General features: G+C 37.2%; 8 protein-coding genes, 1 long non-coding RNA gene and 1 pseudogene across 20 annotated transcripts; 8 read left to right on the plus strand and 2 right to left on the minus strand.

Moving 5' to 3' along the window:
• Positions 1 to 15,926: 15,926 nt before the first annotated feature.
• Chmp4c (charged multivesicular body protein 4C) lies at positions 15,927 to 42,557 on the minus strand. Its single transcript, XM_005335999.4, has 5 exons — positions 42,197 to 42,557; positions 22,335 to 22,512; positions 19,793 to 19,907; positions 17,098 to 17,251; positions 15,927 to 16,906 (listed from the first exon to the last, which is right to left on the minus strand). The coding sequence occupies exons 1-5, from the start codon at positions 42,540 to 42,542 to the stop codon at positions 16,842 to 16,844; spliced, it is 858 nt and encodes a 285-aa protein (XP_005336056.2). The 5' UTR covers positions 42,543 to 42,557; the 3' UTR covers positions 15,927 to 16,841.
• LOC110599201 (small ribosomal subunit protein eS24 pseudogene) lies at positions 23,733 to 24,148 on the plus strand (annotated as a pseudogene).
• Positions 42,558 to 55,898: 13,341 nt separating the features above from the next.
• Positions 55,899 to 72,562, plus strand: Zfand1 (zinc finger AN1-type containing 1). 6 transcript variants are annotated; one of them, XM_005336000.5, is made up of 8 exons: positions 55,899 to 56,049; positions 58,011 to 58,053; positions 59,196 to 59,235; positions 61,348 to 61,475; positions 61,563 to 61,654; positions 62,398 to 62,519; positions 71,193 to 71,348; positions 71,440 to 72,562. In XM_005336000.5, the coding sequence occupies exons 1-8, from the start codon at positions 55,995 to 55,997 to the stop codon at positions 71,608 to 71,610; spliced, it is 807 nt and encodes a 268-aa protein (XP_005336057.2). In that variant the 5' UTR covers positions 55,899 to 55,994; the 3' UTR covers positions 71,611 to 72,562. The 6 variants fall into 6 exon arrangements, with proteins under 6 accessions (XP_005336057.2, XP_040149837.2, XP_040149835.2 ...); XM_040293903.2 differs by lacking the exon at positions 59,196 to 59,235 and adding an exon at positions 56,229 to 56,358 and having other exon boundaries at positions 55,908 to 56,049; XM_040293902.2 differs by lacking the exon at positions 55,899 to 56,049 and adding an exon at positions 56,229 to 56,358.
• A 2,543-nt stretch (positions 72,563 to 75,105) lies between these two features.
• Slc10a5 (solute carrier family 10 member 5) lies at positions 75,106 to 81,519 on the plus strand. The gene has a single exon (XM_078016970.1). It carries the CDS (start codon positions 75,310 to 75,312, stop codon positions 76,642 to 76,644), a length of 1,335 nt encoding a protein of 444 aa, XP_077873096.1. The 5' UTR covers positions 75,106 to 75,309; the 3' UTR covers positions 76,645 to 81,519.
• A 1,041-nt stretch (positions 81,520 to 82,560) lies between these two features.
• Impa1 (inositol monophosphatase 1) lies at positions 82,561 to 102,415 on the plus strand. Of its 3 annotated transcripts, none has more exons than XM_005336003.5 (9): positions 82,561 to 82,709; positions 86,224 to 86,299; positions 86,650 to 86,783; positions 89,404 to 89,508; positions 90,947 to 90,992; positions 92,668 to 92,776; positions 93,096 to 93,204; positions 99,344 to 99,495; positions 100,301 to 102,415. In XM_005336003.5, the coding sequence occupies exons 2-9, from the start codon at positions 86,237 to 86,239 to the stop codon at positions 100,414 to 100,416; spliced, it is 834 nt and encodes a 277-aa protein (XP_005336060.1). In that variant the 5' UTR covers positions 82,561 to 82,709; positions 86,224 to 86,236; the 3' UTR covers positions 100,417 to 102,415. The 3 variants fall into 3 exon arrangements, with proteins under 3 accessions (XP_005336060.1, XP_077873097.1, XP_021589407.1); XM_021733732.3 differs by lacking the exon at positions 82,561 to 82,709 and adding an exon at positions 83,055 to 83,161; XM_078016971.1 differs by lacking the exon at positions 86,224 to 86,299 and having other exon boundaries at positions 82,572 to 82,709.
• Positions 102,416 to 117,885: 15,470 nt separating this feature from the next.
• Fabp12 (fatty acid binding protein 12) lies at positions 117,886 to 177,272 on the plus strand. Of its 5 annotated transcripts, none has more exons than XM_078016973.1 (7): positions 117,893 to 117,972; positions 131,029 to 131,128; positions 163,874 to 164,044; positions 164,608 to 164,742; positions 166,343 to 166,515; positions 168,427 to 168,528; positions 170,183 to 177,272. In XM_078016973.1, the coding sequence occupies exons 4-7, from the start codon at positions 164,670 to 164,672 to the stop codon at positions 170,231 to 170,233; spliced, it is 399 nt and encodes a 132-aa protein (XP_077873099.1). In that variant the 5' UTR covers positions 117,893 to 117,972; positions 131,029 to 131,128; positions 163,874 to 164,044; positions 164,608 to 164,669; the 3' UTR covers positions 170,234 to 177,272. The 5 variants fall into 5 exon arrangements, with proteins under 5 accessions (XP_077873098.1, XP_077873102.1, XP_077873099.1 ...); XM_078016974.1 differs by having other exon boundaries at positions 163,874 to 164,036; XM_078016972.1 differs by lacking the exon at positions 131,029 to 131,128 and having other exon boundaries at positions 117,886 to 117,972; positions 163,874 to 164,046.
• Positions 177,273 to 200,555: 23,283 nt separating this feature from the next.
• Fabp4 (fatty acid binding protein 4) lies at positions 200,556 to 204,982 on the plus strand. The gene is given in 4 exon segments (NM_001282262.1): positions 200,556 to 200,672; positions 203,276 to 203,448; positions 204,196 to 204,297; positions 204,758 to 204,982. Coding segments are annotated over 4 exon segments (399 nt in total). The 5' UTR covers positions 200,556 to 200,599; the 3' UTR covers positions 204,809 to 204,982.
• A 5,226-nt stretch (positions 204,983 to 210,208) lies between these two features.
• On the minus strand, positions 210,209 to 214,020 carry LOC144365295 (uncharacterized). The gene is made up of 3 exons (XR_013423604.1): positions 213,909 to 214,020; positions 210,702 to 210,739; positions 210,209 to 210,271 (listed from the first exon to the last, which is right to left on the minus strand). It is a non-coding gene; the product is annotated as an uncharacterized LOC144365295 (long non-coding RNA).
• Fabp9 (fatty acid binding protein 9) lies at positions 211,919 to 215,409 on the plus strand. Its single transcript, XM_013363204.4, has 4 exons — positions 211,919 to 212,048; positions 214,322 to 214,494; positions 214,986 to 215,087; positions 215,262 to 215,409. The coding sequence occupies exons 1-4, from the start codon at positions 211,979 to 211,981 to the stop codon at positions 215,310 to 215,312; spliced, it is 396 nt and encodes a 131-aa protein (XP_013218658.2). The 5' UTR covers positions 211,919 to 211,978; the 3' UTR covers positions 215,313 to 215,409.
• Positions 215,410 to 225,539: 10,130 nt separating this feature from the next.
• Positions 225,540 to 230,387, plus strand: Pmp2 (peripheral myelin protein 2). The gene is made up of 4 exons (XM_005336007.4): positions 225,540 to 225,690; positions 227,812 to 227,984; positions 228,181 to 228,282; positions 229,277 to 230,387. The coding sequence occupies exons 1-4, from the start codon at positions 225,618 to 225,620 to the stop codon at positions 229,325 to 229,327; spliced, it is 399 nt and encodes a 132-aa protein (XP_005336064.1). The 5' UTR covers positions 225,540 to 225,617; the 3' UTR covers positions 229,328 to 230,387.
• The last annotated feature ends 57,971 nt before the right edge of the window (positions 230,388 to 288,358 follow it).

Here is a 288,358-nt window from a genome sequence, read left to right on the forward strand (position 1 = left end):
AGTAACCAATCCACAAAACTACAACTATCTTATATTTGATAAAGGGGCTAAAAGCATGCAATGGAGGAAGGATAGCATCTTCAACAAATGGTGCTGGGAAAACTGGAAATCCATTTGCATCAAAATGAATCTGAATCCCTATCTCTCGCCATGCACAAAAGTTAACTCAAAATGGATTAAGGAGCTTGATATTAAATCAGAGACACGGCATCTGATAGAAGAAAAAGTTGGTTATGATCTACATACTGTGGGATTGGGCCCCAAATTCCTCAATAGGACACCCATAGCGCAAGAGTTAACAACTAGAATCAACAAATGGGACTTACTCAAACTAAAAAGTTTTTTCTCAGCAAAAGAAACAATAAGAGAGATAAACAGGGAGCCTACATCCTGGGAACAAATCTTTAATCCACACACTTCAGATAGAGCCCTAATAACCAGAATATACAAAGAACTCAAAAAAATAGACAATAAGATAACAAATAACCCAATCAATAAATGGGCCAAGGACCTGAACAGACAGTTCTCAGAGGAGGACATACAATCAATCAATAAGTACATGAAAAAATGCTCACCATCGCTAGCAGTCAGAGAAATGCAAATCAAAACTACCCTAAGATACCATCTCACTCCAGTAAGATTGGCAGCCATTAGGAAGTCAAACAACAATAAGTGCTGGAGAGGATGTGAGGAAAAGGGTACACTTGTACACTGCTGATGGGACTGCAAATTGGTGAGGCCAATTTGGAAAGCAGTATGGAGATTTCTTGGAAAGCTGGGAATGGAACCACCATTTGACCCAGCTATTCCCCTTCTCGGTCTATTCCCTAAAGACCTAATAAGAGCATGCTACAGAGACACTGCTACATCGATGTTCATAGCAGCACAATTCACTATAGCAAGATTATGGAATCAGCCTAGATGCCCTTCAATAGATGAATGGATAAAAAAAAATGTGGCATTTATACACAATGGAGTATTACTCTGCATTAAAAATGACAAAATCATAGAATTTGGAGGGAAATGGATGGCATTAGAGCAGATTATGCTAAGTGAAGCTAGTCAATCTTTAAAAAACAAATACCAAATGACCCCTTTGATATAAGGGGAGTAAACAAGGACAGGGTAGGGACGAAGAGCTTGAGAAGAAGATTTACATTAAACAGGGATGAAAGGTGGGAGGGAAAGGGAGTGAGAAGGGAAATCGCATGGAAATGGAAGGCGATCCTCAGGGTTATACAAAATGATATGTAAGAGGAAAGGAGGGGTAAGACAAGATAATATAAATGGAAGAAATGATTTACAGTAGAAGGGGTAGAGAGAGAAAAGGGGAGGGGAGGGGAGGGGAGGGGGGATAGTAGAGAATAGGACAGACAGCAGAATACATCAGACACTAGAAAGGCAATATGTCAATCAATGGAAGGGTAACTGATGTGATACAGCAATCTGTATACGGGGTAAAGTTGGGAGTTCATAACCCGCTTGAATCAAACTGTGAAATATGATGTATTAAGAACTATGTAATGTTTTGAACGACCAACAATAAAAAAAAACTCAATAACGCAATCAATAACCTAGACTTAACCAACATATATAGAATATATCAACCATCATCAAGTGAATACACGTTCTTCTCAGCAGCACATGGATGCTACTCAAAGATAGACCATATATTATGCCATAGGGCAACTCTCAGTAAATATAAAGGTGTGGAAATAATACCATGCACCATATCTGATCATAATGGAATGAAACTGGAAATCAATGATAAAAAAAAGGAAGGAAAAATCCTACATCACATGGAAAATGAACAATATGTTACTGAATGATCAATGGGTTACAGAAGACATAAAGGAGGAGATAAAAAAAATTCTTAGAGACAAATGACAATACAGACACAACATACTGGAATCTATGGGACACAATGAAAGCAGTTTTAAGAGGGAAATTCATCGCCTGGAGGTCATTCCTCAAAAATAGAAAAAACCAACAAATAAATGAACTCACACTACACCTCAAAAACCTAGAAAAGGAAGAGCAAAACAACAGCAAATGTAGTAGAAGACAAGAAATAATTAAAATTAAAGCAGAAATCAACAAAATTGAAACAAAAAAAAAACACTGAAAAAACTAAAAGTTGGTTCTTTGAAAAAGTAAATAAGATTGACAGGCCTTTAGCCATGCTAACGAAGAGAAGAAGAGAGAGAACTCAAATTACTAACATATGGGATGAAAAAAGCAATATCACAACAGATGCTACAGAAATACAGAAGATAATTAGATAGTATTTTAAAACCCTATATTCCAATAAAATAGAAGATAATGAAGATATCGATAAATTTCTTAAGTCATATGATCTGCCCAGATTGAGTCAGGAGGATACACACAATTTAAACAGACCAATAACAAAAGAAGAAATACTAAAAAGCCATCAAAAGACTACTAACCAAGAAAAGCCCTGGACCGGATGGGTATACAGCGGAGTTCTACAAAACCTTCAAAGAAGAATTAATACCAATACTTTTCAAGCTATTTCAAGAAATAGAAAAAGAAGGAGCTCTTCCAAATTCATTCTATGAGGCCAACATCACTCTGATCCCGAAACCAGACAGAGACACTTCAAAGAAAGAAAACTACAGACCAATATCTCTAATGAACTTGGATGCAAAAATTCTCAATAAAATCCTGGCGAATCGAATACAAAAACATATCAAAAAAATTGTGCATCATGATCAAGTAGGATTCATCCCTGGGATGCAAGGCTGGTTCAATATACGGAAATCAATAAATGTAGTCCACCACATCAATAGACTTAACCATATGATCATCTCGATAGATGCAGAAAAGGCATTCGACAAAGTATAGCATCCCTTTATGTTCAAAACACTAGAAAAACTAGGGATAAGAGGAACTTACCTCAACATGGTAAAAGCTATATATGCTAAACCTCAGGCTAGCATCATCCTAAATGGAGAAAAACTGAAGGCATTCCCTCTAAAATCTGGAACAAGAGAGGGATGCCCTCTATCACCACTTCTATTTAATTTAGTCCTTGAAATACTAGCCAGAGCAATTAGACAGACAAAAGAAATTAAAGGCATAAAAATAGGAAAAGAAGAACTTAAATTATTGCTATTTGCGAATGACATGATAATATATTTAACAGACCCAAAATGGTCTACAAAGAAACTGCTAGAGTGAATAAATGAATTCAGCAAAGTGGCAGGATATAAAATCAACACACATAAATCAAAGGCATTCCTGTATATCAGCAACAAAAATTCTGAAATGGAAATGAGGAAAACCACTCCATTCACAATATCCTCAAAGAAAATAAGATACTTGGGAATCAACCTAACAAAAGAGGTGAAAGATTTATACAATGAAAACTACAGAACCCTAAAGAGAGAGTTAGAAGAAGATCTTAGAAGATGGAAAAATGTATCCTGATCATGGATAGGCAGAACTAACATCATCAAAATGGCGATATTACCCAAAGTTCTCTACAGGTTTAATGCAATGCCAATCAAAATCCCAGTGGCATTTCTTGTAGAAATAGATAAAGCAATCATGAAATTCATATGGAAAAACAAAAGACCCAGAATAGCAAAAGCAATTCTAAGCAGGAAGTGTGAATCAGGCGGTATAGGGATACCAGAGTTCAAACTGTACTACAAAGCAATAGTAACAAAAACAGCATGGTACTGGTACCAAAACAGGTGGGTGGACCAATGGTACAGAACAGAGGACACAGAAACCAATCCATATGCAACAAAATGAAACTGAATCCCTTTCTCTCGCCATGCACAAAAGTTAACTCAAAATGGATCAAGGACCTAGATATCAAATCAGAGACACTGCATCTGATAGAAGGAAAAGTTGGCTACGATCTACATACTGTGGGGTCGGGCTCCAAATTCCTTAATAGGACGCCCATAGCCCAAGAGTTAATAACAAGAATAAACAAATGGGACTTACTTAAACTAAAAAGTTTTTTCTCAGCAAGAGAAACAATAAGAGAGGTAAATAGAGAGCCTACATCATGGGAACAAATTTTTATCCCTCACACTTCATATAGAGCCCAAATATCCAGAATATACAAAGAACTCAAAAAATTAAACAATAAGATAACAAATAACCCAATCAACAAATGTGCCAAGGACCTGAACAGACACTTCTCAGAGGAGGACATACAATCAATCAACAAGCACATGAAAAAATGTTCACCATCTCTAGCAGTCAGAGAAATGCAAATCAAAACCACCTTAAGATACCATCTCACTCCAGTAAGATTGGCAGCCACTATGAAGTCAAACAACAACAAGTGCTGGCGAGGATGTGAGGAAAAGGGTACACTTGTACACTGCTGATGGGACTGCAAATTGTGAGGCCAATTTGGAAAGCAGTATGGAGATTCCTGGGAAATCTGGGAATGGAACCACCATTTGACCCAGCTATCGCCCTTTTCAGACTATTCCCTGAGGATCTTAAAAGAGCGTACTATAGGGATACTGCCACATCAATGATCATAGAGGCACAATTCACAATAGCTAGACTGCGGAACCAACCTAGATGCCCTTCAATAGATGAATGGATAAAAAAAAAAATGTGGCATCTATACACAATGGAGTATTACGAAGCACTAAAAAATGACAAAATCATAGAATTTGCAGGGAAATGGATGGCATTAGAACAGATTATGCTAAGCAAAGCTAGCCAATCCTTAAAAAACAAATGCCAAATGTCTTCTTTGATATAAAGAGAGCAACTAGGAACAGAACAGGGAGGCAGAGCATGAGGAAAAGATTAACATTAAACAGAGACAAGTGGGGGGAGAGAAAGGGAGAGAGAAGGGAAAGCATATGGAAATGGTAGGAGACCCTCAATGTTACACAAAATTACATATAAGAGGTTGTGAGGGGCAAGGGGGGAAACAAGGGAGAGAATTTAACAACAGCAGATGAGGTAGAGAGGGAAGATGGGAGGGGAGGGGGGATAGGAAAGGCAGCAGAATACAACAGTCACTAATATGGCACTATGTAAAAATTGTGAATGTGTAACTGATGTGATTCTGCAATTTGTATTTGGGGTAAAAGTGGGAGTTCATAACTCACTTGAATCAAATGTATAAAAGATGTTGAAAGATGATATGTCATGAGCTTTGTAATGTTTTGAATAACCAATTAAAAAAAATAGAGAGATGTGAGGATGGAGGAAGGATCAGAGAGCCACCACCAGCTGGCTTTGAAGGTAGAAGAGGTGCCATGAGCCAAGGAGCACAGGTGGCTGCTTGAAGCTGTAAAAAGTCGGGAAACACATTCTCTGCTCAAGAACACAGCCCTGCCAACATCTTGATTTTCCCAAGATCTTTGTGGTTGGACGTCTGACCTAACAGACATGTAAGATAATATATTCGTGTTGTTTTAAGCTACTATGTTTGTGGTAACTGGTTTAGCAGCAATAAGAAACTAATGCACAGTGCAGTACCTGATGCTTATAAGCCAGCAAAGCTCTCTGAATTTCCATTTCTTCATTTACTAAAGTAGAGACAATTACAGGTCACCTAACAGGATTTCGAAATGCAAGGGATGCAATACAGTGCTTGGAACCTCAGAAGTGAAGAGAGCTGTTTATCTGAATTAACTACAGAGTGAGCCCCTACATCCCTGCTATAGTCATGGCTCCCGGCGCCTCTGCCAGCTAGTAATGAAAACCATTCCTCCCAGGCTGACTGTTAAACAAGCTACTGCTATTCTCCTGTGCGTGGCTAAGATTGATTATTGGGTTTTATGTAGATTCCTTGCAGCTTAGGGTTCCCAGAAGAACAAGGCATCTCCCAGTTACCACAATCCCAGTCATCTGACCTCGAGGAAAAGAGGGCCACTCCCCAGGGTCATTGCCATCCACCAACTGTCACTTGCAGCCTCGCCTTAGTGGTCTGCAAAGAAGCACCTGAAACTGAAAGAAAGCAAATCAGGGTTTCCGAAGACTGCATGCTTTCAGACTCAAACATATGGCCAGTCTTGTTGCCTCGTTTAGAAATGACCGTTTTCATTTCCAAAGTTCCAATTAATAACCTTCAAACTGTTACCCATTTCCCACAAAAGGTGGGCGATGGCAGCAGATTTTAGTTGGCGCGGTCTTCGCATTTACGATGGGCTTAGAGTGCCGCCTAGTGGGGACGATGTGTAACTGCACACGTGGAGAGGGAAATGTCAGGCACACTGCAGATTGAAAACCAAGGTCTCGGTGACCCGCTGCTACTTTATGAGCTTACTTGACCTAAATAAGATACAGCCCAAGGAGATGCCTCTTAGATGGGTAAGTACCTCGTCTAAGCAAGTGTACTAGCTAAATAAGGGTATCCATCCTTTCTAGCTCTCAAATAGCCTCTATAGTGTATTTCATTTACTGTAGAATATTTTTGGTGAATTCTTCCCCTTAACTTCATAAAGTAGGAACATGAAATTGACTTTTAAATTAGCTATCTTATATCAACATACTCATGGTTATTATCCCCAGTTTTGAGCATTAATAAACTCCCAGTTTATTAATTTCTATTATTTTAGCTATTTCACCAGAATGCCAGATGCACTATGTCAAGGTACGTCTGTTTCTAACAGATTTTAATAACTCCATTCCAGAATTACTCCCACATTACCCTTTTCACTTTCTCACATTCTCTGTATTCCGTTTTGAACACTGTTCCTTATTCTTTAGCTTTGTTTTTCTGTTTTCTCTTTTTCTTTCCTTTTTCTTTTTTCTAAAGCTAATTAATTTCCTAAGAATGGTATGTTATTAGATAAATTGCTGTCACATTATCTGAAAAAGTAAAATCTCTCCTATTTACTCCTTATCATTTTTTGGAGGGAGGGCTGGGGTTTGACACCTGAGAGAAGTTGCTTTATTCAGAGTTTTAAAGGATGACACCTGATCAGCTGTAGGTGGGTATTTTTCCATATTGTCAAAACCCATGATAGAAGACTAAGAAATGAGAGGCAGGAGAGGAGAGCAATAGGAGGGGTGGATCTGATCAAAGTATGTCATATGTTATATGAATATGCCACAATGATACCCATTATTCAACACTAAATTAAGTAAATATTCACTAATTAATATGTATTAATAGCACAATTTTGAAACCACATGATAGAAACTAGAAAACCAAGAATTTCTGCTTATCCACCTCTTCTTCCTCAATTGCAATTCACAGTCACTGGATGTTAACCAGTCCTCCTTCTCTGTACTTGCCCCCCTCCCACTCTATAGCTGTAATTTGCTGTCTCCAAACTCTGGCTTCTTCCACACATCATCCTCCAACACTCCAGCCCTGTAACCCATTGGCATTAAACACCTCAGCTTTGATGATCAATACCAAACTTATCCTCTCCCTCCCACCCAGGTCTGATCCTCCTCTAAATGTTGCTTAGCAAGGTTAAATTACCTGATGTCCCTGAGGCAGAAGCTGTATTGTCACCTTCCAAATCCCTCTTTAAGAATGTACTTGCAAACAGGAACGAGACTGGGGAGGGAAAGAGAGAGAGAAGGGAAATTGCATGGCAAAGGAAGGCGACCCTTCTTTTACAAAATTACATATAAGAGGAAGTGAGGGGAAAGGGGGAAAAAACAAAAGAGAGAAATGAATTACAGTAGATGGGGTAGAGAGAGAAGATGGGAGGGGAAGGGAGGGGAGGGGGATAGTAGAGGATAGGAAGGGCAGCAGAATACAAGAGACACTAGTATGGCAGTATGTAAAAAAGTGGATGTGGAACCGATGTGAATCTGCAATATGTATACGGGGCAAAAATGGGAGTTCATAATCTGCTTGAATCAAATGTATAAAATATGATATGTCAAGAGCTTTGTAATGTTTTGAACAACTAATAATAAAAAAATTTTAAAAATAAAAAAAAATTATGAAAAAAAAAAAAGAATGTACTTGCTGCCTCCTCTGTGTGGACTGTTGTCTATGGCACTCCCCACCTAAGGCTATGCCCTCTTTGCAGTAGAGCCACATTTAATGACTGATTTCTGTGAGGGACCACTTCAACTCGGATGTCCTATGGGGACATCTGAGCATCCTGTGGAGTCAGCAGAGTTCTCCTTGGAGACTTAACTTCTATGCAACCTCCCTTCCTTCCCCTTCTTTATTGAGTGTTGATGCCAAGAGCACTTCTTCACAAACTCCTCTACCCTCCTTTCCATCTCAGAGTCTGATTCCCAGGGAGCCTAGCCTGTAACACTTGACCACACACTTCCCAAATTTGATAAAAGACATGAATATAAATACCTGAGATGCTCCGCAAAGTCTAAGAAAGATGACCTCAAAGACACCCACACTTAGACACATTGTAATCAAATGGTCAAAAGTTATCAGTTGGGTGGGGACGTGGTTCAGTGGTAGAACACTTGCCTTGTGTGTTCAAGGCCCTGGGTTCCAGGCCTAGCCCAGCAAAAAAAAAAAAAAAAAAAAAAAAAGCCAATGATACTGACAAGAAATTCTAAAAGCAAATGCTCATCATGTACAAGGGATCCTCAATAAAATTAACCACTAACTTCTCCTTAAAAACAACAGAAGGCAGAATAACATATTCAAAAACTGGCAAATAAAACTTCTACAAAATAAGAAGAAGAGATGAAAATACCTGCAGATAAACAGAAATGAAAGAAATTCATTGCTCGCCTCCCTCCCTTACAAGAAATGCTTCAGGCTGAAATGAAAAGACCTGAGACAATAATCTGAATCCACACAAAGTCAATTAAACCACCAGGAAAGGTAACTACATAGGTAACCATAAAAGACCGTTTTAATTTGTTTTCTGTTTGTTTATAATGCCTTTTTTTTCAATTTTATTTAAAACCCAAATATATATCACAATAATTATAAGTCTTACTTGATAGACACATCATATATAAATAAATATGTAATTTATATAGCATAAGTTTGGGAGAAGGATGGAACTATGTAGAAGCCAAGATTTTTAATATTAAAATTAAGCTTATATTAACTCAACGTAATTTGTTTAAAAATTGTGTTAACTGTGATCCCCAAGGAAAGCACTAAGAGATTTCTGGAGCTTAGAAAATTCAAGATCATGGCAAAGAGTTGGAGGGGTTAGGCAGCTCTCCAAAGTTTTTTATAAGAGCATGAATCCTATTCTAAGAGCAGAGCCCTGGTGACTTAACACCTCCCAAAAGGACCCACCTCTTAATATTACCAAAATAAAAACTAAGTTTAACGTGGATTTTGGAAGGACACAAATATTCAAACCATATCAGACGTACAAGAACAAATGCAAAATAGCAGATACAGTAATTACATTAAATTTAAGTGGATTAAACTCTCCAATTAAAAGACAGAGATTGACAAATTGAGGGAGGAAGAAAGCAATGACCCAACTATATGTTGTCTACAAGAGATTTTTTAGGATCAAGTACAGATTTAGATTGAGAATAAAAAGATGGGCAAAGGTATTCCATGCAAACCTTAACCAAAAGAGAACTGGAGTGGCTGAACTATTTTCAGAAGAAAAGAACCTTTAAGACAAAGATATTGATATTATATACTAGGTCTTTAATAAATATTGATTACATAAATGAATTTATATATGATCTCTAAATCTCTTCAATCATTCCCATAGAAGTGATAGTTAAAGCCATAATTTTAAATAAGACCTATGGAGAGTATGAAAAGGAGAGACAGCAACAACTGAATCATAGAAAATACCTAAATGGTTCATAATTATAAAGAAAAAAAAGAAAGAGTTAGAATTAAGGAAATACAAGAATGTAATAGAGGGCTAAGAGCAGACTTTTTTTTTTAAAGAGAGAGAGAGAGAGGAGAGAGAGAGAGAGAGAATTTTTAATATTTATTTTTTAGTTCTCGGCGGACACAACCTCTTTGTTAGTATGTGGTGCTGAGGATCGAACCCGGGCCGCACGCATGCCAGGCGAGCGCGCTACCGCTTGAGCCACATCCCCAGCCCAGAAGAGCAGACTTTCAAGAATGCAGGACACACATATTGTGTTAATATAGAGTACATATGTAATCTGTGTTTCATACATACATGTTACATACACACATTACAGCAGTCCCCCTTTACCTGCAGAGATTGTTTTAAGATCCCCAGTGGATGCCTGAAATCATGAAGAGAATAAAACCCTATATGCACTATGTTTCATCCTGCACATACATGCCTGTGTTAAAGTATGATTCATATATTAAGCTTAGCAAAAGATTAACAATAAGAACTAATAATAAAATAGAACCATTATAGAATGTTCTGCAATAACATAGCCAGCACCACTATTCTCGCCCTTTGGTGATATTATTAAGTAAATGAAGGATACTGTGATACTGTGACAGTCCATCTGATAATCAAGATGGCTAGTAAGTGACTAACAGACAGGTGGCATAACAGCATGAATGGTGGATAAAGGATGATTCACATCTGGGCAAGAGGGAGCGACACAGTAGGAGCTCATCGGGATACTCAGAACAGCACACAATTTAAAACTTGTGAATGGTTTCTCAAAGTTTTCATTTAATGTTTTTGGATTATATTAACCATAGGTAAATAAAATCAAGGAAAAAACTACTTCTGTTACCAAAATGATGAAAACTACAGACATGTCACTCCTTGAGGGTGCCACAGAGAAGCTTCAGCTGGAGGGTTTTGTCTTTTGATTTTTCAGTCTGCTGAAAGGAAACATTTAAATCCCCTCAACATAATAAATAGTGTGTATATAACCTCAATAACCTGTAAATACTAGAATTGTCCAGAGAATCATTCTTAATCAGAGGCATTCCTACTTCTCAGTGTTTGTAAATCTCTCTTCTAAGTAACAACTCTATTGCTTTGTCCTGTCTGTGTTTTCTTGATGTATACCAAGTCTTTTTCTTCTGAAAAAATAGCTTGAGTGTCTTCTACATAGTGCAATAAAGCTTCTAGTTAGGAAAGAAACGAATGATGTAAAGTGAATGTGAAGTGAGAGGAGGATTTTAGCTATTTTAAGAAATGCTTTCTCCAAAAGAAGCATCAATATCTGTCTTAAATTAAGGAGATAGGAGAAAGGAAAGGGAGAGATGAAACAGAAATTGACTAACATTTCATCAGTTTGTTTCCTGGGGCTGTAATGTGATGGTACCAAGATATCCTTATTAGCCCAAGCTTCTTGGGATTTTTCTTTCTTTTTGCAAGGCTTGCTAACTTTAACACATTATCCAATTTGTTCGGTTAGACACATACCATTGTGGTGTATAAACTGTTTCCTACTCCAATTTCTGCAAAATAAGTCAGTGCTCAGACCACATTTACCAAGAAGGAGAAAATTTTGCACTTAAGATGGAATTATTCTCAGTTGCTAAGTGGATACCAATGGTTTGAGCTGGTATGTTTGGGTTTTAGGTGGCCAGCATCCATCCCCTCTGATTTGTGTAGGATCACCCTGATTACAGGACATAAACTATCCCTACTTCCTGTCTCTCAGTTCATGAGGGTCCAGGTGGCTGACTGCAGAGGTAGGTACCTGAGCCAAGCCTGGTCAGTCAAATGGCCTGGCACTGGAATCTAACTGTTGAGTGGAACAGCTGCTCAAAGTTGGGATCGCTTAATTTTCCCTACAGTTGACTACTCAGGAAAATAAATCTCTTATATCTGGTTGCCTTGAGCTCCAGAGCCTTCCATCTCTCTGACCTTCCCTTAGATTTGCATTGTAAGCAGATTGATTCTGATCATTATGCAAATCACTGCCAATAAATTCAAGTTTGTCTCTTAAATTATTTTGAATATGTTCTTTACAACCAAAGAAAAAATTGAAGTTGATATATGACAAAACATCTTAAAAATACAAAAAAAAAAAAAAAAACCCAACACACTAACTCTTTAGCACTGTCCAATCTGAGTTCCACCCCCAAAGCGTCCTATAAGGCAGTGGGACCAAATTTTGGCAAACCTCTCAGAATTTTTAACTTTTAAACAACATCCCATACTAAAGATGCTTTTCTGGAAACAGATGTCTAATTAATACTTTATTCTTTTTCATACCTTTCAAGGATGATCTACTTTTACAACTGTTCTCTCATTCATTTTGCTTCTTATTTTCAACAGAAGGGCAGCATGATGATTCATATCGAAATATTTTTCTTTTTAGGGTAAAACATCACCTATCGTAAGAAAATATTTTATTATTATATTTTTATTTTATTTTAAAGATAGAGAGAGGAGAGAGAGAGAGAGAGAGAGAGAGAGAGAGAGAGAGAGAGAGAGAAATTTTAATATTTATTTTTTAGTTCTCGGCGGACACAACATCTTTGTTGGTATGTGGTGCTGAGGATCGAACCCGGGCCGCACGCATGCCAGGCGAGCGCGCTACCGCTTGAGCCACATCCCCATCCCTATTGTTATATTTTTTAAATTTAACATTTTAGAACTTCTTTAATACTTATCTATACACTCATTGATGGCAAGCAATTGGTCTTGCCCAGGACTAACCAATAGACATATAATGAGAATCACATAGAGAAATTTTAAATTTCCCAATGGTCACATGTTTTGGAAGTAAAAAGAAATAGGTACAATGAATATAGATGATATTTTTTTTCATCCCAGTATATCTACAATAATATTTCAACATGTAATCAAAATAAAATTATTGAGATATTTACAATTTTTTATATATTAAGTCCTTAAAATCAGTGTGTGCTTTAACACTTAGAGTGCTTCTCAAATCAGATGCAAATTTCCGTTATAAATATTTGGTTCATATATAGATTTTATAAATTTTAGAGTTGAAAAAGTAGATTCAAATACCCAAGTTCCTCAAACATAAAGTTTCTGATAAATGACTTCAGTATCAATTTTTTAATTAACTGAAATTACATGCAATTAAAATTCAGTTCCTCTATTGCACTACCCACATTTCAAGTGCATGTTTCATGTGGCTAATCTATACTTTCTTTTTTTGTTGTTTAACTTTGTTTTGGGTACTGGGAATTGCACCCGGCAACACTTTACCACTGAACTATATCCCCAGCCCTTTTTATTTTTTATTTTGAGACAGGATCTCACTAAGTTGCTTAGGGCCTCACTAGGTTTTTGAGGCTGGCCTTGAATTTGAGATGTCCCTGCTTCAGCCTCCTGAGATTACAGTCATGCAACACCTGGCTACAAATACTCTAGACCTCACAAATCCACCTGAACTCTCTAGGCACATGTGTTCAACGATGGTGAGGAGAGGTGCTCAAACATTCATCAGATCCCACTCAAGGTATTAGCAGTTTAAACACTTCTCAATCACTTTTATTATTAAAAAATACAAGGATTTCTACTTGTATCTTCGGGTATGGTGCTACGGTTTGAAATTTGTTCCTTAAAGTTTGTGTTGGAAACTTTATCCCTACTTGTACTAATAGCATGTGGAAGTGAGACCTTTGAGAGAGAGGGATTATATGTAGGGACTATACATTCATAACCAGATTAATGGTCGATACATTTATGTGAACAGATATGTAACAATTGATCTATGTGTATTTTTTTTCCATTTTTCTTTTGGTCATTATGATGATTTCTCCTTCATTCTTAAAAGTTTGAAGATATTTATGTATTACAGTTGTTTTAGTGACCACATGAAGTATATTTATAAAAGCTGCTTTAACATTCTCTCCTTCTACCATGGTCCCCAGGATGGCATTAGTGGCTTCATAAGAATAGAGGCCTGAGCTAGTTACCTGCTGTCTGGCCATGTGATGTCCCCAGCCATGCAATGATGCAGCAAGAAGGCCCTCACGAGATGGGGAGATGCCGCTCTCATACTGTGGACTTCCCAGCCTCCAGAGCCGTTACTCAGATGAACTTTTTCATAAATTACCCAGTCTCAGATTTTCTTGTTTTAGTAGCAGGAAACAGATTAAGACTGGTATGTTAACCCTCATTAAACTGTATCTTTAGGGCTGGGGTTGTAGCTCAGTGGTAGAGCGCTTGCCTAGCATGCGTGAGGTTTGATTTTCAGCACCACATATAAGTGAATAAACAAAAAAGAAAGGTCCATCAACAACTAAACTATATATATATATATAAACTGTAGCTTTATAGATTTCATCAAATTCAGAAATTTTAAGGGTCCTTCTTTCTTCAAAGGTTTTTTTTTTCTTTTTCTGTCCTATATCCTCCTCTAACTGCCCCCTTAAACTACCCACCACTCTAAAACCAGCATTCCAGGATTCTAGTTACTACATGATCGTCAGCTTAATATGGTCCCATAGCTCACTTTTGCTTTGTTGTTTTCTTTTTTTCTATCTTTTTTTTTTTACTATTTTATTTAGTGTAGTTTCTATCTTCAAGTACACGTTTTTTTCTTCAGTGTTTAATTTGCTATTAATACCATCCATCGTATTCTATATTTTTCTTTTCAGATCATGTACTTTTTCTTTCTCTGCACCGCCCCCCACCCCACAATAGATAGAAATAGCTTGATCTATGCCTATTTTTTTTTTCTCTTTTTCTTTTGGTTGTTATGAGGATTTCCTCTCCTTTCTTAAAATCATGGAGTACATTTCTTAGTTGGTTTAGTGAAGACAGGGAGAATATTTATAAGAGCTGCTTTCACGTTCTCCCCTTCTATCATCTATGTCATTTCTGGATCTGTATCTACTGTTTGACTTTCCTCTTTGTTATAGATCGTACATCCCTGCTGGGGCCTGCCATAACAAAATATCATAGCCTAGGAGCTGAAAAACCGCATAAATTCATTTTTCACAGTTCTAGAGGCAAAGAAATCCAAGTCAAGGCACCAGCAGAGAGGGTATCCGATGAGAGCTCACTCTGGTTCAGAGTCGGCACTTTTCACTGTGTCCTCTGTGGACTGAAGAAGTCATAAACAAGCTCCTGGGGCCCATTTTATAAGGGCACTAATCCCATCCTGAGAGTTCTGCCCTCATGAATTCATCACCTCCCCACGACCCTGCCTCCTACTACCCTCACCTGAGGGTTAGAACTGCAATGCGTGTATTCTGGGGAGATGCAAACATTCAGGCCATCGCTGCTGCCTGCCTGCCTGCCGGCTGGGGCACGCTTACCCTCTTGTGTGTGCAGTCACTCTCTCACTCTCTCCCCTTCTCTCCCTAGCGACTTCCTTCCCAGAATGTTTCTCCACAAATTTCCTAAGCTCAGCAGGACTACCAAGTTGTTTGGGTTCCCTTTCCCCATAGAGGAATGATCCAGGGCCATGGAAGTGCTTATGTGATTGGTTTCCTTCCTGTGGGAATCTCTCTCTAGTGCTATCTGTTGTCCAATGTCTGCAAACTGTTGTTGCGTGTACTCTATGTCAGTTTTCTAGTGTTTGAGGAGAAAAGGCAGATCTAGCTTATGTTATTCTATCATGGTCTAAAGGATATAAAAATTTAATTGCCATTCATTTAATAAATGTTGATTCAGTGCCTACTGTATAGTAGAAACGGTGCAAAGATCTGGAGATTGACTGTTGAACTAAAAAAAATATGCAGTCCCTGCCCTCGTGGTTACAACAGCCCAACAGGGGAAAAAAAATAACTAAAAATTATTCAAGTAAATATGTATGAGAGGGAGCAGAGCGCTATAAAAGTATATAATGGGAACACCTGATTTAGTTTGGGAAATCAAGAAACAAAGGACATTTTAACTAAGATTTAAGGAATAAGGGAGATTTAGTGTCAATATTCTATAGAGTAGGAATATTACCGAAGAGAGCAGCATATGCAAAAGGCCTGTGGCAGAATGGGAACCATTAGAGATCATCCAGCCCAGCCCTTAGATTTCCCAATGAAGAAACAAGGTCTCAGAGAATTTATGACATGTGCCATTTGCAGAAGAGGGACTAGGAGTCCTACCTTCACATCTAGTGTTCTTCCCATTCCACGATATTGCTAAATAAATGTAGTGAATACCAGATCACATTATATAATGATTTTTATCATTTTATGGTTTATGACATTTATGAGTAATACATAATCTTATAATTTATCTTCATTTAAAAACAATTATGGCCAAAATTTTATTCAGGACATATTTTGAATTGACAATATTTTTATATAGTTACAAAGTTTGTAAAAAAAAAAAAAGTGCAAGAGAGCACAAAACAGAAAAGAATGAACACTCACATTTAGCACACAGAAGCCACAACAGAATCATAATGGCCTGGGAGTGTTAACGCAGCTCCCTAAGTGGCTAAATTACACCCCAGAGGTTCTCGCTCAGCAGTGTAAGCCTTTAGTGCTTTCAGACATTTGGGGAAATGCATCCATTGCCCCATTCCAAGCTTAATTGGCATAATAAATGTCAATTAAAGCTCCTTTAAGATTTTAAACTGCAAGACTCAAGTGCAACTCTGTATAGACTCATACGGAGACTTCCCCACCAGAAGTCTTTCCTAAAAGAGACTCCACATATTTAGGTTTACCATGGGCAACGTGGATAGACAACACACAACCTTGCATTCACATAGGAAAAGACGTTTCCCCAGCTATCCTAAACGTGTCCTTCATAAATGGCTTGTAAACTATTACATATCACACATGTCAGTGGAATTCAGCTTTCAACAAATAGAGAGAGAACATCAACTCAAGGACGGGAAATACAGGAGCCAACAGAGGAGACAGACGTGTGCCCCCCACCATCAACATGGAGGGATCCTTTCAGAAGCCAACTCCTTTCCTAACATTTACTTATGAGGCTCAAAAGGCAATTATTCACTCATCCAGTGTAAATATAAAGCAGGGTCTTTGTTAACTTCTGAACTTGACAAAAATATTTTTTATGTCTCATGCATAGTTCATCGATTTCGGTTTCAGGAAATTCCACTTTAGATTAAGTAGCCCAAGCTGCCAATTGCTTGATACCATCGTCTTCGTCTTCTACCCTCCTGGAAGAGGCTGGAACATAAAAGTGATTTTAAAAATTAGTCATTGGCATCACTCCCACTTTCAGCCTACAAAAAGGTATGAATTAACAAATAAAATGTGTTTATTTATGAAATCAAATGTAAATGAGTACTAAAGGAAGGGACCTGGCTATTATTTTTAGGAAACTGTGAGAACACGGGTAGTGGAGATGGTTAACAGACCTGCTCGAGATCGGTGTGCAAAGGAGGATGCGGCTGGCCTTCTATCTGGCTGTGCTGGGAGAGAAGAGGAAGGCACATTTGGAAGCCGGATATTTGTCATCTTCTTGTTTAATTCCTCCTGCTCCAGTTCTTCAAGTTCTGCCATCAACTCATCCTGAACGTAGGAGAAAGGAAGAATTACAGAGTTAACGTTTCAAGAAGTGGGTTTCCTTAAACACAATAACAAGAACATCTGCTACCCAATTGATATGTGAGAACCCAGTGAAATGGAATATTTATTTTAAAACTAAGTCTTTTTTGCAACACTGAGCAATGATTAGAAAATGAATATTTGGGGTTGTGCAAATTTGTTGTAGTTAATCTTATAATACTTCAGTAAACAGCCATTCAAGTAATTTGTGCTAGCTGAATATATAATCTCAGTTTCTGGGAAATTTACACCTTGCCTGTCATTTTTTCAATATGCTCTCTTCTTTTCTCCTGTTGAGAAGCGATGAAACTTTAATTGGAAGAAATAAATATTTTTATTTGGGCTAATGCTACTGAAAACAGAACAGTAAGCATAGCAAAAACCATAATGCAATAAAAATAAAAAGAATCAGAGATACTGTGGTACTTTTATCAAATCATCAAAGTTAACATAAATCATGTGTGTGCTTGGGTTAATACAACTTCAGTTCAAAGACAGGTATAATGTATTTCTTTAACAATGGTCCAAGAGAGTCTGGTTTAATCTTAAACTATTCCCTGAACAAAAGCTGTAGAGAGGCAACATTAGTTTGAGATCTTAAGGATGTACGTCACCTTGTACCAGGTCTGAGATAACCTGAAGTATTTCACATCTACCTGCCTCCATAAGTTTCAGATGGAGATCAGCTCCCCTCAGGAAAAAGTCAAGAGTCAAAATTAAATTTACCATCATTGAATTTTTTAGGTTATCACAATTAGAAATGACCTGGGACACCCTTATAATCAACCAGGTAGATTCTTTATTCATTCATTCACTCTTGATTCCACAAATTTAGGACAGAGTTTGAACTCAGTACTAGAGATGCAAAATTGAATCCACACTCACCACATTCAAGGAGTGCATGCTTAAATCTGGGAGAAAGCTATGTAAACAAATGTATTAAAGTGAGGTTAATAACATCATGGAGCAAGAGAGGAGATACTTAAGCCAAATCCTCATTGATCAAATTCATGAGTATCAGATTTGCAGAGTTGACTTCTATTAAACTGACTGCACATTAAAAAAATAAAATAAGAAGGTGTATACCATCAGGTAATGTGAAATAGCATGATGGTGTGGTTAGGTGCTTTACAGTTCTCCTCAGTTTATATAAATAAAATGATAATAGAAATGAATAGTCTGATGCCTAGTTCTGCTCAAAAAACAAACATAGTAACTGTGGTAATGGCAGAATGAGCTGCTTTATGTTGAATGCATGCCCAGAATGCCATGGGTACTTGACAATTACCAACAGCACCAGAAAGATATTGATGCTTTCTTCAGGAAATATGATGGACACAGTAGCTATCTCCTCCATCATTTTCAGCCTTTCAGTTCCAAACTCTTATCTGATCATTTATGAAAAGATTTTTAGAACTTAGTAAGCTTTGGAGATAATCCAGTGATCCAAGAGTTTCCATTCTATCTATGAGAAAACTACAGGTGAGAAAAGTAAAGGGACTTAAGATGTCCTCATAAGCCCAAGGCCCTTTCCACCATGCCACAATGCATGCATTAGATACTTGTTAGTCTACACACCAGGGTTGGCAAATATTTCCTATAAAGGGTCAGATAGCAATGTTTTAGGTTTTGCAGGCCACGTATCTTTCTATCACATAGTCTTCTTTGTAATTGTTTTCTACAATACTACAAAACTGAAAAACATTCTTGGCTCTAGGCCAGACAAAAACAAGCAAAGGGAATGATTTGGTCTTCAAGCCATATTTCTCCAACCTCTGGTCTATGCCATTTTTAAAACTCAGTTATCACTCAATTCTCACTTTCTAGGATTCCATGGAGCCACATTGTACTTGTTAGATGTATCGTTTTTAGTATCACATAGAAGGAAGTTGGACTCTTTGCTATGCTACTCTAGTATGTGGACATGTTTTTAAACATGCCCTAGTCCTACTTGTGTATGCTTCGAGTAGCGCAGCTGAAATTCACAGTGCAAACACCACCAACATAATTACCACCTCTCTGTATTATTAGACTGATTAATCTAAACAGAATGTATGTGTTAATAATGCCACCCCACATTATGTTGTTTCATAATCTGACTAATAAACAGAAGCAGCCAGACCTCTAATTTAACATCTACAAAGCATGATGCCTGCATTTTGCAAAGCAACACAGTCTGCTTTGTTTGCCCAGATGTGTGAGCACTCGATCCCTCCTAATGGGGCTATTCAGACTCCAACCATTAAAAGTCAGTAACTTTACATAATCACATGCCGCTTTTCCTTAATAGCTGAAAACTTAATTAGGAGTCTGTTTGCCAAACTAGATTAATCTTTCCTTTAAATCAGAGCTACTAACTCTTCATTTCCCCCTTAAAAGAAGTACATTTTCAACAAATATCATTTATTCTCTAAGGAACAAAAGAATCTACCCACTACATACCGCTGGGCTGCTACCCTATTGTGGTATAGCAGCCACAAACCACATTACCATTGTGTTACCTACCTCATCAAAGCCATCGTTAAATCCAACCCGTTGAGAAAATGCTTCTGAGATTTCTTGGGCAATGTCCTGTTGCTCGGTGATGTCTTGCATCAAGTCATCTATTTTGTTCAGATCCCTAGCAAATAATAATTTGTTGAAATATTTTAGGATTTTACCTTAAAATTAAAAATGTAGGCATAATCCCAAATGAAAAATTAGTGGATTTTTTTTTATTTGAGATGGAATCTTGCTGTGTTGCCCAGACGGATCTCAAACTCCTGAGCTGAAGTGATCCTCCTGCCTCAGCCTCCTAAGTAATTGGGATTATAAGTATATACCACCAAACCCCACCACAATGAGTCAATTTAATATAAACTTTGTGTGTGTGTGGTGCTAGGGATCTAATCCGGGGCCTTGTGCATGCAAGGCAAGCACTCTACCAACTGAGCTATATCCCAAGCCCATAATATAAACTCTTAATTATTTCAGTAGCATAACAAAAATTCCCACTGTTATAAAGTTGATAAATTTGCATTTCAAAAAACTTAACAATCCTTTATATGCACCTATATTTTAAATATTAAGTAAATATCCATTACCTTTAGGAGTTACTACAAATCAAATTATTTTATAACAGAATTTATGGGGCCATTCTGAAATTTTGTCTAAAAGGGCATTTGTAAAAATTTAGATATATACTACCATATATTACTTCTGTAGGAGATATACCACGAACCACCGGGGACCACCAAGATGGAGATATGTACGGCAGCTCTCAATAGCCACTTTCTGAAAGCAGCATTTGTAGAAGCTGAACTCTGAGACTAGAGATCTAATTTCTATAATACCCCAGATCCTGATGCCCTGAGGGTTTTCCCAGAGTGTGATGCCCCAGGAGATTATTAAAGGGAAAAGGATTTGGCCTATGGGTCCCCCAGAAAAATCAGCAACTACAGCAAAGGAATCCATGTGGCCATGGGCCTAGGTGAAGAAGGCTTAAAGGCACTTTCTAGCACCAGAGCCCCACTGGCCGCTAACCCAACAGCATAAGCTGTTGGTGTCCCCAGGGTCTAAGATGTCTCTGTAATACTCTGTCTCCATATCATTCCTTCAGCTCTGAAACTAGGCCAAGCTGATTGGATACAAGGTTACTTAATAATGAGAGACACTGTCTTGTGTCTCTCATTATTAAGTAACCTAAACACTGAAAGTTTGTGTCCCAGTAGAATCACTCTTTTTGAGTTTATCAGATTCTCTCTATATGCTATGACCACAGAGTACTCTGACATATTTTCACGCAGTAATCAAAAAGAATACTTTCATCACTCTCCTATACCCTTCATCTCCAATCCTTACTATTATATCTATAATGAATATATTTATTAAAAGGAGAATGAGAAATGTGTTGTTAAAGTTTGGGGCTGGGTGTGAAATTTTCTCAAAAGGAACACAATGGCGTGATGCTCCTGAGCTACCTGGGGAGAGACTAATTTGTACATTTCAGCACCCAGCTTACAGCAACCATAGAGAATTTAGAGTCTGATAACAAATCTAATGACCTCTCTGAAGCTGCCAAAATGGTGGCTGATTGTTAATGGACTACAAAGGCAAGAAAATGTTCACAAGGCTGTCTTCGCTGCCCCAGCCTCTGCCTTTTCCACTCTTCCTATCTGTGCAAATCTGTCTACATCCCTCAGGCATTCATTGCTCTTATGCATCTTTGACCAAGATTCCACTGTCATGACCAACACCAGGAAAGGATCAGGTCACTGGCATTTACTTCCCAATGTGGGTGTAAACCAAACTGCCACCAGCCCCACTACCACTATGAATGATTATTGAGTGCTTACTCTGAAAACTGTGTTAAGTGCATTTCATCTAGCATCTCACCGAAATTTCCAATTTACAGATAAGGAAACCGAATCAGAGAGAGAGAGAAAGCAATCTGCCCAAGGGATTGTCTCTGGGCAGCCGGGATGATAAGCCAGCAAATTTGAGCCCCAAAGTATAAAATTTCATTCCCACAACTGTTACTCTCTCTATATTCTGTATCTATTCTACAAAGTTCTCAAACCTTGGGTGGTATCAGAATCACCTGGGAGGTTGGTTAAAAACAAACAAACAAATAAAAAATCCTATCCTACTTCCAGGAACCTGGAATCTGTTCCCTTTAACAGCTCAGATTCCCACCCAAGTTGGACAACCACTATTACACAGTTCTAATGCCTGCACAGATGTTGTTGACACTGAAGGGTTTTGTTTTTTTTTTTTTTAATTACAGAATGAAGGTATGTACAGAGAGGGAATTTCAAGCAATCATAGAGAACTAAGAAACATGAAGGATAAAAATGTACATCCTTCTTTTTTTTCGTGGTTGGTTGGTTTGTCCTCGTCTTTTTTTGTCACGGCAACCTCTGATCTACCTCTGAGAAAGCATTCCATTCAATATGCCAAAGAGCCTCAAATGAGTAAAGAGATTCCTGCTAAAATCATCATATAATTTCAAGGGCTTTTCCCAACCCTGAGGGCATTTATGATTCAGAGGGAGAACAAAGTCACGCACATGTTTTCATGAACAGCTTTCATTGCCTTTGCTGCAAAGCCCATGTTCCTCAGCACCTCTGTGTTGGTGTGGGAGTTTTCCAAAGCTTCTCTCTGGAACTCAATGGTGGAAAGGGTGCCGTCGATCTGAGTGAGCTGCTTTTCAAACCTCTTCTTTCTCTTTAGCGCCTGCAATGCAGCTGAACAAGGGAGAGACCACCTTTATTAAGGGAAGAGACACTACTCAAGGCATTTACACACACCACCCACAGACTCAGAACTGATGACACCTAAGACAAAGCGCACACCAAACACTCCTGAGACACTACAGGGTGACATCTCTCAAACACTGTGTTATGCTTTCTTCCAAAGATCTGCAAGGTATAACAGAGGATGCAAAGTCAATTATAATATTCCATGAAATATAACACAGAAAAAAAAAATTCTGTCAATATTGGATTTTTCTAAAAAGATAAAAATATGAGTAAAACTAGGCAAAACAAAACAAGTCTTTAGAGGAGCAAAGGACCTGAATGGTTGTCAATTCTAGTCCTGCTTCCTTAAAGGTGAGTTTATGGAGACGCAGATTAATTAAGTGACTTGCTTAAAGCTAGACCACTAATGGGTGGCAGCTGGAACCAGATCCTGGAGTGTGGACCTACATGTCTTGATTTGAAATGATTAAGAAATGGCCATTAAGGTTACATCTAACCAAGTATCCGTGAAATCAGTGCAGTTAGAGTCATCCTCAAGGAGTACATGGCATATGGGTGTCATAAAAGAACATTGCCTTCAGAGAAACAATATCCAAATAACCTTCTTATTCACCCCTTAGCAAGATAATCTTACCTGTATCAATTTGAAACTACAAAACTAAGAGTCCTTTGACTTTAGCATTTTGAAAGGCAACATTATCAGGCCCTAAAATGTTCATTTTTTATATTTATTTTTTAGTTGTAATTGAACACAATACCTTTATTTCACTTATTTATTTTTATGTGGTGCTGAGGATTGAACCCTGGGTCTCATGCCTGCAAGGCGAGCGCTCTACTGCTGAGCCCCCTAAAATGTTCATTTTTGATAAAGCATTTGGGGGAAGTGCAAGAAAAAAATAGAAGAAGAATGTTAGCATAAAGATAATTAAATGGATTTGACAAAAGAACTCAAATAGTTTGTGGATCTGGACAGAATCAGATGAGTTATTACAACATACTTCTGGGAGAAAACTCCTTCTGTTTGCAGGAATTGCTTTTCGTAACTCCAACAAAATTTACTTATTCCATTGTTTTTTCACTGGTGCACAGACTCATAGGCATTGTATTTTCTTAATAGATTTTATTAGTCATCCGTGAAGCTCTTTTCAACCCTCTCTGGCTACCTGAGGATCAGCCACCATCATGAATGACACATTCATATCCAGACCAGGAAGTCCATGACCAACTGACCACTTCAGAGGGAACAAATGGTTACTGATTTCCTTCACCTTGAGAAGACAACAGTACATAAGACAGATTCTCAGGAAAATCAAGCCAAAATGTACAAGACCACCCCAGACATCATCTTTGGTTTTGGATTTAGAACCCATTTTGGTGATGGCTTTGGCATGACTTATAATTCTTGGGTTATGCAAAGAAAAATGAATACAAATATAGGCTTGCAAGACATGGCATACACAAGAAGACAAAGACCTCAAGAAAACAGTGAAAGGAACATAAGAATAGAACAAAGGGAGTCAGGGGAACTGCAAAGTCCAGTGTTAGTGCCAGCAAAATGCAGAGTAAAGACTCTACCATGACTATCTGTGGCAATTGTGCCAGTTTTTCACAAGAAGGTTAATAAACTGCAAGGACTTTGAAAAAAATCAGCACAAAATATCATCCTATATCCCACTTATATTTTTTCCTTAAATTCCATCTTGTCTTATATTCATATTTTGGCCTTCTTTTGGTTACAGTTTGCTTTTAATAAACGTTTTCATGGACCTCTATTTCAAAATTTATTTGCCCTTTTTTAGAATGCCTATTAAAAATAGCATATACTCGAATGTTGTTATGGTTTAAATATGAGGAATCCCTCAAAAGCTCTCGTGTGAGACAATGCAAGAAAGCATAGAGGTGAAATGATCAGATTACGAGAGGTTTAACCTAATCAGTGCATTAATCCCTTGATGGGGATTAACTAGGTAGTAACTGTAAGCATGTAGGGTATGGTTGGAGGAGGAGGGTCACTGGGAGCATGACTTTGGGGTTTATATTTTGTCCATGGTGAGGGGAGTTCTCTCACTCTTTCTGCTTCCTGGTGGCCATGTCCTGCACCACACCCCTCCACCTTGATGTTCTGCCCACCTCAGTCACAGAGCAATGGAATTGGTGGTACTTGAACTAAAACCCCTGAAACTGTGAACTTTTTCTCTTCTAAAATTTTTATTGTTGGATCTTCTGGTCACAGTTGTGAAAAAGCTGACTACAAGATGTGTTTATTTGGTGTGAGTATTTTTAATCTATTTAATAGATGCCTTTTCCTGGTGAGGGGCAATACTGGGAAGTGAACCCAGAGGCCACTCAACTTCTAAGCTACATCCCCAGCCCTTTCTATATTTTTTTTGAGACAAGATTTTGTTAAGTTTCCTAGGGCCTCAATAAGTTGCTGAGGCTGTCTTTGAATGTGATCCTCTTGCCTCAGCCTCAGGAGCCACTAGAATTACAGGCATGCTCCACTGCATTCGGCCATAGTCTCTGTCTTTTAGGGTAAGATTTTAACTCAGCCTCATTTATTGTAATAATTGATTTTACCAAATATGATCTTTTTACTGTCAACTTCTGTGTCTTCTGATTGCTGTATATTTTGTCCTCCTTGCTTTCTTTTCTTTATGTAGATTAGTCAAGTATTTTTGTTCATTTTTTCATGATAATTTGTGCATATACTAAATTTATTCTCCTAACAAATATACTTGTATTTAAAATATACACATATAACTAAATAAGTTTTGTAACCCTATTGAAAATTAATCAGTCTATAATTTACTGTTCCCAAACAAGATTCCCTTCCCACCCCAGACCCCACATGTCTAAATAATCTGCAATTTTTTTTTACTTCGAGATGACTAATAACAAATTTCTTGCTATTCTTTCAATTGTTTAAGGGACTCTTTCTCAATAATAAGCATCATATGCATAATTTCACTAGTTATTTACACTAATCTGTATGTTTAGTGGCTTATTTTCTTACTATTGCTCCTTATATTCTACATTGTTCTCTTTGATGGCTTTTTAAATTCTAGTGAAGTGAATCTTTTTTCAGCAAAGTATTTTTTAGTATATAGATAAAATACTGTAGATATACTTATATAAATGTGCATAGATGTAAACTCTGAATACCTATAGGTCTGAAAACATCTTTATTTTGTTTCAAACTTGCATGATAATTCAGACTTTTCCAGAATTCTAGATGCCAAATATTTTAAAATTTTAAGACTCTATTCTGTTGTTTTGCAGTAGTCAACATCTCAAAAGTTTGATTAAAAATATTTTAATTTCTTTGTAAATGCTTTGCCTTTTTGTTTATCCTCTGAAAGTATCTGAGATTCTGTTTTTTATATTAAAGTCACTAAATCTTCCTAGGATAATTCTAGGCATGTGCCTTTTATCTTTTGTTTTTTCCAACTAAGCATTTTTATTATGAAGAATTAGAATAAAAATTTCTTTTAGCTTAAGGAAAAAGTGTTCCATTATTTCTTTTGTTTCTTCTCTCTTCTCCAATATTTCTGTCACTCTCTTCTGAAATCCCCACTTATTTTTTAATTATCTAAACCATCACCCGTTCCCACATAAACATTCTGTTTTCTCTCTTTTGAAACCTCTGTGAGATGGATACCAGCTTCTTTGGCTCTATCCTCTAACTTATTAGTTTGTCTCTCCATCTTTTTGATCTATATCCAGGGAGAATTTCTTGACTTTATTTTCCTGATTACTAATTTCATCTTCACCTATATTCATTTTACCTTTTTCTTGCCCTTTAATTGGTTTTTAAATTATGTTTTTAATTTCTAACTTCTTGTTTTCTACCTGCAGATTTTGATGGCAGCATTCTCTTGTCTCAAAGATGCAATAGCCTCTTGAACTCTGAAGATACAATACAAGGTGTTTGTTTTCCACCTTTCATTTCTGAAACTCTCTCTCTTCTCTTGGGTTCCATTGTCTGCTTTGCTTACCTTGATGCTTTTGCATAACTGCTCTTCCTCAAAATGCTTCTGTTTGTCTCTTGTAGGTTCATATTTATAAATGAAAGGCTAGAATGGTTCGTGTAAGTTGCTGTGTGTCTTGTAGTTACAGAAGCCTCTCCTGGAAGGAGAAGGCTGCCCACGGCTCTGTGGAACAAGTGGGAATGCCGGCAGGCAGGCTTCCTTCCACAGGAGGGAGTGAGCACACATTTGGGGACTCCTACAGTTGCCCAAGAAAGGCTTTGCTTTCAGTGTGGACTATTTCTCCCTCCTGGCAGTGGTGACTTTCCTTCCCACCCTCCCTACCCACTGTGGGGTCCGGGGTTACCGCAGGCTCTGCTGTTTTCCTCTTTGGGTGTGGTATCACAATTAAGCTTTTATTGAACAGCATTTACACTTTAATTATAGAACAGCTCCTATTTGCTTAATCTGTCCTTTAGGAAAGAACTAAAACATTTTTTTTCTTAAGTCAATTGGCTCAACGACCTTCTTACAAGATCACACTTAAGAGAGCCTTACCACATTAATGACCAATCTGTAGGAAGGTTTTCTCCAATGCACAGGGAGAATGGCCAGCTGACCCCCTGGGCTACCCCCTCTGTCTGTGGATCCACAGCTGCTGCTGAATCCACCACACTGTATTGTAATTATTTGTAAAATCTGTTCTGTTCCATCTCTCCTGTGCCTAATTATAAACATTTTGATGAAAGAGCATCTTACGTCTCTGTTTCTCCAGCAACTTGTCCAGTTCCTACGACTGGGTCAATAAAATACATAAAAAAAAGTAACATTTACTGAATAACTTTCTATATGCCAAACTGGTGCTAAGTGCTTTGTGTGCATGATATGATTTATGCCACTTAACACACACACACACACAAAAAAAAAAACACACAAGAGCACATACAACAATAAGCCATTTTAAAGATGATGGAATAAATTAATATTAAATAAATCAATTTCATGATTTTGTGCCCCACAGTACAATAACAGCATGGTCCAGTGAAAAGAGTATGGAGTGTGGACCTTCTTGCCCAATTTAACAGATGTGTCACTTGGCTTCTTTGAGCTTTAGTTTGTTGTTCTGGGAATGGGGATTAAATCAGGCCTGGGAATTATAAGAACTGGGATCATTTATATAGCCCCTGTGAATGACAGGGGCATAGCCACTAAATATTACTATCAATGACAGTGATTTATATAACATTCTTAATAAGATTGTCTATCCCAATTCTGATAACCCTTGAAAACAAATTACTTTTTTTTTTTTTCGGTATAACTCACCATAATAGGAACACAATATTACAAAACTGCTGTGCATTTCAATAGGTACAGCAAACCATGGTTTCCAGCAGAGAATCCTAAAAAGCTGACTAGCAAATACACATCTCTTCCCCCAGCACTCTGGAACGTTTCCAGGGGGTCTCCTCCCTCACTTGCCAGGCTGTTTTGTGCAGTGGTATCTACTGACCCAAGAACATTTCCTTCCAGAAAATTTTACAAGTTTTCCATGAAGAAATATGCCATATTTCCTAGTAAAAATCATAGATTTTTTTAAAATTAAGAAATATAATTTGGTATAAAGAAGTCTTGGAGTCTCCAAACCTATATTTTAATCCTACCTTTACCACTTAATAACTGCGCATAATAATCTTAATGTGTACCCTTAACTCTCCTTACTGATGTCCCCTCACTGGAATAATAACAACACTAGAAGACAACAATAGAACGGAGAAGCTGCCTGCTTCCAAACCTGGGCTCCCTCAATATACAAGTATGTGGCTTTAAATAACTTGCTTAGCCTCGTGGTTAATGGGAATATAACTCACTCAGTTGTTAAGGATTAAATGAAATAACACGAGTAAAATGCTTAGTGCCATGCCTGGCACATACTGCATAATAACTAAATATTAGGGGTCTTTGTCCTCATGGCCATTTCCTTCATAGGTTGTCGGAACCCCAACGGGGAGATACACACAATATGCAAAATGGTAATTATTAATAAATTCTGGTTCGGACACGATTTTAAATGCCTATGTTAACACATGGTTTCTGCCTCTCAAAATATTTAGGAGAAATGTGAAATTCACCCAGGATTGGGACCTCAACTTTAATTCCCATATTGCAAACTACAGATTGGCCGACACCAGAGTCCCAAACTCAGACAGAGCCAGGAAGGTAATGAAAGTAAGTGAAGCAGAGAGAGGGTCAGGAAAAGGGCTTTCTTTCTTTTCTCTCCTATGAGAAAGAGAAACGTTTCTCTACTGTAACATTAAAAAACAGTGCCAGGGCAGGCACAGCAGCATGCACCTCAATTCCCAATGACTCGGGAGGCTAAAGCAACAGGATTGCAAGTTCATGGCCAGCCTCAGCAACTTAGCAAAACTTATATCAAAATAAAACATATTAAAAGGGCTGGGGATGTAGCTCAGTGTGATAAAGCGCCTCTGGGTTCAACCTCTAGTGCATTGGACACTAGCCTCAGCCTCAGACCCAGGACCTCAAGAGAAGTAAGGGGGACCCAGAGACCAGAGAGCATGTACATGATCTAATAGAAGCAACACCTCTGGGCTTCTGTCTATGGCTGCCCTGCAGATCTACAGGCCTAGCCCCCCCATATATTCCAAAGAAGTAAGAAATCTGGATTTGCAAGCAAAGTCCCCAAATTTTAATTTTAAATACTGATTTAAATATTTTTTTTATAAATCTTGCATAGGTAAAACCAATGACTCCTACATGACTAGATCTCACATCTACTGTGACTTTTGTTTTTTTAATATTTTTTAGTTGTCAATAGACCTTTATTTTATTTATTTATATGTGGTGCTAAGAATCGAACCCAGTGCCTCATACATGCTAGGCAAGCACTCTACCGCTGAGCCACAACCCCAGCCCTACTACTATGACTTTTTGAGAAGGCATGCAACAAATGCTGCAAATCAAGCATAGCTCCTGATATGGCAAAGGGCACTTTTTAGAACCATGTAGTTTAACTTGTTTGGAAGGTTTAATTACATTTTCCAGACTCCCAGCATGTGTGTTTAAGCAGCTGGTGAGAACTGGGCAACTTTCTTTCTAAAACAAAAGAACCTATTATATCCCTCTGTGGTAGAGAAACAGCCAAGAGTTTCGTCTTCTCACATAATAGTGACGTCCCTTTAGCAATGGAGCTGAAGAACAATGTGCTTTATGTTCAGGAGAACATAAGTCAATACAGAAGAGTCTTGACTGCTGACCACTGGAGATTGAGAATGAAATGCAAGAACTATCCACTTCAATCAAAATAAAAGCCATCCTATACAATTCTGCTGCCAAAGGAGGAAGACTTTCAGTCATTTGCTCCAAAGAACTTAAAATAGCAAAAAAGGGCTGTAGCTTCATTGCTTGTATAATGCGTAAAGCATGTTGGTTTTAAAGGTCAGTCTGTTTTCTCATCTAGGATGTATAAATGTGTGCATTGCTAATCCTGGCAAACAGGAAGAACCTTTTAGGAGCCATTTTATCCAGTGACTTCAGACAACCCTGGTCATAAAATATGAAACTGCATTACGTCAGCTCTTCTCTATGAGCTCTAAGGAAGGAAGAACTAATAGATGAGGGTCTGAAGATTAAGCCAGTTATGAGAGTTCTTAAGAGAGCTATGTCACAGATAATTGGTTATGTCATCTTTTGTTTTTAACTGGGGAATCTCATGATCAGGTTTTATTTGAGGAAGTTTACTGTAAGCCCTGTTCATATTCATATACAAATCACCTCGTAAATTAAGCAGTGCCTTCCATTTGTGGTACATGATTTTAGTTCTCAGAAAGCACAGTCTGAATAAGTGTCACAAGCATTTTACAAGTGGGATACAAATAAAATCTTTCTGTTCAAAGTCACAGGTTAGATTGGAAACAGCTGAGAAAATACTAGGAAATTTTAACAGTCATTTAGCCAGGAACATCCCATTATGAATTTTCCTAGGTTTGTGCACATTCAAAGAATATTCTTTATTCATTTATTTCAGAAACCTAACACACACCTATTAAGGATCTACCACATGCCTGGCACTTTTAGGAACTAGAGGAACAAAGGAACAAGATGACAAACTCAGAAAGGTAAAATACAAAATGGACATTCAATTGCTTATTCACTATGCTGTAAGCATTTATTAGGGCTGGGGGTGCAACTCAGTAGTGGAGCACCTGCTTAGCATGTGCAAGACCCTGGGATGGATTCCTGCACCACATAAATAAAAGAAGCATTTATTAAGCACCTGCTATGTTATAGGCACTGCCCCCAAGGACAGTAACATGCATAAGTAACATTCTCCATCTCAAGTCGTAGTGAGAATGAGACATGTACACAGTACAGTGGATACACGGAGAGATTTGAATCAATCTCTCTCTCTCTCTCTCTCTCTCTCTCTATCTCTGGAGTAAAGGAAGGCTTCAGAGAGGAAGCAATGTAGATAAAGCCCAGTGACTATCTACACGTATACTCAATACACTGATCGATAAAAAAAACATGACCTCTCTCCTACTGCAAATCTCATACCAATATGAAGTTTCTGGCTGAGATATATTGGACACCAGGAACTATAAACCTCACAAATAGAGCAAATCACACCAGCTTGCCACACCAGCTGGATCTTATATATAACCTCCATATTTTCAGAGGTCTCCCAATATTAAATGTCATAAGAAGGGTAAATAGCAAACTAAAAAAAAAAGCCTGGAACACAACAATGAAATATGGGATTATACAATGGCAAGACAGATGCCTGAGAAAACAGTAAAAGGGAATGAGATTGGAGAAGCTAAATCAGAGGTTTTCAAAATAATATAATAAAGAAAGAGCATTTGGAAGTGGAATATTGCAGTGAGCAATCCCACAACTTTGGACCTCATTTTGTATTTGAAAACATAGTGTTTGATTAATATTACAAAGTGCAAAAGATAAGTGGATCAGTGCCCTCCTCCTTCGCCAGATACAGAACAAATAGACAAGGACAATTAAAGTGATTTTCCAACAGAAAAAAATGCTCATTGCCTCATTCTAAATGGTTCACAGTTGCTTTTGAGGATGAGGCCATTCTTGCTGTCAGGATAGCATACAGGAGAATATTAGAGGAGGTAAACCCTAAGGGGAAGCTCATGATCCAAAAATGCTATCAACCCTGAACTATAGAAAAAGCAAAAATGTAGCAAAAAAGACTTACTTTAAATACCCAGTGAAACTCTCATCGCTTATAATTAATTGCTACAGAGGTCAATTGCCAGGCAAGTAGAAGTGATCTGTTATTGGAACAACATACCAATACATTAATTAAAATCTACTTGATATTCTTTGTGAAAACCTAATTAATTGTTTGACACTAGGCAGAATACATAACTGACTGAATATTTGACTTGCTACTAGTATTATTCATAACTTCACAAATTGGTAATCTTTGTGGACCTCCTGTCACCTAGAATATAAGAAAAATGGTATGAATATGAAATCAGCAAATGTTAACAGAAAAAACAGAAATAGCTTCTTATGCTTAATTTTACAGGGTATATGTGTACTTGGGATGTAATATATACATCTATGTATGTAATATGTTATTTAAATGTTATGTGTATATTTAATGTGGTTCTATTTTCTACTTATTGGAAAAATTCTTTGTTCATGAGATGCAGCAATAGTTTGAAGCACTATGCAAGTAACCACGAATGTGCTCTATCACTTGAAGTTCAAGGACCAACAAACCATATTCCTTTTAGATCTCACTGTCTATGACTTTATGACCACTCCTTTGAGAACTTATGGTCAACAAATTTTGGAGTCACTCAAGATGAGTATTAGTATTTTAAACTCTTTAGAAATATACTTATCCTGAAATTAATGACACACTATCCTATTCTATAATTCTTCAAAGACAAGTAACACTCAACAAATCAAGATAGTTTTCATGAGTAAAATTATTAAATATTTAAAGCTCACAAAATGATATAACATGGGATCTATATGTGTGAATCTTTATGTGTGTGTGTGTGTGGTGGGGGGTTCTAGGGATTGAACCCAGGGGACACTTTACCCCTGAGCTACATCCCCACCACACCTTTTTATTTTGATACAGGATCTCAATAAGCTGCTTAGGGCCTTGCTAAATGGCTGAGGCTGGCTTTGAACTGTGATTCTCCTGCCTCAGCCTCCCAAACTGCTGGGATTACAGGCATGGGCCACCACACCTGGCTGCATATACAATCTTTGAAAAGTATACAAATTAGTTTAACATAATCATAATTTTTTTGTTCTCTCTCTCTCTGCAGTTAACAGAGTGTAACTTTTGCATTAGGATAATATTCTTGTTCAAACTCCAAGGTTTTATTTACTTCCACTCTGTATGTGCTAAATATGTGGAAAGAAATGGTATAGCTGTGAGTGGTACTATGTGCATGTAGTCCCAGCTACTTAGGAGGCTCAGGTGGGAAGATATCTTGAGACCAGCCAAGTAAACATATCAAGACTCTATTTCAAAAGAAACAAATAAAAATTCAAAATAAATGGTAATGTAAACCGCATGCTTACTGAGCAAGGCCCACAGAACAATGTCACAGCCACAGAAAAATAAGACACACCCATTATGACTATGTAGCCTACAACACTCTGTGAAAAAGTCAAAAAGATTCACTGGGAATTATTTAAAGAGAGAACAAAATGTCCAAAGTGCTTGTCAAACATTGGGTTGCATAATTTTTTTTCTCTAAACTTCTTTTGAAGACTTTATTTCCTTTAAGCTAGAAGCTTGACATTAAATTTTAGTTTTTAATCAAGGATTTCACTTCTAATACAGGATTCCTAACTTTTCATAGAGAATGAGCTCCTTTTCTTTGCCTGTAATTTTAGAATCACCATTCTTGCTTGCTTCCTTTTTGAGTGAGTTTTCTTCTGTGGGTAGTGATTACAGGGTTGGTATTTTAAGTCACTAGATTGCTAGACTGAGGAAGAGATTAATGAGGTTGCACAGGGCTATGGTAGCGGGGCCTGTCCCTACCTGTGGAGCTAGCTCATTGAGTGTCTAGTGTGTTTGTTAGAACTTCTACCAAAGGATAATCCGTAGAAGCAGGAGAGACCAAAATCACTGGTAATGTGTACTGAAAGCATTAACCTGATTACATTTACTAAGGGGGAAGATCAAGAATGTGATTTAAAATAATAATAATAAGTCCTCAATATTATCTATTATATTAAGTAGCTAGGATAATTAAAAAAGTACATTCGCATGCAATCAAGCTTATTATACAAATAGAACAACAGCACAGTTCACTCATGCCCATTCCAAACCTGACCTATAAAGCAAAGAATTCTAGGGGCTGGGGTTGTGGCTTAGTGGTAGAATGTTCGCCTAGCACACATGAGGCACTGGGTTCAAACCTCAGCACCACATAAAAATGGAATAAAGATATTGTGTCCACCTACAACTAAAAAATATTTTTTTAAAAAAAGCAAAGAATTCTAAGTTTAAAAAACTGAGTATTAGATATTGGACCTTCTATCTCATTGGCTATAGTAGCATACATTTTTCCTTTCCTGTTATTTTTAAAATTATCTTAAATGAATAGTTCTAAATACTGAGAAACATGCCAACACCTTAAGAACACATGTAGGGGGCTGGGATTGTGGCTCAGCAGTAGAGCGCTCGCCTAGCACGGGTGGGACCCGGATTCGATCCTCAGCACCACATAAAAATAAAGGCATTGTGTTGTGTCCATCTACACCTAAAAAATAAATATTAAAAAAAAGAGTTTAAAAAAAGGACACATGTGGGTAAGCTCACAGTTCTCTTCTGCCATAGTTTCTTGAAACTGTGTCAAGTCCTCTGACTCTGGTATAGTTACAGGTTAATACAGATTTTCTGTATTAACCTGTAACTATGTTATTCTATCTTATTTTGTCTGATTCAATAAGCTGAAAAAAATAGTAGACAACAAGAAAAGTCACATTCTTTTCTTAACATACATGTTTCCCCAAATATAGTGTCTTCTCACTCTGGTGGAATTTAAATGAAGAATAATAATGGATGTTTCAATATTCATAATACTGTTTCGAATTCATTAATGCTTTAGAAAAGTGGGTGTAGTGTTATGCAACATTACAAAGAGTCCCAAATGTTCTTCTGGAAGTGGCCAGAATGCATCAGTGAATTGTCAAAATCTGTGCCACACGTACATGACAGAACAATTTTAGAGCTGTAATATCGTACACTTTAATTCTGAGAAGTTAGAAAATAAGACTGTGATTACTAACAAGTCCATATGAGTTACCAAAAATGAAAAATGCCAAACTGTTTAACCTTCTGGGCATATTTTCTTTGGATGCTGACTCAAGGAAAGTTCACTTGCTGGCTTTCTAATCTAGCACAGAAAATCATACAGAAAGCTTTGAGGACCACAGTCTTGAAACCTCATCTCTTGAAACAATCTCCTGTGGCATTCTGAAGAGCTCTTTAGTGAATGTGATGAATCTAACACACTATCACTTCCATGATCCCCAGGCACGTGAAGATAGTTTGGTTTTTGGTATGAGATTCACAAGGTACTTAAGAGCATTTTGTGTAGAAAAGAGAAAAAAAGTGGGATAAGCAAAATGATAATGGGTTGAAATGTAGGTCAGGTGTATTCATAGCTAGATGAATAACTGAGTTTAAATATCTAAGTTTCAAAACCTGAGTATTAGATATTTGACCTTCTATCTCATTGTCTAGAATAGCACACATTTTTTCCTTTCCTGTTATTTTGAAAATTATCTAAAATGAATAGCTCTAAACAGTGAGAAACATGCCGGCACCATTAAGAACAGCTGTGGGTGAGATCACTCAATGAGCTAACTCATTGAGTGCTGATCTATCAAGGGGTAGCTGAATCTTAGATGAAACATTGTTGGGATCATGTAGAAGTTATCTTGGAATGAAGTCTCCAGTAGAAAGCCATAAGGTTCTGTCCTTTTTTCTGTCTTACTTGATATTTTAACAAATATCTCTGTAACAACAAAAACATTGATTATGGCTGATTCAACTAAAAGAGCTCATATAAAGGGCAATAAAATTGGAGTTAAAAATTCTAAATTTCAAATTATGAATTTAATTAAATTTCAGTTAAAATTCTTAACCCAAAATAGAATGTTTAATAGAAATAAATGTAAAGCACTAAATGCAAGCTTGACATGTTGGTTTACATAAGAGGAGAGGGTCCTCATCTGGCTAAGAGTTTTAACTCTTTCCAAATCTAGTTTAAAAAAGTAAGTCACATGGGCACCTGAAAAAGTATCCACAAACTGAGGACATATTGACAGAGCAAAAGAGATAACAAGCCCAGGGCACCCTGTGCTGGTCCATACCTAGGTGTGTGAGTGAAGGCCTAAGTCAAAATAGGATCCTTGTCAGGATCAGAGGGAGACAGAGGCAGTGGGGGGGGGGTGAGAAGTTTTAAAATCATAGTTTAAGCAAGGGGGATTTTCAGGTGTGGGGCATATGTTTTAGGGTCCCCCACTATGGGGTAACTGTCTAGGTGAGGGAGAGAAACGTGGGTGGGGTAGAGGCTGTGAGAAGGATCACATTTCTTCACATTTCTACAATCTGTATTTCTGGAAGAGAGAGGGACAGTTGATTGGGGAGGAAGACCTACCCTAGGTATTATCATCCAGTAAAAAAAAAAAAAATTTTCTCCTCCAGGCACTGGAATATTGAGTATAGTATAAGATAATCAGATAAACAAAGGCAAACAGAGCAATATATGAGAATGCCCAGTTGTAATTTGAATATGAGATAAATCTGAAACCCTCCTTAACTGGTTGAGTTGTACCACCTATAGACATATAAATGTCCCTAAGGAAACTGGGTCATAAAAAAAAAAGAAAAGAAACTGAGTCAGATGGCTATAAAGATCTGCCAGAAGCTCCTCAATTGTTTCTTCAGAAGTAAACAGAGGGGATGGTAGGTAAATATTTCTCATCCAGGTATCTGAATGACAACAGAGAGGGAGAAAATCAAGAGATATAGGATAAGGGAAGAGAACAGAATAGAGATTAGTGTCTTGCAGTTGAACAGAGCACTGAATAATATTTCACAGGCCCTCAAGTGTGGTGGGGATCAGAGTCATTAAGCTGCTTCCTCAAAGTTCAGATATGTGGACTACAAACTTAATAAATTTAGCAAGTTCTGGTGAGCAAACATTTTAATAAGCATCCAGAAGGAACACTAATGCAGGTAACTGGAGAGCCACATTCTGAGAAACTCTTCAGAAAGGAGGTCACCAGGTAAGCTATATCACCCAGGGGACTTCTGCCAGGGTCCTGCGGTTACCTGAGCCATGCTTTTGCCCTCAGTGTTAGCTGGCTGTGTTGTGATTCTCTTCACACTGAAGTCCTTCTGGTCACTGGTGAGTGAGTGTGGAAGAATTCAGCCCCAAGACAAGTACAGTTAAAAGCAAAATCAAGAGACCAAGGAGGTTCCTATCACTAATATAAGAGTGGGCTTGTGCACACACCCCTGCTCTGCTGCTCTGCAGCAGACCATGTCTGCAGCATGACTCTGAAAGCAAATCCATCCCTGTCAGTCCACACAGCCCAGACTCCAAAGCAAGATAGCTCATTCAAGTAGAGGACGCTCTGCCTGGGCGACTCACTTCACCATACAACCTGAAGAACTGGGGGAGCAGCCTCAGCACCAGATATTCCCTTGAATCATATGTAATATTACCAAGGAGAGCTTTGGGACAAATTTACTTCCTGTCTGTCTCAGCTTTTTCTTTCTATTAACCTATGAGATCAGCGAGCGGAAGCCTACAGAGAGCCACAAATTGAATTCACTTCTTTCATCTAATTACATATCTGGAGTTGTTGCTCAGCCCTCAACAAGACAAGCATCAGGGCCATGACTAGGGTGAGAAGAGAAGGAGCAGGTAAGGTACAAAATGCTAGGCGGCACTCACCCAGGTCACACAGGTGTGTCCTGGGTGTCTCACCTGCTGCACTGTAAACTGGGCCCTGGGGGACAAACCTCAGCACAGTAAAGGAGGTTTGCTAAGGGAATAAAAATAAGGAGAATGAGGGAAAGGACTCTCAGAGAAAAGATTGTTGTCCCACAAAGGAGATACAGTACATTGATTCAACATTATTCAAGGAGACAAAAATCTGGGTCAGTAAATGGGTTGACTTCAGCTTAAAAAAAAAAAAAAATGCTACTATGATATACCAAGGCAGATATTTATAGAGCAGTATACCAAGTGCTTTACACAGAAATGTCATTCATCCTCAAAACTCTAAGTATCTGTTATCACTGCATTATGTAGATGAAGAAATGGAAAATGAGAGAGGTTCCAAGTGTCAGATTTAGGGTCACAGAGTTGCTAAGTGACAGACAGGGCTAGAAATCAAGCCCAGGCCTGGCTAGGTTCTTAACTATGACACCAAGTTCCTTTATATTAAATTATAAAAATTAAATCATGAAATTGCACTTGAGCAAAATCCCTACGGCCATCTGTCAGGGATGTTATAAAAAAAAAAAAAAGACCTCAAAAAGGAATTAGAAGAGTAACCTCTAAGGTATGTTGCCAAACCAATGTGGCAGCAGAGGTTTGCAGTGGGCTAAGATAATTGACACTCTGGAGGCCCACCAGCCTGGGGCATGGAAATTCCAGGTGACTTGCCATATCCCAGTGAGGCGTATAAATAATCATTGCCATGGGGGCATGATGTGAAAGGGGTCAGGAAGCACTGAGAGAGTAAAAGACTTGTTTTTTTCTATCTCATTCACATTACTATGGATTTGGAGTTCTGATACTGAAGCCTGGCAACAGGGCAGAATCAGCTGGAAGCACTTCTTTAAAGTCTGATGCCTAAACCCATTCCTGAGAGTTATATCAGAATCTATAGGAGCGGACTCCAGGCATCCAAGTGACTTTATTATGTAGCCAAGACTAAAAACTGCTGTAGGTGACAGAGTTCAGAAAGGGGGAAAAAATTAAGCCATGTGTAAGTTGGATTTTGTATAGAAAAGAGCACGAGCTATAAAAGCAGGTGTTATGTGATAGTAATCTGAAGAACTAAAAAAATTAAATTATGAATCTTGCTCCAATTGTTGTTCTTCATTTGTTTTGGTACTGAGAATTGAACTCAAGGACAGTTTACCACTACGCTATATTCTCAGCCCTTTTTATTTTTTATTTTGAGATAGGGTCTTGCTAAGATGCTGAGGCTAACCTTTGAACTTACAGTTCTCTTGCCTCAGCTTCCAAGTTGCTGGATTAGAGACATGCACCACATTACCCAACTCTAAGTGATACTCCTTTGGACCAACAGAACCTTTTTGTGTGTCAGGGGAGGGGAGGATGCTGGAGATTGAACCCAGGACTTTGTGTATGTGAGACAAGCACTCTATCAACTGAGCTATATCCCTAGCCTCCAATATCAATATTAAATATCATGATATTATGGTTATCACAAAGTCAATTTGGTTATACATACTTAGATTCTTTTTGATAGATATTTATGGTAACCTCAAAAGAAGTTTAAGATGAGGAGAATTAGATATTTCTGCACTGCCTTTCTACAAGTGATCATGCAAACAAGATTCTGACTAAATTCTGCAAATACATTATTAAATAAGCATGCACTGGTAAGCAAACATAAACAGTTTGTCAATCTGTTTCACAAGCTCAATGAATTCCCAACTCTATGTCCTTCAGATGCTCCAACACACGTTGTTTGAAAGGCTCACTGAGGCTGACAGTGACATTTCCTAGAAGGTGCTGTGCCCTATGGGAGATGCACTCAAATCAGAAATCCACCAGAACCAATGACAGGATGCCATACTGATTTGAGATCAAACTTCAGATACCACCTGGTTTTAAGTAGTAATGTACCTAGTAGATTCTTCTCACGAGTTCGTACATGGGGGACAAGGAAGTGTCTCTAAATCTACCTTAGCTAATCTAAAATTTCACCAATGAGATCCCACTTCGAACACTTGCTAACTTAGAAGTTACTTGTTTTTCTAGTAAAACTCCTTGTGGGCATTTAGATTGCTGTCAAGGCTTCTGTTGTACAGAAACAGTTCATTGAAGAACTTTTAGTTTTCAATACAATGCTAGCTGTAAACTTGGCAGGGTGTTAGTTGACCAACCAAGTCTAGAAGCAAAGCTTTAACTGCACATTCACTATCTCACTCTGGTTACAATGTAAATTACAGCCATTCTAACAATGACATAAAGCAGCATGGGGACCATTTAGTATTGAGTATACAGAGTTTTAAGTTACTATGAGTGTGAAAATAGTGGCTAACAGAGGTAATTAGATGTGTATGAAGTTATCTTGTACATTTTTTCTTTTTTATATGACAGTAGAATACATTACATTCTTATTACACATATAGAGCACAATTTTATATTTAGTATACAATCTCTGATTGTATACTAAATATATTCACACCAATTCCTGTCTTCATACATGTACTTTGGATAATAATGATCATCACATTCCACCATCATTTATAACCCCAGTCCTCTTCCTTCCCCTCCAACCCTTCTGACCCATCTAGAGTTCATCTATTTCTCCCATGCTCCCTCTCCCAATCCCACTATGAATAAGCCTCCTTATATCAAAGAAAACATTCAGCATTTGGTTTTATCTTGTACATTTTGAAGGTATTGATATTAACAGCATTTCTAATGCACAGGGCTGTGACTGAATTCTTTCCATAGTTTATACAATAGATGGCCTGATGCTAATCAGCCTCTGCTGCTTACTTGCAAGGGCTACTGCAGAACCAGGCCTGGGATAACACCTGTGAAGTTTCCAAGTACAAATGGCAAAGAATGGATGAATTTCTTAACACCAATTGGTGACTTGTTCTTTACACTTGCATCTGTAATTTCCCTGATTCAAGGGAGTTAGACTGGGGCGCTTAACAATGTCTTTAATTTTCTTTGTGTTTACAAAGTTAGCTTTTGACACACTTTAGTGCATTGCCAATTGGAGGACATTTCTGGGGGTAAAAAAGAAGTAATAAAACACATATTATTTTACATGTGATTCTCTGAAAGCAAACCTACATGTTTACCAGTTCCTTGAAGGAGATATTCAGTTTTTATGATCATTTTAAACCAATATTTACTAAGCAACCACAGCAGACAAAACTACACACAAATCCAAATAGATGACAAAGTCGAAAGATGCCTTGACAGGCACTAAGCAAATGTCAGAGCACATATCAAACTGAGGAAGAAGGGAGGAGTAACAGATTGACCAGTGACATTTTTGACCAGTGACATTTTAGCAACCCATAATGATATGGTCTCAGTTTAGAAACTGCCATTTAATAACTTCCTAAAGTATTTTCTGACATAAAGTAAAAATAGAAACCACTATTTAGCTCTAAAACAAGCTTTAATATGACTAAAAGATATATGCAATAGAAGAGAAAAATGAAACTTGACCTTTTCATTGCCAGTAATAACTGGCCATAAAAGTATCATGCCTACATTTACAAGAAGAAGCAGGCTGTCAAGTTCAACTCCATGAGACACCATTCCTTTCCTGCCTTAAACAATGGCAGCATCATTAGGGTGAGCTCAATCTTCCCAGGGTTTCTTCATGACTAAAGAAGCCCAACTTGAGGATGCAGATGTTTAGGGTTTGGAGGTAAGCAAAGTCCAGTTCTATCACTTCTATTTCTGTGTCTGCCTGATATTATAAGAGCAAAACCACTTCATCTTCTCATTGGGTTTTTATATGTGCCATGGGTACCATTTGGATCTAGTCCTAGAGAGAAAGCCATATACTGTAGAAACCAATTAACTCTGGCAAAGAACAAAGAGTTCAAGGTGCAACAGGAGAACCAAGAATCATTACTGATTCAAAGTCCCTTGTGTGTGGTAAAAGCCAGTGATAGGAAATTTAATATTTAATTCCTCAACTTTTTTTTTTTTTAAAGATCTCAACTACTCAACAGCCAGTCGAAGTTTTCAAAGTCTGAGGAGCAAAGTAAGCCAGAACAAACTAGAATATGCTTCACTGGAGATTTATGCGTGATTTGTGTTGGTACACAAACATACAGCAGAAAACTTAATTGTGCAGTACTGGAGTGGGAGGGCTGGACTAGGGAAAGGAAAGCCAGAAGCAAAATTGAAGGGAGTGTCAGAAAATTCAGTATTCAAGATAAATAACATTTACTGCAATATGTACTAAAACTCAAAATCAATACAAAAATTCGTAATGAACAAAATATCCCATGAAAAAAAGAATTTTAAATAAAGAAGTGCCGTATAGAATAACATACCAGATACCAGAGAAAAAGAATCAGTAATATCTATCATGACTTGATTTGAACACTTGATTTGGGGTCCTTAATGGATTCTTTTTTTTTTTTTTTTGTATTAATTTGAGTCTTTTAAATATGGCATAAAAGCATTGCTCATTTCGAGATTTTGGAAGCTCTCTTACATTTTGCCATACAGGTAAGTACCTTGCTCAGGTTACCCTCATCACCGGGCCCTGGGGTCCAGCATCAGATCCTAGAAAGGCTGTAAAGCAAACCCTGCCGCCTGGGGGACCAGGGTGCTCTGCTCCCCATGGTCCCCAAGGGAAGGAGGGGCCAGAGGTAGGTGGGAGAGCTGCGGCCTGGGGGCGCGACCCCAGCCTACCTCGCTTATTCTGCGTGCCGTGCTTCTTGGCCAGGGACAGTTCTCTCTGGATTCGGTTCTCCAGGTACTCTTGTTTCTTGCCCAGCATCTCCTCAGTCTCCCGAAGTCGGGCCAGGGCTTCCTGGGGGCTGGGAGCAGCCCGGGTCTTAGAGGAGCCTCCCCCTTTAAAGAACTTGCCCAACTTGCTCATGGCTGTGGAGTTGGGGGGCAGTGCTGTGCCGGGGCGTCTCTGTATCTCCCCAGGGCTGCGCCCAGGGGACAAGGGGGCGAGAAAGTCCAGACCCAGCAGACGACGCTCCCGGGAATCAACAAGTTGCAGGCGCAGGTGACACACACTCCTGGGCATTTCCTGGCTGCCTGCTCGGCCCCGCCCCTCAGCGCTACCGGGAGGGTAGGGCACCCCATTCCGAGGCGGCCAGCCGGCGCCACCCGCCCTCTGGGAGTTGTGGGAGAGCCGAGAAAAGTTGAAAGGGGCAGGAAGACTGCGCCAAAGTTGCTGCCTGATCCACGCTGGGGACGCACCCAGGGATGCGAATGGCTCCAGGGGGCTTGCGCAGTACCTGATCGCGGATATAACAAGTGCGCTCTGCCTACGTGGAATATAAGATCGTGTGTGTGTGTGTGTGAATGTGTGTGTGTGTATGTGAGTGTGTGTGTGTGTGTTTGTGTGTGTGTGTGAATGTGTGTGTGTATATGTGAGTGTGTGTGTGTGTGTGTGTGTGTGAACGCGCGCGCACGCGCGCTCAGGTCTCTGTTCTTGTGAATAAGAATACTCTGGATATTTTCCTCCAAGTGTGTGTCCTGTAGGTAGAGGTGTGTGGTTTCCGGGACATTTGCCTATCATGAAGGTGTGTGGGCAAGTTAAGAGCAGCTGCTCTGATTGGCTGGTCAGCATTTGTGTAGCCCAGGCAGGTTGGTATGTGGCTAAGCGCCAGCCAGTTGGCATAAGTGTATCTAAATTATTTTTCCATATTTTCAAGTGAGAGATGGTGGCTATTTGTTTTCCAAAGTCAGGACTTCTCAGTGTGTTTAGTGGTTGCATTGACGTCTGTAATTAAAAATCTGAAGCTTTCTGTGTGATTGGCAGTAGTATATCAATAACCTTAAATGGAGCTTCCCTTCTGTTTGAATTTTGTCAGATGCCTTTATATAAACACTTAAGTAACAAAAAGTAGAAAACGACCTAGAGAAAAGATACATTATTTAGGTCATGCTCATTATCTTTGTCCCATCAATTAGAGGTGCAAGCAAAGACTTTGGTAAAATGAAAGAATATATGTATTATGGAATATATGTATATAAAGAATATATGTATTATGATTATGGATGATACAATGCAATCAAAACCTGTGTTGGCTATGCTACAAAGAAGTGGCATGTGAAATTTAGTCTATGTTCCAGTTTTCAAAGTTTAGCAAGGTCCACTGCATAATGCAGCCCTATTTGAGCAACACCACCCAACATCATCAGAACCTATTTGTAATTGTTAGCAAACCACTGCTAAAGGGGAAAACAGCATCCATTATTCTAACAAATTCACCTTCATACCCAAGATCAAGGATCTAATTTTATCTGCCATCATATTAACAAAGAATAAGCAAATTATTACATTTTATCCAACATTGGAATAGCTAGGATCAAATTTTGCTAAAACAATTAAATGTTTTCATAGGAAACTACCAATATACATCATATACACATCAACACACACACACACACACAAACGAGCTTACCATTTCCCAATAACTGCAGCCAGCTACAAAAAATTCATAAACATGTTTTAAACTTGCTTTCTTAATTAGATTTTAAGCCCCTTAAAAATTGAGTAGTATACATATCCTATTATGTTTCCCATTAATGACCAGTTGGCCCAAACTTTATGAGTATATTCTTTAAAAAAAAGGTTTTCGTCTTCCTTTATTCCTTCCTTTCTCTCTCCTCCTCTTCCTCTTCTTCTATTTTCTTTCTTTCTTTTGGTACTGAGGACTGAGCCCAGAGGCACTGTATCACTGACAAGCTTCATTCCCAGCTTATTTTTTTAATTTTAGTTTTTAAATTTTGAGACAGGGTCTCCTTAAGCTGATGAGGCTGGCCTTGAACATGATATCCTTCTGCCTCAGCCTCCTGAGTTGCTTGAGTATATTCTACATATGAGAGACTGAGAATGCAGGTATAGTTCACTCTCTGGGAGTTTATTGTCTAGGTATCATAGTAGTAGCTGCCATCTTTTGACTGCCATTGTGTGGCAAGAATGCTACATGCATTATCAATAACCCCTATATAACCCCACAAAAGAGATATTCCCTTTTATGTTTGACAAAGGAAGTACCTAAGGCTCAATTGGTCACACATAAGAATGAAAAGAGCTTTCTGTTTTAAAACTTATGGTGTTGTCACGATTTAGATGGCCTTCTTTCCCTGAGTTGATACATAAAAGAAATTCATTGAGTAGTTGTTTGATTAAATGATATGATGTGAAGAAGTTATGAAAAAGCATCCAACTTAAAGACTCCTACATGTATTAATGAATTCACAAAGGGCTACATTTACATAGGAACTGTCCAGTTTACGAAACTTTTTTTGTAGTTCACTATTCTATATTTTTTGTTAGACAAATACTGAACAAGTGGAACAGAGGGACTGAAAGTTATAAGGGGAGATGCATAACCATCCACCCACCTGTATTCTCATTCTTCATATATTTATTGAACATCTCTATGTCCAAGGAATTGTGCTAGTGGTATTGGGTCATATTATTAAGAATAAGAATCTTTTTTTGTTGTTGTTGTTCCAAGAAAGTTTATACATTAGGGGAGAGGTCAAAAGTTGAACAAATTATCTCACAAATAATGAGCTTTATATGTTAGTTTTATAAAAAAGTTCTGTAGAGGACAGCAACTATAAGAGTAAATAATAGAGGAAACTGGTCTTGTCTTGGGATCAAAGAAAAATGGTCTGAAAAAGTGACACTTAAGCTGGAATTTGAGTAATAAATAGAAGTTTCATAAGTTTTCAGGAGGGAAATCAGTGTTCTAGTATAAGAAATCATTCATTCACTCCTTCTTTCATTTATCATTTTTTCCTTAGTGCATTTTCTGTAGCCAACACAGTTCTAGATGGGGAGATTCAGTAGCAATTAGACAAAAATCCATGGATTTTTGTAGCCTGTGTTCTAGATAAGGGGAGACAGACAATTAATTAAATAAGAAAATAATGTACCAAATGTGCTCTTTGGGGAAAAATGGGGACTATTCGAGAATTAAAATTATAAATAATATGCACAAATATCTCAAGTCTGTAGTATTAACATTTGAAGGAAGGCCAGTATAAGTGGGGTTTGGAGACAGAAGAGCAGAATGTAGAAAGATTACCTTCAAAGGTAGCATTCTAATCACAGAGGGTCCACACCATGTGCTAAGGACCCATATTTTATTAGAAGAGCAACTGAAAGTCAATCAGAAGGTAAAATAAAGAATCTGGTTATTAATCTGTAAATTCAGTGGAAAAAGTAATTTACCCAATTTAATGTGTAGCACTTTCAGAAATATGTGGTATGCAAAGCAAGACACGTTTAAATTAAAAATCATTCCCTTCCATTAATACATAAATTCAATGGGGAAAAGATAATACTTGCAAGCAAGTAAACCATCCAGATATGTATTAGTGTTTAATCCAGCAGCGGGATGTAGAAAATAAATTTTTAAATCAATGATTTAGAAGCTGAAAATAACACATTAATCTTCATTCAATACTCATCCTACAAATGTGATTTCATAAAGAGTTCTCAGCATCTAGTATATTTTTCATTTTCTAATCTCAATTGATCTCAGCTAATAAGGAGGCTGTTGTTCAAAAGAATGATCTTGTTCAGGATGATTTACCATGGTTAAGATAGCAAAGGAAATTGGAAATTTATAGATCTGTTAAAAAGACCTAGATGTCAGGCTAATTGATACATTTTGGCCACCCCTTGAAATTGCATCCATTTTTAGAATGCCAAATGAGCTCTCTAAAGCAACAGAAGAAGAATTATCCTTTAAACATACTGCAGAATAATCATCAAATAGTTATTTATTAAGCAGCTCAACAAGCATGTACACATTCTTTTCATCAGCAGTTCTTTTTAGCTTCTTAGAACCAAATACTCATTGTATGTAATACTCAATCACAATAATGAGTACAAAAGTAGCCATTATGAAAAAATAATAATTTTGCAAAACTACAAGTTTGATTACCCTAATTCATAATGAAAATATATGATTCTTGTGACTGAATTTCGCCTGTGTTGCTCTTTGTTCATGTTTCTCATATCTTTGTCCATCTTTGATCAGAGAGAAGTTAAAAAAAAAAGCCTAAGGTTTATCAGACTTGGCTTTAAAGTGTTTTCTACACCACACTTAATGGATGTAAAATGTAGCCCCTGCACACAGCTCAATGTCACCCCTATTATACAACCTGCTAAAAGCTAATTTTTACACTTTCCTTTTTCCTCCAGAATTTAATTATTCTTGAATAGAATCACATGAGATTTGGACCTAATCCCAAAACAACAGATTCTCCCCAGTCCAGTTTCTTTCTTTCTCAGTTAATGATAACCCTGGGCTTCCTTTTGCTTAGGCCAAAAGAAATTATCCTTAGAATTATCCTTGAAGCACATTCAATCCATCAGCAAATCCGGGGACTCTAACACAGAAACCTGACTCCTTGTCACCACCAACACTGCTAATATCACACTTCATGCTGTGAGCCAGTCATGTCTTCCCTGGATTATCCCTGGAGGGACATATGACTGAATTCCCAATAAACACCCTGCTCTTGCCACAGTCCCTAGATGGCATCCAGAGTGAGCTACGTCAGAACCCTCCAATGACTTCCCATCTCACTCCAGTTAAAAGCCAAGGTCTTCACAAATGTCTTCAAACCCTCACATGAAATAATACTGACCTCCAGCCTTACCCCAGCAGGGCCCCCCTGTCCATACATCCTATCCCTCTCCCTGGTCCACTCTGCACTGGCCCCACTGGCCTTCAATACACCAGCATGATCTCCCAGCAGAGTCTCTGCCCAAGCTGCTCCTCTGCCTTCTGACTTACTCCCAGACATCTAATTTGTTCACTCCTCACCTTCTTTGGGTCCTTTTATGAAATCACATTGTCACCCCACTGTATTTTAAATCACCTCCCTAACCTCTCAATACCTATTGCCTAACCCCTTTCTTGGCTTTATTTTTCTTCATAATACTCACTACCATCTGTTATATGTTGTTTGGGGTTTTTTTATTATTATTCTGTTTATTTTCCATCTCCATTGCTTCCAGAACGATCCTCACAAGAGCAGAGGTTAGTCACCAGTTCCTATTTGTTTTGGTCACCAGTACCTTCCCAGTTCCCAGAGCTAAGCCTGGCACATTGTAAGATCTCTATTAATATTCATTGAATGCAGGGAGGAGGGAAGGAAGGGAGTGAGGGAGGGCTGGAGGGAAGGAGGGAGGGCGAGCAAGGAAGACAACATAGATGATAAAATATCCAAAAGATGGAACAACATATGAAAAAAAATTGAAACTCATTTCCTAGATCCTGCAACCTGTGTCATCACTCTGACGATACAGAAGATACACCCACTGTTCTAGTAATCATATCTCTGAGACCAGCAGGCAAAAGTTCTGACAGAATATTTGGCCCATCTGAGGCAAAGGAAAACCTTGAGATGGTACAGCACCCAGCACTAGAAAGAGAGGTAAATACTTTCTCAAAATAAAAATATTTTCTCTAGAAAATCATTCATGTTTTTAGATCTGTTATTCCTTTGCATTGGTAGGAATTTCAAGGAGTAAAGATAATAGTAGCTGTTACTGCATCATCAAGAAACTTCCCTAGTTAGACTAATTAAATATCCACCTCCTGCCAAAATGCAATTTAAGCTGATGTTTCAAAATAATTTCATGTGTGTTGGTCAGGACTACTAAAATCGTCTATCTAAAGAATAAGTACCTAAGAAAATGTCATAAACTTGCCTGTGTGGGCAGACTACTGCTTAAAAAGATGAAGATGTCCAAAATGCACACATATGCTCACACGCATGCAGCATGCATGAACACAGGTTTGCCCATGCCCACACACAAACATAAAAATACCCTCACAAAAATGGCCATGATGATGATAGGGCTGAGGACATGATGATAGGTTTGTCTCCGTATCACCAAATACCTTTCCTTCCTTTTCTCTACTCATTGAGCTGTAAACATTAAAAACACTCCATGAGTTTTACATAATATGTTTTTGTTGTTGTTGTTTGGTTAGTTTGTTTGTTTTGGTACTAGGGACCTAATTCAGGGCCTTGCACAGGGTAGGCAAGTGCTCTACCACTGACTTACAACCCTAGCCATTTTAAATTTTATTTTGAGATGGTTTCACTAAATTGCTCATATCGGCCGCAAACTTTTTTTTTTTTTGAGGGGGGAGGAGATTTTTAATATTTATTTTTTAGTTCTCAGTGGACACAACATCTTTGTTTGTATGTGGTACTGAGGATCAAACCTGGGCCACATGCATGCCAGGCGAGCGTGCTACCGCTTGAGCCACATCCTCAGCCCAGCCGCAAACTTTTGATCCTCCTGTCTCAGCCCGTTGAGTTGCTGGGATTATAGGCATGAGCCACCAAGCCTGGTCATATTACTGTTTTTAGTTTCTTCACCATCCTGTTACCTTCCTTTTAATATGCTCCAATTATCTTCTTTTACATCTAAAGTATATACTCAGAACCAAGAAAAATAGTCCTGGTGTTTTGATCAGACAAGCATGTAAAACAAATTACAGTGTTCGTGTTCCTTGTTCTGAAAATTGTATTTTAATAATCCTGATAAGATTATAACAGCTATGCTTGTAACCCCATAGGCTCAGGAGGCTGAGGCAAGAGGATCACGAGTTCAAGGCCAGCCTTGGCAACTTACCCAGGACCTAAGCAATTCAGCGATACCCTGTCTCTAAATAAAAAATAAAATACAAAAAAGGTCTGTGATGTGGCTGGGTGGTGAAGTGCCCCTGGATTCAATCCCTTGTATGAAAGAGAGAGAGAGAGAGAGAGAGAGAGAGAGAGAGAGATTATAATAGTTTTGGGGACAGCTATATGTCAATGTTGACTTGTTTATTCATTGATTCAGTGAACAGATATTTTTTGAGGCCTTTTTGTGTCAAGCACTGATCAATGAGCTGGAGATATAATGCATAAGACAACATCTTTGTCCTCAAATGACAAAGAGGAGACATATAAATCAATAATGATGGAAATATAAGGTTGAAAATGATAACAAATGTTGTAAAGAAATATTTGGAAATATGAGATAAGTAAGAATGTGCATTGAGGTAGTTGAAATGATGGTCCCTGAAATTATCCACGACCTTATCCCTGAAACCTTTGGCAAAAAGTACTTCGAGGTGTGATCAAATGAAAGCTCATAAAATGAGGAGATTATCCTGATATATCCCAAGGGACCCATTGTAATTGCAAGGATATTTAAAAGAGGAAAGCAGCAGGGTTAGAGCCAAGGAAGGAGATGAGGCAGAAGAAGAGATGAGAAGAACATGGGGAGGCAAGGAGAGATTTGAGAATGCCTGTTATGGTTGGGATGTGAGATGTCAACCAGAGCTCACATGTGAGACAATGCAAGAAGGTTCAGAGGAGAAATGACTGGGTTTGAGAGCTTTAATCTAATCAGTGAATTAATCACTTGATGGTATTAATTGAAGGATAACTGAAGGCAGGTTGGGTGTGGCTGGAGGTGGTGGGGCCTTAGGGGCATTTCTTTGGGGTATACATTTGTATCTGGAAGATGGAGATCCCCCCGTCTCTCTCTCTGCTTTCTGATCATCATGTGAGCTGCTTCCCTCTGCCACTCTTCTGCCATGATATTCAGCCTCACCTCAAGCCTCCTGAGGAATGGAACTGGACTTCTATGGACTATGACCTGTGAAACCATGAGCCCCAAATAAACTTTTCCTCCTCTACGATTGTTCTGGTCACGCGCAGCAGTGAAAAAACTGACAGAAAACAATGCCACTTTGTAAGTCCTAAAGATAGAGAAAGGGGTCACAAACCAAGCAAAGCAGGCCAACTTTGGAAGCTGGAAAAGTCAAGGAATTGGATTCACCCCTAGAGCTTTTGGAAGGAACTGTTGATACATTGATACATAGATTTTAGAATTTGTTGCCTACAAAACTTTAAGATAATAGATTTTTGTTGTTGTTGTTTTAAGCCACTATATGTATGCTAATTTATTAAAGCAACAATAGAAAACCAGTACAAACAGCAAAGGTCTTGATTGAATCTGGGACATGTCCTAGAACCCTCTCCTGAGAGCCAAAACATGAGAAAGAGATTACCAGGTAAATAGAGGGAAGGGAGAAAATTTTCAGACTAATGGAATGAATGGTTCATGAGGCTGGGCAGAAAGAAAGTTGGTAAGTAAAAGTGATTCAGAGTCTACCTGTGGACTTAAAGAGTAGAGTAAATCTTAGATGCTGAGGACAATACGGCAGGAGGTAAGTTATTTTTATAAACCAGTCTATTAAATGGGAATAATAATGGTATCTGTTTTAAAAACTTCATGAAATAATGGATTTAATTACCTGGCACATAGTAAGTAATCAAAAAGTCTAAACTGTTAGTATTTCTAAATTTTGAATTTAGAATATTCAAAAGTTGATCTTTTGGGGGAAAAAGGTACACTCACACATTGTTAGTGGAACTGCAAATTGGTACAACCACTCTGGAAAGTAGTATGGAGATGCCTCAGAAAACTTGGAATGGTACCAACATTTGACCCTGTTATCCCACTCCTGAGGGACTTAAAATCAGCATATTACAGTGACACAGCCACATCAGTGTTTATTCACAGTAGCTAAATTATGGAATCAGCCTAGGTACCCTTCAACAGATGAATGGATAAAGAAAATGTGATACATTTACACAATAGAATACTACTCAGCCATAAAGAGTAATGAAATTATGGCATTTTCCAATAAATTGAAGGAACTGGAGACTATCAGTGAAATAAGCCAATCCCAAAGAACCAAAGGCGGAATGTTTTCTCTGATATATGGATGCTAAATCATAATGTGGGGGTGGGTAGGAAAAATTAGAATTTGGATTGCACAAAGGGGAATGAAGGGAAGAGAGAGGAGATGAGAATAGCAAAGATAGTAGAATGAATCAGGCATTACATTTCTATGTGCACATACAAATATACTACCAATGTAATTCTACATCACATACAACCAGAAAAATGGGAAATTGTGCTCCTTATTTGTATAATATGTCAAAATACATTCTACTGGGCTGGGGTAGAACACTTGCCTCGCATGTGTGAGGCACAGGGTTTGATCCTCAGAACCACATAACAAAATAAAGGTATCATGTCCATCTACAACTAAAAATACTTTTTAAAATACATTCTATCATCATGTATAGCTAATAAGAACAAATTAAAAAGTGGGAAAACAAAAAAGGTAATGTGACATCTTTAGAGAATGGAAGATAATTAGTCAAGAAAATAACTGTACTTTTCCTAGTGCAGAAGAAGAGACAAAATTATTTAAATCAATAACTAATGTTATCATAAAAATGTTATTTAAGTTAGTTATATCTTACAAGACAAATTTTAATACTGACTAATTGACAAAAAAGTGAAAATAAATTTTGAAAATATATCCCTTGCTCCATTTTAGGTAAAATTTTTAAAAAAATATTTTGAGCTTTTTGAAAGTGCTTTACATTTTTTTTTCTATTCTCATTAATACATTCTCTGTCAGATGGGTTTCTCCTGTGAGTGGTAATAAAACCCAGAAACTTTGATTAAATGATATTTCCTACAGTAAAAAACAAAATTGATCTTGAGTGGAAATAATCTCCTGTGAATTATGGAATATCTCACTCTCATTTGTTTTGTTTATCAACTATATTATTCAACTATTTTCACCATGATGCTGTGTAACAAAACACCCTCAAATTCTAGGACCTTAACAATAAGCTTTCATACTCATGCTTACAGACCTACAGGTCTATCAAGATTTATCTGGGCTGGAAAAGGCATGGCTGTCAATTGCCGAAGCTCCAATCCAGGTTGTGGGTTGGTTTCAGACATGCTCCACATGTGTTCATTCTGGGGCCAGGACTGAAAGGCAGCAGCTCTGTGGCTTATGTTCTTCTTGTGTAGCATGAAAGCACAACAGGTAAGATAAACCACAGAAACCCAATTAAGTACTCTACCTACGCCACGTCTGCTAACATTCCATAAGCAATGAAAGTCATATGGCTGGCCAAACCAAATACGTATGAGTTGATAAAGCACACCTGCCCCCACTGGGGAGAAAGGCAGTGAATATTTGCAGAATAACAATTCAAACTGTCACACCTGCGGGTTTATAACAAATAATATAACTCTGTATCAAAAAAATAATAACTCCAATTAACAACTTACATTTTTTCTTTTACTCATATTTATTAATATTACATTGAGCAGAGATTCTGAATAAAGAGGGATTCTAAACATGCATATGATAATATAAGTAAATAATATTAATTATTTGTTAATTGTTTGTGTGTAGGTGTTAATTACTGGCCCACCATCACTAAGCCACCCCTGGCCCTTTTCATTTTTGAGACAGGGTCTAAGTTGGTGAGACTGGCCTCAAACTTGCAATCCTCCTGCCTTATTAAGCCTTGCAAGTCACTAGGATCACAAGTGTGCACCACCATGCCTGCAATGTGGAATTTTAAAAGTAAATATGGAATTTTAAAAAGTAAAACATTATTGCATTCTTTTCAAATGTTTAACAATAGGATAAGTACTTTTCACACTTGACACTTTTCAATGTTTTTAAGCAATCATAATTTCAGGTACTAAGTTTATTCTTAGTTCCACCTTTTGGTATTGCCAGAAAATTCAAGCAAAAGTGAACTCTTATTTTAACTAATTAAGAAATAAAGTAGAATGAGGTGCAGTGATGCATGTCTATAATCCCAGCTACTTGGGAGGCTGAGGCAGAAGGATAGTAAGTTCAAAGCCAGCCTGGTCAACTTAGTGAGTCCCTGTCTCAGAATAAAGAATATAAAAGGGCTGGAGACACAGTCCAATGTAAAGTGCCCTTAGGTTCAACCCTCAGTACCTAAATAAATAAATTGAACATCAATACTCCAAACATTTGTTATGGATGAGTTTTAACATCGTTTATAGCATTAAGTGGGATCATACCTAATCCCATACTTGTGTAAATATGCCAAACCTTTAAATAGAATTAATTTACCATTCTCTAGTATATTAACTTTGAAGAAGCATTTTCATTGCAAAACAACAAATTGCCAGAGAAGTTCACAGACACACACATTAACAAAAAAAATGTACAGAGAACATCAATACAAACACAACATGTGGTTCAAAATAGGGCATTTTTCCCACTACCATCCCATATGTGCCTTTCTGATCATAGTCCTTCCTTACCTCCACAGGTATTCACTCTTATGCACTGCACTGTTATCTCAATTTTCTTTATAGGCACACCTCTATGTACTAATCCCTAAACAATTTAATGATGCCTCTTTGAACTTTATGTAAGTGGAATGATATGACATGTGTTCTTGGGTTTTATTTTACCACAGAATACTTCATTTTTAAGTTTTATCAACATTCTCATACACAGTTATATCTCCTTTATTTTCACTGTTGTAAAGGATTAAACTGTTTAGCCATTCCACAAGTTATTGTTTCTGCTATTGGTAAGCATTTGTTTTATTTTCAGATTAAGCTGATGCTGCTCTCAGGATTCTTGTATGTCTCTCTTGTGTTCAAATTTCCTCCAGTATATAGCAATATTACTGTTTCAGGTGTTTAGATTGTGATCATTTTTCCATTCTAAAATCTGGAGAAAAGGGCTCTACCCTAATTAGGTATGAATCAAAAAATCTAAACTTCAGCTAATTATTTCATAGATTTATATAAAATATTTATTATGTGGTCTAATGACATTGTGGTAGATTGAAAGAATTACAGCAAGGAATAAAACATCAATTGAACCATCAGGCTATAACCATAAGGCCTAGTAAAGGAGAAGATGTACATAAAAATAACTATAAAAATTCGGAAGTAACTAAGTTTAAATAAAGAGGTACAGATAAACCACAATAGAGTCTAGAAGAAAGATTGACTCCTTGATAGTGGGAGGAATGAAGGGAAGCCCTGAAATAATAACATTTGAATGTGACTTTCAAGGATAGGCAGAAATTTGATTTGTAAAGACAGCGAAAGGACACTTTAAAGCAAAGGGAATAGCACAAAGACACAGAGTAAAGCATTTGGGGATTGGAATAGGAAACATGTAGTAACTAAAGTTGACCAGTGCATAAAACATCCATAAAACATCTAAGGTTTTTTTTTTTTACTCATTCATTCAATAAATATTTATTTTATGTCTGACAGGCTCAGGGCAATTACAATATGATGGACAGAAAAAAAATACATGATCTCTGTCTTCTTGAAGCTAACAGCTTTGAAAAAGATGCAAAATGAGTTGTATAACAGCAAGGTTTGTTCCAGTCAGGGAGAACAAGGAATTTCTCTCTCTCTCTCTCTCTCTCTCTCTCTCTCTCTCTTTCTCTTTCTCTTTATTTGTTTGGTACTAGGGATTTAATTTAATTCAGGGTCACTCAACCACTGATTTACATCCCCAGCCCTATTTTGTATTTTATTTAGAGACAGGGTCTCACTGAGTTACTCAGCGCCTTGGCCTTGCTGAGCTCAGCTAGCTTTGAACTCAGGATCCCCCTGCCTCAGCCTCCAGTGTCTCTGGGATTACAGGCGTGGGCCACTGGGCCGGGCTAAGAATTTCTTAAGCAAAAAGCTAATTGAGTGGGGTTCAGTGGTGCACACCTGTAATCCCAGCAACTCCGGAGGCTAAAGCAGAAGGATCCCAAGCAAGCACTGGATGCTTTTCCAGATCCTGTCAGGAGTATAATGGTCACTCCACTCTGCGTGGTGTCTGATGTCATGTTAGTGGAATGGCATTCTTTTTACCCCACCTAGTAAAGCCTTTGAGGTGGCTCATCAGGCACACAACTCCCTTACTTCCCAATGGAATCCTCCTAACTCTCGGGTTGTCATGTTAAATGAATGTGTGCTGAAGAAACCAAGGAAGCCAACACACTGGAGACCTCAGGAAAAAAATCTCCCATTTGAATTAAAAAAAAAAAAAAAAAGACAAGAGAAAGAACCTTTACTTCTTAAAAGGCCTAGTGACTCCATTATCAGGGGCATTTACTTCAAATCATATATCAAGACAGTGTGACAGGATAAGTCAGGAGCTGCATAATCAGTGTCCCTTTCACTTGATTCTTGAAATGTTTTGTCCCAGGAACTGGGCTGGTTCCTGGGGTCTTATTAATTAAAAAAAAAAAAAAAAAAGTGGCGACCTGTACAAGCCACTTTCTCCTTATGAGAGTGTCCCAGATCCTAGTGGTGGCACCGTCAAAACACCGCCACCGCCTGCAAAATCCCAGAACTGCGGCTGAGCTTTCGGTAGGAACCGGGCGAAGAGAACTTCCGCTCCAAGAACTCAGAAGGCTCCTCCCTTTACTCGGTGCCGCCTGGGTGCACGCCTAGATGGCCAGGATGCCGGCAGCTTCCGGTGTTCGCCCGTCCCTCACCTGCAGGCTCCGCCCCCGGGAGCTCCACGCTCCCAGCAGGCGCCGCGAGCGAAACATTGCCCTGCCCCGCTGTAGTTCCGCCTATCGCCTGGTGGGCGCTGCAAACATGGCGGAGTTGGACATCGGGCAGCATTGTCAGGTGGAGCACTGCCGGCAGCGAGGTGACCCGGGAGTCCCCATTCCCCGGCAGCGGTAGATCCAGGCTCTGCTTTGGCGCCACGGATGCGTGGCGGCGGGTGAGGGGAGGCCGCAGAGCTGGCTGAGGAGCGGGCGGGTGCGTTCCTGCTTAGTGGGCAGTGAGATGTATTGGTGCTAATTGTTGTTCCTGTGTCTTGGGAAGAAATTTGCGGTCTCCATGCAGAGTTCACTATGATTTTCCAGTGCGTTTTCTCCAAGAAGTCCGAGAGTACACTGCTGGCTCGCGGAGCGCCCTCTCCTTTCTGCTTAGCGCCAGGAGCTAGGATGCTTAGGTGGGAACACTCAAGTTCCCCTCTGACCTTGGCCCTTGCGACCTATACGAACCACTTTCCCAGCCTTTGTATTTACTTACATGTCAAACGAAGGACTTGGGCGAGATGAGCATGTGGGAGAAGACTTTTGTCATGTTTTAAAAGAGCTCCTTATCTTCAAACTATTCCATCTGCTGATTATATTCTCTATGCTAGATCATTCTTTGATTCTGATTATCATTGAACAAAGCTTTGGTTTTGGAGCTGAAAGCATTGGTTTTGGTGTATCTAATGTTTACTTTGTTATAAAAAGTCTCAAAATAACAAATATGTACAATCTTTCATATTGAAAACATAACTAAAGTTTGTAGAATATTATGTGCTGTACTTTCTTTCTCTTATTGACAAATGTATCCATAATTTCTTGGTTTGAAACCAAATCTTAGAATATTGTAATAACAATAGTGACAGTTCATCAAGCCCATTTCTCCGGTGAGGGAAGAATTATCAGGCCCTTTTATTCCAAAAGTATAATGATCCAAGGGTCCCTTTTGGTTGCAGTAAAACCTCTTTCCATTTGGAATGAAAATACCTGTAGAATAAGATCTTTTCAAGGCATTTGTAGCTTTCTCTAAAGAAGGACTCAGTAGTACCTTCTGATTTTCACTTTTTAAAAGTAGTGAGCTTGGATATATCCAGCTTCACTTGGCTGTATAATGTAATATGAGAAAATATTAAAAATTTAGAAAGTGATTCATTGAATCTAGTAATTAACTGTTAGTTGCCATTTTTGAGAATGGATACTTTCATGTACTTTCCAAAAGTTCAGTTCAGTTCTTGTTATTTGGTCCTGGTGTACTTGTTCCTCACCAACAAAGAAACAATTCAGCAATTAATTTTAAAGTATCAGTACATTTATTGAATTTCTGGAATCTCACTGAGAGCATCTCCACCCAGTTACTACAATATTTTTTAGAGTTGAGCATAGGCAAAGGAAGCTAATTATTATATTGCTCTTATTAATTTTAGTTACTGCATTACTATTCTGACCTTTCACGTTTATCTCATTTGGTTTTTACAATTACCTTGTGGAGTGAGTGTGGCATATAGCATAGATCCAGATGTAGATGCGTACGCATATGCACATACACATGTGTACATATACAAATATTATATACTTATATTTTGTATATAAATTCTATTTACCTGTTTATATTTACCTAATAATAGAGCTTTTGTTTTTGTGTATGTAGAGACATAGAGACATGCACATGTACACTATATCATGTGTGTATACATATATGTCTCCAAAGCTATTCTACTTAATGTTACTAGATCAGTAAACAGTGAATCAGAATTAAAGTCCAGATATTTTACTCCAAATGAGGAATTTTTGCAGTATACAATCCTCAAAAACTGCATCTAGTAAATCTTGGAAACAAAACAAAAAAGATAAATGCCACAGATTTCATTCTTCTGTTAATTCTTTTTTTTTTCATTTATTAAAATTGTGATGACCTCTGTTTAGCAGTGATTATGTAGTGACTTGCAACACTAGTATATTAATAATTTTAAAAATGTTCTATAGAAAATGAATACTTTGATGCTATGTAAGAAAACTAAATAAAAATTGGATACTGATCAGAACCTACAACATTTTCCCCCAATTTTAGATTTTCTTCCATTTGTATGTGATGGTTGTTCAGGAATATTTTGGTAAGTTGTTCTTATGCAGGATTTGGGAGTAATTTTTGTATTTGTAATATGCTTTATTTCTAAAAAATATAACGATTTAAAATAATTGTTTCTTTAACCATTGATACTTGATATTCAATATATTAATCACTTGAGAAAGACTGACTAATTATTAACTACTTACACCTATGTATGGTTAACCTGTCAACTTCCAGAATTGAGGTTATATATGTGAATTTTATATAAAATAATATATTTGTATCTTTAAATTGCAAGGAGGAAATAATACGTAAATACAAAGAATATGGAAAGCAATCCAGTTATGGTTATCACTATTATTTATTTATTTAGTGCCAGGGATTGAACCCAGGGATGCTTAACCACGAGCCACATCCCCAGCCCTTTTAATATTTTATTTAGAAACAGGGTCTTGTTGAGTTGCTCAGGGCCTTGCTAAGTTGCTGAGGTTGGCTCTGAACTCATGATCCTCTGTTTCCCGACTTGCTGGGATTACAGGCATGTGCCACTACACCCAGCTATATTACTATTTATTTTAAAAAATAAGAGGAAAAGAACTCAACTATCATTTTTTTAAAATGGGCATTACATGTCATTTCAACATATCACATGTATAGTGAAACCCAAAAACTAACCAAGAATTTTGGAAAATGTATTTTTTTTTACAATTAATTTTTTTAAATTTTAAGTATTGTATTTATGAAATAGAACACAGGGGGGAAAAGCATATTTAGAATATAATTCAGGAAGAATTATAGGTAAATAAAAGTTGTATGTATATTTAAATTATTCAGAAATAGAGCCAAATGTGGTAGTACATGCCTGTTTATCCCAGCAACTTGGGAGACTGAGGCAGAAAGATTACAAGTTTGGAACCAGCCTGGACAATCTAGTGTGACTCTGTCTTGAAATGAATGAATGAATAAATGAATAAATAAATAAATAGCTGAGGATATAGCTTAGTGGTAGAGTACCACTGGGTTCAATCCCTAGTGCTGCCCCAAAAAAGACAGTACTCCTTTACATTTCACTATTGATGGTCCTTACTAATTTAAAACCATTAAAATGTCTCACATTGCTGTAGTTATCTTAAGTGTTTTATTTGATTGCATTTAATTAAACACTACTTTTTAAAATTATTTAAGCCTTGAACACAGAAGCAAAGAGTCACATGGTTGTCCTGAGGTATGTTAATTTTCTCCAATTTAATGAAACATGTTTGTAACCATCCACTTTCATTCAGAATTTGATTAGATTTAAAGCCAGTCAGTACCCTACAGATTAAAGTTTGGCAGACTGAACTGAATATGTAAAGAAGCTTTTGCTTCATTTTTATTTTTATTTTTTTCTGATTTAAAGAAAAATTGTTCTACATGGTATTTATAAATTTTTATCCTCATATGACTTTTATTCCTTGACATTTCTGTTTAGGTAGTCCACTTACAACATTAGGTTTTCTATTTATAAATATACCTTGAAATTAATATTCTCAGTATATAGTCTTTCCAGTTCGTTGTTTCCTTCATTATTCATTTTCACTGGTATTTTGTAGTAGAACCCTTTGGTAGTAAATTGTTTGGGCTCTATCAGCTTTCATACACCAGGAACAAACTTTTTATCCAGCAGAATCCCTACCTTAATTCTGAACAAGTTAATGGACTAAGGAAGGGCTGGCAGATACAAATGAAAAAACCCTTGTTATTTAGTTGAATGAAGAAGCTTAATATAGAGACATTTGGGTCTGCAAAGGAAATCTAGAATTAGGTAGATTTGCTCACCATTCACAGCAGCACTGGACCAAATTAGGCTTCCTCACTAGAAACAGATGAATTCCATTTTGAAAAAGAGAAAGCTAGGACTACCACGTTTAGTATAATCTTCAATTTTGCAGTCAGATAAGTTGTTCCACGTTCCTATGGACAAAGAAAGATGGGGAGTTAGACTGAATTCACACCATTTAGAAAAACAACATTTGTCTTTAATACTTTTCAGTTAACATTTATTCTTACCCACCATTTATCAAGTACATTTCCAAGGTTTCCAAGGATTTTTTCATGTGCTCTTTCAATTATAGAAAAATAAAATTACATGAACTTAAGTCAAAATGTGAACTTTTAGGGACTTGGGATTGTAGCTCAGTGGTAGAGCACTTGCCTAGCATGTGTGAGACTCTGGATTCCATCCCTTAGTGCCCATCCCTGCAAAAATCCGAACCTTTAAAGTTTAAAATCAGAGTTTTTAAAGCTTAAGTAATCTGTATAATGAGGAAAATAAAAATTATCTAATATGTCAGTTTTCTGTAGGATTAATTGGAAGGAAATACTCCTTTAGAGTTTATAGTAAAATTTATTAATGTTTCTAATGCAGCTCACAAATCTGTCCTATGCTTTTTTTTAAAAGGGTATCATTTTATTTCTGTGAGTCTCACTCAAATTATTGGATTTTATTAAATAAATATTGAAATAAATTAATTTTATCATTAGATTACTGCAACAAATTTGGAAGGATATTTAAGAAGTAAATTGCAACAAAAATGTACAACATGAATGTAAAAGAATTTCTTTAGGCTGTATAGTATTCACACAATTCCCTAAATTTACTCAACTCTATAAATTAGGTTACTTTAATGCCAAACAGCCTGGCTTGTCTGGATTTTCTTTTTTTAATTCTTACCAAAATCTTGTCTTCACCTGATATAATATTTTTTGACAATCTAAAATATAGCATAGAAAATAGTATATGATTATAAAATTATGTCTAGCCATTTGTCTCATGGGTAAATAGGTGATTTTTAAGTAGTCTGTTCCCTAAGTTAACTGTTTAGTTCCCCAAAACTTGTATAGAAAGTATTTATGACTTGCCAGTTAAGGATTGACAAGATGATCACCTGAACATATTATGGGGGCATTTGTATGAGGGACTTTTTTGAAATAGAAGATTAAAATTGCAAAGAATAACTGAACAGTCATTTTAAATTCGAAGATAAATATACCATAGTAGGAAAATTATGAAAATAGAAAATTCAACACTGTAATAATTTCCCTTTTTTTTTTTTTTTTATGGTGCTGGGGATTGGACCCAGGGCCTTGTGCATGTGAGGCAAGCACTCTACCAACTGAGCTATATCCCCAACCCCAGTAATCATTTTTTAAACAATCATTATATTTTTATGTGAGAGTATATAAGTTGATATAATGAGTTAAAACCAAAATGATGTGAATTCTGCCTTCTAAAATGGATTTGCATATATACTTTAAATGTTGAGGATAATGCCATTTCCCCCTTTTACATTCTCAGGTAACTATAATCAATGAGAGACTGAAGACTGATAAACATAAATCTTACCCATGTTCATTCAAGAATTGTGTTGAAAAAGAGCTTGTGGCAGTTATATGTCCTTACTGTGAGAAGAATTTTTGCCTGAGGTATTTACTTAGACCATTCAAGCTTTGTATATCTGTTTAAGTTGTATACAAATACATGTGCTAGTGAAACTCTTCTGTTGTTCATAGACATCGCCATCAGTCAGATCATGAGTGTGAAAAACTGGAAATCCAAAAGCCCCGAATGGCTAACACTCAGAAACTTGTTAAAGACATTATTGGTAGGTATCTAGAAAACTTGTACTATTGATTTTTTTGTTTCTTTATTCTCTGTTAGTTCCAGAGCTCCTGCCTCTTATTTCTGCTTACCATTTATTGAATGTATCATTAACGGCTCCAATGGTAATAACTTGTATTTTGAGGACATTCTTGCAATACTATTTCTTTCAAGGCCTACCTGACCAAATCTGGAAGCTATTTGAAAGTACCACACAAGATGGTCTTCTTGCTGGGCTGCCCATCAGATCAGCTGGTTAACCATCCTGGCTAGATTTGGTTGGTATTCATGAGGTTGACATAGTTGTTTGCTTTCTCTTAAGAGCAAACTCTAATAAGCCTGTTTGGCTGTGTTATAAATGCTGCTAAGATACCAAGAAAGAATAGATCTGTGACTTAGATTTGTTATCTCTGCCAATATGTTAGTTCAGCAGAATTTTCATTTTGTGTTAAGGATAGTACCTGTATTAAAATCTTCTATAATAAAATCCTGAACTTTTTTGTAGAAGCATTAGTGACTGCTTTAGATTAAACAGGCTAAGTTGGAAACAGTGAAATTTTTTGATGTGGAGATTGGTTGATCAACCTCAGTGATACTTTTCCATTAGTCATATATAGTGCCTGAATCTCTATAGTATGCAATTTGTATATGTTTTAGGGCCATAATGAATAAATGCCTTAAAATAAAACTCTGGAAATGTAATGTAAAAGTTCTTATGTGTTTACATGCTTAACATTTATTTCTTAGATTCCAAGACAGGAGAGACAGCAAGTAAACGACGGAAAGGTGCCAAAAATAGTGAAACAGCTGCAAAGGTTGCATTGATGAAGTTAAAGATGCATGCTGATGGGGACAAGTCATTGCCACAGGTTAGTCTTAGAAATCTGGAGAAACAAAGGTGTTCTAAATATAGTTGAAGTCTCCTTTTTATTCCTCCGTCCCATGAAGTAACAATTAACCTGCATCTGATATGTATCATTTTTAATATTACATGGTATATGATATGCATCAATAATATGTGTTTTATGAGTTTTTTCACTTATAAAAATGACAGTGAACCATATAAATCCTCCAACTTTCCCCCACCTTTTGGCATCATATTTTTAAAACTTATCCATGCCAATACTTTTAGATTAGTTCTAGTTCATCTGGTAGCTGCATGTTAATTCCATCATGTGAATATACTCCAAGTTATCTATTCTTTTATTAATAAAATTCAGACTTTTCCAGTCTTTTGCTATATAATTGTTATACAGTCTTTTGCTATATAAATTGTTATCCCTTATGTATGTGTGGTAGAGTTTCCATAGGTAGTTGGACATTATCAATTTCCTATTGTCTGTGATTGTACTGATTTGTCTCCTTCCAAAAGCACTTGCAATTGTATCCATTCCTGGCCATTATTCTTTCAGAATTACTTTGTCCTGTTCTGCAAAATTGCATTTTTTTTGGTAGTGCTGAGGATTGAACCCAAGGCCTTGTGTATGCAAGGCAAGCATTCTATCAACTGAGCTGTATCCCTAGCCCCTGAAACTTCAATCTTCATAGAAATTATGCTGCTTTTTGTGTGTGTGTGTATGTGTGTGTGTGGTGCTGTGGATTGAACCCAGGGCCTTGTGCATGCGAGTCAAGCACTCTTTAACACCTGAGCTATATCCCCCAACCCTCAGGTGTTCTTTATATGTGTAAACAACATTCTGTAATACTTACCTTATTTTTTATCTTTTCTTAGGTTTATGCTTACATTCTTTATCATTTTGGTTGTCATCACAAATACCTTTTTTAAAGTCACATTTTTCTGTCTTTGCAGGTTATTTATTATATGTTGGCCTTGTATGCAGCAAATAAATTCTGAATGGTTCCTATACTTTGTAGATTTTTTGAAATGTCTTCTGTGCAGTCATATCTTCTTCAAATATCAGTTTCTGTGGGATGTTTTTCCCCAAATTTTCTTTCCTGTAACTCCTTCTTTTTGTTATTATTATTTGTCCTTGTGCTGAGAGCTCCACAAAAATGTTGATAGTATGGATGGTAGCAGGCATTTGTCATTCATCTAACTTTAATGCAAATACTTCTAAAGTTTCATCAAATATTATATTTTCTATAGCCTTTATCAACCTAACAGTATTTGTTTCTCTTGCTAGTTTGCTAGGAATTCATATCATAAATGGGTATTAAAATTTACTGTTAAGTTTTTTTTATTGTATCTTATAAGATGATCATCTTTTTTTCTCCTTACTACAATAAAAAATTATAGTAATTGATCTTTTTCATTTTTAAACCAGCCATATATTCCAGGATAAACCACTTGACTCTAGTAGATGATTATTTTAAAATGCATTGGTACATTGATTTGCTAATATATTCTTAATAACATTAGTAATAAAAGTATATTCATAAAATTAGTTGAGCAGCTTTCCCTCTTCTACACTTTGAGATAGTTGTAGAGAATATAGTGATTATAACATTCAGTTTTTATAACCTTTAAATCTAATATTTTTTTCCAGTATCTTTTTATTTGTTCTTTTTAGATATATATGACAGTAAAATGTGTTTTGACATATTATACATACATGGAGTGTAATTTATTCTAATTAGGATCCCATTCTTGTGGTTGTACATGATGTGGAATTAACACTTGTCATGTATTCATATATGAACATAGGAAAGTTATATCTGATTTCTTCTACTGTCTTTTCTATTTCCATACCCCTTCCCTTCTCTTCATTCCCCTTTGTCTAATCCAATGAACTTCTATTCTTCCCTCCTCATCCAGTCTAATATTTTTTAAGAGGAGAATTTTAAATACTGTTCTACTTCATTAGATAATTCTTGGCTTATTTGGTGAATCCAGTTCTTCTGAAGTCAGTTTTGGTAAGCAGTATTTTTCTAGAGAATTCTTATTAGCTGTAGATTTTCTAGTTTATTGTTACAAAAGTGTTCAAGTTATTCTCTTATGAAGCCAAATCTCAATTGTGTCTTTTGTTATTCCATATTCCATTTCATTAATATTTTTCATTTGTACTTTTATTTATTTCTCCCTTAAATAATCTTGCTAGGGTTTTTTGTTTTGTTTTGTTTTTGTTGTTTTTTTTTTTCATCTTTTCAAAGAACCATGTTTTGGTTTTATTCACCTATATTATTTCTTTGTCTAGTATTCTACTAATTTCTGCTCAGACATTATTTCCTTGTCTTTACTGTGTTTAGATTTTTGTCTGACATTCTTTTCCCAAGTTCTCAAATGAAATGGTCAGCTTATTTATGTTCAGCGTAGTTGTTTGGGTGTATTTTTTTTTTATATCTTTATTTGTATACAATTTCAAACACAGAAAAGTTACAAGAATAGTACAAAGAATTTTTCATATCCTTTACCCAAATGCAACAGTTATTTACGTTTTTCTCTGTTTGCTATAACATTTGTATTCTCTTTGTTTGTGTGTGCACAAGTGTGTTAATTTTATGTCTACTTGATCTGTCAGTTTCTTAGACAAGTGTGTTAATGAAATCTTCAACCATGGAGATTCTTCTTGTAATTTTAATGGTTTCCTGAGTTGTGTTTATCAGGTGTATGGAATTTCTTCATTGTATTTTTTTGATGAATTTTGCCTTAAATTCTATTTTTACTTATAATAATATATTTTTATTAGTTTTATTTTAGTGAACATTTAACTATTATGTCGTTTTTCATTCTTTTATATTCAACTTTTCTGTGTTGTTTTATTTTAGGGTGTATCTTGTAAGCAGCATATAGCTGGAGTTTGTTTTTTTAATCCAGTTTGATAGTATCTCTTTTATAGGTGAGTTAAATACATTTTATTTATTGTGATCACTGATGCATTTGAAAATATTTCTTCCATCTTGTGTTTTCTGCTTATTCTTATAATTCCTTCTGTCTTTCCCATCTTCTTTTTTCTTATTTAAATTTTCTATATTCCCTTACTTTCTACTGGTTTAGAAATCATTGATTATAGTTTTCTAATTTTTGTGGTTATCCTTAATAGTGTCATTTACAAAAATTTATTAGATGTTTTTATAATTACAAAGGTAGTCCATACTTTTATAGTATACCTGTTGAGAGAGTGTATATTTAAAAACTAAATATACCTCCTATGTCCCTCGTCCATTTCCAAGCCCCTCAATCAGTGATTCTCAACTAAGGATGATTTCTCCTTCTGGGGGACATTTGACAATGGAGACATTTTTGGTTGTCACAACTGGGGCTGTGGTGCTACTGATATCTAATGGATAGAGGCCAGGGATGCTACTAAACATCCTACAATTCAAAGGACTGTGCTCACAATAGAGTTTTCTGGGCCAATATATCAGTACTGGTCTGGAGGGAGTTAGAGTTCTTACTAAGCTTATGCTAAGTAAATTTGGTCCCCACCACTGCAAAGAATAAATGTCAGTATTGTAAAGTTGAGAATACCTATCTTAAAGCATCCAGTAATATCATTCACATTATTTTTCAATTCTTTCAATACTTAGAATAATAGTTAAAATTTAAACATCACCTAACTTTGTTCTAAGCACTATTGTAACATGTTTCATCCTTACAGCAAGCCAGTGAGGTATACATTATTTCAGATGAGAAAACTGAGGCACAAAAGGGTTAAGTAACTTGCTAGTGACATACCTAGTAAGAGAACTGTGAATTAAAACAAGCCAATTTGGCTTCAGAGCCTCTTTTCTTACATCCTTAATATATTATGGAGCATTCTACAAATCTATAGATGTAATTTTTCTGCTTACTATTAATGTTTTTGTATGTGTGTACAAATATAAATATATAGATATATTGGTGTATGTGTTCTCATACACACATTTCATAGGTAATATGTATGTACACACATGTGTACACATACACATGCATATATATATATAATGCACACATTTCTTTGTACATACATATATATTTATACATGTGTGATTTTGATTTTACACAAAATGAAATGTACTCTACTTATGTATGCAATAACTTGAAGAGTGTTTTTTGATCATTATTTTACAAAAATGACATGTACTCATTTGGTCAGCATAGTTTTTGAACACCTGTTATATATGAGACCTTGGGGATACAGCAGTGAATAAAATAAAGTCTCTGCTCTTATGACATTTATATGCTATTGAATCTGATATTGTCATGTGTATGTATAATACACATACACACACGTCTGGTGTATGGTGCTGAAGTCTATAAATAAAATTAAAGAAGTTCTCCTTTGGTGCCACCTGTAATCCCAGTGGCTTGGATGGCTAAGGCAGGAGGATCACAAGTTCAAAGTCAGCCTCAGCAACTTATCGAGGGCCTATATAACTCAGTGAGATCCTGTCTCTAAATAAAATACAAAAGGGCAGGGGAAAGGGCTCAGTGGCAATGCATTTTTTTCTCTACATACACTACTCATTATTGCCTATTAAAGATTCCTCAAGGGCACAAGTATGGCTCTTGGCTCTCCATCATTTTCTTTAAAAGCTGTATCATAGTCCATAATGTGGATACACTGTAACTTATTTTGCCATTTTCCTATTGATGTGCATTCATGTTGTTTCTAGTTTCCTCCACTATTTTAAGTATCAATCTGATACTTTTATATTTGTAATGATGTTTTCTAATGATGTTTTTCCTACACCAAAGGTTATATATATTTTAAAATCTAATAAATATTGGCAAACAACTCTACAGAGGAGTTGTAACAATTCATATTTCTACCAACAGTAATTATAATAACAAACCTTTACTGACTATACCAAGCATTATTTTGTGACTCTGGATTTTTTTTTCCTCTCTCACTATTCTTCATTTCATACAGTAATCTAAATGAAGTTAAGTATTGTTTAAGAATCACTCAGAAATCCCAGCAGCTCAGATGGGGAGTCAGGAGGATCACAAGTTTGAAGCCAGCCTTAAAATAAAATTTTAACAGTACTGCAAAAAAGAAAAGGAAAATCAAGAAAAGAATTACTCAGTTACAGCCTGCCCTCCTAACCAGTTCAGTATGTTCCACTTGTCACTCTTACATGAGAATACCTCTCTCCTGTGATTTCCACTAGCTGTTATCACTCTTTTTAAGTAAAGTTTTCTAGTTTGTTGGCTATAAAATGATAGCTCATGATGGCTGTAATAATCAATCTACTTTGCAAACTTTCTTTGAAATCAGGTATATTGATTTCACTATGCTTCTCATTGATATAATATTTAAATTTTCTAGGATCTGTCTTTTTTAAATATTTTTACATTAGTCTTTAATCAATCTGATTTTGTTATTGTAGATGTTATGAGCTATGGGCTCAATTTTATTTTCATTCAGTCAGTTAGCTAGTTTTACATCACTGATATTAAATAGTCATTTTTTTTCCTATTGAATTGAAATACCAAAATATCACCTTCATGGTAAATTAACATTCTACATATACAGAATTATTTTTTACTTTCCAAGCTATTTCACCATCTATCTGTTCTTTTCTCATGTTAATACCTAATAGTAGCTTCATAGACTGTTTTATATCTGTAACCTAAGTCCTGTCTCTATTTTTTTCTAAGAAATATTTTAGCATTTATTCATTCATATGAACTTTAAAATTACTATATCCAAATTTTTAAAAATATCTCAGGATTTTCAATACTATAACTCTGGGATATAATTGCAAATGATAGGCTTCAGCATATACTGTTTAAAAATATTTTAAGAGACAGGGATAATACAACATGGTCTTAGAAATATGTCTTCCTATCTCCTCCCTTTCCCACAAGGATTCAAGTTGCTCTCACTTTTAGCTTGATTTGCTGTTAGACTTTCTCAACTCATACTCTTCATTGACCTCTGCCATCTGTTATTAGGGAAACATCTTTTTGCGGTTCATTCTTGTTGTATTTTGTAATTCTCTTTTTTTGATAGCTTTTAAGGTTTTTATCTGTGATATTCTCAAATATTGGTGCAGTGTTCCAGGTTTCAGTATATTTTAATTATCTGCCAGGCACCATGGCGCATGCCTGTAATCCCAGCAGCTCAACACACTAAGGATCACAAGTTCAAAGCCAGCCTGAGCAATGGCAAGATCCTAAGCAACTCAGTGAAATCCTGTCTCTAAATAAAATACAAAATAAGGCTGGGGTTGTGGCTTAGTGGTTGAGTGCCTCTGAGTTCAATCCCCAGTACTAAAAAAAAAAAAAAAAAAGAAATAATATATGTATTTTTAAATTATCCAACTGGACAGTTGAAATACATTTTTAATTTTTTCTCTTCACTTTTGAAAATTTATAGTCATTTTCTCTCTGGTTGTCACTTCACTGGTAGGTGTAGAGTCTCTGAAGTTCTTGTTCAACATGTTTTGGAGATTTATAATTTCTCTCTGTATGTCTTTATACTATATTCTGGCCGACTCTTGGTTAATACACTTTTTTATTGAGGAATGTAGAAATTTACCTTGTTTGAGTTTCTTACTTCAATAATCTTATTTTTGGTTTTCTGTTTGGATCATCATAACTTTTCCTGTTTCATTTCTACTTGTTTTGGTTTCACTACATTTTGTTCCTTTGCATATTATTTCTTTATTTAATGTCTTTTAAGTTCACTTATTTTCAATGGTCTAAAATAGCTGAACCTTGAATTTGTTTTAAAATTTCAGCTGATTGACTCTGTGTGTTCATCTTGAGTAAGAGAGTCTGTCTGTATTTCTCTCCCTCTCCTTACATGGTTAATCCCTGTCTAGCAATTTTGTGTTTTCTTCTTCCTGACCCACACTTCCAGAACCTCCATATCAAATCCATATTTGAGACTGGAAGTTTGTGCTTCTGCCCTACAGAGATTTTCAAAATTTTAAAGATGCATTTACTGAGCTTTGTTCACTGTCATTAGGTTATATCATGTTTTGCTGCCTTCAGAATGTTGATTTGTATAAGCGACAGCCCAGTTAAGATTTAGCAATCACTTCTTTAGCCTCCTTTCCTAGAGCCCAAGCCCCATTCCAGCCTTTGCTTTTAGCCAGTGAACCTGACCAGGGAGTTTTAGTTCTATTTCTATGCAACACCAGTATTTCCCATTCACCCTCATCTCAACTCTGAATGACCTCCTCCTTCCTTTTGGAGTATCATGACAACATGCATTTCATTTTTGATCCTCAGATATATTTATTTGTTTTCTTTCTTTATTTTTTTATAGTACTGCATATTGAACCCAGCAGTGCTCTACCACTGAGCTATATCCCCCAGCCCTTTGATTTTTCATTTTGAGACATGGTCTAACTAAATTGTCTAGGTTGGCCTCAAGCTTGCAATCCTCCTGCCTCAGCCTCCTGAATTGCTGGGATTGCAGGAGTTTGCCACAGTGCCCAACAAGGCTATATATTTATAGTTAATCTCATTTTATATTTATTCTCTTACTATTTTGTTTTGAAGCAGAGACTTTCTTTATGGACCACTGGAATTTCCAATGATTTCTTGTTTTTTTCTTTGAGTGCTTGTTATCTTACTAACACACTCCACTGATCTTCAGCAAATCTGAATTCCCTAGTGTTGAGATGGGAAGTGTTATTTAAAATACTTTCTCCAACAACATAGAGAAGCTCCAACTAATCAGTAAAGATCCTATTTTCTTTCCTTCATTTGCTAATTAAGCAAGAAAATAGAGTATAAGGAGGCAAGTAGTATATAGAATACTAGAGAAACCATCTCTGAATTCCTGTTTTATTAATAAATTTTTTCTGGGGTTTTATAGTTTAGTTTTTTGGTTTTAAGTTTCTTTGTTCTAAAAACTCCTACTGTCTCTAAAAATGTAGTAGTGGGGTCTTTTACACAAAAAGAAATGCTTCGTGTTCAAAGAATCCTTTACTTGCAAGTGGCTGAAACTTGACTCCCAAGTAGTACAAGTAAAATAAATTTGTTGCTGGGGACTGTGGCACACACCTGTAATTCCAGCAGCTTGGGAGGCCAAGGCAGGAGGATCACAAATTCAAAGCCAATCTTGGCAACTTAGCTTGATCTGTCTTAAAATAAAAAATTAGAAAGGGCTAGGGATATAGCTTAGTGGTTAAGCACCCCTGGGCTCAATCCCTGGTACCTCCCAAGAAACAGGAAAGAAAAAAATTTTTAGCCTTCTCATGTAACGGAGAGTTATGTATTATCTCATTGAGTGCCAAATTATGTTGAAAGAGTTCATCCATTTCATCCGTTTTCTTGATTTTTCTCTTTAAGGCTTCTTTTACCACATTGGTTCAGGAATGACTAAAGGAGTATGAGGACTCACCGCAGCAGCTCCATGTTTAAATCAGCAAATTAAAAAAAGAAGAACTCCCCCTATCCTCAGCTTTTGAACATAATATCTTAAGAAATAGAGCCCGATTGGCCTAAGTTATGCATAGATAGCCATGGCCATACCCATACAATTAGTTAGATTTGAAGCTACCATGATTTGTCTTCCCATTAAGAGTTAATTCATTAGAGGGTAATCCTCTAACCAGAGGAAGAGAAGAAAGGATATCACCAGACTAAAACATGTTTTACTTCATATATATAACCTGTGTTTTAACTTTTTATTTTACAGACAGAAAGAATTTACTTTCAGGTTTTCTTGCCTAAGGGGAGCAAAGAAAAAAGCAAACCCATGTTCTTTTGCCACAGATGGAGCATTGGAAAGGTCATAGACTTTGCAGCTTCTCTAGCCAATCTTAAAAATGACAATAACAAATCAACAGCTAAGGTAACATATGGTTATGATAAATTTTCTCTTAAAGTTTTAGGATAATCTATACAAGTGTATATTATAGCATGATTAATTTCTCTCTCAACAGAAATTAAGGCTATGTCACATTACTTCAGGAGAAGCCTTACCCTTGGATCATGCTTTGGAAACCTGGATTACTAAGGAGGATTGTCCTTTATATAATGGTGGAAATATTATTTTGGAATATCTTAGTGATGAAGAACAGTCTTTAAAAAATGTTGATTCTTATTTGGAATAGTCACTCAAGAATTCAAACCAGAAATCACAAGGAAAATTTTTATGTGCATGTTTAAGTCAATTTCTTTTACTATAGATACTTTTTTTTCAATTTTTAAAAGATGCTTTTTAATTTATTTCCATTCTGTCATAATTTATATTATCAGTTTTCTACTTAATTGGGGTTTTTATGTTTTAAATTTATGTGCTGATACTCAATTGTTAGCAATTTTTAAAAATTAGATTTATTAGTTTATACTGTAGAAACATCAGCAGAAGTGTGTTTCCCATTTGGTTAATGTCAGCTGTTGATTGGCTATGACACTGCTCCATCCCATCTTCACTCCAGAATCCAAGCTGAAGTAACAACCCCCTTTTTGGGACTTTGCCATTCTTATGGCAGAAGGAGATGGTATATATGAGGTCAGCTCTTAAAAGATTCTTGTGTTATTTTGGCTTTAAGAAGTCACATGCTTACGCCTAGTTTTATAGGGCCCAAAAGTACAGCTTTACTCTTTGCCTACATCATGATGTGTACATTGATGTGTGTACATGAATTATGTAGATTTAGAGATCACCTCATTCAGTCTCAGTCTTCTAAATTTTTGGATGAGGAATCTCAGACCTAAGAAGAGAAACTTGTTGCCTTGGTATCACCTATCTGCATTGGGGTATGTTTCTGATAACCTCCCCCATTGTTTGTATGAATGTATTACAAATGAGAGGGATGATGGAATAGCCCAACTTTATTATAGTCTCTGTACCATGGCAAAACACCTGCCACAAATAACTACACTTTGCCAACAAATTGAATTTAATGTTTCTAACTAATGTTTTCTGTTATGCTTAACAAAGTACTATTATGCAGAAGGAATATAAATTATTTCTATATGTTCTTTGTTTTCTATGCTAATTATCATGAACCTATACAGTGACTTTAACTTTAATTAAAACAATAAACAATGTTCATTTGGTCTACTGTGTTATTCATACTATTTTCATATGAAGGATGACAATAATTTTCAGCTTTTATCAGGAGCTTATGCATTTATCTATTAACATAATTATTTGAATACCTACTAAATGTAAGGATTGGTTTCTAATTGTCACAGTAAATACAATGAAGATATGTATGCAATCTTTTAATGGTAATACAAAGTAGGATAGCAAGTTGCAGATTAGTAGGCAGTATAGCCATGTTCCAACAGCTCTTTTATCAGAAACCATAAACCAGAGGAAGAAATAATCCTTAAATTAAAGGATTAATAACAGAAGGATACCAGAAAGTTGTAATGCAAACCAATACCTTAGTGTCTGTCATAATTACTTACACATAGTAGGTGGTCAGCCACATAAGTGAACTAAAACTAAATATGCCCCCCAAAAACAACTATTGAGAAGAGGGAAATAAGGCTATCAGGGATAGATACAAATCTAGGCAAAATAAAAAATGCTCCTATTAATGAATGAACAGAGAAAAAAAGACATCAGTAAGCATACGGGTGGTGAATTAGGTCAGGTCTCAGATGGTAGAACTATTGTGGAGGATGCATAGGTACCAGTATCCTCAGTACTAGGGACTGGTGGCTCCAGCACCATGTGAAGCCCTTTCCTGTTCTCTAAAGACAACCAGTGTGGGAAAGAAGGAATCTAGTTTTTCTAGCTCCCTATTTTCAATTTACTTAAGTTCAACTTTCTCAGACTTTTTGGTGAGAATTTTATACACCTGATATAATTTTAGTATTTCACTGTTCACATCTCACCCTAGTTTCTCTTCACTTGCTTACAGACAACTGAAAATCCACAAAGAAAAAAAGTGTTTTAAAATTAGGTAAATAGGTAAAATAATTCTGCAATACAAATAAGCTTCAGTTTAATCAGACAGCAAATTCACGTAAATGGGAGATTATCAGATCTTTTCTAGCTTTATCAGATATTGTACTCCACAGTTTTCAAATAAGAAGATTTGGGAGAACCTGAAGAAGAAGAAAGAAGGTTGAATAAAAGGCATTGGAGTGGGAAAATTTACATACTACACATCTTGGACCTGGGCAATAAAAATTGTGAACTAAGATATTTGATCAGGAAACTATAAAGATAGCTTTGTTTTATGTTTGTTTTATTTTTATCATTAAACTAAGTTCCTTGGCAATTTAGTTGAAGTGTCTGGAACAGATTTGTTCCTTTCTCTATTCTCAACATTGAGAATTTTGTTTTTCTTAGTGTTCTATGTGGAAATAAAATTTATGACATCTAAAGTCTTGTGTTTGAAAGATTAACCTATATAAATGATAGACTTTTTAAAAAATTTATCAAAATTTTAAAAAATGGCTCTGGTGTTCTTTGAGGATCATAAATGATCTAAAATTATACACATTGTCTTCATTTAACAAATTGCATCATAATTACATTAAGCATCTTCTGAAATGGCCACAAGCAACTACTAGATCTGCAGGCTCAATAGTAGACAGTTGTAGTGTTTGGGGGTTTGTTTTTGTTTTGTTTCTTGCCTGCTTAGAATCAGAACTTCATCACCTTGTTTGGGAAATTACACAATTGTGTGTGTGGAGGGGGGCGTTGAAGTGTAAAAAGACTGATGCTTTTCCTTATCCCTGGCAACTGAGGGACAGACATGACCTAAGTTAGGTTAGTTAATGTCCATGGTCCCTAACTGTTAATAGGGATTAGTATTTAAAAAGAAGGAATAAGACATTTAGAATTAATGTCAGTGTTTTTCCATTGCCCTATGTATAAGGTTTCAAGTACCCAATAGCAGCAGCCCCTTTAGCAATAATAGCAGCCACCTATTTTCCCTATGTTCCCAAGTTATCTGGTAACCCTCTAGGAAATTATTTTCGTATTTAAGGACATAAAAATAGTTTCCATTTTTTGCTTGACCCATACAGTCACTCTCAGATGTCATAAAGCTATCAGTAGTATAAGGCCAGGCTTGGGCTCTGTAGTTCTCTAAGCCTAAATGAGCAGAAACTGCACTTGGCTTGATCACCATGGTGTAAACCAGGTCTTAGTTCAGTGCTCCAGCAAGGTATTCAGTAAATGCTTGTTTGGTTTTCACTTGATACAGACCTTCAGGCCTCTTCAATATACATTTTAGATTTTTTTTTTATCTTGACTGCTTTCAGTGTAATTTTTTTTTTCTTTTTTTTGGTACCAGGGATCAAACTCAGAGGCACTTAACCACTGAACCACTTGAAGCCCTTTCCTGTATTTTACTTACAGTCATTTAGCACTATTGAGGCTGGCTTTGAACTCTCGATCCTCCTGCCTTAGCCTCCTAAACCTCTGGGATTACAGGCATGCACAACTGTGTCTGGCGAATTTTTCTTAGCATAGAAAAGAACTAAAAACTGATGATACCAAGATTTTTAACTTCAGATAAATAGGACTTGTTTTTTTGTTTTGTTTTGATCTCCCGCCCCCCTCCCTTTCCTATTAGCAGAAACAAGGAGGTCAGGAAGAAGGAGATTAGGTTTCTATTTGTGGTAAATTGAACCTGGTAAATGCCATAAATTGTATTAACTACAAGTTAAACAGGTTGTGTCACTCAAGAGAGAGCTTTTATATCAGTTTGAAAAGTACAGCAGTCCCTCCTACTGGACTTTGATCCAGCAAAACAACTCACCCAACTGAACCTTATACCATCTCTGAACACCAGTGAGTGGGAAGAATGTTCTTTCATTTTTAAAAAGTGATTTGCTGTATGTCATTTACTTACGGCTTCAAAATGATTAGAAAAAATTTTATGATCCTACTTTCGCTGTTTGTGACTCTGGGAGAAGCAAGGAAGTCGTTTCTCAGTTTTCAGAACACAGAAAAGACTGAAATACTATTTTTCACAAAGACTGAAGAGGTTGTTATTGTAAAGTCAAGTTACAAAGGTAAACGGCCTAACTCCAGCTACCTCTTTGTGCAATTAGAAGATCCTAAAATGTTGCATGTGGTGAATGTGACCAAGACCTCCTCGGATGCTACCAACTTTACCATAAACCTAAGAGCAGATGAAGAAGGAGAGACCAATTTGACCATTCAACTCTGGGATTCTGAAGGTAGGCAAGAAAGACTCATTGAAGAAATAAAGAATGTCAAAGTCAAAGTTTGCACACAAACAAAAAAGAATCTTTTCCAGGCATCAATGCATGTCGATAGAAAGATCCTAATGCTTATTTTACCACTGATACTGCTAAATAAATGTGCCTTTGGTTGCAAGATTGAATTACAGGTGCTTCAAACAGTATGGAAGAGACCTTTGCCCGTAATTCTTGGGGCAGTTACACAGTTTTTTCTTATGCCCTTTTGCGGTTTTCTTCTGTCTCAGATTTTGGCCTTGCCTGAGGCACAAGCGTTTGGATTTATAATGACCTGCACGTGCCCTGGAGGGGGTGGGGGTTATTTCTTTGCTCTGCTTCTGGAAGGAGATGTCACTTTGGCCATTCTGATGACTTGCACGTCAACATTATTGGCCCTGATAATGATGCCTATCAATTCTTATATATATAGTAAGATATTAGGGTTATCAGGTATATTTCATATTCCTGTTTTTAAAATTGTGTCCACACTCCTGTTCATCCTTATACCAATATCAGTTGGAATAATCATCAAGCGTAGAATACCTGAAAAAGCAAACCTCTTAGAGAAAATAATTCGACCTCTGAGTTTTATGTTAATGTTTGTAGGGATTTATTTGACTTTCAGAATGGGATTGATGTTGCTAAAAACAGCTAACTTAGAGGTGCTTCTTTTGGGTCTCTCAGTCCCTACTTTGGGTTTGTTGTTCGGGTACTCCTTTAGTAAAATTTGTATGCTGCCTACTCCTGTTTGTAAAACGGTTGCTATCGAAAGTGGGATATTAAACAGTTTCTTAGCCCTTGCCATCATCCAGCTCTCTCTATCACAGTCCAAGGCCAACTTAGCTTCGCTAGCTCCCTTCACAGTAGCCATGTTTTCTGGATGTGAAATGTTACTGATCTTTCTGGTCTACAAGGCTAAAAAAAGATGTATCTCTACCAGAGAAGACAAAAAATCTTTTCTACTCTAAAAATTAAAGAATTACTCAATTCCCACTCTGGCTTAGGTACTGTGGGAGATTCAAAAATACACAAAATAATGCCTACTCTTAAGCCACTTACGATCTGGTTAAAATTTGACCTGGGGATGTGGGGAGTTTGTATGTATCACATGCTTAGTGTGTGTGGTACAAACAGCAAAATTTGCAAGAATTTAGAGGAAAGAGACAAATTTTCCACTGTGTTAGTTTGGATAGAATACTTCACATTGAGAAAAAGCAAATTCCTTCACTAATAAATGTAATCAAAACTAAATATTAAGGGAGGTATGTCCACATGGTACACATTTGGTAAATGCAAAGTTAATGGATACACGTGTCTTAAACTAAATGTGACATCTCTTCTTGTTCATTTGTTTTTGTTTGTTTATTTGTTTTTTACCCCCAGTACTGGGGATTGAACCTAGGATCTTCTACCATTGAGTTACATCCCCAGCCTTTTTATTTTATTTTGAGATGGTCTCCCTAAATTGCAAAAGCTGGCCTCCAACTTGCGATCATCCTGACTCAGCCTCCCAAGCAGCTGATATTACTGTGTGCGCCCCGGCACCCTGCAGCATATTTATTTGCACATCTTTCTGTCCTGTGTACCTCCCGCAGTAGCATTATCATTTGCCTTGAAACACAGGATCATTTCTTCTCCCTCTTATTCTGTCTTCCCTCTTTTTATTTATCTTTGTAGTTTTTTTAAAAAAATAACCTATAAACCAGGCAAGGTGGCACATGCCTATAATCCCAGCATTTTGAGAGGCTGAGACCGGAGGATTGCAAGTTCAAAGCCAGCCTCAGCAACTTAGTGAGACTGTAAGCAACTCAATGAGATGCTGTCTCTAAATAAAAAATTTTAAAAAAGGACTGGGGATATGTCTCAGTGGTTTATATGCTCATGGGTTCAATCCCAGGTACCAAAAAATAATAATAACCTGTAAATAAATAATTACCTGTACCTTTTCATCAATCTCCTTTTTGCTCCCCATTCTATCCTTTTGCCCTTTTCTTCTACCCTACAATTGCTCCTTCCCTAAACTTCACCAAACTGACTTTTGATGTCTGACCACCCTCCAGTCATTCTCATATTAATCTTCTAAATATCTAACTTATATCATGTAATTTTTTTCAAGGAAGCCTTTTTTCCTTTTAAATAAACTCTATATTCCTTAATGAGACATTTATTACACTTTACTCTCTGACTTATCTTTCCAGTTTTTCTTCTTTTCCACTTCTTTACACACAAATTTTTGCCCCAATTGAGCAGAAGGACTTAATATCATAAAAATATGCCTTTCAATGAGCCAACTTGGCTTGTTTCACAGCTATTTCTGTTCCTATTTTATCCTTTTTATTTTGCTGTAAGTCCTTGAATGTAAGAATTATGTTTATTCATTTTGACATTCCCTGAAATGCCCAGCATAACATTTCCCATGAGTTATTTAAATAAAGTGTTGATGATCCTCTGTCTACATCCAGTCTATGTTCTTCTCCAAACAAAGTATGAGCACCAAGAATAGGAAATATGACTCTTAAGAATCCTATATTTCCTATTTCTTAACCCTCTGTTTGTAGGAAATTTATTTGATTCCCTACAGTCCAGTTGTCTTACCTGAAAAATATAGATAATGGTGTCACCTCCATCAGATTGGTCTGGAAATTAAAAGAGGAATTAAATTAAATGTTCTTAAAAGAGCACCTGCCACATAGCAAGCACACTGTTAGCTGCTATTATTATATCAAAGCCTCAAATTTTGATCCTGATTTGTTGATTTGAAATTATTCATCCAATTTTGCCCATACTATTAGGAATTTTTATTTACTTAGCCAACTGAAAAGACAACTGTATTATTTTATGTCACCCAATCTAGTATATGGATACCATGATTCATAAGTGACCTGGTGGTGGATAAATGACATATCCCAGTCTCTAAAACAATATTTGGCTATGTGGACTATTTTCCTCCTCTAAACAAAAATCTTCATCTGCATGTTTACATTATACGCAAATGTGCATGAGTTTAATTTCCATACATTTTAATGAGCATATTTTACTGAGAAACAAGAAGCCTGTCTTTCTAGTTTTATTTTATCATTGACCTTGTGACACTTCTCCACACTTTAGTTCTCAAATCTGTAAAATAGAGATGCAGTTGAGGTTTAAGATCTCACTCAACTCAATAAGTTAATGATTCTATCAAAAAAAAAATAGCATCTGATTTTAAGGAATAAAACCTAGCACGATGGGTAGGATGATGGGGTAGAGTAGAAGGTTCAGGATGATGAGAATAGGTACACAATGCTGCTGCTTTCTGATTAAGGAACAACCAAAATATGAGCTTCCTGAGGGCAGGAACCACATACTACATTTTGAATTACCCACAGTGTTTACATGATGCATTAAACAAAGTAGGTATTCACTAAACATTTATTAAATCACTTATCAGTAGTATCTGTAAAGGTCAGAGTCCCACACTCAAGAGCCAAATCTATGCCTATGTCAGCAATCCTAGCCCTTTCAATTTACTATTGGGTGACACTGGTTATGTTAATTTCTCTCTGTTTAAATTTATGTGGGAGATGAGAATTAAAAATGATAGTGCCATATCCTGGTTTTGTTGTGAAGATTAAGTAAGTTAATATGAACAAAATCCTCAGAACAGTGTCTAATACTTAGTAAATTTTACTATTATTAATGTTACTCTATGCTTATTTATAATCAGATATTAGCTTAAAAAGCCATTGGAAGTACACGGATAAAATTTTAAGTGTATTTTATTTCTTTTATATATATGTCATGGAAGATAGATTTTTGCATAATAAAACTTGCCTGAAATGTGAGATGGGGATGAAATCACCCATTATTTTATTATTAAGAATGAGAGTTTGTTGGACTTATTTCTTAAAGTTTTTTTTTCAGTCCTTTAGAGAGATGATGTTATGATAAACTATTCTAAGAATAACAATCATCTGATACATATTCTTATAACTGAGAAAGTTGTTAGTATTATAGGAGAATGTTAGAAGTTTTAACCAAAGTTTGCAACTCCAACTTGTAACATGAAATCTTAAGTAGCATGGAGACTGCTCCTGAGCAGCTGTATAGTGTGTATGTAAGTTTGATTATTTTTTAATATCTTGTTGTTGTTGAGATGGGGTCTTGCTATGTTTCCCAGGTTGGTTGCAAACTCCTGGGCTCAAGTGATTCTTCCCTCTCAGCTTCTTGAGTAGCTGGTACTACAGGAATGCATCACTGTACCTGGTTCTAAGTTTGATCATTTTAAAATCAAAAACTACTACTAAAGAAGTAACTGTTAGTTAACAAAGTCTTGGTGTGTTGAACCTGAGGATTTTTTGTTTTTGTTTTTGTTGTTTTTTTTTTTAAGTGAAAAAAGTTGCTATGTAAAGGAAATCAGTCCCAGAAACTAACTAGCAAGGTGCCCTCAATTTCTGGGGAAGGTATCCCAGCCGATGCCCCTCTTAATTATGCAAATGTAGGGCAAATGGTCACCTATTTTCCATGGTGAAGGTTGACCAGACTACTGCCTGGCTTGACAATGGCCATCCTTCTCCAGAATTCCTTTGTGTAGAGTCAGGTATATTGGACTTCACTTCTCTTCCATTTTGAGGTTTGACAAAATTAAAACCTCTCTAGATGGAAGTCAGCTGGCAGGAAAAGAATGTCAAAGGCCTCCAAAGGGGAACTTGCCCTTAGAGATCAAGAATAGAGACATGATGGTGTGGACACAATACCAGGAAGCAGATTTTGCCCTGTCACAGAGCATAGCTGAGGCTGGACCCTGTCTCCTCCTTGCCCCTCACCAACCACTCTCGCACAGCACATGTTCTTTGGTATTGGAAGCACGGACTGCAGATGTGACTGCAGCTTGAAAAACTGCTCTTTTGAGAACTTAAGAGTGAAGACTCATTATTAAATCAAAATTCTTGAGACCAAAAGATCTCTGAAAAAAAAAATTTATTGAGCCATTACATAGCTACTAGTCAGAAAGAAAAGATCAGTCTTAAGATTAAGTGCCTTGAGCTACTACCAACAAGGCTAGATAGCAGCCGGGAAAATGTTTACCAGATCTAAATAGTGGGAATGCTGTATAATAAAATATAGGGGCAAAGAAAGTATAAATTACTTACAATGAACCTACATTGATCATAGATAAGAGGATGGGACAAAGCAAAGCAGGCAAAGTTTTGGCATAGGAGGATAGTGTTTAAGGAGTTAGTGTTGCTCCCTGATTGGTTGGCACTATAAGCAGAATGTGATGGCACCTGGAAGTTAGACCTTAGAGTTATCAGTCTTTGTTTAGAAGTGTGGAGCAATTTTTGTTTTCTTGTTTGTTTTTCTTTTTCTTTCTTTCTTTCTTTCTTTTTTTTTTTTTTTTAACATCTCAGAATTTTCCTCCTGTCATGTACTGAGGTCTTTGCTGCCACTTGAACTATATTCACAGTACCCAATAAAGATGATTTGGCTGTGTGGGACCAGTTTGTAACAGGGCCACAAACGAATCTGAACGCTAGACTCCCTAGCCCTGGAACATTCATTACTTCACTTTCAGAAGGAATTTGGAAGCAGAATGGCCTTTCTAGAAAGAAAAAACTGAGTTACCTGAGAACAACTCAATTGTGAAGTAGCAGCCAAGGCCTCTAGAAAAAAAACTGGACTTTTGCTCATCTGGCATAGGAAGCATGAAATGGTTTTAATTTGAAGGAGAAAGATATTGATCCTTCATCTTACTTTGAATTGCTTATACCGATTTTAGAGGCTCTGCCAAATTGGTGGGACAATGTTTGTTTAAAAAAGGTTCAAAGATGACTCTGATGATATTTCTGCACATGCCTGGAAAATTTTATGTAGTTACGAATCAATACTTGTCATATATATTAGGCAAGATTTTAATTTTAACTTGACAATGGAGAACCAAATTTTTTTTTCCTAGTTTCTGAAGGTGTTTTTAAAATCAAAAAGCCCAAATCATCATTTCATATACAAATAGAGGAATTCAAATCAGGTTCCTAAGGTATCCTCTTCAGAAGAACAAAGACAAGTCTCTGGCTCTTCACAAGCTTTGAGAATTGAATCCACCATTCACATCATTCTTTGAGAACTGTTTTCCACTGGCGATAACATTCTTTTGATTAAACTAAGGGAAACAATCACTTCACAAGCAAGGAGCCAGACAATTCACTTCTCTGGTCCTGATGTAGTTAGGATGATTTCTATCTTTGCAACACTTTTTGCATCATAGTGATATACATAAAAAATGGTACTAAATTTGTTATTTCAAGAGGAGGAAGCATTTCAAAGGTCATAGATTAGCCGTGGACCTCACTGTGTTGTATATATTCCTTCATGGTGGACTTTGGAGTCAGTGTGTTCCCGTCTCTACTGTGTGACCAGAGGACAAATCACCTAACAACGCTAACCTTCATTTGTATGATGAAGCAAATTATGAAACTGCTTATGAAACTGTTTTAAAATTTATTAAACACCACATACAAAACCACAACTACCCGAAGCTTGGTAAGTCCTCAACAAATGGTATCTAAATGAATTATTGAGAACAGGGGCGAAGTTGGTTGTGGTAATCAGTTATTTAAAAAAAAAAAACAAAAGAAATCTACCCAGCACAGGGTTAGCAAATAAGAGCTGCACAATGGGAATCACAGCTCCTATTTATGTTTGGCCAAAGTAGTACGAAATAAATGAGAGGAGAAATAAATGGAAGTGGGAAAATGTGAACGACTAGAAGACGAAAAGGATGAGTGGGAAGCAAAGAAAAAAGGGGTTTTCAGGGAAAAAAAAGGGCAAGCAGGATAGAGGCCAGATCCGTCGCTCCCAGGCTGGCCTCCCGGGGGCGTAGTTAGAGGCAAAGCTGCAGCGACAGGGCGGGGCATCAAGGAGACCACGCCCCCACGGGCAGGCCTTATGAAGGCGGGACTTCCTGTCGTGGGCAGCCACTCCACATCCGGAAGACTTGAGCCGCGTCCAAGGTAGCTGGCTGCTGAGAGAGAAGATCGCCCTACCACCTTCCGAGGTGAGACCTCTTTTGTTCCGGGTTGGGTGGGCGCTGAGGGCTGGGAGGACTCGGAGCGGCCTCTCTCTCACGGCCTCCGGCGCGGGCTCGGCGCCCCGGGCAAAGGCCGCAGCTGAGGCCACCTCTTTGCTACACCGTTATCCCGGGCCGCCTCTGAGTGAAAGCAGAAACAGCCACACCATTAGTGAAGTGGCTTTGACTGCGCAATCTTACTTAATCCTCGAGGCACTTTATGTAGGGTAATTGCTCAGTTCGCATTTTCACGGACTTCAAAGGAGCTCCCAGACCTGGCACATTGCCAGGGTCGTATCGTCAGAGTGTAAGTGAGGGGGGCTTGGCCACAGCTCCTGTGCTGTTCAGGGTCGCGCTGCTGGGGACAGGTGGCAGTAAATTGGTGTGACTTCCACCCCGGCAAGGCTGATCAGAAACAGAGACGGTTGGAAACGTTTCAGGTATATATGGCTTTGGGAAAGTGAAGGGTCATAAAATCCAGCCCTTGTGAAACCAGTATTCTTGAGACCGAGAGATCTCCGAAACAAAAGGATTTATTGAGCCATGTATAGTTGCTCACCGGAAAAAGGACCAGGACCTGGGAAAAGTTTCTTAAAATTACCAGCAACGAGGCTAGGTTGGAAAAAAACTTCTCTGGGACCTAGAGTTAAGAGAATTTTTAGATGTTGGTTTCACACACATCCCCAAACCGTTTACTAATTAACTGTAATTATCTCTTCTCCTTTCTGGCTCTTGTAATAAATTTTAGGTCATCTCAGAATTTCCCTTAGCATCAAGAAATGTACTCAAACTGGTTGAGAAGATACAGTATGCATACAAATGTAAGGAAGACATTGTTGAGTGCCCTAAAAATGATATCCAAAGTTTTGTGGGTTCTTCCAGGCCAAGGCTCCAGGATTCTCATTAAGATTCAGAACCTCAGTTGCTGCTTACTCAAACGACTTACATATTTATATCTTCAGGGCATACTTCTCTGAGCTCAGGGTTTAACTAGCTAATTGTCATTGTCACTGGATTTCACAGAAGTGCTTCTGCCACACTAATTAAACTCTTAATCTTCTGGTCTCCTAACTCCTGAACTTGACTCTTCTGTTGCTTCCCTTTTCAGTAGGTGTCATCATTATCTATTCAGTTGCCAGAGTGAAAAGTGGACATTTTTCAGCTCTTCTGTCCTCACACTCCATGTCTGATCTGTTACCAAGTCTCCCTAGTTTTATTCCACAAAGCAGATCTTGACTCTTGAGTTTCTCTGCCTGTAAAACTTCTCTCCCTAGGTTTAAGCCAACCATTGGGTCTCCTCTGGACTCTTGCATCCTGAAGCTAAAAGTCTTAACATGTTTGTACACATTCATTCTTTGCTTTTCCCTTTACCACCCAATTCATTCTGTTTAGTAGCCACATTGAAATAATTCTTCATGGCTGTCATATTAAGTAAGGAGTGATTCTACTGCCTCCCTTAGCTTTATCTCTTCCTATTTTCTTGGGTCTCTGAGCTATCATGTTTGGGTGCATGTTTCATGCATCAAGAGACCTGAGTTGAGTTAGTTGATGCCTATTCACTTGGCTTTTATATCTTAATTTAATCATATCCTCAGGGAAGCCTTATTGGATACCTAAGTTCAGTCAAAGCCCCCCTGTTATATGCTTCTCATTGTATTTCTTCTGCTTAGCTTGTATAATATTTATGATTTTTCATGTAGTCTGTGATTTTTTTAAATTGACATTGACTCCCCATTAGAAAGTAAATGAATGGGACGTGGTTTTACTCACCATAGTGTGTATACAGCATATAATAGGTATTCATCAATTGTTTGTGGAATGATTAAACAACTTCTGGGTGGAGAATTCCTAAAAGAAAAGGTAGCGTTTTGAAGTGAGCCTTGAGGAATTGAATAAGAATTAGATTTTACCAGAGTCCAAGGCCAGAGACTTATTTCTGGGGATTCAGCCAATCAGATGTAACCAGTGTTTAGTCCTGTCTTCTTGGGGCTAACTTTGAGGTTTTATAGAAAGGGGAATGAGGGCAGGGGTTGGGGATTTGCGTAGCTGGAGCCTTTTCACAGCTGCCAAAGGAATTGTGGTCTAGTCCACCACCACATCAAGTTTGATCAGGGAGGGCTTTGTGCCTTCATCTTCTCACAAGGTGTTTATTGATCTGAACTTCTTCCTGGAATCCTAGGTGACTCATCCTAAAAGATGGATATAAAATGGAGGCAGAGATTCCAACTATTTAATCCTGTTTTTAGCAACCCATACAGCATTTGCAGACAAAAGTGAAGAATCTGAGCTCTTGATACAATATTAGTGCAATCAGAAGGTGAAGTGGGAGACTTGAGCAAAGTAATGGGAGGAAGCAGACACACACAGCCCAAGGATTCTACTTCTGATGAGAAAAGAGAGTGGGAGGGGGAGTGGAATAAAGTTTGGATACTATTCTTGAAGACTTCTAAGCAGTTACTTATATAACTCAAAAAGTGACCTCCTTTTAAAAATTCTTTAAATGTTTATCTCAGGAAGAAAAAACAACCAGCAGAAGCCCTATATGTCCCTTGCCTTCCCCTGTTCTTGTTACATTTCTCCTGTAATGTAAGCAATATAATATGGATTTCTGAGTAGTATTCAAGATGAAACTAAGTCTGTTCTCAATTTTAAAAGAGGAAAAATTTAAAATTGCTCATAAAGAGTGCCAGATTTTCTGAGTATGTCAGCTTAAAATGCTTCTCTGTGCTAGGCAGACCACTTGACCACTTTGGAGTGTGGTCAAGCAGTAGTGAATCTTCAGAAGTCAGTGGAAAGTTGGACAGGTCACAATACAAAACTATGTGATTTTTTTTTCTCTTTGTAAAACTCAGGGAAATAAATTTAATTTTTTTAATTATAATTTTAGTCCTGGAATCTTCTCTCAGAATCCAAATAGAGAAGTAGACTTTAAAATCAGAATTGAAATCAATTTCTGTCTTTATCATCTTTCTATATAGTCTTAAGAATTATTTCTCACCTCTGAACCTTAAATTTTTTATCTTTACAAAAACCTTATTTTAAAAAATTGTTGTTTTAAGCACCTGTCTGGCTTTTGTTAGTACGTGTGCCTTTTGTTCCTTATTTTCAAAGCTTCTTTTATTTAAGTATTTTCTTTTTTTTCTTATTTTTGTTCTCCACCCAACCATATACCTCTCTTTTTCATTCTCCAAACCAGTAGGTTTTTTAAGGTTTTTGTTTGTTTTGTTTTTTTAATCTAATATGGTATGGACACCTAGGGAGATGATATCATAGTCTGTTTTTTGTGATAAAAATGTTTCTATAATAGATGTGAAGTGTTAGATAAAAAATGATTTTTACTGGACCTACAAGTAAATTTTTGGCAAAAAATGAACTTTAAAATAGGGAAGGGGGTGAATCTTGGAATGAAAATCTTCTGCTAATTGAGATGCTTTTGTAAACTAACTGTTATATGATTAAAACTATCAGAGATTAGTAACTACTATGTCCTTCTATGTGTTAGATATAATCAGAAGATGGCTGATCCGTGGCAGGAATGCATGGATTATGCAGTAACCCTAGCAAGACAAGCTGGAGAGGTACAAATTAAAATTTTGTCCACCAAAATGAGATATAGTAGAGCATGATTGCCTTGTTAGATAAAACATGTATTTTGATTATTTTACATTTGCTTTCATTTTAATGAACTCTTTTAAATAGAGAGACTATTTCAGTTTATATCATTAAACATTCTGTGATGACAGTTATGAATCTAAAATAGGAGGTAAGGTTATATAAGTTTGTGCTGAGAAGGTCATAGCCATTAAAGAGTTATTTTATAACAATTTTTGTAAGTGAATGTTTTAAATCCTATTTCAGTATTTTATCTTTTTGTTTGATTTAAAATTACTTATGACTTTTCTGTTTGCTTACCAAAAAATCTTTTTAGGTGATCTGTGAAGCTCTAAAATGTGAAATGAATGTTATGATTAAAAGTTCTCCGGCTGATTTGGTAACTGCTACAGACCAAAAAGTTGAAAAAATGCTTATCTCTTCCATAAAGGAAAAGTATCCATCTCACAGGTATTTCTTATATCAATTTCCAATGATAATAAGAAGCCTAGGTTGGAGTTAATATATTAGACAAAAATTTTAATTCTAGACACAGAACCTGACTTTAGTTAATTTAATCTGAAAAGGAATTTATTTTGAGGGTTTTGGGCAGCTCAGGCCAGGACTGTGGAGAGGGAAGAAGGCATACCTACAGATAATACAGCAACCATTGTTTAGGGTATCTCTGGCCTTACCCTTGACTGATGGTTTTGAATACTTTCTACCCAGTCTTATGTCTTTTTTTTTTTTTTTACTGGTTGTTCAAAACCTTACAAAGCTCTTGACATATCATATTTCAAACATTAGTTTCAAGTGAGTTATGAACTCCCATTTTTACCCCAAATACAGATTGCAGAAACACATCGGTTACACATTCACATTTTTACATAGTGCCAAACTAGTGACTGTTGTATTCTGCTACCTTTCTTATCCTCTACTATCCCCCTCCCCCCATCTTCTCTTTCTATCCCATCTACTGTAATTCATTTCTCTCCTTGTTTTTTCTTCCAATTCCCCTCACAACCTCTTTTATGTAGTTTTTTATAACAATGAGGGTCTCTTTCCATTTCCATGCAATTCCCCTTTTCTCTCTCTTTCCCTCCCAGAAGCTAGCCAATCCCTAAAAAACAAATACCAAATGTCTTCTTTGATATAATGGGAGCAACTAAGAATAGAGCAGGGAGGAAGAGCAGGAAGAAAAGATTGACATTAAACAGTCTTATGTCTTTACCTCATTGGTTTAAGATTACAAATTCTGGGCAGCAGCATGTGATTATTAAGCTTAGGTTGTTTGTGCTCTAAGTGCCAGAGATCAGGGAAAAGGGAAGAAAATTTGGATTCTTTCATAAAAAGAGGAACATTTGAATGTTAGGAGGCAAAAATCTGCTATAGGCATGATTTTAAAGCTCAGTTATGTTTTCTATATTGTAAACTTCTTTATATGTTACAGTAGTGGTAGCTTGTGGGAGCTTAAAAGAAAATCCTAAAATCAGGGCTCTCAGGTACAGAAATATAGTAGAGACATTTTCATCATTTTTAAGTTATAGCACTGTACTTACTTTAAAGTCCACTGTGCTTCTGTACTTTTTCCTAGTCATGCCATTGGCCTTTCTGGTCTCGTAAACATTAAAGCTATGGCTAAAGATAATGTCTCCAGTAAAAAGGTTTACAGTTAACAGAAAAAGATTAAAAAAGAAAACATGACAAGTGATTGTTAGGATAGTTCAGTATTGAAAAATGGAAAATAATAAAATAGGAATAAAGTATACCAATAAATTCAGACATCACTTGTGAAATTTACCGAAGATTTCTTGTATAGTTGTTTTAAGAAGGCATGTATACACAGCAATTTTTATGGGTGATTTACTTTCTCATTAATGTATTTAATATCCTCTGATATTTATTACTGCAGAGGAAATTACTCTAAAAACTTAAAGCTCTAGACATTTTTATCCTATTGTACTTAAGTTGTGGCCAAGGTCTCATGAAGCTACAGTCAAAAGTGTCAGTCAAAGCTGTGGTCATCGCAAGGCTGGACTAGGGCTGAAGGATCCATTCATTTCTGTGGTTGTTGGCAGACTTCAGCGCCTTGTGGTTTGTTGTCTAGCAGCTTCCCTCAGGTCCTCACTATGTGGGCCTCTTCTCTAAGCAGCTCATAACAACAGGTTTGTCCTCAAAGATAGAAATCACAGGGCCATTTTTGTGAGAAGTCTTCAAAGTTGTTCACTGTCACTTTTACTTTATTCTGTTAGAAACAAGTCACTGTGTCCAGCTCACACTCAAAAAAATGAGTAGAGAATTTATAGACTTAATTGTAAAATTATATTTCCTAATGATTTCTCATCTGCAATAAATGTCCTTTTTGGGGCTGGGATGTGGCTCAAGCGGTAGCGCGCTCGCCTGGCATGGGTGCGGCCTGGGTTCGATCCTCAGCACCACATACCAACAAAGATGTTGTGTCTGCCGAAAACTAAAAAAAAAAAAATATTAAAATTCTCTCTCTCTCTCTGTCTCTCTCTCTCCCTCTCTCTTTTAATAAATAAATAAATAAATAAATGTCCTTTTTAGGTGCTTGTGTGTGTGTACAGGTGTGTGCCATTACATACCTTGCCATTTTATTTTAGAATTTTGAATCTGTAACTTTTTTTCTTTTTAAACATTTGTTCTTTATAGATATACATGACAGTAGAGTATTGTTGGACATATTATACAAACATGGTGTATATCTTCTCGTGGTTGTAAATGATGTGGAGTTACAGTGGTTGTATATTCATATATGAACATAGGAAAGTTATGTCTGATTCATTCTACTGTCTTTCCTAGTCCTATCCCCCCTTTCTTCCCTTCATCCCCTTTTGTCTAATCCAATGAACTTCTATTGAATCTGTAACTTCATATGCCTTTGCTCTGGGAGAAATAAAGCTCTGTCACTTTTATTAGGTTTCACAGAAAGAACAAAGAAGCAACAGTGGAAAAATAATGTACAGTTTTGGTTATGTTTTATAGTCCATTCTTGTGCTAAAGAAATATTCTTGTTTGATAACTGTTGGAAACAATGTAGAGATTAGAAGCTTGTCTTTCTTGCTTTTAGTTTCATTGGTGAGGAATCTGTGGCAGCTGGGGAAAAAAGTATCTTGACTGATAACCCCACATGGATCATTGACCCTATTGATGGAACAACTAACTTTGTACATAGGTATGTTTTTAATATTTAATATAATCACTGTTTGTATATTAACTGGGTAGAACTTCAGAATATTCCGAGAAACATACATACTTTAGGGAGTTGTATAATTTGTTTATGCTTCTTTATTCTAAAGAAATGTATATGTTAATAGTAGAGCAAAACATATTATGTGGACTTTTAATCATATATAGAGGAGGTGAAGAAACAGTAAAAATGTTGTAGACTTGTAGAAAGTGCAATGTAGAAAACTAATGAAAGGTCATTAATGGAGTGGTGTCCGTATAGAATGAATTCAGAGGGAAAACAGTGTTAAAGGTGCACAAAGTTTAGAATCAACAGACTTGGACTTGAATTCTGGTGCTTTTTAAATTCTTTTTATGACCATAGGCAAGATAGTTAATCTTTGTAGGCCTCAATTTTTAAAAGATTTCTTTTAAATCTTTCGTAAGCCTCAGTTTTTTTAAGATTTCCTTTTTTATATTAATGGCACCTCTTTGTTGTTGGGATTCACTGAGTAGTTCGTTTATATAAGAATTTAGTAAATATTTTGCAGCTTAGTGTATTATCATTAGAAGAAAGCCTGATGAAATTGGAGAGTTGAAGTTAGTACCTAGTTTGATGGGATTGCACATAAATAAATGTTGTATTTGAACTTGTCTTGTAGCTGCTGTGTCTGTACCACATACAGAATCTTGTTAAATATAAAGTTAAGGTCTAGAATCTAAATGTGATAGAATGTTGTATCTTTAAAATGTGGAAAGCAGCTCATAATATATTGTAACATAAGAAGATAATACAGTGCATACAGTGGGATTCAAGTATTTAATACTTGAGAGTTTTTATTTTCAGTAGTTACATTGAACCTATTTTGTTATTAATTCTGATTCTTTTTAAATGTGAAGCTCTGAGCTTGGCATTGGATTACAGATAAGCAACAACTATTTATTCTGTAGAATTGGTTTTATCACAGGTTCAGGCTGTGAGGGAAATGAACAAAAAAAGGGCTGAGCATACAGCCCCTTCTTTTAACCAGGATCAATTTAAACTTTTTTCCAATTTATTTTTATTTTATGAAAAGAATATTTTACATACTTACTATATTCATGGTATTTGACCTTCATCAAATGGAAAATGGCATGTGTACTTCACACTTTATTCCCTGATTTCTCAACATCTGTTTCTGGAAATGACAATTATCATCAGTTTCTTGTGATTCCTTACAGATATGTTTCATGCCTGCAGAGGCTTTCTGTATGTATGAATATAAATATATGTGTATATATACTGCTTCTTCCCTTCCTCCTATTTACATACTCTATAAACTTAATTGGGGAAAGAGGGATGAGCCTTTGTATGAAAAACTTTGTAAGCACTTATGAAAAAGGTGGATTTTATTAAAATTAAATTCTGTCTTGGTAAATTTGTGGGTTTTGTCTCTTTTTTTAAGATTTCCTTTTGTAGCTGTTTCGATTGGCTTTGTTGTAAATAAAAAGGTATGTTGTTTTAAATGTACCATTCATAAAATGCCTTGCTATCATATTCTGAGGAAGAGTCAATGTATCTCTTTAATAGTTCAGATTTGTCTCTAGATTCAGTTTATATAATTGTTTAACTTTGAATGTAAACTATAGAACTATTAAAATTTTCATAATCCATTTCCAGTGAAGAAAATTTAATGTTTTCTGAGAAGCAGGAATTGTAAGGAGAAAATGGACACAAGTAAATGAAATTTAATTTAGTATCTAATCACCATTATATATGTGATAGAATCAGATAATGATAGCAGTTGATGTGATTTTAAATGCTGCCTGGAAGAGGTGAGGTTTGGGAGCTAGGAATACTTTAGTAGGTACTAGTGAATAGAGATATTCAGAGTCTAGAAAGGAGCAAGAGCCAAAGCATGGTTGGAAAATGTGGACCTAAACATCATTGAATACCTACATCCAGAACTCAATTGAGTAAAATCCATAGCTATAGCCTTTCTTTGCTGATTGACTCCTTGACTATCCAAACAGTAAAGGATATGTACTGACATCTATCTTCAAGGAGCTTGTATATTATATCAGCATGTATAAAACAGTTAAGAAATTTCTGAAAATAAAAACACAAATTAGTTGAAATCTTAGCTACAGGATTATATTAAAAAGTGAGAAAATCCCAAAGGAACTATTTGAGCATTGAGCATATAATTAGCTTTGGGGCTATATGCTGACCCTGCTATTGAACTCATACTTCAGGGCAGTGGGACACACAAGAAGATATGAACAGTTCTGCATGTTGTGGGTTGGGGAAATATTTCTACCAGAAGGGGTCTTAGAAGTTAGTTATGTGAGTTGCTACTTAGAAAATTAAAAATTTGCCAAACAAAAAAGAAAAGGAGAGCATTTCAATCAGAAACAATAGTTTGGAGAGGTTGAAGAAGCGATTTTTAAGTGATTTTTTTGACCCCTGAGGTTTCTGTAAGACAAAGTGTGAAAGCATATGCTCTCAGTCTGTAGTGATGGGTTGATGGGAACCAAAGTTTTTAGTGGTAGCTGAATTTGTTAATTGAAATGGACCAATCTGTAAGAATATGTAGAGCTAAAAGGGCAAAGGAAGTAATGGAAGTTGGGGAAATACCCTAGGTATAGAAACACCCCAGTTACACAGCTTTTAGGGAGAAGATTATAAAATCATGACACTGGGATGGATTTGTGAGTGAGGTACAAACGAGAGCCAGGAGCACACAGGTGTCAGACTAAGTATCGAAGTATTGATGATAGCTAGCAGCCTCCAATTCTGTAGATACGGCATTTGGTCAGTAAGAATAAGATTAGGGATCAGTTGATTGAGGAGTTTTTCAGAGAATGGACGAGAAAGTAGAAACACAGGAGAGCATTTTCACCCTAGCAAATTGGAAAGAGCTGTCTGCATTTAAAACTAATGGAGAGAGGGAAAGTAGGGGCTCTGTCTAGACTTGGGTGGAAGGAAAGTTGAGGATTTCAGGCTTGATAACCTCTTTTTCTATCTAGACTGGAAATGAGCATTTTAAGTATTCCACAGTTTTGTCATTTGAATACATTGTTACACTATACTACAATTTTTCAGTTCCTTTTTTTAGAAAAAAAATACTGATTTAATAAAGAAAAATTCTCAGGTTGATAAAGAAAACTGTTTTTTCCTCCACAGATGGAATTTGGAGTTGTGTACAGTTGTGTAGAAGATAAGATGTATACTGGCAGGAAAGGAAAAGGTGCCTTTTGTAATGGCCAAAAACTGCAGGTTTCAAAGCAAGAAGGTAGATTTGTCTTCTAATTTTTGGTGGAGTTGATTTTGTGTACTTATATTTTTTAAATGTTTATTTCAGACCTCTATGTAAACTGGTTATATTCTATACATTTTAGGTAATAGTCTAAGAAATTAGAATCTTTACTTATTAAAATCATCACTTGAAGATAAGTATATCAGTATTTTAACATGTAAGGCTTAGAAAGACATTTGATAAAGCTAGGAAGAGGTATTAAAATGTCCTATTATAGTTTGGATTGGAAATGTCACATTTTTGCTAGAATTCTAATATTAAAATCTAGTGATTATCTGAAACATTTCCTTTTCAGATATTACCAAATCACTCTTGGTGACTGAGTTGGGCTCTTCCAGAACACCAGAGACTGTACGAATTATTCTTTCTAACATGGAAAAGCTTTTTTCCATTCCCATTCATGGGTAAGCTCTTTTCATTTTCCAGACAATGTAGTATTTTTTAAAAATAGTGTTTTTCTTTAGAAATTAATAATTTTTATTAAAACACAGAATCAGTACCATAATTCTAATTTTGTAATGCAATTAAAAAATATTGTAGTTCTAGATGAACAGCATGTCTTTATTTTATTTATTTTCCTGTGGTGCTGAGTATCAAGCCCAGTGTCTTACACATGCTAAGCAAGTGCTCTGCCCCTGAGCTACCACCTCAGTCCTTTGTAATACAATTTTGAAAACTTTTTGTAATATAATTTTGAAATTCTTTTGAATAATTTATACTTAACAAAAAGTAGAAGTAAGATGGTACAAAGAAAAATAGTATACTTTTTACCTAGATTCACCTGTTAACACTTTATCCCACTTGCCTTATATTTTATCCTGAGAGAGAGAGAGAGAGAGAGAGAGAGAGAGAGAGAGAGTGTATGTATGTGTGTGTTTCCTTGAACCATTTCAGAGTAAGTTACATACATTGTGGCTTTTTACTCCTAAATTTTTCAGTTTATTTCCTAGGAATAGGTATAGTTACTTTCTTAATAAATACATTTTTATCTAACTAGGGATCCAACCTAAGGCTGCTTAACCACATCCCCCCAGCCTTTTTCTCTTTTTCATTTTGAGGCAGGGTCTTGCTAAGTGACTGAGGCTGGTTTTGAACTTGTAATCCTCCTGCCTCAGGCTCCAGATGCTGGGTGTACCACCCACCTGGCATGGAGTTATATTGTTAAATGTCCATAAGGAGAAGGTTTTTTTTTTATCATTTTTAATCTGTAGCTTTATTGAACTGTAATAATTTTTCATTAAAGGACCCACCAGAGTTCTCTGTGCCCTAGTCTGTGATCAATTTTTGTGAAGATTCCATATATACTTTTAAAAAAAGTATATTCTCTATTTTCAGGGTATAATATTTAATGCATAGCCAAAGGTCTATCTTAATCATATTATTTGTATTTTTGTCTATTGTCTTATATTGAGAGTATTGTGTTAAAGCCTTCTGTTAGTGTGTGTCTGTATTTCTCATGACTCTTGTGGCTTTTATATAGTTGGAAGATGTTATTTGATGCCTGTTTGTAATGGTTATACCTTCATTTTATAATTTTAATATTGTAAAGTATTCTTTGTCTTATTTTATGCTTTTTAGCTTGAAGGCTACTTTGACATCAGAATTGCCATCCCTTCCTTTTTACTGTTCCCATTTGCCTTTTAAATCTTTGTATACCACCCCCATTTCTTTTTAGCCCTCTTAAATTCCTGCATTTTAAATGTATCTCTTCTATAGAACATAAGTGGAACTTTTATTTATAAGTCAATTTTAAAATCTTTTGAATAGACAAGTGAGTACTATTGGTGAATTGATAGGACTATTTTGTTTGACCTCAATTCTGCTGTATTATCTAATGTTGTAATTACTGTGTATATTATTTATAGTTACAATGTTTATTTGGTAAGTTCTCCTTTTTTTAACTTTCTTTTTGTATTTTTATAAAATTAAATTTTATTCTAGTGAACTTCTTGGGCATTAAAACTTTTTATGGTGACTTTAATATTCTTTTTTTCACTTATCCACTAACTATCTGTATAGGTCCCAAGATTTTTTTACTTCCATTTGTTACATATATAACAGAAATTTACTTTCTTTTCCCATTTTCTCAGTTTCTTCCCATTTTTAAGTTGGAATTCTTTCTACTTTGTCAAAACATCAATTTTATGTATTCTTCAATTCACAGTTCCATAAAACTTGATAAAGTTTTCCAGTCACCTTTTGATTAGATGAAGTGCATCCTGTAGTAGATTCCTTGTATGCAGAGTATTTCCTGAATTTTGACATTTTCCAAACTCCTTTTCTGTGGCCTTGAAACATCAAAGGCAGCTTGGCTGGATATGAAAGTATGAACTAAGTTATTTCTTGAAAATGCTATTTCACTGTTGCCTTGCTTTTTGTATTGTTTTTGAATAAGATGTCAATCTAATTTTCTTGGCTTTTAAGTTATTTCATCTCACTGGAGGCTCTGAGAATCACCCTTTCCAGCCCCTCCCCCCCCCAAAAAAAAACCCTTGAAGGCTAATATTTTTGCAAGGATTTATCTTAGAATAGCTCATTCTGGATTAGTTTTCTGTTTCAGTGTGTAGATTTATGTCTATTGCTGGAACATTTTCTTGAGTTAGTTTTAAATGCCATTTCACTTCTGCTGTTCCCATTTTTTTTCTTCTAAGACACCAGTAGGAAGGTTACATCCTTTGTGTCTTACATTTCACCATTTTCTCTATGTCCTTTTTAAATTCTTTCTTATTTTACTCGCTAAGTTTTTCTTTGGGAACCTTGTAATTTATTATTTGATTCTTATATAATGTGGGGTCACCCCACTTTTTTTCTAAGTTTAATCATCTAGATTTTTAAAACAAACTTTTTATTTATTTGGGTCCATTTCTGCTCTTGGTTTCTGTTTTTATGATTTAGCATTTTCTTTCATATTTATAAGTATTTGAGGATATTGATAGGATATTTAATTCAAATTGAATTGACGCTTTAGTTTTCTAACATATTTATTTTTATATTTTTCCTTAATATTTTGGGCAGATCTGGAGGTTTGACGTTCTTTAACTTATTATAGGTTATGACTATATTAAGTAGCATTTCTCTGACATTTATTGTAGTTAGTTTGAATGAAAAATCATGTGTAAAAAGCTATGGAATAATAGTATGTTTTCATGATTTTATTTTACTGCCAACTGTTCCTACCTTTCTACCTTTTTTCCCTGAAAATATTGTTACTAACTTTTAAAACTCTTGGCACTAGTCAAAAAGATCATTAAATAAGCCATTATTTTGTAGGTCTAGTTGACTGAGGCACAGTGAGATGAAGTGGTTTTCTGAGATCAGACAGCTAGATGGAGATAAGACTACAACCCTAGCCTCTAGATCTTTCTCTTTCTCCAGAATTCAACTTCTCTTTTAGGAGTCTAGACATTAAAAATATAGTTTGACCATGGTACAAACTGTCATTGTAGGCTGTAAATCTGTGGCCCATAATCGTAATGAGTAAAAGAATCACTGTCATGTAGCTGTAGAACCTCCCAGAATGTTTTCCTTCAGGCAGGAACACTGTGATTTTAAAAATCTATTGCCACAGCTCTTTTGAAGGAAGCACTTTAACATTGGACACTAAAATGTCTATGTTAGCCATAAAAAAGCTGCAAGTGTTTACAACTTTGACCATTTATTTTGCCATTGGCTTAAGTAAAATACAATTTTTACTTTAGGATGTTTTCAGTAGTTTAACCAGGATATATATTGATTTACCAGGGATATTTATTGATTTCTTTATTTTTATATTTTTAATGGTCTGTGGATTCAGCTGATTCTTGAATGTGACTTCAGAATTACTTATACAAAACAAAATGAGACCAAGAGAATCATAATCTGGTTGAATGTCTTAAACAAAAAGAATAGTCTAATAGGTTGCTAACTAGGGAATACTGTTTATGAGAAATAAAGTAAAATGACTGTGGGCCAATTACCTTTATTTAATTTTGAGGAATTCATTTACTGTGTCTCTTGTAGATTGTGTTTGACAATGGTTTAGGGAAAGTTTCTTCATAAACAAAACTATTTTTCACTAGACATTTTCTGTGCTAGGCACTCTGTGAATGCTTAACTTAGGGTATTTGTAGTCATTACAGTAGTCATCCAAGGTAAATTGGTATTGTTGTTTTGATATCCACAAAGCTAAAATCAGACTTTTTCACAATTTTAGTTTTTAAGCAGCTGGGCATGGGAGCAAACTCAAATCTTTTTGATACCATAGACAGTCCTTACTCTTTTGCCAGACTAAGGATTCAGACACAAAATTAAGAATTGGGGTCATGGCCTTATTATTTGATAATCATGTAACCTTTTTGGTAATCCTTTGAAAATATTTGTCCATAGAAGAATATGCTCTTCTTGACTCTTAAACTCCTTGCTTGAGAACTCAAATGTTCACTAGAAGAGGACCCAAGATTTACTAGTAGCCATCATAGCTGTTCTTCTAACTTGGGGTCAGTCCCTTAGTGGAATATCAAAGGATTATTTGTAAAAGATCTTGGTGTGTTCTTTTCAGAGCATGAGATAACAATACCTTTACTATGAATTATATCCCATGTGAGAAGAGGAAAAAACACCTTTATGAATTTTTTTTAATTAATATTTATTTTTTAGTTTTCTGCGGACAAAACATCTTTATTTGTATATGGCACTGAGGATTGAACCTGGGCCGCACACATGCCAGGCGAGCATGCTACCGCTTGAGCCACATCCTCAGCCCTATGAATTTTTTTTAAAGTTTTTTTGAAAGATTTTGGTGGATAGAACTCACTGCCTTATTTCCAGATGTTAAATGATTAAAAAAGAGTTTTCAATAAAAAAATTTGAAAGTAACTTGCAGACATGATGAATCTTTTTCTAAATACACACAAACATATCCATTTCTTTAATAAAAGGAACAGTCTGTAACGGTAAAAATTTTTATAAAAATCAGGGAATTTGGCTGGGTGTGGTAGTACACAACCTGTAATCCCAGTGGTCTAGGAAGGTGAGGTAGGTGAGGATTACAAGTTCAAAACCAGCCTCAGCAACTTATGGAAGACCTAAGCAACTTAGCAAGACCCTGATTCAAAATAAAAAAAATAAAATAAAATGGGCTAGGGATGTGGCTTAGTGCTTAAGCATTCCGGAGTTCAACAGTACACACACACACACACACACACACACACACACACACATGCAAAAAAGTCAGTAAATTAACTTTGATACATAACCTAATATAGAAGTCTTATTCAAAATTTGAAACAATTCTAAACCAAGGTCCATTTCAGGAGCATGCATTGCATTCAGTTGTCCTTTCTCCTCAGTTTTCTTTAGTGTAGAACATTTGCCTAGTCTTTGTCTTTTTGATTTTGAATATTTTTAGAATTATAGGCCACATGTTTTGTAGTTTGTCTCCTTGCTTGGGGTGGGTTTGATTTCCTCTTGTTTGTTTAGATTCTGCATTTTTTGGCAAGAATGCCACAGAAGTTTTATCTTCTTCTTAAGGCATCTTATCAGGAGGTACATGGTCCTGTTTTCCATTGTAAATGTTAACATTGATACCTTGGGAACTGTAGAACATTATAAAAATGATATTTTTCCTGTTGCAATTATTATGTGTCTTGTGGGAAGATACTTTGATACTACATGAACATCAAACTTGCCCGTTAATTTTGGCATAGTTTTTCTTTTGTTTAAATTAAATTTTTTTTTTTTTTGTACTGGGGGCTAAACCCAGTAGCACTATACACTGAGCTATATCTCCAACCCTTTTTATTTTTTGAGACAGGGTTTCACTGAGTTACTCAGGCTGGGCTCAAACTTGTAATCCTCTTGCCTCAGTCTCCTAAGTCATTAGGATTATGGTGTGCTCCACTGCTCCTGGTATTAATTTTAGCTTTTTTTTGATTCTGTCATGACTCAGTTAATACTATAGTGGCTATCAAGTAGTACCAGTACTTATGTCTTAACTTGGTATATTTCTAAGGAAGAGTTACTGTGAGAAGACAAACCCAAAGTAATCTTCCATGACAGACCGAGGTCTCTGCAGATTCCAGACAAGGCTAATATTATTCCTTCAGATACATGTGTGATGCACCCCCAGTTGGGATGACCAATAGCATGATGTTTTATATCTCCTAGAGACTATTTACACTATAGAGCGAGTGTGTGTGTGTGTGTGTGTGTGTGTGTGTGTGTGTATGTATGTAAAATAAACTAGTGCCTAGGTTTAGACATGTGAATATACATGAATGCTATCATAGTAGACTTTCAGTGTATTCTTCAGAATTTTTTTTTCTGAAAAAAATCCTTGTTTTTATCTTATTAAATGATTGCTTTGTGAGGATTAGTTTTTTGATTTATATAGTACACCAAGATAATTAAATTTTATGTCTTTTATTTCAAAATCAGATACCACTGTTTTTTACTTGTGTCCTCTAGATGGTTCAGGTTGTCTGTCAACACTTAAAGTAAACTGAAAGTAAGGAGGAATACAGTATTTGAGAGGACGATTTTTCCAATCTTATTTTCAAATGTTAGAATCCGGAGCGTTGGAACGGCAGCTATTAATATGTGCCTTGTGGCAACTGGAGGAGCAGATGCATATTATGAAATGGGTATTCACTGCTGGGATATGGCAGGAGCTGGCATCATTGTTAGTGAAGCTGGTGGAGTGCTAATGGATGTAACAGGTAAAATTGTGGGACAATAAAGCATTTTTCTGTGTACTTTCCTCTCCATATAGGGTTTTTAAAAAATGTTTGATACATGTTAAATTTTCAGCTTTTAAGGCAAAAACAAGCTATACAATTTGATGCAAAGTCTAAAAAATAGTAGATAGAAGCAAGGATTAGAACTAATGGTAATGTTCGACTAACAGTGACAAATGGCTACACCCCTTCAAGTGTATCAGGAACTCTTGAGAGGCTGTAGAGAAAGTCTAGGCAGTCATTGGATTTGAGGCTCTACGAAGAGCTTTCTGAATGGTGACCATGGTGATAGTTGACAGTAGACTTCCTTCATTATCATTTTCTACTTTGGGCCTAAAGAGGTTTAATAATACCTCCTTTGAGCTGAGAGCAAAATGTTTAAGGAATGAATTTGGGTTTAAGGAGTTCCCCAGTGACCTGGGGAAAAAAGCAGCAGAGAAATAGGAAATGAGAAAGGACAATAGTATGAAAATGTATTGAAGTCAGATTCTTTTCCATAGATCTCAAACAATGAAAAGGTAATAAGCATGCACAAAAGAGAAAAAGAGAAGACACTTTTCAGATTGGTATGAATTGAGATCCACCTTTACCCTGGTATTTACTCAGAATGCTTAGAGATTCAGTCATATACTGTTAAGTTTAAACATTATAATTATCTAACAGTAGTTTTTTTAAGAAAACTGAACATATTAAAATGTTAAGGTTGTTCATGATACATATAACTATACTTGTTTTTTTCTGAATTATTTTTATACAGGATATAACTGTTTTCTCAATCTGATTTTAGGTGGACCATTTGATTTGATGTCACGAAGAATAATTGCTGCAAATAGTAAAGCATTAGCAGAAAGGATAGCCAAAGAAATTCAGATAATACCTTTACAAAGAGATGATGAAGATTGATTACAATAGCCTTGTATTCAGTCACAATTGCTTTCTGCAGATTTGCTGATGCACTGATGGATATCTGTTTCGGATATAGGAGGATATGATTGATTAAATTGTCTTTGATGTCCTGATTTAAAAATGGAAACTTTTTCCATAGAATAAGTATGCAAAAATAGATGTAATATTTGTTTCATTGTTTTGAACAATTTTGCCTGTAAGAATATACTTTGGGAAAAATAAACAGGATTTTAGTTCATGAACTATCAATTAAAATTGTCGATTAGTAGTTTGTTTCTAACTATGATCCTCTTGTTACTTAGACTGACCTCAAACTTGCAATCCTCCTGCCTCACCTTCCTTAGTCACTGGGATTACAGGTGTGTGCCATCATGCCTAATTTGAATTACTATTTGTATATATAAACACTCAATTTAAAAGTTACCTTTTTGGAAAAAATTCTGTTTGTTTCAAAAGCCATACCTTAAGAATATAACAACTACTTAGATTAGGTTTTGTTTCTTTCTTGGCAGAAAACCTTGTTTGTTTTATCATCACTGTACCTGTAGTACTTAGCAAAGTACCGGTCAAATATTAGCATATCCAAAATAAACATTGTATAAAGTATATTTAACTTTTTTGGTTGGTACTGGGGAATTAATCCAGGGATGTTTTACCTCTGAGCTTTATACCCTGTCCTTTTTACTTTTTATTTTGAGATGGGGTCTCATTATGTTGGTGAGGGTCTTACTAAGATGCTGAGGCTGGCCTCAAATTTGTGATCATCCTGCCTTAGCCTCCCAAGTCACAGGAATTTACAGTAGTGCTCCACCATGGCCAGCAAGAATGAATGTTTTCAAGTAGCATTTCCTTGTTATAATAAGATACATAAGTAATGAGCTCATGTTTATTTTTGCTTCAAGTTGGAGTAAAAATTATTATCCTGTTTTATATTTCGTATTACTACATCATTTCATTTTGCTATACCGTCAGATAGTGTTGCTTATTGTGGGCATTTCTGCAACTAATGTATTTTCCAAAGCACATGTTATATCATATGCTTGGATTCCCTGTATGTATTCTCTGTGAAAGAGACAAGAAACTTTAGAAAGCTCTCATCAGGATTCCAAGTAGATATAGTATAACATTTTACTATATTTAATATTCTTATAAAGATGTAGACACCGACTTGATTGTGCCAACAAATACACTGTTGATACTTAATTATTTAATTCCTTCCCAAACTATATTTAATTTCATTGCTTCTAAATATTTAATAGCCTTTAGCCTATCAAACTCAACAAGAAAATTATATTGGTTCATAAACATATTTAAAGGATTAATTTATTGTTTAGTCTTTTCCCTTGGCATTTAACAGATTGTTATGTTTTGTTACAGGTGCATATGAACCTTGTAATTGATAAAATGAAAAGTGCTTGTATACAATTTTCAAGATAGGGTCTAGTCTCATTGTTGGGTACATATGATACATTAAATCTATATGCTACTAACATTTGGGTATTATAATTACTGTATTTGTACTGTTAGTTACATGCACTTAAAACATCTCATACTATGTAATTCTGAGACAGGTTGTTTTTTCAATTAAGTTTATTTTAATTAAAATGACTTATGAATAAAACTTTAAAGATGTAGCTGATATTAACATTATTAAAGTTTATAGTTTAAACTAATTTTAGGAGTTCTGTGGTAAATTACAATTATTTGAAATTTGCCATTATGATTGAATGTATACTCTTAGTGACTAGACGTTTTTAGGTATTGAAAATGGATTGTTTGCAAGTGGATTATCCAATAATAATTCGAAGATGTTTTTGAGTAGCAGAACTTCTTTGATGGACCTGACATCTATGTTACAAGCAGGGTATATTACCTATCTGTATTTTTATCTTCCAATGCATCCATTAACTTTTTTAGGTACTTTGTTCTTATTCATTGACTGAATATGTTATTCTTCATAGTATTTTTTTATAATATAAATATTTTGTCCTCTGCATTTTCCTTTTCCAATTACTCATTTTCAGATGTTTTTAATGTATGTTTCTTTTCTTGGTCTCTTACCTTTTTGGGGGTGGGGGAGGGATACCACAATTGAACTCAGGGGCACTCGACCACTGAGCCATGTCCCAACTTTATTTTGTGTTTTATTTAGAGACGGGGTCTCGCTGAGTTGCTTAGCACCTCTCTAAATTGCTGAGTCTGGCTTTGAACTCACAATCCTCCTGCCTCAGCCTCCCAAGCTGCTGGGATTACCACGCTTGGCAGTCTCTTACATTTTTGAGCATCTTCAACTTTCTGATGATGATCCCTTGTCTTGAAATATATATTCAAATGAGTGGAATGCATGTAAGGTTTTATTTATGAGATCTATAGCCTTAAGTTCAAGGCGGGGAAACTAAGTAAAATTGATTGGTAGAAATAAAATGACTATATAGTCATTTTTAGTCTATGTAACTGGAAAATCCAAAAGAATCTACAAGCAATCTCTTAGAATAAGTAATGTCAATATAGATAAGGTTACTACAACTGCATTTGTGTAACTGGCAAAACATAAGAGAATTTAATGTAGACACCATTTACAGTAATATAAAAAGAAGCCATCAGATACTTAGCAGTGGTGCACATTCAGCTCTGCACAGAAAAACTAGCAAACATTACTGAGAAGAAAAATTTAAAGATCTTACTATTAGTAAAAATAATATGTTTATGGTTTGAAAAACTCCACATTGCTCAAATATCAATTCTTGCTAAATTGATCTAAAGATTCAGTACATTCCCAGTCAAATTCTCAATAATATTTGAGGGAGTTAGGTAAGTTAGGCATCATTCAGTCACTAAAATAAAATAATCTGAGATAATTAGCATCAAAAGAAAAGGTTAATTTTGGCTCACAGTTTTATACGTTCAATCTATGAATGGTTGTCCCCACTGCTTTGGGCCTGTGGCAAAGCAGCACATCGGGGAAAAGGATATGTTGGAGCAAAACTGCTCACCTCTGTGGCCAGGAAAAAAAGGAAAGGGGAGAGTCCAGGCTCCCAAAATCCCCTTTGAGAACACATCTCCAGTGGTAGAAAGACCTTCCACTAGGCCTCACCTCTTGAAGATTCCTCCACTTCCCAATAATGCCATCCTGAGGACCAAGTGTCTAACATGGGCCTTTGGGAGATAGTCAACATTCAAACTAGCAGGAGATAAAATGAGACAGTTAGGGCTCGGTTGTGGCTTTAGAGGGAATGCGCTTGCCTGGCATGCGTGGGGCACTGGGTTCGATCTTCAGCACCACATAAAAATAAAATAAAGGTATTGTGTCTACCTACAACTAAAAAAAAAGTAAATACTTTTAAAAAAAAATGAGAAGGTTAACAATTAATGGAAATGTGGAGAGCCAGAACAGATATAACTGAAAGCAAAAGAGCAAAGTGAGAAGACTGTTGCATCTTATACAAAACACCATTTCATTCTAGTAATGTTATGACTGCTGTTTTTATGTTTGCTTTTCAAGACACAGAACTCTAATAGTGACACTAGCACAAATCTAGATAAGCATGTCAATAAAATTCACAGCCACCTAGTTTATAAAAAGTGGCCGCACAGTGCAGTAAAGAAAAGGCTGGTATTTTCAATACATGGTGTGGATGTCCATATTATAGGAGGAAAAATATTGATCCTACTGCACCATGTATGCACATCAATTCTAGATGGATCATAAAACCTAAATATCAAAGAGGGAAAAAGCCAGGTACAGTAGTGTGTGCCTGTAATCTCAGCTTTGCAAGTTTGAAGCCAGCCTGGACAACTTGGTGACACACTGTCTCAAAATATTAAGAAGGCTGGGGATGTAGCTTAGAGGTACAATGCTTGCATACTGTGCCCAAGGCCCAGGGTTCAATCCCCAGTGCCAGTTAAAGGTAAAAACAATATTTCTAAAAATATTTTCATTTCCAAAATATTTATTTTTTCCCAAAAGGACTCCTAAACCTTCCTGAACTTGGTAGGCAAAGAATTGGTAAACAGTAAACACAAAAACATGAAAGGAGGATTAAGATGGGCATGGCGATCCATACCTGTAAGCCCAGTGATTCAGGGCTTAGCAAGAGGATCTGAAGTTTGGGGCCAGCCTTGGCAATTTAGGGATACTGAAAAAAGGAGGGAGAGAAGGAGGATTGATGATTTGAGCTACATTAATAATTCTGTCATCAAAATAACACCATTTAGAGATTCAGAAGCATAACCCACAGAGTTTGCAATATAGAGACAAACTACTGAATGTATGACCTCCACATATTAACAAAGATAATCCAATTCCAAAGCAAATATGTATTTGATACATATACATACATATAGAGTATGTATTCATACTCTATAAAACAATATATTAAAATATTATCAGTCATAAAATCAAAATAATAAAGTTGTATGACTGCATACACAAGAATGGCTAAACTAGACAAAATCCCAGCAGCAGCACATAACCCCCTGATGACATCAAAATCAAGGCGCTTTACCACATGAATAGAGGTGATCTTGCCCCATGATGCAGTATCTTCACTTCTTGGTACATACCTAACGTATGCATACTTTTGTCCACCAACTATATTCATGCAGCATTATTTGTAATGGCCCCAAACAGAAAACAATCCAAAAGTTCATCAACAACAAAATGGATTTAAAAGGGTGTGGAATAGTCACATAATGAATGCTATGCAGCATTGGAAGATGATGACAGCTACACAATAATGTGAATGAATTCCAATCTAGCTCAACCTCTTTCTCCAATGGTTCTACTCTTTTTGAAGTCACCAGTGATGTCTTTGTTTATAGAAGCTAAATTTTTTCTGCCTTTAATTTAATTGACCTGCAGTTTTCCCCATTTGCTTGTCTCTGTATTTTTTATTCTTTTTTAAAAAATGTATTTTAATTTATTATATATGATGGCAGAATTCAATTCACTTCATATTACACAAATGAGCACATTTTTTTCATGTCTCTGTTGTACACAAAGTAGAGTCACACCATTCATGTTTTCATACACGTACTTAGGGTAATGATGTCCCTCTCATTACACTGTCTCTCCTACCCCATGACCTCTCTCTTCCCCTCCCTCCCCTTTTCCCTATCTAAAGTTCTTCTATTCCTCCCATGCTCCCCACCCCCATCCCCATTATGAATCAGCATTCATATTATCAGAGAAAACATCAGCATTTGGTTTTTTGGGATTGGCTTACTTCACTTAGCATGACATTCTCCAACTCCATCCATTTACCTGAAAATGTCATGATTTTATTCTCTATTATTGCTGAGTATGTATGTATATATGTATGTATGTATGTGTATATATATATACACATACATACATACATATATATCACATTTTCTTTATCTATTCATCTACTGAAGGGTATCTAGGTTGGTTCCACAATTTAGCTATTATGCATTGTGCTGCTATAAACATTGATATGGCTGTGTCCTTGTAGTATGCTGTTTTTAAATCTTTGGGGTATAAACCGAGGAGTGGGATAGCTGGGTCAAATGGTGGTTCCAGTCCCAGTTTTCCAAGGAATCTCCATACTGCTTTCCAGATTGGTTGAACCAGTCTGCAGTCCCACCAGCAATGTAGGAGTGTACCTTTTCCCCCACATCCTCACCAACACTTATTGTTGTTTGTATTCTTGATAGCTGCCATTCTAACTGGAGTGAGATGAAATCTTAGAGTAGTTTTGATTTGCATTTCTCTAATTGCTGGCGATGATCAACATTTTTTCATATATTTGTTGATTATATATCATGTTCTGAGAAGTGTCTGTTCAGTTCTTTGGCTCATTTATTGATTGGGTTATTTTTTTTTGATGTTTTTACTTGTTTAAAAGGAATAAAAATATGCCACAGAAAATGCCAGGTACTGTGTTCTAATTTCTGATCAGTCTGTGTAACAAGCTCATATCCTTTAAAGTTTATTTTTTTAGATAGCTCATAAAATATTTTCCTTAATAATAATTATTGTTATTCAATAATGTTTATCATTTATTGAGTACAATGTGCCGCTTATGCTAAGCACTTGATATTCATTATCATATTTAATTCTCACATAAATCCCTAGAGAAGTTGTCTTCCTCATTTTACTGAGGCACACGAGTGTTATATAATTAGCCCCATTTCCCTGCATGAGGTAATATGCTAAGTGATGAACTCCCGTAGAGATAAAGCTCAGTAGAGTCCACAGTCTGAATCCACTACTCAGTGGCCCTCACCCTGGCTGCACATTAGAATTGCCTGGGAGCTTTTAAAACATGCCATTGATGGGGTCCCATCTGAGCCAATCTGATTTCCTAGGTCTAGAGTATGGCCCAACTCTCTCTATATTTCTAAGTTTCTCAGAAGTTTTATCATTACTGTGATCAAAAGACCTGACAAAGACAATTTTAGAGGAGAAAAAGTTTATTTAGAGTTCACTGTTTTAGAGTCTCAGTCCATAGATAGCCAACTCCATAGCTTTGGGTCCAAGATGAGGCAGACTATCATGGCAGAAGGGCATGGTGGAAGAAAGCAGCTCAGAGCATGGCAACAAAGAAGCAGGAGAGCTCTGCTCAGTAATGACAAAAATATAAACCCCAAAGACTGCCCCCAGTGACTCAGTCCCTCCAGCCACTTCCCACCTCTCTACACTTGCTGCCCCATTTGTTCATATCAGTGGATCAATCCACTGATTAAAGTTCTCACAACTCAATTAGTTCATTTCTAAACTTTCTTGCATTATCTTACATATGCGTTTTTTGAGGGACCTTATATCAAAACCATAACGCCAGGTAAAATTACCAGGTAGCCAGGATTGAGAAGCATTTTGTTTCCCAGAAATAACTCATTTCTTACAAGTTGCCCACTTGCCCATTCACCCACTCATCCACATCCTCAGATCAGAGACTTTTGTGGCACAGTTTGAGATCTTAAAATCGAATATTACTTTGAGTGGGCCCTTTGCCACTTGGTAATCCTGCTTGGGAAATTATTGTTATTAGTCTTTTTTAGTTCCCAAAATTAACACTAGATGGCAAACGGCACATAGGAAATAATTTTATGTTCAGCATTTTCATTTTCAAAACATTTTGTGTTCCTCTCAAATAACCTCATGACTAAATACTTAGTTTAATAATATTGAGTGCTGGGGGTATAGCTCAGTGATCGTATGTGCTTAGAATGGGCAGGACCCTAGGTTCAATCCTACTCACTGCAAAAAAAAAAAAAAAAAATTAAAATCAAGGTAACTCTTTTTAAATTGTATTGTGGATTGACTCACATTCCCCTAAGCAGAGCTATATGTACCCTGCATGTGTTATGGCCTGGGTTTTGTCTCCTAGATTCAGTTAGTAAAAGTGGTTCATTAATCATAATGAAATGAAACATATATATAAAATGAAATATTTGTCTTTTTCTATTATACTTGAGGATATTTTTCCTCTAATATACTTCAACATTCCTGTTAAATAATTGATCCACTAAAAATAACATTAACCCAATATCTTGCTTACCTCTCAGGAAGTTTGTGGCATTTCTAGCAGTACAAGGCAGGGGGCACCAAGACACTACCGTGTGTCTGAGTTTCCTTTTCCTTTTCCTTAGAAGCTTCTTGAATGATGGAGATCTAGAGGTGCGGTATGTGAGGAACAAAGTGAGTATACAACACACTACTCATGTTGAGGGAAAGTATACCAACATTATTAGATTTAGTCTCATAACCCACAAGGTGCCTTCATATTTCAGACCTCCAGGTGGCCACAGCTTGTCCAGCCACCCGCGTTGGCATGCTCTGGCAGGCAGGGCCAGGTGCACCTGTGCAGCTGCTTGGGCTTTTCCAGGCTGCAACAGCACTCTCTGTTTTACATGTCTTTGATGTCCTTAGGTTTTCGAGTATTAAATCCTTCTTAGCACGTATTCAACTTTACACAAGATGACAGATAAGGTCTGAGAACACCGGTGCTCAAGGCATCTTTCTTCATGCAGACAAATATCACCGGCTTGCTAGCTGCTCCATTGTCTTAGAGTCCAGCCTCAATTTCTTCCTATGGATTACAAGGCCATTCAAGATTTGGTCTCCTCTCCAGCTCTGTCAGCACCCTCACCTAAATCTCACATATTCCACCCAGAATTCAGGCTTTCCTTGAGTTTCGGCAGTGCAACCTCTCCCCCACCCACAATTGTTTATTGGTGCATTATAGTTGTACACAATGGTGGGATTTGTTGTTACATGTAAGCACATGCACACAATATAACAATATAATTTGGCCAATATCACTCTCCACCACTTGCCCCTCCTTCTCCTCCCAGCTCCTGATTCCTTTCCTCTATTCTACTGATCTGTCTTCTTTTTTCATGACATCCCCCAACTTTCTTTTCCATTTTCTTTTCTAGTTTCCACATATGAGAAAAAAAAAATATGTGTGGCTTTTTTAACAACTTAATGGTCTCAAGTTCCATCTGTTTTCCTGAAAAAATGACATAATTTCATTTTTTTCTTTATGGTTGAATAAAATCTCATGTGTGTAAGTACCACATTTTCTTTATCCATTCACCCATTGATGGACACCTAGGCTGGTTCCATAGTTTGATATTTGTGAATTGAGTGCATCTTCTTCTATAAACGTTCATGGCAAGCAGTCTTTGGTTTGTTACTCTCTCCCACTTTCCATTGTGAACTCCATCCAAACTCAGGCTCAATCCACCTTCACATGTTTAACTTCTTCTATTTTCTACATATTTGGTTTTAGTTCATATGCAACTTCATCCAAATGAGCCTTTCCCCGACATTCAAGTGTGGGTTTATTTCCTCTCCTGAGTGTTCTGTGGTTTCTTCACTCAGAATACAGTAGATGGCCCTGGATTCCATACACAGTCCGCGCACACACGCACACACACACACACACACACACACACACACACACACACACACACACGGGCTCCAATACTTAGCATGCTGTGTCATGTCTGGAAGGATATGACCATAAACTCACGATGGCGGTTGTTACTACCCTCATCTGGCACAATGCTTGGCAAATACAAAATCTTCTGTAAGTGTTTGTTAAATAAGTGAACGAGAGCTCAATATCCAATAGCACCTTAAGCAATTTTGTACTCGAGTTTGAGAGCAGTAACTACATATACCTGCACATAACATATTGTCTAGAACATTGCAAACTGTTCCTTTCTCAGAAAAGCAAAGGGCCAGCCATCTAGTAATTGATTTGCTAAAAAACAAAATGAGCAAACCCTAGGGAACACCCCAAGACCTGATAGATTTAATTCAAAAGGGAAAGATAGATGGAAAAAGAAAACATGTGGAAATTTAAGTCTCTTCTGCCACAAAAGTGAAATGAATGAAACTTATGTGATCATGCAAAGTTTGTGTATATTGAGAAAGTACTTCACCACATTGAGAACTTCAGGTAATTTGAGCCCACTAAAAACAGATTTAGACCTTCCCAGAGAGCAATTTCCAGGGTGAGGATGAGTCTCCTTCCATTCCTGCTCCCTGTGCCTTCTCCCTCCATCACAAGTGAAGCCTGGGAGAAGAATAAACTTTACAGATAAGATTAACTAGATTACATTTCCTCAAAACCACATTAGAGTTGTAGATAAACCTCGGTACTGATGAGACCCTGAAGCTTGTATACTCTGCTCATCTATTTACTATGGGGCTCTTACTTTTTTCTTGGTTTAAAAATATTGAAAGACTTAAAAGTATAGCTCAGTGGTAGAGTGCTTGCCTAGCATGTGTGAAACCCTGAGCTTGATTCCCCACCACTGGCAAAAAGAAAGAAAAATCGAAAACCCAAAACAAAACAATAAACATGGAATTAAATAGAATTCTTTTTAATTCCTACCCTAGGTCAAGCCAAATTGGCAAAAATGAATTCTTGAAGAATATTATTATTATATTATTATTGTCAGTTTTTTGACCCTTCCCCAATTTTTATTGAATCTCATAACAACATAACATATAAGTCTGTAAAAAACCCATTTTGAAGTTAATAAAAGCAACAGCCTGCAGACCGCTGAAACATCTTACATCTCTGTGAGAATGTTTATTGTATAAGGTTTTAGTTGTCACTTCCTAGAATGTCTGATTTTAATATCAAAATTAACTGTTCTTGCAGGGCATGGTAGCACACACTTATAATTCCAGATGCTCCGGAGGCTGAGGCAGGAGGATCACAGGTTCAAAGCTAGTCTTAGCAATTTAGCGAGGCCCTAAACAACTTAGTGAGACCCTGTCTCAAAATAAAGAATAAAATGGGCTGGGGATGTGGCTCAGTAGTTAAGCATCCTTGGATTCAATGCCTAGAACCACACACACACACACACACACAATAATTGTTCTTAACCTGAATATTTCCTTAGATTTTGAGTGAGGGAATCAGTGGGAACAGGAACGTGTTAACATGATCTCACCTTATATTTATATAAAGAACCTCATTTTTACATTTTACAAAATTTGAAATTCTGTAGGTGGGCCCCAGTAATTCTAGTTTCATAAACTCTTCAGATGATTCAGATGCACACAAAAGTTTGGGAATCCCTCCTATCGACAGTAATTAAGCAATTGACAAGTTTTCTCATCAAACTTGGCCACTTACAAAGCTTAGAGGCAAATCTGTAGTTCAAGGAAGCAGTCATGTAGACCATTATGCTTTTACTTCTTTTACTATCTCCTGTGTTTTTAATCTTTGGTTTGTTTTGGCTTCTTTGACCTCACTTCCAATTTAAATTCTTGTCATATTACATAGCCACATAAGCCATCTTAAGTCTTTTTTGCAACATAGCAAGGAGCAAGTAGATAACCACACAAATATGTAAGTAATTATTACACACACACATTCTGTAGAGAAAAAAATTCTTGGCAATTGATACAGAGTAAACACATTTGGCTGACCAGGAGAAGGCTGTGTGTGTGTGTGTGTGTGTGTGTGTGTGTGTGTGTGTGTGTGAGAGAGAGAGAGAGAGAGAGAGCCATACACACACAAAGAGAGAGAGAGAAAGAAAATGCACAGGTGAACTCACTCTTGCTGGGAGTAAGAGAGGAAGAAGTCATGCATGTGGATTAGAGAACCATTGCACTTATTTCTCAGTGAGTGACTTTTTATATCAAACAGTAATGGAACCAAACTGGGAGTGAAGCACACACCTGTAACCCAGATACTTAGGAGGCCAAGGGAGGAAGATCTCAACTTTGTGGCTAGCATGGGCACCTTAGCAAGGGCCTTTTTCAAAATAAAAAATAAAAAGGGCTGGGGATGTAGTTCATGGATAAAGTCCCCCCTGGGTTCAATCCCCAGAACCACCACCACCAAAAAAATAAAATAAAATAAAACAAGTAATGCTACTTCTCTATTTCTCTTTATTGTACTCAGGGTACATGCACCAGGTGTAAAAGTCTCATCTAGATAGTGACGTGGATGCTTCAATGGGCTGTTATGGTTTGAATCTGGAATGTTTCCCAAAGGCTCATGTGTTGAAGGCTTGGTCCCAGGTGCAGCAATATTCAGATGTGGGGCTTTTGGCAAGTGAGTGGGTCATGAGACCTCTGACATCATCAATGGATTAACCCACTGAAGGAGTCATAGCGAAATGAACTGTTTGGAGGTGCTAGAAGCTGTAGGAGGTGGAATCTAGTTAGAGGGGGTGGATTCTTATTGGCATGCCCTGGAGGATATTTTGTCCCCAGACACTCCCTCCTTCATCCCCCTCTCTACTTCCAGGTGACCATGAAGTGAGCAACTCAGCTCAACCACACCATCTCGGCCATGATGCTCTGCCCCACCACAGGCCCACAGCAATGAAGCCAGGTGACCAGGAACTGAAATCTCTGAAACCATGAACCAAAATAAAATTTTTCTCCCTTAAATTGTTTTTCTCAGTTATTTTGTCATAATGATGTTAAGCTGACTAACACAATTGGATGCCACTTTTCTTCTTTTGTGTCCTCTCTTGCTTGGTTCCAACCATTGCTTACTGGCCAAGTCCCACAAAGTCATTCATTTTTAAGAGCTTTAGAACATGATCGTGTGAATTACTGGGAGTCAAGAGGACCTAGAGTTTCTTTTGAATGCTTCCCTAAAAGGAAATTCACTCTCTGTCCTCTATCCATATTACAACCACTCTGCCTGTGAAAAATCCCTCCAAATGGAGTTAAGGCTGAGAATACACCACAAAGGGACTATTTGTTCTCTTTATCTGATGACTGTCATGTGTTATGCTGAGAATACCAGATTTTTCTGGCTTGTTTTACCCTATGTTGGGTTTTGACTCTGTGGATACTTACTTGTTACATAACTGTTCTTCTCCTGAAACATAAGCAATGTTTGGACTTCATCCTACCAGAGGCAACTTTAGTAATTATATAAGAATCAGGACAACCTGCCCCTCAGAGCATTAATCTCCAGGATATATAAAGAACTCAAAAACTTTAACACCAAAAAATATTAAATAACCCAATCAATAAATGGGCAAAAGAACTGAACAGACACTGCACAGAAGAAATACAATCTGCCAAGAAATATATGAAAAAAAATGTTCAACATCTCTAGCAGTTAGAGAAACATAAAACTACACTGAGATTTTGTCTCACTCCAGTCAAATGGCAATTATCAAGATTATTGGTAACAATAAATATTGGTGAGGTGTGGGGGGAAAGGCACACTCATACATTGCTGGTGGGACTGCAAATTGGTGCAATCACTCTGGAAAGCAGTATGGAGATTACTCAGAAAACTTGGAATGGAAGCACCATTTGACCCAGTTATTCCACTCCTCAGTATATACCCAAGGGACTTAAAATAAGCATATTATAGTGACACGTGCACATCAATGTTTATAGCTGCTCAATTCACAATAGCTAAATTATGGACCCCACCTAGGTACCCTTCAACAGATGAATGGATGAAGAAAATGTGGTATAAAAATACACAATGAAATATTACTTAACCATAAAGAATAATGAAATTATTGCATTTTCCAATAAGTGGGTGGTACAGAGTACTATCATGCTAAGTGAAATAAGCCAATCCCCCCCCAAAAAAAAACAAAGGTCCAATGTTCTTTCTGATATGCAGATGCTAACACACAATAAGGGGGCAGGTAGGGAACAACAGAAGTACTTTAGATTAGACAAAGGTGAATGAAGGGAAGGGAGGGGGAATAAAAATAAGAAAGACAGTAGAATGAATCAGACATTACTTTCCTATGTTTATATATGAATACCTGAGCAGTGTAACCCCATATCATGTACAACCACAAGAACAGGAAGTTATATTCCATGTATGTATGATATGTCAAAATACATTCTACTTCATGTATAACTAAAAAGAACAAATAAAATTTTTCTTTTAAAAGAAATCAGGCCATTTTGATCCAGCTGAGAACCCAGGTGCCTGATAAATCCAGCTGGGAAATACTCTTCAGTGCTCTGTAACTGAACACAGTGTCCAGTCATTACTCAATTTTGAGTTATTAATAGGAGGGATCCACCTATAGACAAGGGAGGTCCTCAGTTTATCTGTAAGTATGGGCAGTTCATTACTAGAATTTGGGGATGGGAACACTGAGTGCTCGTCCTCCTGATAATTATAGCAAAGAGGAGCTAGCATTTAGTGAGTACCTGGTAGTTAATGTCCATCATTTAATTTAATTTGAAACGGTTGTGTATTCCTCCCTTCTTACCAATAAGGGTTCTAAATCAAGAGTGGATAAGGACACAAGTGGCCGTACCCATTCAAAGCAAATGCTTTCTCCTAACTACTGTGCCATCCTCTAGCATGGATTGGAGTGTGTGTGTGTGTGTGTGTGTGTGTGTGTGTGTGTGTGTGTGTGTTTGAAGGGAAAATAAGAAATGTATATCAACAACTATATGCCAAGAATATGAAGATAAGGAAAGTATATTGGAAGTATGACCAATAATGTGCTATGGAGATTTGGAGGGAAAACTCTCTGGAGGAACTGGAAAGCCATTGTTTAACTCCAATACTTGAGATCAAGTGTTGGGCTATGACTCAGACCCTGGGAAACAGATTGGGAATCCCAGTGGGTGAAGAAAGATGAGAGCACAGTTGGGATAGGAGACATGCTTTATTCAGACGTGGCAGCAACCCCCCATCCAGTACCCACTCCCCAGTCCTTCCAGAGGCTGATTTTATATGCAGGTCACACACAAAAAAGACACACTGCCAACAGATCACGTAAGTGAACTCATGCTCATAGGCAAAGGTTTCTGACCTTGAGTACATAAGCTGAATTGGGGTGTTCATGACCTGGACTGCATACTGAAAACATAGCCCGCTGGAAGCCTGGGCAAGGGAGCCTAACTCTAGCTGTCTTGGGCCTGCCCTACACCAAGGGGTCTCTGAAATAAAAGAGTTTAGTACAGATGAATTAAAAGAGAAAGCCAGAAAGAAAGAACTGGTCCTGGGACAAATTTACACAAACTACCAGCAACCAGGTAGCAGTTAGAAAAACGTCTACCAGACATGAAGCTAAGAGTATTTTTATAAACTTTGGGGATGGAAAGCATAAGTTGTTTACGTTGAACCTACACTGTCTACGGGAGGGGGCAGGATAACAGTAAAAGGGAGGGGAATTTTGGGACAGTCCACAAGGGGTAGTTGTTGCTCCTGACTGGCTGGGACTGTCCATCCAAAAGGGCTCAGTGGCCCTGGGGGAAAATATGCTCCTGGCAGGATCTTTTAAAAGTGGATCTATCTTCTCTAAGACAAGTTTATCAAGGAAGTTGCTAGGCATAAAATAAAATAGTAACAAAGCATTTTACCCCTATCGGAAACTGATATCTTGACCTCTCAAAATAGGCTGTTGGTTATCAGTTATAAGTAAGTACAACTGGTGAAGAAAAACTATGGTAGGTGCAGTGCAGAACTGCTTAGAATCAATTGGCAAACATTGTATGGAACCCATCACACACAAAAAATTAAGGAGGGAGAACCACCCTGTGATTTTAACAAAAATTGGATAAACACAGGTTAGGCTTCTCAATTTGTGATCATCAGGATTCCCCTGTTATATAATTCCCCTTTAAAATGAGTTAATTGAACAACAACTGGAGCTAATGACCAATCTCATGTGTTTGAGTGTTATATTATAACAGGGGAATCCTGATGATCACAAATTGAGAAGTCTAACCTGTGTTTATCCAATCTTTGTTAAAATATATATGGAAGGTGGAAGGTGACCCCACCTCATTACCTAGTAATTACCTGGGCAGTGCTACAACCCGAACAAACATTTATTCCAGCCAGAAGCAGTTCAAATGGCAAGATGACTCTTTCAATATTTACTATTCGTGTGTTACTATTAACACACAAAGAAACGTTAATAGATGTGAAGGATGGCTAGCACACTCCTGAGTCACTTGGTTAGTGGCAAATAATAGTAGAGAGAATATCATGATTGAAGAAATAGGTACTACAAAAATAAAAAACAAAATAATACTGTGGAACTTGACCCCTTTATGCTGCCATTAGATTCTACTCAGCAGGTTCTGCCACACAAAGCGCAGCTCACCTAGGTCCATTCCCACCCTTCCCTCCCAAAGTACAAATGGCCCCTTGAGAGGAATCTGCAGTCAGTGGAGGCTGCTTTGACGTCTGCCTGTATCCTCCAGTAGTGAAATTCAGGAGAGATGGCAAATAAGAAAATTTGAAAGATTTTGAATCTTCTAACAAATCAGATTTCATCCATTTCAGGTTTGTTTTTTCACCTGTGCATTAAGAAAACCAAGAAGACCAGTGGTTCCAAAGTAATTCAATTAAGCCCACCAGTGCCGAGTTGCTTCTTATTTTCTGGACCCTCATGGGGGCGGTAGAGTACACCAGTGAGGACTTGGGTGTCAAACGGTCCTGTGTACAATTCTCTGCTTACTTACTTCATTTGGCCAAGTGTTTCTGGAGCCCGAACATCAGGTGCTGGCTGCTGGGGTTACGGAGGTGAACAAGCAAATCCAGTCCCAGTTCTCATGAAATAAACACGTGGGTTTCAGGGGACAATTGAAAAAAAAATATCACAATGAAAATCGAAACGGGCCATGAGGTTCAGGGTCATTGCAGGGTCTGACTGACTGTGTGGTCAGGCTCAGTGAGGGGTTCTCTCATCTCTCACCATCTATGATCCTGGGCAAGTTTCTTCGTTTCCACAGAGTTGTTGGGACAATCCAGTTAAATAATAATTGCCTATCACTGAACTTGTAGTCTGGCATGTAGGAGGCACACAAAGAATGGTGACTGGTAATGTTTCAAGTTTCCCATTGACAGGAATTGTTTTGTTCACTCACTGCTGTATTCCTGGTGCCTACAGCCATGCCTGACACATGGCAGACTCTCCATACATATTTGTTGGATGGAAGATTTTAATGATAAAAAGAGTCATGATAGGAAAAACATTTTGTAAAAAGACAACAGCCAAAATAAAACTATACTTCAGGCGGGTGCGATAGCACATGCCTGTAATTCCAGTTACTCAGGAGGCTGAGGCAGGAGGATCACAAGTCTGAGGCCAGCCTCACCAACTTAGGGAGATGCTGTCTCACATTTTTTAAAAAAATATAAAAACAGGTTATGAATGTAGATCATTGGTAAAGGACAACTGAGTTCAATCCCCAATACCAGAAAAAAAAAGAAAAAAAATTAAACTATAAAGAAAACTTATACACTGTTTGATAACATCTTGTGTAAATTAAATATATGGAAGTATAACATTGCGGAGGAAGCCAAGCCAAAGACTGAGTTAGTTAATGCTCAGAAATTGTACTCAACTCATCTTCAAATAGAGTCAAGTACTTCTGTCTTTATCCACTAGAGGGAGTATAGTACTGAACATGTCAGACTTTGCCAAGCACATGTGACTCTCACTCAGCCCCTTTAAAATGAATTAATTGAACAACAACTGGAGCTAATGACCAATCCCATGTATTTGAGTGGGTTAAAAAGAGGTCTCAGATCAAAATAGGTGGTGGGCAAAAGAAGTGAATCAAAATGTGATTCCTACAAGTCTTTCAAACTTTGTACCAGAAGAATAAAAATCAAAGGAACAAAATCATTTTTATTTTATTTAACAGGAAAAAGAACAAAATTTAGTACAAACAAGGCAAAATATCTGCTTGTTTTTGAAATCTTTCTGCACTCACACTATGGAAACGTTATCACTTAATTGTTTCAAAATCAAAGTGTGCCAATTTGCATTTTTTTGGCACTGTTTTCTTGCATGCTTGATTGAGACAGTTGGAAGATCACAATATTTTGCTTTTCATTAAAGCCCATTTTTTTCTGTCTTATATTCTTGGACATATTTTGTAAAATATAAATGGCCACAATAAACCCTGGGTGGAACATATGTTGAAACAAGGAGACAAGAGGTATAAATAGATCAGTAATCTTCTCATAGAGCCTGAAAATCCTTTAACCTCAGGGGATTCTTGGTAAGTACTGCCTCTGCATAATGTGCGGGTAAAAATCTGGGATTCCTTCCTCAGGTGACTTTAATGTGACTTCCTGGAATTCTCAGGTACGATACACTATTGCTTAAATGCAGGTGGTTTTTATCATAATTAGACCAATTTTAGAAATGCCTTTGGGATTTATTTTATGGGAATAACATCACGTTGCATGGAACTGTTCATGTTTGGAGTTTCAGAGGCTCTCTATGCTATGCACAAAAGTCATGCTATGGTTCAAATAGTAAATTTGAGGAGGCACCTGTGTTTCAAGCCATCTGCCTCCCAAAAGACTAATTAGAGGAGACCAGTGAGAGCTAGCCCTCTCCTGGGGCACATGACTGTCTGCAGAGAGGAGAGAAGGCAGCCCGTCTTAGAAAGTACAGTTTGCAGAGAGAGAAGGGATGTTTGCTCCCAAGCAACCCAAAGAACCAGAGGGGCCAAGAAATCTTCCTAAGGCCTGGTGCTGCCCCCAGGAGAGGGAAACAAGGTCCCTTTCCCCTTAGAGGTCTGCTTGGTCAGGGGCTTCTTGATTGTCCCACTCTCCGTAGCAGGGGAAAGCAAACTGGACAACCTGGCATCTCAGAGACTGCCAGGGAAGGAGGCTCAGGGCTGTTTGTGGTTTCTGGAAGACCAAGGACATCAGATCCCTTGTGTCCTTGTCAGCCCAAGAGCTCTCTGCAAAGGAGAGGTGAGATTGAGAGCTATGAGCTTGCTGGGAATACCACAGCAAAGGGAGCATAGGGGTCCAGGCATCAGATGAAGGTCACATGAGTGTGCCAGCCGGGGACTGGTAGTGGAGGTGACCTTAGTTCACCTAGGAAGATGCAGCCCAAATGTAAAATGGAAAGGAGAGGCCAAATTCCTCATCCATAGACTAAATAAGGCTGGGTCTCAGGTAAGGAAAGGGTGCATAGGAGAGAGGTGGGTATGGGGCCCAAAGGAGAACCTTCCACAGGGAGAACTAGAAGCAGAGCCAAAGAAACGTGGAGAGTGAATTGTCCTTCAATCTAAATCCCATTGCTCTGGACAAGCAGTTGAAGAGTTTTGTAAGCCCTCTCTCCCCAGAGAGACAGTGTGGGTCTAACGCACCCTGGATGAAGACGGAGGCATGAAAGACGTAATGATCCCTGGACAAGGGAGAACTGAACAGCCCCTCTTGGGAATTTACATCTGAGCTGGGGCAGAGGTGGACATTTTTCATAATCACATAAATAAATGTAAACATATTTCTGAGATATCTACTTAAAAGAGGCATAAAAGATATAACAGGCTCCACGTGGCGTAAATCACTAGATAACAAGAATGCCAATAAAACAGCGGTGATATTTCTCTGTACCCCTAGACCCAGCTCTTCTGTGGGGCACACTCTGATCAGCCCACAAATGATCTTTCCTCTCTGGATTTCTCTTGCCAACATGTGTTCATACCACATCATTTTTCTCTCTAACACCTTCATGTACATTGTTTATGATGTCACTCAGGGCAAAGGCTTCAACTTATGTGCCTTTTTCTTTTTTAATTTCCCATTATTTGGGGGGAAGATACTAGTATGTGCTAGTATCTTACTATGTGCTTAGTAAATCCTTATTATTGATTATACTTGTCATCTGATTCCACTGGTAACTTCTCTATAGACACCATTTTGATAAGGGAAGTAGAATCTGATTCCTATTGTGAATTCCTGGTTCCTTGAGTTCAGGGCTTGGCACCAAGTACATACTTATGTTGAGGGGCCTGGAAAGGTTCTTACTGCTCCATAAACATCTACTTCATTCTTTGAGAATGACTAAGGCATGTGAGGAGAAGAGTTAACTAGGTGGTCCTGATAGTTAACAGCAGTTTCTAATCACGCTGGACAAACATCACTGTTCACTGATGGGAGTGGTAGCTCTGGTCAAGGGCACTAGCGAAGGCTTCATGGAGGAATTTAAAAAAAAAAAAAAAAACAGTAACAATTGGAGGTATAAAGAAAAGGTAGATAGAGACAAAGAGCTTCCCACTCTTGGTGTGGGAAGCAAGCCAGCCTGGAGATTTGATGAATGACAGGTGGTAGTAAAGAGAAACGAAGGAAGGTGAACAGATAATAGAAGGATAAGGACTTTACAATCCAAGATTTAATACTTAATATTTGAACATGATTCCTTTGGAATCTGAGAAGAGAAAACATACAAAGGGGCTCGTGAAACAGAGAAACAGTTTACTAACTTGGGAAACTAAGAAGATAAGGTAAATGTGTATGTGGGGGGCACAAAGGAATTCACTTAATTTGATAAAACTAGCATTGTAGAAGGTGATTCAAGTGGGGAGGATCTCCTGAAAACATTCTAATCTTGATAAAAGCAACTACAGATCAATAGAGATTGTTCTGTGGATCAGTATAGTCTGAGGAATTATGAACCATTCTAATATGGTCCTCCCACTGTTCTTGGAGGGAACAAAGCAACCAGAGGTAAAAGCCTAGAGAGGGGGTCAGAGGCCAGGTTTAAGGGCAGCTCTTGGAAATGCGATCCACATGTTCAAGGAAAAGGATGTAGGAACGGATGTGTAAACTTGGCAAAACTCGTAGATTTCCTCCCATCTGGTAAAACCCTTAGTAATCTTAATTGCAGTACAGATGACGAGAAGGAATAATTTAAAATGGACAGTTTTACACACAGACTAAAGTGCTGTGCTAGGGGAAGGTACTAATTATTTAAAAGTTATTAATAGGAAATGAAGCATGTTGGATCAAGCCTGCAATTCCCCATTACTTAGAAGGCTGAGGCAGGAGGATTTCAAGTTCAAGGTCAGCTTGAGAAACTTAGTGAGACGCTCTCTTAAAATTAAAAAATAAAAAGGTCTGGATATATAATTAGTGGAAAAGTTCCCCAGGGTTAAATCCCTAGTATTGCAAATATATATATATATATATGTATATATACATATATATATACATATGTATGTGTATGTATATATATATATATAAATATACATATATGTATGTGTGTGTATACACACACACACACACACACACACACACACACAAATATATTTTACCAGATGATGGAGAGGGCAAAAATAGTAAGAAAATACCAGGTGAAAGTCGCTTTATGCCTTTGAAGAGGGTTATTTTAATAGAATTTATACGGCACAGCTAACTTACCTTTGCTCCTTTATAATGTCCATTTAAAAAAATTGTTTTAGTTGTAGATGGACATAATATCTTTATTTATTTATTTTTATGTGGTGCTGAGGATCAAACCCAGGGCCTCAAGTATGCAAGGCAAGTGCTCTACCACTGAGCTATAACCCAAGCCCTAAAATGTCCATATTTTGATACTGGGGATTGAACCCAGGGGAGCTTTACTACTGAGCTACATTCCCAGCCCTTTTTATTTTTTTATTTTGAGACAGGGTCTTATCATGTTACTGAGAGTCTCACAAAGTTGCTGAGGCTGGCCTTGAAGTTAAGAACCCCCTGCCTCGGCCTTCCGATTTGCTGGGATTACAGACGATGGGGAAGGTGTTTTTTAAAGAACTGCTCTCAAACAAACTTGGTCAGCACTAGAACAGTCCCAGATGTGGTTTGTGGACCAGTTTTTTCCTAAATTCTGAGTGTATGGGAGTAACATTTGTGTGTGTAGATAAAATATTTGTTTAAGATAATAGTATGTATTAATGTCACCTGGTCTTCTCTGTGATATGAAAATCTCCCTCTGCCTTTCTCTTATGAAGAGACATAGGATGGCCTTCCGCATCCACACAGATCAACCAGGAACATCCCCTCACCTCAAGATCCTTCATTTAATCACACCTGCAAAGACCCTTTCTCCTGACCCATGGTGTGTGTGTGTGTGTGTGTGTGTGTGTGTGTTTAAGTAGTCTTTTGCCATTCAGTTACTATTCAGTTGACCAAGTCTCCTTGAAGAGATCCACTTCCTAGAAGTAGAAAAGAGCAACCCCCAGCTGTGATACCGTCTGGTGACTGCTGACCATCTGGGTGCCTCAATCCATCACCTTGGGCTTGTCCCTCATCCCTCTTGCTGTGCTGCCAGCACCTATTTGGTGACCTGAAGCCATAACTGTCATTGCTAACTCTTAAATCAGCAGCCAAACCAGAAAACATCAGCTTGCAAATTTCAAACTCCACAGCAGCCCAGAGCCCCGCCCCGATAGTCCTTTCATGTTATGAGTGGATTTCTGTGGGTGCTGGACTCTTGACCTCTGAGACTTTCTACTGCAGGAAAGTCTGCAGAGACAGGATTTCAGGAGCCTTCCCCAGGAGAAGCCAGCTCTCCTTCTTTAGTAAACAATTGTTCTTATCTTCTGCCGTGGATGGCTATTTACCAAGCAAGATTTTCACTAACTTCACTCAGAGGAAACAAGAGTTCATCTGCCGGAACCTATGAAAATGAACTTTGTCAATATTGCAAAATTCAGTATGTGAACTCCGTAGCTTGGCCTTGGGATTATGATGATGATGAAAGACTCAACCTCCATTGAAGTCAATTGTAGAGTGAGTTCCATCATAAACATGCTCAGTCCAAAGTAAAGTTCAGGTAATAGAAGGGCTGGGCTGCATTTGACATATCTATCTATGGAGAGCCCAGATGCACCCAGCTTCTGAAGCTCCAAAGACTAAGTCTAACTAAGATTACTCCCTTCTTCTAGCAATGTGTATCTCATACGAATGGCCTGAAATGATGCTGTATCAACATACAACTGTGGCATTGTTTATATATTGAAAAATATCTATACAGTGGGTATTTTGCATGTGAATAATTTTAACAAGATGATGGATTTCTTAGGCTAATTTTTTTTTTTAATCAAGAGTACACAGATTTTATTTTGGCTTGCTTACATAGTCCCCAGTTTAGTTCATCATTTCAAACTCAACCCCATTTACTTTGCTATTTGGCAAAATATGGTAGCGTGTGCTCTGGATTGAAAGTAAAGTCACTTGTTTTATTGTCTCACCTTTAGAGAGTAATTCCCAACTCCAGAAAATTCACAAACTTTCTTTTTTTTTTTCTGCAAATAGGAAAAATCATGGCTACATGAAGTGCATAGAGTTATTTGAAAGAAAAGAGCAAGATTCGTTCTGAAAAGAGCAAGGATTTGATTCAAGATATTACTATTTTTTAAACTACAGTATTCTAAATAAAAGATAATGAAATAACATATTTTCACTGTACGGATAAGGAAATGTCCACCTATGGGAGAAAACATACGGAAAATTTTATAGTCTTCAAAATAATTTAACAATACTTTTTCCAAGAACTTCTAACCTCATGTTAGGAAAAATTAATAAGCAAAAGGGATTTATTTGCTTTTGAAAGTAAAACACTATTGGTTGGTTCATTTTTCTCCTCCTAATCCCATGTTAAGTAAAAGGATCAAGAGTCTTTATTGCTCCCTTGGCTCTGCTCCCTCCCCTCCACATTCAATTTCATCTCTTTCCCCTTCATTCTACACTGACAAGTTATTTGTATTTCAGAGGAGAGTTTAAGAACTTGATTCCGGGTTAGGTGTCTGTGTTCAATTTCTGAACCAATCCTTCTTAATTAGAGGCCCTCAGGACATTTCCTAATCTCCCTTTATTTCTGTGTTCTGCTCTGTAGAGAGAATACCCTATACGGTTATAGTGTGGATTAGTGTTTGATTCATTGAAAGCTCTCAATAAATCTTAGCTGGTAATATTATTTTCTTTTAATATATGACAGATTTTCTTGTCTTAGACCAATTTGTATTTGTCTTCTCTTTCCTATTAAATTGTGAGCTCCTGAAGATAGATTCTTTTTTATATCTCTTTTTTTAATATTCTCTTTTATATCTCTCCCAAGTATCTAGCACAGTGCATTTTGCGTAGTAGATACCTAATAAGAATTTAAGGAATCAGATGATCTCAGGCGTTTGACATATCTGTGAACATAATCCTATGAGGTGTTAAATAAATATTATATGAGGCCATTGTTTTAGACTCTGCTCCTGGACTGGGCCCCAGGCTAAAAGTCAAAATGGAGTCACTCACTCATGCTAAGTTGTCACCAGCCTGAAACTAAGGTATTGATCTGAGTTTTGAGAAAACAAGATTAGAGGAATAACAGCCAAATTTCCCAGACAGGACAGTTTCAATTGGCATCATAATAACAGTCCCTCGGCTTTCATCCTTACTCAGAAGTAACGTGATGTTAGACCAATCTGTCTTTTATTCTTTTGTTTCTGCCTTCTTACCCTTTCTCTGTGAAACAAACCCACTCAGCCCATTAGAACACTAATTCTATTTTGTGGAATGAAACGTTGCCTGATTCTCAAATTGAAAATAAAGCCCATTAAGATTTTTAAATGGTTGTGATTTTGTCCTTCACCAGAGATTTCAAAGTACCAATCAGACATGTGGTATAGTGCAAAAAGCTGTTGAAACATTATCTTACAGATCACACTTGAATAATTTCTTCTCTCTTGTTTGCAGGCTCAGCCCTAATCCTGGCTCAACCTTGGTCACTTCTCTGGTATTTAGGTTCTGGTTTCCAGACACAGCCCATGAGCTCAGAAATCTTGCCCATCCCACTGACAACAGAGCTGATATCCCCTTGGGGCTTACGCTGGGCCCTGTCTTCCCATGTTCTTCACACATTTATGAAAGACTCCCAACCAGCCTTCTGCTTTGATTCATATAGATGAACAATTATAACCTCTCAACTTTCCGAGAAACTTGTTTCTGCCCAAAGTTCAGGGGGAAGTACAAAGTTTAAATCTGATGAGTCCCGTTCTATGTCTCAACATAAGCAAGGAATAATAATGCTGTTAAACAAGATTAAAAGTTCTCTTAGCTTCCCATTTTAAATAGTAACCTTTGCTTAAAAACTTTATTTTTTAAATGTTCTCCTCTGGAAGCATCTAACTGAAAACTTGGAATAGTTGGAGCAGTTGAGGCAGGTCATGTGTTATAACAATAGATTTTCTGAGAGACCCTTGGGTCTAAGAACTATCAATTCCCTTATTTAAGATCAAGCTAAGTCTGGTTCTGAGTTTTATTTCCTCAGGGTACTAAGAAATTCAAACTCAAATTGTAGGAAACTCCTTCCCCTTCATGTGGCTCACATTAGACTCTTGAAAGCAGGAGGGTGTTTCCATAATTAAGGATGTTAGGAGATAGGCATTTGTGATCATGGTCAAAGTCCTTCCTGTCTCAGTCTTGTGGGTGGCCCACGTTTGGCCTCTGTACACTAAGCAAAGGCTTCTGAGCCTTTCAGAGTTGGCTCGACTTCCTGCCTGAATTCAGCCTTCATTGCTTTCCTGTGGACTCCTGTTAGAGTTCAGCATTTCTACCTGTCAAGACTCCAGGCCTTTCTCACTCTTGAAAACCCCTTCTCCCACCTCTCCCGAATTTGTCCTCTTGCCTTGGTCCTAGAGGTTTGCTCCAAGATATCTGCCAGGTCCTCCCCAAAAAACCTGCTCTTTCCCCAGGAAGTAAGAGAAGGCTCCATTACAAAACTACTTGGATCAAAATATTACAGAGAACAACAAAGAAAAAATGTTTCCAGTCCGTGCTGAGCCTTAAACAGTAGGAAGAATAGAATAGAATGTAACATCTTTATCAGCTGTTCTGTAGTGCCATTCATGGAGGTCCCTAACCTCAGCACACCTTCTCTTACTGGACAAACTGAGAAATATGGACAGGAATGCTGTCTCAAGGGAACAGTTGGAAAGGATGGGCAGAAGCCAGGCTTATGCTGGTGTGTGCTGAGAAGCTGACAGCATTTTGGTTTTGGGAGGACAATGGAAACCTCTGAGAGGCTGTGGCCAATACCTGAATTCTCAACAGAAAGTATGTGCTTCCTTCATTTAGGGTGTCTAAAAACATTCAGGGAGACTAGATGCTGGTCTCTCTTTACTTTTTTTTGTGTATGTATGTAATTATGTGTAATGTATGTAATTTAACTGACACATTGAATTATTTGTCTATTTTGTATTGCTGAGAACCAAAAAAATCCCATAAGTAGATAACCGGCCTTTTGAACGAAAAGAACAGTTCCCCTTAATGGACTGACTTTGTTGACAGTGTTTTCAGAGCAAAGATTTTATATACAATATAACTTCACTATTTTGTCTAGTGTACAGAAATTTCTATAAATTTCATATAAATGAAACTAGAGATTTTCTAAACATACATGATTAAATCAATAATTAAATCAATTTTTTCGTTTTTTTTTTGAGAGAGAGAGAGAGAGAGAATTTTTAATTTTTTTTTTTTTTTTTTTTTTTAGATTTTGGCGGACACAACATCTGTGTTTGTATGTGGTGCTGAGGATCGAACCCGGGCCGCACGCATGCCAGGCGAGCAAGCTACCGCTTGAGCCACATTCCCAGCCCTCGGTTTTTTAAATTATAGTTTTTAATTTATTCTAATGAGTTGTACATGACAGTAGAATGCATTTTGACACATTGAACATTGGTTTTAATTTTGATTAGCAGTAATGCATTGGACAAAGGAGCACCAAACTTCAGGTTCTTAAATTTTTTTTTCCTTAAAAAAGAAAGCATATATAATGACAGATATTAAGCATATGTAAATATTACTGGTGATTTGAGTTAATTCAGTTAAAACACATAAAATAGAGGCTTCTAGATTTTTCATTAGGAATGGAAACCCATTTTTAGGCCCTTGCTGGTGGAAATATGTTAAAAGCTTTGACTTCACATCATCAAAGAAATTTTCCAAGAAATTCCTCTTCCAAACTTTTGTTGGTCAAAGTCATTTTGATTATATTAAACTAAAGATAATTCAACCAAAATGTACTTATGAATACTACCATTAATAATATTAATAACATGCTTAAATTCATTATAGTAGTAACATGAGAATAAGAATACAATTTTGCATATGAAAGAAGCTTAGCATGTGCCAAAGAGGAATCAAGGAATTATTGGATCCAAATGACATTTGCTTCTTAAAATTTAATTGTCCCTAATATTTGAACATATTTATGCTTTTAGAGAATTTTTATTTTGTGATTTAGATTTTTCAATCTAACTATTCTGTATCATGGTTGAAAAACTTAGGAAATTTTAAAAGTCAAAAATACATACTTTTCATTGGAAACTTTTCCCTAGAGATTTTCCCCCTCTTCTCTGTTTAGTAAAGAGTCTTCAGTGGTGTGAACCATAGAATACAATCTATTTACAACTTATTTTATTCATTGCTAAAAGAGGAATCTAGAAACAGTAAAATAAGCCTATGAATCTGCTGAGATAACATTTGTTTTCTTAGAGTTTCACTGAAGAATAATTTAGACTGAAAGAAGGTATTCTTTATGCTAAATATTGTATTTTGTTAAAAATAAAATGGCGATTGGACACCAAAACAGAAACTTGAAGGGAATAAGAGTGTCAGACCCTAAATTGAAAATCAGATAAATCTTTTGTCTTAGTGATAGGGGACAGACAATGAGAGTGGTGGGAACATGAAGTTAAGGGAATAATTTTATAAAATGGGGCCATTGTGTTGACCCCCACATGCTTTCTTTTCCAAGAAGCAATTTACCTGCAGCCCTGCCTGGCCTAAGTGGACAGGATATGTGCCATTGCTCAGCAAACTACCTGTTATCTACAGGAGAAATGCAGGCCCCAAATAATGTTGGTAAGAGGAACCCAAGTCACCCTGAAGGGGAAGACTTTTGTGTGAACCTTTTCACAGACCAGATCCCGGAATCCAGGGAGAAAAGGATAACTGTAAAATCTACACAAACAGGTTCTAATTAGAACCAGTCAGCATGGGCCAAAGTAACCTGGAATAGTCATGGCCCTGGGGACTTGAAAATCTGATGTCATCTGCTGTCAGTAAAGTCAAGGGGTGGATCTGGGTGGGACTCTCTGGAAAATTCCCTAGGACACCAATAAAACTGGAGTACAGGAGAGACACGCGGTCCTTCTTCTCTCTGAGAGGACCCACTCTTTCCCCTGAGAGTGTCTCTTTTCCCTTTTGCGATCCATTCAATGAACTCCAAGAGACAAGTCTGAAATCTTTCTGACTTGAAGACAAGAATTGGGGCTTCATGCTGCCTCAGTTTCTTAGAAAGTTCCAGCTCTGTAATATTAGAAAAATGTTTATTTATATTCTATGTAAATTGCTTATTTATATTCTATGTACATTTCTTTTTCCCCCTTCTATTATTTCCTAAAAGTCTGCAGACTCCTTGAAATGAGGACTTTAGCTCACTTTATGTAATCACAAAATAATTAACATGGAGCGAGCAAGTAATTCATGCTTAATAATTATTGTTGATTCATGTTTTTAATGCTGTAAGCCTATATTTCCCTATCTTCTGTTGAGAATTAGGCTTTCTAGAAGGAATCTCACAAGGCAATAGCTCATAAACAAATACCTTTGAAAATTTATCTAGTATATTCTTTTATTGGGAATTTATAGTTTCTTCGACTATTATTAAATTAGGGCTGAAAAGTCCCATGTTTAAAAAGTTAGCTTTGTTTAACCTGATGTTTCCCAAATTAATTTTTATTATAAAACCATGATTTTGTATAACAATTCAACCTGCCATGGGGCTATTGGGAAATCTAGTAAAATAAATAACTAAGGGCTTCCAGCTTCTAAACCAAGTCTGCAGTGCAACACCCCAGACTGTGATTCTGACTTGATCAAAATTTTAAAGTAATTCATGCAAATGCTGAGACTAAGAATTAAAACAGAATTTTGTAGTTATTCCTGTTTACTGTTTTAGCTCAAAGAATGTAATTAAGACCTACAGTACACTTGAAAGACTTCTAAAAGAAAATACGTATAGTAACTAAATCTACTAATGTACTTAAAGGCCAAGATGTATTTCTTTAACTAATGCATTTAGTCAAAATTATACAACCTATTTTTGGGATATTTGTGGGAATACCTCCATTGAAATATCTCTTTGCTTTCACCTCCCAGTCCAAAAATAAAATCGTAGTTCTCTGCTCATCAATATCATACAGTTCCCAGATGATTATGTCAGGCCATAGCTGGTCAGTTTGTCTATCATTCCTTATCCAACATTCCCTATTCCTTTTTCTATTCGTTTGGCATGGAAATTTTTGAGTGTGTGCATTTTTTTTACCTTCTTCTCAGATGTAATTTAATTTGCCTAGAATAGGTAATTCTATGATGTAATTAGGGTCACCTAATGTTTTACAAACATCATCCCAAGCATATTGCATTTAGAGCAAGGTATAATTTGAGTTATTAGCCAACACTTAGACACATCTGGGGTCAAGGGCTCCTACAGGCACTCCAGTGCTCTCTGACACACATGAGCTAACTGGACCAGCCCTCAGCCCAGTGTCCTCGCCCGCCTCCCCACCAGGTGTCCCTGAATAGCCCTATGCTTATAAAACTTATGTTTCCAGTCAAGAGATAGCACATATACCAGTAACTAATTTTTGAAATTTAATAAACAACATTGGTCATACAGAATTTTTTTTTTAAATCACTATAGTGAGCAGACTTTTGAAAATATGACAGGTTTAAGAATTTTTACAGGAAAATAGGAGGTGAGCTTTCAAATTGAGGTGATCTTCTCAAACCTAGAATAAATGCTTTCTGTAAACTCACCATGTTGCCTTGTATTTGTTAGCTGTTTCATTGAATCCCAAGCAGTGACTCTAAATAACCACAGCATTTTGCCAATGATGTTTACAAGGACCGAAAATAGAAAAACACATGATACTTTGAAAAAGGTTTAGATTCAAGTTTAGCCTCTGCCAGTTACTAGTTATGGACTTTTGTCTCTCCAAAAAGTAAGTTTCTTCATCTCTAAAAAGGAAATAACCTTCTCTCTCTCTCTCTCTCTCTCTCTCTCTCTCTCTCTCTCTCTCTCACACACACACACACACACACACACACACACACACACACAAAACCACAAGATAGATATTTAAGAGCACTTTGTAATAGTAAAAAGAAAATGGTGATTACCTGGATGGAATGTTTCTTAGGCTAACAGGCATTGCTAGATTTTTGTTTCACTTTTTAAGTCAAGGGTCAAAAAAGACATTTTAATTCCACAAACTCCTGGAAATAAATTGAGGCCTCTGTATGAGCCTAGTCTAGAACTGCCTCTTCAGTCTGGGGCAGGCATGGGCTGTATTTCGGCCCCTTGGTGGGGGAAATAGAGTCTGAGGGAGGTGTAACCATCGATCTTCATTCTTTTTTTTACACCAAAGAGAAAATGAACTACTCAGCAGAACTACTAGGTCACCTACTTTCTCCAGAACCCTGCATGCTACTCCTCTTCTGGATGCCAGCTCCTGTGGCCCCAGGGTTTATGGCTCAGCATCTCTCTTTGACTTCATCACTGCTTAATCTGGCTACACCAGACACTCACCAGAAACCATAAAAACCTGTTTGACAACTATCTTGGTTTTTACCCAAAACCTCTTTTGTTAAATCAGTATTTTATACAGATTTTGTGTACAGTACATACCAACAGGGGAACAAAGTCCTTCCTGCAACCACAATTTTTGCCCATGGCTTCAGGGTGACTAATACCGATTTAACTTCTGGAACTTAAATTTGGGTCAGTGTAGCCCTTAGATTATTGCCCCAGTTATGAAATATTTTCATATCCACTATCATCCCTTGATTTTTCTCAGGAAGAGTGGGAAGCAATCACTCTGCTTGAAAGACCTGGAACAGAGAACAGCTAAGACTTGCTTAAGATTTCACAACGACTGAAAGAAGACTGGGATAGGGAAGAAAAAAAATTCTGGAAATTTCCACCAAACTTCATTACTTGGGAAGGAGAACGAAATGTTCTTAGAAAAGACATAGGATCCAAACGTGGAGCAAGATGAGGAAACTTGTGTATTGGGAAGGCGACCAAGGCTCTGTTCCTGCCTCAGCTCAGTGACACCCACAGCAGTGTGGCTCTTCCAAACCACAATGACACCCTGCGTGGGTTCATCAAGGAGAGCTGCTATTGTCTCTCTCCTTAAGGCCTTGAAGCAGCACAGCACAAGGATTAGGAGTACCGACTTTAATGTCACAGTGTCCTGTCCTAGCTTTGCCCCCTCTTGGCAAACTCACCTAAGTCTATTTCCATAAAATCGAGACAATGATATCTCAATTCTTTTATTACATTATTATTTGTTATTAGATTGCTGAAGAGAATAAATGAAATGATGACCTTAAAAATGGACACAGGATTTCATGAGGAACAAGGAAAAAATGGAAGATAGGACAAAGGAATTTACAAGGTACTACGTGGATGGTTTGGACTTGAAAGGCCACGTCCTCTAGTTGAATACAGTTCACAGAGGTGTTTTGCTTGGCTCATGGGGAAGGCACGTCCAGTATCTAGGATGTAAAAATCACTTATCTGAGGCATATGAAGCAGGGCTAGAAGTGCCCTGAATATGGATTAAAGGTGGACTTGTTTTTGTTGGGGTTTCATTCTTTCTCATGAGCTTGGAGGTAGAGTGGGTCTCTCTAAATCCTGTCCCCTCAACACAGGTGAGGTACCAGGACTGTGGAGAAGAGGAGTGAGTGAGTGCTGAGTGGGGAGAGAGTGGGGAACTAATGTCCAGTGGGTTATTTTGTTCATTTGGTTGAGTTGACATTCCTTATTGCCTTTGTTTCATAGGACCAGGAAACACTGCTAAAGTCAGACGTAAATACAGCTGAGGGTGTGATGAGAAACAGTGTGACTGGGAAAATGTTTTTTTTATGAATATTTTTTCCTCAAAGTGAATTCAAGAAAAAAAGTCTTGGCTGGGGAGGGAGGGAAGAGGAAAAGGGAGAAAAACAAAGATTTGCTATTTTCCCATATAGTGATGCCTGAACCTTACATTCCATCCAAGAATTGTTTGAACCTTGTGGGAGTCCTCTCGCTTGTGAATTAAGGTTTGGTAGTTCAGAAATTAAGTGCTTCCTCCTGGACTAGACTGCAGAGGTTAATCACTTCTCCTGCATACATTTTCGAGTACTCAGGGGCTTAAGCCTCTCCAAAGTTCAGGGAGCAATAATGTTGCAATGTCCACCCAGACCCTTCCAGAACTCCCAAGAACAGAGCAACAGGCACTGAAATGTCTGCAAAGTACAGCCTCTGGTACCAGGGAAGACTTGCCTTGTAAGTCTCAGAAAAGGGGGAAGGGGTCAAGGGTCCCCTATACTACATTTATTATTTGCAGAAAGCGAGGCACATGGCAAGGGAATAGGGCTACATGGCAAGAGCACTCCATAGCCAGGCACGGTCCTGCACACCTAAAATCCCAGACATTCCGTAGGCTGAAACAGGAGGATCGCAAGTTTGAGGCCAGATTGGCAATTTAGCAAGAACTTGTCTGAAAAAAAAAGAAAAAGAAGTTAAAGGCTGATAATGTAGCTCAGTGGCAATGTGTTCCTGGGTTCAAACTCCAGTAATGATGGGGTGGCGTGGGGAGAGCTCCATTTCATTACCTCACTTTTGACTTCATTTGAACCAGACCCCTTATTATTGCCTAGGAAAGGAAGTGAGGTCTAGATTCACATGAAAAGAACCTAGAGGCTATGGTTTATGGATCCCATATTTGGTCAGCAGCCAGCAGGGCATTTCCCAGGACACTAGTTTCCAAGGTCATAAAACATCACTGAGAGTGCGACAGGATGGAGAGAATTCCTTTGGGGGCGGGGAGTGCTAAGTACTAAAAGGAATATTTTGATAAACTGCTTTAATAGATGGAATTTGGGGGTAAGACTCCAAAAGGGAATGCTCAAAGAAAAAGATAAGGTGGCTAACCTGGTGGTTCCCAAGGAGAAAGGCCTTTGCAAGCCAAGTTTGTGTTTGGTTGTGAAAAGTCTGCAAGTTTGCAGTCAGAGCAACTTGGTCAAGGCTTTAGAGAACCGCCCCTTCCACTACAGGCCAGAAGTACCTTGGCACGTGATTGTTGAGGGCATCTGAGGCTTGGCCAACACTGCCTTCATCTGGAGCAGGCTCAGGGCACAGCTGACCTGAAGGGAGAGAGGGCAGGCCCCAGCCACGTGGTACACAAAAGGTAGAGGAGTTGGGTCCTGCAGATGTAGACCACTTCCTGATGTCTGCTGTTATCTTCCTAGAGCTGCAGATAGCACCCATGCATGTTACTAAAGGACAAATTGGCAGAATTCTTATTCTAATCACTGTGCCGGGTCTCAGGTAGGCACAGGAGAGGCCTCGCTCTGTGTATCCCATCCAGCCTCAGTGTGTGAGGAGGGCAGGGAGAGATGTGTGATTTTATATGATTTTATGGCTATTTATTCTCTTTCCCCCTTCTGGGTAAGAATTCTAGCATTCTCCCTCCTTTCAGAGCCCAAGATAGAATAGAAAGGACACACCATAGGAACTGGTTCCTCTATTTGCCAATAATAACGCTCATGCAATCTCCTATCCATTTGGCCTAGATGGAAACTTGGGCGATTTCATTCCACTGTGCTCCAGTGGCCTCTTACCTAGCTGGCTTCTCAGACTCCCCTCACCAAGTGCCTTGTGCTGACCTGGAGCCTCCCCAAGCCTCCTGCCCAGGGGGGCCCAAGGCCACGAGCACCAGGGTATGCTTACAGGGCTCAGCCCCACCACAGAGAACAATGAGTGTTTATCTGACGAGGCCTGTGTAGGACTTCAAAACCAAATTAAATAGCTTCAAAAAAACTTTGCTCTTATAATAAATGCTTCATTTTTAATCCTTTGGCTAATAAAAAAAAAGACAAGGTGCTCAATTAGTTCTGGTTTTTGTCCCAGCAAACTCAAGAGAAGGTAGGTAGCCACAGTAATGAGTTTTTGGTCACTGCAGCTAGACAGGTCAGCCAATCAAATTATTTTTAATCTAAGCTTTCTTTTCACACTCATTACCTTTCACTTCACTTTGGTTTATTTGTACATTTAAGAACATCCCTTCCATATCTTCATTCAAATCAGTGGAGGAACTGTTAAGGAGGATAGGAATCCGTGCCAGGATTTCCTGCTGGCTTTCCATCCAACCGTTAATCAGTCACTGTGGCAACTTTCTAATGGTAGCGATACACATGAAATTTAAAATCGTCGGGCTGGGGATGTGGCTCAAGCGGTAGCGCGCTCGTCTGGCATGCGTGCGGCCTGGGTTCGATCCTCAGCACCACATACCAACAAAGATGTTGTGTCTGCTGAGAACTGAAAAGTAAATATTAAAAAATTCTCTCTATCTCTCTCCTCTCCCACTCTCTCTTTAAAAAAAAATAAAATAAAATCGTGTACATGGATATTATGAAAGATTTTAGGAATTTACTTTCAAATATCAAGGAACTATGTTTGTAGCATGCTTTGTTTTGCACATTGAAAAAGTATTATTTATTATTAAGGCACCCATTTGCATTTCCTATATTTTCATAAACTGTACTGAAGAATTCATTCTAGCATTTTTTCACAACCCAAACTAATTTTTAAGAACTTAGCACATCTTCTAGAGTCCTTAGTCATTTATGTTGTTTTATTTTATTTTTTTATGGCACTAGGAATTGAACCCAGGAGTGCTTTACCACTGAGTTACATCCCCAGCCCCTTTTTTTATTTTTTTGAGATAGGATCTTACTAAGTTGCCCAAGTTGCCCTTGAACTTGCTATCCTCCTACCTCAGCTTCTGATATTGTTGGGATTACAGGCATGCACCATCATGCCTGGCTTGAATTCATTTCACTTTAGAAATTAATTTTCATTTTCAAAGGATATTGTTAATTTAAAAAGAAAAGAAAAAAAATAAATCAGAGCCACTTATCTGGCATTAAGGTTTGGATTTTTAAAATTTCCAAAAATTATTAAAATCAGGTTTTGTGAACTCTAGGATAAATGTTCAACATTTATGTTTATTCCCTCTTGTCCCACACACATGGGAATGCCACCTTTCTGAGGGGATGGGACTTCATCTTTCCCTCCTGTGTCCAAATGAGACCTAAAAGAACGTCTGATACAGAATTGAGGACAATATTTTGCCTAAATGACTCAAAATTTTATTCTCTGACTACTTAAAAGTTAAGTCAGAATTGAACTTGAAATAGCAGTTTTGCTCTTTACTTTTTAAATATTTTTCTTTTTTAAAAAAATTTTTAAACCTTTATTTTATTTATTAATTTTTAATATGTGCTGAGGATTGAACCCAGGGCCTCGAACGTACTAGGCAAGCACGCTACTGCTGAGCCACAACCCCACCCCCTACTTTTGAAATATTTTGAGAGAGAAACTTGTCACCCAAGCAAGTCATAGAAAGAAAACACAAACAGTGTTTGCCTTGACCTTGTTCCAACTCAAACTCCTGGGAGAGAAAGACTATGGGTCAAAGTTGGTATAATGAGACAGAGGTGGGTGGTTATTTTATCATCCCCTGAACAAGTAGAAAGTGGGTTCCTTGGAAAATATAATGTTTTACATCCTATTACTGAGAGATCAGCATGAAATTCAATGTCAGTTATTTCAATTTATCACCTTGAGAAGAGGGCTGGTTTTGAAATCAGATAGATTTGAGTTCAAGTCTTGACTCTGCCATTTGTGGACTATGCATTCTTAGGAAGACGACCCCTAATCTCTGATTCATGGGTTCTCCACCTCACAGTCTTTGTGAGGATTGAAATAAAGTTGGAGGTTAAGCCAAGAGGATCACAAGTTCAAGGTCAGCCTTGGCAATTTAGTGAGATTCTGTCTCAAAATAAAATTTAAAGAAAAGGTTGAGGATGTAGCTCAGTGATACAGCACCCCTGGGTTCAATCCCCAGTACCACACCCTAAATCCCTCCCCACAAAAACACATCTAGTACCAAAGAAATGTGACCACCTGCAGCTTTGACACCAAAGCCATACACTTGAAGGAAATGTACAGTTGTAAGGGAGTTATCCATTTTGAACAATTACCTGGGGCCTTCAGAACATTGGCCCCAGGGCTCCTTGTCTTCCCTACATCCCAAGTACAGGAGGATCAGGTAAAAATACAACAGAAATATGATCTCTGCCTTTGAGAGATTTTAATCTAAATATGCACACAACTGAAAAATGTAAAAGTAAGTCACAAAAATTCCTTTGTCAAATAACAGACGTTTTCAGAGGGTTCCTCCCTTTCTAAATTTTATAATTATGCTCTATAGAAAAAGTAATAATTAAGCTGAATAATTATGAAAATCTGTAGTGTGAAATATCATTACCCTGTCAGATGACAATATAGCATAAATTGGTTAATTAGAACTGTGCCTTACAGCAAAACTTTTGTTGGGTGTACTGAACTAAGTTAGAGTTTTAGAAACTATAGAGGTCCTTTCTCTCCCTTCTTATGTCAAGGTCAATCACACAAGAGTTCCCAGAAGGGACAAGTTTGGTGGCATGTTATGAAGAAGGAAGGAAATAGGTTTTGAGAGAGAGAGAGAGAGAGAGAGAGAGAGAGAGAGAGAGAGAGATCCCTGAGATCCCTTTTTCTCTAGGTCAGGTGTACTTTAGACACTCCCTGTGGTCACTGTACATTCCTCATATGATCATCTCAGCCATGCTCATACTAAGTATTATATTGATCATTCTAAATCCCTGAAATTCATGTTAAAGACTCACAGATCCCCACTCCAGAATTCTCCTGAGTTTTCACTATCTACCTTGCATTTCTACTTGGATGTCTCAAAAGTATATAGAACGAAACTTCTATATACTTCTATAGAACACGACCAATCTCCTCACTCCTCCTCAGCTTGCTCACCATGGCTTATCTCTGTAAACAGCACCAGTACTTTCCAAGTTTCTCAAAATAAAACTGGGGCAATATTTTTCACTCATTCAAAGCTGGGCCTCCTGATCCATGGGCTTCACATCCACAGATTCAGCAAACCACAGATAAAATATTTGAAAAAAAATTAGCCTTTATATTGATCACAGGACTTTTTTCCTTGTCATCATTCTCTGAACACCACCACGGTTTACAACTATTTACACAGCACTTACATTGTATTATATTGTAAGAAATCTAGAGAAGATTTAAAGTATATGGGGGGGATAGGCTTTGGTAATATGCAAATATTACATTTATTTATTTACAGTACAGGGATTGAAGTAAGTAGAGAAGCTAGGCAAACACTCTTTATCACAGAGATACATTCCCAGATCTTTTTTTTTTCTTTGAATTTTTGAGATAGGTTCTTACTAAGTTGCCCAGGCTGGCTTTGAGCTTGTGATCCTCCTACCTGAGTTTCTCCAGTAGCTGGGCTTATAGATGTGTACCACTGCCCTTGGCAAATATTACCTTTTATATAAGAAACCTGAGCTTATGAGGATTTGGGTATCTGCAGAGAGTCCTGAAATCAATCCCCCCGTGGATATTAAGGGACAAATATCCAATCAATTCACACATGGGTCTTCTTCTGTGTGCCAGGCACTATTGAAAGCATTTGATAAGCACCAGTAAACAAAATAGACCAAAAAATTCCCCTGTCCTTTGTGGAACTTCGAAGCATTAGTTTCCTCAATTCTTTAGTTTCTCACAAACCCATCCAGTTTTCATTACCTCACTATTACTACCTTTTTTTCCAAATTTTATCCACTCAAAATTCCTCCAACAAGCTAACAAGCATCTTTTCATCCATCTTCCAACTCACTCTTCACTCAGAAGTGAACGTCCTGAAGTTCAAGTCTGATCAAATCACTCCCCAGTTTAATCTCTTCAACAACTTCCCATGCCTGAGGGTACCACCTAATCTCTTTCACACCACACCTGTGGGCTGACCCTCCTCATTTCTGGTCTGTTGTAACACTCCCGCCTTGGCACTGCCTGACTCTATTACACTGAACTTCTTCCAACTGCCCTAAAGGACCTGGCTCTCTTTCTCACACCCAGAGATGTAATTGTTCTCTCTGCCTGGAATACACTTGCCCACTCCCTCCTTTTCTCTTGCCATTTTCCCGGTTACTGCTTAAATGTCATTTTCTCAGGGAAGACTTTTTTTCTGAATCCCACAGATTGTTTCAGAGGCTGTGTTGAGATTTCCTGGCACCCCACTTCAGATCTGACCTTGCCTTTATCTCAGATTGTTGCTATTGCTTATTTGCTTGTCTGTGCTCCAAATTGGATTACAAAAGTTGTATCACAGGGCACTTTTTTAACCTATTCTCTACTGCATCTTAAGACATTTCACAGTGCAGGGTCCAGAGTACTGCATGAATATGTCCATATACATACAAAAATAATTGAATGTAATGGATATTTGGAGGGTCAGTGCCCAGACACCAACAAGGCAAGTAGGAAACTTTATGGACATTAAAATGATTGATTGAGATGAAAAATGTGGGTTTTTTCCATCCTCCATTCAAAATAATTAGAATAATTATAGGAATAAAAAGTAATTTAGTTGCATAATGTATTTCTTCATCTCATGTAATTCCTGGGGCACAAACAGATTCATTTCCTCTACCTTTTTGGAAGAGGAAAAAGATGTCCTTATCGTGGAACACACCTCTCAGAAATATTTCAACTTAACTTTTTGGTTCTAAATATTGGATGTCTCCAAAAGAGTAATCATTAGAGAGTACACTGAAGGAAGTAAGTTATGAAGTAAATTGTGTCCCCTAAAATTCACATGTTGAATTCCTATGCTCGGTACCTCAGAATGTGACTGTATTTAGAGACATGACCTTTAAAGAGGTAATTAAGGTTCAGTAAGGTCACAAGGGTGGGCTTTAATGCAATATGACAGGCATCCTATGAAAGGAAGAGAGACTCCATAGATGCTCAGGCACAGAGGAAAAACCACATCAGGACACAGAAGGAAGATGTCACCTGCAAGGCAAGGAAAGAGGTCTCAGGGGAACTTTGATCTTGGACCTCCAACTTATGAACAGTGCAAAAATAAATTTTGGTTATCTAAGCCACCCAGTCTGTGATATTTTCTTATGAAGCTCTAGCAAACGAATACGATGACCTCTTCATTTATGTCAGAGAAAAATTCTCTGAGAGCACTACATTCTTGTCATGATATATTTGGCCTGAAAAAAAATTGCAGTGTTAGTTCTAAGGAAGTGTAGAAACACTCACTCTTGAGTTTTATGAAATATTTAGAAGAGTGTGTTAAGATCTTTCTCCAGGGACAACTATAAGCATTGATTATTTATTATCTTCATATTATAGAACAGGCTCTCCACAAAATTTTCAATGCTTCACGTTGTCTAAATACCTCAGGCTTAAAACCTGCGAGTAATTTTGACTCATCTCTCTTTTCTTTACCACCTACATGTATAAGTCACTAACAAATTCTTATTGATTCTTATTGCAAAATGCTTTTTTCATACATCCTTTTATTTTTCTTTGTCAAGTCATCAGGAAAGCTTGTCATAAACTTACAGGTAAGTTATGGTCAAATCTTGCTACATAGTCCTCCTTCCTCCAGTCTTTCCCTTCCATTCTGCAACTACCAGCAAGTTAATACTCATAAAGCCACCTTATTGATGTTCTGCTTGGGACTTTGGAGCCTTCTTAGAGTTTAGGAATTTGAGTATTAAAAGCACATCTTAACAAGGACTATAGTAGATTATCTTCTCTTTGTGTGCGTTGACATGGAGCTTGAATATGGCTCCACCATATGGCAATGGATCCCATTGTATTAATCTCACTTGCTCAGGGTTCCACACCATCTCATCTAAATTTCAGCTGGCCAGCTTCCTCCCTGTTTCTCGAACCCCAGTGCTCATTCCCCACTCTGCAACATTTCATTGTGCTCTTCTCTTTTTGTCACATTGCCCACTTTTCCTGGCCCTTTCTCTCTATTGCACCACACCGTGCTTACCTGTTAGGGCCAGTCTAACCTCCTGGGTCATCCTAATGACAAGCATGTAGTGATGTTCCCATACCATACCTCAGTTTGGAGAATTACACGTTCAGGAGTAGTTTTCAATAGTATAAATGAAGAGGTCACCATATTAGCTTGCTAGGGCTCCTCTTAGATCAATTCCAGTGGCTTATGTAATTTACATTGCTCATTTGTGTATTTTCACACTGGATAATTATGTGTGTGTGTGTTTGTGTGTGCAGTTGTAAGATAAAAACACTTCTTTTTATTTCTTTAAACCTTAATGGTTTTTGAAGTTTCTTGAATTTTAGTATACCTAAAGAACTTCATACACAATTCTTATACTTAAGAATTACATACCTTTAAGGATCATAACCATAGTTTAGATATAGTTGACTAGAAATTTAAATTCTCATTATTCTAGTCTAAATTTACAGTCACTTTAATTACAAATTTTGTTTTACTCTAAGTGTCTATTGATCTAAATGTGCTTTGCCTATATAATTCACCCCCAGACTGTGTCAGAGAGCCCCACCTTTAGGTACATTTAAAATTCAAGCAGTATTTCATTGTATATCCGTAAATATTCTCACAAAACGTTTCATAAAACAAGTTTTTAATCTCTGAAACTAGTTTTTTTTTTTAGAGAGAATGAGGGGCAGGGGACAGAGAGAGAGAGAGAGAATTTTAACATTTATTTATTTTTTCTTAGTTCTCGGCGGACACAACATCTTTGTTGGTATGTGGTGCTGCTGAGGATCGAACCCGGGCCGCACGCATGCTAGGCAAGCGCGCTACTGCTTGAGCCACATCCCCAGCCCCTGAAACTAGTTTTTAATCATGATCAATCACATGTAATTGGCATCAAAGACTTTGGATTCTGAGAAAACTGAGACCTCCCCTGATAAACCCTAACAAGTGCAAAGTGAACTCTAGAAGTGTAAAGTGAAGTCCAGCACTTGCAGACTGCAAAACCCTTGAGAATAACCAGCAAGACCACTCCAAACACCTTAAAATACGGACAGATTTGGAATAACAGTGACATTAGCATTGAGCACTGTTCCTCAGTGGTTGTTAAGTCATAGATTCATATCAGGATCATTGGAGATCTTTTTAAATCCCAATTAAGTCAGATCCTCTAGGGTGTTCCCTGGGTGATCCCAATGAGAGCCACTTCTGTAAGCCATAAGATGAACATGAAATGGCTCAGCAGCAGCAGCTTAGACTTCCACACCCAGAGGGACACTTAATATTATAGTAGAGAGTGTCTTCATTTTCAACTCAAATACTACTTATCCACTCAAAGGGAAGAACATCCATCCTTATAATCATGCAATCGAGTTGCCAGGTCATGTAAATAAGAATGGGGCCTCTTCTGGCATTTTTAGTAGTAGACATTTGGTAAAGCACCATTTTAGAGAAAGGAATCACATTATTCCTAATATTGATTGAGACTAAGTGCACAAAGCAAATACTTGAATAGAAACTCTCTAACTTCTGTAAATGCAAAAAAGGTACTTGTGTTTGTTGACTTCTATGGATGTCTGAGACTAACTGAGCTTCCTCTGTCATCTCTAAGTTCCTTTCAATCATTGTCATTGCACCTATTATAATTAGAATTTACATGGGTTTGTGTGTGTGTGTGTGTACACATATTTATTCCTGTCTTATTTCTGCTCTATGTGGTAAACTCTAGGAGTGCAAAGACTGTGTTTTCACTCACATACCTTGGCCAAACCTTGTCCACAGTAGAGATTCAAACATACTTACAAATGAAAGAAAGGAGAGAAGGAATAAGTAGGAAAAAGGTTTTAACTAGTTCACATTAAAGTCTCCTGGCTAGGTATTTTATTTCTGTAAGCATCTTCATTTGTGAAAATTCTCTAGGAGGTTTGTAGAAATCAAGCACCAAGAATGTCATTGGGATTTTAATAGGAATTACATTAAATATGTATAACAGTTTTGGTAGTTTGGCCATTTTGACTATATTAATTCTGTCTATCCAAGAGTATCTTTCCATCTTCTGAGGTCTTCTTCAATTTCTTTCTTTAGCGTTCCATAGTTTTCATTGTAGAAGTCTTTCATCTTTTACCTATTTTGTTAGATTGATTTCCTTCCAAGTATTTTTTTTAGGTCATTGTGAATAGGGTAGTTTTCCTAAATTCTCTTGCAGTGGATTAATCACTTATGTATAGAAATGCATTTGATTTATAGGTATTGATTTTATATCCTACTACTTTCCTCCTTCAAAGAAAAAAAAATCAAGCACCAACAAAGAACACATGTTTGTATAGCCAACACAATCTGTCAGATGTCTGAGTCAGTATCTTTCAAAATGTTTTTTTCTGATTTATCTTTTTCATTTTGAAGCTTCGTTCATTTCAATACATCATGAAATTATAATAAGAAGAAAATCGTTCTTTTTGTCTTGGTCACCATTGTTTTCCCAGTACCCAACACAGGGGGGTTTGGAAATGTACTCAGTACATATTTACTTAATACATGTTGAATGGGAGGAATGAGTAGATGAAAGAATTAAGGGATATTTCACCAAGACTAAGGTAGAATACTGGAAAAAGAACTGTCAGGTTTTAGAAAAATTAAAAAGAAAAAAACTAGGCTGGTCTAGAAGAAAGTTTGCTATATAACTACAGAATAGTATAATATGCATAAGTGATTGCTAAACACTTTTTAAACAAATCCATGTTCAGTGTCTTTTCCCATCCTTCTCCTAACATTAGGGATACAAGATGTATGTGATCTTTGAAAATCAAGTTAGGACTGTAGATTATGAAATTACTACTAATCTTTGTTTAAACCCTGAAATCTAGCTTGGTTTGTTTTCTAAAACTCCAGGATAGTTTGTCATGGTTATTACTTCAAAAGAGTACAGATTAAACATCTCACAAAATGACAAAGAAACATGAGACTGGTACCTGTGCCAAGGATTGGCAATCCACAGCCTCATCATTCAATATCTCATGGTGTGGCCATTCTTGCTCCCACTGATGAATTGGGCTGTTTGGTAAAACAATGAAGAAAACTCTCGGTTTAGCAATCTTTTCAATCCTGTTCTAACAAGTTCCATGGTTTCAAATAGCTCCTTCCCTTTCTGTGGCACCAGTTTGAAGAGAAGGACAGTAGAGATTGACTCACACTGTGTACTGGTGTTCACTGTTTTCTGTGAATGTCAGAGACAAAACCTACGCTCTGAAGACTCTCCTGGTGAATCTGAAAACATCTTCAGTCCTGGTCAGATAAAGACAGGTCTTTGACTTGTCCATCAGGCCTTTACATATTCTGTCTTTTTTCTAACTTCTCTTTTGGTATTAGTTAGGGTTCTCTAGAGAAAAAGAATCTACAGGGGCAGCGTGTGTGTGTGTGTGTGTGTGTGTGTGTGTGTGTGTGCGTGTGTAGATGCATGTACTAGAAAAGGGGTGGTGAGTTGGCTCACACAACCGTGGAGCTAAAAGTCTGCAGGGTTTGGCCTGCAGGCTAGAAGCCCATGGATGAGCTGCAGTCAAGAGTCCCCAAGCAGTTTGCTGACAGAGTTCCTTCTTGGGAGAGGTCAGTGTTTGTTTTATGAAGACTGTCAACAGATAAGAATGAGGCCCACCACATTATGGAGGGTGATCCAATTAACTCAAAGTCCAACAATTTTAAATACTAATCTAATTCAAATAAAATTCTTCCATTCTAACATGTATAGAGGATGTGTGGAAGATTGTGACTGTACATCGCATAATTTAATAAATGAACATTTCCTCAATCCTACATAAACTTTCGGATGATTTTGTGAACTTAGTCCTTATGCTTGGTTTTCGCTTTCAGAGGTTCTGATTTAATTGACAGAGGTGGACATTGGCCACTGGTATGCTTTAGAAATGATCTGGGTGATTCTGGTGATTTCTCTACCAGGGCTGAGAACCATGGTTACAGTGGAAAGACAGGAGAGGTAAGGATCATTGTCTAATTTTGGTATCATGGTGTATCCCAGATACCCAGGCCAGTGCTAGACATATAAGAGGTGATCAATAAATATTTGAATGAATGGATCAGATCTTACCATTTTTAGCTCTATGAATTCTGTGGAAGTGGTTTTGCCTCTGTAAATCTCAATTTTCCATGTTTCTAAAACAATACGTATGGACAGTTTGGAAGACCACAGGAGATGACAAAATAAACCATCTTCCAAAGTGAACTCCTGAGTTGCATGTGGTGGCACAAGCCTATAATCCCAGCGACTCAGGAGGCTAAGGCAGGACAATAGCAGTCTGGGCAGCTTAGCAAGACCGTGTCTCAAAATGAAAAATAAAAATGGCTGGGGACATACTTCAGTGGTAGAGTGCTTCCTTAGCATGAGTGAGGGCTTGGATTCAATTCCCAGTAACATACATACACACACACATGCATACACATACACAAATTGAGTTCCTTTCCCATTAAAACAGTTCTAATCCTACTACTGACACTGATTAGAATACTATGAGCACAGAACTCAAAGTATGTCTGAAATGTGTAATGAATGAGTGAATAAAGGAGTTGTGGAAATTGAAAGCCACAGTTACAGTACTGAGTGATTTAAACTGGGACTAAAAGCTGATATTATCAGATTTTAACTATTGGGTTTTGGGGACCCACTGTCCCACTCTAGGTCAGGGATAAGACAGTAAATGTTAATTGCAGGATATGTTGCAATTACTTTTGCTAAAATATTTCTGCCAGCACCTGCCAAATGAAGAAGCAAAGTAGTTATAACTTAAGTGCAATCTCTCTTATTAAAATGAACACATAGTAATTAAGAAACTGGAATATGATCAAATGCACTCATTTGGTCTCAAAACTTACTTGTAATAGCACGTTTGGTTTTCATTGACTCCCAGAGACCTTAAAAGTTGTAGTGCAGTGCTTGGCCTAAATGAGGAAGGAGCAAGAAACACATTATTAAATCGTCCCTTCCTTTGTCCGTGGTGTGCAGCTATTCATACACACATGTGCTTTGGCAATATGCTTTTGAACCTTTATGATGTTAAAGTAAACCTGGTCCACGTGTCAGGACTCTTTTAACTGGTAAAGGCTACTTCTGTTTCTAAATTGTTGCTAACTGTTCAGTTTCTCTTTTTCTTCTTTCATGCTACAAATCCTGGGAAGTTCTGATCCCCCCACCCTCTCTTCCTTACATTATTCAAAAAAAAAAAAAACATAAATGGAGCAAGTGAGTTTTTGCAAAGAACTCTGCTGGCTCTGTTTGAGCACGTAATCCTAGCCTGAGGGCAACGCTACTCCAAGATTCTATTTTCAAAGCAAACCTGGGTGTTCTGATTTGAGGAGGGCTGTGGTAACAGGTAGCTGTCCTTGTTGGGTTGATTTGATTCAGCAATAGCTAAGAACTGGAAACATAAATCACGGATCACAAAATATGTATGGTTGACATTTTCTTGCAGAAGACAGCTTGAGTAAAAAATGAAGCCAGAAAACCAGTAGGCAGAGCTGCTGTGTGTTGCATCCTAGATGTTAGCTTTCCTGTAGACATTGTTTAAACCCATTAAAGTTAGCTGAGAACACTTCCTGTGAGAAGAATCTGTTTCTGGATCATTTTAACATTTCATTTAAATGACCAACCTAGAGAAATCATTCTGGCTCACTGAAAAATGTCTTTTCCACACCTACACACTGTACACACTGCTCCTAGCAGGACTTTTTCATTTTCAATAGCTCAGATGCAACTATCAAACTGGACTTTTTACAGATGCAAAATTTCCCCCAAACCTTTAGGTGTTGAAGTTCAGAAATATTGGCTTTTAGGCATTTTTTCATGTCTGAAAAATGTAACACGAGGCAGCTACCATGGATCATGGGAGCACCTTGTAATCAGACAGTATTTCCTCAGAAAAATGTGACTTGACTCTCAAGAGGGTGAGGAAAGATTATGAATGACCTCCTTTCATTCAGATTAGGTTTGCCACCATGGGGGTTCTGCCAAGTTACTTCTTAAATGTTAGCTTCCCAGGACTGTTTAGATCTAAAATTGTGGTCAGGGAATTGTAAAGTTGACGTCTCTTATTCCCTCTCAGGGGTCACTATCTCTGACAAGCCCCAAGGTCATCTTTGTTTCTTGTCTCTCCTAGAGCCTCTTTCCTGTGTCCAACATGTGGACATTTCTGCTCTCTGCTCTTTCCTCTCTAAGCCACCGCATCAGCCATCCCTTCTGACAGTTCCTCCTGTTTCTGGCCTCCACCTTTCCACACTGTTCTTCTTTCAGAAATATTTCCAAAGCCTGTGTTCACAATCTATCAGTCCCAACTCTTAGAGCCCCAAACCATTCTTGAAATTTTACAGCAGTGAATGGTATTATTTGTTTCCTATGTTGATTCTTTTCTTGTTTTTTGAACATGTAGTCATGTTTGGGCTTTTTCTTACATGGTTTCTGGCACCAGAAATGCTGTCTCTTCATTGGCAGCCCATCCAAAGAACAATCCTCACTTTCCACAGTGAAATCAGTTTCCATTTATCCCAGGAATGTGGGTTTTTTCTAGCTCATGCTACTAACCTCTCTCTCTCTCTCTCTCTCTCTCTCTCTCTCTCTCTCTCTCTCTCTCTCTCTCCCACCCCCACTTCCAAAGCAATTATGGTAAGCACTTTATAGCTTAGCATTAATTATGTTAGCATAATATCTTAGCATTAATTATTCTGTTACTTAATGTGGATAATTTAATTTTTTTCTTAAATAGAGTAGAAGCTCTTTAGGGTTAGAATTCATTTCTTTACTTTTTTTGTGTGTATCCAAAATCCACAGAATAGATCAAAGTAAATAATGTTAAATGAGTTTGATTTCACATGAAGTCTGAAATAATGAATAACTTAATATCCTTATAATACTGGACCACATTTAAAAAATACAACAGTAAACAAATGAGTTTTGCTATTCTGGGGACCTAATCATATTCATCTTTATTTCCCCCTAGCCCAGTACCAATACCCTATATCTATTAAATAAATATTATTGACCTGCATAAGTTCTGGACTTATGAAAACTGTCTTTTAAAACTCCAAAGGGACATCAAGTGAAGATTGATTAGACTTTTGTGTGTGTGTGTGTGTGTGTGTGTGCGGTGTGTGTGTGTGTGTGTGTGTGTGTGTGTGTGTGTGTGTGTGTTTCATACTGGTGATTGAACCCATGTTAATTAACTCTCACACTAATCAAATGCTCTATCACTGAACTATATCCCCTACCCTTTTTATTTTTTATTTTATAGCAGGGTCTCACATAATTGGCCTGGCCGGCCTCAAACTTGGGATCCTCTTGTCTTAGCCTCTCAAGTAGCTTGGATTACAGGTGTGTACCTCCGTGCCTAGCTTGGTTAGACTTTAAATCTGACCTTTTATAACACTATAGACAAAAACCAAGATGAGAAAGTTCAGGAAGACAAATTTCATGTTTTATAAGAAAGAGTTATTTAACAATTGAAACTGGCCTGAGGTGCACTTCCCATTGAGGCAAGTAGGAAATTGAAACTAGATTTTGACCACATAGAGAAATTTGTTCAAAAAAAATATTTCTTGGGCAGCTATGATGTGCCAGCTATGAATCTGGATTCCTGTCATATTTAGTAGAAAATAAAGTCCATCCTTTCACAGAGTTGATTTTTCTATTGCAGTGAGGGGGGTTGAGGATAAGCAAGTTAATGAACAATAAAAGAAAATTACTGGTGAGTACCAAAAAGATAGTAAAACCATGTAACACTTTAGAAAGTGACTGGGGTAAGGATTGCTTCAGACAGGTGGCCAGAGATGGCTTTTACAAACATGCAACAACTGAGCTAGCATTTAAGTGATAAGGAACTAGCCTCCTGGTGATCCAAGGGAAGAGGGCTCTAGGAAGAATGACATGTGATTGTAAAGGCTTGATGCTTAGGAAAGCCAGAATATAGTGAAAAATGGGGGTGAAAGTGATGTGTGGCTGAACAGAGATCTCCCACAATGCAAACAGGTAAGGCTCTGTGACCTCCAAGGTTTTTATCAAGAGGTTTTAATTTTTAAGCTTTCTGAAATATTAGTTGAATATATATGGAAAATTAAATAGGAAATTATTTTAGAATTTGTAACACTATAGTTGGAACTATTGTTACAGCATTAGTTAATATTCCTATAACATCATTGTAGAAACTAAACTAATGCTGCATTAACTCATTAATTTTATGAGTAAAAAAAAAATCAGTTGTTAATAACAACACATTCAGCTGGGCTTGGTGACTCGCACCTGTAATCCCAGTGACTCGGGAGGAGAAAGCTAGAGGATCACAAATTCGAGGCCAGCCTGGGCAACTTAGCAAGACGCTGTTTCAGATCAAAGCAACAAAAAACAGCTTACAATAGGGCTGGTGCTATAGTTCAGTGGTAGACTACTTAGTGTATATTTTCAAGGCCCTGGGTTCAATCCCCAATATTGCAATAAAGAAAAAAAAGTTTTGTTTTGGTTTTCATCTTTTGTTTTGATAAATTGGTAAAAATCAAATCTTGGTGTGATTTTGACTGAACAAAAATATTCTAAGAATCATAAGCAAAAGCATGAACACTTGCTAATGAGAACAAATGTTGTTCCAATAAATCATCAATAATACTTGTTTTGGGTTTGAGGAGTTATGATCAAGTCATCAATTGATGGGGCCATAAAACACTCATGATGTTTCGTCTTGTGCTGAATTATAAGATCTTGGAGCCTAACTAATTGTTCGCGGAAATTAAAGGAATAAATCCAAGGCTGAGAGTGAGTGTCATTCAGTTAGAGAGTCAACCTACAACTTTCTTTCTAGAGGTTTCCAATGGTATAGATTTTGCCTGTGGACTTTAAGGGAATTTTATGGGAAGAATGAGTGACCTGAATGACAATCTCTCTCTCTCTCTCTCTCTCTCTCTCTCTCTCTCTCTCTCTCTCTCTCTCTCTCTTCTCTCTAGGTAGCATGGATTGAACCCAGGGGTGCTTAACCACTGAGCCACATCCCCAGCCCTTTTTTATTTTTTATTTTGAGATATGGTCTCAAAATAAGTTGCCTAGGGCCTCACTAATTTGCAGAGGCTGACTTTGAACTTGAGATCCTCCTATTTCAGCCTCTGAGCCACTGGGATTGATTACAGACGTGCACCACTGGGCCCAGCTGAATGAATCTCTTGATTAACAAAATCCCTATTATAGTCTTTTCTTTCGTTTAAGTCGCAAATACCTTTAAAACATAAATTGGAATCTTGGGAAATAAAAAGCCAGTTTCCAAATTAACTAGGAACAATTTTATAGCATTTAAAAAGACAAGGGAAATAATTGAGGGTTGTCCTGTTGTCCTGTTATACTGTGAAGGGTGAGTGCCACATGCATTTGCAGAAAAGTATATTACATAAACTCAAGCAGTCCCTTATTAGAAAAAAAATAGGACTTCCTATAGCCTTTATCAATTTTCTATTTATTTGAACAGAGATATTTTCATAAAGCATTATGTTAATTCATTTTGAAAAATGTTACATTACATTTCTTTACACTGATTGGTCCCTCAGACCCTAGTTGTCATTTTAGTCAATACTTCCCATAAAGAAATTTTTCTACATCAGAAATCCAATCATATTCTTCTCTGAAAAGAACATCCCCTTGGTCCCCAAGGATGACATAATGTCCAGATCTGGATTAGAGTGGGACACAGGGCACTTTATCCACTTTGTTCACTTCTCCCTGAGACTTTCCTTACCCACAGGTTACCAAGACTCTTGCTCTTCCTAAGTACTTTATGAGCATTTCCTGGCCTCTAAGCCATTGCTCACAAAAACCTCTTCCTGGAATTATTCTTCCCCTAACCTTCCTTTTTTTCAAAACTAGAGTATACTCCATAAACTCTTCTTTGAGCCCACAAAATATGCCTTTTTAACTCTCCCCATGCTTCCAAAATACTTAGGACATTTTCTGGTTTAGCACTTAAGCAATGCTTTGTGATTTTCTTCTCTTTCTCACTAGACTCCCTGAGGGCCAGACTAGCTCATCTTTGTATTTACACTGAGAGAAGAGAGTGCCAAATGCATTGCAGAAATATGTGTTATACAAAATTAAGCAGTTCTTCTCTTTCTCTTTCAAACTGCAGGAATTCTCATTGTCTGATCCATAAAAGAGGCCCTGCTCTCCCCCCACAGTTCTCACAATATTTTGGCCACCTGGCCCCTAGCTTAGATTGAATGGTCGTGTCCTGAAACATAGGCCGATATTCTAATTGGTGGAAACTGATAGTATTAAAAAACGGTTCTTGGAAAATGTAGTTAAGGATCTCAAGACAAAATCACCTTACATTCAGCAGAGGGGCCCTAAGTCCAATGATGAGGTTTCCTATAAGGGTCAGATGAGAAGACACAGAGGAGAAGGTTCTGTGGAGACAGGAAGAGACTGGAGTGACCCGGCTACAAGTCAAGGAGCACCTAGAGCCATGAAGAAGCGTTCTCACTCAGAGCCTTCGGAAATGTCCCTGATGATATCTAGTTTTCAGACTTTGGGTCTCTGGGATGATTTTCTGATGTTGTGAGCCACCAATTTGTGGTCATTTGTTACAGCAGCCCTAGGAACCTTCATTTCTCAGTCACTCCCACTAGTTCTTGTTCTGATGCCTCCATTGATGTTAATTTTGTCCACAGCTCTGTACCTGTTCCTGTTATTTTATATTCTAGTGACCTCAGCTCTTCCATCACCAGATGTTTTTTGGTTCTGACTAGATCTTTACTTTCTGTATTCCATATTTGCCTATCCAACTTTTTATTAGACATTTTATTTTTTTATTATTGTTTTGGTTCTATTTATTTATTTGTTCTTTCTAGGTATACATGACAGTAGAGTGTATTTTGACATGTTGTACAGACATAGAATAAGTACAACTTGTTCCAATTTAGATCCCTTTCTTGTGGTTGGACATGATGTGGAGTCCCACTGTGTATTCATATATAAGGACAGGAAAGTTATGTCTGATTCATTCTGCGGTATTTCCCACTCTCATCCCCTCTCCCTTCCCTTCATCCTCTTTGTCTAATCCAATGAACATCTGTTCTTCCCCTACCTTATTGTGGCTTAGCATCCACATATCAGGGATAACATTTGGCCTTTGGTTTTTTTGGGGACTGGTTTATCTTTTAGACATTTTAAACGACCATCTTATTGGCTATTCAAATTGCATTCCTATTTCCTTTTTTTTTTCCTGGTACAAAATTGCTTTTCTATGCTCTATTTTTGGCCTGGTAATGTCACCAGGAGAGCACGTTACAATAATTTCTGATCTGAACTCCTACATCCTATCAGTTTCACAAGATCTCATTGAATATACCTTTTTTTTTAAGTGATAGAATTTATTCTTCTAACTAATAGGGAATTTTAGGTAAATTGAAATTACTGTAGCAGGAAGAAACAAAAGGAAGGAAGCAAGAAAACAGTTTCATTCTTTAAGACAATCATCATTAACAATTTGATGCATTTACATTTCTGGTCATTATTATTATGCATATTTTAGTATGTGTGATTAGAGTGTGTATAATTTTGAATACTCAGAAATGAATGCAAGAGTAAATCTCTGTTGCTTTTCAAAATTAATTAGTGTTTGCTTTTAGGAAGACCTGGCACATAATTTCTGATCTGCTACCAACAGTTTCCTAAATTAATTTCAAAATAGTACTTGCTTATCATCTTCCCTTGAAGATGACTTGAACCAGAGCCCAGACATTACTTTTCTTCCTTGTGTTCTTTCAAAGCAGAACCATCATCATTAAAATAGCGTGAGCTGAGGCATTTTCTTGTGACAGCTATTCCCCATTGCCCAAACCTGCTGAAGAATCATCATGTGCAATTGTTCCTGGAATGTCATCACGTACTTGAGATTTCACGGTCAATGTCAGCATGGGAGGAATAAATGACTCATGCACTGCCTAGCCTGAAGCTAATTCATTTCATAAAGCACATGGGTGATCCCAAAGCCAAAGATGGAAATGTTCTGCCTTCTATGAGACTCTCTGTTATTGGATATTTCACTGTCAATTTAAGTGTCAAAAATTTTATCTTCAGTTGGAAATGATGTCAAAACCTTTCACCAACCTATTGATAGAGTCGTGCGGACCGCCTTCCTACGGTTGACACTGAATTCTGCCCTGTTTACCTGCAGGTGCAGATGGCAGCAGCCAGGGACCAATGTCCTTAGTAGACTTTGCTCCCTTCCTCCCAAGCTTTCCTGTCTCACCAGGTTTTGCAACTGTTTTAGTCACTGACGCTGTGAAAGATGTTAATCTCTGTCTATCCTGTTTGAAATGTGGGAAAATCTTTTCTCTTGTTCCATTGGCAATAAGGTTAGAGTTTTTCAAAAGAGGAGATTAGAAGAAGACACATACAGGTTAGAAATGGGTACATTGGTGGGCTGGGGCTGTTGCTGGGTGGTAGAGCACTTGCCTCGCACGTGTGAGGCGCTAGGTTTGATCCTTAGCACCACATAAAAATAAATAAGTAAAGATATTGTGTCCATCTACAACTAAAAAAAATATTAAAAAAAAAAAAAGAAATGGGTACATTGGTGTCATATGGATTGTGGCCCCAATGCATGTCTCTAGCTTGTTGCAACTTGAGCATGCTCATCCTGTCAAGAGAGTTACATATAGATTATCCCTGACCTACCAACCATTTGTAGGAGTATTTGACTCCATCCAAGGCTCTTTCATGATGCAGTATGGCATGGAATCTCATAAATTTCTCCTTTGGCCCTCATCATGTTAATTCTAACTTTCAGATCATTGTAGGTTTGCCTTGGCTGCTCCCAAGTCTTTTGGGTGCTGGTACTCCTATCCCCTGAAACATCCATGTGCCATTGTATAATTCAGGTATTTCTGAAGATGATATTTGCCAAGGTGCCTCAAGGTGATTGCCAATGGTTACCCTGCCAAGAGCAAGAAACCCCAGTCTCCTATATGACAGACAGCCAGGAATATTTTCAAGGCACATCTCCTGACTTTTAGCCATCACTTCATTCCCCTTTCTCCCAAAGAAGAAGGTCAATGCCAATAGCTGTGGGGGACTTCTATTTTTTTCCATTCTAGTTGGCTTATATAACATGCCATCATCAAACTGTCATTACAGAAAACAGAAGGGTTTTTTTTTTTTTTTTTTTTTTTTTCTGGGGCTTCAGTAACACAAAAGTGAAAAAGGTCTGGCTACAAAAGAAGCTGTTTACCTTTCTCATTTTATTGCCTGGTGTCTGGTGCCTGTTAGCTATTACCACTGATCTCAGATCCTGTTGAGCTCTTTTTTTAAGCATCGGGGGCCCTGAAAGTCCTGTCCTTGTTGTTACACTATTAATGGGAAAGCAAGTTCTCTACATGTTGTGTTATCTCCGGATACTTCTAGGCATATTTGAATCTGGCAAGTAAATTACAACATTTGAGATTATACTGACAATAGGTGGAAATCCTTGTGTAATCAGCATAGGAGATGCATGGAACAATGTGATAGGAGACTTCTAGGAAGAAGCACTTAAAACTACCAGGCAGGTTGGCCATCAGAAAGAGGGAAGTCTTTGGCAGGTAGCAGAGCCCCACATAGAGAGGGATCAAAGATAAGACTGCATCCTGTTAAGGAAGAAAACTTCCAACAGATATGGTTTGAAATTTATCTGAGTTGTTAACATACAAGGCTCAAGGGCAAAGAAGTGGTGCAGAAAATTTGTGGTCCAGAATGAGTTTGCAAACTCACAGGGCCCTTAAAAGTAAGCAAGTGTCCAATAATCAAAACTTTTGCATACTGTAGGCCTAGAAAAGGTTGGGTAATTCCAGGCTTCTAGTAAAGAGCAGGGCTTCTCACATTATTTATCTAAATTACTTACCTGGGGGCCTTATGAAAAGTATGTATTCAGAAAATCTGTTGTTAATTCTGCTAATCCGCTTGGTATTAAGTTTCCCTGATATAGATGCTGTTAATGTATAAACAATTCTATTCTTATTTTTTATTTTTGTGTGTGTGTGATTTTAGATTATGGAGAAGTTGCAGATATAATATAGTTAGTTCCCATATACGCTTTGCCCAGCTTTCTCTAATATTAACATATTATGGCGCACATTTGCCAAAGCTAAGGAATGAACATTGCTTTCATACCAGTGAATAGACTATAGACTTTATTCAGATTTATCCAGTTGTTCCACTAACATCCTTTCCTGTTCCAGGAACCAATTCAAGATCCCACATTGCATTTAGTCACTGAGTCCTGAGGGAAAATTCCAACAAAACCTCTCAGTTCACTTGCTTTTAGGAGGGGGCCTGGGGTGATTAATGATGGTTGAATGTGATATCCTTATTATCCAAAGTACATGTATGAATACATGAATTGGTGTGAATATACTATGTATACAACCAGAAATATGAAAAATTGTGCTCTATATATGTAATAAGAATTGTAATGCATTCCACTGTTATATATATAAATAAAAAACAAATGTGTGGTCAGACACAATATGCTGAAAATGTAAAAATAAAAAATTTGTTTTAATTAGATATACATGACAGTAGAATGCATTTATGCACTTTGATATATCATACATATATGGGGTATAATTTCCCACTTTTCTGATTATGCATGTTGCAGAATTACATTGGTCATACAGTCATATATATATATATATATATATATATATATATATATATAAAGTAATAATGTATGTTTCATTCCGCTACCCTTCTTATCCCCACATCCCCTCCCCTCTCCTCTCTTTGCTACCCTCTACCTAATAAAAGGTAACTCTATTCTTCCTTAGTCCCCCCACTCATACATACACACCTTCACCTATTGTGAATTAGTTTCCACATATTAGAGAAAACATTTGGCCTTTGGTTTTTGGGGATTGGCTTATTTCGCTTAACATGATATTCTCCAACTCCATCAATTTACTGACAAATGCCATAAATTTATTCTTCTTTAAAGCTGAGTACTATTCCACTGAATATATATACCACATTTTCTTTATCCATTCATCTATTGAAGGACACCTAGGTTGGTTCCATAGTTTAGCTATTGTGAATTGAGCTGCTATAAACATTGATGTGGCTGTGTCACTGTAGTATTCTAAGTCCTTTGGGTATAAACCAAGGAGTGGGATAGCTGGGTCAAATGGTGGCTCCATTCTGAGTTTTCTGAGGAATCTCCTTACTACTTTCCATAGTGGTTGAACCAATCTGCAGTTCCACCAGCAATGTATGAGTGTACCTTTTCCCCAATATCCTTGCCAACATTTATTGTTGCTTATATTCTTGAAGATTGCCATTCTGACTGGAGTGAGATGAAATCTTAGTGTAGTTTTGATTTGCATTTCTCTAATTGCTGGAAATATTGAACATTTTTAATATATTTATTGATTGAATTAATAATGGGATGGATTCAAACTAAAAAGCTTTATCTCAGCAAAGGAAACAATCAATAATGTGAAGAGAGAGCATACAGAATGGGAGAAAATTTTAACCACATGAACTTTGGATAAAGCATTAATATCTAGGATATATAAAAAACTCAAAAAACTTAACACCAAACACACACACACACACACACACACACACACACACACACACACACATAAAAAAAAACACTAAATAACCCAATCAATAAATGGGCTAAGGAACTGAACAGACACTTAACAGAAGAAGAAATACAATTGACCAACAAATATTTGAAAAAAATGTTCAACATTGTTAGCTTTTAGTTATTTTATCACACTTTTCAGAGACTGACTAAGCAGTATACTCCCATTATTAGCTTTGCTACAGATTACCTCTGGTATATTGATCATAATAATGATGGTTGCTTAAGTTGGTTTTCAGGAACTTGGAGGCAGATCAGACTGGTTGAAACCACCAACCTTTGACCTAGGCCTATGCAAGTGTTCAGGGAGTGACCATTTGACATCAGAGGGCCAAAATTCCACCCTCAGAGCACATGAGTACTGATAGACCCAACCTGATCTTTTCTTAAAATTGGGAGCCATCTCGCCACAAAGCCATGAAAAGATAATTTCGGCTTTACTATAAATTACTGCAAATTCTGAACCTGCTTGGAATGCCTGCCCATGCCTTGAACTCACCCATGCCTGGCTCTCTGACCAGATAGCAGCCCTCTCTGAAACCTTAGTGACACCTCATAAATATTGGCCTTCCCTGGCCAGACAATGACCCTCTCTGAGGCTCTAATGGTCCTCATAAATTCTGATGTTGGGGCCAGCAAAAAATGTAGACTACCATTAGTGTGATGCTTGTCAGAGTTCTGTTATTTGTAACCCCCCTTAGTGTAACTTTCTGGGCTATAAAGCTGGGCTGCAGGAAAGCTGAGGTTGCTGTCTTGTTTCTGCCATTTTGGGAGGGAGAGGCAGCCCAGCTGGTCGAAATAATAAGCTTGCTTTAATTTGATTTTAATTGGAGTCAGTGGTCTTTTCTTGCATCCTGATCTAACAAGTACTGCCAATTATTTTGAACACGCATTGTACCAACAGTCATGACATTAGATTACACATACTCCAACCACTGATTACTTCACTTTTCCTTATCCAATCACCTTTCCCCACATATCAGACCATCCTGCTTCTTTACCCCATAAATACTCCTAAATCCTATCCTTGGGCAGGCAGATTAGTGACTTGGGGTTCTCTCTTCCTCACACTTGACTGTCTCCTGAATAAACTCTTTTACAAAACTCATTTCAGTGATTTCCATACTGTGATGAGGGCAAAAGGGGCCTCCTTTGGTAACATCCTCATGTTTCTTTAGTTTACTGTAATCTGTGACAGTTTCTCAGACTTTGTTATTCATTTTGAAGAGTATTTTGTAGAATGGTCCTCTTTTTGTTTCTACCTATTATATTACATCATCATCAGGCTGGAGTTAGGGTGTTTAGGAAGAAGACCACAGAGGGGAAGTGCTTCTCACTATATTGTTATCAGGCTACATGATGGTCTGACTGAACACTGGTGAAGTGAAACTTGATCACTTGGTTAAGGTGATGTCTGCCAGGTTTCTATCATGACTATATTTCCCCTTCCATATTCTGTTCTTTGGAAATGAGTCAAGTGTGGGGGATGGTTCTCAAACAGGAGCATGCATCAGAATCACACCTGAAGAACTTGTCCAAACACACATTTCTAGATCCCTTTCCCAGAGTTTATGATTCAGCAGGTCTGGGGTGGGCCCGGCCCAAGAATTTACATTTCTAACAAGTTCTCAGATGATGGCAACATTGACCAGACTTTGAGAAACACTGGTCTAGGAAATCTGTCCTTAATTGCTAGGCCTTAGATTTGAGTCAAATGACCTTTGAGAAATTTTAAAAATACATGTTTTCAGGACAAAGTCTCTGGCAATTCTGATTAAGAAGACTTAGCATGGTTCACAGGAATTAGCTTTGTTTTTCCAATCAATTTTTGTAGTGCTAGGGGTTGAACCTAGGACCTTTTGCACGGTAGGCAAGTGCTTTACCACTGAGTTATATCCTAACCCTTTTTAAAATTTTTATTTCGAGACACAGTCTCATTAAGTTGCCCAGGCTGACCTCAAAATTGTGATCTTCCTGCCTCAGTCTCCTGAGTAGTTAGGATTACCAGAACAGGGGTCCAGCAGGAGTTGGGCATTTTTATTAATGCAAATCATTCTTGGGAACCACTAGGGTTAATGCTACTCTACAATAATCTGATAAAAGTGTAATTGGCGGAGAGCCTGGGGAAATCAGGCTTCAGGCAGGGAGGGTCTCCACAGCTCCAGCTGTAGGAAGCCAGGGCCAGAGAGCGTGGGAACCCCATAGGTCTGAATCAGAGGCCTCCTAGCCTCCAGGCTCTGACTTTGCAGTCTGCATTCATCCCTCCAGGAAGTCTCTCTATTATTTTGATTTGCCTGAAATCACATGATTTCTTAGAAGCAGACAGCACTGGCCAGTCAGCACCCAACTCTGACACCAGCCTGCAAGGAGCCATCTGCTGAAACTCTGAGACAGAAGAAAGAACAGCATAGTACTGTTTACTGGCAGATTTATTTTATTGTGTAAATCAAGTCTTTCAAAGTCCCCCCCACCCCAAAGGAGGTTGCATGATTCCAAACATTGCAAAAGAAAACAGCAGGGGAGGGGAGAATGAAAAATTTAGATCTAAGGAGATGATTTTCTTATATGAACGTAAAAAATTAAATTTTTAGTAATTTAAGTCATAAGTTTTGCTGTTATTATTCAGTTTTTATTCTATTTTCATAATTACTTATTTATAAAAGTTACTTCTATTTTTGGTGAAATGATGACCAGTATTATTACTTGTCCCTGAAAAAAAAAGTTGAAATAAAACAATTTCAAAAAAGTTTAAATGGCATTTCACATAATTACATAAATTTTAATTTAAAAAGAAAGAGATCTAAAAGTTTTAAGAACTAATTTCTTCCTGTGGTATTTTCCTAGGGCCACCACAAAAAATTGGCACAAGTTTTGTGACTTAGAACAGAAAGGGCTAGGGATAGGGGTTAGGGTAGCTCAGAGGTAAAATGTGTGCTTAGGGAAACAAGACCCTGGGTTTGATCTCTAGCACTAGGGGAAAAAAAAAAACCCAGAAATGGATTTTCTTACAGTTTTGAAGGCCAGAGGTTTAAAATGAGCCTGCAGGAGGCTGAGGAGAAGAATCCACTCCTGTCCCCTCTTCCCTGCTGGGGGCTACTTGGCAGTTCTTGTGTGTTCCTTGGCTGGTGGCTGTTCTCCAGTCTCCGTGTCAGTTTTTATGTGACCTTTTCCTCCATCTCTGGGTATTTCGAATACTTTTTCTCTTATTAGGACATATGTTATTGGGTTTAAGGTGTGCCTAAGTCCAGTAGAATCTCAAATTGAGATACTACCTCTGCAAAGACCCTGTTTTTAAAAACAAGGTCACTTGTTTACAAGTCCTGGGGGTTAGGACTTAAACATGCCTTTTGGGGTGACATAATTCAACCTACAGAAATTTCCATCCCGACTAGGAAATGTTGAACAAGAGTGGAAAGAAAATCGGCGTGAAGCAGTGCCATGTTATGCTGATCTGGGCGCCCATGTGCCTTGGGGCAGTTATTCAGTTTCAGCTTCTGGTCTGCTGCTCACCTCTAGCTGCCTTTTTGGACAGAGTGGTCAATGAGAACCACCCTGAGCCACCTGGATGGGCCACACAGCCACCACTTTCTTCTCCTCCTTAACAAATGTGCACGTGGGGATGACAGGAAAGGCTGCACTCTCCCCAAGTTCTATTAACACTCTTCCTACAGAGCCAACCAGTGTAAGCAGAGAGCTCTACAGACACTTAGATGGCTATTTTTTTGTTTGTTTTTGTTTACATAGAACCTAGTTTTGTAAAAGGATTTCTTACTTTTTTTTTTTTTTTTTGGTACTAAGGATTGAACCACAGGTGCTTTACCACCCTTTTTATTTTTCATTTGACACAGAGCCTCACTAAGTTGCTAAGGTCCTGGATAAGTTGCTGAAGCTGGCCTTGAACTTGAGATCCTTTTGCCTCAGCTTCCCAACTTCCCTACTTTCAGTGTATTTTTTTAAAGTTACTTTGAAGATTTTTTTTTTAACACCTGAGTCTTAATCTAAGCCAAGTAGAACTACAGGAATAACTTGAGGTAACATCCCTAAGGGGACTAAAAAAAGTGGGAGAATTTTACAGAGACCCAGGGCTATTTCTGAGGAGAACTTTATCATTTAACAGGCTCATTGGCTGCTGGGAGTGGATTCAGGAAGAGGCAGACAGGAGGATGACATCTTTACCCTGTTTCTTATGTCTGTCTGCCTCACGACACTCAGAGCCATTTTTAAAATATCCCACCTATGTTTGACTGATAACCATCTCTCATGTGACGTTTCTAAATGTCATACTTCGGCTCCTTATAATAAATTTGTTATCCTTATTCATGGCATAATTATAAAAATGTTCTTTCTTGATGAAAAAGCTATATGATGAAAAATGTCCTCTACCACTCTTCTAGGCAAAGAAAACCTACAAACACAGCTGTGGTTAGGTTATACTCCCCAGTTTAAATAATCAGACATAAGATTCTGAAATAGGGATTAAGAAACTTTCTTTTTTCCCAACAATCCAGATAATAAATATGTTGGGCTTTGTGAGTCAAGAGGTGTTTGTTGCAACTATCTGATTTTGCTGTTGTAGCATGAGAGCAGCCATAGATAATATGTAAAGGAACATGTGTGGCCATCTACATGTGACACCTAGATTCTGTATATGGATCATAGTTTGCCAATCCCTCCTCTAAAATATCAATTTCTTCTCCAGCTACCTATTACGTTGCTAGGTATCCATCTGGAATCATTAGGGAATTTATCATAGTTCCAGATCCTCTTTCCTAATGTTGAAAACATTTTGATTGTCTTTTTCAATCCCCACTCCAAAGTGGGGATCTGTTCAGTAGGCATTCCGGTGATTATTGAATGAATAGCAAATGAGGAAGGCCTGAGTTTCTCTTGCCAATATCTTCAGAGGGTTCACTGTGACTTGTCCAGCTCAATTATACTTCAAATTGTTTAGATGAAATAACTCAAGTTCCATATGCCAAAAGGCTGGAAACTCTTATATGGTGGGGCTTTCCTTTTCTTCTTTATAAGAAAGTTATGAGATCTGTACCTCTTGTCATTGGTCAATAGAGTCAAAATATCTTTCAGGAGAGGGAGGGGATGGAGAATGGTACAATCAGAGGATTATGTTCCAGAAGAGAATCCCAAAGATGTACCATTCATCAGATCATCAGAATGCATGGTGAGAAGGGCAACAGTGAACACCAAAAGTCTCAGTGCTTGCTCTTTCCAGGTGGCCATCGAGTTTGGCTTATTGATAGCAATGGGCACAAAGAGGAGTCTAAAACAGTGTGGGCCAGATAGCAGCACTTCCCTGCCACAGGTCAGAGTACTATGGTTACTATGATATGGGGCAAGATTGAAGGCACAGTTAAGGGGGTTGACCTGGAGGGGGCTTTGTAGATGATTAAAAGGACATTGAATCCATGGAAACCAAATAGATGGTAATGTTTAATATATTCAACCACAAGTAGGCAAGATAAGCAGTAAGCTGGGGGTGGTTGTCCCAATAGAAAAATCATCCTTTGCTTAGATGTCATACAGAAGCCAATTTCAGACTCAGAAACTGGCGACTAAAGAGGCAATAAGTCCACAGGGAAAAGAACACTGAGATACCATGACAATACTACACTGTTAGTTCTTCCCATTCTCCTCAAAAGAGACCTGTGATAATTTACTTGAGAAAACATGCAAAGGGGGAAAGAAGAAGATACTTTTGGGGTATTGGGTCTAAATTAACAGAGTCATGATATTCCAAAGCATTATGCTAAAGTAAAGTCATACAGGGACAGGTAATAAAACAGAATCCTGACCAAAGTCTTGCTCTCAATAAGTCCCGCAGATCAGTGAGATCATCAAGCGGTCATTCCCTCAGTCACTGAGTGTAACTGGGATTGACAAACGTAGCCATTGAAGTTACTTACCCTTGAATTCTTCTACATGGGAGCTGCCATAATGGGGGAAATAAATGGGAAGCCCCTGAAACTGTACTCCCTACATCCCCACGCTCTAAACCCTCACCCTCCTCCATCCCTGGCCAAATGGTGAATCAAAAAATATTGCCTTTGGTAGTGGTGGTGGTGGGAGGAATGGCAGAAATCAGTGCTATCCTGCAGAATCTGAAGAATGTAGAGTGGTGGGCCATATGCTAGTGCATTTAATTCACCCAAGTGACTACTGCAGAAACCAAGTGAATCCGGGAGAATGGCTGCTGGCCTCTGCAGACACAATAACTCCAATTGCGGCTAACTGCTAGATGTGTTATCCTTGATAGTGGAGACTGGAGACTCCTTAGGTACACGGTATGCAGACCTTGGTTTGGCATTCTCTTCTGTCTTAGGAAAGATCAGAAACAGTATTTACATGAAGCAGGCACCAGTATATATTTGCAGTTTTGACCCAGACTGTGTGAACTCCTGCTTTCTGTCATCATCTACTCAGATGAGGTCCTGCCTGGATATGTGACACAGCATTGTGTTCATAAGGCAGAAGGAGTGAGAAGTGGCTAACGTTCTAGAGGCCTTGATTGATAAGGACGACCGTGTCATACAAGGTGCAGGAGTAAAAAGTTATGATGATTGAGGAGCCTTTGACTCTTATCCAATTTTTAGAGGTCCAGTGAGTGAAGTCAAGCCATGCATGGTATTCTCCTCCAAAACACATTTATTTTGCCTCTTCTACAAAAATGTTCCTAGGACCCTCTGACTTACAGTGCTGCCAGGTTGCTCATACAGGAGTGTGCTCCAGCCAATATACTTACTGGATGCAATGAAGGCTACCTACCTTCAGCGGGGCCTGAAGCAGGAAAGGCATCTCCATGCAGAGAGGCTACAGTACTAGCAGCCTTACTGTTTGGGTCATTTAACTGGTAAACCCTGTGTTGCTGGAGGTGTTAGTGGTAGGAAAAAATGCGGTAGGACATCTATGTACAAAGCCCCTTGGGAGTACCATAGCACAGACCCCTGGGGTTCCAGAGCAAGGACATCTGCAACAGAGACATAAGCCTTTTGAAAAAGTTCTGGTGTGTTACTGAGTCCCAGTAGAGATAGAATTCTTGATTACAGAACCCCAAGGAACAATGCAACCAGAACTCTCCATTATGAGCCAGGTTCCATCCGACTGACCCACGGGGTTATAAACTCTGGTAGTTCTGGTAGCAGTCCTCTGGGATCAAGCCTGAGCAAGACCGGAAGTCATAAGGTAACCTCAGGAGCAGACAGCCCAGGTTCCCAGGTCACCTACCACAGGAAGCACCAACACCCCACCCTCTGATCATGCCTAGAACAGCATGGGGGGGGGTCTCACATAACCATATGAAGGAGGAGGAGGAAAAGCATGAACATGTTTATGGGTCAGTCAGCTCAGAGTTGGGGGCAGGCTGAAAGTCAGCACAGCGGCGCTTTTACTCCTTGTGGGGTGAGAGGGGCTTGAGAAACTGGTATAGGAAAATCATCTCAATAGGCAAAGCTCAGAGCTGTGTGCCTCTTACCCATTTTGTATGGAGGGAGCAGTGGCTTGAGATGGGAAAATATACAAAGCCATGGATGAAGGCAGATGGTTGCCTGAAAAATTGCAGGCAAGGAGGTTTTGTGTAGAAGACTGTGGATGTCCATATGGGAGTGAGCCTAGTGTGTGGAGACATTTTACTCACATATGGACACCAGAAAGCATCCATCACTTGGAAAACTGAGAAGACAAAAAGACTTGGCCAGTCGGCAGGTCTTTGAACTTGACAAGACGGACACATGAATGGAGGGGTCATAGTGGCAGAGCTCATACCAAGGCTCGAATCTTAGGATTCATCTACTGACACCTCTCCAAGTTTAACTTACCAGCAGCAGGGAGAAATATTGCTCCCGACATAACATCATCTTCAAGGATCATCATCATCTTCAATCCATGATTTCCTTATGATGGGAATCAATGGGTGTCTGACATATATGGTAACATGTTGAACATTTTTTTGAAAAATTGTAGGAATTTCAGTACCTTCAGTGCCTAATTTTAGTACCCTCACTAAGGTATGTCCTCAGTGGTGGGTTATTTCCTGGCTTTACCCCCATGCCTAATGAGTGGTCATAAACTTATAATTGGTACACATTAACACGAAATGGCCTAACTCAGGAAAGGAAAGCCAACCAACGCATGGGGTGTCTTTACCAATAATAACTGGGATAGTTAATCAGTACCATATAAAAAATTTAGCCTTGTATTAGGCTAAATATATAAACACTTAAATAAATATAAATATTTATTTATATATATTTGTATATATAAATAAAATAAAAATAAAAATAAATATAAATATATAAACATTTTGTTCCATAAATGTTTGTTAAATAATTAGTAATAAAACTATTGACTTGGGTAATTGCCTTCACAGATGTTAGAGTTTGGGCATTTAACATTTTAATGGGAATTATAAAGTGTTATATCCCCTTTCCTATTTTAGAACAATTTATGATGTCAATGTTTCTTAGTAACTTTATACCAATAAGTAAACATCCTACACTGCTGAGATTGGGTGGATGCCAACACATCAGGCTGAGTTTGTCCTCGTATTATATTCTTTGCCCTGTTCTGATTTTTTTTACAGATATCAGTAGTCAGCAGTGTGTCACAGTCAAGGTTGAAAGGTACAGAAATCATCCTATATTAAGGAAGGTTTACCAAGAAGATATTCGGCAATCTCATGACCATGATGATTAAGGTTATGAGAAATTGAGCCGGCACCTGGAAAACCATCAGAAACAAGGCCTGTGTGTGTGTGTGTGTGTGTAACACAATCTCTTTCTTCTCTTTTTCCCTCTGTTCCAGTCTCTTGTTCAGTATACATGTCGCTTAAAATACTTGTTCTAGTCCTGACCAATCTTTTTACTTCAAATGTGAAATACCATATATGTATTAGTTCAAATTATCAAGAAGGAGAATATAAAATCACCAAGCAGCCAACAAATTGGAGTGTTTGTTGTTGTTGTTGTTGTTGTTTGTTTACTTGATGAATCATCCTTGGTCAGAGAGAAAGAGACCTGGGGCACAGCAGTCTATAGCATAATCAGAGGTGCACAAACACCTGTGTGAGTGTGGCCGATCCTAAGAAAGGGAATGGTATCTAGCTTTGGTCCTTTATTAGTGCTAGAAGTCCTGGTAAAACTACCATGTTTCCACTTCCACCCTAATTTATTTATATTTAAGAGAGTTTTTCTGATTTAAATTGTATTAAGGGGAAATCACAAGGATCAAGAGTTTCTCAATTTTTTTCCTCCTGATTCTTCTCATTGCTCTTTCTACCCAGAATTGTATTAAAAACAGGTTCCAATACTATTTCAGGGAATACCAACACACATCCATATGAAGCCATTTTTCTTTGAGATCAACTTATCTCAGACAAAATGGTGGATCAGCTCCAAGGGAAATGGAAATCGATTTCTTGTGAAAATTTCGAAAAATATATGAAGGAAATGGGTAAGCCATGTTTATTTCTATAGCATATCTAGTATTGATGGGAGTTTTGATAGGACCTAATTTGCTTTTATTAAATATGACTAATTTGTGGCTCCTAATTTTTCACAAAGGAAAAATAAATACTGTTTCTATCTTAGGATGCAGATTTATACAAAACCAGGTTGGAATTGATATAATCCTTCATGTAATATCCCATGTTTGGTTTATATAAACAAAATATGCATATTTTATTTACTAAACAGCAAATGATTTTAATAATTTAAAACAAAAAACACAATTACTTTTAAAAACAATTATTTTATAAACATTTACTCTAATGTTTAGGAGATCTTCAAAATAGATCTTATTTTCCAGCTTCCAATAGCTATTGGTTTTCCTTTGTGTGTGGTTACAACATCCCAATTTTTGCTCCCATTTTTTTACTCTGGACTCTTTTCTTCTGTTGTCTAACATTCACCTTTTCTTCTCATACAAGGAAACTTATGATTAACTTTAAGGTCCTCTCTGATAATCCAGGTTAATCTCCCATCTCGAGATCCTTAAATTAGCTATCCCTGCAAAATCCCCTCTAGCATATAGAATAACATTCATAGGTTCCAGGGATTAGGATATGAATGACTTCAGTATCCATATTCAACCTGTAATATCTTGTAATAATGTTTTATAGCATGAATTCTGTGAACCAAGTTATAATATTTCCCCAATATATCTTCTCTTAGAAATTTACCTTTAATATTACTATGTACAGAATTCTATTTCTATTTGAAACATTCCTACATAAGCTGCCATAAAACTGTATGTGCAAAGATATTTACTGATATCTTTTGATATGTACATGCTGTGGAATATTATGTCACTATGAAAATTTACATCTGTAAGTACTTATGTCAATGGTATTCAAGACACATAGACAAGAGGAAAAGGAAAGTTGAATAACAATATATATAATATAGCAATTATATTTTTAAAAACCTTATATACATTGGGGATAATTGAGGTACTTACAATGCCTGAATTACACATTTTAAATGGTTAAAATGTAAACTCATGTTACATGTATTTTAATATAATTTTATTTTAATCTGCATACCTAGTAGAAAGATCAAACCCTATATATGAATGTTAAGTGAAGAACTAAAGATCTGGAAGAATCCATACCAGGGTATTTTGTTTATATGTGAAATAATTATACTTTTTTAAATAGGTAGATGGTTCATATCTTTAAACAGATATTCAAAGGGATCCTTGCATCAACAAGATTAATAACTAACTTCTGAATTAGAGAAACAAAACAATAACTAAACAAAAACCGGAGACTGCCTTTTTTTGGTCAAAATTAATGGATTTTATTATGTAATGGTGGAGCTGTTAACTTTAGATGTTTGCATTCATTCTGCACTAAAATCTGTTTAACTCAGCTTTAGGGCTGGGGCCAGACCTGGTTTTGATCTCCAGTACTGAAAAAATAAAAAATTTAAAAAGGGAGGAAATTTTGTTTAATTCACAACCCCCCCACCACTTCATAAAGAATTATACAAACAATCTGAGTCATTGAAACCAGCAACAGATTTAACTATATGTTCATTTATCTGTTTCCCAGGAATAGGAAGAGCCAACCGGAAACTGGGTCGTTTGGCAAAACCCACTGTGACCATCAGTACAAACGGAGATGTGATCACCATAAAAACCAAAAGCATCTTTAGGAATAATAAGATCTCCTTCAAACTGGGCGAAGAATTTGAAGAAACCACACCAGGTGGCCATAAAACCAAGGTGAGGCCTGCAACAGTCTTTCAGATAATTTTCATAAAGACGCTTAGTAGAAATCATCCTAAGTAAGCAATAATAGCAAGCATAGATAAAGTCTTATTAGATAAGCTCTGGATAAAACCTAAATCTGAAGATGTTGAATGTTAGTATACATTAAAATCTCCCAGGAAACTTGTAGAAAATGCTTTCTGCTCAATCCCATCCCAGGGGTGCTGAAGTCTGTTATGGGCACCTGAAAATTGCAATTTTAAAAAACAATTCAGATGCAGATGCCTAGCAGAATCACATTCTGGAAATCATTTTCCTAGATTAATATTTAGTTCTATCAGAAACAAAAGCTTTCCCTTTCAATTTTGTAATTTTCCACACATAGAATCTCAATGGATGAAACTTGTATTAGTTGGTATCAGCAAGATTAGGCTCCTTTAACAAGTGAGTCACTAGCTCTCCATGGCTTAACACAGTGCAAAATTATTTACATAGGCAATAGTACATAGGCAATGCTGGGTGTGGGGTGGGGGAGTTGAGGAAGTGTGTGCATGTGTGTGTAGTAGATGGAAAGAATATCTGCCTCTCTTAATCTCTCAGGAATTCATGTGAAAAGATGTTCCTCTACCTCATAACTGCATGTCTGGAACTTGTGGTCTCTTTGGTCAAGACAAAAAGACTCTGAGCTTTTTATCATCTCAGCCTGAAAGGGACAGTTTTTAGTCATATCTCATGGGTTCCAATTGAAACATGTCATTTACTTATAATACATATTTTATTGTTTGGATATGAGGTGTCTCCCAAAAGGTCCTGTGTTAATGCAGGAATATTTGGAGATAAAATTATTGGATTATGAGAGGTGTCACCTCATCAGTCCATCCTAGTTTGAATTGTGGGATTGGTGACTGTGGGCAGGTGGGGTGAGACTGGAGGAATTGGGTCTCTGGGATCCTGCCCTGGAAGGATTCATCTTCCCTGAAGCTCCTTCCCTTCATTCTCTCTGCTTCCTGGCCACCATGAATGGAGCGGTGCTCCTCCATCTTCCCCTTTTGCCATGATGTCATGCCTCACCCTGGGTTCAGAGCAATAGAGTCGGTCCACCATGGACTGAACCTCTGAAACCATGAGCCAAAATAAACTTTTCCTTCTATAAGTTGTTCTCTTCCAATATTTTGATGATAGTGCCATAAAACTGACCAACACAACATATTTTACCTTGTTTATTGTTTGTTGTCTGATTCCCCACCCAAGAATGTGAGCATCTGGAAGATGTTTCTCATCTGTTTCACAGAACCCAGTACTTGGTACACAATAGTTGGTCAATAAATACTTGTTGTTTGACTGAATTAACTCAATATAAGATTGTTAATCTCGGTGGAGGGCAATATCCTGATAGAAGGGACTGCCACACCATTTTAAAGTTAATAAATATGAGACTTAATTTCTGTACCATGTAAAATTAAAGAATTTTGAACTAAAATGTGGAGTCAAGATGTGGGAGTTAAATTTAAAAAAGAGAAACTACTGTAATTAAAAAAAAATCTTTAAAATATTGTTGAGGTAAGAAAAGGAAAGGGGACTTTTCATCCTTAGGAAAGCTCTTACAATGGGAGTGTGAATTAGCTTCATGTATCTTTAAAGTTGAAACTTAATTTTTGGAATTCTTTATGCAAAAAGATAATATCATATGCAGTAAGAGATAAAGAAAGGGTTCAAGTTATTGTGTTTTTACTTTTGTAAAGCATTCTGCCACTCCCCAAAGAATCATTCAACAGAATTATTGATGAAAAAGTCTTAAATAGAATTGTAAATACCATCCTCAAACTCCCCGAGGGTATCAATAGCTGAAGAGAATTGGGCACTTGATCACATGTTAGTGTTCAAAGGTGACAATTGGATCTGAACTTGGTTTGGCCTGTTTTTCAGAGTACCGTGACCTTAGATAATGACACCTTAGTCCAAGTTCAGGACTGGAATGGCAAGGAAACCACCATTCGGAGGAAGCTGGTAGATGGCAAAATGGTGGTGGTGAGTGAGCTCTCCTTCCTGTTCTCTCTTACACCTAAGGTGAAATCACCCAAGTAACTGGTTCTAAGACGATCTAAGACATTTTTATTTTATATTCTTACTTTATAAGAATTGATGGAAAACATTGACAGACTGTAAACAGTATAAAATGTGTATGCTTGAGGTACTAAAGAAACCTAAAGAGTTAGAAAATTGTGTAGCTCAGTTCTTCAACTCATGGATAAACTAAAGCAAGCATGAATTTGTGCAGTAAAGATTTCAATTGGACAGTAGAATAAAACAGACACTAGCATTGTTATGTGTATATACGTGACTGCATGACCAATGTGATTCTGCAACCTGTACACTCAGAAAAATGAGAAATTATATCCCATCTGATTCAAATGTATGATATGTCAAGGTCATTGTGCTGTCATGTGTAACTAATTAAAACAAATTTAAAAATTAAAAAAAAAAGATTTCAATAGGGACTAAGGTTTGTTGCCAACCCTCCACCCTATGCCAGAATTAATGTCATACTGTTTTTCCAAATCAATAACAAACAAAAACATGAAAGGGACATTTGAGGTAGGATTGTGCAGCTGAAGGTGGGATCTTCTTGGCCCAGGGATGAGTTAATACTGGTAAGAACTGTTAACATGTCACCATGTTTTTAGGTATTATTTATCTAATCCTCACAATAATCCTGTGAAATTAGATTTATTAGTCCTTTGACAGATGAGGAAATTATACAGTTAGAAAAGTGTGTTAATGTTGGGATTAAAACCCAGGACACTTAAATTCAAAGTTTGCACTCTTGTGTGTCCCTTCTGTTCCTGCTCAAGATTCCCTGGTCATCTTTCTTAATTCTACAGAGTGGAGAAGGGAAGAATGTCAATGACTCTCCTCCTCCAAACCTCACCTCCACCAAAATAAATAAAAAAGATAATATTGAGCAAAATATAACATAGTTTAAAGGAAAAATACAAAATCTGTGTGGTGGTAAACAAAAAAATCTAGACTAATCTTAATAGGGGATTTTTTTTCTTTCTGCAACAAAGACTACAATAGAAGGGAAGGATCAAGAATGACTGATTTTATTGATTCTGATAATGATATTAACCAATGAACAGGCAAATAAATAGTTCAATAAATAGCCAATAAACAGAGTTCATTAGAAAGAACAATAAACTCGGAATCCAAGGGTGTGGATTTTCATTTCTGCCATTCAGTATGTATGTGACTTTGGACAAGTCATTTATCCTTCCCCAAATTAAGATTCCTTGCCTTTAAGATGTAGACAGTACCTTCACAGGTTTTCTAGGAGCATTAAATATCATCATGTACATAAATCCGTGTTCTGAAACCATAAAATGAGGCATTGATCTAAATTGGTATTATTATCTGAAAAACACCAAACATGTAAAATAGCAAAAATGCCTCAATGTAGGCATTTAAGATATTTTAAGTAGGACTTTAGATTCTCAGTGTATGCCTTACTTTTTTATATGTATACCAATGTATATAATATATATGATATCAATGAATATCACCTATATATCTCTTTTCAAGATTTTTAAGGAATGGTGTATATGGACAGCACCTAGTTTATATTTTTCCAGGTGTTCATTTCCTCAACAATACTGAGATAATTCTCCCTCTTTTTATCTTCCAGGAAAGTGCTGTGAACAATATCATCTGCACAAGGACATATGAGAGAGTGTAAACATACTCAGTCTCATGCCCTTGCCACTCCCAAACTGTGATAGAACTGCTGAAGTTGTTTGAATCAAACTCCAAAGTTAACTGTTAATATGAGTGAGACTTTATTTGTACAAATATCAGTGATTTTGGTTACTCTGTTAAGAGTGTCTACATTATATAGTATCTTGGTATTGGCGCAGCTATGAGAAACTAGGATGCTATACCTGTTCAATGCAGGGTTAGGATCATATATTCACAGAAGCACTTTATACTGATTTTTTTTCTAGTTAGGCATATTATGTCCATCTTTCAAATTCAACACAATCTTCATGACATTGAAAAAAATCATGTTAATTTTTAATGAACTACTTAGGTCATAATGTTCTTCATGGGTTAAACAACGGTTGTATCTGAAAAGAAAAAAAAAACCCACAAGTTTAGAGTAAGGCAATAACTGACACTCCAATGCCTAACTATTATTACAGAGAATACCCATAACCACTAGTACCATCACTAAAGCCACCCGGACAAAGGGTATATTGTTTTATTCACACCAAACCTCACACAGTAGATTGATCATGGGGAAATGGATCCTAATCAGTTAACTTTTCAATATTATCCAGAGGGTTTCAGAAAGAACTGGAACCAAAATTCCTGTTTTCCCATTATTAGTCTCAGAACCATAACAAAGTGAATTTAGATGGGAGCCATTAGGTAGAACCAAGTTCTCAGTGTACGACAATGAATCAAAGGTAACACTGCATCAAAGAAATGAATAAACAAGCTTCCTTTATCTTACAATGTGTGACAGCACACGACTGCTCAGTCCCAGGTGAGGACACAGGATTTGACCATTTGAACTTGTGGCTGGTCACTGCTTATTTATGTGAAATAGTATACAGGGGCATCTTGATTCTGGTAGAAGTAAGAGAAGCTTATTTTTAAGTATGATGAAATTATGAATATGACAGTAGAAAGCATAGAAAGATGTTTGTCCCCTTGAGCTTCTTGCACTGGACAGAGGATTCCAATCAGAGGTTAAAGGATCTGTTTTCTGTATCCTGTGTGTGGTGGTGGGCTTAAGCAGCTCTGCTGCAGGGACTAGGTAATAGCTTGCTGTACAGAGAGGAAAAAGATGCTTTCTCTCCCACCAGAATGGAACCCAGAGTTGCTTGACACTTTTAAGGTCAGAGCCAATGGTGGGGGGTTGGTTCAGGACAAGGTGCTCTTAACTTTAGTATTAGGGTATCCTGGCTGCCATGGTAATGGAGATAGTCTTGTGGGCAGCAGGATGCAGTCTGGGAAGCCTTATAGAAAAGGGTTCGTTCTATGAGAACACAGGAGAGATATCTCTGATAATTCACAGGACACCTGGTGGGAGGGGCTAAGAACAGGTAGAATTTGCAAGCACTGGAGTTCTTCATGAGCAAATGCAAGCAAGAGCCTGCTCCAAAACGACATAGTTCAGGATTCGTGGCACCATCCACCATGTACCAGGCTTTTATGAGAACTGTTGAAGAAAGAACTAACTTCTGTTTGGTGCCCTTGGACTCAGGAATTAAGTGCTATGCTGTAAGTTAATCAGCCTTCTGTCACTACAGCAAATACTGGAAATAACTTCTAAGTTTTATTTTGGTTCACAGTTTTAGATGTTCCAGTCCACAGTCAGTAGAGGTCCCATTGTTCTGGGTCTGTGGCAAGGCAATGCATCATCATGAGAGCACATGGCAGAGCAAAACTGCTTGCTTCATGGCTGAAGCAAGACAATGAGAAGAGGAGGCCAGGGTCCCTCAGTCTCTTTCAAGGGTACAGCCCCAATAACTGAGAATTCCCACTAGGCCCCACCCTAAATGTTCCACCAGTTCCCAATCAATAGTGCCACCTCAACAGTCAAGCTGTTATTACATAGGCATTTAGGGGGACATACAGATCAAAACTATAGCAGAAAGGAATCATGGGCATGCTGATCTTAGGGGATTTATAAGCAACAGATGATGTTTCCACCTGGAGAGAGACAGAGAGAGAGAGAGAGAGAGAGAGAGAGAGAGACAGAGAGACAGAGAGAGAGAGAGAGAGAGAGAGAGAGAGAGAGAGAGAGAGAGAGAGATCTAACATTACTTTCTTGGTGAATAAACCTTGCCCAGAATAGAAGGTAATTAGCAGTAGGTGGACAGACACAGCAACTGTGAGGACCTCAGTTTGGCCAGAGAAGCACTGATGCACTCCTGCTTTTTTGCAACATTTGTTTTAGAGAGTTTGCCCTCTTGTGCTGCAGCTTTGGTGCAGTTTACACCATTCAGTTCAAGTCAATAATCATTATTCAGGATATTAGGAATATAAGATATACGAAGATATATACAAGGAGATTTATTATAGTAATTGGTTCATGTGATTATGGAGGCCGAGTCCTACAATTTGCCATGTTCAAACTGGAGACCCAGGAAATCTAGTGGTATAATTCAGTCCATGTCCAAAGACCCAAGAACCAGGGACCCCAATATTCAAGGACCAAAGATGGATGTCCAGCTCAGGAAGAGAGAATTCACCCTTCTTCCCCTTTTTTTGTTTTATCCAGGCTCTCAATAGATGAGATGATGCTTGCCTATAGTAGTCAGGGAAGATTTTTTTACTTAGTCTACTAATTCAAATGCTAATCTCTTCTAGCAATATCTTCTCAGACACACTCAGAAATAATGTCTTGCCAGCTATCTGGCCACCCTTAGTCCAGTTGACATAAAAAAATTAACCATCATAATATCTTTCTCCATATACTTGAACATTTATAGTGTAACAAATCAGTTACATGCTTCTACCTAATAAGATGCAATTACACAACGTGCAAACTATAGTAGAAACTACTATATTTATTGATGAATTCAATATGGAAATTTTGGTTTTAGAAATATGTATTTCATTAACATTATGACATATATTTACTGAAAAACTAATCAGCAAGATAGAACACATTAAAATCATCCCTCCAAATGTGGCTAATTTGTTTATTTAGAAAGCAACAGAGGCTGGGTGTGGTGAAGTGGGAGGCTGAGGCAGGAAGATCACAAGTTGTAGGCCAACCTGGGCAACTTAACAAGACCCTGTCTCAAATAAAAAGTAAAAAGGGCTGGGGTTGTGGCTCAGTGGTTAAGCATTCCTGGGTTCAATTCTGGACTAGAAAGAAACAATGAGGAAGGGAGGAAGGGAGGAAGGAAGGAAAAAAGGAAGAGAGGGAGGAAGGAGCTAGAGACTCCCCTTTCTGGTCAGGATGGAGTAGCATGGCCCATATTTACCCTTCTAACTGAAACAACAACAACAAAAAGAACAAATTATATGAAACAATGGCTTCTAGACAGAGAATATTAGGCAAAAAAAAAACTCCAGTGATCCTGAAGAGAAGGAAAAAACACATTGGGTCAACCTAGTGATTGCCCCAGCCTCTACACATAAACTTAGGAATACCATATACCAGCTCAGGAGTATGCTGTGTCTTCAGAAATAAGAGTTCTGCTGTTATTCTCTCTGCTCTGCCTCCATGTAACTTTTCTAGTTCTCTTATACCAGCCTCAACAATTTTTCTATACAAATCTCTCAAATATGTTGTTTTTACTTTTAATTTTTGAGTTAGTATTTTCATTTTGTTAGGAAAAATATATAATAGGAGGGGGCCAGGGCGAGGGTCAGTTCTATGAGTAAATAGAAGAGTTGGCTGGGGACCCCAGGAGTGTTTCCCAGGTATATCATTAGAGCTTTATGGTTATATAGAGTAGTTGGGTTCATCCTGACAAACATATACCTACATGGAAATCGATTTCAGTTCATGATACTCCCTTTTCCTTCCCATGTTTGTTTTTCTACATTTCTAAATGCTATAGAATGTTAAGAAATGTACTAGGTCACTTTTGCTATCTTTAAAAAATAAATCTGGTATGGTAGATTAAAAACATTCTCATTTTAAAATCAAGGAATTTGAGCCTTGGAGAAGTTAAATAGTTTCCCTCTAGGTTATGAAGATGTTCATGGTACCTTCAGGAAACAAATATATATTAAAGCAAAGACCTTGCTCTCCATCACTAGTTGGACCAAAGACTTTGAAAGAAAAGTAAGGCTTCTAGCATTACTCCTAGGAATCATGGATAAGGCCAGGATTACTTCTATTATATTTCATATTAAATTATTTTATTTTAACTAGTTTATAATTAGAAACATACTCATTAAAATGTGTTTTAGCAATCTTCTCCATGGTTGGATAATTGGTCCATATTTTAATGAATTATAAATATTCATCTATAAAACATAACACACTATTCATTTAGTTCTATTAGATATTGAAGACTGGGGAAGGGTCAGAGAAGAATTTGACCTCAAGAATTTTATAAATATTATTTCAAACACTTATAATAAAGTATTGGGACTTAATGTTTAATGACTCTTGAGCACCAAGTATAAGTTTATCAAATGTGGAATATGGGAGCTCTTACATGCAAAATGTAGCATTCTGTGTTTGGTGGTCTTTGTCCACTCCTTTGAGGAGAATCTAAAAAGTGTTTCGAAATTAGCCCTCATAGGGCCCACCTTTTGAACACTTGATGTCCTAAGATTGCCCCAATTCCTATGTAAATATGGACATAGAGTTGATGCCCTAAGATTGCCAATTCCTATGTAAATATAGAAGTGTAGAGAGTTGGCATGTTTTGGCAACAATGGATACAGACATCTCAATTCCCAACACTCACCTCCATTCTCCTTAAGGGACTGGTTGAAGGAAAAAGCTTTTCTTTTTTTAACCTTCCCATATTATGATCCCAAGCACATTTTTTAAAGGATGATATACAAACGGAAGGTATGAATTACTGAAGTTGGCTTGTTTTAATGCTATGTTGCATGGAAGATGAGATCAAAAGGAATTGTGGAACTTGTTTATAGTCATAATCACAAGGATTGGGTTTGCCTTTGTGGCATAAATAGTGGGGATACTGAACAGAATACTTGAAACAGCTATTTTCAAGTGTTAAGAGTATAGGAAATGCAAGACTGTGCCTTAGGGAAGGTAAATATTTTTAATGAGTCCCCACCATCATTTTTGCCTGGGGACATATCCCAAATGGCAGTGTAGGAAGAGGGTCACAAGAAGAGCATTCTGAATTGAGAGATATTGGAAGGTAGGGATTTTTAAGGCTGCTGGGAGTTGTGGGAGGTTCTGGAGAAAGAGGGAATCTATAACAAACAGAACACTAAAAAATCTGTAAATTTGGAGATTATGGTGCCTTTTATTCTTGACAAAATCCTTAGCTGTGCAAACATAGAGTGAAGCTTCAGTGAGGTCAGGGTAAAGTGGCCAGAGGGCAGTGAATTGAGTAATCCACAGGCCCCAGAGCGGGCAGGGAGTCATTTAAAACCAATCAGAGTGAGGTGTCTCAGTACTCAACTAGGACATCAGAAGGGACTCTATAAGGGCCTTGTTACTAGGACCAAGCCATCCCTAGTGTGAAGGCTATGCTAGACTCTAACAAAGCTTAAAAACATGACTTGGAAGGTGAAAGTGGATTTGCAAATAGCTTCGATTTCTGTAGGTACATAGGCCAATGTTCTTTAAAGAAAGACTACAAAAATTTGGACATGCAATAATATTATGCATGTGATACTCATGCACTTAATCCAGAACTGTTACACATGACAGGAAGCAGGAAAACAGGATCTATAATTGGGGTTGGAGGATTTATCAATAGAAACAGAGCCAGAAACAACAGACATAATGGAATTAGCAAACAGACTTCAAAACATAAATATGTTCAAAAATGCTCAAAATTTTAATGAATTTGAACATAAGATTAATGGAAAACAATATTTCTAGAATCAAAAAATACAATGTCTGGCGTGAACATTTGATGGATAAGATGAAGAACAATTAGAAACTACAGAAGAAAAGATTAGTGAACTGGAAGATATAGCAATAGAGTCAATCGAGGCTCAGCTGAAGACTGAAAAGTGCTTTGGCTAGACAGAGTCCCTTTATCCAAGTGTAAACCCCTTGTTGAAGGGAGGGACAGCACACCTCAATGACCATTGTGAAGGTGCAGTCATCCTGGGAGGAGGTCAGGGCTGTGACCTTCAGAAGCCCACCTTCTGGCACTCAGGGGGGGACATGTGCCTCAGTCCTGAACATGGGATAAAGGAGTACAACATTCACTGTGCTGATTTTTGAACAGTTTTAGGATTGACTATGCAATGATACAAACAAATCCTGATTTATGCAAGCCCCTTCTGTAAAGACACATTTAAAAAAGAAAGTGCCAATGGTTGTTTTAATATTTTTTGATTTAAAAATCCTTTAAATTCTTACTACACTTTTAAAATAAATTATATTGCTTACAAAACCCAAACTACTTAACTGCTTTTCTTTAAAGATAGGCTCCAAGAAGACAGGGTTGTTTTTGTTTTCAGTTTTGTTGTATTCCAAGCATCTAGAACAGTGCTTGGTGTACCAAGGAGGGCTGTTAAACATGAAATGGTTTTTCCTATTGTTTCCCTCAAGGTGGTGCTGTGTACAGTTGAAAGGGTCACTTAAGGATTTTTTTTTTTTTTCTAAGATAGCCTTTATATCTGATCAATTTTCTTCTAGGATGTAAGTTTCTTTCTCTCTCCCTCCCTCCCTCCCTGCCTCCCTCCCTTTTTCTCTCTTTCTTAACCTTATCTTTCTGGCTTCCTGATCTTTGAGTTCACGTTCTTTACTGGAAGAGATTAATACGGTTGTCAGAGGTGTTGGCTTTCTTGCTTTTCCTCCTCCCATTTATCACTCCCTAATTGTGCACATAGATTTTCCTTTGAATGCTTCTTGAAAGTTGTTATGTCTACTGCTTAATCTTATCTGCTCTATTTATCATTTATTATAGAAGAATTTATATGACAGATTTAGGTACATTTAAAGTTTATATTTTTCAATCTATTATTCATTTATTTTATTGTATTTTATGTATGGATATATATCACAATCTGAGAATTCATTCACTTATTGATGTACTTTTGAATTTTGGCTACTGTGAATAGAGCGTCTCTGAACAATCGTGCATAGACCTTTGTGTGGATACTTTCATTTCTCGTAGATAATAACACCTAGGAATGGAATGGCTGGATCATAGGGAAAATGGTCAATTTTCCAAAGTGGATGTGTTATTGGACATTCCCATCAACTGTGTATGATACCTTCAGTTTATTTGCAGCCTTGCCAACAGTTGGGTCAGTTTTAAATTTTAGCTATTTCAATATGTGTATAGCAGCGACTGGCTTTTTTTTTTTTTAATCATCAACTTCCTAGGTTTAAATACATTTTCATCTTTTTTAGTGAATTCTAAAAAGTTTGTAATGTTCAGAAATAAAGCTAAAAATGTATAAATGAAGATAAGTCTTTTCAGGAAATGGAGGAAGAGTAAAATTATGGTTAATTATTCTCAAAAAAGATTGGCTCTGAACATAAGATCCATCTATTTAATATTAACCTTTCATACAGGAGGGACTAGTACAGGTCTAGGAAGAATAACTCGAGAGCTAACGAGAAACCCTATTCTCATTCCATTTTCACCCCTCTGATATCTCCTATCAGGAGTCTTAGAATGGCACCATTTATTTTCTTTATCTTTATGAATTCCCTTTTAAAGCCAAGTGCTGCTGAGAAAAGGACCCTGTTAATCTCAGATATTTCCTAACACTGGATGAGCTCAAGGCTTTCTGATGGGATGGAATGCAGATGAGTCAGAAAGGGGAGTAGAGCTGTCTAGGGGTACAGCTCTTAACTCCCACCCTCGGGGAAGTGTCTCTCCTCTCTGCCCTCCTACAAAAGTAAAGATTTCCAGTCACTCATAACTGCAAACAGCTGAACAAGCACTGAGGCACATGAACCTGCACCATGCCGTTCCACCTCTGAAGACACACCATCTCACCAGAGACATTGTGAGTTCTTTCCCAGTGCTCACAAAATGTGTAATCCAAGCAGAGATCAATGGAAATATAAAACAATCATAACCAAAGAAGGCCAATATTTGTCAAGTCCATGAGTACACATAATCTTTTTTTAAGGAAAAAAAAATCATACTCAATTAACTCCTCAGAGAACTATTCTTTCATGATTGTAAATAAATCATTTTTATATTTTCTATTTGGTTGATATTTAAATTCAGGAGATACATAAATTTAGATTCAGGAGGCACACACAAAAGTGTGATATACACAAATGAAATGCTAATAATATTTAAATCCTGGGGCTGGGGTTGTGGCTCAGTGGTAGCGTGATTGCCTTGCATGCGTGGGGCACTGGGTTCGATCCTCAGCACCACATAAATTAATAAAATAATAAAATAAAGGTATTGTGTCCATCTACAACTAAAAATTTTTTAAAAATATTTAAATCCTGCTTTGTCCCTATTTAATTTGGAACAAAGTTTTTCTACTCATTCAGAAGATACAGGATTTTTCACCTTTCATAACTATAGGCTTGAATTCCACAGAGAGCACCACAGGTAAGTCATCTTGTGACGGTTCTCATGGGGCTGTTGATGGGCTCTGAAATAGGAGTGTTATAGAACCCTGCCCTGAAATGAATTCGTAGAACAAAGTCATTGGCAATGCCTCTCCTGGCTGCGGGGACCTCTCAGCAGCGTCTCGTGGATCTGTGTATCAGTCAGCCCGCCCACATAGCAGTATTTTCTGTCTTTTAGAAACAATGATAGTCTCTTCCACTGGCACTAGGTTGAAGTATGGGGACTCTGCTGCTATGCTCCTGGGTCACCTTGATCAAGTTACCAAACATTCCTATATCTCAGTCTACCCAACTGTAAAAATGGGATGATGATGTTCATATTTAGGGTTGCCAAAATTGGATATTTTATTTTACATAAAGCTGATACGCAGTAAGCCCCTATGTAAGTATTGCCTATAATTATGATTAAGGAGTTGGAACTCCAAAAATATTACCTCTACATTTCAAAGAAAATGCAAGAAGCAAAAAGGAATAGATAGCTAGAGATGCCAAACTATCCAATTGATGAGATTAAAATTATTCCTATCTCAAAATTAATCTTAACCACTTAATTTTGAGAAAGGAAAGTTTTTATTAACTTTTCAGTCCTTATTTCTCACTGTTAATCTACAAATGTCATCAGCATTTATACCCTATTAGCAGTCTTCTACCTATGTGCTGAGACTTTTTGTTTCACTCTATTAATGCCTTGGCCCTTTGCAATGTTATTTTAGTTAGGTACTTGGCTTTTCTCCTGGCTCTTAGTGCGCGCAGGCAACATTCAGGACCTTTGCTATTTGATGGATTCATCCATCACTAAGTTTTTGGTTCTAATACTTTTCGGATGGTGAATTCTAGCGACCTCCCTAGAAGAACAGCACTGTCAGATGTAACCTCCTGATTGTTTTCTAGTTATTTGCTCAATCTTAGCCAGTGGAACATTTTCCATGTCACTTGCTGTGCTAGCTCTCCTGTTCCCCAGTCCCCACCCTTTCCTGCTTTCCCTTTCCCTACAGAACACACTCTGGAACACTCAAACAACGTCAGGTGAATGGTCAAGAAAACTGGATATAAAAAGAAATAAGAAAGCTAGATATGGTATCAAATAATTAATAGTCTCAAGTTTCATTAAAACTCAGTCATTTTATTTAAGCAGTTTTAGAAAACCATAAAGTTAAGGTAATAGTGGGCCACTAAAGGTCGGTTATCTTTGAGGAAGGTTTATGAGATTCCTTTCTGTCTGTGACATTTGTTTTTCTTGAAGGGACACAGAACTTCCAGAAACACCACACATGCTGGCGGCGCCTCTAGTGATGTCCTTTGACTGGATTTCTCCACCTAATTTCTTATTTAGAAGATTATTTTTCTCGTTTCAATTTCAAACCTGAGTGCCACAATTCTTAAAAGTTGGAGTTCAAAATAAAAAAGAAAAGAGATTCTTTAAAAAAAATACCCACTAGATCCGTTAAATCTGACAATTAGATAATATTTCAGTGGCTTCTGATGCCAACTTTGGGAAGAACAGAGATTGGTTACTGCAATCATTCATCAAGAGAACTGTTAACCAGAGACTTCCAATACACTTCAGCTGTTTTAAACAGATGATTTTTGTCCTGCTACAGAGGTCTTGTTTTGGAAGAAGTTGGATGTTGCTTCCTTTCAATGTCACAGATATAATCTCCTGTGTTCCCATCCATCCTCAGGGGACCTTGGGAAGGTCTGACTTGCTGGTTACCTCTCTCTCCTCATGCTCAACATTATATTTCAAGCATATTTATTTTCCTCATAAACCATAGACTGGTTATTTCAACTTAGTGAAAAAATTATTTGTAACTGAGTTAAAAATCTCCTGGTAGTTAAGCCATAATTTGTACTCTTTCTGAATTGAAAATTTGGATACATAGGTACTGGACAGTTAACTGCATGTAGCTAATGAAAACCAAATTCCTAGGAGTTCAGGCCGATTAGAAACTAATCTTGAAGTCTGTTCATAACAGGCTTTTTAGAGGGTCTATACCATGATTTTCGACCATGCATATGAAAGTGATAATAAAGCCATTTCCAAAGGATAATTTACAGGGTACTGGTGAACATCATGGTCATCAACAAGAACAGTCCCTGCCCCAAAGACAGAAGTCATACAGACTCAGCAGAGTTTGTCACCACAAGACAATAGCTGTGTCATCAGTAATTGGACCTAAATGTTTCAAGAGAGCCAAGAACTGACAGGTAAATCTCAAGTGGGAAAAGCTGAGGATAGTTTCACAGAAGGGATGCATCCTAAATGAGAGCTGAGGTTTTAGAAAGAAATTTGGGAGAAGGGAACTGTGTAGACACAGAGAAGTGGGAATGAATTACCAGTAATGATTAATGAGAAAAACAACTAATTGAATGGTAGGTTCAGAACCAGGAGGTGCAGGAAAAGATAATTAGATCTAGCCTCCTGGCTGTAGGGAGGCAAGGTCTTATTATCTTGTTTTGCACATAAAATAACTGAGGCCAAAATGCCTGGAAAGGTTAAATTAGGTGACTAAGTTCTTCATCTAGTGATTTTTCAAACTTTACTGCATAATAGTTTTTTTTTCCTCCAGGACTTTCATTTATTCAAACTATATTTTCAATAGAAGATTTTGGTAACATAATTTGTGACAAAATAGATAATCTAGATAACATATATAAAAGATCTATTTTAAAATTTTTGTATTTTATTATTTGTAATTGTATTAACCTAAGCAATCAACAATCATTGCTATTTCTTTGAATGTTGCTTTCTGCAAATGTTTAAGATAAAACTAAAGGTTTCCAGGGATTTGTATGTATCTTAGAGTTGAGACAGATCTTTCTTCTCTAAAAATGTTCTTCTGCTTTTAATTGTTGGTAGACTGGCTCTGCACTTATCCCTAAATATCACTTCTTCTCTTATTTATTCTCTTCTAAGAAGATCTTTTAAAATGTAGATGTCAGGTTCAAACCCTAGGAAGTCTGACTCAGTAGACAAGGGTGAATCCTGGGATTCCCATCTTGTACAAGACCCTCAGATGGTCCCCAAATGTGGGGACATGAGAGATCTTTGGGGATCAACCTGTGCCATCATCCTATATTAAGAATAGGCCTGTCAAGTTTTCTTCAGCTCTAGGTTGATGGATAAATATTTGGTTTATCTCACCACTGATACTCTTCATCCATTTTTCCAGTTTTCAAAACTTCTTTCACAGGAAGTGGCAGTCTGCTATCATTCACATTTCCAATGGTCTACACATATCTGAGTCCAGGCTCCTCAGACCCAACAGTAGTGATAATGGTCTCAAGGCAGTCCTGGGAATGCTGGCGAGAATACCAAGTCAAAGCCCTGAGTTTGAGTCCTGTATTTCCTCCTTGTTAGGACTGAAGTTGGATTAAGTACTTTAACCCACATTTTAGATTACAAACAAGGCCAGTAAGACCTTTGTCCATAACATTGCAGGGTCATGGGCAGAAAGACATAGTATAGAATTTCTCTGAAACTATAAAGACCAGTACAAACTTAAAAAAGATTATCATAGGGATTTTAATTCAACGTATTTTTTTTAATTACTACTAAATACCTACTATAAGTAAGCCACTGTAAAAGTGACAGGGAAGTAGGTCCCCAGTCCTCAAGAAGGAAAAGTCCCATAGATGAACTATATTCTTCCCACACTGCCATCGTCTTTTGGTCTCTGACATGGATCAAAGAATGGGGCTCCCCCAAAGCAGAATCCTAACTGGCGCTTCCTCTAAGAGAGATGGGCAACTCATGGGGGAAAGGTTGAGAGGAATTATAATTTTTAAAAAATTTTGCTCCCTTCTTTTTATTTTTTTCCTCTGCAGATTTAAGAGGCTTGGGTGCTCATGTTTCTTCTTGGAAAGTACTACACTTAGAGAAAGTTTGAGAAAGGCTTTAGTGTAGGGATCTAAAGAAGCGAATGTATAGAGCTTCTGCTGTACCTTGCTCGGAATCCGGCTCTTTTGGAGAAGAAGTAAAGGGTCTTTTGGAAGTTTCTTCATGTCATAGTTTATTTCATCAAAACAAGATTGTAGTGGATGAAGAGAAGGCATGTTTAGCCTGAGCACCCCACTTAATGTATTTTGGGGAATCATCTGTAGAGAAACAACCAAAGTTAGATTCAAAGCAGGAATCTGGAAAAGACCTAATCCAATAACGGACCTGATTAATTAATTAATCCAATAATGGACCAGATTCAATTTTGGGGAGGAAAGCCTATCTTCAACAAGTTTACGAACAGTGCACATCAGAATGCAGTTAGTGGAGTGGTATTTCAGAGGAGCCACACCGTATCAGCAGTGTGGAAATGGGAGACAAAAGGCCATATATTCTTGAGAAAAGCAAATGATAGCAAACAACAATACAGTGGTAAAGAGAGCTGAGCACGAGAAACCGCAGGATTGCGAGCCAGGAAGCCTGCCTTTGCCATCCTAGGCAAATCGTTTTACCATCTGGGGCTCCTTTCATCCTTGTCCCATTCACCCTCCTTTCACTTCATTGGTTCGTTCTTTTGTTTGTTTGTTTTCGACAGTTGTAATAGTTTTCTAAGTTGGTCCTCTGGTCACCTTGCCAGAAACTCAAACCAAGCCACTCTGCCACTAGAATCATCCTGTGAGAACTTTAACCTGTTTTCAAAACAAACTTCTGTCCCGAAAAGATTTCTTGCTGACAAATGTCTTTGCATGACCCGCAGCTCCAGAGCCAACCCCTCAGGTCTTCCTTCTCCAAACAGAGACACTGAATCCTGAAATTCAGCCTTCAGTTCTCTTTTAGCACTAAAACCTGTTCATTTCTTTCTTACACACATGCGAACACCAACTCTCTTCTCTCCTCCCCTCCTCTGCCCGCTGGCTAGCTAACCCTCATCCTCCTCCTCTACATGACAAAATCTTGTTCATCCTTGAACATTCAGCCCAGGTAATACTTTGTCGGTGCAGTCTTTCTGGACTCTCTGGGTAGTGTTGTCCCTTCCCCAGTAATTCCACTCCAAATCTAAATTGCAGTGGGGTTTTTCTTTTGAAGGATTTTCTGGAATTTCCCAAATGAGTGAGCTGCTCTGTTATTGGCAGGTCCATTTCAAAGTAAAATCTCCTGTTGTTCTGCTTGGAGGTAGACAGGATAGTTCACTTGTGTTCTTGTACTTTTCTCTTTTCATGGAAGTTTCAATAAGAGAAATCATAGGAAGGCTCACATTTTACTGTAGGAGGAAATTCATCCTCCTTTCTACCTACAAGTGCTTCAAAGTTCTCTTGCTTGGAAGCCTGCTTAGTTCATCCTTGTGGGTTAAAGCAAAAGCTTTGAGCTGTACTTATTACTCCCATGAAAAGTTTTCCAAGAATTTTTTTTCTTTTATTATCTTCACTTAGAAACCAGTAATATCTCCCTCCAATAGATCCCAAAGAGTTTCTTATGGATCAAAAAGCTGTAATATGTACAACCATGAGAGGTTCATTAAACCAGAGAAAAATAAACAGTGATAACTCGTGGCATAAGTTTTCTTTAAGTTATAACTTAAAGAAATCTTTAAGTAATAACTAGTGGCATAAGATTTGTTTCTGTAGGATTTTCCCCTTTGACTTCTTTTTAAAATTTTTTTTTTATTATCGGTTGTTAAAAACATTACAAAGCTCTTGACTAACTTAATCTCATTTTAAATCACATAAAAGATTTCTAGTGTGACCATTAGATTTTAATATGGTGGAGGAGGACCAGGAATGTGTTTTGTTGCTGTTAATAGTTTTTTAAGTTCTCCAAACGATGCTGATGTGGAGCTGTGGAATGAATAACTCTCATCTGTTTAAGCAGCTTCATCCCCCCCCCAATTTTTTTTTCTGCCCCAACTCCCACCCTCATCTCTCAAGCAGGTCCATTATTGGATTAGGTCTTTTCCAGATTCAATAAACCTCCCTGGCAGGTGAGCTAGTGGAAAACTGATGATCGTTGCTTTCTGAACTGGAAACACAGGCATTATGTGGTCAAAGGGAGGTTCCCTAGATTTCCGAGACAAATGAAAGAGGAGCTGGGAAAGGGCTCTGATGCAATTGATTAGATCAAAGGCCATTCTTTGTCCCGTGCCAGGCAGTTTTCTACATAATGCGCACCTTGTAATCCATGGAGTTAATAAGGGCTGTGGTCATCGGTAGCTGTTCCTTCTCAAGGCCATTCCTTAAGAGCAATAAGCTGTGAGAGGGACCTTCTCCTTTCATCTCAGCCTCATTGTTTTTCAAAAATCTTTCTGTGGTTAATTCAATAAAATTGCAACTCAGGCAGCCCTTTGTAATTACAGCAGGAAAGGTTTGATGACTAATAATTTCATTTATTCAAGCAGCAGAAGGATAATTTAGCAGGAAGACAATATTGGGCAATGATTCCTAAATCTGACTACGTGTCAACCCTAAGGGATGTTCTTGCTGCGTCAGGACTCCCTGTTCACCCTGAGCCTTTGTGTATTCAAAGAGATGGAGCCTCCCAATCTATTTTTTAAAGTTGCCTGATCTATTTAGGTGATTAGTTCAGTGTTAAGGATCACTTGTCTAGGAGTCCCTTGCAGGGATTTTTCAAAATTATTCCTCTCTAAGAAATTATAAAAAGTGTAGCTTTTATGTCCAACTCTAAGGGATTCTGATTGCTAGATAGGGTGTAGGAATAGGCATTTTTAATAAGTCCACAAAGTGCTTCTGAAACAGGTGGCCAGTGTACCTCACTGCTCTTCATGGCTTGTCAAAAGTGAGTAGGACAGAGAAGAAGTCACACATCAGTGAGACTTGGCAGTCATCTGTCCTAGGCCAGTTGCAAAGGTCCTCTCAACACAACAACTACCTGCTTCCCAACAATGCCAGAGAGAGCAAGGGTCAGAGCTGACTTAGGGGCAGGGCTGAGTTTCTTGTGCTTTGAAGCTGAGAGGCCAGAACCAGACAGATGCTTATGCCCTTCCTCTGGAGCAATTATTTGTTCAGTAGCAAATCTCTGGATTGAACAGCTCCTAAATGAGCTTCATGCAGTTGGTGTCGCCCTGGCTTACCTGCTTCCCCTTCCTACAATTTGACTTCAGCTTCAACTTCTCTGTTTTTGCTAGAATTATTTTTATAAAAGATCATTTTGGTTCTCCATGATACAATGATCCCCAAGAGTGCATAATCATTTGGTGGGTACCAGATCCAGGCCCTCCTACAAAGAACACAAGGCTGTTTCTCCTGCAGCCCTTTGAGCACCCCAGCTTCATCTTCCATGCTGATTCATGAATGATCAGCTGACACACACGAGAGCACGAGGACATGCCTCTGCCTACAACATCCCTGCCGTGACCATTGGGGTCATGACCATTTGGTGGACTCTTCAACTTTCAACCTTAAGCTAAAGCATGATTCATTTTGTAAAGACTTCTTTGACTTTTCCAATAGATCAGTCTCTCTGAATCTTGCATGAGAATACTTATTACTCTACATTACCTTTATTTACTTTAAAGTCTGCTCTCCACAACACAATTGTATTTTAATATTATTATCGTTAATAAGATTACAATAGTAGCAGCTATTTCATTTTAGTTAATTATTATTGCAATGTCCTGTATCTTATGCTAGATATGAATTATCTCCTATCGTTCTTTAAAAATCTTAATAGATACTACCTATAGAAAACATCAATCCAGAGGACAGGTCTGTCTTATTTGAGAATAAATGCATTGCATTCAGTAGGCACTTGGTTAATATTTGTTGAATGTGTAAATAATTGATGTATAAATGAATGAATGAATGTGATGGCAAGTTTTCAGGAAAGCTGCTAATTAAAAAGATGACTGTTTCTGCTTACAAAGTGGTCACAGAGATTCCTGGGCAACATTTATATTTGTGGAGAGAGACAAAAGGAAGTGATAGAAGTGGCTCTTTTTTATTCAGAAAATTATTTGTTCAATAGCAAGTCTCAATAGGAAATCATGAAGGTAGATGTTAAAATAAAATATATATGTCAAGAGACCCACAGAAAAAGTGACCTTGAAAGCCATGTCAGGGGAGAGAGGTTGGAACCATGCATGGTTATCTTGATATGTTTATTCCCTGATCATTCAATATTTTCTATGCATCCCTCCCAGAGACCCAGAATTGCCTCCACCTCCAGAACAAGTCTTATTCTGAGAAAGTACAGCTCTGTCTAGGTCCTTGCTTGGAGACAGTATTGTCTTGCCCATTGACCTTGCAGCCCAATTTCCAGGGCATTAGCGTCCATCCAATATTCTAGTTCCTGATAATTGGAGTTTCTTCTTGTTTCTTGCTCCCTAGCACTTACTCTGTGGACCATATCCAGGGATGACATTCTTATCTTACTCCAGTGACTGGGCTTGTATTATTAGTCAGCCTCTTGACCAATTTCCAAGAAGTATCATTGGAATCCTTCTACCTGTCTGGGAGGCCCTTCTGACAGACTTGCACATCCAGATCTCTTCCAGTGAACATACCACGTCTAGCACACCTATTTTGACTAGGGATATCACCTGGTGAAGTTGATGGTCATTCTTCAGTATCTGTCATGATCCATCTCTTCTTTACCCGGTCTAGACAGGTAAACTGAATAGGGATGTGGTAATGGACCAAAATCCTGCATTTCTACAATTCTCCAATGGTGACATTAATACCTACGATCCTTCTAGGAATGCAGTATCATTTGTGATTGTCTTGGCTGCTGTGGAGGCTGTGGCAGAGGAAAAAGTTGGTCCAGGAGACACGGCATCAAACTCTAAGGAGATACTTATTCATGTCCAATGCAGATGGTGAGAGTTATAATCACAGTTCTTCTCCTGCATCTATGATGGATTGATTCCAAGACACACACTTACACCCACCATGGATACCAAAGTGTGTGGATACTCAGTTTCTTATCTTGGAGTATCTGTAGATTACCTGCATAGATCCTTCAATATACTTTTCATCATCTCTAGGTTAAGTATGACACCTAATACAGTCTAAATGCTATGTGAATTGTCATACTGTTTTTGTTCATATTTATTTTTTAGTTGCAGTTGGATACAGTACCTTTATTTTATTTATTTGTATGTGGTGCTAAGGATTGAACCCAGGTCCTCAAGTGTGCTAGGCAAGCGCTCCACTGCTGAGCCACAACCCCAGCCCCATGTCATACTGTTTTGTTGAGAGAATAATTGACAAGAAAATAGTCTGAACATATTCAGTAAAGACACAAGTTTGTTGGTTTTTTTTTTCCTGAATATTTTAAATCTTCAGTTGGTTGAATCCATGGATACAGAACCCATAACTATGGAGGACTGACTGAACTAACCAAGTATACTTGGGGAAAATAGAATAGCACTGGGAAATAAATGTTCAATATGGAAGAGGGCATGCACGTAAAATGAAGTGAATTTTGGTTAAGTTGCTATCTATGAGATATTGGTTGAATTGGTATGTAGCTACGTAATTTTAGACAAGTCATACATCAGAAGGGGCTTTATTTCCTCATCAATAAAATAAAGAGAATTAATTAAAGGTTTAGCAGTATAACCCATGATTTTTCTAATTATTTTCTGGGTGTCATTTTAAAATTGCAGTAATTAAAGAAATCCAAGAGAGCAAGAAAGAGTAGTAAATTTATTAACAACAATATATACCTTATACTCCATGAAGAAAAAAGAACATTTTTGGAAAAAAAACATTAAAAACATCAAAAAGAGCACATGCCTGTAATCCCAGCAGCTCAGGAGGCTGAGGTGGGAGATCACCAGTTCAAAGCCAGCCTCAGCAAAAGTGAGAACCTAAGCAACTCAGTGAGACCCTGTCTCTAAATAAAATACAAAATAGGGCTGGGTGTGGCTCAGTGGTCAAGTGCCCCTGAGTTCAATCCCTGGTATACAAAAATAAATAAATAAATAAATAAATAAATAAATAAATAAATAAATAAATAAATAATAAAAACATAAAAAAGTAGAGTATATACACAATTATTATATGCCTTTTTCTATCTTTATTTTTATTTATTTATTTTTTATGTGGTGCTGAGGATCGAACCCATGGCCTCACGTGTGTGAGGCAAGTGCTCTAGCACTGAGCTACAACCTGCCAAGGTCTCGGCTTGTCACCAGAATCACGAGCCACCACACAGCTTCGTAGGTTCAAACAGCAATTCTTTATTCCCGCTCTCACACCGCCTCCACACAGGTCCAGGGGCAAACGCGTTCTGCCGTCTCCTGCACGATTCACCTACTCCAAGAGGCTCTCTCCAAATCCCATTTTAATCTCAGGAGAACTCAACGGGAACAAGCAGCAGGAACACCCTAATCCCAGCAATAATCTTCAACTTCCAACTTCCCTAAAACCCATTATCTTAAACTGGCAACGCCTTAAACTCAAGGAGCCGGTTACTTCCTCAAACCTGATCAGCTCTAAACCCAGATCCGCCTTGGTCCTTGAGCAAGGTCACCTTATTAAAGCATGCATGCAATGTCCCATCGAATGTCCTCTAAGCAGCATGGGGTACGCTTGGCAAGGAAATTTCGATGCGTCATTCCTACTTGGTAATGGCCCTCAGCACAACTCCAGTCCCATATGCTTTTTTCTATATATTATTTAGATTTAAAATTATTTTTCCAAATCCTATTATCAGGCAAATATCCAACAATGAAAAGGTACTATGTACATTTAAAAACGTCTGCTCACTAAGGTTTTGTTTCACATATTTCTGAGATAGCACTGCTGTACTGTGACGACTCTGCAGTAAATGTTATGTTTTATTTTAACAAAGACAATGTACATACTTTAATAAAAAAACATATATGGGAACTGAGAGTGTCTTTCATTGGCTTGATCTAAAATAGTTCATGTTCTGTAGTTCAGAGGAACTCAGAAGTATGTCAAAGGACAAGGGGGAAAAAAGCCATCAGGAAGAATCCAGAACAATGTCCCCGGGTCTGATTTGTGAGAAAGCAAGAATTACATTTGCATAGTTTGGCAAGACAACTAGGGGAAAGAGCAAGGGTTGGGATAACTGCTTCCAAGTTTGAAGGCAATCAGCAGTCGAAACCTCAGGGGAACCTGGGTGCAGGGAAATTCCACTTTGGACTCACTGAGAATATTTAAACTCAATATCAGCTTTTGCCTGCTGATATTATTGAAAGGATGCAGATTCCTTCCTTTGGCTGAACCAGGAAAGGAAAAGCAACACATTTTATTAAACTCAGACACACCGTAGCAAAATAAAAGAAAAATCACTTCACATGAGATGTTTCCCTTAATACAGAACTCTTTTCTTTGAGGATTTAAGAAATAAATATTTAAGAAACTCCTAAGGAATAGAAGTAGATTCTAGGGTATATCTTGGAGCAACAAGGCACATGTTGAAAATATAGTTAAACTTCAATGAATATTTGAAAAGGCATAAGGCTTCAATGTACAAATGACCTGAAACCTCTACAATTTTTTTTTTTTTTGCAAAGATTTTCCCCAGGGAAAAAGGAGGTAAAAGAAATCTGTGGGAAAAGTTAACTCATGTCAATATAATACACAATTCTTAACATACATACACAAGGGTGTATATACTCAAAAACAATCAAAGAAATAACTTCATTTGCATAAGAAGACACTATTACTAACTAGAATTTTTAATAACCAACATTCAACACTAGAGATTGAGTCTCTCTTATCTGAAGTCCTTGGAACCAGCTTTAGGATTTTTTTTTTCAGATTTGGAATATTTGCATAATATACATAATGAGATATCTTGGGGATGGGATGCAAATTTAAAAAGAAAATTTGTTTTTTTTTATATACTTTCTACAAATAACCTGAAGGTAATGCTGTATGATATTTTTAGTGCACCTAGATTTTGACTGTGAGCGTCACATGAGATTGGGGATGGAATTTTGCAACTGCAGCATCATGTTAGCAGTCAGAAAGTTTGGGGTCTTAAAGAATTTGGGATTTATGATTTTTAAGTTAGACATCCTCAACTTGTAACAGCACTTGTTTATTAGAGATGTTCAAAGAATTTTTTCAGCATTTGCATTCATTAATATGCCTTTGAAGAGTGACTGATGTCTTTGTGTAGGCAAAACAAATTATTTTTGGTAGAATTCCTTGCTCTATGCACTACTAGTGATCGGGAGGCAGCTTAGCTTCATGATGTACACACCATGGGAGGGTTGTGAAATGGGCAAATGGTCCCAATGGTGCCCTCTTTGGCAAGGAATTCACAGTGTTAAGAAATACAATCCACAGTCTGAACGTTAAATCAAATCTTGTGTTAAGTTTTTCTCTATTTTCATGGTAAAGGAACACCTATACTATTTAAATGCGTCTTTAATTTATCACATATTTACAGATGATTTGCACTCAAGCTACTTACTTTCCATTCATGGAACCAGTATTTAATATATGTAAGCCACTCAAGCATTTCTACACTTATGAGAATATGCACTCTAAGAGAATAAGTATCATCAATCTTTTATTATTTCAGAAAAATATAATATTTCAAACTTGTTTGCTATCCTTACTAGGGAAGAAAATCATTTCCCTTGGGAACTGTAACTGCAAATTCTCAACCACCCAGAAGGCACAAAGGGGGAAAAGCCATACTTTGTAAGGTCTTGATTGGTCTTGAGAGAGTAGTTATGACCCAAGTTTCATCACTGCAATCTTCATGCCTTATTATTTGGATGGAAGATGAAAATATACAATTGAATATACTCCACTTGTCTCTGACTGGAATTTGAAAGGGTCCAACTCTCTGTCAAAGTTTTTTTGAGAGAAGTTGCTTCAAATTCTACATTCACACTTATTTTTAGTAGATTGTGAACACTGATATTTGTTTATATCATTCCTTATTTCCTCATTCAATTATTTTCCTTTCCTAAGCTGAGCTTTTGATGAGTTTAGCTCCATAGCAAGATATTAAAACATGTGTAGAGTGACTATTGATTTCTATGAACCAGGCTCTCTGCAGGCTTCTGGCTCGGGGTTTAATACTCAAGTTGGTGTTGTGTTGTTGTTGTTGTTTTTTTTAATCTAGTATTTACTCTGTGTCCATGTTGACTATTTCAAATAATAGGTACTATTGAAAGAAAGTTTCATTTTAAGTCAGTTCCACTGAAGAAATAGGTTGACTCACTTACAACTGGAGGAAACTAAAAAAGCATGACTTCCTAGGAAGGTAATTCCTTAAGGCTCATCAACATTTAAATGTATGTAACCATTAGCCCATCAATTCTACTTGTAGGCTTTCACTATTCAGAAATATTTATGAAACTAGAGAAAGCTATAGACATGCAAGAATGTCTACTAAATTTTTTTAAGCAATGAAAAGTGGAGGTGTTGGTTAAAATGTGGCACATATAAATGGAACACTTGGTGGCAATTTAAAAAAATGACATCTATTTATATCCTGACATTTAAAAATGACCATGGTATATTGCTAAGTGAAGATGAAGAGTATTCATGTGCGTTGTCTTCACATATTACTCAGTCAATAAAATTTATTTTCATATTCCATATGTATGTTTGCATATGTATAGGAAAAGACTGAAAAGATATTCATAAAATTATTAAAAGTTGAGATTACCAGAGAGTGAAACAAGTATTTCCTCTTCTGTGAAATGTAGGTTTAAATTTTTTATCAAGCATTATTAATTTTTTTAACATAGAAAAATATCCAATTTGGGAAGGAATTTTTCCACCATGAGAAGAAGAAAGTATTAGTCTAATATTGTTTCTTGAGAAAAAAATGCTTGCTCTGAATCATGAATATCAAGAAAATCCATTTTGAATTTCATGAAGGTCTACACTGAAATTGGTGTTAAGAATGCCATATAGAATGCCATATAGAATCATGGCTATAGAAAACTCAGCCTTTTGAGAGTTCTAAGATCACAGATCTTTCTAAGTAAGGCTATTTAACATCAGAGAAAATTCTCCAATTCTTCCCAGCCCATTACTCATATTTTCAAGTGGGTGATTTGTCTTTTGGGACCCTGTCATTTATTACCACTGCTAATATTATAGCAACCACATGGTAAGTGAGGTCTAGGCTAGGCAACACTCAAAATACTTGACATTTAAGATTGCTGATTTAAACAATAACCATAAAATATAGTTTTCCAATTTTACAGATGAGAAAGCTGAGTATCATAGAAACTAATTAGCTTCCAAAGGTCATAAGCCTGTGAGCAGTGGAAATAGTATTTCAATACCTCTAACTCTAGAGTTCATGGATCTTTTAACCCTAAAACATAGTTTATAAGGCAACCACAAAAATGTCATAGGTTTATTAGTGTCCACTGAATAAAAATGTTAATGCAATGGCAAAATTATAAAATATCCTAGGAGCATAAAATCACCATTAAGAATCTTGTAGCCAGAGAAATAATATCTAGACGTGGAAGATCTTGGCAAGCCACAGGATAAATTCAGGAATGCACATTTCACCCAGTGAGAGAGGATATTGTCGTCAAGAGGGAAGTTAACACCCAGATGGCAAATATAGTTCGCAGATGCCTGACATTTGTGCTTTCTCACCCCATCAGAGTTCACTGGTGGAAGTGTCACAGCAAAATTGACTCCCAGAAAGAATGCTCAGCGTTTCCTTGTAATCAAAATCGTCCCTGAGTGAACAGCTCCTCTTCTGTCTCTTCATCAGCATCGAGTCTCAGTTATGCTTCTTGTGGCACCTGCCACTGTCTGGTGTTTTCTTTCTTTCCTTCTTTCTTTCTTTCTCTCTTTCTTTCTTTCTCTCTGTGCTGGGGATTGAACCCAGGGCCCCGTGCATGTGAGGCAAGCCCTCTACCAGCTGAGCCACATCCCCAGACCTGGTATTTTCTTTCTAGCATGTGGTTCTCATATTTTCTGCAACCTCAGGTATCACCGTGATCATCCTGTGTTTGTACTCTCTCCTTCCTCCCTCCTCCTCCTCTTTTCATGTCTTTTTTATTTTTCCTTTTTTATTCCTTCTCTCCCCCAATCTCCTCCTTCTTTTCCTCTCTCTCAAACATTATTTCTTAAGTATCTACTATGGACCAGAATCTATGCCCACTGTTTTCTAGAAACACTCTGAATACAGAGCTCTTCCTCCAGGAAGCTTGCAGTCTAGAGTCAGAAAAAAACACACACAGTGATAGTGGGCAGAGGTTTATGGGGTCATCAAAGGATCATAGTTTTGAAAAGGAATCAAACTGAAATCTCATGTTCCTTAAATCTAGTTCCGTGTTATACCCATGTAAAGTTTGTGATTAAAATTTGCTTTGCTGAGGCTTTCTGGACAGAAGAGCAGAGATTAATGGAAAGAGTATTGAACTCACAAAACCTGTACACTAGTTGTGGCTGTGCACTAACGATTGTTCCTCGGCTCCCTCTAGGCACCCACACTGGCTGCAGTGGCACCATGAACACCCAACTTAGCCCAGCACACTGATGCATCCTTCAGCCTTATTTGGGGTCTTAGCGTTTGGGAAATCTTTGCCAGTCCCCCTCTCACCTGGTCAAGGCTGCGTGAGACGTCTTGTTCTCGGAGCACTCTGTGGTTCTTTACTTATAGTCCTCTGATGCCATCCTGATCCTCATGTACCTTCTCCTACTTGTTTTATTCATTCTTGTACCAGGACATCAAACTCTGTAACTGGCACTTATTAGGCATCTAATAAATACATGTCTGAATATCTTCCTTGCATTACAGTCTATTCATGTAATTTAAATTACACACATATGTGCAATTTGAAAAAAAACATATAAAATGTAAGTAAGCTGAGATTAGTAAAGATGAGGTTATGAACAGAAGTTTGGAAGAAATAGGATGTTCTTGTTCGTTGTGGATTGAAAGAGCTCTTACAAACAGTTTGTGTCAATTAAAACTTCAAGGCTCACATTGATTCTTCTGCCCCATGTGCGAAATGTTTCCTTCACCGTGTCACAAACAATTTGGGAGGTCAATCGGGATCTTTTTTATAATACAAATACTTCAGGTAATATGATGTTATCTGTCATTTATACCTTAAAGTGATCTGAATTAATCTTATTTTCTCCTGACTCAATGATGAACTATACAAACCTACCACAACTCATACATCTTGCTAAGCCTGAGGTACACAAGGACAGATAGGTGAACACAAAGAAGAGAACAAATTTCACATGTCTGCATGTGTGTGTGCGCATGCATGCATGCATGCTGCCCCTCTGGATATTATTTTGGTGACTTCTGCTGATATTGTAACTATTTGTATATTCCTTTCTGGTTTTTCAAGTTAATTTTTTCATTTTTGCCTATAGTCAGTTCATAATAATGTTTTTCTTTATTAAATGAAGGCAAAGTAGGTTACAGTTTATATTTGGAAAGTGCCTCGCCAGCTCTTTGGTTGGTTCTCACTTGCACCCACTGAACTATGTGTGAAGAGTCCCTTTTATGAGTAAGAGGACAAGTGGAGAAGTTTCACAATAGGCTTCTGGGCACAGCACAGTCTGTAATTAGCCACTACCCTTTTAACTGACGCATAGCCTGTGGCTTACTCCCTCTTGCCAGAACTGCCACCATTTTGAAGTCAAAGAGTCAAGAGTCAATGATCAGTCACTGTGAACGTGTGTGCAATAAGTAATATACAAACTCACACACGACTTTGACTTTGTCTCTTAAACCTAGGATGGGAAACAAAAGACAATTCTCATATGTTCCCACTAGTACCTGGGGAGTGAAAGTCAAATAAAATATGCCTAATTTTGTGGTTAAGGTTCCATCTTAAAACTCCAAAAAAAATTCCAAAGCATTTAATAATCATCTGTTAGTAAAGGAAATTTTCTTCCAATCAAAGGAGATCCTGGGCATGAACCCTCACCTAACTCTCCACCCTCACATTGGCTTTGTCCCTGCTCTTTATCCAGAGAGAGGTATGTTTCCTCTTCAGCTTAAAAATTGTCCAAAAAATGCCCTCATTTCCTCCAAAAGAAATAAACACAGGCAAAGGTCAGAGGGATGCATTCCATGGAAGCTGCCCATAGGAGAGCAAAGTGCAAGGCAGACGGCCTGGACCAGAGAGTGCCTTCCTGTCAGCCCCGAGCATCTGGGGTCTTATCCCCCGGCTCTATACTCCCAAGGAAAAGTGGGTCTCTCTCTGCTGCAGTTCCCATCCCCACAGCTCTAAGGAACATTCTGGCCTGGCATGTGTGCATTTTCATGCTCTATTCATGCCAAAAAGCATAGTCATTCCTGCAGGAATTCTTTTTGCAATCAAAGGCAAACTGTCTGCCATGTGCCTTGTTTGTGGGTGTTAGACCCCTCCAGAAGGAAGCAGCATCCTTCACCCTTTCCGTCCCATTTCTCCATTTCTCCCACTGCTTTCCCATGGTTCTGTGGCCATTTTCTTGCTTGTCATTTTCTAATTCTTGCCTTGTGAGCAGATTCACATCTGTCCATTCTACCCTTTATAATCTACTTTTTCTAGGGCTACTATGTACATGCTTCTAAAATTCAAATAAGAGTCCCTGGCTTTCTTCATTTAAAACACATACACAAGTATGAAGCATGATTATGTGGCCAGAACCCATATCTCATTTGTTAATTAATTCATCAATCTAAATATTCAATGAATGAGCAAGTGCTAGGAACTTTAACTCATAGATGGGAAAACATTCAGGATAGAGAAGTGAAGTTAGGAATGAGAAGAGAGTGGGATGGGATGGAGGTGTCTCTTTGTATATATTTTGTGTTAATAAAAGATGCCAAAAATATTTTTTAAATTAGGAAATCAGCCGGTGCATCTTATTTCAAAAATTCTCATCTTAAGGTAAGTATCAAAACAAGGGCCAGTGGCGGCTACACACGCCTATAATTCCAGTGGTTTGGGAGACTAAGGCAGGATGATCAAGTGTTCAAAGCCAGACTCAGCAATGGTGAGGTGCTAAGTAATTCAGTGAGACCCTGTCTCTAAATAAAATACAAAATAGGGTTGGGGATGTGGCTCAGTGGTTGAGTGCCCCTGAGTTAAATCCCTGGTACCCCTCCCACCCAAAAAAAGATAATTATCCAAACAAAATCCTTTTAAAAAGGCTCTGTATTTTACTTTGGTCCAAGGCTGGTAACTAAAATAGGAACTTGGATCAGTGAAGGCAGGCATAAATCTTGTCTTATTTATTATTATATTCCCTTACCCCATGTAGAACCATGCCTTGGACATAGCAGGCTTATAATAAAATATTTTAAAACTTATTTGCCAGTGTGAACTTTGTATAATGAAACTATATGTGGAAATGTGACTAATTTCTGCAAGTTTGCAAGAAAGAATGACAAACTTTCAGTTAAATTTTAACTCTTCTTTTTTATTAGTTGCTCAAAACATTACAATGATCTTGACATATCATACATTTGATTCAAATGGGGTACGTAATCTTATTTTTCCACATGTACAAATTGCAGGATCACATTGGTTATACAGCCACGTTTATACATAGGTCCATACTAGTGTCTATTGTATTATGCTACCCTTCCTATACCACCTCCCCTCCCCTCCCCTCCCATCACCTCTTTCTACTCAATCTACTGTGACACGTTTCTCTCTCTCTCTTTTTTCTTCCCCCTCACACCGTCTTATATGTAATTTTGCATAACAATGAGGGTCTCCTACCATCTTCTGTGCAATTCCCCTTCTCTCTCCCATTCCCACGACTCAAATAAATTTTAATTCTTTCTTAATTCTGAGGTAGGATATTCTTCAAAAAACACTATGTCCAAGACCATATAATATTGAATTTTTTTAAAGCATGATTCTCTTTCTTTTGTACTACTTCTTTCACACAGAATTCCACTGATATTGTGGTGAAACATGATAATGATTTGGTGAGTGAACATTTCATCTTAAGGGTTGAGGTGGAGATAATCTCTGGAGGAACCAAGCAATTGGGTGTGTTTCTGTTTATACTGTGACACATAAGGTATGGGCCTCTGTAGTAAGTTTCTGGCCTATTTATTGTATAGAAAGAGTTCTTGTACATAGTTAAAAATATTATTATTTCACAAGATGGTCCATATGTTGGGAACATAAACTGAGAGGCTTCTAAGGACAACATCCCTTCATGTAAGAAACTCTGCCAGGCCTATTTGTTACTTTCCACAGTGATAAAATAAAGTTTCTTCATGTAGACTCAACTACTCTCTCACATCTCAATTCTTTCTTTATAATTATTTAAGTTACCAAGGCCCTTTACTGTAAGTTACTACTATTTGTATATATAAAATCATCAAAGGAGGTTATTTCTAGAAAATCTCAGCTCTGCCATTTGTCCAATGATGGTCATGCATTAAATATAAGAAGATGATGCTGTCACACAGAAATATGCTTGAAGATTTTTTTAGAAGAGTGCCAATGGACTTGGACTAGCTAGCCCACCTAATGAGAGCTTCCTTCAGGTATTTCATTGAATATTTAATTGCTTGGTATCTAACAGTGGGTAAATCTGAACAAAAGACACCACCTCAATAGCCCTTGGCCTTTGCTCACCAAGAATGCATATCTGTATGTTTGTCAAGGTTTGTAGGTACTGTTGGTGACCAGATTGGATGCAACTGTATTGAAAGGGAACCAAAACAGCAATTCCTGATGTTCCCTATGGCCAGATTACTTCTTCCCCTGATCTTCCTATGGCTGTCTTCTCATCTATTAGGTGATAAGTTAAAGATCCACCTCCTTCAGTGGGTTCTCCTGGATTGCTCCCTCTGGTATTGCCAACAACAGTCATTACATCAAATGACCCTACTCTCTTTGCTCAGAAACAAGCTGTACCTATAACTGGTGTCTTTGTCCCCTTGCATATTACCTTCTCCCATTCTAGACTATAAGCTTCACAAGAGGAAGCAAGTCCTAGGGCGGCTTCTCACTGTCGACTCCTGCACTTAGTTCAGTGCCTGGTTCATACATTGCATGAACAAATGAACCTTGGTGTCATGATGGTACTCGAAAATAGCCTTGTTCAAGACAACGGTAAGGTGAGCCACATATATAATATTAAGTTTTCTAGTAGCCACGTTAAGAAAGTAAAAAAGAAACAGGTGAAGCTAATTGTAGTCACACATTTCATTTAATCCTATGTGTCTAAATTATTGTCATTTCAGCATATAATCAATTTAGGGAATTTTAATAATATGTTGTACTTTATTTCCTAAAATTTACAGTTGAAGGTATAGATTGACATATCCAAATTGCTCCAAACACATTTAAAATTTCTCCAAGAACCAAACTGGAGATCATTTTTTATGTTCTTACTGAATGAAATTCAGTTTCACAATCACACCAACCACACTGCAAGTGTTTAAGCCACATGTGACTAGAGACACAAGTCTTGGATGGTTCATCTCTAAAACAACATGGTTAAATAGTAGTGTTACAACACATGTGGTATATATTCAAACACGATAATCATTTAAGATTGGTCTGAAGCACCTTGTTACTACATACCAGGAATCAACATATATGCTAAAAAGAAAACTATAATTAATTTAGAACATTATCAAAATTATTCCTTCACTAAAAATAGTTATATTTATTTACTTCACATTTTAAAGAGCTTATTGAATGAGTAACAGCTTAATCTCTATCATGAACGATCATGAACTGAACATCACCATTCTATGGATCTATGCAACAGACCCTAATGGATGAATGTTATTATCATGTCATTAAAAAGATAGCAGTTAAAAAATTATCATTGTAATTTAACTTTATTTAACTTACATTCCTACAGAAAATCCTATTATTTACAGAATTCCTTGTCCCAAACCTTTCTGTGAAGCCCCAGGGTATGGACACTGGCTCACAAGTCAATCACGTGCTCTGCATGTTCTGCTTAGTGAGATCCACGGGGTCAGAACTCATCTCTCCACAATGTCCTAAAATCTAGATATGTTCATAGGAGACTGTAGTCCATGTGAAAATCTTCCATTATGCTGGTATGGGGTGAGAAGATTGAAAATCACTTTCGAAAAGTAATTTCACAGGTCAGTCATCATGTAAATGAAAAAAAGGTTTTGATAGCTTGTGACAACATCATTTCTGATCACTCAAATAAAAGAGTATCATCTAGAATGGGTTAAATTTGGAGTATTTACTATATAGTTCAGGAACAGAATGAAGAGTATATCTTTAATTTGAGCCTATTTTTAAAGGAGTCCTTAGAATTCAACACCATGTTGTCATTACGGGGTGGAAAGACTTAAGAGGTTAAATTCTAATTTTAACAAAATCTACAGTCTGGATTCCTGGTGGATTAAATGCTCTTTATATTCATATAAAACATTTGAAATTAGAAATCTGGGGTACTTTAAAATGTCAGTATTTATTTTGTTTTAATTGCCAGGTTTGTTCTGAGACAATTCTGTCACAAAGAGACTGCAATTGTTTAAGAATTTCCTAGGTAGTTTTTAATGTTCCTCCATTCAAAAGAACCACATAATTGCAATTTTAATAAAATGAGAACTCAAGAAAAGAGGGTCAAAGTTCACCCCAAGATAATTGTTCCACTCCGCAATGGGTAAATATGTATGGAAATAATAGGGGGAAGTTCAAGCCACTGAGCATTAAACCGGCAAAGCAGGAACATTTAAAATATTCTGTTCGTTGTTAAAAATAATTTGTACTCCCAGTCCAATGACCATTTGCCAGGGAGAACTAAAGTTGAGAAATTTCTATTAAAAACATGACTCAGAGGAAAAAATACAGAGGCTGGTAATGAAGGAAACAAACTGATATCCTTCCCAATTGGTTACTCCTATGATCACATGTTCTGAGCATCTTTAAAAGGGCATTGTCTGGACTCCAGGGGGTCACAGCACCTTCTGGAATCCTGCAGCCTCTTTCTCACCTGGAAGAATACTCCTTGAAACCTGGCAAAATGTGTGATGCTTTTGTAGGTACCTGGAAACTTGTCTCCAGTGAAAACTTTGATGATTACATGAAAGAAGTGGGTAAGTAAATGTGCTGTGGAATGATGGGATTTTTAACTTTTTTTTTTTTTCTGGGGAGAAAGGGCTTACAGCTGGGTTTTCACCCTGGAAGCACTGGTCTCAAATAAAAATGCTATTTTTCTATACGGAGGCCGTACAAGCAGCAAGTGAGAATCTATTTCTAGAAACATTCTCAACCAAAGCTACAACTAAAGCTTCCTAAAGGTGAACCAAAGGGTCTAAATGAAATTTTTTATAATCTATAGAATGCCAAGATTTTACTCTAATTACAAAACTTGGGTGTCTTTGATTTACTTGGCTCTTTGCTTGTTTTTCTTTCATCCTCTTTTGCATATTAAATGTGCAATACCTTAAAAACATATTTCTATCGTAGCATACAATAATTTCCATTTGAAACTGAAGCCACTGTATTTCTCAGCTTAGCAAATTAAATTTTTTTTAGTAAATGTATGTTAACAAATTATTTTCTTGTCCCAGTGTCAATGCATTAACATATGTAGTTATTTTATTGTAGACAAAAAATATTAATTTCAGAAGATATGTTCTGTAAAATATTGAAATACTTTGACTAGAAACAGGATGCCATAGATTATTGAGTAACTCAAAAGGAGAATGTTGCGTATGTGACCTATAGATTTCTAGACTTTTGTTAACATTGTCATTATGTTGTGTATGAATGTTCATCAGATAATTATGGCAGGAAAGTAATAAATGTAAATTATAAAAGTACCTTCTCAGTTCACTTTGGCTTTGAAAGCTCTTTCTATCCCAAGCCTCATACATGATAAAGTCAGATCCAGGACTATCAAAATGGGGGGAAATTTTATACAGTACCTTTATTAGGGATTAGAAGTCAATTCCTTAAATCTCAAAAGACTTGACCTTGTCCTCAATTTTATATAAGCAGTTTTTTTTTTAACTTGTCTGAAACTACTGTTTTTTTTTTTCTTGATTATTGATGAGAAGGAAATAAAGAATTTCAGCACGGGAAACATCTAACTTTCTAGAATATCAACTAGTTGTGATTCAATACACTAATCAAAATGCAGCGATATAGAAATGCCAGGATTGGAAGGCATTTACCCCTCATTTTTTGGAAGCATTTTACACTTTTAATATTCACATATAAATTCTTGTGACACTGCTTAAATTATAAAAGGCTGATAAAGACAATAAGATGCCTCCTGAATGAAGCTGGATGCTCTAATTGAGGCTGGGTGAACAGGTTTTGTCTTCTGAGCCGTCAAATAAGGAGAGAATGAAACAAGTAGAGATTTTTTTTTTTTCCATAGTCGGTCCTTGCAGAATCCCTCTGTGTTGCATCTGTTCTCTCTGCTGATTCAATACATACGTTTAATGTATTTCGCAACAAAGCTGGGACTTGAAGCAATGTCTCATCTTCCCACTGTGCCACTTTTTGAATAGGCAGCTAAATCTGAGCCTCAGTATTACTTATTTCACATCGTATTTCTCTCCCAGTTTCTTCCTCTTTCTAGCCTTTGGTTGCTTTTCATCAAAGAGAGAAGCTACATTTATGTGCATGTGTCAAAAAAAAAAATTCAACACATCTATGACTCTCGTGAGTTCTGTATCTGTAGTGATGGCAAGTTACCACAGTTCATATTACATTGTAATTGTTCACCTCATACTTTATACAAGAAAATACATTACTCTTTTTATATTTAAAAAGTTCATGACTTAGGTGATAAGGAATCAAAATATTGTTTTCGTGAGAAACCGTGAAGTCTTTTCTTCCTTTTTCTTTCTTTGCTTTATTATTCATGTTTGCTAGGCAAACACTCTACCACTGAGCTACATACCCAGCCCTAGAAATAGTGATTTATTAAATTTTGATATTTTCACACACTCGATGCCTAGTCTCTCCTTAATATTTTCTATAAATTTCTGGCAATTCTATCACCATTATAAAATGATATGTATTTACAGAACCTTTTTCCCCCTTTCATAGGAATTAATCCAAATCCTTATTCCATTGGGGAATAATTTGGGAAAGAAGCCCAGAAAATTAGACTTGATAGTAAATGCTAGGAATTGTGACTTTTGTACACTCAAAATAGATGATCTCTTACCTGAATAACTCTATAATAGCCCACAAAGTCCTATTTAAAATTCTGACTGTGGATTTTTTTAATAAAATTTTTAAAAGCTAAGAAAGAATGAAGTGGTTCTGTTGCCTCAAGTATTTCCATATTTTATAAATAGAAAATAATGTTAATAGAGATAGATATGTGTCTGTATGTGTGTGTTTGTGTGTGTGTGAGCATATATGTGTGTGTGTGTATATATATATATGTGTGTGTATATATGTTCCATAAAACTTAATCTCTATAAATATTTTTGTTGAGAATTAACAGTGGGTCTCCTGAGGAGTTATGTCCAGAACTAAAGAAGGAGAAGTTTAAAGACTAAGCCTCAGAATTTTTCTTATGTTAGCCTAGTGTGCTTATCCTCAGGAACTACTTAAGTGAGGCCTTAAGAAACTCGTGGGTATCTCTTTCCCTCTTTCCTCTGACACCGCACTTCTCTGACTTACTGATGTGAGAGAAAGTGTCAACCTTACATTTTTCCTTTCCTAACTGCAGGAGTGGGCTTTGCCACCCGGAAAGTGGCTGGCATGGCCAAACCCAACATGATCATCAGTGTGAATGGAGATGTGATCACCATTAGATCAGAAAGCACCTTTAAAAACACTGAGATTTCCTTCAAACTGGGCCAGGAATTTGATGAAGTCACTGCAGATGACAGGAAAGTCAAGGTGAGGAGCAGGGTATTGGCAGAGTGAACACCTGGTTTCTAAATTGCCTTTTCCTGCAAGAAACAGTTTCATAATAAAAGCAGAAAAATGGTTATCTCGTGGGCCAAGATCCCTGAATTCCACCACCTATACCATGTTGCCTTCAATAAGTAGTTGGTAAATTTTTCCCCTTTTTACTAAGTGGACCTCATATTTTTTTAAAAAAAAATGATTAACATAATTTATAAGTCACATAATACATAGAATACTTGAAAGAAATTAAAGTAATAAAACATGTTAGAAAAAGCTTATATAAGAATGGAAGAAATAAAGAAAAAAATCACCTATAATCTTACCATCTCAGTATAAATTTATGATCTATATTCTTCCACAGTATTTTTTTCAAATGCAATTTTGCATATTCTAGTCATTACACACACACACATACAATATATTCTATGCTGTTATTTTTAAAAAATATTTATTTTTTAGTTGTAGTTGGACACAATACCTTTATTTTATTTATTTATTTTTTTATGTGGTGCTGAGGATCAAACCCAGGGCCTCGAATGTGCTAGGCAAGAGCTCTACCGCTGAGTCATAATCCCAGTCCTATGCTGTTATTTTTAAGACTCATTTTTTGAATACATTCTTGTCATTTAGAATTACTAATGACCTCAAAGTATATCTTTGAAACAGGGTAATATTTTAAAATTTTATTTTCTGCCTTCATATTCAGATTATAATCACTTCTTATTGTGTCTTCAGAGCATCATAACCTTAGATGGGGGTGTCCTGGTTCAGGTGCAGAAGTGGGATGGCAAGTCGACCACCATAAAGAGAAAAAGAGAGGATGATAAGCTGGTGGTGGTGAGTATCTTCTAGGAACTTATTCAAGATTCTACTACTACGATCTAGAATGTTGTTATTTATAAGCAAGGTGAATTTCCTTAAGTAGAATAATGATCATGAAATAACCTAGTAATTTTTATTAGGATTATCTTTCCACCCTGGCTATTTCCCTTTGTGTTTTTTGTGATACTGGGGATTGAACCCAGGCACTGGTACCCGCTAAGCACACATAACACCATTGAGGCACACCCCAGTCCCTCTGTGCTTTTAAGCTCAGCCCAGGCCTGTGATCTCCCAGAAGGCATTTCCTGCCCCCTCTCCAGCACAAAAGCTTGTCTGCAGCAGTGCCCCTTCCACAACAAATGTCTTTTGAATGAATATTGCTTCCTTTCTAACATTAAGAAACACCATAATTAAACCCATAGTGTAGTCCCAGTGAGTAACCGAGAATTCATTTTGTTGTGTTTTGCATGTCTAGGAATGTGTCATGAAAGGCGTCACTTCCACCAGAGTTTATGAGAGAGCATAAGCCAAGAGACACGGCGACCTGGACTGAAGTTTGTATCAAACTCCACGACATTCTGTTGGATGAATTGTTCAAAAAGATATTATTATTTTCCCATAATTACCAAGCAACTAATTTTCTCCCGAGCTGGATTTTGCTAAATATGGTTGGTTTGGTTAAATAAAACTTTTTAGATTTAGAAGGTGGTATGATGGATGATATATTTATTGTGCTTTGTAATTTCATTTACTCTTAATTGAGTGAAGAAAATAGAACAATTGCATTATTGATTTGTTTCTCATATAAGTCATAAGATCTTTCATAATAATAATGCAAGGTAAAAAAAAACATTAATATCTGTGAATTTTCTATTTGCCCCGGTAGGAGGCAATATGTACCATGACTGAATATTAGGTCCCTTTCTCAGTATATCTAATTAAGAAACTATCTCTTGGAGACTTAATGTAGTTTTAAATAGAGTGAAATTGTCTATTGTCAGCTGGTATAAATGCTTATGTTTCATACCTGCCCTGTCTTGGATCTTTGCAAGTGAGTTGTACATTCTTGTTGCATGTTGTAGAAAAAAAATCTTTAGTCTGTAATTTTTAGTCAGTGGGTACACATCTATAATCCCAGCGCCTTGGGAGGCTGAGACAAGAGGATTGCAAGTTCAAGGCCAGCCTCAGCAACGTAGTGAGGCACTAAGCAACTCAGTGAGACCCTGTTTCTAAATAAAATACAAAATAGGGATGGAGTTGTGGCTCAGTAGTTGAGTGCCCCTGAGTTCAATCTCCAGTGCCCCCCACCCCCCAAAATATTGATGAATCAGGTGTCTTAGTTTTCCATTGCTATAACAAAATTCCCAAGGCTGGTGTTAAAGAAAAAAGTTTAGCTCACAGTTTTGGAGGCTGAACATCCAAGATGAGGTTGTCACATCAATTTAGCCTTTGGTGAGGACCTGATGACAAATTGCATCATGGATGGAGTGCATATGAAGAGAGATCATGTAGTAAGACAGAAAGCCAGAGAGCAGGGACAGATCAGTCTTGCTTTTTTGTAACAGCCCACTCTTATAGGGTCTATCCAGTATCTCCCTAATTCTTTTGGGGAGCTATGTCCCCCATTGACCTAACTACTTTACAGTAGGCTCCACCTCTTAAAGTTGTCACAACATTACCACCACACAGAGAACCAAGTGTCTAGTACATGACCCTTTGTAGGACAAACAACTTCCAAACCATCACAGTCTATTTCTGAAAGCTACAGACTTCAGTGCAAATAATTCCATAGTGTATTCCACAAAAGTGGTGACAGTTTTGTTCATGAGTAAAGATTCACGTCATTGTAGTAGTTTCACATTTATTGTTTTCTTACTAGCAAAACTTTTTATTCAAATATAATCTCCTTGTAATCTCAATATTCAAAACATACAAAGTATACTGAGGTTTCCCAAGTGTGTGTTTGTGTGTGTGTGTGTGTGTGTTTCTCCTGTGTCCTGTAAAAGCCATGAAGCACTTCTACAGATTATACAGATTGGGTTTTCACTTATATAGGGCAAAATTTCTAAATCACACAGTTACATTTATAGTAAGACAAAAATCTGTTTAGGTGTATACCATAGGGGACATTATGTTAAGTGAAATAAGTTATACACAGAAAGACGAGTGCCACATATTCTCTCTCCTATGTGAAAGTTAAAGAAAAACAAAAGTCAATCTAATTTAGAATAGTGATTAATGGAGGTTAGGAAGGGAGGCTGGATTCATCAATGAGCATTGTATGCATGTATTGAAGTATCACATGGAACCTCAGTATGTATTATTATTACGTGTTAATGGAAAATTAAAAATAAAATATATACTGCAGTTGATATCATTCAGTTTGTGTTTGCTTTAAAAATAAGTCCAATTCTGAGTAGCTGTCATATATGTAACTCCATAATGTGGACAGAACAGAGAGGTGGACTTGGTCATAAGAGTTTGTTTTTTTCCAAAAACAAAGAGTATGACTGTCAGTTGGGGCTCACTAGAGATGTGGAGGACTTACATAGATATTTGGGAGGGCCGATTAGGACAAATATTTGTAAACGAATATTTACTAAACGCTAACAATGGTTTAGGCAATCTGCATAATTCATGTCATTTATCATCAAAACACTGAGAGAGGATTTCGGATTTCTGTTTACAAATGTGGTGACCGAAACTCAGAACTTAATATCATAAAACTAGAAGGCAACTTTTTTGTTTTTTTATTTTCAGTCCTGGGATGTAACCCAGGACTTTATGTGTGCTAGCCAAGCACTCTAGCTGAGCTACACCCCCAATCCCCATAAAACTAAATAGAGAATAGGTCTAGGAATCTAAAATTTAAGAGAGCTATTCTGGATGGAATGTAGATCTGGAAATCATCAGTGTCCAAATGGTAATTTGATTCATAAAATGTGATGAGGTTGATTTTGAGAGGATCCTAAGAAGACAGGGACTAGGAAGCACCAGGAATATACTCCTTACCTAGACAATACTTGCATTGGAAGAATCTGTTTGATGGAACTATTTTAAAACTCTGGAGTCTGCTAAATCCTTGCAACATTCAGGGAAAGTCCTGGATGATAAAACTGACATTATTTTTTGTTCATTTCAGCTCCTGCCATAGTAGCAGACACTCACCCTCCATCCCCAGCCCCATGGCACACAGTTTGTAGGAGCCAGGATAGGCAATAAGAACCCTGTGTTTCCCAAACATTGTGCATTTGTGTTTTAATTGATGATGGCTGCTTATGATCACAGATGTGCATTCACAGATGCCAACCGCCACTGTCACACAACCCTCATTGTTGCAAGTCCCTCTCCTTAGACTGAAGCAAGCTCAGGGTTTTTAGAGGATTGGCTCCTCCCCACTTCATTTTCTGATTTTTCCCTTTTGGCAGCCGGTCATTAAACACTAAGACGTTCAAAAGAAGCTACAGATGTGGGCAAATTAGAAAGTCACTGTGCATGCCCAGGGAAGGTTCAGAAAAGACCTTAAGTTGGCTCTTCAACCTGATCTTTAGTACAGATAGTGGACAACAACCAAAAGACGAAACTGAACGAAGCAAAATTCAGTTCTCAAAATCCAATCATTTCACTTCTGAACATTCCTGCATTAATATAGGAGCTTTTGGGGGACATCTCATATCCAAACCATATTAGAAATGGAGTCAGTTTCTCAGCTTTCTCTAAAATGGTTCAGAAAAAAAAAAAGTTCTCTGTCAGAGAAGAGGGGGTTGGGAAGAGAAGGAGAAAAGGAGGTGGGGCAAGTGCATTAAAATCTTGAAACCTGGGAATGCCAGGCAAAGAGTGTGCTTTTGGTATTTCTCTTTCAATTTCTTCTTTATAACTTTGAAATTAGTTCCAAATTGAAAGGTAACCAAAAAAAAAAAACCAAATTAATATGAACTACTACTACAGCAAAAAAATCAACAAAAATATAAGGTAGGTGTGGGGTGGGGTGAAGCAATAGAAAGCACCAATTGTCAAAAAAAAAATCCATTCAAAAAATTCTTTACCCATTAATAAAATTTTATACTTAGCTCTTTAGAAAGGAGTTCCTACTTTTATTTTTATTTCTATTTTAAATAACACATAGTAGATAAGAGATGGGCTTATTTTATACTGCAGAAGAAATAAATTGGAAGTTTTCATTTAAAAAATATATTTGCTAAGAATTAATTTGGCATGATTATTTTGAGTAAAATTTATGTTGTAAGCAAGGTAATACAGAAACCAAAACTTAATGTAAAAATTCTTCTCAAAGCCTCCAAATGTATAAAGATTATTAAAATGAGGTTTACACAATATGTCATTTATTCTAAGCAAACAGTTTCTCAAACTTCACACCATTTTCTCCAAAGTAGAACATATTAGCAAAATGAGGACTGAATATTTCAACTGCACATCTCACATTTGAACCAGTTATTACCAAAATTAAAATTCAGAATAACTGTTCTCCATATTGGAGAAGAGAATATCATCTTAAAAAGAAATATTTATAATGCTGAATTACTTTTTAGTTTTTTAGATTAGTATACATTTTGAAATATTATTATTTTAAGTATGAACTACATACAAAAAAGGATAATTGAGGGGCTCGAGTTGTAGCTCAGCAGTAGAGTGCTTGCCTCATACATGTAGAGACACTGGGTTCAATTCCTAGCACCACGTAAAAATAAATAAATAAAATAAAGGTCCATCAACAACTAAAAAATAAAATAAAAAATAGATAATTGAAATTTGAATAATAAACATAGTAACTAAAGTGATATTGAAGAGCAGAGAACTCTGTCACTTGAGAAGGGAGACCCTATAGTAATAATGAGATACCAGAAAAGATGACAGGGGTCTGGGGATCCGTTCATCAGCCAAAGACCACCAGCATGAAAGGCGCAGCATAAGGACAGGTCAGGAGAGGACAATGTACAAAAACCCTACCTTTAGTCATTGTTATAGAGATTTAAAAAAAACAAAAAAACAACACTGAGAACGTCTGTATAACACAATGGCATATTACTCAGCCATAAAGAAGAATGAGTCATGGCATTTGCTGGTAAATAGATGAAGCTGGAGAATATCATACTAAGTGAAATAAGCCAATTCCAAAAAAACTGAAGTCCGAATGTTTTCTCTGATATGTGGATGCTAATTCACAATAAGGGTGGGAGGTTTTAGGGAAGAATAGAAATACACCAGATTAGAGAAAGGGGAATGAAAGGAAAAGAGGGGAAATGGGAATAGGAAAGATAGTAGAATAAATCGGACACTATTATTTTATGTGCATTACACAACCAAAGTAATTCTACATCATGTACAACCAGAAGAATGAGAAGTTATACTCCATATACGTATAATATATCAAAATACATTCTACCAATCATGTGTAACTAATTAGAACAAACTTTAAAAAGTAAAGAAAAGAAAGAATGCTTATTTCTTTTGCCACTCATTTGTAAAACATTTACTAAGTATTTATTATTTGCCAGGTACTATCTTAGGTATACACAGATAAATAAGAAGTATCATCCTTTCTGGAGGTACTCACAGAATAGCTCATGAGACAGCTGAGGGAGAATTCATCACACTACTACTATGAGGTACATTCTCCAAAATACTTCTGTTAAAGGCAGAATTGTATCACATAGTAGGGATCAACCAGCCCTGAATCAGCATCTCAGAGGAGATGTTAGATTTGAATGCTGTGCTCGAAGCCAATGCACAGGACACACGTAATTGGCTGCTGTCAAGTCCAAATTAACCATTTGGTGAAGCTGTTAACAAAGGCATATCAATTATGAAAGCTTAGTCTGCAAACAGCAAACACTCAGGCACAAAACAGTTTAATAATGAAGCTTATGAACTCACATGACAGAACTTCTGGAAATAAAGCAATCCTCAGTTCCTCTGCCATCATTCATTCTGGCTCTGTCTTTGAGTGGGTACCTCAGTGGATATAGCACTGCAAATATCATATAAGAAAGCAAAACATGCAGGGGAAGACTAGCGGTGTCTCTCCTTCTAACTCCCTCTCGGGGATGGGGAACTTTGTAGAAGCCAGAAATTTGACTTTCATTTTTTGTCACTTGGGCCAAGTGACTTCTAAAATGAACCATCAGATTGATTTCTGAAATAATCAATGACAGGAGATTCACAACAACAAGGTTGGTTACACCAATGGGAAACTTTGGTTATACTACCCCACTGGCCAACATGCATAGATATTTATGCTCTTTCAAATAGAGAGTGCATACACTTCTAGAACCGGTCAAGCAAGCTCTAGTAACTTGTTCTCCATGGGAACATCACATCTGAATACATCTTCAACTTCTCAGGCACTTACTTTGAGCCTGAGTCTGTTTCCTGAAATTGACTCTAGGATTTTTACTTACCCTATTTTGTCCTCCAGATATCTTAATAACTCTTCCACCTACAAAGACATAACATACACATCTTCATGTTTTCTTCAAAGGAAATCCTTTATTTTACTAAAGTCTTTGCTTTGTGGTGCCAAATCATTAACCTCTTTTTTGCTTTGTCCACATAAACATCACTTGAACAGATATTTCTCTGACATGGAAGGAACATTTGACACAAAGCAGATAAAAGTGTGAATATCTTTCTTCTGGTCCCTGACTGTCTCTCTCTCTCTCTCTCTCTCTCTGCCTTTTCACTAATTTGAAAAGAAATAGTGTTCAAAGCTAGGGGATAAAACCCAGCCCTTGGATTTAAATCTTCTTAGTAAACTCAATATCCACAAAGTCTACTTCCATTTCTTGGGTTGCCTGAAATGACTTCAGGACTATTTGCACAGAGATTAAATTTACTTGCTACCTTTGTTTTTACTTTTAGCATATAGATTTCAAGCACATTTTTCTTCCTAAAACTTCCAAAAATTTACCCTCACAATTTCTTTTTTTAATTGGTTCTCTTTGATTATATATGACAGCTTTCAATATTACTTTATAAAACTGAAATACGAATTTTCCAGGAATAGGCTCTACCTACCTTCTTTTTAAGGTTGAAACTGCAAGTCACTACTCAGTGATAATAGTCACCTTTCTTGCCCCATCCTCAATTACCCTTGATTAACAACAATGATAGTATTAATAATGCCCTACCCCTCCCTCCAAGCCACTGCAGGCATTGTGGTTACATTAACTAATATCAATACATCAACCCTGCAGGGAAGGGAAGGGATTATTTTAATGAAGAGAATGTTCTGGCACTATGACTTGCCCAAACACGAAACAGCTGATGTAGATGCCCTTGTCTTGGATGGAAAAACATTCCAGGCAGTTGTTCATCAGATATTCATTGGGACACCCCTTCAGGGTAACAGCATTTATTGTTCAAAAGGCAGATCTCTGTTGAAAATGGTCTCCATTCCACAAATAGTACTTATCAGGTGACTCCGGTATAAATCTCTTTTCTAGAAGCTGTAATCGTTGACCTGAATTAAACCTCACATGTTAATTTTCTGCCTCTTAATGTGGAGGTAAATAAAGTGACTCAAATGCTGAGTCTTAGCCTTGCTGCTGCTCATTGGCCACACCAGGAGCATCACATGATGAGGACGTTCTTTAAATCAAGCTCCTGGTGGCATTGCAATGCCTGCATTTCGTTGGTTTTCCTGTGTGAGTGGCTCTTCTCAGCTCGCCTTCTGACGATGGAGCCCTTCTTGGGAACCTGGAAACTGGTCTCCAGTGAAAACTTTGAGGATTATATGAAAGAGCTGGGTGAGAAATACCATTATGGGATGGGGGAAACTAGCAAAGCACTTTGTGATGTGGTTGTGTTTGCACTTTACAATGAATTTTCCTACAATTCTCTCTCTTTTGTGATTCTGGGGTATATTCATTTGAGACTAACATAGTTTATGTTCCTACTTATTACTACTACTACTTTTGTTTTTCCTTAGTATTAGTAATAAATTGTCTTTTTAAAAATATGAGGTTCATAGATACCTTCAGTCAAAATCCATGTATAAGGCCATTTATCCTTTTGATAATACTTCTTGCTAACCTTCAGATTGAGGATCTATCTTGCTTGGTCACTTTATTGAACAGTTTTTTTCCAGTTTCAAATTTATAGACAGTAATCACCATCTATAATTAAACTTACCTCAGAGTTTGCTTTAAGTTATAAATTTTAAAAGGTAGTAGCAACAAATAAAATTTCTAGGCAGTTAATTTTTAGAGTTCTCATTCATATAAGTGATCTGTAAGACATTACTTTGAAAAATTCCTTTGGTGGGAGAAATAGAACACTTTTACTCATTGAAAGTCTAGTGATGGGATGTTTCTCAGAAGTATAAACCCTACCCATCCTTTCTCTCAAGTTAAATGGTCAAACATCAATTATAATGACTTGGGTCTATAATAGCTGCACAGATTTTTGTTTTTACGAATGCTAGAAGAATGGTAATTACTTATTTTTTATATTTAATGAAGAGAAATCTCTTTTATGGTAAATAACTATGTATGAAGCCAAGAATCTTCTTTAGTTTTTTTTTTTTTCTAACTTGTTTGGAATGATCAGTAGATGCTTACTGTTATTAACAATATGTTTACTCATTCTAGACAATGAAACAACCATGCTTTATCCTGCATAATAAGTTAGTGTGCTTATAAGTATACTATTTGGGCAGATGTAGTGGCGCATGCCTGTAATCCGAGCAGCTCGGGCAGCTGAGACAGGAGGATCCAGAGTTCAAAGCCCTCTTCAGCAAAAGTGAGGCACTAAGCAACTCAGTGAGACCCTGTCTATAAATAAAATACAAAATAGGACTGGGGATGTGGCTCAGTGACCAAGTGCTCTGTGTTCAATCCCGGGTACCAAAAACAAACAAACAAACAAACAAACAAAAAAACAAGTATATTATTTGTTCCTCTTTTGTCTCAGTATTAACATTCTCAGGGAGCAATAAATAGGTTTCCTTACCCATGGATTTAAAGATGCTTTTATTTTGAATAAAATTTGGAGATTTAATGAAACTCAAGGTTTAGGGCCAGAACAATCCTCATGGGTTTTTTATTTGTTTGTTTGTAAATAAAACAATTTTTTAGTAACTTACCAGGGCACTTAACCACTGAGGCGTACCCTCAGCCCTTTTTAAAAATTTTTTTAGAGACAGGATCTCACTAAGTTGCTTAGGGCCTCCCTAATTTGCTGAGGCAGGCTTATGAAGTGGAGATCCTCCTGCCTCAGCCTCCCAAGCCGCTGGGATTCCAGGTGTGCACCACCATGTCAAGGCAGTCCTTGTTTTGACTAGGAGCTGGGTTAGATGTGTCTCAATAGCAGCTGAGCTCCTCTATGTGAATACCATACTAAGTCCTTTAGCTCCTCTTCCAACACACCTGTAAGGTTAGAACCTCTTAAACACATTTTACTACCAAGAGAGTTGAAGGATAGAGAAGGTGCATAACACACCCAAGCTGGCAGGTGGCAAAATTGGAGCCAGGCAATCCTGCTTGTGATCCTTGGATCTAAAACTGCTACTCCGCTGTGAAGTGCATCACATCCCTTCCGTAATTTGAGTGGGAAACAGTCTGATAATGACTGAGAGAGACAGAGAAGGAGTCAGCTCTTCTGCCCACCTTTTGTAGGAGTGAAGTTTGACAATGGAAATCCTCAGACTGAGCAACAGGACCCAGCTCTAAGCCAAACTCCTCCTATACTGTGTAGCTTCTGTGAGGTCCAGAGCCAGCATCTGATCACCTGAAAGGCACACTGCAAATAAACATTTTCCAGGAAGCTCAATAGCTTCAGAAAGTGAATTTAGCTTTTCAAAATATCAGATAGAATACTAGCCAGCTATACATTCTGATTGGGAGGATCTGGCTCAGTCTAGATAACAGAGAGCATAAAAGACCACGACATACATTATCCAAAACTTGAATGAGGGAAGAAATTGTTTTTTGTTTTGTTTTAGGAAATTCCTTTCCAAAATGATTGTTAACACATCTGTCTAAATGTCTGAATAAAGTGTGATGCTTTCTTTGCCTTCCAGGAGTGAATGCTGCGGCCCGCAACGCCGCAGTGTTAGTGAAGCCAAACGTAATTATTAGCATGGATGGAGATAAGGTGAAGATTCGAACAGAAAGCTCTTTCAAGAACACCGAGATCTCCTTCAAACTGGGGGAAGAATTTGATGAAACTACTGCAGACGACCGAAATGTCAAGGTCGGTCAGAACTAATCTTCCCGGTGTTCAGCTGTCAGAAACAAACCTGGGGTGGCGAGGTGTGGTCTGTGCTATGTAATTTGACTTATTATCAAGTTGGTTTGGGCATGTTTTGTTATATATATCTGCACATTTCCAAAGTCATTCCTTTTGCTAATTACTCTGAGGACTGAGTGAAGCTAAAAAAAAAAAAAAATCAATTTACTCTCACTTTTTTTTTTTCCTGATCTCACTTAGTCATTATATTAAAGATCAGATATAAGGGAGAAATTAGGCACAAATAGTTTAGGTATTATTTGCCTAGAAGAGAAAATTAATTAAAAGGGTCTCTCAAATCTTCTAGTTCGACAGTATTCAATTATGACAAGAACTAATGTGAGGATTTTGAAGAACAGAATTTAAAAATACAGATAGAAAGATGGATATCTAGTCCTGTGTCAGATAGAACACAGTGAATTCTACTTCTAACAGATTTTCTTATACATTTATAGAGCATCGTAACATTAGACAGTGGCTCAATGGTTCACGTCCAAAAATGGCTCGACAAAGAGACAACAATCAAAAGAAAAATTGTAGATGGAAAAATGGTGGCGGTGAGTTTTTTTTTTTTTTTTTTTTCTAAATTTAAATTCTTATGTCTCTTGTTTGATACATGCTTGTCAAGCTACCCGTTGGTTTATGCACCCTGCATTGAAGGTCTGACCTGGGGAAAAAGGAGCAGAACAATCTGTCAACTCCCAACTTTAATCATTCCTTTTTGCTTTTAGGAATGTACCATGAATAACATTGTCAGCACTCGAACCTATGAAAAGGTGTGAAGAAAAAGGTCCACATCAAGGAGCACTTGTCCACCAACAGGAAACTGGTACTTGAAGAAAATATGCCCCAAGGCCTGTAATTTTTTAATAATCTAGTATAAGCTTGCTCAATAAAAGCATCAAAGTAAGTACAGTTTGGGAGCTATTTGATGATGAGGGTTAGGGAAAGTCCCATGAATCCGGGAAACAAGAAGATACTGGCCTGTAGTGTGACTCTAACAGCTTTAAAATCTCCTTTGCCCTGTGCCCACTTGATTTCCACAGTCCTGGACCCATTCTCACAATGCATCCCTTTCATTTTATCAAATCCATGTGGAAATTGATGGGACCACAAGGGGAGGTATATTATATCTTTGATACCTACTTTGGTCAGCACAAACCAAAACCCAATATTGATAATTTTTTTTTCATTTTTACAAGGTCTGTCAATTGCTTGAGGAAGACAGGCCATCACAGCACTGTACACACAAAATCAAAGATGGATAGATTAGAAGATAGTGAGAGATAGATGATAGATACAGGAGTACAAAATAGACTTCACATACTGTGGTTGAGTTGTGAGAGACGAGCATTTAAAACAGTCATTCTTCACAAATCCATTCATAATAATTAGGCTAGTGCATCTGTCACCCTGCTCACAGCTTAATCCTCGCAGAATGGAGTGTTATTAGATATCAGTTCTGAATTTCTGAATGCCTGGTGAGAATTTAATTGTTTGAACTCCACCATGTCCCCTGATAGTTTCACCAAATGCTGTTGTTAGATATGAGGGCTCTCAGAACTCAGAGCAAAACACAGTGGTGGGGGTAAATGAAAGAATAAAGCTTAGAAAACTCAGCCCACCTGTAGCAGTGGGAGGAGAAAAAGAAGAAAGTGGAGAAATTATGTAGATAATCACGTTGTGCCTTAAATTTAAAAATGGGCAATCCTTGGTCAAACCTAAGTCCTAATGTAGCACAGAGTGTGATTCGGTGAGTTCTTTGGCAAATTTAAAGAATAAAATCCATGGACATGTAGCAGGATTTGTTGAAGTAATAGAAAGAAGAGCTTCTGAAGGGCAGGGTTTGCCAGAGAATGGCTACTGGAGGTCTGGATCCTAAGCAACCAGTATCTCACTATCAGTTTTTCTGCTAGCACAGGAATCAAGCTGACCTTGAGGATGTCTGGCTTGTGCTTATAGTTTCTCAGCCTTGCTCTACAGAGACCTGACATGGAAGAGGCCCAGATTTCCTTTTTGCCTCTTTTAACACTTTCTCCTGCCTTACTAAGAGTCATACTTACATACGCCAGAGTAGAATGAATGCCCATGCACTTTGTCATCTAAACTGGGTGAGAATTAAAAGTGACAAAGGGGCACTGTTAAGGACCTAACCATAAATACAGACTGCCCTAGGCAAACTGAGGGGCGTGGTCAACTTAGCAAGGAAGTTGAAGAGTCATGAACAACAGGACTACAGCTTGGGGCTGGGCTGTGAACTGATTCCCTGGCTAAGGGTAGGAACCACCTGGGCTGTCATCTGAAACCTGAAGACCTCTGAGCATCTGGCTCTACACCAGAGTGGTAGCCCTGGTTCTGGCCAGGTAGCCACCAGGGGAAAACAATGACATTTATCCCCATATGACATGTCCTTCTGTTTCTTAAAGGACTCAGTTACATACAAACATGACCACGTTTGTCTCCAGAGGTTAAAGAGGCTTCCTCACCCTGATGGTGTCCTGGGAAAAGGGGAGCAGGGCAACCCCTCCTCAAACAGCCCCCATAGTGAGCTGGAGACCACAGATGCTTTAGGGACACCTCAGAGCAGGAGCCAGAGTGTTTCCTACAATCATAAGGAAGAAGAAATGCCATTCAAACCTGTGTCTTTACAGAAGCATGATTAAAAAAAGAATAATGAAGTTCTCAATTTCTTCTCTTCTCACAAATATCACCGCTCCAAGTACAAAGAGCCTGAATGAGAAATGAGACCCTGGTGTTGAGTATGTTATACAAAGCATCAAATGTACTACTCTTTAGGAATCATTCACTCATGCATCCAAGTTCTTCCTTGGTGACCACTGTGTCTGATACTCTCAGGTGCTGGAAAACAGTGCCAAGTTAGGCATGAAGGTCAAAATGCATTTTCTTTTCTTTCTTTTTTTTTTTTAAGGTACTGGGTACCTTTTCCACTAATCAACATATTCAGCTTATCTTTTGTTTATTTTATTTTATTTTATTTTTATTTTGAGACATGATCTCACTAAGTTGCTTAGGGCTTTGCTAAGTTGCTGAGGCTGGCCTCAAATTCGTGATCCTCCTGCCTGAGCTTCCCAAGTCACTGGGATTACAAGTGTGCACCACCATGCCCAACTACAACTACCTTTGTTGTTTCATGAGGCAGAGCCATCTTGAAACACTAAACCTTTCCTTTTATCCTCAATTAAATCATGTCAAAATTTTTGTTATGAAATTATTAGAAATTATACTTAGACTGGTCAGTATTTAGTAAGAACTTTCACACAGTCAGCCTTTGGGTATATCTAACTTGCTTTTGAAAATCATCATATACCTCTGAGAAATAATAACATGTATGTTTGTCACATTGCATTGGGTTTTAAAGGAGAAAGAAATCAATGAAACTTTTCATTATAGTGAATTCATCAATCACTTATTCACTTTCCAAGAGGTTTGAAATAAAAGAAATGAGAGCAGTTTTTATAAGCCACACTGGAAAATGTATTTTATTTTGAAATATTTTAGCTTGAAAAACTCAGTAGCAAGTCATTACACTTTGAAGTTTGTAAGACAGTATTAATTATCCCATTATGCCATCCTTAGTATGATTATCCAAGAATAATTCACCAGATTTTCTTTTTTTGCTACCTAACACTATGTGGTAAATCTTTGACAAGAAAAGTTTTGAACATTCTCTGTAGTATTCTACTGTCACACTTTTTGTACCCAAAATGCAATAAACTTTAAAAGACAAGGGACTGGTCCCATGAGTAACCAAAAGTAGAAAGAACTATAGGATAGAGTATTGGGACATAACCTAATTCCAAAATGATATGTTCTTGAAATTCCTACTTCCAACATTTAGGGGGAAAATATGTCTACCTTTTTTTGATGTTTGGTGTCCAGGCCCTTTGTCTTGTTTTTTTGAGGAAGTCAGAGAGACCATCTAACCACCAGCCCCACCAGGAGAACAGGAGTTATCAGTTGCCCCAGAGATGGCAAACACTGAAGAAGCAGAATGGGGTTTGATGACCCATCAGAGCAGACTTGAATCCTGCTTCTACGTCTATGACTACATGAGAGCCTGTTACCATCTAGGGGTGCAGGGTTCATTCAGCTGAGAATTGAAGAATGGGACACAGAGATAACAAGCAAGCAGCAGGCTTATTACAAAAGCAACAGAGACAGATTTCCACAAAGAGAAGGAGCCCAGGAGACGAGAATCCGGTGGGGGAGGAGTTTTGGCTTGTTCATTTTGTGGTCCCTGGAATTTCCTCCTTTCCTTATCTCTTCCCCAGTTCATGCTCTCCTCTCTATAATTGATTGATGCTCCCTTTGTTCACACATCTATTTTAGTTTTTTTGTTGGATCCCCCACTTAGGAGCATGGGTAAGGAAGTGTCTAACTAGGTCCCCTGTTTGTGTCCGTGAGCACTTTCGTCAACAGGAAGTTGACATCGTTAGATGACCATCTCCACTCTCCTTTGTTCTGAGTCTGTCCCCGACCTCCACTTGCCATGCCCTGGTTGCCTACGCTCTTCTACATCTTCCTCAAGTCTGCAAGAGCTGCTTGACCAGTGTGTTTCTTTGCAAAACAGACACTGACTTATTTCCTGGGGTTGTGGCAAGGGTGAAGGAGATTGTCTAAAAAGGACCAGCACAAGTATTGCAGTTTTCCTGAGCCCTCTTCTCAGAAGACAAAGCAGTTAGAATGGGAAGAGTGGGAACAACATAATTGGTGGGGATGTTTTACCAAAACAGTGAGCAGAGGAAGAACAGGGAAGAGTCTCAGCAGAGTTTAGCTTAGGGCAGAGACTTGAAGCAACCAATTAGAAATCAGCTTTCAGGAAAATGGATTATGGTTTACTTTGTAAAACAGAATTCAGATTTCTGTGGTTACTTATAAAAAATAAAAACTTTCAATAAGTAAGTTATAAAGCAACTTCACAAGTTATCTTTCTTGATCCTCAAATAAATTTGTGTTTTAACAGATGATAAAAACAGATGATAGCATCCCAAATGCTACCCATTTAGCACATAATAAAGCTAGGTGAGAACTTAATACAAATTCACTATAGCATTTCATCTTTTTACATTAAAAAAAAATAATGACATGGGGACTGGGGATGTAGCTCAGTGGTAGAGTGCTTACCTAGCATGCAAGAGCCTCTGGGTTCAATCCCCAAAACTGCAAAAGCAGACATGAGAAAAGAAACAAAGAATGTCACAACTCCGTGAATTATGATTTGAATGCCAATAAGACAGATGATTAATTGCCCCTTGGAAACCTGAGGTTGCCCTTCCCTAGCATTGAGTTACTCCTTAGAACAGCCTATAATCAAGGTGTGGCACTGCTCAGTGCATTGGGTTTTATGACTACTTCTTTGCATGCAATCTGAGTGGAATTGATATGTGCCACTTCTGAGTCAAGACGGTGAAGAAGCAAATCCATGCCTGTCTGCTAGCAGGTGGACTGTGAAACTCTGGGGTATGGTATAGAAGAAGGGATCCAAGACCTCTGAAGGACCTCCTAGCTCCATACACTAGGAGCCCCTACACTGGACTGGGACATCAAACAAGAACATCTGGGTCAAGCCACTGGAATGTTGGAGTTTATTGCAACAGCTAGTGTTCAAACAAAATTTAAGAGATTTCATTGTATATCGTGTCACAAGCCTGTTATTGGCTGAAATGTAACTACAAATCTAGCTTTCAGTTGTTTAAGGGAATAAAGATTGGGTTGGCTGAATGAAAGAAACCACAGTTTAGACATGAATTTAGCTGTTTCTCTGATCTAACTTTACCTAACATGAATTTAGTTGATTGTCTGATCTAGTTTTACCTGAAATCTCTTGCTCTGGAAAAGACTATATGTAAGTTAAACATTCCCTCACAGTATCTCAGTTGTGTAAAACATTTTGTAAGGTACAATCAAGGAAATAAACAAGGTAGGCTGCCTGGATAGCACATGATTTAAAGAATACTCAAATTTCTATCAGTTTTTATTGATTCCTTATGAAATCACACTACACACACACACACCACACATACACATATCACACACACACACATACACACATACACACTTTTCACTATGTTTTGTAAGTGAATAATTTTTAAGGAATTATTTTCTTCTATCAGCAGTATTACTTTCTGTCCTAGAGAAATGCAAAGGGAATAGAAAAACTGTGGGAGGCCCAATGTATACTACAATGACCCGAGAAAGAAACTGAAATGCATAAATCCTTTCTTATATTCCCTCCCCAGTGAGAAACTTTAGTACTCAGATGTTCTATTAGTACTCAGACTAGTCTTTGGAAAAAAAGACCATACATGTTAGCTTCTAATAAAAAGCCAAGCTAATTGCATTATTTGGAGGAATCACAAACTACTTCTTCATTCTCTTTATTGCTATTCAACACAAGAAAAGCTACTGACTACCTTTGGGGCAGAATAAATGCAATCATCACCATAGTAACCAAAAGTCTAACTATCCAGGGGTAGCTGAGGAAGTCACAGGAATAATTTGCTCTAAGAAAACAATTTTAATCATTAAACATGGAGAAAACATTTATTTGAAACCTGACAGAGGAGTTTAGGGATATCCAGAGCAAAATGGAATCTGCAAGGGCACCAGATACCCTCCTGAGTTCTGACCATAAATCTGACTATCAGCTCTTGACTAAAACCATAGGATTTATTAATGTTCCTTTTTGTTGTTGTTGTTGTTGTTGTTTGTATTGGGGATTGAACCCAGAGGTACTTAACCACTAAACCATATCCCCAGACCTTTTCATTTTTTGTTTTGAGACACAGTCTCACTAAGTTACCTAGGGCCTTGCCAAATTGCTGGGACTAGCTTTGAATTTGCAATCCTTCCCTCGGCCTCCCAAGCCTCTGGGATTACAGGCATGTGACATTGTGCCAGACTATTAATGTGCCCCTTTTTTTTAATTTCTATAATCAGTAACTTTTGCCTTCTCTATTTTTAATCCATCTTGCAAAGACCTTATCAATTTTATTAGTCTTTAAAATGTTTTGGGGTTTGTAAATGTTTTCTATTCTATATTCTTATTTTATTAATATTTGTTCTGTGGGTCATTTATTTCTACTATTGAATGTTTCTTCTGCTTTTTGACCATATTTTCTTCTCTTTAAGAGATTTATTTTTTATTATCCATGCATACAAAAAATTATATAGATAAATTTAGACCTGAGGTGACATTCTTTTTTCAGAGAGGTTTTAATTAGTTTTTTCTAGTAGCTTGTTCTCTGTCTTCAATCACATAAATCTAATTTTAACAACTGAATTGGTACCAACACAGTTTATTTTCAGATCATTCTTACAATGTCATAGCCCTTCAAAGTTTCAAGCCCTAAGTATGATGGTTAGCCAGAACTCTCTCTTACTGTAATATCGCCACAAATGTTCCTCAGATTTTGCCTGTCACCTGGATATTACAAATTCATAGATCCCTGGAGAAGCAGCAGCCCCAAATACTATATTTACCCCTCTGGATTTTCCTTTATCTCCTAATCCTAGACTCATTTTTTCTCTTTTTATCTCTCTGGTGCCATGGAGAATTTTCCTTTTAACTTTGTCCCTCTTGATGTCGCATTTGGAAAGTTTTTTTTGTTTATTTGTTTGTCTTGTGATACTTCAGACTGAACCCAGCAGTGCTCTATTACTGAGTTATATCCCCAGTCCTTTCTTATTTTTTATTTATTAAAAAAATTTTGGGGGGAGGGTACTGGGGATTGACTCAGGGGTACTCAACCACTAAACCATATCCCCAGCCCTATTTTTTATATTTTATTTAGAGACAGTTGCTTAGTACCTCATTATTGCTGAGGCTTGCTTTGAACTTGTGATTCTCCTGCCTCAGCCTGCCAAGTCACCAAGATTATAGGCATGCACCACCATACTCAGCTCTTAATTTTTATTTTGAGACAGAGTGTCACTAAGTTGCCCAGGCTCACCTTGAACTTGTGTTCCTCCTGCCTCAGCCTCCTGAGAAGCACACATCACCATACCTGGTGAAAAATTAGTTTAATGTCCTCATCTCTCATCTATGAAAGTGAAAGTTCCAAGCCTATGTTTATTATCTTCTCAATTGTTTAAAAAATAATTATTCCTTCTAGTACTATATGATGTGCATTTTTGTCAACAACTATTATCATGGTATTTCTCTTTAATAGTAATTTTAAATTCACTAAAATTAAAATGTCTGACCTCAAGCCTTGATGGAATCATGATTGTAATGTAAATTCCACAAGGGCAGGAAATTTTGTTCAATGGGATTTAACCAGCACCTCAAACAGTGGATGGCATTTAGTAGGCTTTCGGTAAATAATTTTGCACTTAAATGAATGACAAAAAAAAAAATGGAGTTGGTTCTTTGGCATCCAAGTGAAAGATTATGAATTCTTTGTTTATTTGCTACATGATGATTGGTCTTATCTCTTTCCCAAATATACAATTTGATGTAGCTTGAAAACTGCAAATAAGGGACATTTCTATGATATGTTATGTAGAGCAAGTTTTTCTTATCATTTTCTTTGGATCTCTGGTTGTCTTTTTCAGAGTATGATTTAAATAACTCCCCTGATTAAAATTTGCATGGGCAATAAGTTACAGAAAGGAAGAGGAGTGAATCCACACTGTAGATAAAATATATTTGTCTTACTAACATTTCCAGTCTAAATGCATGCCTCTGTTACCAAACGGTTCTGGAGTTTAGTATGCCTCTTTTCCTGCTAGGATATGATGCATTTCCAAATTAGGGAGGACCTAATGGGTTGTCTGGATCTTCCCTCATTGCTTTGATCAGTAACTTTGACCCACACATTGACCTCTAAATTCCGTCTTAGTCCAAACTCATCTGGTCAATCCGAGCAGTCAGATCCAGTTGCCAATAGCCTAAAGTAGAAAATCGTTTTCTTGGTCTAAAATTAATTCAGTTTTATAATATTTCTGCCTTGCCAATAGATGGTTCAATGTGTGTTTTAAACTCCACCGTCATTCCTATGCGCCAGTCAAGGACTACTGAGAATCCAGAGCTCTCCTATTGTTCTACCTCTGAATACAGGGCCCAGCTCCAGGGCGAAAGTTTAGAGTCCTTCATTGATGTAGGCAGCAAACCTAAATGCTAAATATTGCATTTCTTTTTCAGTCATCTGTTGAACCTCAAGTAATTATTTTACCATTTCTGTACAACTTTAATGTACAGCATCACTTTCTGTAGTCGTGGTTATAGCACAATTCACTTTTTAATAGAGTGGAGCTGACAAAAACTGTTGGAAGTATAAATGTTATTATTATTTTTATAGTGGTCTGGAAAAGAAAGTAATGTTTCCATGAAACAAAAGCCCTTTTTTTTCATGCTGGGTTTTCTTTTTCTTTCCAATCACATTCCTTGGGTCCAGGGTCCAGTCATTTGGTTAACTGAGGAATTTTCCTGTTCAGTATTGTTTTCCTACTCTCCTCTCCAGGGACTGGTAATGTGGCAGACTTGCCCCCACTCTAGGTGATTCCACATTTTTTTTTCATTCAGCTTGAAACCAGACCACATAACTACAATAGTTAGGGCACAGCTATGGTACCCAGTTACCTGAGCCTTTGAAGCCGAGGATTCTGCCTGCCCTGAGTAAATTCACCATGAGATATTTTCATTGTTGTGAAGGGTGCCAACTTATGAACTAATTGTATAAGGCCTGGTATTGACAGTTTCTTCATAGTCAAAATTGGTGCTAACATGGAAAAGCTGTTAGGAAAGACACAACAGCAAGTAGGCCTTCCCACGAGTACCAGTATGTTCCACGTGGATTTTCATGTGTTCCCCCTGGTCAAAGATGGGGCTCTGCAGTATCATAATCATCTGATTCTCTTGGTTGGCACCTCTTGTCTGATTTTTGAAAAGAGAATGAGGGCCTTTAGGCAATTGTGGCAATGTCTGTATTACTGGATCTTTGGTCAGAACCTATATGCAGGGATGGGGTAAGAGAATCAACCAGAGTGTAGGTAGTGGAGAATGATGCTCTGTTCAAATCCTGCCTCTTCTTATATGAGTTTTGGACGCAATTTTTAACTTCTCTGAGCTCCAGTCTTCCTCACTGGGAAAATGGATGCATCAACAATACCTAACTCTTACGGTGCTGACAGGATTAAATGAGACAATCTGTAGTAAGTGCTTAGCTCGGTGACTGGCCCACAGTGCACTCTCAATATCCATTACTATTATTATGATAGAAAAATCCACTTTATAAAACTGCAGATTTATTTTCAAGGACTCAAAGTTGTTACGGCAATTAGGAACCTGCTTAATTGGCACTTAAGCTTTTTTAGATGAAAATCTTAGCTGCGGTCAAAGAGCATGTCACAGTGCAACTTCTTGTCCTATTACATGAATACAATTTCTTTTCTCCACTGTGCTGCACGGCCCTCATTGTCTGCCCACTCTGCCTGCCTGGGATGTCTATGTGAACTATGCCAAGCCTCCCTCACCTCTGAATGCTTCCTCACACTGCTCCCCTGCGTTTCTCTCCCACAACATATTTGAGACTCTTATCACAGTACTCATGAACATTTTCTTCTCTTTCTTCCCTTTCAATAAGAATTCTTAATTGTGCAAACTCAGCATCAAGAGTGACTAAGATGCCTAAACAGCACGCACGCACGCATGCGCATGCACACACACACACACACACACACACACACATTCATTTGCAGTCATAGCCTCTGTGGAGTCCTTTCTGAAGCATTGAAAGACTGTAAAAATGTAAGATGATTTATCAATGTGAGACCAGCCAAAAATTTCTTGAAGGCTCAAATAGAACTCTCATTCATTTTTAGACATTTTTTTTTTTTCTTGGAAACAATAGGAAACATTATGTAGGTTTGGTCTTCCTAGGATGGATGGGCAGCTGGTGATTGAAGAGCCATTCATCCACAGTCCTGACACTGCCTCTCCCCATTGGGTCTCTGTGAGAGTCACATGCTCTGGATATCTTTGAAAAGAATCTTCTGAGGCCTCTGCGTCTCATCTCAGTCTACTGAATCCTACCAAGAACTGTGGTCAACTCTCAGTCATCACCATGAGCAACAAATTCTTGGGCACCTGGAAACTTGTCTCCAGTGAGCACTTTGATGATTACATGAAGGCTCTAGGTAAGAAATGCTCCTTGTTCTGGCTGCAGAGATCCTTTTTAGGAAAACTGCCTAATATTTCCTTCTGACTTTGTTTCTAGGAGTCTGGGGACGTTTACACAGGCTGAAGTACAGTCCTGGGATTAATCTTATGTCTTTCAGATAATGCACTTGTGTTTTATCCATGCCAGTTGTACTCGAACTGAATTTAAACTACTGAAATACCTGGAACTCACACTGATCCAAAGGTAGTTTAATACCAATAAGGTTTTCATTGGAAACCTGGAAGAAAGACATTTTAGAAGCTTAGTCAACCTATTCACTGACTTTTATGATAACTTTTTTTAAAAAATAGCAACTAAGGTTCATGTGAAATAAGGAGTTGAATGATAGAAAACCTCCATTTAAGCTGGGTACATGGCTATAATCCCAGCTACTTGGGAGGCTGAGGCAGGAGGATCACAAATTTGAGGCTAGCCTGGTCAACTCAGAAAGACTCAATCTGAAAAAAAATTTGTAAAGTCCTGGGTATATAATGGTAGAACAATTGTCTACGGTGCACAAGGCTCTGGGTTCAATTCCCAGTATTAAAAACAAAACAGACAAAATCTCAGTTTAAAATTTCGGTATTGAGGCAAACTAAAAAATTTTTCTATTTCTGTCCATTATTATAGAATCATGTAGGATGTTCATGGCCTAGTGCAGGTGCTGAGAGGAAAAAGAAACCAGGTTTGTGGTAGTGAATTCAAACTCTGTTACCCAAACATCAGACTTTCCTGATGTTGGAGCAGAAGATGGAAATAAAAAAAAATCATCCTTGGTTACAACTGTACTTCATACCATTTCTAGAGAATGTTCCAGAAACACAATAGATAAGAAGAATCTTTGGGAATTTCCAGAATTGTGTAAATATAGTAAAGAATGACGGTGATAACATCAGGTTGCCATTTTTGTCAAAGTGCCTGTAGCTTTATTTACCTTTTGGAAGTTCATGTAGACACTTCTAATTTTAGATAAATGAACAAAAGCCTGTCATTGTTGCCTAGTAAACTTTGAGAACTTACGGGTATGGGTCCATATTGTGAGACTGGTTAGATTTATGGACTTAACTTCATAGCTGAAGGAAAAGGAAAATTCAAGAAGGTCTCAACGAGGAACTTTCTAATTTCATTGTTTTCAAATTATAGAGTGCACAAGATCTCTTGAGGGGGCTTGGTAAATGTAGACTCACAGGCTCTGAAGATTATAGTTTAAAAAACATGGTTTTCAATCATACAAAATAATGAAAGTTTAATCAGAATTAGAAGAAAGAATACCGTCCATATTTATTAGCTACAACTTTTCTTATTTAGTATAGATAGAGATAAACAAGTTGTTTTCAATGTGAAAAAATAAAGAATTTTGGCTTCCAACTGGAGTCTTAGAAAACTATATTTCTTTTCATTTATTTCTTGTATGACATTTCTTCTTTTCCATATATTTGATAGCGATGGCAATAAGGCTTGAGCCCAATTTTGTTTGGTTTTTCAAATGTAGAAAAGTTTTGAAAAAATCTTTTCATTCATCTCTGGCTACTTGTAACCGTACAGATTTTGAAGATAGGTGGCTATTTTTTCTGACCAGCTAGACTTAGGAGCCACAAAATTTCAGAAATGAGGATATCAAGGATATGATGGTAATCTTCTCTATAGCCATAGTATATTATTAATGGGGAAAGTATCACAGAACTGCTGTGTATAGCACAGTCTCATTAAAATTGTACATATACTATTTTTGTGGAGCTACTAAACATCTTCAATGTTTCACACAAATCCCTAATTACTGACTTACAGTGGAGAGTAGGATTAGGGCAAAAGTAGACAACGTGCACTCTTTCCCCTGAACACGTTTACTTTTTTAAATCTACAGGTATTAATTATACTTACTTTTAAAATATTTATTTGTAATAATAAGCCCTAAAATATATGTGTAGCAGACTCTTATTTTTATTGGGTGGGGAAACATGGGAGGAGGCCCTTAGTAGTAAGTGGGCCTACCTGCCTACCTATACAGATAACAGACAATGAGCACTGGACAGGTCACTCTAGCCTCCCAGGTATGCTCTTTGTCAACACAATGTTATAACGCTACCTTGGTTTTCAGGTGTGGGGTTAGCCACCAGGAAACTGGGAAATCTGGCCAAACCCAGTGTGATCATCAGCAAGAAAGGGGACTATATTACTATACGAACTGAAAGTGCTTTTAAAAACACAGAGATCACCTTCAAGCTGGGCCAGGAATTTGAAGAAACCACAGCTGACAATAGGAAAACCAAGGTAATCTTTAACATTTTTCTTTACCGTTGGTTCAAGCAACTGCTTGAGAGAGAGAAGGTTATGCTGCTAGTATTTAACAGAGTTGAAATGATCATGCTTCTCGAGACATCTGCTATGAAATGGTTCAGGACTGAATGAATGGCTTCTTGGATCAGCTGAAGTCCAGCAAGTCAGTGACATGCAGTTGTGTTTGCAGAGCATTGTAACCCTGGAGAGAGGCTCACTGAATCAAGTACAGAAATGGGATGGCAAAGAGACCATCATAAAGAGAAAGGTGGTGGATGGAAAACTGGTAATGGTAAGAGTATTTCTAATTCTAAATACCAAAGTAATGCTATGTAAATAAGAGGGTTATACTATTTTCAAAATGTTCTTTGTTTTTTTTGGAATACAAAGGACAAAATGGCAAAGAATAAAGTCAAGATTAATGCTTGACTGATATTTAAATCATAAAAGACTCATCTGCAAAAACTGGATCAAGATTTTAGAAATAATAAAGTTGATTTGTTATTTTTAGAAATAACAATATCTACAAAGTGAGAGTAAAATTCAAGAAAGTATGAATAAATATCTTACTGGTTTGAACTCTAAAATACATGTCTAAACTTTAATAGCAAAATGCATCCGGAAAGGCTCAATTGTAGAATATTTGTAGACACCTAAGCATTCTGCTTCCACGAATCTATAGTAACATACACCGAACCATGTTATCAGGCAAGCTGAGTTCCAGGGAGACCTCTTCTTAGTAGATGAGATTGATGACAAAGGTTACCTGAGATGACCTCTGATAATTTTTTTAAGGTTAAGGCTCCATGCTTAATAATTAACAAATACATCAAATGTAAACTGATTCCTGTCATGTTAGGAATGTTACTTTTAAGAGGTACTTAGCCCTTGCTGCACAATAGATTAACATAGGGGTATATTCCAAAATGGGGGCCCAATATGGATCAATTGAATGCAGATCTCCTAGGGTGGGATCAGTATGTTTAAATATTCTCCAGATAGTGTAAATCATTTTGAAAACCACTCTTTTAGAATATTTAAATGCATACAAATAATGCAAAAACCTTGCCACTTTAAAAAATTTCTTTACAGTAAAAGATCAACTTTAAAACTATTTCTCTAGTTTCAGTGGTCATCATCCTAAATTACTGGATATTGGCATACTGGGATATTTTATTTCTTTCTAAATTTCATCTTATATGTTTATTTTTAATTTCTACTCTTATCATAAACTTGTTCTCTGTCTTGAGTTTTAGATAATTAATCTTTTTTTTTCTTTTCTTAAGGAATGTATGATGAAGGGCGTGGTGTGCACCAGAATTTACGAGAAGGTCTGAGAAAAACATTTACCCACTGAGTGGTATTTAGTCACTTAATATTGGAAATAAATTGCTTCCATTGGCAAGACCCAACTACTCTCCAGTTTGCTTTTTGGTTTGAATTTTTTTGTTTTTGTTTTCGTTTTTGTTTTGTTTGGGTTTTTGTCTTCGCATGCCAGATTGACAAAGCTCTTAACTGAGTCTTAATCTAAAAACCACTGCTATTTAAATATTTTCAATTTGTGTACATGTCCTTATTATATTAACTCATCTATGTTTAGCCAGACTTAAATAATTGCTAATGTCATTAATTTCTAAGAAACTATAATCTATGGTATTCTGATTATTTAAAATAATGATTAAAAAAGAAGTAATGGGATAGTAAAAGGATGTAAAAGTTTACTGATGGGGTAGCAAACTCAAACGCCTTCTGGGACCAGAGAGTTATAAGCCCATAAGGAAGCCACAAAGAAGCAATTCAGAAAGAGCAGTTTTAAATGAAGGAGTTCTAGTTTCAACTAAAAGGAGCAGCCTTAACTCAACTTCAGCCAGTTTTTTTTTTAAATTAAGGGCTAGTTTATAGGCAGTGAAAGGCACAGATACTGAGGACAGAGTTGAATGCATTGTGACAGATGCAAGCACTCATATAACTCTCATCTAAACCAAGATACAAAACATTTCCTTAATCCCAGAAAGTTTTCTCAGTCCCCTTCCCAGTCAATGCCCTTCCCTGTCCCATCCTTACCGAAAGCAAGTGCAGTAGTGATTTGGTTCTATCACCGTAAGTTAGTTTTGTCTGTTCCTATATATGGAACCATAGTGTTTTCTGTTTGCCCATTTAAACTTAGTATTCTTTAAAATTCATCCCTATTGTTGCATGCAATAGTGGTTTGATCCTTTTGTTCCAAATACTATTCCATTGTATGATTATGTCGTTTTATCTGTTTATCCTTCAGTTAATACAATTGGGCGGTTACCAATTTTGGGCTACTGTGAATAAAGCTGCTACATTCTTGTACAAGACTTTTTGTGGACATATGTATTCCGTCCTTTGGATAAATAAATATTCATAGAGTTATTGAGTCTGGTAATTTTTGACAGGCAAGAATGGGGACCACTGTGCCCAAGTATGAATGAAACTGTATTATATGACTGAGTAAATGAGAAAATGCATTGATGTTGGTAAGAAACAGGATGTTCATTGAGGAAGAAGGCATATATAAATATGTAATGAGGGAAGAAAAGAAGGAACCATGTAGGAATATAATGGATCTATGTAAACTCATGGTTTCTAAACCATGAATATGTTATATGGTGTTAGTTTTTCATTGCTATGATAAAATACCTGAGAAAAACAAATTAAAGAAGGAAATATTTATTTTAACTCACAGTTTCAGAAGTTTCAGTTCAAGTCTGACTATTGTTTCTGGATCTGTGGTGAGGCAGAAAATCATAGTGAAAGGGGATGGCAGAGAAAATTTCTCACCTCATGGCAGGTAGGAAGCAGAAAGAAAGCAAGAAAGGGACCAGGGACAAGATACACTGTTCCAGGGCATACTCCCAATAATCCATTTCCTCCAACTAGCCTTCCCGTCTATCAATAATGCCATCAAATTATGAATTCATCAATGGTTAATCCACTCATGAGAACGGAGTCCATGATCCAATCACTTTCAAAAGGCCCACCTCTAAACATTGCTGCATTGGAGACAAAGCCTTCAACATATGAGCCTTTGAGGGATATTCCAGATCCAAACTATAACAATGGGTATAAATAGAAATAATTCCATATACATATCTGCATGCATATGTGTGTGCAATGTACATATCTATTTATGTGTATACACATACATATACACATGGAGTTTTATCTGCCAAAAGAAGTTAGTAAAACCTCAGTAGGAATGAGCATGCTTAGGACTCAGATTTTGATGTCTGATATCATTCACAACTAAAGGAATCAATGTTCCTTGGAGAAATGGTTGATTCCAAAGCAAAGGCAGGGTAGGTACAAGATGAGCCTAAAATGTCTTCTTGCACTAGAAAAATTTTTAAATGCTCAGAGAAATAATAGAGGTATTATACCCAAATATGAAGGAACTCGAGTTGTCCAAATTTAGGACAATTTGAATGCAAAAATATAAGAAATCATAAATTGTAAACCATTAAGAAAAAAGTAGAACTTGTACATCCATAATGATAATAAAAGAGAGAGAGAGAAATGAAAAGATAGAACTCATACATCCATAATGAAAATGAGAGAGAGAGAGGGAGGGAGGGAGGGAGAGAGAGAGAAAGAGAGAGAGAGAGAGAGAGAGAGAGAGAGAGAGAGAGAGAGAGAGAGAGAGAGAGAAATGAAAAGGAGGTATTTTCTTTACAGTAAAATGGCATGTGCTTCCTGGTAAATGTGGAAAAAGTTCTGGAACCAGAGAACCATCATTTTCCAAGCATCACAAAAAATATTGACTCAGGCAAGAATTATCATGGATGCTAAAGCTAGGGTGAAATTCTGATGAGGAGCAGAGTGTTAGCTTGGCCTTACAACATCTCCTTGCAAACTGCGGATTTCTTTCTTTCAAGGGGGAAAAAATAATAATTCTAAGCAGTGCAAACACGGAACCCCTTGACTGGGTTACCAAAGCTAACTTCGACAATAAAGGGCAGATGAACAAGATGTACCTTCAAATATGATGTGTGGAGAAGGAGATAAGGTCATTTTTGTAGTGTTTTGGCCTGGAATCCATACCTGAATCTGAGTATGAAGAAATATCAGACAAATTCCAAAAGAGGAATGTTCTATCAAAAAAAGGGGGAGGGGTGCATGCAGGAGGGAGTTGACGGAATTCTTTTAAAAAAAATGCTTGGACAAAGAAAGGAGGTGGAAATATTCCAGATTAAATTATACTAAAAACATGTGATAACTATAACCAAAAAAAAGATCTTAAAATGTATCTTGTGCTAAAGGTAAAATAAATGCTCCAAAGGATAATATTAGATCTATTAGACGGTAGATGGGAGATTGGAATAAAAGTACATTGGTATGTAAAAGGGTACCTTCTTGAGAAACACACACTGAAATAGTTTGGGGTCATGGGCCATGTGCATGCAGTTTACTCTCAAAAACTTCAAAAAAAAAAACTTCAAAAAAAATCTATGTGTGTATGTTTGTGTGTGTGTACATGTACATATACATATACATAGAAAAAAATTGATAAAGCAAATGGGTAAAATTGAAGAGCTGAGGAATTTTCTTTGAATTAATATGATTCTTGCCACTTTTCTGTATATTTGAAAGTAGTTCCCTTTAAGGTTCCTAAAAGTTGGGGATGTAGTTCATCCTTGCATAGCATGTGTGATGGATGCCCTGGGTTTGATCCCGCAGCATGGTATTTGGCAAGCATTTCCCTGCCTCTCAGTTTTCTGTTGACTAGTGTCTGGATGTTATTTTTTTATTTCTGATTTGTTTTACAAAAATCACGAGTACTTTTTTACTTTCATAATAGGAAAAGTGAAGCACTGATAATGAGGAAAATAAAATAATCATTTAAGCAGCTAGTCCAAGTTGCTAGATTTGAAAAGGATTTTTAAACAATCAGAAAAGAAACTGGGGGAACCTTAGGTCTTAGTCCATTTCTGCTGCTATAACAAAACACTATAACCTGGATGACTTATGCACAACAGAAATTTATTTTTCACAGTTCTGGCAACTGGGAAGTCCAAGATCAAGAAACTAGCAGATTTGCTGTCTGATAAGTGTCTTCCTCATTCATAGATGATGTCTTCTGTCTCAAAATACTACAATGTTTAGGGTCTTGCTAAGTTGCTGAGGCTGGCCTTGAACTTGTGATCTCCTACCTCAGCTGAGTCACTGACATTACAAGCATATGCCCTCACACCCAGCTGGGGGAAATGCTTATGAGGATATTTAGAAGAGCTAAAGGAGGAAACTACTTGATTGGTTGAAGTGGGAAGTCCCTAAGTGGAGGTTAGTTGATGTTTTCTGACTGGTTACATTTAGGTTTTATTTTATTTTCCACTGAGTTGTGTTTTACTTTATTTAGGTAGGAATCCAGAACTCTGGAGCTATCTCAGCCTAATTACAATTACATTTTAAGTGATATTTAAAACAGGTGCATTATAGTTATACATAAGAGTGAAATTCTCTGAGATATTCATACATGGACATGATATAGTTTGGATAATTTCATTCTTCTGTTCCTCCCCTTTCCCATTCCTTCTCCTCCCTCTCATTATCTTTCCTTTACTTCACTGTCCTTCATTCTATTTTTATGAAATTTCTCCTTTTGATTTCTTATTTCTCTCTAGCTTCTATATATAAGAGATAATATTTGACCCTTGACTTTCTGCATCTGAGTTATTTCACTCAGCATGATGTTCTCCAGTTTCATCCATTTACTAGCAAATGACCTAATTTCAGTCTTCTCTATGGCTGAGTAAAATTTCATTGTGTATATATACTGCATTTCCTTCATCCAGTTGTCTGTTGAGAGATTTCATAATTTGATTATTGTAAATTGTGCTGCTACAAACATTGGTAGGCATGCATCACTCTAGTATGCTGATTTTAATTCTTTTGGATAAATACCCAGGAGTGGGAGAGCTAGATAATATGGTCGTTCCATTCCTAGTCTTCTGAGAAATCTCCATACTGCTTTCCATAGTGGTTGTATTAATTTTCCAATCCCAAAATAATGTGTGAGTGTATCTTTTTCACCACATCTCACCAGAATTTTTTTATTACTTTTAATTTTGATGATTACCATCCTAACTAGAGTAATATGAAATTTCAACATAGCTTTGATTTTTATTTCCCTGGATGTTAATAATGAATTTTCTGAGAAAGACATTAGGAAAATGCCAAGCATAGTGTGCATTCCTGTAATACCAGCAGCTTGGGAGGCTGAGGCAGGAGGATTGCAAGTCCAAAGCCAGCCTCAGCAAAAGCAAGGTGCTAAGCAACTCAGTGATACCCTGCCTATAAATAAAATACAAAATAGGGCTGGGGATGTGGCTCAGTGGTCTAGTGCCCCTGAATTCAATCCCCAGTACCCCCACCCCCTGCAAAATAAATTAGGAAAACAATTCCATTCATAATATCCTCAAAAAATAAATACATAAAATACTTAGGAATAAATCTAACCAAGGAGGTAAAAGACCTGTACAGTGAAGTTATAGAAAAAATGAAGAAATAAATTGAAAAAGACCTTTATAAGATGGAAGATCTACCATGCTCTTGAATAGGCAGAATTAATATGTCAATATGGCCACAAAAAAAGCAATATACAGATTCAATGTAATCCTCACCAAAATACTAATGACATCCTTCATGGAGCTAGAAAAAAAATCATAAAATTCATAAGGAAGGATAAAAGACCAAGAATAGCCAAAGCAACCATGAGCAATAAGAATGATGCTGAAGGCATCACAATATCTGATCTCAAACTATAGCACAGAGCTATAGCAACACAAGCAACATGGTATCGGCATAAAAACAGACATGAAGACCAATGGAATAGAAGACCAGAGTCAAATACATATATCATCAGATCATTGATAAAGATACATTGGAGAAAAGATAACATTTTTAACAAAAATGGGAAAACTGGATACATATGTAAAAAAAGTGAAAATATATCCCTATTTCTCATCACACACAAAAATAAACTCAAAGTGGATCAAAGACCTACAAATAAGACCAGATGCATTGCAATTGCTAGAAGAAAACATAGGGTCAACACTCTAACATATTGGCATGGGCACCAACTACCTTAATAAGACTCCCTAAATTCAAGAAATAAAATCAAGAATTAATTAGTTGGGTGACTTCAAATTAAAAAGCTTCTGCATAGCAAAGGAAACAAGAGTACAAAGAGGCAGCTACTTTTCTGACAGAAGATTAATAACCAGAATATACATAGAATTAAAAAAAACAATAACCCAATCAAAATAAACGAGCAAATGAACTAAACAGACATTTCTCAAAATAAAAAATGCAAAGTACCAATAATTATATGGAAAAAAATTCAGTGTTCTTAGCAATCAGGGAAATGAAAATCAAAAACAATTACTTTTCAACACTTTTTTTTTTTTAATTCTCCAGGTGATTCCAATGTGTGGCCAGTTTGAGATCCACTGTACCAGTCTTCCAACTTTAAAAATTAAGAACATGGTAGGCTGCTATTATGTTGCTACGAATTGAAATAAAGTGAAAGGTGATCAAAATCAAGAGTACCAAGAGTTCTCAATGTGAAATCATGTAACAGTGGTAATAAAATTACAATCTTAAAAACAATTCAGATGTAATCAAGTCCTTTGTTAGGGAAGCAACTATTTACCTCTTATCTTTGTTATTTCCAGAGGAGGCAACACAATTATTATTACTCATGATAATGCCCGTGGAAAAGTGAAGGTTTAAAAATAGCAAAACTTGGACCCAGGGAGAAAACAAAGCTATAAAGTAAACTTTGCAAAATATAAATGATTTTTCAGTAGAATTTAGAAAGATCAAATTACTCAAAAAAATGTAGTATAGAACTAATTATTGAAATATTTTCCACATTTTGCTATTAAAAAAATTTAGTAAGGGAATGCCAAGTTTTCAGGCCCCAGTTATCTATCTGGCTGTGAATTTTGGCAGTATCTATTGAAATATAAAATCCTCCCCTTAACTAAATGTTGTGCAACCATTTTAATGGGCTGGGTGGTACAAAGTGACTATTCCAGTTGCATCAAAGACTTGATGCTTTTCAGTGGAAAGAAGATCCATATGTTCTGGCTATCCAAGAAGATAGGGACAACATTTCTAACTTTCTATGAGAGTTGAAGATTTTGACCTGAAGTCCTATATAGCTATATAGTTGAGCTATTTGTTGGCCTAGATGTAACCAAACCAAGTAGGTAATTTGAGCAAAGATATTTGCTAATCACCAAGATTCCACAGACTTCCCTTATATTTCTAATTTTCTTGCAGTTAGGTGGGGCCATTGATAAGTTCCATTGAGTGAAAAGGAAGCTCCTTTTCAGAGGATGAAACTATACATTGTCCAATGTACCCAATAGCATGGATTTTAGCAGCCATGTAGAGTGAAGTTCCTTACCAACTGTGTCAGACGTGTACAATCAAACAGAAATTCACCCTTGTTCTTACTGGTATTGTTAGGTTGCTGATACTTCTAGGTTCATTTGTTTTTGCAACAACCCTGTTCTACCCTGACTAATACAGTGCTTCAAATCTCCACAGGGAGGGACAGTATATAAAAGGCCTAAATTATCCTGAGATTTCCTAGAAATATCTAGTTTAAATTATTTTTTTCGCTAAGAGATATTTAACTTTCTATCCCTCTTACCTCATTTCTACATGTGATATCACATTTATAAAAGATAACAGTGTTTTCAAAACAAATGGATGTATCAAGTTTTTTAAAATTCTGACCTTTTTGTCTTTCAATAAAATTTTATTCTATCTGTATCTAGAATAAAATTTTCTCTAAAATATATATATTTAAAAAACTGATGCTTTTGTAATGGGGAGTTTTGGAAACTAGATGTGTGACAGGGCTGTTTAACAGACAATAAAAAGACCAAGGAATATCAAATAATATGATTTTTTATTGTTGGAATTTAAAACAGACATGATTTTTTTTACAACCTGTCATTTGGCATTATAGTACTATTATTCTTGATCTCTTATAATTAATTTTTTCAAATTATTAATGCATGATCAATGCATGCAAATTGCATTAAGTAAATTGAATAATGCACTATAAATAAATAATAGAGTTTAGTTTTAGTATTTCCAAAATAAATCATTGGTAGACTTTTATTTCCTAATATAATTTAATATCTGAAAATTATTTACTGCCCAAATTTGGATTTTTATTAAATTAAATTTAGACTTTTATTAAAATTAAATTAGATTTTTATGAAGACTTATCTCATGAATGTACCATTTTATTAATTTCAAGTCCATCTCCCTTGGCAATATTGCACCCTGTTGAGGGTAGGACCATAATGCCTAAACTGCTTTGTGTCCTAAACTTCTTTGTATCCGTGAAGGCTTTCAGGAGAGTGTAAATCTCTCAGCCAGTGTGAATCAACTATCTGAATGACATAAGGGCATCTATCACACATTCCATGCATTAAAGAGGTGATGGAACTAGCCAGAATACCACACAGGTAATAGAAATGTGGATTACAGACTCGTTTTACCACTTTTTACCTGTGTGGCATGAAGTCATAAACTTTAGCTTGCAATTTCCTAATTCGTCCAACAGGACTCTATAGTTACCTCCACATAGTTAGGACATGTAGGGAGGGCTGGATGTGTACATATGAAAGTACTTCATGAAGTACAAAGCATTTTTCATACATAAAATATCATAACTGTGTCTATATTTCTTAGTACTTATAAATATGATCCTTGTATTCAGGATACAGGAGATTTTTGTTTGTTTTGGAGGATTTTTTTTGTATATGAGCACTCCAAATAATGAGTGTATAGAGAGACGTTTTTATTTATCAGGGTCCTGAATGATTAGTTGTAAAAATATAGATTGAATGAATTCAATTATATTAGACAGTCTGATTCATTCCACTAGTAAAGCAAAGCTAAGAATAAGATGCTGTTAAATAGGATATTGCTCAGTTTCTGAAGTGACAGCCTTAGCTCTTGTTGCATTTCCTGCTAGCTCATTCTTCACTGCAATCTCCATTTTTTAAAAGGAGAAGCTAGGGGCTGGGGTTGTGGCTCAGTGGTAGAGCGTTTGCCTGCACTTGTGAGGCCCTGGGCTTGATCCTCAGCACCACATTTAAAAAAATAAATAAACAAATAAAATAAAAATATTTTTAAGAAAAAAGAGGGGCTGATCTGGATGGTCTCTAAGACCTTAGTTAGTTCTAAATGTTATATTGTCTATTTAATATTGAAATAATCTTATATGTTTGTGAACTTTTCTATTTAATAGCTGCCTGTTTTCTTCCAGAAGTTCCATGTGGGAGCGATATATATTTTATGTTTTTTTTTTTTTCCCATCCACACCCGACCCAGTTTCCCACCAAAAGATCCTCTACCATCCTTTAAGAGGTAAAAATTCAATGCAGAGTTATCTGACTTGCCTCAAAGGAGGTGTGTTTAATAACTTCAATGTGCCACCATCACTGTGTAGCAATTTATTTAAATCTCTAATTCTTGATCAAGAGTTCAATTGAAATTTTTCTTTATGTGTTGTTTTTTAAATTTCATTAATGGAGATTGAACCCAGGGGTGCTTTACCTCTGAGTTACATGCCCGATCCTCTTTTTTATTTTTATTTTTTAATTTTAAGACAAGGTCTAAGTTACTAAGGGCCTTGCTGAGTCTGGCCTTGAACTTTCAATCCTCCTCCCAAGTTGCTGAGAGTACATACAGGTGTATGCCACCATGTCAGGCCTTAATTTTTTAAATTTTAAAAATTTTCAGTCCAGTGTTTGATTTATAGACAAGGCTATGTAAATGTTTGCTGGGTAAATGATGCAGAAATGAGTACCGCTTCACCCATTCTGACCACAGTATCCTGCACACAGAGTCCTCATCCACACCAAATTAGCAGACAGATGAGTTTTCCAGAAGTTAGTCAAGGTAAATTCTTCTCCTTGGAATTTCACCAACAGTGGAGAACAACAAAATACCATTTTAATAGACAATCACATCTAATGTTCCCTTCTTCCCTTTTGAAATGGTTAGGTCTGGAGTGTTAACTATAAACAGGAAACCTGTGTCCTTCTCCGTTTCTCTGGAAAATTGCATACAGAATCCAGAGATTCTACCGGAAATGATTCCACAGGAAATCAGAGGAATTCTCCTATTTAAAAATCATGAAAGACAAGTGAGGGAGTCTGTGAATGAATAATATGATTAAGACTTATTTCTGCTTGAACAAGGAGGACAAACTAGATCAGTTTGTTTCCAGTGGCCCACTATGTGTATCACGCACTGACCACATCTTGGCTTTAACTTTTTGAAATGTTGGTATGAGTGCTAAACATTGGGGTGGGGTAAATGCAAGGAATAGTCAGAAAAGTACAGAAGGAAGCCCTTTCAGTTCTCCTGTGATTTTTATGAACTGTCTTTATAACTCATTGAGTCCAGAATTCCCATGAGACCCATCAGGCTTCCTGCTGATTTACAGCCATTTTGCTGATTCAGCAGGTAGACAGGTGAAGTCACTTTTAGTCAGACCTTCCACAGTCAGCAAAGGTCTACATTTAACCTATTTGTCTACTTTCAGTCCAAACTGTCTGGTCATCCTGGGTGAAAATGGAGGGAAGGTACTTGAAATAACTCCCAGGTGACATAAACGAACATAAATCTCTCCTAATGAGATGTTCTCACTGGAGAAAGTAGAAGGCAATGTCATCACGCCATAAATAAGAGCTCTCACGGTTGGCAGCATTTACTCCAGAAAGCAAAAGTATGATTCAAAGCTGCCAGGACAGAAAATAACACTCCCTGCCAGCCATTCTACTTTCTTAATCTCAGAGAATACAGAAAAAAAAAAAAAAAAAAAATAAAACCAAAACCAAAAAACACCATGCGATTTCTACAGTGATTGTTCTCAAGATTCTTCACAACAACTCCTTAAACAAGTACCCTGCTTGGTAAATCACAACCTAGCTTCCATGGGCAGAGACAGATTGAACAAATAGTAGAGAAAGAAAGATGAATGGGGACAAGCCCTGCCTTCAAGGTAGGCTTGCCCTACCTTGAAGAAGGGTGGAGAACAGGAACCTGTTGAGGGAGGTTGGATGAGAAAAAAAAAAAAAAATCTCATGCATCCATGTTTTTTTGAGACTGGGTTTAAGGAGAATAAGTGATATGTAACACAGATGTGGAATAGTCCTTTGCAATATCATCCATTGCCCTTTACTAAGAATCTTACCTGGATGGCACAGCAAGACTCCTTAGAGGTTCTCTTAGTGACATTTCTTCAACCTCAGCATCCATAGTGCCACTTAAATAAAATATTTATCTTAGGGCTGCTGCAATGGCTTAGCCATGCCTAACGTGAAGTGCACATTCCCTGCCCTGCCTACCCGTTTGTCTCAGAGGATGCCCCAGGGACATACTGCTCACCATGGTCTCTTACCTGCTATACTGGCAGCCTCTGCAGTCTCATGGCCAAAGAGATGCAGCAAGGCCAGGCCTATGTGAGCCTATGGGAAAATCTTCCTGTGTTCAAAGGAGCCATCTGGCAATTTCACTTTTTTGATGAAGTGGAAATTCTTATGACACTCAGTACTGATCTTAGATATTTTTACGAACTTTTGTTGGTCTGGGAAACTACTTAAGTACAAAGGTCAAATTCTACTTTTGTCTCCTTTAAATAGTCCGAATGACTGATGAATGACATTAACTGAGAGAGTCTAAAGAAGAAACTCAAAACAAATGTCAAGACATATTCTAAAATTTTTTAAAGAATTCAATTAAGACCTCCCCCTGCATCTTACCTTAAATTTACTCCTTTGGTAATAACACACTACCTTGAGAGGGTCAGTTGGGGAAACAAGATAAATTCATTTTGCAGAACAAAATAGAATAGCTGTTACTTTTCAGCCTTTTAAAAATTGTTTTCTTTTTTATCTTATGGCTAAGCATCCAACAGAGCCAAGGAAAGCTTTCATTCTGTTAGTGCCTTAGGGTTTAAGGCAATCGCTGTACTAATGACAACAAAATCCACAGCATTGGAAAGCAGCATCTCAGAGCCTGCCTAGCTCACATGATTTGGACATCTATCGGCCACAAATCAAAGCAGTTCCTCCAGTAATTCTAGATCAGACATGTGGGGAAAAATGAATTTAAAACAAATCAAAAAAACAATTTAATAGTTTTTTGGGGGGGAAAAAGTTGTGAAAAATTAGATCATTTCTTCCAAGTTACAGAAAGATCAATTTCAGTAGACAATTACTGTTTTCTATCTCATTTAATCTATGAGGGGAAAAAATCAAATAACTATTGAGGTTTTACTCAAAGGCACTATTCTTAGTCCTTGTTTGTGTAATTCTATTTCATTCTCAAAATAACCTATAAAGTGAGTCCTTTTAAAAATTCCTATCTAGGGCTGGGGATATAGTTCAGTGGCAGAGTGCTTGCCTAAAGTGTGATGCCATGGGTTGGCGCCCCAGCACTGTAAAAAAAGAAAAGAGAGAGAGAAAGAATATTTCCTATTTTACAGATAGGGCAACTGAGGCTCAGACTGATTAAGTTATTTGAGATCACACAACCAGCCGGCAGTGGATCTTAATCTGAATCAGATAAACTCCCTCAAAGCCATTGTCATCACCACTTACGTATGCAGCAGATCACCAGGTTTCTCTCATTTGCCTATCAAATATGACTGTTAAAATAAATTAGATTTTTAGTTCCTTAAGCTGATTTATTAAAAAACTTACTTTTAGATATGGATTGTTTGACCTGTTATTCCACTTTTAGGAACTTAAAGAAAATGTGCAAAGATGTACCAGTGAGAAAAATCAAGGGAAAAAACAAAACTTTAACAAATATGACTGTGTTGGTCTTATGGAATATTATGCAACAGTTGAAAATAAAGGCATAAGTCTGTATTCACATGATGTGGAAGGATAGTCTCAACATGTTCCTAAGTGAAGAAAAGCTACGAAGTAACATGCATAGTTCAATCCCATTTTTAGAAATAAAATTCCTATTAATTATAAATATGAATACATGGTAATTATAATATGATTAAATATTTTTAGCTAGTTTTTTTTTGGGGGGGGTACCAGAGATTGAACTCAGTAGCACTTGACCACTAAGCCACATCTCCAGCCCTATTTTGTATTTTATTTAGAGATAGAGTCTCACTGAGTTGCTTAGTGCCTTGCTTTTGCTGAGGCTGGATTTGAACTTGTGATCCTCTTACCTCAGCATCCTGAGCTGTTGGAATTGCAGGTGTGGGCAATTCCATGCCTGGCTTCTTTTTAGCTATTTATTGACAGATGGTAAGTCACATATTTTATATGAACTAATTCATCTAAATCTCCAAACACCCTTAATGATGGGTACTATTCTTTGTTCGATTTCTATGGGAAGGGAAAAGATGCTTACACTTTGAAGGATGGACTAACTTGCTCAAGAATATAAAGAAAGAATTATTTTCAGAGTGTTCATGAATAATATCAACTTTGATTATCTCTAAGTGATGGGATTTTGTAGGGATTTCATGATTTCCTATATTTATTTATATATCAGGAACATAGTTATATTTTAGAAAAAAAATTTATCTCACTTGTTTATTCTACAGATAACCACAGAAAATTATTAATGCCAGGTGATCTCAGTAAAAAGAGAATTTTTTTAAAAAATCATCCATTTTCTCTTGACAGTGGAGGTGAAGGAGAGGTGCTCTGAGTTCATCCAGTACCTTCCATATTGCAGCAGAATAAAAGAGACCTTTTTCTATTTGTAATCAGGTTGAAAGAGGATTTTCTGCCACATTCAGAGTGATAAAACCATTAGCACCTGATGTCAGATAAAGAGCAGAAAGGCAACAGCCATCCCCCAGCTTGTAAACAATTGCCAGGGGGACCTTCCACAGTGTTTTGGTGGCACAGACCACCCCTTTAACAGAGATGGCTAAAGCCGTAGAAATAGACTTAGTGAAAACTCAGCATTAGACTTTTGAGTAATAAGGCTGCTGGCCTAAGAATTGCCTGCAATGTTAAAAACCCTTGCACATGGATGGGATCGTCCCAGGGCAACAAAGGTTGACATGGAACCTAAAACAGATTTCTGTGCTGACACAAACTGCCAGTTTGGACAGAGACTGCACATTGATTGCACGTGCATCAGCCACGTTCATCCTTTTAAAAGATACAGGAAATTAACAATAGAGCCAAACTAGTGTTCTATTTCTGTCTTCTTATATTCTCCCTAATAGAATAGAGTTCTTATTATATAGATGGGATTCACTCAGCAAAATGAGTTCTTTTCTAATTTGAACCTAAAATATTGACTCAAAGGTCCCCATGAGTTGTTGTAGTTGAATATTTCACTGTATGTTCCCCTACAGACCTTTGAGATCAAGATTCTGGTAATCCAAGTGGGGTCCCCTGGTAAGCAGAGAATCTTAAGAGAATAGTGCCTCAACCAAGTACGTGCCTGGGTAGCTTTGTTACAAATCAGAACAGCGTATTTTCACAGGGTAGTTATTTCAGTTGCTAACAAAGAACCAAGACATTCTTGAATCTTTAAAAAAAATGTATAACAGCTGCATATTAGAATTTGGTCAACAAGAGTCATATATCGTAAGCCTATACTTTTATAGAATTACTAAACTATTTCAAGAATTTCACCATCTGCTTTTTGTTTGCAGTAGTTTATTATAAAGTTATTTTCTTCTTGACTTCTCCACCTCTTTTGAGAGCCAACTTTTAGAAATAGCTATAAATCAGGGAAATCGACCTCAGTAACATGGAAAATTATTCTGAACAATGCATAATATCATGGCAAGCTACCAAATCACTGTGCAAATGCCAAAAGGAAGTCATTTGGTTCTAAATGTGAATGACAAGGATGTTAGTTCACAATGTCCAATCAAGGCAAGTTCTACCAGGACTCCCAAGAGAATACCTTTTAAATACAGCTAAGGTCACAGTAACTAATGATTTTATCATCCTTGGATCACTTCCCAGTTGGCAGAATACGCCATGATTCTTTTACAAACTGAATTTCCCTCGTCTTCTACCAGGTAGGTCAAAGACCATAGGCAGGACTGATATGTTCCTAGTGAGGCCACAGTTTTTGTGTTTCTTGCACTAGATTTATTTCCTAAGAAAGATGATCAGTGAAGAACAACAAACCACATCCAGGTACAGTTTTAACAGAAAGAATTCTTTTTTTTCCATTTTATTTATTTTTATTTATTTTTTTTCCATTTTATTTACCCCATAGGTCACTTTGCCAGTATGTACCAGGATGAAGGAACAGCAGACAGGAAGTCTCTGTCTTTATCACACTCTTCATCTGTGTTAACTTTTGCTTTCACCCCAATCTCCTTCATTCATTGCAACCCCTTGTGCAGTCTGTGGACCAGCAGTATAGACATCACCTGGAAGCTTCTAGAAACCAGAATCTCAGATTCCATTCAAATCGATTTTGCATTTGGGAAAAACAAAACAAAACACAAAAGCTGCAGGTGGTTTGTTTGTGCATCAAAGTACACTGGATATCTTCCTGAAGATATATTTTGTCCTGCTAACAATTAGAGAAATTTGGGACATTGATCCTTTTTTGGTAGTTTTATTTCTGCATCTTCAAATCATCCAAGAAATTCACAATTCAATATCAATTCTTTTCCTCCAAGACAAAATTAAGACAATTAACAACCAATATTTGTTTATCCCTTTTTAATTTACGAAATACTTTCATAATCACACTTGATGCTCACAGCATGCCTGAGAATTAGGTATGGGTCATAATTCTTGTTTTATAGATTTGAAAATTATGGTGGATGTAAGTTAGGTGACCTGTTCCAATCACACGCCACTAGTTTTCTGACTCCAAGTGTAGTTTAGAAGTAGCTCCTTTGGCTACTTTACTATGATGCATGCACAGCCTATCTGAAGAGAGAATGGGGGGAGAAAATAATAAATTAAGGACATCAAGAAGATTGGGAAAAGGTGGAAAGTTACTGTAATGAAAATGAAATATAATCTGCAGTCACCTTTTCTAAATTCTATTTTCTGATGACAGGGACATACAATCAAGTCTTTTAGATTTTCTTAAAGATATTCAGCCTCTTCCTGATTAGGAGCTAAGTATAATCATGAGCAAAGGAAGAGAGGAAAACAATTTGTACTCATCCACGTGCTCTCCCTGTCAGCAACCCTCTCAAGCATATCACAGGAAGAGCTGAGATGAGCAGTCAAGCTGGAGCCTACCACAGGAACTCTGGGAAATTTCCAGCACTTTTCCCACCCAGCCCACATGCTTCCCAAAAACCAATCAGAGCCAATACCACCACCATGTTCCCTGGATCTATTTCCTTTTACCAAAAGTCATTGTTGCTTTATGTAGATTTCTGTACTTGTTCAAATTTCCTCAAAGCCTCTTCATATCCCTTCTACATCTGGAAACTTTCAACTTGACATTTGGGGATTTCCTCATTAGGAATCAACAGACACATTTTTTTTTCTGAGAAGAGTTTCTTTAGCAAAGCCATTGTCACTAATCTCCATGTTGTGAAGCAAGTGTTCCACCATGTATGAAGTTGTACATTGCACTTATGAAAACATCAAATGCTTACACCTGTGGGACAATGTTTCTGACTCCAGGGGTTCTAATCCAAAGAACATGAAAGTCTTTTGCAGATTATCATTAAAGGATAAGTTAGAACATCTTTGAAAAAAAAAACAAATTTCTTCACTAAATCTCTCTAAGCTTTCCTTTCTAGAACTTCAGGATAAAAGGTGACTTGGTAATTTGGGAAGTTACTGAGTAAGTTTGGGAATTTGAACCTTCTTGATATAATTTCCAAAATGCTTTCCTCATATATTTAAAGATAGCACCAAAAAAGGGGGAGTAAAGGTTCCATGCTGTATCATAAGCATCTGTTCTGTACCTAAGAGGGGTGGAGGAAATTGAAAGCACACAAGAGTGACGTCACAGTGATGGGAGGAACATGATGGGGTTTCCAGATGTGAACCTGCGCCCCTCCCCAGGGAATGGAGTTGAAAGAGAGAGAGATTTGTCCTTGAGATGGAGGAAACAGTCCTGCTTTAAATCCAGAAGAATTAGGAATGGATCCTTCTTCCAGTTAGAAAGTAAACACATCCCCAGCTAAATGCAAGAAAGATGGTGCGGGCACAAAACTAAAATGAGATTTGTTTTAGAAGCACTCAATTAAAAACTGGCTACATCATAAGTTAAAATTAATCATGTTCTAGTATTTTTGCACTTTACATTTCAGTAATTTGTGCTATACTTTTCTGAAATAACATTCCTGCTTTATGGAATGTGGAATTGGGGGAAGTCGTTTAGTACCCTAGTGATGAGAGTAACATCCCAGAGATGGAGGATCTGAATTTCAGGGAGCTGGTTTGCAGGGAGGGAGCTACTATATAGTTTAGACTTGCACAGGAAAGTGAAACAAACCTCCTTCTCAGTTATGACACTGTTATTGCCGCTGCCAAATCTACACCCCCATATAAGATGTCCACATAGAATTCTACATCTTTTCCAAATTTCTAAAAAGAAAAAAAAAAGTAATCGATTTGATTTTAAGTTCAAATTGTTCTTTACATCCTTCTCTTCTCCTGGGATTTCTGTGGTCATTTCTAGGAATAGAATAACTGAATATATGTTGAATGAGACTATCTCCAACACAGTCCAATGTGACTAGGTAGTTGAAGATGGCATTCCAAGTTATGAAGAGTTGTGTTACTGTTGCTGGCAACTTTTCAGTGAGGGAAAATTCTTTTCTCCTAAAAAGGATTGAGAGGAATAGATTGAATCAAGTCTCCAAAACGTGGCTTCCATGTTTCATAATGTTCCGGGATGCAGAAAATTCTGAACTTGAGTCTTTGTGAACAAATCTTCTGAGTTTCAAAACACAGAAGCAAACAAGATTTTTTGAACTCAAGCTTTTGCAGGAAGCCCTGGTAGACCAGGGGGAACTGCTTAGTACTATCCTTTCCAAGAGCATCCTTAAATTCATGAAGGCCTTGAAGAATCTTCCTTCTGTCCACTACTTAGAGGTAAAATTACAGTAGATTGTATATTCATCAGTCTCTACTGGTTTCTGAGCCCACGAGGTTGCACACTTCCTACTATGGACCAAGGGATTTACATATGGTAATGTGTCCACTTATGAGGACACAAGCACAGAGAGATTAAATAACTGCATGAAGTCCTACGGCTGAAAGGCTGCAGACACAGCTGCCAAAGATGACTCTAGAACTTCTCATCTAGAAGCTTAAACTTCTATAGGACATAATTATATGTTGGGAGCTAGTTAAATTTCATATAATCCCATCATTCCTTTCCCCAGAATGAAGCTATACTTGTTCCTGTCTCTGTTATTTTGTCTGCAGGCTGTAGGTCACATATTGGGGAAGAAATTTTCTTTTTTTTTTTTTTTAACCTGAAGTCTTAATAACTATAACATTTGCACAGACAATCACAACAGAGCATATCTATTTTCCCTTACTTCCTGTAAGGAAAGGACAAAGAGATGACAGAACTGGAAAATATGTCTCTCTGGCCATTATACAAGCCATATTTTGTGTCAATATATGGGCTTAGCAACTTTTATGCAACCAGGCTACAGTGGTTTCTAGGCTAAACATCAATCAGTGTGCTTAAAATACTATACAACCTCACCAAACAAGGATGCCTCTGTTCATGACTGCTGTCACAGCAAGTCCTTCAGAACAGCCGGGAAATGGGGGTAAGTTGGCTGCCAACAAATTCAGTGCTGTCAATGCCAACCCACACACTGGATGAGAACAGCTGAGAGGGCTGTGTCTTTTTTCCAACCCTGATTTGAGACTTTTCTAGAATTGACTATGTTCGTCCCAGAAAAATCATGGCACAGTAGCTTAGGAGGTGTGAGCTGAATGTCGTTTATATACTTTCTCCTAGTGTTATGGATAGATATATATTCATAGGCACTGAAATTTATACAAATCCAGGGATATTTCTTTAGGCATTAAACTACCTCTTACATACATAATGATTATCACAGAAGTGGCTTAGGGTGAGGGCCCAAAGACTTCTTTGAACCATAGAATAATAAAGTAATAGAATAATATCATTGAATATCATAAATATCACAATATGCAATATCATAATGTAATATGCCATGATATGTCATAGAAATAATATGACTGAAAGGGAGATAAAGTTTACCTAGCTTCTGATAGTCATCAGTCCTTTTCATCAAATTTTTTTATAAGTTTCTCCTTTCTGGGCACAAAGTTAAGTCCTTTTAGGGGGAATGTGTGCCCTTTTTCTTGGCATTGAGGTCTGAGTAGAAGGGACCTATGCTGCTGTGAAACCCTCGATGGTCTTCTTAGTTCTTTGGAATAGAAATCAAGAATCTTAGATGTGGTGGATAAACTTTGTTGAAGTTAGACCCTGGATGACTGAAATGAATAAACATCCAACCAACCCTAATGGGATATGTCTTCAGTGAGAAATATTTTTCACGATTTTTAAGAAATTATTTATGGAAGTTATATGGCATCATAGCATAATCCATACTTATGGGCATATATAGAAATTATTATATATAAATAAAGATATGTTATTAGTTTAGGAACCAAGCAGTGTCAGGTGAAAAAACTGTTTGTTGAGGCCTAAAGGATGGCAGCCTGTGTTTTTCAGTGGCAAAATATTTAGGAAATACTTACCTGAAACTAACTGAAAGCATATTGCATATTCAGTTAACTCAAGATCTTAATAAGTTTGTAGGAGGTGTTGGTTGCTTTGGGCAGCATTTGACAAGGTACTGAGCCTGAGTCCTTAAGTATCTACCCAGGTCTAAGAACCTCCAATCCACCATGGACATTTGAAAACCCTTGTTTCTTTATATAACTGAAATTTGGGGCATCTTTGTTACCAAAGCAAAAACAAGCCTATCCTGACTGAAATTCAGTTTAACTAATCACACTATATAGATGAATAACCTAGAAGAAATTTAGTGCATTTCCCAAGGTTTCAAAGTTATTAATGCAGAGCTAACACAAACCACTCTGTTTGTTTTTCATTGTCGATCAGTGTGTGTCCTTTTTGGTTCCAAACAGGACACTCCTCCAACAGGAAGGTCTTTCTTCTTTAAGTCCTGTTAAAATCTGAGCTAATAAGGAGTAAATACCTTTGTCCCACAGAGACTGTCCAGAGAAGACGAAGGACTTGCTAAAGAACAGGAGGTCAGAGTCTAATATTCCACTTCAAGAAAAAAGGAAGATGGAAAGGAAACTCCTATGACACACAGGAAATATACTCTCATTAATTCTAAGGAAATGAACATCTGGAAATGGCAGAGGAGAAACCTGAAATCTTCATGTGATTCCCAAAGTCAACATTGAAAGCGGGAAGCTTTATATACAAGAAACAAGTCCACAGTCCAAACTAAAATTTAAACTTTGTACTTGGCAAGCACTATCTCAGGCTCTGCTGGGTGTTGGCAAAGAACTCACGCCTCTCCAGGATTTCATGTCTTGCCTCCTGTTGAGAGAAACCACAACAAAAGTCTTAGGTCAAATGAGAAGGCAGATCCTACGTAGCTTGGCCGGCCCTGATTTGTGGATTGGAATGAGGGAAGTCTTTCCATGAGATCAAAAGAATGTTTTCAGGGGGATGTTTGCCTAGTTTTCACACAGAATGTATGTTTCTCATGAGAATGTTTAACAAAGTCTCTACTAAAACATGATCCCACCATTCCAGGTGTAGAGAATGTCTTCATTGACTTAGCAGAAGAATAACAATTTAATCCAAACATGTGTCCATGGGAACTTGGAAAATGATGGAAAATGATGTTCTCAGATGAAATTTTTTTTTTCAGATTTATATTTTCTTCTTCAAAATGAGATGAATATGTGCTCCTTGAGAGTTAACAGTGAATGGATGGATCAAAAAACACACATGAAATTGACTCCCTCAAAATCAGGAGCCCACGGGTGAGATGATTCACTTTCTCCCTCTCTTATCCAACCGCAAGAATAAAAGAAAAAAAAAAAAGCTGTTGAGTGAATGAACGAATGCAGAGATCACACTCTTATCCTAAAGTTTCAGTATTCATGAAACATGACAGATGACCTTATAGACATGCTCTGATGACACCACAGTATTGAGCCATCTTGCAAGGCAACACACAGCCCAGGAGAAAGCCAGACCCTTCTCTTTCTGCATCAAATAAGACTAGTATCTTCTTGTCTCTTTAACTTAGAAATGTCTCCTTCATCCACCACTTCTCCCTTCTATAGGGAGCACTTCTGTATCTTTTTTCACTGAATATATTCTTCGTTACTCTGTGGGTACTAGGCATGATGTCTTTGTTTTTCCCACAGCGTATGCAGTATTTGAGTTTTGCTCTCTTCTCTGATTGTAAATATGCCTGGACAGACACGTTAGGTTTTCAAAAAAAAAAAATTGTTTAAAAATAAATAGTATGATTTATGTTTTCAGGCAGGAAAACTCTCTTTTGTTAGTGCTAGCATTTCCTTTCCTGATTCCTGGACAGATTCAACACTGACGTAGTCCTGAACTGATTGCACATCATAAAATTGTAGAAAAAGAGGACACTTTGGAAATTTTTTCTTTTCCCAAATCTCTCTGCCACTGTTTATCAGTCACCCGAACAAAGTAACACTCTACCACTGATAACTTTTCCAAAATTACCACCTTTACCCATTTAGATAGCATTAAAGAGAATTCACAAGAAAATTCTAATAAATACTCTTTTCCCTGAACATAGAATTCACTAAAATAAGAGCGATTTGGCTGATTGTTTTTATTTTCTTAGACAAGGTAGTTGAGTTCTTTTCGTTACTATCATTAATTTAAACAGCAATTGGTAAAGTAAAATCTATGAAGTAGTTGCCTGTTTTAGTTGGGCTCAGAAGCCAAGAGCAGCTTTGACACTTCTAAATGTTTTTAAAAAATCAAAAGAAAAAAATATTTTGACACACAAGAAAATTGCATGAAATTGGAATATTAGCATTCATAAGTAAAGTTGTATTGGAACACACCCACACCTATTAATTTACGTGTGATCTGTGTTTTTTTAAATTTTATTTTATTTATTTTTATGGAGTATAACATCTCATTCTTCTGGTTGTACATGATGTAGAACTACATTGGTCAAGTAATTATATATGCACAGAGGATAGTAATATCCAATTCATTCTATTATCTTTTCTATTCCCATTCCCCCTTCTCTTCACTCTCTTTTGTTTAGTCCAAAGTAATTCTACTCTTCCCTAATTCCCCACCTTGTGTGTTTTTTTAATACTAAAATAAAAGAATTGTAATTTTAAAAATGATCTAAAAGGATAAAAATATGTACTGTCTGCTCCTTTATTAAAAAATGGTCAATACTTGAGTTTTAAAAATATTTTTGATTGACATAAAATAATTGTGCATATTTAGGTGGCATAATGTGATGTTTTTGTTCATGTATATACATTTTATAATTCTCAAATCAGACTAATTAGCATATTAACTTAAACTTTTATCATTTCCTTGTAATGAGTATATTCAAAATTCTCTCTATTTTAAGATATATAATGCATTATTGTTAACTAATCGTGAAAGAGTGTATGAGTTCTGAAGAACTCTTCAAATTTAATTTTTGAATCCAAAAAAGAGAAAAGATATATCAAATATTTGGTTATTCTCTATAGAAAGATGAAGCAAAATTTATAAAATAAACAGGTATTTGAAGCAATAAGACCAAATCGAACCCAATTTCCTCCACCTTGTTCATTTTGACTAAGTTATTTTTCTTTTATTCATCCATTAAAATTTTATTGACTACAATAGTACGAAATTTTAGACTCTACCCTCAAACATTCTAAGGTTTATTACAAGGACTAAATACAATTTTCTTGAAAGAACTGTGGAGATAAACACTACATAAAAATTAGTAATTATTCTTATATTTTGATACTTGATATTCCTATATTTAGATATTTGTCTTTGGTCTGACTCAGACTTTGATAGCTCAAGAGACTTTGGAACTCTTCTGTGCCTTTTATTAGGTAAAGAGTGTTTTATTTTAAAATATTTTTAGTTGTAGATGGACACAATCCTTTTATTTTATTTTGTTATCTTTATGTGGTGCCGAAGATAGAACCCAGTTCCTCACACAAGCTAGGCAAGCTCTCTACCACGCCCCAACCCCAACCCAGGAGTGTTTTATTCTACTCTTTAATGTCATCTCAGCTATGCAATCCCCTTTCTTTAATAATGTGCTATTTATTTAGCATTTGATTGCACCCCATTACTCTGTCCATCCTTTAAATAAGAATTAATTTAATAGACAAACCTAGCAATAATATTGATTATAACTAGCTTCCTTCTTATCTAGGCTGAGGCATGGATTTTCTTTAATAGAAAAATTGTTGGTAAAGTGCCTTTTTATGGAGAAAAAACAAACCCAGCCAAGTCTTATTGCCAGGCAGGGATGCTAGGTATCATCACTATGCAATAGCTGCTGAGCAATTTTGTCTAAGAATTATCTGGGTTTTATATTACAAGCAATAGCATTTAAGTTTTATATTAAAAATTTTAATGAGTAGTTAGGAAAAAAGCTAAGCTTTTTTAAAAATCATTTTTTATCAAAAAGCTAAGCTTTGTTGGTAATCAATACTTATTCAATACTATTGTTTAAAATGTGCATTTTAAATGTGCATTAATAGTGCTTTTAATTATTGAATAAGAAATCAATGGAATAATGTCATCAAGATGCTAAAATAGTAACTTTCAATACTTGTCCTCTCATGGATACATTAATTGGGATATTCACCACACAAGAAAATACTTTCACAAGAGCTAAGGAGTCCAGGTGAGACATCACAGCACCTTGATAGAGCACGTGAAATAAAAAAAATAAGAAGAGGATGGGAAGGAAAATAGTTCACAGTACCTATGTTACCCTTCCCCAAAGTCTATATAGTGCAGTCTGTGGAAAGAAACATCTTCCATGTGGGAGAAAGAAAGTGAAGTGGGTTTTTAATTTCTCCCAGCCCCCAGCACCAGACCCATCCCAAGGAACTCTGACACCAAACTTGACCCCTACCTTTCAGGCTCTGGGCCCAACACAGCCCCTCACTAGCCCTAGTGGAACCAGGCTTCAAGCTGGACTCTAAAAGCAGGCCCGTTCATCCACATGCCCAGGAACCAGGCTGGGCAGAACCCAAGTAATGGGCAAGTCTGCCCATGGGCTGTGACCATTGAGCCACCCAGAATCCTCTGGCCAGGCTGACTAGGAAAGAGCTTTCTCTATCAAAGCCAGAATATTAATCCTGGAATAGCTGCCTATATCTTCAAATGCACAGATGCCAACATACCACAAGAATCATGAATAAACAGGGAAACCTGAAACTACTAAAGGAATAAAATAAAGCACCAGTAATCAATCCTAAAGAAATGCAGATCCACAAGCTGTCTGACAAAGAATTCAGAATAATTGTTTTAAATAAGATCAGTGAGCTATGAGAAAACACAGACAACTACGTATATGTGTTTTTATAATGTCTGAGTCCAAACATCATGTTGTATATCTCCAATATATAGTCTTCCTTTGTTAATGATATCTTAATAAAGTGAGAGGAAAAAAGAAACAGCATTATGTCTAAATGTACTTCAAATGTCATTTTTAATTTCTTTGCCTTCTTTGTGAAATTAGTCATCAATTCCAATGTGTTAATTTTCTAGATAAGATTGGGTTTCATTCCAAATTTTTACATTATTTTGAAGTGAATTTCTAACGTATAAAATACATAGAATCTCTGCATTTTATTTTTCTTACATAGAAAAATGTAATTGAAATTATTCATTATGGTAAAATTTGCATTTCCTAAATAGTTTTCCAGTGCCCCAATTTTTATATTGTCCTTTGAATAAAAATAATGTCACTGGTGTTTTCTACTAAGTGGTTTCATAATCATAGAAAGTAGGTAATTTTATGTCTCTCTTCAAATTTTCCAATTTAACCTGTGTTAAAAGGTATAATAACCCTGAAATGTTGCTGTTAGAATATAACATGATATCCTATTAGGGGAAAAATGGGAAGATATTAAAATAAATAACTGCAAGTATATATTCAGGACTTGGCCAGTGTTCTTACCTTCTCCTCTGCTAAAACCAGACCAGCTCTCTTTTTAACTGTCGAGACCAACATAAATAAAACTGACATGGGAAGAATTAAGGTGCCAGAAATGTCCATAAATCATACATATTTGAGTGCTGTATGTTTTAAGCTAACAAAAAGGAGCATAAATTATAATTTAATCAAGAGGTATTCTCTTAAATCACACTAGACGTCACCATATTTCAGAATGTTCTTAATGCCTGCTAGAGAAGTAACCTTCTGTAAGGTTCACATCAGATTTCATTCCCTTAGATGCCCAAAATAGTAGAGATTTCATTAACCTGAAGTTCCATGTATCATGCAGGAGATCTGTAAGTGTGCATATTAATCAAATTAATTTTCATTGCCAAATCATAATTAGCAGTATGAATGAAGCTTATCATTGCATACTGTCTTTTATGCAATGCTGCACCAGATGACATTCTCAAACTATTTATTTTAAATTCATATTTCATTTCACTCCAGCCAGAATGGCAGCTATTATGAATACAAATAACAATAAGTGTTGGTGAAGATGTGGGGATAAAGGTACACTCATCATTGCTGGTGGGACTGCAAATTGGTGCAGCTAATATGGAAAGCAGTATAGAGATTCCTTGGAAAATTGGGAATGGAACCACCATTTGACCCAGCTGTTCCTCTCCTCAGTCTATACCCAAAGGACCCAGGGACACAGCCACATCAATGTTTATAGCAGCACAATTCACAATAGCTAAACTGTGGAGCCAACCTAGATATCCTTCAGTGGTTGAATGGATTAAAAAAATGTGGTATATATACACAATGGAATTTTACTCAGCATTAAAAGAGAATAAAATCATGGCATTTGCAGGCAAATGGATAGAGTTAGAGAAGATAATGTTAAGTGAAGTTAGCCAATCCCAAATAACCAAATGTTTTATTTGATGTAAGGAGGCTGATTCATGTTACATGTATGAAGACACAAATTGTATCAACCAGAGATATGAAAATTGTGCTCTGTATGTGTAATAAGAATTATAATGCATTCCACTGTCATATATACATAAAAAAAAAAAGAAAAATTACTGAAAAAAAGAAGTCGAGTAAATGCTCTGTTCATTTTTTTCCTTTGCATTCTTTTCAGTAACTAAATCATTTTAGTTTAGAATATCAGGGTGGAGTTCATACCTGATAACATACAGGAAGAAATCTGTCACTCCTGGAACTTTCCGTGACCTGGGGGAGCTAGTGTAGAAGCAAGAAATTGGCTCTTGGCCAATGTTTATCTGAACAGAACCTGAAGCTTGGGAATGCTTTTTCAGGAGATAAAATGATGTTGTACAATTTCTTTACTATCACAATCTAATAATCCCCAGATTTTATTTTCCAGGAACAAATGTTGGTGAAGCATTTCTCCTTAGGCAGGAGTAATGTAAAATCCCCAAGTTTACTTTCACCAAAGCATAATGGGGAATGAGGATATAGCTCATTGGTAGAGAACTTGACTGGCATGCACAAAGCCCTGGGTCAGATCCCAAATAAGTCAAATGAATAAATGACCTCTGAAAAAAAAAATGAATGTTTCATCCAGGACAGTAATGATGTAAAAACAAATATTGTAGAATTGGCATATCCCCTCCACTCCCCTCAGGAATGCATTGTTTTCTTCCCAAACAAGTATTGTGACCACTCCAGGCCTGCTCATACATCAGGGGATGATCAAGTCTTGCTTCCTGTGACAATTAATGAGAGAGAGCCAAAGTGGTCATAGAGAAAACGCATCTAATTCATTCTTAACACTAATGTCAGAGTTACATTTGTTAGGTGAGGTATTTGGGGGGAAGATGACATTTCTAGCATTTTAAAATTCACTTAGCAGCCCCACATGTGAGGTGAGCTCTTGTTCCCACCAAGTTTATCTCAAGTTTCACAATTCAGAGGGGAGAAGGCTACCAATGTTGATGGAAAATTTTTCTATTTCCACCTGGTGCCAAGCATAAATCTATAAAGCATGAAAGTTAAGGATGCCTCTTCTTTTCCTAACATTTTAAGAAAACAGATAAATATTGCCTTCCAAATATAAAAAAGAGTATCCAATTGCTAGTCTTCAATATTTATGGTTCCCTTCATCTCTCTCAATATTAAGTGATATCAGGAAGTACATCCATTTCCTTTTATTTTTCTTTAGCAACAAATCAGTTTCTCTATTTCCCTCTGATAGCTACCCCATCCCTGCTACCTTCTGAACAAGTGGCCCATAGCTCTTTCCATATACAACATGTTTTCAGCTACAGTCGCTCTCAGTCTCCAGTACGGGCCATTTTTCAGAGGTGAGGTCAGGAAGCCTTGACTCCCTGACCTTTTGTTGGGAAAAACATGTCCTGTGTCACGCAAGCTCCAGACGTGTCTCCGAGGCTGCTTGCCAGGAGTCATCATCATCATGGCAACAGAACTCTCCATAACCATCGGCACCTCCAGTGCAGTAGAACAATGACACCCCTGCAGCTGCAGGATCAAGACACACCCCCAGTGTTTTTTGTTATGGTTTAAAAATAGTAAAATATAAAAAGACCCTGGTGCAGTATAATTCATCAAGGTAAAGGGGAAGTTTGGGAAGGAACTAGGAATAATTGTGCAGGAGCCCCACGGAGTTCTTTAATTACTCCATCTTTCGAAGTGTTTAAATTAAGCTTTAAAAATGATAATCGGCGCATGAAATTTGCATATCCAGGATCTCACCTGCCTTCCCTGCTCTTTTTTAACCACGTTCACCCCTCTACAGCCCTTTCCATTGTTTTCTCTTCTTCAGTCTCAATGTCTGCTCTAGCCACAAAACGTAAGAGTTCTTGGAATTACTTTGTTGGTCAGAAGAGTGTAACTACCCCCCAGTGAACAGTTGCTATGGTCTGTTTTATATATCCCCCAAAGACAAGCTGTCAAGAAAACCAGATGAAAAATACTTAAATAAGAATCTTTAAAAGATTTTCTAAATACTAGCATGTGGTAGTAAGGATGACCTTGGTTTTGTCAATTTAAAATAAATGGATAAATACTTTGGGTTTTTATTTAAGATAAGATAAATTAATAAAATGGGTTTTACTTTATTATCTCAATAGCTTCAAAAATTAGCCTTAAGAAAGTAAGGTGGTCGGGCTGGAGTTGTGGCTCAGTGGTAGAGTGCTTGCCTGGCATGTGTGATGCCCTGGGTTGGATCCCCAGCACCACATACAAATAAAAAATTTAATTAATTAATTAAAAGATACATTGAAAAATACATTGATACATTGTATCAATTAAAAGATACACTGAAAAACAAAAAGAAAGTAAGGTGGTAACTTTCAGATTTCAAGATTTATTCCTGGAAGTCTGACAGCCTAGTTCTAATAAATATGATCAATTTCATGATTTTTCATCATATTTATGACCTGTTGTCTCCATTTATTATGTGACCTAAAAATAAAATGAATTTATTTTCTATGTCTAGTTTCCCATTGCATCAGTTCAAAATAATTGTAATAGGGTTCCTGTTAACACAATATCTGAGACAAGAGGTTGTTTTGTTTTTTTTTTTTTGAGTGAATTTTTCCCAGCACCATCCTGTGTCCTCTGCTAAAAATTTCTGGACATAGGCTATTTGTGAACAACCGCCCCAAACTAAAGTCATCCATCATGTTTTCAACAGAAGGATGAGAAGTTGTCGTTTTCAGAGTAGAGTCTATCACTTCACTCATTCAAACTTCTTTTACATATTTTCGTAGGGGAATGCCAATGTGTGCACTCCTGGCCTGTCTCAAGTTCGCCACCCCTGGATGCCAGGGGTTCAGTAAGAGAAACAGCAGCCCTGCCTCAGATACAGCCTGAATCCTCAGCTGAAAAGGAAGTATCTATGTGGACCCGATGTGATAAAAGTTTCTTGATTTCTGCCCATATCTGAAGTAATTTCCTTCAACACCACGAGAGCTGGTGGAACTATTTACTTGCTTTCTTCTCCCCACCCCACCCCCATGGTTGAATTCTTGCCAGGGGAAGGGTTTTCTCAGCATCAGAACTTGGGCTTGGTTCCGTTCCTTGTTGTTTACTCTACCCATTGTATCCCAAAAGAGTTCCAGAAAACAAAGTGGCCAAGAATAAGTGAATTCAGAAAAAGAACTCTCAGGAGCTGGCAACGAGTATGGGTGGCATTAGTGTCCTGCTTCCCAAAGAGACTGAAAAAAATCAACGACCTTCTGTAGCTCAACTACCAGGGTGGTTCCAGTGTCTGGAAATTTCATACAATGCAAGTGGGCCTTTCCCACAGGGAGTGGGTGGCAGGTAAGTGAGGCAAAGCTGACAGCCTGCCTGCAAATTATTTGAGTCAGTCTTAGGACAGTCAGGAAGGAAGGGAGAGAACCACCGTCATTCCCCTCCTCTTGAGAACTGGATTGAACAACCCTGGAGATGTCTGGGGTCGAGGGGGCGGGCGTATGCAGACCCATAACTACGTTCCCTCACTTACTGAGGCACACAGTATTTTCAAAGAGCTAATCCATTATCAATTTAACATGCTTTTGGAGCAGGTGAAACAGTTGTGATTTTGTGACTTTTTCTTTTTTCACTTGAGGAAAAAAGAATACTTTGGATCAACTATTTTTTCTGATACCTAAGTTTACCAAAATATGTATATATTTTTGTACTAGGGAATGAACCTGGGGTGCTTAACCACTGAGCCACATCCCCAGGACTTTTTATATTTTATTTGGATACAGGGTCTCCCTAAATTGCTGAGGGTCTCACTAAATTGCTGAGACTGGCTTTGAACTTGCGGTCCTCCTGTCAAACTGCTGGGATTACAGGCGTGTGCCATGGCATCAGTTTATTGAAATCTTAAGGAATGGTTAACAACTGAATTTATTTACCGCAAGGAATAAACCAAACTGAGAACCAAAAGTAGATGGCTGGGACATTGAGGAAGTAACTTGCTGTTAATGAAGAAATTAAATAAGGGGGCTGGGGATTTAGTTCAGTTAGAGTACTTGCCTTACATGGACAAGGCCATGGGTTCACTCTCCAGCACCACACACACAAAAAAAAAAAAAAGAGAGAAGAAGAAGAAGAAGAAATTAAACAAGATTTTTCACAGATTGGTTTGAGTTATTATTTCTAGGAAATAAAACAAACAACTAATTTTATGATTTAATTTGGAGAAATATTATGGAAAAGTTCAAGGTAGCTTTCTATACAGCAGTTTGGAGAAAATATAACCAATGAAAATGACTTGCGAACATGGAATTTACATCTTGCCTTTAAATTGTGTTGGAATTAAGACAGATCCGTGTTTACTAATCTGCACTTGGAAGGGTAAGTGGTTCTCCTCTTGAAGGGCAGACACTCAAGGGTTAGGTGACAACAATGCCAGAGTGCTGTTAGCACTTCCAGAGATCCTTTGTCCTCTGCTGTCCAATGGTTGTCCTGTGACTTTTATCACTTGGTGACTCAGTGTCATGGCCCTGACCACAAGGTCACCTAACTTCCTTTTCCCAGGTCCCTGGCTATTTGTGTCCACTGCAAATCTAGATTTTCTTTCTTAGCTACAATCTATGTATTCTGATCTTCTTGTATAATACCTTTAAAAAATAATTCTCAGGTGGTACTCATATTGTATGATATGGTCATTATTTTCTTTTAAAATATGATTATTTTTTTTAAAGTTGTGACCATCTTTTTTTAATATTTATTTTTTAGGTGTAGATAGACACAACACAATACCTTTATTTTTATGTGGTGCTGAGGATCCAACCCGGGTCCCGCCCGTACGAGACGAGCACTCTACCTCCAAGCCACAATCCCAGCCCCTAAAATATGATTATTATAAAATATATTACATATATAAAATGATATATTTTATAGGTACAGTTTACAGAATAATGTTTTAAAAGGTACCCACCATACAGGTCAGAAAACCCTAGAACACGTTCTCCTCTCACTTCAACACACACAGGAGACAATCATGGTCCTGAGTTGCCAGTCACTCCTAGCCTTCACTCAGATTTCTATACATTTATATCTCTTGAAATTCTTTATTTGTAATTTATACTTTCTGTTTTGTTTGGTGACTGCTTCTTTTATCCCTGGTGCTGTGTATACGTGGTATCTGTATGTATATATGTGTGTATGTAAGTCTGTATGTGTGTATATACCTTTTTTAATGGTGGGGTTAGAACCCAGGGCTTCACACCTGCTAGGCAAATGCTCTACCACTGAGTTACACCCCCTTCCTGGTATATTTTTTGAGATTCTCCATGTTAATACATGCAACCAAAGTTAAATCAGTTTCACTGTTGTGCGTCTTCTAACATACAAATTTAACACAAGATATTTATCCAGGTGTTTGATTTGTTTCCAGGCTTTTAGTTCATAAATGACACTGTTGTGATCATTTTTGTGTGTGCCTCCTGGTGCAGGTACAGGGTTCTTCTGAAGGCTGTGCCTAGTACCGAATTGCTGGGTCACAAATTTACCAAGCAATGCCAACTTCTTCCAAAACAGTCAGAGAGCGTCCAGCTTGGCACCAATGTATAGTCATCTTTATTGTTTCATAGCTGTGAAAACACCCACTGTTAACTGGCTTCTTAATTTCATCAAATTGGTGAATATAAAATGATTTTAATTTACATTTCTAAGACTAATGAGGTTGAACATCTTTTCATATTTATATAGGCCAGAAAAGAAAGGCCAGGAAACAGACCCATGCCTAATATCTATGACTGGCGCACAAATTGATTATAGGTTGATTATAACAATTGATTGTCCCTGTGAAAAAATAAGAATCCCTACCTCATCATGCACAGGAATTGCTATTTCAGTTGGAATGAAGACATTTGTGCAAACTATAAGATATTTAGAAGAAAATTTAGAACACTTCATTGCTAAAGACTCATTGCTAAAGGGTTTTCTTAATGAGACAGAAGAAGTACAAATATCAGCAGGAAACTGCTGATAAAGTCAACTACATTAAAATTAAATACATTACTCTGGAAAGCAGTATGGAGATTCTCCAGAAAACGTAAAATGGAACCACCATTTGACCCAGTCATCCCTCTCCTCAGTATACACCCAAAGGACTTAAAGTCAGCATACTACCGTGACACAGCCACATCAATGTTTATAGCAGCTCAAGTCACAATAGCTAAGCTTTAGAACTAACTTAGGTGCTCTTCAACAGATGAATGGATTTTTAAAAAATACAGTATATATACACACAATGAAATATTACTCAGCCTTAAAGAAGAATGAAATTATAGCACTTGCTGGTAAATGGATGAAGCTAGAGAATATCATGCTAAGTAAAATAAGCTAATCCCAAATAACCAAAGTCCAAATGTTCTTTGTGATATGCAGATGCTAGTTCACAATGGGAGCAGGGGAGAAGAATAGAAATTCATTGGAATAGACAAAGGGGAATGAACTAAAAGGAGAGAGGCTAGAAATAAGAAAGACAGTAGAATGAATCGGACATAACTTTCCTATGTTTTGTATATGAATACACAACTAGGGTAATTCCACTTCATGGGATCCTAATTAGAATAACTTATACTCCATGTATGTATAATATGTCAAGATAATATGTATCTTGATATATTATATACTGCCACGTATATATAAAAAGAGCAAATAAAAAATAATATATAAAAAACAATTAAATACTTTGTGTGTGGGGGGGGGAGGGTGGGTGTGTAGTGGAGATTTCATCAAGGCAGTTGCTTTACCAGTAAGCCACATCCCCAGACCTTTTTTTATTTTTATTTTGAGACAGGGTTTCACAAAGGTACCAAGACTGCCCTCAATATTTCAATCCTCCTGAGTCACTGGGATTATAGGTGTGGGTTACTGTGCACAGAAAATTAAGTACATTCTCTGACTCACTACTCCATAATGGCCACCACATCATAAATCCATTTGCCATGTATGTTTATGTTTGTTCTGGACTCTTTCCTCAATTGTATTGTTCTATTTGTTGAACCCCAGGCTAATACCATACTGTCTTCATCACAATAGATTTACAGGTGATTTATGGTAAGAAAGATCTTTTTTCTTTCTCTCCCCTTTGGTACTAGGGATTCAACTCAGGGGCAATTTACGACAGCTACTCCCCCAGTCCTTTTGGTTTTGTTTTTTCATTTTTTTATCTTTGAGATAGGGTCTCACAAAGTTGCTGAAGCTGACCTCAAACTCCGTTCCTCTGGTATCAACCCTCAGTTACTGGGTTTATAGGCATATGTCACTGTGCTCAGCCAGTTCAGCCTTTGTGTTCTTTAGGAGTGTTTTGATTATTCATGAAGCTTTTGTATTCCATTTGCATTTTAAACAGATTTAGATGGATTTTAAAGATCAACTTGTCAAAATTCCACAAAATAATTGTTGGAAATTTAATTGGAATTGCTTGGAATCTGGAAGTCAGCTTGAGAAAAAGAGAAATCTTTTTCATTTGGGGTTTCTATCAGTGTATTTATCCATTTATTTCAGTCTTTAAAACCATTTTCAACAGTTTATAGAGTTTTTACCTTAAAGTCCTCAGTGCTGTAAATTTCCTGTGACTTTTGCAAACAAAAAAAAGTACTTTCAAGTTGATTTATGATGTAGAGAAAGTCAAGTGGCTTTTTGTATTGATTTTGTTTTAAGAAATCTTTCCAAACTCTTATTCACTCTAAAACCAGAATCTTTTGTATTTTCTACATAATTTCATCTTCCATTTGATAAATATGTATTAAGGGCTTCACTGTTCCAGGCACTATCAAGTCTCAGGTAGTTCAGTAAGTGCATTTAATAAAAAAGAAAGAAAAATCCTTGTCCAGTAGAATTGATATTCTCAAATGAGAGACAGATGACCAAATAAAATATACAGATATTAGATGGCAAAATTTCTTTGAAAAACAAATACAAGTAGGACAGGGAAAGGGGGAGTGCTAGAAAGTAGTAGAGAAGAGAAAGGATTTAACCTTTGAAGAGGGAGGTCAGAGAAGTTAATCCCAAGAAATTTTTGTAAAAATCTGAAGGAATAAGTCATACAAGGAACTTTGGAGGAGAGCTGAAGGCAGAGGGAACAGCCCGTGCAAAGACCCAGAGGTAGAAGCTTAGCTGTTTTCTTTGAGGAGCAATAACAGAACTGTGAGGCCCAGCAGAACAGGGCAGACGAGTGTCTCAGGACAGGATTGTGCTGGACCTTGTATACCATTATACTATTGTATACTATTAAGCTTTGTCACTTCACCCTTCCTAAGATGTATATTTGTTAAAGTATTTTTCTTAAAGTATGCATGGTGTGGGACAACCAATAGAATGTTGAAATACAGAGGGCGTTTCTGCTTTGTTCTTGACCACAGAATGCTTTCAAGGTCACCATTAATTATCATGGCTGAGTATCGAATTTTTTCAAGTGTGTTTGTTTTGGTCTTGATGATATGATCATCTATTAAAGGGTGAAATCAACTAATTTTTTTAATATTAAGCCAACTTTTTATGCTTTGAGTGAACCCAATTTGGCAATGTTTCAGACATACATATATATTATATATCATACATATATATATCATTGTTTATATATATGTATATAGAATCTAGATACATATGCACATACATTCTTAGATTCAAATTGCTAAAAACTTTTTTAGGATCATGCACTTGAATTCGTGAGTAGTACTTACCTATAATACATGTTTCCTATACTGTTGGGGATATATTGATTCCACCAGATAGGAAGTATTCCCTCTCTCTATTTTCTCTCAATTTTTTTTTCTTTTTGGTGTCGAGTTGTACTTCTGGAAAGGTTGGTAGAACATGCTGATGAAACTATTTGAGACTGAAATTTTTCTTTCTAGAAAAATCTTTCTAGAAAACTTTATGGAAAATTTATAAATATTGTTTCTATTCCTTTTAATCATTAGTGGATTATTTAATTTTTTCTTTATCAGGTTTTAAGTATTATGATGACTTAATTAAAAGATTTTGGAGGTTTTCAAAATTCTACAACAGTCTCCATGTCTCTGGGGATGTTTCCTAAGGACCTGATCTAGTTATATTTCGTGTATGAGTATATGGGTGAAGGGGTATACTGTTTTGATAATATTCTTTATTTCATGTAACTAGTCTTCTAGATTTTCTATTTTTATGAGTCCATTTTTAATAATTTATATTTTCAATGTTTACACATTTAATTCAATTTTTAAAATGCATGTTACTATTATTAAACATAATCTCACCAATAACGCTTATTGACTTCTTTAATTTTGTGGGTATAATGTCATCTTCATTTCTTATTTTATGCATTTGTAATCTCACTTTTTCCTTGAGCATATTAACTAATGATTTTTTTATTTTTGTAAATAACTAAAGCTTTGCCATGTCAGTTTACTCATTTTTCAAATATTTTTATTATTTTCTATTTATTATTAGTCCTTACCTTCTATTTGTCTTAAATTGGTTTCATTCTTTAATTTTTTGATTTATTAAATTGAGTATATAATTCATTTCTTCATTTTCATTTATCTTTTAAGACAATGATTTTCCCTGAATATTTTGGAATTATTTCATTGTTTCAGATATGTAAAGTTTCACCAATACTATTTGATAGAGAATCTTCAATGTAGGTTTTGATTTCCTCTTTTATCTAAGACTTTTATGTCAATTTTCAGACCATTAGGATTATTGGTTTAGTTTTTTTGCTTTGTGGTTAATTTCCCATTTTATGAAAATCCAATCAGAGAACTCTGTCTTATTGCCTTTGAGAATGAATCATGATGTTCTTGACAGCAAGACTTTATTTTTTTTAATCTTTTTTTTTATTGGTTGTTCACAACATTACAAAGCTCTTGACATATCATATTTCATACATTAGATTGAAGTGGGTTATGAACTCCCAATTTTACCCCAAATGCAGATTGCAGAATCACGTCGGTTACACATCCACAATTTTACATAAGGCCCAATTAGTAATTGTTGTATTCTGCTACCTTTCCTATCTCCTACTATCCCCCCTCCCTTCCCCTCCCATCTTCTCTCTCTACCCCATCTACTGTAATTCATTACTCTCCTTGTTTATTTTCCCATTCCCCTCACAACCTCTTATATGTAATTTTGTATAGCAATGAGGGTCTCCCTTCATTTCCATGCAATTTCCCTTTTCTCTCCCTTTCCCTCCCATCTCATGTCTCTGTTTAATGTTAGTCTTTTCTTCCTGCTCTTCCTCCCTCTCTGTTCATAGTTGCTCTCATTATATCAAAGAAGACATTTGGTATTTGTTTTTTAGGGATTGGCTAGCTTCACTAAGCATAATCTGCTCTAGTGCCATCCATTTCCCTGAAAATTCTATGATTTTGTCATTTTTTATTGCTGCATAGTACTCCATTGTGTATAGATGCCATATTTTTTTTATCCATTCATCTATTGAAGGGCATCTGGGTTGGTTCCACAGTCTAGCTATTGTGAATTGTGCTGCTATGAACATCAATATGGCAGCATCCCTGTAGCATGTTCTTTTTGACAGCAAGACTTTAATGGCTGATTTTTTGTAATTGTTTCCTGGAATCTTACCTATTTTGTAGCCTTACTTATTTTTTGATGCCCTGATTGATCATGTGCTGTAAGAGACTTCTACTCTTGAGTTTCTGTTTTTCCTTAGAGTTCTAGTAGTTTCTAGCCCCTTGATTTATGGGACACTATGTTAACTCACACATGCATGTTTTTCATTGTGAATTACAATGTGTACAACTATAAAGTTTCCTCCACTAAACTAAAGCTCCCTTGCTCTGAATTCAGGCATGACTGGCATAAAAATGACAACTCTCACTTTCTTTTTGTTTACACTTGTCTGGATTGCTTTTTTGCTCTTCCTTTTATTTTCAGTCTTTCTGAATTGTCAATCACTTTTTTTTTCTGTCAATCACTTCTTAAGCACTGGACCTGACTAATGTATATAGCAGATATTTGAAAAAATAAACCACAAGGATGTTTTAGCTATGAAAAAGGCAGTCAGAATTCTTGAGAAAATTTCCATTTAAGCTTTCTTCCTTATAAGAAATCAAGAAAAATGGCCCTGTGCCACCAAAAACATACTTCCTATGCCCAAGAGGGACACAGAAGCAAAGGGTTACATGATTTTCCCACAAAGAAATGTGGAAGAAGCTCTCTTCATGACTGTGTATTTGTCTCTTTCCTTTTAACCGTTGCAAAGCTGAAAATTAGTTATCAGACCAATTTAGACTTCTCGGAATATATTAACCCTTTGAGTTAAGTTAGGTTTCCTATGGTCTCTTCTTGCTTAAAAATAATATTTTTGTAGATAGCAAACCAAATTGTCATGGAACATGTCAAATTGTGCCATTTAATTACTATACTTTGTTGTTAACTGTCCTCTGGCCAATAGTTTTCTCTTAATCATTATTGCAACTGATAGGTCATTAAAATTAATCTTGAGAAAAGTTCAAAAAACCTATCATTGCAATTATCATAATCAAATTCTATTAAGGACCCATCAATTAATTCATTTAAAAATATTCATTTATGGAGCAGGTTGTGCATTGTCATATTCTGCAACTAAATTCATTTTCTCATTTAATTCTTACAAATTTATAAGTGCTATCAAGCCATTCTTACAAGTGAGGGACACAGAAGCTCTTTAATTCATAAAGGACAAAGCCATAATTCCAACCCAAGTCTATCCAGCTCTAAATCCCTTCCTCTTCCAATACACCTTATAACTTCACCCTAGAAGCAATGTGTGTAGAAATATTGATAGATGGTATCAATGCTCTGGATGGCAATTTGAGATTTTATACTCTGCTATTCCTAAATAATTCATGTTAACAACAAAAGGTTAAAAAAAAAAAAGAAAAAAAAGATCTAAATGTATCAAATGGTATTCAGTGGTGCATACGGAAGACCAGGGTAGGTGCTCTCTACTGACTATGATAATTTCTCTTTTTGGATCTAAATAGACCTATGAATATCTGTATTATTTAGTCCAAATTACTTTTCTCCCTAACAGAGAGCTTTTTTTTTTGTAGTGATAGTTTAATGGTACAACCATTGTCTTTATCAAAAACCTTACAAGAAGAGCAAAATAATACATATTTCCCCATTTGTGGAAAGCCACCAAGAAATCAGAGTGGAGTCTTATGTGGCATAGTGAAGTGGGATCAGGACTCAGAAATAATGCAGGAAGGTATTTTTTAAAGAAGATGCAGTAAAAGAGAACTTACATGAACTGATGAAAAACAAAGATAAATACTAAAGACATTCTCCAGTTTCCCAGGACCCAAGGCTGACTCAGGGCTTAGAGAGACACTCACATGCATGGCCATAGTCTCCCTTGTGGATCATTTTGATGACAGATGCCATACTTAAACTTTACCATTCTCCCCATTTTCCTTGAAAACCAAGAAGCTTCTTTTATGTTTCTAATAGTTACTGATGTCTTTAGATGCAAAGCACACAACATCATTATAAAAATACACAGGTTAATTCATGTCTATTGTAGTAAATTTAATTAGATAGAATTGATATCTTAATTTTGCAAATAAAAGACTGATCAAAATTTCCAGTGCTACCCGCGCTCGCAAGGTAGGCAGGCCTGTGACCTGTGACCGACTGGAGGAACAGGCCCAGCGGCCTGCCGGCTTGGTAGACACGTCACCCCAATTGGAGTAGGGGCAGAGCAGAGCCGCCTCCTGTGCCCGGAACAGGCCCAGCGGCCTGCCAGCGTGGTAGACACATCAGCCCAATTGGAGTAAGGGCAGAGAAGAGCCTCCGCCGGCGCCTGCAAGGTAGGCAGACCTGCGACCGACCGGCAGAACAGGCCCAGGGGTACGCGGGCGTGGTAGACACGTCACACCAATTGGAGGAGGGGCAGAGCAGAGCCGCCACCTGCACCTGCAAGATAGGCAGACCTGCCACCGACCGGCAGACCAGACCCAGCGGCCTGTCAGTGTGGTAGACAGATCACCCCAATTGGAGGAGGAGCACAGCCGCCGCCCGACACTGCAAGGGAGAATTTTCAACTATACAAGAGCAATATAAATATATAGGGGGAAAATTTCAAAAACACAACAGTTTCACCAAGCAGAAAGAAAGGCGAGCAGTATGAAAAGACAAGGAAAGAAAGGACCACAAGCAATGCAGGTCAACTCAACTTTAGAAGAGGTAATAGCTGCAGCAGATGGAATGTCAGATAAAGAATTCAGGATATACATGCTTCAGATGATCTGGAGTCTCAAGGAAGATATTAGACAGCAAAATCAGACAAAGAAAGATCACTTCGACAATGAATTACATAAATAAATCCAAGAAGCAAAAGATCAACTATACAGGGAGATAGAGGTTATAAAAAACAAACAAACAGAAATCCTAGAAATGCAGGAAGCAATAAACTAACTTAAAAACTCAATTGAGAATACTACCAGCAGAGTAGAACACTTAGAAGATAGAACATCAGACAATGAAGACAAAGTATTTCAACATGAAAAGAACATAGACAGCTCACCAAGACTGTTAAGAAACCATGAGCAGAACATCCAAGAAATATGGGATAACATAAAGAGACCAAACTTAAGAGTCATTGGGATACAGGAAGGTATAGAGGTCCAAACCAAAGGAATGAGCAATCGACAGCCCTGGACCTCTGGCTGCAAAGTCAGTGCTCTTCCCCTCTCCAGAGGTGAGGCTTCTAGCTCAGGAGGAGTATGAGTTGGTAAAAGGCAAACAATAGTGAGCATCACAGCATCAGAGAGGGCAGAGGCATTAGGATCTGTCATCATAAAAGGGAGACCCTCATCTTGAAGCATCCAGATATTTGGACAGAGCTCCAAGGTGCACGATGAAGTTATGAGGAAGATGCTGAAGATGCTAGAAGGGGACTGCAGGCTCTGAGTGCCCTCTCTGAAGATCCAGGAAGAGGAATAAGAGGAATTCTTCTTAAGAGGGCCATTTCTCTTCATCCCTCAGTCCCCATCGGGGGTCAGGGGTTTGTTTTAGGTGGACACAATATCTTTATTTTACATTTACGTGGTACTGAGGATTGAATCCAGTGCCTCATGTATACTAGTGATTCCAACATGGCGGCGGGCGCGGAGAGATCAAGTCTCTGACCTCTTCCCCTGTGGAGGCATAGGGAGTCGTAAACAGCCTAAATCTGGTTGCTCAGGATCACTAGGCAATGCTGAGCTGATGTGGATCTGGGGCGAACAGTCTGGGCCTCTCAGAACATACACTGAGCCCAGATCGGCTGAATTCAAGCTCCCGTTTGCCTGCTTCCTGCAGACAAACAGCTGTGACTCAGCACTAATCCATCCGTCTGAAACAACTGGTCAGCCCTTCTGATCCTACGGAGGTAATGCCTACCGAGCCTTCATAGGTAGTGGCCACAGGTTTGAAACGGGGCTTGGGAGAGACAATAAGGACCCACTCGTTGCATTGATCACCCGGCAAAGGGAAACGAACTGTCGCCATTTGCAAGAGATACCACCATGGCAGAGAACTGACGTCATCAGACTGCGGCAGAGGAGATAACTTCATTGAAACCTACGGCTACAGGTGTGTAATTCCCTAGGCTTCCCTCTCCACACATCGGGGAAACCTTAAGGGCCAATCCCAGCTCTCCTGTAAGGGCCTCTCCCAGCTCTCCCGTGAGCACGGTAGCCAGATCGAGGGAATTAGAGGTGGCTCAGGACCCGCAGCGCGGAACTACCGCTCCCACCAGTGCTGACAGCTGAGGTCTCTTGCACCAGCTACCGGTGGCGTGGCTAACAGAGGGGCAGTAAAATTCGCTGAGGATTCTCAGCCCCAAGCTCTACAAATTTAGGGTCTGAGGGAATGGCAAACAGGGAGAGTGTGCCCAGTCATTCCTGACAACAGGGCTCCCGGGAGCAGCAGACCTGGCGTGTACCCAGTATTGTGGTGAGCGGCACCGGTGAGAGGGGCCTGGCTAGAGGAAAAGTAGGGAAGTGTCTAGACACAAGAGGAGGCCCTAGGCACTCAGGATTGGAGACTCACCCAGACTGAGAGGAGGAGCTGCTGCACAGTGATTGGTTTCCGCGTATTGACAGGAGAAACTTGGCCTGGTGGGCACAGCGCCACCTACTGGAAGAGAAGTTAATCAAACTCTAAGACTGCATTTATTAGTTTTTTTTTTTCCTTTTTCTTTACTCTTTTTTTTTTATTTGGGTTTTTCTTTAATTTTCATTTTTCTTTCTTGTTTTTTAATTTTTTTTTTACAAATTTTTTTTTAAATTTTTTTCTTCCAATTTTAATTTTAAATTTTTTTTATTATTTTTTTAAAATTTTTTTTATTTCCTATTTTTTCTTCTTTTGTCTTTTCATTTCTTTTCAATTATCTTATCCCCCCTTCCTTGAATTCTACCTGCTTACTCTCATTCTCTTTAGTGACTTCTTCCCTTCCCTTCTAATACCTTTTCTCCCAAGCATCAAATTAATTTATAGGAGTAAACAGTAACTCAGCAGTCAAACAGAACAAGAAGTAACATAAGCAGCTTCAAAAAGCAAGGAAGAAAAGGAGTACAAACAATGCAGGACAGCCTAAATATTCAGGAGGACCTAGAGTCATCAGAAAAATGGTCATATAAAGAACTCAAGGAACACCTTAGACAGATGGAATGGAACCTTAAAGAGGATGCAAGACAGCAAATTCAAGCAGCGAAAGAACACATTGAGAATGAATTACATAAACAGATAAAAGAAGAAGTTAAGCATCTTTATAAGGAGATAGAGATTATAAAAAATAATCAAACAATAATTCTAGAAATGAAGGAAACTATAAACCAAATTAAAAACTCAATTGAGAGTATCACTAACAGAGTGGAGCAAGTAGAAGCCAGAACGTCAGATAATGAAGACAAAATATATCATCTTGAAAAGAGTCTAGCCAACTCAGAAAGGCTGGTAAAAAATCACGAGAAAAACATCCAAGAGTTATGGGATAACATAAAAAAACCAAACTTACGAGTCATCGGGATAGAAGAAGATACAGAGATTCAAACCAAGGGAATGAGTAACCTGCTGAATGAAATAATTACAGAAAACTTTCCAGAAATAAAAAAGGAAACAGATATACAAATTGAAGATGCATACAGGACACCGAGCACACAAAATCACAGTAGACCAACGCCAAGACACATTGTTATGAAGATATCCAATATACAGAACAAAGAGAAAATATTAAAAGCTACAAGAGAAAGGAGACAGATTACATTCAGGGGTAAACCAATAAGGTTAACAACAGATTTTTCATCACAGACTCTGAAAGCAAGAAGGTCATGGAACAATGTATTTCAAACACTGAAAGACAATGGATGCCAACCAAGAATTCTGTATCCAGCAAAATTAAGCTTCAGGTATGACAACGAAATAAAAATCTTTCATGATAAACAAAAGTTAAAAGAATTTGCAGCCAGAAAACCAGCATTGCAAAGCATTTTGAGCAAAACACTACAGGAGGAAGAAATGAAAAACAATAACCAAAACCATCAGAGGGAAGTGCCTCGGTAAAGACAGAGAGTGAGGGGAAAGATAATCATGCAGAAACAAACTAAATTTTTTTTAAAAAGGATAAATAATCAAACATGGATGGCAGTACAAACCATATATCAATAGTAACTCTGAGTGTTAATGGCTTAAACTCTCCAATAAAGCGACATAAGCTGGTATCATGGATTAAAAAAACAAATCCAACAATATGCTGCCTCCAGGAGACACATCTGATTGGAAAAGACATACACAGGCTGAAGGTAAAAGGATGGGAAAAAATATACCACGCACACGGTCCTCGTAAGCAAGCAGGGGTGGCCATCCTCATATCGAATAAAATCGACTTCAAGACTAAGTTAATCAAAAGAGATAAAGAAGGACATTATATACTGTTAAAAGGAACCATTCACCAACAAGACATAACAATTATAAATATTTATGCACCAAATAATGGTGCTGTGACATTCATAAAACAAATTCTCCTCAAGTTCAAGAATCAAATAGACCACAACACAATAATTATGGGTGACTTCAACACACCTCTCTCACCATTGGACAGATCCTCCAAACAAAAGTTGAATAAAGAAACTATAGAACTCAATACCACAATCGATAACCTAGACTTAACTGACATATATAGAATATATCAACCATCATCAAATGGATATACTTTTTTCTCAGCAGCACATGGATCCATCTCAAAAATAGACCATATATTATGCCATAGGGCAACCCTCAGTAAATATAAAGGGGTGGAGATAATACCATGCATTTTATCTGATCATAATGGAATGAAACTGGAAATCAATGATAAAAGAAGGAAGGAAAAATCCTGCATCACATGGAAAATGAACAATATGTTACTGAATGATCAATGGGTTACAGAAGACATAAAGGAGGAAATCAAAAAATTCTTAGAGATAAATGAAAATACAGACACAACATATCGGAATCTATGGGACACAATGAAGGCAGTTTTAAGAGGAAAATTCATCGCCTGGTGGTCATTCCTCAAAAAAAGAAAAAACCAACAAATAAATGAGCTCACACTTCATCTCAAAGCCCTAGGAAAGGAAGAGCAAAACAACAGCAAATGTAGCAGAAGGCAAGAAATAATTAAAATCAGAGCGGAAATCAATGAAATTGAAACAAAAGAAACTATTGAAAAAATTAACAAAACTAAAAGTTGGTTCGTCGAAAAAATAAATAAGATCGACAGACCTATAGCCATGCTAAAGAAGAGAAGAAGAGAGAGAACTCAAATTACTAACATACGGGATGAAAAAGGCAATATCACAACAGATGCTACAGAAATACAGAAGACAATTAGAAATTATTTTGAAAACCTATATTCCAATAAAATAGAAGATAGTGAAGACATCGATAAATTTCTTAAGTCATATGATTTGCCCAGACTGAGTCAGGAGGATACACACAATTTGAACAGACCAATATCAATGGCTGAAATTGAAGAAGCCATCAAAAGACTACCAACCAAGAAAAGCCCAGGACCGGATGGATATACAGCGGAGTTTTACAAAACCTTTAAAGAAGACTTAATACCAATACTTTTCAAGTTATTTCAGGAAATAGAAAAAGAGGGAGCTCTTCCAAATTCATTCTATGAGGCCAACATCACCCTGATTCCGAAACCAGACAAAGACACCTCAAAGAAAGAAAACTACAGACCAATATCTCTAATGAACCTAGATGCAAAAATCCTCAATAAAATTCTGGCAAATCGAATACAAAAACACATCAAAAAAATTGTGCACCATGATCAAGTAGGATTCATCCCTGGGATGCAAGGATGGTTCAATATACGGAAATCAATAAATGTTATTCACCACATCAATAGACTTAAAGATAAGAATCATATGATCATCTCGATAGATGCAGAGAAAGCATTCAACAAAGTACAGCATCCCTTTATGTTCAAAACATTAGAAAAACTAGGGATAACAGGAACTTACCTTGACATTATAAAAGCTATCTATGCTAAGCCTCAGGCTAGCATCATTCTGAATGAACAAAAGTTAAAGGCATTTCCTCTGATATCTGGAACAAGACAGGGATGCCCTCTCTCACCACTTCTGTTCAACATAGTTCTCGAAACACTGGCCAGAGCAATTAGACAGACGAAAGAAATTAAAGGCATATAAATAGGAAAAGAAGAACTTAAATTATCACTATTTGCAGATGACATGATTCTATACCTAGAAGACCCAAAAGGGTCTACAAAGAAACTACTAGAACTAATAAATGAATTCAGCAAAGTGGCAAGATATAAAATCAACACGCATAAATCAAAGGCATTTCTGTATATCAGCAACAAAACTTCTGAAACGGAAATGAGGAAAAACACTCCATTCACAATATCCTCAAAACAAATAAAATACTTGGGAATCAACCTAACAAAAGAGGTGAAAGATTTATACAATGAAAACTACAGAACCCTAAAGAGAGAAGTAGAAGAAGATCTTAGAAAATGGAAAAATATACCCTGTTCATGGATAGGCAGAACTAACATCATCAAAATGGCGATATTACCAAAAGTTCTCTATAGGTTTAATGCAATGCCAATCAAAATCCCAACGGCATTTCTTGTAGAAATAGATAAAGCAATCATGAAATTCATATGGAAAAATAAAAGACCCAGAATAGCAAAAACAATGCTAAGCAGGAAGTGTGAATCAGGTGGTATAGCGATACCAGACTTCAAACTATAGTACAGAGCAATAGTAACAAAAACAGCATGGTACTGGTACCAAAACAGGCGGGTGAACCAATGGTACAGAATAGAGGACACAGAAACCAATCCACAAAACTACAACTATCTTATATTTGATAAAGGGGCTAAAAGCATGCAATGGAGGAAGGATAGCATCTTCAACAAATGGTGCCGGGAAAACTGGAAATCCATATGCAACAAAATGAAACTGAATCCCTTTCTCTCACCATGCACAAAAGTTAAGTCAAAATGGATCAAGGAGCTTGATATCAAATCAGAGACACGGCGTCTGATAGAAGAAAAAGTTGATCTACATACTGTGGGGTCGGGCTCCAAATTCCTCAATAGGATACCCATAGCACAAGAGTTAACATCTAGAATCAACATATGGGACTTACTCAAACTAAAAAATTTTTTCTTAGCAAAAGAAACAATAAGAGAGGTAAATAGGGAGCCTACATCCTGGGAACAAATCTTTACTCCTCACACTTCAGATAGAGCCCTAATATCCAGAGTATACAAAGAACTCAAAAAATTAGACAATAAGATAACAAATAACCCAATCAACAAATGGGCCAAGGACCTGAACAGACACTTCTCAGAGGAGGACATACAATCAATCAACAAGTACATGAAAAAATGCTCACCATCTCTAACAGTCAGAGAAATGCAAATCAAAACCACCCTAAGATACCATCTCACGCCAGTAAGATTGGCAGCCACTATGAAGTCAAACAACAACAAGTGCTGGCGAGGATGTGGGGAAAAGGGTACACTTGTACATTGCTGGTGGGACTGCAAATTGGTGCAGCCAATTTGGAAAGCAGTATGGAGATTTCTTGGAAAGCTGGGAATGGAGTCACCATTTGACCCAGCTATTCCCCTTCTCGGTCTATTCCCTAAAGACCTAAAAAGAGCATGCTACAGGGACACTGCTACATCGATGTTCATAGCAACACAATTCACAATAGCTAGACTGTGGAACCAACCTAGATGCCCTTCAATAGATGAATGGATAAAAAAATGTGGCATTTATACACAATGGAGTACTACTCTGCATTAAAAAATGACAAAATCATAGAATTTGGAGGGAAATGGATGGTATTAGAGCAGATTATGCTAAGTGAAGCTAGCCAAGCCCTAAAAAACAAATTCCAAATGTCTTCTTTGATATAAGGAGAGTAATTAAGAACAGACTAGGGAAGAAGAGCACGAGAAGAAGACCATCATTAAACAGGGTTGAGAGGTGGGAGGGAAAGGGAGAGAGAAGGGAAATTGCATGGAAATGGAAGGAGACCCTCATGGTTATACAAAATTACATACAAGAGGAAGTGAGGGGAAAGGGAAAAATAATACAAGGGGGAGAAATGAATTACAGTAGAGGGGGTAGAGAGAGAAGAGGGGAGGGGAGGGGATGGGAGGGGAGGGGGGATAGTAGAGGATAGGAAAGGCAGCAGAATACAACAGACACTAATATGGCAGTATGTAAATCAATGGAAGTGTAACTGATGTGATTCTGCAATCTGTATACGGGGTAAAAATGGGAGTTCATAACCCACTTGAATCAAAGTGTGAAATATGATATATCAAGAACTATGTAATGTTCTGAACAACCAACAATAAAAAAAAATTTCCAGTGCTAAGAAATTTGATATAGTTCCTTCAGCAAAGGTCTTGTTCAGTCTAGTGAGGAGTGGCAGGTATCGAAGGATCATCAGGTTGGCAGAGGAAGCAGTCCTCAGTTTTCTGACTTCCATATATAGGACAAGGAAAAGTAAGACTTATGTCCAGGTGCCTTGTGAGTCCTCCTATTCTCCACCACATGAGTACTATCCTTAAAAACACATAAACGCTGCATCAATTCTGACTTTTCTGCCTAAGGAAGCAGGTCATTGGACAGTGGGAAACGCTATAAAATGTGTATTGATCTCTCTCTTACCATAAGACTCTAGCAAGTTATTGGCCATTTTTGGTGAAACCTCTCTATGCCTCATTTCAGCTGATGATAGCTCCATGCTTCAGAATAGCATTGAACATGGCTCATGGTTCACAGATGGAGACCAATGACAGATAACAAGAATTAGCATTTTCTTCTATTCCTCTGTCTAGTACCATCCTCAAATTCTGGACTCTCATCCTACCTGTAACATGGATGATCTGGCCATCTGTGTGACACCCACATTTGCCTTGTACTTTGCTGAACATAAATGTCTTGGTTCCCCACAATTTTTACCTTTCCATAATCCACTGTAATTATCCCTTGGAAAGAACCACCTCCCTTCATTTACAGATAATGTGATGTGGATACCCCTCACCCAACCTTCCCTCCAAGATGAGATACTTGATCTGTATATATTCCAGTCAGTGTACTCTACAGCCTCCTCATATTGATTGGATTAAATTTAGACATAAACTAAATTAAAGTCAATGAATTCATGTCATTTCCATCAAAAAAACTAGTGAAGAAGACTTCTTAGGGGTTGGTGATGCTGAGAGAATATGATCTACTGGGTGGCCACTGGCAGCCATCTTGTCTCCTTAATAGAAACCAGTGGGTGATGATGAAGCTGGGGGAAAGGATTAAAGAGCCAACAAGGGATGTGGGGAAAAGGGTACACTTGTACCTTGCTGGTGGGACTGCAAATTGGTGCAGCCAATTTGGAAAGCAGTATGGAGATTTCTTGGAAAGCTGGGAATGGAGTCACCATTTGACCCAGCTATTCCCATTCTCGGTCTATTCCCTAAAGACCTAAAAAGAGCATGCTACAGGGACACTGCTACATCGATGTTCATAGCAGCACAATTCACAATAGCTAGACTGTGGAACCAACCTAGATGCCCTTCAATAGATGAATGGATAAAAAAAAAATGTGGCATTTATACACAATGGAGTACTACTCTGCATTAAAAAATGACAAAATCATAGAATTTTGAGGGAAATGGATGGCATTAGAGCATATTATGCTAAGTGAAGCTAGCCAAGCCCTAAAAAACAAATGCCAAATGTCTTCTTTGATATAAGGAGAGTAACTAAGAGCAGAGTTGGGAGGAAGAGCATGAGAAGAAGATTAACATTAAACAGGGGTGAGAGGTGGAAGGGAAAAGGAAAGAGAAGGGAAATTGCATGGAAATGGAAGGAGACCCTCATGGTTATACAAAATTACATACAAGAGGAAGTGAGGGGAAAGGGGAAAAAAAACAAGGGGGAGAAATGAATTACAGTAGATGGGGTAGAGAAAGAAGATGGGAGGGGAGGGGAAGGGATGGGGGATAGTAGAGGATAGGAAAGGCAGCAGAATACAACAGACACTAGAATGGCAATATGTAAAACAGTGGATGTGTAACTGATGTGATGCTGCAATCTGTATACGGAGTAAAAATGGGAGTTCATAACCCACTTGAATCAAAGAGTGAAATATGACATGTCAAGAACTATGTAATGTTTTGAACAACCAACAATAAAAATTAAAGGAAAAAAAAAAGAGCCAACAAGGGAAAAAACATTCTCAGTGATCTCATTTATACTTCTAAATCCAGTAGCACCTGAAAATTACCTTTGGACTTCTCTCTTAAAAAAAAAAAAAAAAACAATTGTTTTACATCTGGTTCACCACAAGTAGTCCTGAGACATGGCCTATATTGCAAGTAGTGTACTTAGAGATTGATGCCAGAAATACTAATCTGGGAGTAGGGAAGTAAGGAAGGGGAAAAGAAATAGTCAATGAAATATTCATTATCAAGCAATGTGTCATTTTTGGCAACTGGAGCTTACTTGGTCTTAGTAGGGTACTTTGGGACCTAGAATAGAACATGCTTCCGTTCTCCTACTTGAAGATGAGGGAACTGGAGTATTTATCCACCAGCTCCTGCTACTGGTTGATGAATGCTCATTCAGAGCACTTCTAATCTCTCCTGCACAAGGCCAGGAAGCACCCACTGGCAGAGCGTAGAAGGCAGTAGCCAGGCCAATCAGAATGAAAATCTTAAGCACAGAGGAGATATCTGTGGAGAACAGAATAATCAATTTCCTCTTTTACTTAAATTTATTTTAATTGGGTTTCTCATTAAGACTGAAGAACCTTGATTAAAACCACATAGCAGCTAGATATAAGTTTTCTAAGGTAAAGGATTTTATATCTCTCCTTCTCTCCTTATTTCAAACTCTTGAGTATGAAGTACACAGAATAAACTCCTTAGCTGGTCTTTAAGAATATATTTTAAACACTAATCCCAACAGATTGTTTTGTTGTTGTTGTTGTTTTGTTTTGATAAGAAGCAAGAAAATCCCAAATAAACAGAGTTAGAGTTAACCAGAAATATGAACTACTATCCCTCCAACCTCAGGCCCTTGAAACTTATGGGAAAGAGCAAAATGTTCATGTCAAGAAGCTGATATCAAGAATTTGTTCATAGAAACATCTGTTCAGATTTTTTATGAGGTCATTACACAAGCTATTCAAACTGCTGCTGTACCTACAAAAACAAAAACAAACAAACAAACAAAAACACTAACTTCAGTTCAATAACGATTTAGGGAATGCTTATCTCCAGAAGAATGAATTACATCCATTGTTTAAAAAATAGGAGAAGGGCTGAGGACGTGGCTCAGTGGTAGAGCACTTGCCTAGCATGTGCGAGGCCCTGGTTTGATCCTCAGCACTGCATATAAATACATAAAATAAAGGTCCATTGACAACTAAAAAAAAAATATTTTAAAAACAGGAGTGGGAGAAAAAGCATATAACAGGGTCTTTTTTCAAAATCTATTATATTTGTAATTGATACATAGTAATTGGACACGTGTATGGGGCACAGTGTGACATTTCAACCCTTGCATACAGGGAGTAATGATCAGACCAGAGTATTTGGCAGATCCACCACCTCAGACATGTGTCATCTCTTTGTGTTGAGAATATTCAAAAGCCTATCTGCTAGCTACTGTGAAATACTCAATTAATTTTTTTCAAATATAGTTATGGTAGTGTGCTATAGAACAAGAGAAATGTTCCTCTTATCCAACGGCACAAAGATACTCATTGTCTTTCCTCTTTCCATCTCTCCCTCCCCCATACCCTTCTCAGGCTCTGGTAGACCCCTCTTCGGCTCAATATTTCTTTGAAATCAACCTTTTAGCTTCCACATATAAGTGAGAATGTACATTTTTGTCTTCCTGTGCCTATTTAATTTAATATAGTTCCTCCAGTTCTGTCCACGTTACTGCAAATGACAGAATTTCATTCTTTTTTTGTGATTGAATAGTATTCCATGGTGTATATATACATCAGATTTTATTTAACCATTGGTGCATTGGTGGACAATTAGGTTGATTCCATATATCAGCTACTGTTTGAACAGTGCTGTTATAAACATTCGAGGGCAGATGTTTCTTTGACATTTCAATTTCAATTCCTTGGAATGTATACTCAGTAATGGGATTGCTCAATCCTGTGGTAGTTCTATTTCTAGCCTTTTTTTTGTTTTTTTTTTTTTTTGTTTTTTTTTAGGAACTTCCATACTGTTTTCTAAAATGGCTGTACTAATTCACCTTCCCATCAACAATGTTCGAGAGTTCCAGAGGGTATTGTTTGGGGCGGGTCTAAATGACTATATTTAGGCTCCTCTGTTGAGGCTTCCAGTGGGCTATGTTAGAATGTACCCAAGGCCCATGGATCTGATATGTGATGGTCAGCGTGTCCTCAAGGTCAGAAACACTCTAATTCAGTGTAAATTGTAAAGGTCATAAACTTTTGCTTATGAGCATGTGCCCACAGATGTCACCTGTTGACAATGAGTCTTCTTTGTTTGGCCTGTAAAAAGTAAAAAGTCCCCGTGGAAAAGACTCAGGAGCTAAATGGGGGTGAAATGAAGCTGGCTGGGGGCTAAAGCCGAAGCTGGAACCTGTTGTCACCTCTGAATAAAGCATGTCTACTATCCTAACTGTGACGTGCATCTCCTTCCACCTGCCGGGATCCTGGATCTGTCTCCTGGGTCTGATTGCCTGCAATACAGTATCTTTATTGTAAGATAATAGATCGACAGGGTTGGCAGTGGACACGGTATGTAATTTTTCAACATCAGAATATATTACATTCTGTGTTCACTCCCAAGCACACATGGACTCCCAGTCAGCAGACTTCTCCAAAGACTCAGAAGTGATTGGGGTCTTGTTAAGGAAGTCAGTTCCTAAGCCAACATGATGAAAGATTTGGACCTATTTTTCTTCTATTAGGTGCAGGGTCCTAAAGCACAAGAAGCAAAATCAAGAATCAATAAATGGGATAGAATCAAACTAAAAAGCTTCTTCACAGCAAGGGAAACAATCAAGAATGTGAAGAGAGCGCCTACAGAACGGGAGAAAATCTTTATCACCTACACTTCAGATTGAGCATCAATCTCCAGGATATATAAAAACCTCAAAAAAACTTAATACCAATAAACCAAATAACCCAATCAACAAATGGGTAAGGAATTGAACAGATGCTTCACAGAAGAAGAAATACTAATCATCAACAGATATATGAAGAAATGTTCAACATCTCTAACAATTAGGGAAATGCAAACCAAAACGACACTGAGATTTCATCTCACTCCAGTCAGAATGGCAAATATAAAGAATACAAGCAATAATACATGTTGGCAAGAATGTAGGGGGAAAGCTACACTCATACACTGCTGGTGGGACTGCAAATTGGTGCAGCCACTTAGGAAAGCAGAATAAAGCTTCCTCAAAAAACAGAATGGAACCACCATTTGACCCAGCTATCCCACTTCTTGGTTTATACCAAAAGGACTTAAAATCAGCATACTACAGTGACACAGCCACATCAATGTTTATAGCAGCTCAATTCACAATAGCTAAACTGTGGAAGCAACCTAGGTGGCCTTCAACAGATGAATAGATAAAGAAAATATGGTAGATACATATAATGGAATATTACTCAGCCATAAGGAAGAATAAAATTATGGCATTTTCAGGTAAATGGATGGAACTGGAGAATATCATGCTAAGCAAAATAAGCCAATTTGGGGTTTTTTTTGGTACAAAAACACCAAAGACCAAAAGTGTTTTTTCTGATATGTGGATGCTAATTCACAATGAGGGGAGCAGGTTAGGGAAGAATAGCAGTACTTTGGTTTAGCCAGAGAGGAGTGAAGGGAAGGGGAGGTATGGAGTAGAAAGGATAATAGAATGAGACAGACATTATTACCCTATATGCATATATGATTACACAACCGGTGTCATTTTACATCGTGTACAACCAGAAGAATGAGAAGTTATACTCCATTTATATGTGATGTGTCAAAATGCATTGTATAACTAATTTGAAAAAAAAATGTGTTTGGGGGTCTTTCTACTTTTGATACATATGACTAGCTTTGCCTAGTGGGCTTCATGCAGTTGGAGGTTGGCCATTGACTGAGATATATAATCCTATTTTTAGACATTAGAGTAATGCCACAGAGGTATAGCAGTGGAGATTTCAGTAAAATAAATGGTACAGATGTTGCTTCTTCTATATTGTAGGGTTCATCAAGTAAACTTGACAAGTTTACTGTCCCCATATTCACTCCCAAGGGCTCCAGCTTCAGGGAAGTCGCAGTGTCACGAAGGACTGTTTTCTCCAGAAAAACAGTTGAAGACCCTACAGCTGGATCTCCTCTCCCATGAGATTATTATTAGGCTAATAGCTGAATCTGTGTAATCAGAGATCAGCCCAGGGGTGGGTCTCAATCACCTGTCCCACAGCCAGGGACAGAGACTGTCTCCTGTTATGAATGTTCCGAGAACATGTTTTCATGTTCACCTCTCAGCTTTTTACAAAATGGGCCTTGGCTAGAAAAATAACCTTTAGGTGTCCTTTGATTTATTTGTGGTCTCTTTTATTTGAAATCAAGAACAATGAGGTCTAATGTATAGATATGAGAGTTTCTCAATTTATTAACTGTGTGAATTCCCAACACTCAAAAACAACAACAACAAAAAGGCAAATAAACAAACAAAAAAAGAGAGATATCAACTTGTTGGTAATAGGATAAATATACAGATTAGATTTTTAAGACTCTAAGACTTTCTAGTCAATATGTTCCTGTCGTGACTGTTGGGCTGAACCCAGTCTCTCAACATTATTTCCATGAGAAAACATGTCAAATGGAACAAATTCGGTGTCCTTTGTGTCCAGTTCCCAACATACTGGGAGCTCTGAGGTTCATCTTCTACAACTTGACTTGGTGCAGGAAGCTGAGAAGTTTGAGAGCTTCGGAGAAAACAAGAACTGGAGTCAAAATCTTGGGTGTGGCACAGAGATAATAAATGGCTGATAAATAGATAGGAAACAAGCGCTAAAGACTCGGGGACCTAGTCTAGCATGACAACCTCAGGTACATTTTTTTAATGCTCTGACCTATTTTTTAACACCCTCCCCCCCCTTTTTTTCTACAGCTCTTGCTTCTTGGGTCTTGGCAGTAAGCATTGTTATTACCCAAAACACAAACACTTTAAAATAAGAAGGAAGACTGTCATGTATAACTAAAAAGAAACAATAAATTTTATTAAAAAAGATAAGAAGGGAAGTACTTTTGGCAAAAGCTAAGTGGAAATCTTTGTATCCTTCAAATTAAAAAAAAAAATTAGAGGTAGAAAAAAATTGGTGCAATTACACTTTGTAAAACTGACAGTATCTACGCAAGATGAATGTAAACATTTCTTATAACCTAGCAGTTCTACCTCTGAGTACGTATTCCATAGAAATGCACCAGTATATCCACCATAGTGCTCATTGGAAGCAGTATTCGTAATAATTAAAGGTTAGAAACTGCCCAATTGTCCATAAGGAATAAAATGCATATAAAAACTGTGGTATTTGTATGATGGAGACTCCATAGCAACAAGATTAAGCAACACACAAGATTAGGATGAATCTTACAAAGGTAATGTTGAATGAACGATGCCAAAAAGGAAAAGACTGCATACTAAGCAATACCATTTACATAAAATACCCAAGCAGGTACACTTCACAGATGCTATTGGGAAGTGGGATAATGTCTTCCCTTGGCATTGTAATGGCTGGAGAGGAGCCCAAGGGGGTGTTCTGGAAGAAATACTGCTTCTTGGTCTGGGTGCTAGTCACACAAATGACTGAGTTTCTATACTATATTATGTGCACTTTTCTCTGTATGTTTGACTTCAATAAAAAATTTGTGTGTATCGTGTCTTATTTAGTTTTTACAGCTAACAACAACCAAAAGTATTGCTTTACATAACCGGTTATTATAACTCACCTCCAGGGAAACAAACCTCCGCTTGCCTATGAGTAATTAGATCTGGCTTCATCATCATTTAAATCTCCCTGATTTTCAAGCTAATTGTTCAGGAAAATACTCAAGTCAGTGGCTCTGAATAATTCCCACGACTCCTCTTTCCTCAACTGTGGCTTCATCTCACCACCACCCACATATGGACATCTTGCCCCAGAGGGAATAAGGACACCTGTCAGCTCAAGTGCAGATTCACCTGCGAACACAGCTGCGTCCTCCTCCTCCATCCTCTGCCCCCAGCTGTGAATCTGCACAGTTAATGCTGACACCTGTCGTTCACAGTCTCTCACAAGGGACTGAATCATCCCTGTTTGGGCCTGGCAAGCGCTCCGGGGATCAGCCCATCTCTGCCTACCCAACTGTTGTCCCAGGCCCCTGTAGAAGAGATGAGAACCTGGTTACCCCTCCCTGTCCTTGCAGCAAGCACAATAAAGCAAAATAACTACAAATTCTGTGTCCAATCACATGTTGCCCACAACTCAGCATTCAGCATTTATAAATGTGCTGATCTATTATCAGATACTAATCTGGTTCTTTACTATCTAAAGAAAAATATCACAATAAATTCAATGAGCTCTCATGAGAACTGCCGAAATCAAAAAGCTTTTTGTGTCTATTTAGACTCCACAATGCCCTGTTTGATAAACTAGCTGAGCTAAGCAGTGGCGGAACAACTGGATTTAGTCTCCTGGAAGCCTCGGTTTGGCTTATGATGGATATGAAATAGGATAGAACTTAATTCCTAGAGAGTTCTAAGTCCCCCCGCCCCCGACTCAACAGGTTCTGTTTTGCAGAAAAAAATAAATAAATAAATAGATAGGAAAAAGCAGCATGTGCCACCACATGCTGGTTGTTTATCGTGTGTGTGAAGAATGTGAAAAACCAAGCCTTGTGGTTTATCATTTTCCTGCTGGAAAAGAGGCTACTCAGCATTTTCAAATAATTAAAAATGAACAAACCAGTAATTTTATGCAAATAGAAGCAGCTCTATAAATATCTGTACAGGGTCTCCGTTTCTGTAAATTGCCTTTGCTCTTTCTCCAGCATTTGTGTGGGGATCAGAACTTCCTGGCGAGAGGCTTAGCAAATGGATTTTACCAAGAAGAGTAGATGACCCAGAATTAGAATGGTCGAGAAATTTTTTTTGTTTCTTAAATTTTGAGTCCATCTCATTTTAATTATGTTCATTTAAAGTTTAACTTATACAAGGAATTTTACGTCAACAAACACAGTTAACTATGTGCATAATACTCTACATAGACCTACAGAAAGGCTGTAAAAATGGGAGATTTGTGCAGACATTCATCTCTGCTCACACCTGGACTTGCAAGAAGGAACCAGTTCCAGAACACCAGGTCCATGTCCAGACACGTCAACTCCAATGCTCTTCATTTCATCCCTGTTCCTTTAGAGCATAATTATAATAATAACCCTTGGTTGATACTAAGCCAGAAAAGCTGAGGCTTTAGTTTTCCAACAAAAGCAAGATTCTATAGAAAGAGGATTTGAGAGAGGCTCCTCTTGGAATCAGATATAGTGTGAGGAAACAGGGGAGGGTACTTAGGACATTTTACCTCCTGTGTGTCTTCCCCCAAGCACCCTCTTGATTCCCAACCTCTTCACCCCTCCCAGAAGGGCTTTTAAATTAACAGATCCTTGTAGGTTCATCTCACCTGGGTCCTGAGGACCAGTTCTGGTCTTAGTCAAAATTTCAGTACCTTCAGTCCAGTCCCACAAAAGTCCTATATGATCTGTCCCCCATATGCCCCTCCCTTTGCCTTATGATCTCATCCCTTCTTAATACTTCCCCCTCGGGTCATACAAGCTTCCTTAAAAAAAAAAAAAAATTGAAGTGCTTGGGATTGAATCCAGTGCCTTCTAGAAAATTTCTGATCCACAGTAGCCTCAGAGCCTTTGCACCAACCTGCAAATGTCTCTGTGTTTGCCCCAATACCTTTTAGTGCATGTGACACCTTACTGATATCCTTGACCCCCTGATTTAAAATCACAACTTCACAATTCCTTCCATTGATCACTACCTTCCTTTCTTACTTTATTTTTCTTTGAAGTTTTTAACATCATCTAGCACACTGTATATTTTACTTGCCTCTTTTCTTTATGCCTTGGCTCACTTTAATATGAACTACATAGACCTGGAACCTTTGTTCGCTTCATTCCTGGCATCTATAAAATACTTGGCAAAGAGAAGCCATTCAATCACAAGCTGAATGAGTGCATGATGTATTATGTGGACCTGACAGATGGGTTTCTGTCGTGTTCCCTAAGCCTGGACTTGTTGTGGCAGTTTAGTGTCAGTACCTAAACCCCAGCCCCAGTCCTTCTCTCTTTGACTTAGATCCTGACCTTCAATCCCTGCCTAAGTTTGTCTCTCACTGTCTCCTACTCAATTTTTCCCTAGTGCTGATTGCATGAATTTTTGAGCATTCAATTCCTGGATGTTTACATCATTATAGTGGACTTGTATGTAGAACTATTTATTACAAGACCTTCATTGAGTCAACAAATAATTGTTAGGCGACTTCCACATACTGGGAATGAGCATCCTGCTAGGGTCAAAAAGATACCTGAAGCTGCTTCTTGCCTTAGCACCCAGTTTTGTCTTTCAGCTTAGATTTTTGTTGTTGTTGTTGTTGTTGTTGTTCCTGAACAGCTCTGTCCATCTCTAAAGATGAGGGTCCACTTTTAGGATCAAGTTTTTCCCAGTGTGTGCCCACAGCATTGTAGTTAACAAGCCATGTCTGACAGTATAAGATTAGAGTCCAATCCTGTGTAATGTATACTTCAAAGAACACAGGAACAGCCTCTTGTGTTACTTTTATACCTATTACTGTCTCTTTCAGTTATTTTCAAAAAACAACTTTTGTTTTAAACAAATTTGAAATATTATACTTAACCATTCTTTCCTTCATTTTCTCCTTTTAGGACGTTCTTCACTTAGCAACTTAGGCAATACCAAACTTGTTCAAACAGCCAAAGGGTTTGAGCTCTTATAAATCTGATACTCCCTCTTTGGCTTCTAAGTGGAAAAATGTGTACCTTGTTAGGTTTCCCTGTTTTGTTTGTACAAGTTACTGCTCTGATGGTACTTTAATTACTGAAAGTCATTACTTTCTAAAAAGAGCCCCATTTACAGAAGTATTATGAAATGTACCCTATTTCAAAAGCCTAATCCGATGGGAAGGTCTTGTAACAGCCCAACTCCATTTCTTATCAGGTTATTGCCAAAACTATCAACATCTTGAGTTCACAAGTCCTCCACAACCAACCACTTCAATCAAATGCAAATGTCATCAACTTCTCTTTGCTTGCTTTTCTTAGGAAAAAAATATCCTGTTCTTCAACATTACCTGCATACTGGATGAGTGTACCTACTGGTCCAACGGTGAACTCTTCAATCACAGTTTTCCCTCCTGCCACGGGTTACCTTGTCAAACACAGCTCGCACAACCCAAAGAAAACTGTTTTGGATTTTTCAGCCTCTCAACCTGCAGTCTGCCAACCACAAATAAAGAAAGCTCTTTATTACCACATTAGAGCCAGGAATTAGCTTTCTTCTCATGAAGATCCAAGTTGAATCCAATTATTATAAATAATTGTTTTCCTTACTTTGATAAATGCAAAGGTTATGCTGAAGGCTAAGGAAAGGCACCAAAAGTGTTGGTGTTTATTTAATTGAAATAAAATTTATTTTTAAAAATTTTTATTTAGTTTTTCTAGTTCTGCATGACAGTAGAATGTATTTTGACATATCGTATGTACATGGAGTATAACTTCCCATTTTGGTGGTTGTACAAGATGTGGAGTTACACTGACCGGGTATTCATATATAAGCATAGGAAAGTTATGTCTGATTCATTCTATTGTCTTTCCTATTTCCAACTCATCTCCCTTTCCCCCACTCATCCCTGTCCAATCCCGTGAACCTCCACTCCTCTCTCCCCACTGCTAGCCTCTTGTGAGTCAGCATGTGAGTATCAGATAGAACATTCACCTTTTGTTTTTTGTTTTTGGGGTTTTTTTGTTGTTGTTGTTGTTTTGGCTTATTTCACTTAACATGTTCCACCCAGTTACTGGAAAATACTATAATTTCATTCTTCTTTATGGCTAATACTCCATTATGTATATGTACCATTTAATCATCTTTAAGGATCATTCAATAAACATCGCTTTCTTCTTCCATTCATGGGCATTGTTCCATGAGTATTGTTTTCTTTCTGGATGTTTCAATGCTTTCATCTTTAATGACTACTTTTCCTTGATTACTTTTCCAGTCATTTTGATCTCACTTAACCCTCAACAGATCCTCCTTTCCCATCATTGCTAATATCTTTATAGAGCAGTAAAAATCACCACGGCTTTAATTCCTCATCTCATAGTTGCTTCATAACATCCTATAGTTCTAATTCTGTGGTCACCAATTAGCCATACTTTCCCGAGTCGCCAATGAATTTTTCAATGTCAAAAGCGTTCTATGCGGTCACTACACTTCTTCAGCTTTAGACACTGTTACTTTCCCCTCCATTGTCTTTCAGCTTTGCTTCTCTTGGTTTCAATACGGCAGAGTGTTGGTTTTTGTTTTTGTTTTTAATCTTACAGTCCCCTCTTTAATCTTTCTTCATT

This window comes from Ictidomys tridecemlineatus, chromosome 7 (assembly GCF_052094955.1).
Source record: "Ictidomys tridecemlineatus isolate mIctTri1 chromosome 7, mIctTri1.hap1, whole genome shotgun sequence".
In the NCBI taxonomy this organism is placed as follows: domain Eukaryota; kingdom Metazoa; phylum Chordata; class Mammalia; order Rodentia; family Sciuridae; genus Ictidomys; species Ictidomys tridecemlineatus.

Bases quoted from the DNA above. Each gene is read 5' to 3' on its own strand.
- Chmp4c (XM_005335999.4), bottom strand. From the start codon at position 42,542: ATGCCCAGGAGTGTGTGTCACCTGCGCCTGCAACTTGTTGATTCCCGG. The intron at 19,908-22,334 runs GTGCGTGACTTT...ATTATTTGCTAG, and splicing joins AAAGCTGTTCATGAAAACAT to GGATCTGAACAAAATAGATG. The intron at 17,252-19,792 runs GTAGGTAACACA...TCCTACGTTCAG, and splicing joins TTAACGATGGCTTTGATGAG to GATGAGTTGATGGCAGAACT.
- Slc10a5 (XM_078016970.1), top strand. From the start codon at position 75,310: ATGTCATTTACTTACGGCTTCAAAATGATTAGAAAAAATTTTATGATC.
- Fabp9 (XM_013363204.4), top strand. From the start codon at position 211,979: ATGGAGCCCTTCTTGGGAACCTGGAAACTGGTCTCCAGTGAAAACTTT. The intron at 214,495-214,985 runs GTCGGTCAGAAC...ATACATTTATAG, and splicing joins CAGACGACCGAAATGTCAAG to AGCATCGTAACATTAGACAG. The intron at 215,088-215,261 runs GTGAGTTTTTTT...TTTTGCTTTTAG, and splicing joins TAGATGGAAAAATGGTGGCG to GAATGTACCATGAATAACAT.
- Pmp2 (XM_005336007.4), top strand. From the start codon at position 225,618: ATGAGCAACAAATTCTTGGGCACCTGGAAACTTGTCTCCAGTGAGCAC. The intron at 225,691-227,811 runs GTAAGAAATGCT...CTTGGTTTTCAG, and splicing joins TGATTACATGAAGGCTCTAG to GTGTGGGGTTAGCCACCAGG. The intron at 227,985-228,180 runs GTAATCTTTAAC...TTGTGTTTGCAG, and splicing joins CTGACAATAGGAAAACCAAG to AGCATTGTAACCCTGGAGAG.
- Fabp12 (XM_078016972.1), top strand. From the start codon at position 164,670: ATGGTGGATCAGCTCCAAGGGAAATGGAAATCGATTTCTTGTGAAAAT. The intron at 164,743-166,342 runs GTAAGCCATGTT...TCTGTTTCCCAG, and splicing joins AAAATATATGAAGGAAATGG to GAATAGGAAGAGCCAACCGG. The intron at 168,529-170,182 runs GTGAGTGAGCTC...TTTATCTTCCAG, and splicing joins TAGATGGCAAAATGGTGGTG to GAAAGTGCTGTGAACAATAT.
- Zfand1 (XM_005336000.5), top strand. From the start codon at position 55,995: ATGGCGGAGTTGGACATCGGGCAGCATTGTCAGGTGGAGCACTGCCGG. The intron at 59,236-61,347 runs GTATGTTAATTT...TTACATTCTCAG, and splicing joins AGTCACATGGTTGTCCTGAG to GTAACTATAATCAATGAGAG. The intron at 62,520-71,192 runs GTTAGTCTTAGA...TTTATTTTACAG, and splicing joins GGGACAAGTCATTGCCACAG to ACAGAAAGAATTTACTTTCA.
- Impa1 (XM_005336003.5), top strand. From the start codon at position 86,237: ATGGCTGATCCGTGGCAGGAATGCATGGATTATGCAGTAACCCTAGCA. The intron at 89,509-90,946 runs GTATGTTTTTAA...TCTTTTTTTAAG, and splicing joins ACAACTAACTTTGTACATAG to ATTTCCTTTTGTAGCTGTTT. The intron at 99,496-100,300 runs GTAAAATTGTGG...ATCTGATTTTAG, and splicing joins AGTGCTAATGGATGTAACAG to GTGGACCATTTGATTTGATG.